The sequence below is a fragment of the Odocoileus virginianus genome, chromosome 33 (assembly GCF_023699985.2).
Source record: "Odocoileus virginianus isolate 20LAN1187 ecotype Illinois chromosome 33, Ovbor_1.2, whole genome shotgun sequence".
NCBI classification, from domain to species: domain Eukaryota; kingdom Metazoa; phylum Chordata; class Mammalia; order Artiodactyla; family Cervidae; genus Odocoileus; species Odocoileus virginianus.
In genome coordinates, this window is record NC_069706.1 from 32,433,329 (window position 1) to 32,695,700 (window position 262,372).

General features: G+C 48.3%; 6 protein-coding genes, 1 long non-coding RNA gene and 1 other non-coding gene across 15 annotated transcripts; 4 read left to right on the forward strand and 4 right to left on the reverse strand.

Moving 5' to 3' along the window:
* Nucleotides 1–5,473: 5,473 nt before the first annotated feature.
* FKBP6 (FKBP prolyl isomerase family member 6 (inactive)) lies at nucleotides 5,474–27,930 on the reverse strand. Of its 3 annotated transcripts, XR_011485275.1 has the most exons (10): nucleotides 27,704–27,781; nucleotides 27,488–27,605; nucleotides 27,096–27,185; nucleotides 25,947–26,149; nucleotides 24,636–24,755; nucleotides 19,356–19,550; nucleotides 19,123–19,232; nucleotides 17,635–17,727; nucleotides 14,210–14,266; nucleotides 5,474–5,952 (listed from the first exon to the last, which is right to left on the reverse strand). XR_011485275.1 is itself a non-coding variant. In XM_020896837.2 (9 exons), exons 1-8 carry the CDS (start codon nucleotides 27,882–27,884, stop codon nucleotides 17,637–17,639), a joined length of 984 nt encoding a protein of 327 aa, XP_020752496.2. In that variant the 5' UTR covers nucleotides 27,885–27,930; the 3' UTR covers nucleotides 5,474–5,952; nucleotides 17,635–17,636. The 3 variants fall into 3 exon arrangements, 2 of the variants coding, with proteins under 2 accessions (XP_020752496.2, XP_020752493.2); XM_020896837.2 differs by lacking the exons at nucleotides 14,210–14,266; nucleotides 27,704–27,781 and adding an exon at nucleotides 27,828–27,930; XM_020896834.2 differs by lacking the exon at nucleotides 14,210–14,266.
* Nucleotides 27,931–28,049: 119 nt separating this feature from the next.
* TRIM50 (tripartite motif containing 50) lies at nucleotides 28,050–45,634 on the forward strand. 2 transcript variants are annotated; one of them, XM_070460231.1, is made up of 8 exons: nucleotides 28,050–28,177; nucleotides 28,330–28,593; nucleotides 34,326–35,488; nucleotides 38,643–38,738; nucleotides 39,507–39,737; nucleotides 39,839–39,861; nucleotides 40,577–40,701; nucleotides 42,113–45,634. In XM_070460231.1, exons 3-8 carry the CDS (start codon nucleotides 35,090–35,092, stop codon nucleotides 42,700–42,702), a joined length of 1,464 nt encoding a protein of 487 aa, XP_070316332.1. In that variant the 5' UTR covers nucleotides 28,050–28,177; nucleotides 28,330–28,593; nucleotides 34,326–35,089; the 3' UTR covers nucleotides 42,703–45,634. The 2 variants fall into 2 exon arrangements, with proteins under 2 accessions (XP_070316332.1, XP_070316333.1); XM_070460232.1 differs by having other exon boundaries at nucleotides 34,338–35,488.
* Nucleotides 45,635–45,665: 31 nt separating this feature from the next.
* On the forward strand, nucleotides 45,666–50,658 carry NSUN5 (NOP2/Sun RNA methyltransferase 5). Its single transcript, XM_020896830.2, has 10 exons — nucleotides 45,666–45,792; nucleotides 45,891–46,013; nucleotides 46,525–46,699; nucleotides 46,793–46,901; nucleotides 48,782–48,920; nucleotides 49,003–49,118; nucleotides 49,481–49,659; nucleotides 49,836–50,046; nucleotides 50,122–50,262; nucleotides 50,337–50,658. Exons 1-10 carry the CDS (start codon nucleotides 45,700–45,702, stop codon nucleotides 50,449–50,451), a joined length of 1,401 nt encoding a protein of 466 aa, XP_020752489.2. The 5' UTR covers nucleotides 45,666–45,699; the 3' UTR covers nucleotides 50,452–50,658.
* Nucleotides 50,652–87,571, reverse strand: POM121C (POM121 transmembrane nucleoporin C). Of its 2 annotated transcripts, none has more exons than XM_020896828.2 (13): nucleotides 87,399–87,571; nucleotides 66,834–67,049; nucleotides 66,380–66,538; nucleotides 64,709–64,789; nucleotides 62,971–63,145; nucleotides 59,434–59,525; nucleotides 58,779–58,852; nucleotides 58,005–58,129; nucleotides 57,789–57,891; nucleotides 57,384–57,560; nucleotides 54,267–55,916; nucleotides 53,122–53,244; nucleotides 50,652–52,815 (listed from the first exon to the last, which is right to left on the reverse strand). In XM_020896828.2, the coding sequence occupies exons 2-13, from the start codon at nucleotides 66,896–66,898 to the stop codon at nucleotides 52,718–52,720; spliced, it is 2,922 nt and encodes a 973-aa protein (XP_020752487.1). In that variant the 5' UTR covers nucleotides 66,899–67,049; nucleotides 87,399–87,571; the 3' UTR covers nucleotides 50,652–52,717. The 2 variants fall into 2 exon arrangements, with proteins under 2 accessions (XP_020752487.1, XP_020752486.2); XM_020896827.2 differs by lacking the exon at nucleotides 87,399–87,571 and adding an exon at nucleotides 67,953–68,577.
* Nucleotides 68,283–88,126, forward strand: LOC110139202 (uncharacterized). Its single transcript, XR_002314435.2, has 4 exons — nucleotides 68,283–68,752; nucleotides 78,319–78,528; nucleotides 80,330–87,416; nucleotides 87,946–88,126. It is a non-coding gene; the product is annotated as an uncharacterized lncRNA (long non-coding RNA).
* Nucleotides 88,127–95,497: 7,371 nt separating this feature from the next.
* HIP1 (huntingtin interacting protein 1) lies at nucleotides 95,498–230,906 on the reverse strand. Of its 4 annotated transcripts, none has more exons than XR_011485276.1 (32): nucleotides 230,715–230,906; nucleotides 145,331–145,394; nucleotides 139,893–140,035; nucleotides 139,591–139,647; nucleotides 134,890–134,970; nucleotides 130,052–130,128; nucleotides 129,557–129,618; nucleotides 125,797–125,937; nucleotides 124,245–124,302; nucleotides 121,130–121,205; nucleotides 120,900–121,037; nucleotides 120,022–120,122; nucleotides 119,096–119,168; nucleotides 118,291–118,474; nucleotides 117,704–117,792; nucleotides 117,215–117,331; nucleotides 115,852–115,953; nucleotides 115,277–115,420; nucleotides 114,705–114,840; nucleotides 112,520–112,606; nucleotides 112,214–112,321; nucleotides 111,999–112,135; nucleotides 109,208–109,318; nucleotides 107,909–107,967; nucleotides 107,277–107,370; nucleotides 104,837–104,937; nucleotides 104,448–104,553; nucleotides 103,112–103,235; nucleotides 102,587–102,648; nucleotides 100,079–100,187; nucleotides 99,236–99,342; nucleotides 95,498–98,916 (listed from the first exon to the last, which is right to left on the reverse strand). XR_011485276.1 is itself a non-coding variant. In XM_070460233.1 (32 exons), exons 1-31 carry the CDS (start codon nucleotides 230,832–230,834, stop codon nucleotides 99,290–99,292), a joined length of 3,114 nt encoding a protein of 1,037 aa, XP_070316334.1. In that variant the 5' UTR covers nucleotides 230,835–230,906; the 3' UTR covers nucleotides 95,498–98,916; nucleotides 99,263–99,289. The 4 variants fall into 4 exon arrangements, 3 of the variants coding, with proteins under 3 accessions (XP_070316334.1, XP_070316335.1, XP_070316336.1); XM_070460233.1 differs by having other exon boundaries at nucleotides 99,263–99,342; XM_070460234.1 differs by having other exon boundaries at nucleotides 99,263–99,342; nucleotides 120,022–120,119; nucleotides 230,715–230,905.
* Nucleotides 192,829–192,901, forward strand: TRNAW-CCA (transfer RNA tryptophan (anticodon CCA)). Its single transcript has one exon. It is a non-coding gene; the product is annotated as a tRNA-Trp (tRNA).
* Nucleotides 230,907–252,662: 21,756 nt separating the features above from the next.
* On the reverse strand, nucleotides 252,663–257,409 carry CCL26 (C-C motif chemokine ligand 26). The gene is made up of 3 exons (XM_020869296.2): nucleotides 257,162–257,409; nucleotides 256,946–257,060; nucleotides 252,663–253,181 (listed from the first exon to the last, which is right to left on the reverse strand). The coding sequence occupies exons 1-3, from the start codon at nucleotides 257,232–257,234 to the stop codon at nucleotides 253,085–253,087; spliced, it is 285 nt and encodes a 94-aa protein (XP_020724955.2). The 5' UTR covers nucleotides 257,235–257,409; the 3' UTR covers nucleotides 252,663–253,084.
* Between the last annotated feature and the right edge of the window lie 4,963 nt (nucleotides 257,410–262,372).

The window sequence follows — 262,372 nt, forward strand, 5'->3', positions numbered from 1 at the left end:
TATGACCACCCGAAAGTAACAGGTGTTGGCAAGGACAAGAAGAAATCAGAGCCCTCTGGTAGAATGTAAAACGGTGCAGTTGCTGTGGAAAATAGTATGACTATTCCTCAAGAAATGACATGCGGAATCACCATATGATCCAGCAACTCCACTCCCAGATGTATAACCAAAAGAACTGAAACAAACAAAAATATACACAAATGTTCATAGTAGCATTATCCATTATAACCAGGAACTGGAAACAAATGTCTATCAACTAATCAGTGGATAAACAAAAAGGTGGTATATACATATGATTGAACATTATTTAGCCATAAGAAGGAATAAAGTACTGAAACATGCTACAACATTGATGAACCTTGAAACTATTATGCTAAAGTGAAAAACCCAGAGTCAAAAGGCCACATATTATATGATTCCATTTATATGAAATATCCAGGAGAGGTAAAGTCATAGAGGTGGAAAGGAGATTGATGGCTATCAGGGTCTCGGAGGAGAGAGTGGGTTGTGACGGCCGATGAGCATGGCATTTCTTTCTGGGGTGATCAAAATACTCTTGAATTAGGGTGATGGTTGTACAACTTGTGAACATGCTTTAAAAAAACCCCACTTAATTATATAAAAGAGAGATTCATGGTATGTGAATTATGTCTCATTTGTTTAAAGGAGGAAGAATTACATGAAGATATTCTCGTAAAAGTTAACTCTCCTGGAAGAATAACGAGGAAACTGCCAACAGTAAAGGGATCAGGAGTGGGAAGAGGGCAAGGATGGGAGGGACTGTATTTGTACATCAAATGTCATAGGAATGCATTACATTTTTCAAGAATTAAATAAATAGAATAAAATAAAAGGGGTCTGGCTATGGCTCAGGGGAGGAGGCAGGACTGAAGAAGTCTTTTATTAGGAAGGAGAGGCTGGGCCGTGTCTGGAGGCAGAAAGAGAGAAGCCTGTGTTTCACAGACAGAGGATGGTTGATGAACCACTGGGGCCAGGATCAATGGCACAGAGAGGGGCAAGGGGTGGGCACTTCCCCCACCCCCAGCTCCTGCCCTGAAGACCCTGGGGAGGAGGTGAGGTGGGCAAAGATACAGAAGTAGGGGTGAGGGGAAAGGGGGGCCTTATTTCATGCCCAGTGACGTTTATTGGCTCCGTGGAGGAAGAGACCAGGTGACTGGGCCTGGAGAGAGGAGAAGGGGGTGCATGGACGGCAAGAGGGGGCCTGAGAATCGAGCGCAAGGTTAGGAAGGGCCCCCTCATGGAATCCCAAAAGGAACCAGTGACGCAGGAAAGGGCTGCTGAGTAATTCTGAGGTTGGAACTGCACCTCGGTGATTTTCACGGCCACGCCACGGAGCCTGAGTAAGGCTCTTTGTGCACCGGGGACACTGTGCTATTGATGGCGGGCAGCTATCGGCTGTGGCCAGGCAAGGGTCAGCCCACCTGGGAGTCTGCCTTACACTCCAAGCATGGCCGAGCAGGGTGGGGCAAGTGGGCCTGGCTGGGGTTCGGGAGAAGCTGGGGGGCGGGGAGTGCCTGCCCTAGCAGAGGGGCACAGGGTCGAGGGTGCCCTGGGGGTGACCCTTGGGCTGGGGAGTCACTCCATCTCTGGGGTGGGGATGACTGAACCTGGTCAGGCCAGGAGAAGAGGGGCTGACAGTGTCATGGCCTTTAGTTCTCCCTGTCAACCGCACATTTTCCAACAACTATTCACAACCAAGTGGGAAACCCTCACTGCATTTCCAGCCAACTAGCTGCTGTCTGCTGTCGGCGCCTAGGGCTCTGCTGACACTGAAGATGCCATCGTTACTGGCTTTCGCAGCCACCTCGGAGGAACGCAGCCCTGTTGTGAAGGCGTCTGTGTGCCCTCGGCCCTCCTCTGGGTGGGTAACCATCTCTAAATCTGCAGCCTGCAGACCTGCCAGGGTTCCCAGGGTCCCGTGCCCCTCACCTGTGCCCTGCCCTCTTTAGCAGTCACTGCCCCCCCCCATGGCTCATGCTGAGTCCAGTCTTTTTGTCTGACCTGGGTTTATTTTTTTTTCCCATCAAGGGTCCTTGAGCCAGATTCTTCAATACAGCCAGCCCAAGCAGACCTGTCATGCATTAACTTTCTGACTTGTCCCTAAGGATTTCATGAGGTATGTGAACACAGGTCCTAAGTGAGCTCCATTCATTTCTTTGACAAACTGAGGATCTTGTTTCTCTGTGCTGGGGAATGCAGGACCACAGTCAGGTGACCTCCCTTCCCTGCCCTGGAAATTCAGAACCTTGGGGAAGTCAGGTCAGACCAGCTGGTTACTGTGGGGTGTTGGGAACCAAGGGTTTGGGCATCTTGGAGGCAGCCATGTCCATCCAGGTGGTCAGGGAAGGCTGCCTGGAGGAGGTAGCCTTTTTTTTCCTCTCTTGCTCCAGGTTTATGCATGTATTTATGACTGTCTTGTGGTTCTTGTATAAAGAAATTAAAATGATTTTCTAAAATATGAGAAGTAATTTAATACCAAGAAAAGAGGAAGGTTTGAGATTTTTATTTACCAGATGGGGGGCAGAGAAGTTTACTCTTACGCTGAATGACCCATTTCCCGTGATTGTTGGGCAGAGAGACCATTTGCTGGGGGCACGCGCCCCGCCTCTTTGTGAGCTTTGGCGGCTTCCACTCAGGATGCTGTCTTCAGCTTTGGAAGAGGAGTCGAAATGCAGTCTGATCTGACAGCCATACACAGGGGGCCACAAGGTGTGGATCGCCGTGAACACTTAGGAACTGCAGGTGGCTCAGCCTGGCCAGAAGGCAGGGTGCCTGGCAGGGAGTGGCTGGAGGCAGGCTAGGCCTCCAGTGCTAAATTAGGGAGTTTGAACTTTATCTCAAAGGTTCCTGGGAGCTACCGAAGCATTTAAGCTGGAGCAGGACAGGGAGAGCAGGTGGAGGAGGGCTGGAGACTAGGACTGGGGGCCAGGCGGAAGGGTGTCCAGTGAGCGAGGTGAGAAGCTGTGACCTCTGACCCAGGCAGGGTAGAGACTCGGAGCATCAGGGACTGATACAAGGGACACTCAGGAGGCACACCCCTCAGCCAGGGGATAAGGCTGAGCGGGAGGTGGGTGGGCAGCAGCCCTGAGGGTCTGGCTCAGGCCCAGGGTAGGGGGAGCAGTCTGAGGAACACGACTTTCACATCCTTGTGCCAAGGATCTCGGGAGTCACACAGTCCCTCCAGCACAAGCCCCTGAAGCAGTAGGAGTCAGGCAAGCCTCCTCCAGCTGACAATGACTCTGGCGCATCTCCACCCACTTATCCATCTCACAGCTCTCCTCCAGAGGGTCTCAGAAACCAGCTCAGGTCCCACGCTGGGAACTTGGATTCTGGCTGCACAGGCATCCCGTGAGCACCCATCACAGTCACCGCACAGACACCGTGTCACCAGGAGGATAAGTGTGGGGCTCTTTTTGGGGTCTGTGACCCTTTGTCTGGAATCCACCTTTTCCAAACTGGGCATCTGTCTGGAGCCTGTCTCCTGGTACAGTTCTTGTTTCCTGACATTTCTCAAAGAGCAGCCGTGGAGCCCCCCCACTCCCACCCAAGTTGATTCCCCTTTTGGTTGGTGAATTTTCTGGGTCTGACCGTTCTCCCTAGAAGGGTGTTCCTTCCTCTTCTGAGCATCAGTGAGGGTTAGCCGCTGGGAGGGGCTGGTAAAGGGGGCTGAGGGGGGATGTGGAGATCTGACTCAGGTCCTTCCCCACAGGCAGCTGCACTTTTAGTCTGCAGGGTTGTGAAGAAAACCACTTTTGTAAGACAGAAAAAACATTTTTGGCTTAGTACACTATATCATATTCATTATTATCTATCTGCTGGCATTTCTCTTTCTAGAATGTTTTCCTCCTAGGCCACAAACACAAGTGTATGGGTACATACACACGCACGCGTGCGCGTTTCTGCTTAACTGATGCTCTGGATTAAGTATGACTACTCATCATTATTAGGTCATTCATCATGACTGGGCTGACCAAAGCGATCAGAGAGATCAAGGGAAGCTTCTAACAAGGTCAGGAGAGAAGGAGCCAAGAGCCCAGCCTGGAAGAGAACAGGTGTCTGGGGTGCTGGTCACCTGGGGAGCGGCCTGCCGGGCTCCCAAGGCCCTCAGGAGGGTCTCATTTCTCAGCCAACCCACACACACTCTGCTGGACCCATGCCATCGGTCTGCCCACATGACATAAACGCAAAGGCGTCTTTTCCCAGATGGGCACGCAGGTCCCCTCCAGGCTGCAGCCCCTGCTGTGCTCCCGGCTGCCTGGAGCAGGTTCCCCAGGCGCCCAGGTCCCAACTCACCGGCCTGCAGAGCCTCTCCGCCTCTCCCTCTTGGCTGAGGACTAACCACACTCGACACCTTTTCCTCTTGGAGGGCAGGGGGCCAGGAGCTGAGGCAATGCCCAGCACAGACCAGCCTCTCTGAACGGCTGGGCTGGGTGAAGCAGAGAGTTGTCCCAAAGGTCACCACCCGACCCAGGCCAGGGCACCTGCCGCAGCCCAGGCAGGCGGGCAGTGGTTTCTGCGGCCGCGGGGCTCGCCGGGAAGCATAGAGCGGGTTATGTCGCCACCTATCGCCTGGTTTGCTCAGCAAAAGTCAGCCAGGGCTTCGGGCCTTGTCTCTAGCGAAAAGCCCCCAGACCCTGTTCAGAAGACAGCAACCAGCCTGTGGGCATGGGGAGCGGGGAGAGGTCCCTGAGCATCTCGCAGGACGGGCCGCCCTTGGAGTTAGGAGCACTCCAGCTCGGCCCCCACCGCGTGACCCAGGCCCAGACCTTCCTCCCTGGGCTGAGGCCATGGCTCTGAATGAGACAGTAAGTTGGAGGATGGGGAGAGCAAGGCTCTCAGAGGAGGACTGAGCACTGGGGCTGGGTGGGGATAGCCAAGCCCTTTGGGAGCCGGAAGTCCGTCCAAACCAGCCCCGCTGCCCCATGATGAGGAGAGGTGGCCCTGACTCAGGAGAGCCCTGGGGCACTGTCACAGTCCCTCGAGGCCAGTCTGTTCCTTCCTGGTCAGGGCAGGGCCACTGCTCACCTCCCAGGCTTGTACCAAGAATGAGCGGCAGTGATGCTGTGAGGGCCCCGGGCGGGCCCTCGGGGGCAGCTGTCACCACCTAGCACCACACTGTCCAAGACACCACGGGGAGGCTGGCTTTGTAACTCAACACACACACATTTCTGCAAGACACGCAGTCCACAACAGTGCAGGAGGACTGGCTGGCTCCCAGGTTTCCAATTAATTGTCTTGAAACAGCTCCCCACAGAAGGGAGCAGATTTCAAGGGAACCCCAATGCCAATGCCCAAGCATTTACCCTTAGGTCAAAAAGAACTGCTGTGGCTCCAGAAAACGAACCCAGCTCCCACTCTCGCTTATCCAACTGGTCTCAGTGAATAGCTGTCCCTCTGCCCTATCTACTGACTTCATAAGTTTAGCTGAACTCAACAGAATTTACACTGGATCTTGCAAAGACAAGGAAGTGTTTTATTTATGTACAACAAAAACATCTGTAACATAATTCTCTCTTTTCAAAACTGAGAGCCCTACAAGATACACAAAGCAATCCCTATTTGTATTCACCCAGGGACGCGAGCAGCAGGAAGGGGGCTGGGACTGGAGAAAAGCCAGGGACTAATTCTATTTGAAAAAACAAGCAATTGCCTTAAAAAATAGCATTCTCCTACTTGTCAGTAGCTACCCTTTCACCTCCTCTGCATGAAAACTAGAAACAGAAAGCAGCAGCTGTGAAAACACTTCAGCAGCATCAGTCGCAGCCGGGCCGGGGCTGTGGCCTGGGGCTGCAGACACTCGGCCCCTCTTCCAAGCAGGGCAGGCACAGTCTGTGCTGAGGAGACTCTTCCGGAAAGCGCTCTGCCCACCTCCCATAACGATGGAGAACTCTGGGCAGCCTCGCTTCTCTCGCTTGTCATTAGCTGCGAAATCTAGGAATCAAACACAGCAGTTAGGAACAGAGTGGGACTCAGCCGTCCCAGAGGGCGCCAGAGCCAGTCCGGGTCTGAGTCCAGGCGGGGACCTGGGACAGACATATGCCCCTAGTGGGCAAGGGCCCTAAGGGGTGGGTCCTGGGAAATGGTGACCGGTTAATACGGTGGCTTTGAAACTTCAAGAACACCATCTCAGAAAATCAGAACAGAAGGGCCCCTGACACCATCCAGTTCAACTTCATTGTTCAGATGAAGCCTCCAAATAGATGACTAACTCCTGAGTGTGGGCAGAGCTCTCATCAGTCCATCGCAACTGTTCCACAGGGCTACACATCCTCAAACACCTGAGGATGTCAAAAGCACTCCCAAAGGGCCAAACGTACAAGCGGCTGTTTCAGGGGGGACACACGAAACCCCTGGGACACACAGTGGGCAGCACTGACCACTAGGGATGTAGCCAGACAGGACGGCTCCACAGGACAGCTGGCTTCACCACAGAGGCCGGGAACGCGACGCTGACGGCAGGGACCCAGTGTGGTAGTTTATCCAGAGCCAGGAGATCCAAGTGCGCTCCCAGTGCCACTGTTCCCGGCTCTGTGATCCTGGGCCAGTCGTACCTCCTTCCTCAGCTATCAAATATTCCCACAGGATATACTTCACTCAGCGGTCACAAGACCAGCACGGCCGCGACTGAAGGTGGGAACACCACGAAAGCTACTAGGACAAGCCGCTGCGGGCTCTGCCGTGATGGTTCTGCAGTCACTGCCTCCCCAGCTGTGCCCAGAGCCATTGGAAATGCTGGGACACAGGGGTGGGCGCGGGCCGACGCGCCGGCCCAGCCTGGGGCCCTGGCGCATGTGTGTGTCCAGGGCTGGGGGCGGGGGGGGGGTCACAGTTAAGAACACATCCTTCACTGCTGTCTCGCTGAGCAGCAGCTTCTGAGTGGTGGGGAGAGCTGCCTGAGACAGGCCCCTCACCCTAAGCCCTGGGCAGAAGCAGGTGAGCCAGTGCATGCAGGAGAGGCGGCCAGTGCTTTCTTAGGATGTCCATCTTGCTGCTCACTTAAATCTGCCACGAGGAGTGCTTTTCTGTGCCTCTAAGCGCTATGGCACTCTGCTGACTAAGCCTGCTTGGCTGCCCTTTATAGTACATTACAGAAAAACATGGCACCAGTGAAATGCAACTGACAAACCTCCTGGGACGTTCTTTAGTGGGATAAAGAGATAAATAAACCAACACACATAACTGCTGTGAAGAAAAATCAGCAGGCTACAGGGACACAGAAGGACGTCAGTTGTAATTTAACATAAAGTAACTGGAAAGACCTCTCCAAGGAGGTGACATTAAGTAGACTGAGCTCTGAACAGTCAGAAGGGCTTTCCAGCTTGGAGGAATATCAGTGCAAAGGCCCAGAGTCAAGAACACATCTGGAGAGTGAGAGAGGCGCCAGGAGGTCAGTGTGGGCAAAGTGGAGTGAGCACAAGGAAGCCAGCCAGCAAAGGGCCTGTCACGCGCACCACAGAGGCACTGAAAGGACTTCGGGTTTACTCTGTTCAGTGGAAGTCACTGGACCTTCTGAACAGAGAACTGACTTTTTAAAAAGGATGAGTCTGCCTGCTCTGTGGAAGAGACTGCGGGGCTTAGGTACCACGGCAGGAAGAGCAGCCCCTTCGCCTGTGCCAGCACTCATCAAGCAGCCCAAGGAAAACCGAGGACTCCTGTTAACCCATGAGGAGCAAATGCAGTTTCTTTCTGCCTCCAATTCTCCTACTCAGCTTACAAGTCTTTCATTACAGAATGTCCCACAACTGCGTCTGCTTAGGGAAGGAGTATGCTCTTTTGTGTTAAAGGCACTCAGTCCTCTCGCAAAGCAACCAGCTAAAAATGCACAATATTTCTATCCCTACTGCAAAGATTCAACATTATAAACCATAATAATAGGTCAAAGGTTAAAAGGAAAAAAAAGCTTATCTTTGTGACAGGAAGGCATTTGATAACAATCGTTCCTGATAGAAACTTGAGTATAAAAACATTTCCTTAGCATGACAGGAAGTAGGCTGTATCCTCACTGAAAGCCTGGATCATGCTGAGCAATACAGCAGCAACAGGTCCACCCACTATGGTCACGAAAGGCATGGTGCTGAGCCGTCATCACCATCTAACACTATTCTGGAAGTGCTCCGCCCACAGCGGGGAGATGGGCTCTGAGTAAGATAAGAGGAGGTGGGAAGCAGAGGACAAAGTTTCCATTACTTGAATGTGACGATCATATGCCGAGAGTATCCAGGGAAGCAGCTGACATGTTACTATTAAAAAAAAAAACCCAAATCTGAAAAACTTGGAAAGGTGTTTGGTTATAGAAAAACAAACAGGCAATTTATAGAAAGGACACTGAACATCTGAAAAGATGCTTGATCAGGGACATGTCAACACTAGTAACAAGATCTCATTTTGGATGCACCAAACTGGCAAAGATTAAGACATCTAACAATACTAATGATGGCAAAGCTAAATAATGGAATCTCAACAGCACCAAAGGGGATATAAGCTGGTACAGACACTTGAGAGGTCACTTTAGTGACTCCTGAATCAGTTGAAGTTACATGTGTACCACCCAGTAACATGACATTTTAACAAATATCATAGAAAATTCGGCTGAGGGGATAACCATGTCATCTGTCTGTCTACCTATTCATCCACCCCTCCGTCTACCTATCAATCACTGTTAAGAATATGAGGATTCCCTCGTAGGATGGAACGCCACTGAGTTGTTTTCTTAAAATGAGGCAGCTCTTTGTATGCTAACCTAGGAAACACCCAAACTGCATTATGGTACGAAATGTATAATTCTATTTGTGTGGAAGATTATATAGACACCCACAATCCTGAATTTTCACAGAAATGCTTTGGGAAGGACACATAAGAAACGTCAGTGGTTACCTCCAGAAAATAGGTTTGGGTACAGGGAGATTTTATTCTCCACCTTCTGAGTTAAAACCATAAGCATGTAGCATTTTTATAATTTAAATTAAAATACTGACAAAAAGGTACAGGGGGGGGGTGGTAGAAGAAACAGAACGGCAGAATGCTGATAACCACACTGTCATGCTATTCCTTCTAAATCTGAATAGGGTTGAAAATATCCATAATAAAAAGTTTAATAATCATCAATGAAAACAAAAACTCAATCCAGTCTGTGTCCCATGCACTGACTGTAGAAATAAGCCCTGTATTCAGTATTCACGCAGCACAAACACGTGTGCCCGAGGATGAAGATGGGCAAGGAGAATGTCCAAGATCAGACACTGGGGTTTGTGAAGTTCAGTCAACAGAAATTTCAACTTGAAACTAAAAAGGGACACTTTAGCATGAACAAAAATGCATCAAAATAGAGGAGCTCACGTTTCATTTTGAAAATCCAATACTCATTGCACACTAAGAAGAGAGAAAGCCGTCATGTACCCGGGGCTCAAGGAAAGACCAGCCAGGAGACCTACAAAGACAGAAGTCATCAGACTTGGGCAGAGAACACAGACAAAGGTCCAGCAGGGCAGACTCCAGCTGAATATATTAATACTAAACAAGCTGCTTCTGAGGAGAGTGAACCCCAGGCCTGGGGAAAAGGCACAGTCACTGTGAAATAGAAACTCCAGCAATGATATGATCAGTGTCCACAGTAGCTGTACAGAATAGTGGGCAGTAATCAGAGAAGGGTGTGAGAACGTAGCTGAGAAGACAGGGAAGTGATGTAATCCTGGGACCTGGAGCCGGAGCCTGTGGAGCCCAGGGTGTCTGTCTGAAACCCTAGGGTAAAGGGCCGAGGGCCAGGCGGATAAAAGGAGTTCCCACGGCATCGTGGACCAGCCCTGCCCATCCACAGCCCTGGTCTAGAGCTCGTGAGCCACAGTGAGCGGGCAGACGTGAACAGTGTCTGTGAGAAACCTCTAGAACAGTGGATCTTCACCTCGTGTGGGTCACACAGCCTTTGAAAAACTGGTGAAAGCTGTGGATCCCTCTTCAAGTCCCAGATAACGCACAAAAAGGTGAAGATTCCTAGACCCTCCCTGAAGTCACTTAACTAGTTCTCTAACTCAAAATGCATCACTCAATCGGAATAACCTAGTCTGGGTATCTCAAACATCCGACTGAGGGAGAAGAATTTTACAAGAAGCCCAAGCCCCCTCACGTACTCCACGATGTGATGTTCGCCCACCCCTCCAGTTGGCCGTGCCCTCTGGCCTCCGCGGTCCTCCCTGCTGCCCCCTCCCCACTGCAGTGCAAAGCCAGCCCTCACTGCTGGGCCTGCCGTCATCTGCCCGTCCCCACCTTGGCCCTGGCTGCTGATGGCCTGCTGCGCGTGGACTCCTCCTGTTAGGGGAAGCACACTGATTGAAACCGCCCACCCTAGCCAGGCACCATAGTAACCATTTGCATGAGTTGTTTTATGACAGGAGATCCTGATAAGGAATATGTAACTAATAAGCCACCACCAACTGGAAGAGTTTGGGAAAGGTCAAAAGGAGACACTGCCTGTCCGTCCACTTCCTAGAATCCCTCTCGCTAGCATCCATCTTGGCTGAGCGATGCATGCGCCACCAGGAAAGACTCTGAATTAGAATGACTGGTCAAAGACCACCCGGAAACTAATCCCATCAGCATAAAACCCAAGACTGCGAGCCACATGGCAGAGCAGTTCTCCTGGGTTCCCTTTCCCAATAAAATCTCTTGCTTTTTCAGCACAAGTGTCTCCTTGGACAATTCATTTCCGAGTATTAGACAAGAGCCCGGCTTTGCAGGAAGCAAAGGGTCCCCCTTCCTGCAAAACTCCTGTAGTCCCCTCGGCGTCCCTGGTGCACACCCCCACCCCAACTACTTCTACTTCTCAGCACTGGCGTGAGGCAGGCTTCCTGCCGGAAACACGCATCGAGCTCTCTGCGTGGTCCCCCGAAGCCCACCCTTGCTAGGTATAAACTGAACCTGAGAGCACCTGGGCCTCTGCCCTGACCTGGGGGTGGCCCCGGACTCAGCACACTTCCTCCGATGACACCTGTCAGCACTCACGGCCATCAGCTGCCACAGCACGGAGGGGAAGACAGCAGAATATATGACAAACAGGGGGCAGAAGTGCCACCAATGGCCACCCTTGTTTCAAAACAAGGTTTGCATTATTCACTGCATCCGCTTCTTTCCTCTTCTCATGAGGATGTCTTGAGAAAGCCGTCTACCTTACTGTGCTCCACAGGCCAGCTGATCCACATCACCTGGAGGTTCGTTAGAAACAGCAAGTCTGGGGCCCCAGCCAAGCTGCTGAACCCAAGTCCCTGGGGAGGGGCCCCACCAGCCAGGTTTCGAGGAGGCTGAGCCAGCAATACTGGCTTGCTCCCTGCCTTGCACTTCCTGCTCTCAGTCCATCCTCTCTACCTCCTCCTGGGTGACACTGCTGGTCACTACTCTATGAAATTCACCCCCTAGAGGGTTTGTCTTTTGTTTCTACCCCTCCTGGTGCCAGAGACCCCGCTGTGAAGCTGACAGCAGCTGCCCCGTCCCGTCTCTCTGTGCAGGACACACTACTACTCAGGGGCTCGGGCGTGGCTCCCTGAAGCCCACCAGAGCCGTCCCAGCTAAACCTCCCGCTCGCCCCAGGCTCCCAGCCTGTCCTCTCAGTTCCTGCTCCCAGGGTCCATCCTCTCTACGTCCTCCTGGGTGACTTCCTGCTAATTCTTTACTACTGATGCTCACTTCTTTCACTATGTGCCTGTATCCTTATTTATCTAAGTCAGGGCCTGGGTTACACAGGCCTGGAGACACGGCTTATTCATAATTAGGTAATTACGAATCCAAGAAATTAAAAACAGACTGAGCCAACATCTGACGGGAATGAAGGAGGTGCAGAGAGATCTTAAAGATCTGATGGCTGCATCGTACAGATGGGAAGACTGCAGCCCAGACGGGTTCAGTGACTTGGCTGATGTCGCAGAAAGCAAGCTAAGTCTGAGAATCCAGATTTCCCATTTTTCAGCCCCCTATGGAAAGGTAAGGGCACTTCAATAATCACTGATTTGAAGATTAGAAAAAGGAACCTAGTTTATCTCCTGAATTTAATTAATTAGCCTTTGTTGATACCTCACTCACTAAGAGTCCAGAAGTAAACCTCAGTTGGCAGTGGGTTTGGGGCTTGTCATGGCTGTCAGGACTCTTGAGGGCTCCTTGGAGAGCAAGAAGATCAACCCTGAACACTCTTTGAAAGAACTGATGCTAAAGCTCCAATACTTTGGCTACCTGATGAGAACAATCAACTCACTGGAAAAGACCCTGATGTTGGCAAAGACTGAAGGCAGAAGAAGAAGGTGACAGAGGATGAGATGTTTGGATGGCATCACTGACTTGATGGACATGAATGAACTTGGGCAAACTCTGAGAGACACAGAAGCCTGCCGTGGGCAGTCCATGGGGTCACGAAGAGTTGGACATGACTTGGCAACTGAACAACAGCAACAACGGCTGCCAAAGGGGCTGCAAAGAGAGGTGAAGGGGCCTAAGAAACTACCAGCAGAAACTTTTCCCAGGAAGGGGTACATCAAAAGGTGCCAACCCAAGGGGACTATTTATAGTCACACAACAAAGGGATGGCGTCAGAGACATCTCCTGAGCTGGAGGAAAAGGCATTTCACAGATTTCCTGAAGATCAAGAGACTAACAGCCTGCCTGGAAAACGGCATGACCCTCATCCAACAAGAGGATGGATGCCCAGTTACTCCCAGGAAAACACACCTCCATTGGGAGGAGTAAAAGAAGTGGAGATGCAGGAAAAGTCAGTCAGAATTGACAACACATAAAATCACAAAAATACACTGAAGCAAGTTACTATTTATTCAGGACTCAGATGCGTCTAATTGGAGGCATGAAATACCTTTATAGACTCTACAGTGGATTTGAGTTTCTCCTTAATCCCTTTGGGAAGAACAGGATCAAGCAGATTCTCGTCTGAATCTGGTCACACACTGTGAGGGATGATGACCTCCTCCTAGGGTTTCCTGGCAACTGACTAGTGCAGGCCGGACACAGGAAGGCTATTTTGGAACAAGGGAGCCCCTGACCCCAGAGGACCCCCGAGCCTCGGCACCGAGCTCTGGGGTGCCTGCAGTTCCAGGGCTCACTCTGGTGGACACTCTGAACCAAGACTAAAGGAACCCTAGAACCTCAACTACAGGAGCTTATTATTAGCCTTTATTTCTACCCGAGCCTCTCGAGAGCTGCTCTGACTTTCCAGAAAACATTTTCAAAAAAATATGTTAAGATACTCTTTCCCTGCGGCTGGCCAAGCAACATGGCTCAATCTTAATTCTGTAGCCCAAAGGCTTCAGCTTCTCTTAAGTATGGAGAGCAGAGAAAAGGGAGGAAATTCCTAAACACCTAAGAAAGAAATAAAAAAAAAAATCCCTGAGCAATCAGTGATAACAGCCCAGTGGGAGAGAGAAGCTGAATGTATTCAAAGCCTCAGACAGCATCTGGGGGTTTACATTTCAAATCAAATGAAAATGGTCACAGTTGTTTACACTCACACAAAGACTTTCACAGGGAAAGGGTCTGATTCTCTGAGCTTTATTTCTCTCCCTGATCTGTAAAAGAGAGATAATTTCTCCCTCAAAAAATGTTGGGAAGATTAAATGGGCTTATGGACATTACAAAGCACTGTGGACACAGACTGACCTCAGACTCCAAGAAGAGCTATTAGCAAGCCCTTCACACCCTGAGCTCTCCTGCTCTCATGACAGACCTCTGCTTACTCCCACAGGCCAAGTGTGAGCACAGGGTGGATTCCAGAGACCACACAGAAAGCAGCCAGACACGGAAATGTATAAATACTCAAAACAACCAGAAGAAAATATGTGAACTTACATAACAGACATTTAGTAAACAGCCATCATATGAAGAGGAGTTCCTACAAATCAATAAAGAAAACACCTAAGAGTGAGGAAAGGACATCAACAGGAAATATGCATAAAGAATACACAGGCCGATAAATATGCCAAGAAGGTGTTCAACCTCACTAAAAATTGAGGATATGCAGATTAAAATAATACAGAATTTATAAGCTAGTGTAGGAGTTGGAGCCCAATGCAAAGCTCCTCCCTGTGGTATTTAAGGATCTCAAAGCATTTTGGTTGGCACCCATCTATTCAGCCTTAAATTAAGAAGGAGGAGTTGAGAAGACCTGCCCAGGTAAACAGAGCCCCTGGTCAAATTTTCTTACTTTTTCATTCTTAAATGTGAATAAGCAGCCAAGAAACACCAACCATTTGTGGAAAGTCTGCAACATGAAAAAGAGAAAAGTGAAAGCAAATGAGCAGACAAATATGCATTTCAGAGAATGAAAGAAAATTTTGCAAGAGTGGCCCTTATCTTTTAGAGATACACAGGGAAATCCTTGTGGATGAAATGACATGATAACCGGGATTCCACACCCTCCAAACCCGGCCAGAGTCCTGCTTTGGGATTTTTCAAACTGGAGCTGCATTGGCTCAGGAAGAGGAAGGAGGTGTGGGTTAGGAATACCCCTCTATAATAGAAACGCTGTGGAAATGGACGCCGGGGCCTTCCCCAGGGCAGGAGGAGTTGCAGGGAGGAAGGACTGACTCCCCAAGAACCTCCGTGTCTACCTAGTGAGTTCTGAGTGTTCAGCGTCTCCCCACATCCTGTAAACTCCTGTAAGCTCCCCAGGACCCCCTCAGCAGACCTCTTCTGCAGCCAGCACTGTTAAGGACGGGTTTCTGCTACTAGCAAGAACACGAGTCCTGACAGCCAGTACAGGAGTCAGCCAGGAAGGCAAGGAGTCACAGAGGTGAGGCTGCCGTTGCGGCCGTTTCATACCTGATCCCTCCAACCTTTACTGAGGGCCAACCACACACTAGGCACGGTTCCAGATGCTGGAAAATACAAAGGTGAAAGAGACATGGCCCACTGATCTCAAAAAACTAAGTCTACTATCACCAGAGTCTTAGAGAATATAACTGAGGGGACTCTTGTTCCACCAGAAGTTAACTAACATCTCAGAAGACAACATGGAGGTAAGCCAGGAGCTTCTAACAGCTTGGAAGACAAATGCACATTTTAAATGATCCTAGTTAGTTAAAACTAGGTTGGTGACATAATCTATTGATAAAAAGCTAGACATCTGAAGTGACTAGGCAAAAGTACAATGCAATACAAAAAAGGGGAGCCGAGAAACCATGAATAACACAAAAGTTAAAACGCGTTACCACCTCAGTGGCAGTGGGAATCTGCTGGTGATAAGACAAACTTGAGACTTAGGGACACCCCAGAAGCCATCTCAGAATCGGCGGCTAAAAAATGTCTCCCAGAGGCAAAGAGGTGGGAGGAGAGGACAACAGAGGAAACTTGTCCTGTTGGGTTTCCAAGGCCTTGTTTCTAGGACAGACCTGGGAAGAACAGGATCTTCATTAAGCAGAAGGACCTGCCAGCTCATGGTCCAAAATGTCACGGTGAAAAGCTACTGGGATTCTATCTCTGCCATACACAGATGGTCATCGAAGGAGAAGAGTCCTCTGGCTCACATCTCCGCTCAGAAGACCTGCAAATACACCAGTGTCCCCACAAGGCCTGAGGCCAGGGTCACAGGGTCATGGTCAGCAGTGACAGTGACGCTGATGTGTGACACCGACTGCCTGTTTTCTGATGGAGCAGAGACAGGAGCGTACAGATCACTCGTGAGAAAACTCTGGACTGAATGGGCCTTTTTCTGCCTTCTTCTCAGGCCTCTTTTGTAGAGAGATGAAGCAGAAAACAAAGAAGAGATTCATCACCATGCGCCCGTCCAGCAGCTGTTTTCTTGTTGTCTCTTGTTTGACTTCTCTCAAGAGAGCAGAGCTAACTACTCAAGCCAAGCAGGTGTTTAAGGCAGGTGATTTTGTTTCCATTAATTTTCTGAAGTTAACAGTAAACCAGACAAGAGAGTTACGTCATGCAGTCCTGGAGAAACCAGAACCCGGTGTGTAACCCCCAGCGGGGTGTGTTTGCTGCAGGACCGGGCATCCACCCCCTGCTGCCGCAGCACCTTCCGTCTCTAGTTCTCAGAATAAGTGGAACCTTAGCGGTCACCAACCGTCCCCACCCTCGACATCTGGATCAATCATCATTAACAATGTGTTCAAATGGAAGGTGAGGTTGGAGGCTTTCAGGTTTGGAGGGAAAACCAGATTAAGAAAAGCATCAACTTCACTGCCCAGATAAACCATCACATTAATAACTACAAGGATAGCCTCACTACTGTGAGGGAGGTGAATAAAAGCCATGAAACATTTCTGCTTTCATGTTTAGGCTTCAATTCAGTCTCTCAGTCTTGTCCGGCTCTTTGTGACCCCATGAACTGCAGCACGCCAGGCCTCCCTGTCCATCACCAACTCCCAGAGTTTACTCAAACTCATGTCCATTGAGTTGGTGATGCCATCCAACCATCTCATCCTCTGTCGTCCCCTTCTCCTCCTGCCTTCAGTCTTTCCCAGCATCAGGGTCTTTCCAAATGAGTCAGCTCATTGCATCAGGTGGCCAAAGTATTGGAGTTTCAGCTTCAATCAGTCCTTCCAATGAATATTCAGGACTGATTTCCTTTAGGATAGACTAGGTGGATGTTTAAATTTAAGGCTAAACTAACTCAAACCTACGAATCTAGCCCGAGCCCTGGATGGCCCTTCCAGGCTTCCGCGCCCCTCCCTGAGGAGGCCCACAGCCCGGGCCTGCCTCTGCACCACAGTGACCCACGGCTCCGGGGAGGAGGGCTCCTCTCCTCCCAGTGGGCAGCACTTGTCACTTGGGGACCTAGGAGAACGGCCCACCTTCTCACCCAGACGGCAGACGGCCCCCAGCTTACGACGATCTGACTCACATCTTCTCTACTATATGATGGTGCAAATTTGATACTCATTCAGCAGTGATGTTTCTACATGAAAAGTCTGAATTCAGGTCTTTTCCTGGCCTGGCAGCATGCTGCCCCACGGGCTCTCACGATGTAGGGCAGCGAGCCAGAGCTCCCGTTGGCCCCGTGGTCATGAGGGTAAACAACCGATGGCCCGACAGCATTCTGAACCCGGACAACCATTCTGGCTTGCTGGCGGTAGTGTTCAACAAATTACCTGAGCCAGTCAATGCTTTATTATAAAACAGGTTTCTGGGTTGATTTGGCCCAACTGTAGCCTAGCGTCAGCGTTCTGACGTGGTTACGACGGCGAGGCTGGGGTTGCTTCCCTGATGGTCCAGGCGTAAAGAGTCTGCCTGCCAATGCAGGAAGACACCGGTTCCATCCCTGGTCCAGGAAGATCCCACATGCCGCAGAGCAAACAAGTGTGTGTGCCACAACTACTGAGCCCACGGGCTGCAGCTACCAAAGACATGCTCCCTGGAACCCATGCTCCGCAATGAGAAGCCCACGTGCCACAACTGTAGGGTGGCCCCTGCTCCCACAGCTACAGAAAAGTCCAAGCAGCAATGAGGACCCAGACAGCCAAAAACAAATACATAAAGTTATTTTAAAAAAAGAACTCATTTAAGACTGGTGAGGCTAAACCACAGTGTTCTGGGAGGATGTATTAAATGCGTTTTGGAGTTAACAGTATTTTCACCTGACGATGGGTTCATCCTGAAGTTTTGTGCATGTCACCTTACCTTTAGTTTTCTCCTATTGTAGAGCCATTGTCACCAGGAGCAAACATCCGGTGACACATTTCTCTCTCTTTGTCCATGTAGTCCCTATAGTAGCTGCAGGGAGAAATACCCAGTAGTTAGAGAAGTGCAGCATCTATGGGAAGTGACACCTAGCGGCTAGAATTCTCCACTCAGGGCCAGAAACACCGAAACTCCAGCAGGCCTCAAACCCAATCAGGAGGAGGTGGAAGCAATGCTGGAGGAGGAGGGGACTGGGGGAGGCTCCCCAGAGTGCTGTTCAGGAAACACTTGGACAAAAAGCCCACCATCTGCAAAGACAGCAGCCTCGAAGGTTAGGAGCTGCTGTCAGAGACGCTGTCAGCTGTGTGCAGCTGAGCAACACCTCATACTCAGAGATCTCTCATTTATCTTGAGGCTTTCCTGCCAAAGAATGGTCAGATTCCAAAGATTTTTACACCTTTCTTAACAGGATGTTTATAAATACCAGAAAGGAAACTTCTGTAAGTCCTCAAGGCCTGAAATGCAAATATCTGGATTCAAGCAGGAGGTACACAGACCTTGTGCTTTTTTTTTTTAAATGTCAAGAAAGCTTTAGGGCTGCCTTGATGGTCCAGTGCTTAAGAATCCGCCTTGCAATGCAGGGGACACGGATTCAATTCCTTCATGCCTCAGGGCAACTAAGCGCGTGTGCCGCAGCTACTGAAGCCTGGACACCTGCAGCCTGCGCTCTGCGACGAGAGAAGCCACTGCAAAGAAGACACTGTCCTCCAACTAGTCCCCGCTCACAGCAACGAAGACCCAGCACAACCGAAAACAAATATTCAAAAAAAGAAAGCGTTAACTAGCAGTCTGCATTAAACGTTTAAAAATGTTAACATAAGTAGAGAAACCTCACCAATAAAGAGAAACAAAAGAACACCTTAAAAAAAAGTGGTTATAATATGAGGTGATGGAATTATGTCGAAATTTTCAAAGTTTTCTACAATGAATATGTAGCTTCCACAATCAGAAAAAGTTACATTACTGGTATCGGTATCACCTGGGTAACAAGAGAGTCATCCGAGGGAATGACTCAGACCTGAAAGAGCCATTTCAAATCAAACCAGCATCTTGAAGACATCTTCCTGCAGTCACTTGAGCACAGAGATTCTCAGCTGGCAGGGAAGAATATCTGAAGAATGCTGCCCTTTCTAAAAATCACACTGGCCACCTCTTTAGGGTGCTGCCTGGTGAGGAGGAAAGGGAGATGGGCAATGGTCCAGGTGAGCAATGGTGTGTGGTTTGGAGGTCTGTCCTACGCCCCCATCCCCTCTCCGGAGCTTTGGGTTTAGAGAGCTGAGCACTTCCTAAAGCCACCTCTAGGGGGCGCTGCCTCCTAACACGGGCTTGGCAACATCGAACAGTCCTTCACCCAAGTGAACAGGCCAGAGCGGCAGATACACCGCATATTTCTTTCTCTGTTGGTGCTCCTGCAAACCGTGGTCTCACCCGGCCAGTTTCTTCAGCTCGTTATTGATGTCGTGGTTGAAGGGCTGCTCCCTCTGGGCTCGGACTAGAAAATCCCGGGCCTTCTGGTACTCGGTCATAAGGAGACAAGCCTGCCCAAAGGACAACGTGTTACAAGCACGCTTCAGGAAAGAGCACCGCGGCAGTAACACAGCTGACCGCCACTGCGGCCGTTCCTCGAGCATTCCGTCCCAGGTCCCTGCCCTCCCGCTCACCTGTCCACAGCGGAAGAGGGCCTTGGCATTCTTTTGGTCAATGATCAGAGCCTGCTCTCCATAGCGCAGGGCCATGGTGGGGCGCTCCAGTTTCAGGTAAGTAAAGGACAGATTGAGGAAAACAAGCAGCTTGGCGGTCTCCACCAAGTGCTGCTCTTCAGCGGGTGCTGTTCGCCGGCGGAGGAGCATCAAGGCCTGTGGAAAGGAAGAGACAGGTGGTCGAGAGAAGGTGGTCTTATGTACAGCAAACCCTAAGAATACACAAACACACACACACACACTCAGAGCTAAAAAATGGGTTCACAAAGTTGCAAAACACAAGATCAACACATGAGTCAGTTGTATTTCTTTAACAATCCAAAAAGGAAATTAAGAAAACAGCTCTTTATAACAGCACCAAAAAGAATAAAATGAGTGGCAATAAATTTAAAGTGCAACACTTATAAACTGAAAAATATAAAACTTTGTTGAAAGAAATTAAAGATCTAAATAAATGGAAAGACAGTTCATGTTCACAGATCAAAACACCTAATTCTGTTAAGACAGCAATAGTGCCCAAATTATTCTACATTTTCAATTCAACTACTGCCAAAATTTCAACTGCCTTTTTTGAAAAAATGGTCAAGCTGATCTGAAAATTCATATGGAAATTCACGGGATCCTAAAACAGCCAAAACAACACTTAAAAAAGGCGGGGTAAAGGCAGGTGGTCAGAGAGAGAACAAAATTGAAAGACTCACACTCTCTAATTGCAGAACTTACTACCAAGCCAGTGTGGTACCCATAAAGACAGACACATATCAATAGAACAGAACCAGCAAGGCAGATGGAGAGTCCAGGAACAAACCTATGTACATCTAGAATCAACTATTAACAAGGTGCCAACACCACTCAATGGAGAAAGAGTAACCTTTCAGCAGGTGGTGCTGTGATAAATGGATGTCGACAAGCAAGAGGATGAAGCTGACTCCTACCTCAGACAACGTACAATTAACTCAAAATGGACCACAGACCTAAAGCTAAGAGCTCAACTGTAAGCAAGACTCTTAGAGGAAAACACGGGTGTAAACCTTTGCAGCCTCAGATAAATCATGACACTGAAGGCACAAATACCTAGAGAATAAATTACCGGGACTTCATCAAAATTAAAAGCTTTTGTGCTTCAAAGAACACTATCAAGAAAATGAAAGAACAAAATGACTGAAGGTTGACTGATGTTTAAGAAAAATCATTGTAACAAGCAGTTACCGGTTTCAGTTGACAACATATAACAATTTACTGCTGTCACTGTCCATGCCTTCAGATAATTTATTTTGACTTTTGAGTAAAAAGACATCTTCTTCTTTTCAGGAATATACAAAAGTAAAATAACAACCACAGGATAGGAGAAAATATTTCCAAATCACATTTGATAAGGGTTTAGTATCCAGAATAAAGAACTTTTACAACTCCACAATAAAGACAAATTTAAAACGGGCAAAGGATCTAAATAAACATTTCTCCTAGGAAGACACACAAATAGCTTATAAGCATATGAAAAGACACCCAACATCATTAGTCATCAGGGAAATGCAAAATCACAATGACATACCACTTCACACCCACTAGGATGTCTGTAATTTTAAAAAACGGAAGGTAAGTGTTGGTGAGGATGTGGCGTAACTGGGAGCCTTGTATTGTTGGTAGGAATGTGAAAAGTGGTAGCCACCATGGAAAACAATTTGGCAGTACTTCAAAAAGATTCACCATGTGACCCAGCAATTGCGCTCCTAGCTGTGTACCCCAAAGAACTGGAAACATCAGTCTACACACAAAAACTGGTGAACAAATGTTCTTAGAAACATTATTCACAACAGCCAAAAAGTGGAAACAACCCAAACGTCCTCCAACTGATGAACACATACACAAAAGGCAGTGAGATCCCCACGGACTACAGCCAACAGGCGCAGGCTGCCAGGCTCCTCTGTCCATGGAACTCGCCAGGCAAGAACACTGGAGGGGGAAGCCATTCCTTTCCTCAAGTAAAAGCAATTTCTGACCCAGAGATCAAACCTGGGTGTCCCACACTGAGGGCAGTGTCTTTACTATCTGAGCCACCAGGGAAGCCCCAGTAAGATCCACACAACAGAGTATGTTATTCATCTATAAAAATGAATGAAATACTAATACATGCTACAGCATGGATAAAACTTGAAACATTATGCTAAGTGAAAGGAGTCAGACAGAAAAGGATAAATATTGTTATTATTCCACTTACATGAGTGCCCATAACAGATAAATTCATAGAGACAGAAAATAGAATAGAGGTTACCAGAAGCTGGGGGCAGGAGAAGTGGGAGTTACTGTTTACTGGATAAAGAACTTCTGTTTGAGATGATGAAAAAGTTCTGCAACAGGCAGTGGTGATGGTTGCACAACATTCTGAATGTACTTAATGCCACAGGGTTGTATACCTAAAAGTGCTTAAAATGGTAAAATTTATGTTTGACAAATTTTACCACAATTTAAAAAATAAGTTTTTTTTAAAAGGAATAAACTGCTAATACATGCTACAACATAGATAAACTCTGAAAGCATTCTGCTTCCTGAAAGAAGCCAAAGAATCACATGCTTCATAATTCTATTTACATGTAATATCCCAGATAAACAAATACAAAGAAAGAGTAAAACAGGGATCATCGGGGGTGTAAGAGGGAATGGTAACTGCTCACAGGTTTCTTTTTGGGGTGATGGAATGTTCCAGAATTTGGCAGTGGTAATGGCTGCACAACCTTGCGAATAAACTAAGAATTACTGAACTGTACACTTAAAAGTGTGAATCTTATGCTACATGAATTATAGTTCAACAATAGTGAACAATAAATGGTTCTGGGAAAACTGGACAGCTACAGGCAAAAGAATCAAACTGGGCTACTTACTCAGACCACATACAATTTCAAGATTTAAAACATAGGCTGTGTGCTGTGCTCAATTGTGTCTAACTCTTTGCAACCCTATGAACTGTAGCCTGCCAGGCTCCTCTGTCCATGGGATTCTCCAGGCAAGAATACTGGAGTGGGTTGCCATGCCCTCCTCCAGGGGATCTTCCCAACCCTGGAATCAAACCCAGGTCTCCCTGCATTGCAGGCGGATTCTTTTCCATCTGGGCCACCAGGGAAGCCCTTAAAATATAAGGCCTGAAACAAAAAAACTTTTAGAAGAAAACACAGACAGCATGCTCTCTGACACCCATGTTAGGAATACTTTTTTGGATATGTCTCTTCTGGCTGAGGAAACAAAAGCAAAAATAAACAAATGGAACTACATCAAATTAAAAAGCTCCTGCATAGCAGAGGAAACTATCAACAAAAAGGAAAGGCCACCAATGAATGGGAGAAGATATCCGCAAAACAATATGTCCAATATGGGGTTATTATCCAAAATATTCAAAGAACTCATACAACCTAACATAAAAAAATACACAACTGATTGAAAGATAGGCAGAGGATCCAAGCAGACATTTTTCCGAAGGAGATACACACACAGCCAGGAAGCACATGAAAAGATGCTCAACAGTACCAATCATCAGGAAAATGCAAATCAAGCCACAGTAAGGTGTCACCTCACACCTGTCAGAATGGCTATTATCAAAAAGACAGCAAACAGCCAGGAAGAATGTGGAGAAAAGAAAACCCTTGGGCACTGTTGGCAAGAATATAAATTGATGCAGCCACTATAGAAAACAGTATGGTTACTCAAAAAATTAAACACAGAATTACTATATGATCCAGCATTCCACTCCTGGGTATTTGTCCAAAGAAAACAAACACACTAATTTGAAAAAACACATACACCCTTTGTTGACTGAAGCATTATTTACAGTAGCCAGAGCCGACTCATTGGAAAAGATTCTGATGCTGGGAAAGATTGAGTGTGGGGAAGAGGAGGAGGTGACAGAGGATGAGACGGTTGGACGGCATCACCAACTCAATGGACATGAGTTTGAGCAAATTCCGGGAGTTGATGATGGATAGGGAGGCCTGGCATGCTGCAGTCCATGGGGCCTTGAGTCAGAAACCACTTAGTTACTGACCACCACCACCAAAGTGCCCAACAATAGATGACTATTTAAAGATGTGGTACATATACATAATGGAATATTATTGAGCCATAAGATAGAACAAAACCTTGCCATCTGTAACAACACGAATGGTCATAGATGGTATTCTGCTAAGAGAAAGAGTCAGAGAAAGAGAATGTGTATTTCCCTCCTTTTCCAACAGAGCCTCCATTTCATACAAAGCAGCAACGTACTAATTAAACCATACTCTCCAGCTTCCTGTCTGCATACAGCTAAGGGCAAATGGACATTCACCACGGGATATCATGAGAAGACGGGGTAGGAGAAATTCTGGAAAGCTTGTAATATGAATACACACACCAGACTCTTCTTCCATCCCTTCTTCCTGCCCAGATGACCACATGATGCTGCAGGTTGAACTACCATCTTGAGAAGGAAAAAGACAACAAAGACATGCTTAAGGGCAGCTGATCAGAGACCTCTGGAACGTACCCTGATGGCTTTGTGGAACAGCTGTTTATGCTGGCCTTGAAGCGCCTCCCTTCTTGTGAGAAAAATTACATCACTAGTTTATTTGAAAAACTTTTTCAGGATTTTGTGGTTCACAGCTGAATGCAAAGCCTCAATGTTTAGGCTCACTACGCAAATGAGACAAAAATCAGAAAGCTTCTAAACTTTATCCTGTTTGCCTCTATAGCCTAGGGGGCAGAGTTGGGCACACAGAAAGTACTCATAATATTCATGAATGTGTTACAAAGCAAAGAGCGGATTCCTGTCAACAGAACCTCCATAGGAAGCCAAATCACAATCAGAAGCTTGGCAAGAATGGAGTTAGATTCAGATGAATGTCCACTGTCAGAGAGAATGGAAATGAACATGGCAAATGGGGTAGATAAGTCAGTTGGTAGAGGGCCCAAAACTAGAAAGAGAATTAAAAAAATTTTTTATTGAAATACACAGTCAAGTGTAAAAGCAAGCATCCAGCTTGATGAACGATCACAACCTGAACACACTCATGTAAACCATATCCGTATTCAAACATTACCAGGTTCCCCTAAACCCTGCGTCCCCTCTCCCAGTTTTTAGCCCTCTGGCATGAGGATTTTTAGGTAAGATTTTTCTTAACAGTTGTAGGTGAGAAGAAGGGACAGAGATAAAGTCTCTCCCTCTTAAAGAAAGAAGTTTCCAGGGTCTAAACTTACACTCTGAAGCAGTCTTACCCGTTTATATCTCATTTTGGCATCATAGAAACGATTCTGGCGGAAAAGGTAGTTGCCAAACTCCCGTTCAGTAGCTGCCACCTTTAGGACCTTCTCAAGTGGAAACTGACCCTGTTGCTCCTAAGGATCAAAGACAAGGACGTCAGCAAGGAGGCCGAAAGCCCCACGGCCACGCCAGTGTCGCCACAGCTGTTAGGGCTGTTCCTCCAGACTGTGACCTCTGCTGCCGCGGATGTGCCGCGCTCCGGGCTAGGGGCCTGGGTAGGAGTCATCTCTGAACCCCGACAGAAGCCACAGCGGGCAGCCGTCATTACTGCTGTTTCACGGATGAGGGCCAAATGGAAGTCCACTAGTTTAGTCCTACCCAGAGAGGCTCCCTAAAGACGAGTTCCTCATAGAATTAGAAACTGATGGAACTTGCCAAGCACAAAGGTCAGGTCTCATGACAACCACTCATCCGGCAAGCATTTGACAGTCTTGGTCTGCCCAGAGCTCCGCTCGTCTTTCCAACCATGATCCTCTACCCTGGGTACACATCAGAATCACCAGTGGAGCCTCTTTTTAAACAGACGTCCTAGGCCCACCCCCAAAGATTCTAAATCAGCACATAAGAGGGGGGACCCAGGTTATCTGCAAGAACCTCTGTTTTGTGAAAAGATGAGAAAAAGGAAGTGTCTCTCCCTTGTGGTGGTGACAGTTTAGCCAGGGAGACACCATAGAGAGATGTGAACCTGGGGAGGATATCTAAGGCCACGTGTACAGCCAGGCTGAGACAGCAGGACACGGAGCACACTGCTGATGATTAGAAGCCCTGTCTGTACGGGACGAGTTACTTGTGAGGCTACAGAGGAAAGGCAGTTTTAAAGTTATGTTAAGAGAGAAACCATCCATCCCAGTTTACACCCAGTGTCCTCGTATCCCATTAGTTAGTAGTCCCTTTCTCTCTTAAGGGTCAAGGTTGGACAACAAATTACATAGTCAACCTAGGTATGAGCTACCAATGCTTGACTTGCTGAAAACCAAACAAAACTGAGAAGCAAATACTGTCTTTCAGGGAGACCTAGGCAAATGGTGACAAAGGTCAGCTCAACCTGCTGGTCCGTAACAAACCCCTGGCCGAGCACATCAGAGCCAGCAGCACTCAAGACAGACACACACTAGCGAGTGGTAAGATACTCCTCCCCTCCACCTCTCCACACCAGACCCTTGGCCAGACCCTGGGGCTGACGATCATCAGTGGGGTAGGATAATTACCTGAAACCCAAACCCATCTCTCTATCAAAGTGCTAACATCTGTGCTCCAGAACTTACGGCCGAGAGGGCACAAAACTTGTCCGACTCAGCAGAGTCCAGGAAGTCAAGCAACTCGATCTCAAACAAGACGGTGGTGTTTGGGGGGATCAGGGGAGGGCAGCCCAGCGTTCCGTAGGCATAGGTGGGTTTGAACAGGAACCTGGCCAGCTCCCCTCTCCGCATGCTCAGAAGGCCCAGCTCCATGCCCCACAGTGTGATATCTGGAAGAAGTGACAAAAAAACGCGGTGGAAGCTGGCCCAGTGCCTCCCAGTGCCTCCCCCTTCACATCCACATTTCTTCGAGAGGTATCCCCAAGCCTTCTGCGTTGTCATCCCAAATCACTACCACCCACAGACTCCTCCAGCCTCTGCAGCATCCGGGCCTCGACATCTCTGTTCACGTAGTTCCTTCTTCCTACAATGTTGTTCTCCTACCCCCTCATGCCCAGCTTCTACTCTGAGCGAACTCTTATTCAAACTTTAGGGCTCATTTCAAATGCCCAATCTGACGTGAAGTATTCCCAGCTGAAATGAACTGTGCCTCCATTAAGCATTCCCACCAAACACTGCTTATACCTCCCCATATTTCACCAGGTTAGTTGTCTGGTGTGTGTCAATCTCTATGACACTGGCCCCAGCCTTTCTGACCGTATGAGTACATCCTTTCTTTTCACTCTGCCTTGTGGAACAGTCATTCAACAAACATCTTTATAATAAACAAAGAAGTATGTAGCACCCCTGATTATGTCACGAATGCAAAGATAACCCTGCCAGGGAAGCCAAATACCTAGGTCTCAGAGGAGAATGTGGAAGACAACATGGCTGGTTTAGCAAAACCCAGCCTCAGAAAAACCAACTCAAGTGCTCTGGAAAGTTTTCCGGTCCTCAGGCACTGCCCTGCATCAGTTCCCCCAAGCAACTTCTTTTTTCCCAGCTCCTTATTTGAACTTGGGCTTCCTGGTGGCTCAGATGGCAAAGAATCTGCCTGCATTGCAGGAGACTTGGGTTCAATCCCTGGGTGGGAAAGATCCCCTGGAGAAGGGAATAGCAAACCACTCCAGTACTCTTGCCTGGAGAATTCCATGGACAGAGGAACCTGGAGGTCCAAGAAGTCACAGAGTCTGATAGGACTGAGCCCCCAACACTTTCATTTTCATCTGAACTTACCCTCTCCAAGTTTCATGAGCCGAGGAGTTTTCCTAAAGCAATTAGAATCAAAAGGCTTGTCCATGTGCTCCAGATATCCAGAATATTTCACTAGGAAAGAGGAAAGACACTCATGCTTCTATATCAAATCTCTTGGTCACACAGAAACAATATTAAGTACCTTAAACTAGGCCCCCACCCCATGATTGGAAAAAGCTTTGCTCAACGTTTATATGCATGCCCTTTGGCGGTGTGGCTCAAGAGCTGGGCTGGTGGGCCTCCCAGAGCCCCTGTTCATGGCCATCTCACGCAAAGGGGTAATGGGTTCCCTCGCTTATCCCTTGAAACCCAGCAATCGGGCATCACTAGCCTCCCAAGGACAGACGGCACCCGGGCCCGGCCGCCATACATACCAAGCACGGAAGCGTCCGGTGTCACCAGCTCTCCAGCTCCCTCTCGAATGACATCTTTCAGCACGCCCCGGTCCCCCGAAATGTCCAGCATCCTTTGACTTAAGTGCTGGTACGGAGACTTATGGGGGATAAAACACACCACCTCAGAGCCCTGGACGGGCACCCTGACTCTGGCGGCTCCAACCAACCCCTACTCCCCAGCGCCCGGGCCCTCACCTGGCTGGGGGAGTCGTCCCTTTGCAGGACTCCCGGATTCCGGGCGCTGCCCCCCATTTCCCCACCGCCTGCCCCCAGGCCCCGCCGCCCTATGCCCCACAGCAACGCGCTCGCCCTTTTATACCCGGTCTTCCGCGTCCAACCGTGGCAATCCGTTCAGGGGCCGCGAGGAGACGTTCATCGCTCAGCTCCAACCGCCGCCAACCGCCAGTGGGCGCTCGGGGAGTGCGCCAAACCACGTGTGCGGACGTCCGGCAGGTCACGTGATGGAGGCACGTGGCGGGAGTGGGGGTGGGGCACGCACAGAGCCGGATCCCGCGCTACTTGAGGCCGCCTGGGGCATGACGGGACACGTGGTGCACCACGGGACACGTGGCGCACCACGGGACATGAGGCAGGGGCGCGGGAAGCGTGACGCAGCTTGTGGCGAGGGTACAGTGAATGGGACGTTCAGGTGCTGAGATCAGCCGCCAGGTACGTGATGGCCAAGCTGCGGACACATGGACGGTGGGACACGGTGCAGAGGACAAGGCTTCAGACGCGGGGTGGGGGTAGGGGCTGCTGGAACGGCCAGGACCACCGACGTGGGTGATTTCAACCCTCCCTTGTTCTCCTTCCCGCTCCAGGGACCCATAAGAGGCGGACAGCTAAAGTCAAACTGCCCAGTTCCTGCAAAAGCAAGGTGATGCTGGGCCTGCCTCTGGCCATCAGCAAGTCTGCTACACCTGTGTACTCCTGGTACAAAGGAAGAATGGCCCGGGATCCTACCCTTCCCGACCTGTTCCTTACTTCCTCCCACTTTTGCCAAGTTGAGGACTGGACGCCATTGGGCTTCCCATCTCTCCTGCACCCATCTTGCCTTGACCACTGGATCATTTCATTTTGCTTAGGTGTGTCCCTAAATCCCCCACCTAAAAACAAACAGGTCTCTCTTTGTCCTAAATTTCCCTCCTGCTACAGGTGGTCTCATTCCTCCTCTTCCAGGGAAAAACTTCTCAAAAGGGTTGCTGCAAAGGCTTTCTCAACTATTCTGTCTCCACCTCCTTACTCTTCATTTTCTTTTCCACTCCAATACCACTTTCCCGGGGTTCAGGCCACCATTCACTCTTGTTGTTGCCAAATCTCTTAGATTCTTCTTTGTCCTCCAGTTACTGGACTCTAATTAGCATTTGATGAAGCTGACCTGACCTTTAACTGCCTCTTTTCTTTTGGCTTCTGTATTTGTTGTTGTGTTTTTTTTTTTTTTTTTTTTTTTTTTTTGCTTCTTGTAACAAATGACCACAAAAGGAACTGTTTTAAGCAATACATTTATTATCTCACAGGTCTGGTGGTAGAAGTCTGACACCAGTCTTGCTGGGCTAAGATGGAGGCATCAACCTCCCTCAAGGCTTTGGGAAAGAATCCACTTCAAAGCCCATTCAGATCATTGGCTTCCAGGTCCCTGAAGCTCTTGGCTCGAGGTCCCTGTGTCCTTGCTGTCAGCCAACAGTGACCCTTACTTTTTAGAGGCTACTCTGTGGTCCTTGCACGTGCCCCTACATCTCAAGAGTCAGCAACAGCTTGCTGATTCCTTCTCAGGCTGGGAGGGAATATTACCTGGTTGATGTTTTTATAAACTTGCCTCCTCTCCTTAATCTGTCTCTGACTCCAGCCAGGGCAAGTTCTATGTTAAGGGGCAATATGATTAGGTTGGACCCACTGTGATAATTCAGCTTGGTGACTGTAATTATTACATCTTCAAAGTCCCTTTTGCCATCTAAGGAAGCATATTCACAGATCCTAAGAATTAGGGCATGGACATCCAGTGGGTTTTGCTGGTGGCTCAGATGGTAAAGAATCAGCCTGCAATGCAGGAGACCCAGGTTTGATTTCTAGGTCGGGAAGATACCCTGGAGGAGGAGATCTTGCCTAGAGGATTCCACAGACAGAGGGACCTAGCGGGCTACCATGGGGTTGCAAAGAGTTGGACATGGCTGAGCGACTAACCCACACATGTCCTTTTGGCAGTCATTCTTCCTGCCACACTTCCTGGTCACCACACACTCCTGATTTTTCTCCTATCAGCCTGGCTGTTCCTTCTCAGTCATCCTCCTGTTCCTGATCTCTAAACATTAGCAGTCACAGGGCCCTGTCTGTGGGCCCCTGCCCTTCTCAATTCCCAATCCCCGAGAGCCCAACCATTCCCACAGGTTTACATATGTGATACGCCTGGCCAGCCTAGAGCCTCCCTGGGCGCCAGGGCTCCAGGTGTTTTGAGTCAAATTGACTTTTCCAGTGGCTCTCAAAGTGAAGTGCTTAGACTAGCAGCACCAGTGTTGCCTGGGAACATTTGAAAATTAGGACAAAACTGGGTCTGTCCCCGTACTCCTGAGTCGGCATCTCTGGAGCCGGGTCGAGAAGCCTCTGTTATAACAAGCCCTCAGGAATGACTGAGTGGCTTCACTTCACTTCAGGTGATTCTTAGGTCTACTGAAGTCTGCAGACCGCTGGGCTACTTAGTCATTCCACCTGGTTGTTCTTAGGCATCTGACTCTGGCATCTGTCTTTTTCACCTTGATCTTGGCATCACTGTCCATCCACCCAGGTGCTCAAGTCACTATGATCCATATCTACACAGTGGCCAGAGTGATCTTTAAAAAATATAAATCAGATCATATTCCCTTGCTTTAAACCCAACAATAGCTCCCACCGCCCTTGAAATTAAATCCAAACCTTTGTCCCGGTCTACCAGGCCCTCCCTGCCAGCCCCTCTGACCTCATCTTCTGGTGTTCCGTCTGACTTACTGTGATCCAGCTCCCCAAGCCTCCTCTCTGGTGGATCTCGTAAATACAGTTGACCTTTGAACAACAGGGATGTGAACCGCAAGTGTCCAGTTATACGGGGATACTTTTCAACAGTGAATACTAGAGTATTGCACCACCCGTACTGAGCTCTTTCCAGCCTCAGGTCCTTTGCACTTGTGCCCCTTTTGCCTGAGGTACATTGTACCTCACAGTCCTGCCGCCCGATCTGCCTCTTATCACACTGTTTACTTCCTGCAAAGCATTTAACACTATTCTATTATCTCATTTATTTGTGACCTGCCCCTATGTATTATAAACTCCACAAGGACAGAAGCTTTGTCTTGTTTTCTGTGTTTGATACTCAGTTGTGACTTTTTGCGACCCCGTGGACTGTAGCCCACCAGGCCCATTGATCCATGGGATTTCCCAGGCAAGAATTCTGGAGTAGGTTGCTGTTTTCTTCTCCAGGGAATCTTCCCAACCCAGGGATCAAACCCGGGTCTCCTGCATTACAGGCAGATTCTTTACCGTCTGAGCCACCCAGTGCAGTGCTCGACATAGGAGGTTCGCAATAAATATTTGTTGAATACAATAGAATTGAGTCTCTACCTACCTATACCAGGCCTTGGTCTAGCTTGTCACTGAGGAAGCAGCCCTACCCCTCCTGCAGACATGAGTGCTTAGACTTGCAGTGGTGACAGCATGTTGGTTCAGAGATCCTTGTTTCTTAATGCCCACCTCTGTCTTGTCCATTCAGTGATTTCCCACCCCACTCCTATGAAATGCATAATATAGTGTGACCGAAATATTTATTGACTGTTTGACAAATATTTAGAAAATATTTATCTTTCTAAACCATTGAAAGACTTTTAATGTTTTTTATTGAAGGATAATTGCTTTACAAAATTTTGTTGTTTTCTGTCAAACCTCAACCTGAATCAGCCATCAGTTCAGTTCAGTCGCTCAGTCATGTCCGACTCTTTGAGACCCCATGAATCGCAGCACGCCAGGCCTCCCTGTCCATCACCAACTCCCAGAGTTTACTCAAACTCATGTCCATTGAGTCGGTGATGCCATCCAGCCATCTCATCCTCATAGGTATACATACATCCCCTCCCTTTTGAACCTCCCTGCCCATCCCACCCCTCTAGGTTGATACAGAGCCCATTTGAGTTTCCTGAGCTGTAGAGCAAATTCCCGTTGGTGATCTATTTTACATATGGTAATGTAAGTTTCCATGTGATAATGTAAGTTTCCAGGTGACTCTTTCCACACATCTCACCCTCTCCTCCCCTCTCCGCATGTCCATAACTCTGTTCTCTATGTCCATTTCTCCACTGCTGCCCTGTAAGTAAATTCTTCAGTACCGTTTTTCTAGATTCTGTATATATGTGATAGAATATGATATTTATCCTTCTCTTTCTGACTTAATTCACTCTATATAATAGGTTCTAGGTTCATCTACCTCTTCAGAACTGACTCAAATGTGTTCCTTTTATGGCTGAGTAATATTCCATTGTGTATATGTACCACAACTTATTTATCCATTCATCTGTCGATGGACATCTAGGTTGCTTCCATGTTCTAGCTATTGTAAATAGTGCTGCAGTGAACAGTGGGATACATGTGTCTTTCTCAGGAAACCCAGGAGTGGGATTGCTGGGTCATATGGTGGTTTTATTCCTAGTTTTTTAAGGAATCTCCATACTGTCTTCCATCGTGGCTGTCAATTTACATTCCCACCAATGGTGCAAGAGCATTCCCTTTTCTCCACACCCTCTCCAGCGTTTATTGTTTGTAGACTTTTTGATGACGGCCATTCTGGCTGGCTTCCCTGGTGGCTCAGATGGTAAGGTGTCTGCCTGCAGTGTGGGAGACCTGGGTTTAATCCCTGAGTCGGGAAGATCCCCTGGAGAAGGAAATGGCAACCAACCCACTCCAGTACTCTTGCCTGGAAAACTCCATGGACTGAGGAACCTGGCAGTCTGCAGTCCACGGGGTCACAAAGAGTTGGACACGACTGAGCGACTTCACTTTATCAACTTTATTCTGAGTGGTGTGAGGTGATACCACATTATAGTTTTGATTTTCATTTCTATAGTAATGAATGATGTTGAGCATCCTTTTATGTGTTTGTTAGCCATCTGTATGTCTTTGGAGAAAAGTCTGTTTAGGTCTTTTTCCCACTTTCTGATGGGTTGTTTGTTTTTCTGGCATTGAGTTGTATGAGCTGCTTGTATATTTTGGAAATTAATCCTTTGTCAGTTGTTTCATTTGCTATTATTTTTTTCCCATTCTGAGGGTTGTCTTTTCACCTTGCTTATAGTTTCCTTTGCTGTGCAAAAGCTTTTAAGTTTAATCAGGTCCCACTTGTTTACTTTTGTTTTTATTTCCATTAGTCTAGGAGGTGGGTTATAGAGGATCTTGCTTTGATTTATGTCGAGTGTTCTGCCTATGTTTTCCTCTAAGAGTTTTATAGTTTCTGGTCTTACATTTTGGTCTTTAATCCATTTTGAGTTTATCTTTGTGTTAAACCATTGAAAGATTTTAATAAAAATGTATTAAAATGTATTTAATAAAAATAAAAAACCTAATAATTCAATATATTGACTAAAAACTTGGACACAAAAGAATATATAGGTAATTCTGTTTATTTGAAATTCAAAACCAGGCAGGGGATTTTCCTGGTGGTCCAGTGGCTAAGGCTCTGAGTTCCCAATACAGGGGGCCCAGGTTTGATCCCTGGTCAGGGAACTAGATCCCACATGCCATAACTAAGACCCGGCATAGCCAAAAAAAAAAAAAGGGGAAGCCAGGCCACATTAATCTATGATGATATAAGTCAGGATAGCGGCTCCCTTTGTTAGGGGTTCTGACTCGGGGACATGTGATAAAGCCTCTGGGTGCTAGAAATGTTCTGTGTTTTGATCTTTTTTAAAAAAATTGTTTTATCAGTTATTATAAAGGATATAAATGAATAGCCAGATGAAGAGGTACTTAGGGCGAGATCCAGGAGAGTCCAGAGCACAGGTACTTGGGTTCCCACGGAGCTGGGGTGCAGCACCCTCCCAGAATCCAGAACCTTCTCTGTATCTGTTTTTTTAAATTAATTACTTTGTTTGTTTTTGTTGTTCTGGGCCTTCGTTGCTCCTCATGGGCTTTCTCTAGTTGTGGTGAGCAGGGGCTGCTCTTCATCGTGGTGCCCGAGTTTCTCATCACGGTGGCCTCTCGTTGCGGGCAGAGCACAGGCGCGAGGGTGTGCGGGCTTAGTAGTTGTGGCTCATGGGCTTAGTTGCTCCATGATACGTGGAATCTTCCCAGCCCAGGGTTTGAACCCATGTCCCCTGCATTGGCAGGCAGACCCCTATCCACTGTAGCACCAGGGAAGTCCGGTCCTCTGTATCTTGACCTTGAGGGTGCATGCACATCTATAAATTGTACTTCAAGCATATGGTTAACATTTGTGCACTTTATAGAAGGTATACGTCAATTTTAAAATCTAGGTAAGCAAGAACGTCTTCAGAGTTCTGGAGAGAGAGAGAGAGAGGGAGAGATGGAGATTCAGAGAGAAGTGTGTCACAGCACGAGTCCACTCCCTTTTGGGGTCTGTGAGGTGTGAACGGGCACCCGGCCCCTCTGTCTCTGACCCGCCCCCCCCAGGCCTGGCCAAGGTGAGCACCTGAGTGCCGCCCTTATCAGGGCCGGCCGAGCAGGGGCTCCCTCCCTAGTCCCGTGATGTGGCCCAGCCTCCACCTGATTCTCAGTGACCTTGAGGCACGGGCGTTTCTGGGAAAGGGGAGGAGGAGGAGGGCAGAGACTAGGTAGAACAGGTGTCCAGCTGTGATCCTAGGTCTCTGCACCTGCCGTCCCATCCTGGGGAGAAGAGGAGGCTGAGCGGATCGAGTCAGTGTTGCTGGTGTGAGGCCCCGCTGGAGGGCGCGGAGGATCCGGAGAGGCAGTGCGGGGTTCTCCCTGGGGCCACTGCCGCCTTCTGGTGAGATGCTGCTCTCTCAGTCCCCGTCGGCTTTTACAGGGGAGCAGGGTGGGAGCCCCGGAGAAAGCCCCAAGGTCCCAGCTCCTGGACAGTATTTTCTAAGACAGGGCTCTACTTCAGAATGGCCTGGGGGATGTCTCTTGTAAGCACAGATTTCTGGAGCTCACTGGAGATATGTGATGGCGTGACTCAGGAAGTCTGTTATAACTGTGCTTCCACCAGCTGTTCGCCAGTTTGAGAACTGATCTAGAGCCTGGGAAAGACCTTGGCTTGTTTCTGCTGCCCCATTCTAGGTCAGGACGCCCGCTGGGATGGAGCTTGCGTTGTTGCTGTCACTTCAGGGGACCCTGCAGGTGGCCCCTTTCATGTTCACCTCCAAATCTGAGTTTAAAATGCAGGCACCTGGACCTCCAAGTGACCGCTGTTTTCATTTAAGCCCTTTGATTTAAAGATGGGAAAACAGACCCAAGGTCATCGTGGGTCAGGGCTGGAATTGAAGGCTGGCGTCCTCAACAGCCTCTCCTTTCAGGGCCCTTGGGGCTGGGGGCCAAAGGAGTGGAGGGAGCCAGCTCCAGGCGGGCCGCCCTGGGCCCCCGCGGGCGCCGTGGATGGCGTGGCAGGTGAGCGTGCCCGAGCTGGAGGACCGCCTGCAGTGCCCCATGTGCCTGGAGGTCTTCAAGGAGCCCCTGATGCTGCAGTGCGGCCACTCCTACTGCAAGGGCTGCCTGGTGGCCCTGTCCCGCCACCTGGCCTCGGAGCTGCGCTGCCCCGTGTGCCGGCGGGAAGTGGACTACAGCAGCTCCCCGCCCAACGTCTCCCTGGCCAAGGTGATCGAAGCCCTGCAGCTCCCTGGGGATCCGGAGCCCCAGGTGTGCGTGCACCACCGGAACCCCCTCAGCCTCTTCTGCGAGAAGGACCAGGAGCTCATCTGTGGCCTCTGTGGCCTGCTGGGCGCCCACCAGCACCACCGGGTCACGCCCGTCTCCACCGTTTACAGCCGCATGAAGGTGGGCAGGGAGGCCGCTGGGGGTGGCAGGCAGGAGAGGGGCAGGGCCGCCCCGGGGGACACGGAGGCCGATCCTGCACCCTTGGCGTCATTACGTGGCACATGGGTGAGGGCCAGCCCCATTCCGATCACCTTTTGAATAGTGGTTCCAGTCTCCAGGTGCTGGGGCTTAGGTGATGCACAGGATGGAGGGCCACCTGTATCACCAGCTACTGCCCCCCACCTCTAGCTTTATTTTTCTCTGCCACTTTCCTTAGGTTCTTGAGCCCTTCAGGGACTTCACTCTGAGGCAGGTGAGGGCAGGGACTTAGTTTCATCCCCCGGGATGTTTCCGCACCTAGAGCTGTGCCAAGCAGGTAGTAAGTGTCCTAAAGGTCTTTGTGGAATCAATGGATTCCTGCCCTCATGGACCCTTGCCTCAGAACTAGCGGATCACCGTTTTGAGATGAATAATAATAATGATATCATCTTAAGTTAGTCTGTTGATCTGAGGTTTATGAAGAGTGGGGTTATTGTTGTATTTATAAGTGAGGAAGCAGGCTCAGAAAACGCACGAGGGTCTTGGTCAAGGTCATGCAGTTTGTCAGTGGCAGAGCTAGGATTCAAACCAAGGCCAGTTTTTCATCCCCCCAGGCAACCGATCAAGGAAGGGCAGAAGGGCTCTTGGAGGTAAACTGTCATAGGGTACCTGGCCTGGAGTTTGGCGGTGGGGACAGGGGGAGTAAGGACCAGGAATGACAAAGTTCAAGAGACGAGGGTGGGGGCGGGGCAGGAAGAGGGAAGTGCATCACTGTGTGTAGGCAGAGGGGCCTCTGGAAGCTGCTCCCGGGATTTCCTGGCTGAGTGCTCTGGGCAGCCTTTCTTTGCCCCTTCGACCCTGGGAGACGAGTGGGAACGGAGCTCTAGTGTGTGCTCCGGGCGGCGCTGGTGTCCATGGTACAGTGGTGGGCAGGAAGCTCACCCCGCACCAGCACTCACAGTCTGGGGGTCTGACACCATCCTGTGTGCTGCTGTCGAGGTTCAGGACAGGCAGTGGTGAGCCCAGCTGGAACATGGCTCTTGCATGGTCTTGGGTGGTCAGGGAAGACTTCCTGGAGGAAGTGGACTGCTAAACTGAAACCTGAACCCTCAGGAGGACTTGAAGGGGAGGGTTATACTTGAAGCGTTCCAAGTATAAAAAGAGCATGGGCAAAAGACCAGGGGGCAAACAGCTTGGCACATTTGAGGAATTAGACATTATTCCATTCAGCTCAAGGGAGAGTGAGGTGGGAGTGAGGGGAGGCGAGCAGGGGCCAGCTCATGAAAAGGCCTGTGTGACATGAGAAGGGATTTGGGGTTTATTCAGACGACCAGTGTTGGAAATGTTTAAACAGTCATGATGTAGCCCAATCTCTCTGCCAGAGAGTAGACTGGAGAGTGAGGCTGGGAATAAGAGATTAGGTAACCTACATGCAGGTGGTCTTTGCAGTCTGAGGCGCAGAGAAGACTGACCAGGCGAGTCTGCAGGGTGATGGGGAAGACGCTGAGAAAGACGCTGGGGAAGCTCCCACCAGGAGCTTCGAGGCTTAAGATTTGGGTGGAGAACCCCGAAGGGGACAAAGAATCCACAGAGGACTCAGGAGCACTGGCTGCATGTGGTCTTCTGGAAATTGGAGGAACAGAGCATTTTGACAAGAAGGAAGTCACTTGTGTGAAATGTCAGCTCAGGATTGAAAAGAGCCAGTCAGGTTTTGCAGGAAGAGTTGGTTACCTTGGCAAGAGTAGTTTTAGGGGGCTGTGAAAGGAGGAAGCAAAATTGCAGTGCAGTGAAACTGAGTCCAGTTTTATGAGCAGAGGCCTGCCTGGCATAAAAGGAGACTTCCGCGAGCTTGTCGTCTCTGGCTTGGAGCTGGGAGGGTTGGACCCTAGTTTTTGGATGTGGGTTTTTGTGATATCAAGACTCCTCTCTGTGATACAACTAAATTCAGTTCCTTCATCAGATCTTTTTTTTTTTTTTTTGACATGGACCATTTTTAAAGTCTTTATTGGAATTTGTTACAATATTGCTTTTGTTTTATGTTTTGGTTTTTCGGCCATGAGGCATGTGGGATCTTAGCCCCCAGACCAGAGATCGAACCCACGCCGCCTGCATTGGAAGGTGAAGTCTTAATCACTGGACTGCCAGGGAAGTCCCCTCAGATCTCTTTCATGCATTCCTGTTTCCTCCTGTGGATTGAGATCTTGAGATACTTTATTTGTGCGATCTGTTTCCACTTACAGTGGCCCAGTTGATGAGAAAGAACTAGCACCATCCCTCTTTGCTTTGGGAGGGTTACTATTGCTGTGCCCTTCTCAGACTCCTATGAGCTCGGATGTCTTGTTATGAGAGCAAGGACTCTGTTCATTCATCTCCATGCTGGTTTTATTTTCTTCTCAGTTCCCTTCCGGAAAGGCTCTTGTAGCTGACTTCTGCTTGGGCACGATCCATGCAGGATCCTGCACGGTCCATGGGCACAGACCAGCTGGGCTCCCATCACGTCGTGCAGCCAGATGATGGTCTAGGTGGTTCTGGTGGACCCCTAAAGTGAGGCTGGATATGGGGCCAGGGCAGCCCAGAGAAGTGAGTTTATTGCAGCCTGGAGGCCCTAAATCCAGGCTGGGCCCAAGGCTGCTGGAGATGGATTCAGGTCTTCATAGGGAGGGAGGGGTCACCAGGTATAACCCGGGCCACTGCATACACTGTTGACTTCACTTGGGGCCAGCATTTTTGTGATAACTCTGATCAAATGTTCACTAATTCTGGACCTGCTGGTGCCCAGCAGGTTTACCAGGTGGGTACCCTACAGGCAGCATTCCATGCAGGGAGTGCTGACCTCAGATTGACAGTCGCCCTGCATGGATGTTGTCTGGTGACTTCTGGTGGCTATAACAACGTTTAGCGTCTGTCGGTGTCACAGAGGAGGATGACGAGGAGATCCTCCTCTGTCTGGGCAGTTGCTGCTGTTAGTGTGGAGTATTCTTGAATAGTCTTATCTGTTTGGGGGTTGAGGGTACCCAGGTAGCTCCCTGGTTCCACTGGGAGTGCTTGTGCTCGTGGGGCTGCCCCCTGCCCTGGCCGTGGGAGCTGGGAGGGGGAAGGGGTCATGGCTCATGAGCCATGGCCCATTTGCCTCCAGGAGGAGCTAGCAGCCCTCATCTCCGACCTGAAGCAGGAACAAAAGAAGGTGGATGAGCAAATGGCCAAACTGGTGAACAACAGGACTCGGATTGTGGTGAGTGCCCCTGCCCTCGGCGCCCCCTGCCCGGGGCCAGCCGCCTCCCCTTCCCTTTACAGGAACCCGCGCCTCCCCTATAAAGCCAGAATTTCAAAGCATTCCAGGCGGGGTGGGAAAAAGCTCACAGGCTCCCGGGGGAATTCACCACAGTTGTCAGGGCTGTCTCCAAGTTGGCCTGTGTCCTCCATGTCCTTGGGACCGAGATAACTCAGCCCAGGTCCTGGAGGTAAACAGCTTAACGCGTGGGCATGACTGCCCGGCCCCTGCCACCTGTGTCTGTTTGACCTTGACAGCCTGTGTGATGCCCTCCTGGTACCTTCAGAGCGCAGGCATCGGGAGGCCTGCAGCCCTCAGGCGCTGACCGCCTTTCCTAAGTGAGGGGCCCTTGGGGCTGAGAGGGTGTGGAGCCCAGGCAATACAGGTAGTCAGGAAACAGAGGCAGGAGACCAGCGTCCTTGAGAGTCAGCTCAGTGAATCTTCCTCACCCCGGGGAGGGAGATAGCATCGCTCCGTCTGATGGAGGCGGAGTCACTGTGCTGAACTGGGCGCCAGGGGCCCAACCTCTGCGCTGCCACTGCTGCCCTCCTCCAGGGCTGCATCCGGGGACCCAGATGCAGTGTGAACACCCCGGCAGGAGTCAGCCCTCGGACTTGGGGATGAGGACCGAGAAGGGTCGGAAGGCCCCAGGAAGGCCTGAGCTGCCAGGCTCTGGGGACGCCGAGGTCAGCCTCGGCTCCTGCTTTGACCGGCCCCTCCCTGTCCCAGAACGAGTCCGATGTTTTCAGCTGGGTGATCCGGCGTGAGTTCCAGGAGCTCCACCACCTGGTGGATGAGGAGAAGGCCCGCTGCCTGGAGGGGGTGGAGGGCCACACCCGCGGCCTTGTGGCCTCCCTGGACATGCAGCTGGAGCAGGCCCGGGGTGCTCGGGAGCGGCTGGTCCAGGCCGCGAGTGTGCTGGAGCAGTTTGGCAATGAGAGTCACCATGAGTTCATCCGGGTGAGCGGACAAGGCCCCCATGTCCCCAAGAGCCTCCCCCTTCCTAACGGCTTCTGCACGGCCTCCTCGGTGCCCTAACCTGCCTCCCTCTTGTCTTCCAGAAGTACCACACCATGGCCTCCAGGTATTCCCCATGCACTTCCAGAGCCGCCTTTGGCCACGTTTATGAGCATCTCCCTGTTTTTTTTTTTTTTTTTTCTTTTTCCAATTTCCCTTAGTCTTAAGGACAGTTGGGTTAGAAGCATTGGCTTAAGTGAACGGCTAGAGGATCTGATTGGCTGAGTTTGGTTTCCACTCCAGCTGGAGCTAGGGGCAGGGTTCCCCTGATTCAGAGGCATGCTCTTCAAGCAGCGCATCAGAGCCACCTGGAGGGCTCTTTAACTGCAGATCCCTGGACCCCTGTCATCATTTCTGAGTCAGCAGGTCTATGGAGAAGGTAATGGCAACCCACTCCAGTATTCTTGTCTGGAGAATCCTGTGGACAGAGGAGCCTGGTGGGCTGCTGTCCATGGGGTCGCATAGAGTCAGACACAACTGAAGTGACTTAGCAGCAGCAGCAGCAGCAGGTCTGGGGTGGGACCCAAGAAAACTTGCATTTCTAACAAGGCCCAGCTGATGTGGTGCTGCTGGTCCCAGACCTGCCCTTTGAGAGCTACTGATGTGGAGTGTTTCCGGGATGGAGGCAGGGCCCCAGAGAGCAGTTGGTGGGGGGACATGATGGGCCTCTCAAGTGCACGGTCTTCTGAGCGGGGACTCGGCTGGTTGGACCTGCACATGGATGACAAGGCTGGGGTACTTGGGTGAGTAGCTCCGTTGTCACTGTGAACCTTTGACCCCAGCCCAGAGCTCCAGCAGGCCCGACTCTCAGAAGGTGCCTTCAGCCCCATCTCCTTCAAGCCAGGCCTGCACCAGGCTGACATCAAGCTGACGGTGTGGAAAAGGCTTTTCCGAAAGGTTCTGCCAGGTGAGCCCCCCGGCCCAATCCTTCCATTATATGAGGCTGAAGGGAGGCTGGGGCAGCTGACAGTGAGGGCGCAGGGCTGCCCTTCCGCCAGCAGGGGGTGCTCAAGCTCAGCTCCATCTCTAAGTGGTGACTGGGTGAGTGGTGTAATTTCTGAGACTTGGGTTTCCCTTTTTTTTAAAAAAAATTTGGTTGCCCTGGGTCTTAGTTGCAGCTCATGGGATCTTTGAGCTGCAACCTGTGGGATCTAGTTCTCTGACCGTAGGTCAAACCCCTCCCCTCACCCCTGCATTGGGAGCTCAGAGCCTTAACTACTGGACTGGCAGAGAAGTCTCTTGAGCCTCAGTTTCGTCATCTATAGTCCCTGAACCTGTTTCTTAGTCTGTAAGGAGCTCACCTTGCTGGGCTGTGTGGTTTCTAAATAGATAAGTGCGATTTGTGTGCTCAGTCATGTCCAGCTCTTTGCAACCCCATGGACTGTAACCTGCCAGGCTCCTCTGTCCATGGGATTCTCCAGGCAAGAAAAGTGCAGTGAGTTGCCATTTCCTACTCCAGAGGATCTTCCTGACCCAGGGATCGAACCCAGGTCTCTTGCGTTGGCAGGCTAATTCCTTACCACCTGGGAGGGTGTGTGTAGTTTAGCGCTTAATAAATGGCAGCTGCTGCTTTGCCAAAAAATAACTCAGACATTTAACTCCTTCATTACTAGCACACGAGGGAAATCAGACTGATTTCACCCAACAAAGGCAAAAACAGGTTCGCTATAAGAGGAGGGGGGGGGGGGGCTTCCCTGGTGATCCAGTGGCTGAGACTGTTCTCCCAATGTAGGAGGCCCGGGTTCAATCCCTGGTCAGGGAACTAGATCTCACATGCCACAGTTAAGACCCAGGGAAGGCAAATAAATCTATTTTAAGAAAAGGGAAGACAGGAGAGAGAAAAAAAGACCTGCAGATAATCTCTGAACCATGAACTTTGTTTGCACGTTTTGGATAGAGACTGGTCAGCTGACAGGGAGCACAGAGGTCGTTTGGTATAGTTTGTCCTTGACTGGGCTGCTGGCATACCCACAGAAGCCACTGCAGTTAGAATCTCCAGAAAACCTGGGGAGTGGAGCTGAGGCGCCCACGTGACAGGCTGTCTCTCAGATCCTTCCATCGGCACCTCCGCTTTAGGCAGAGTTTCTGGCTGGAACGCCTGGGCTCACCGTGGCCCATTCTCCACCCTTCAGGCATTGCTCGCTCCTTCAGAGAATTGGGATTGCCTGCTCTGGCTCCACCCTTGCCAGGCCCTGTCGACACAGGGATGAGGGACTCGGTTCTTCCAAGGAGCTCAGGGCTTCCCGCTGGTCTCCCTTGGGCAGGGCCGGCCGCCTTCTGCGCGGCTTGAACACACCTCCCCTCTGCTCTCCCCCCAGCCCCGGAGTCCCTCAAGCTGGACCCGGCCACGGCCCACCCGCTCCTGGAGCTCTCCAAGGGCAACACGGTGGTGCAGTGTGGGCTCCTGGCCCGGCGGCGCGCCAGCCAGCCCGAGCGCTTCGACTACAGCACATGTGTCCTGGCCAGCAGGGGCTTCTCCTGTGGCCGCCACTACTGGGAGGTGGCAGTGGGCAGCAAGAGCGACTGGCGCCTGGGGGTCATTAAGGGCACGGCCAGCCGCAAGGGCAAGCTGAGCAAGTCCCCGGAGCACGGCGTGTGGCTCATCGGCCTGAAGGAGGGCCGCGTGTACGAGGCCTTCAGCTGCCCCCGGGTGCCCCTGCCCGTGGCGGGCCACCCCCACCGCATCGGCGTCTACCTGCACTATGAGCAGGGGGAGCTCACCTTCTTCGACGCCGACCGCCCGGACGACCTGCGGCCACTCTACTCGTTCCAGGCCGACTTCCAGGGCAAGCTGTACCCCATCCTGGACACGTGCTGGCATGAGAGGGGCAGCAACTCCCTGCCCATGGTGCTGCCGCCACCCAGTGGGCCCGGCCAGCTCTCCCCACTGCAGCCCACCAAGCTGTAGGGCTGCCTTTCCGCTTGCCATGGGGGCTTGAGGGGTCCTGCTGACTCTGGTGAGCAGAGGCGATGACTTCCTTGTTTGGGGAGGTCTTTGCCTGGGTTCCCCTAGAAACATTTATTGTTGGGAGAATGCCTACGGTAGCCAGGGGCATGTTTATTAACCTCTATCTGGGCTATTAACCTGCTTATTAACCAGCAAAGCCAGGCCTTGGGGTCCAAGGATCAAGCTGGGCTTCCCTTGTGCATGCACACTCAGTCACTTCAGTCATCTCTAACTCTTTGAGACCCCATGGACTGTAGCCTGCCAGGCTCCTCTGTCCGTGGGGATTCTCCAGGCAACAATACTGGCGTGGGTTGCCATGCCCTCCTCCAGATCTTGCCGACCCAGGGATCAAACCCACGTCTCTTATATCTTCTGTATTGGCAGGCAGGTTCTTTACCACTCATGCCACCTGAGAAGACCAGCCTTCCCTCAGCCCCTGCTAACCATGATTGCTGCTTACTCTTCCTCCTGAGGGTGGAAACACTCCCACACATAATTCCCCCATCACTATGAACTTTAAGGATAATAAAACAGACGTTATTTCTTCCTTGTCAAATGATTTGCAATGATCAGTTGCTGCCCATGCACGCTGTTTTATGCTCAGGTCTTTAAAAGCAGCTCCAGCCTCTGGTGGGGCCGCATCTCACAGCCCTTTGATTTCCATACCATCCTTTCTGGCGTGGGCAACAAGGCCTCCGTGAGCTGCTGCCTTTGGCTAATCTTCCTCCTGCCATCTGTGTAAGTAATAATCAAAAGCTGCTTCTTGTCTCTTTTTTTTGAAAATTTAAAAAACTTACTTGTTAATTTTTTTGGCCATGCTGGGTCTTCATTGCTGTGCGCATGCTCTCTCTAGTTGTGATGGACAGGCTTCTCACCGCGGTGGCTTCTCTGGTTGTGGAGCACGGTTCTAGGTGCACGGGCTCAGTAGCTGGGGCTCCTGGGCTCTAGAGCACAGGCTCAGGAGTTGTGGTGCACAGGCTTAGTTGCTCCATGGCACGTGGAATCTTCCAGATCAGGGATCAAACCTTGTGCCCTGCTTTGGCAGGTGGATTCTTAGCCACTGGACCATCAGGGAAGTCCTGCTTGTTGTGTCTCGATTAGCTGCATCTGTCGGGCGTTGGCCTTGGTTACTGCATGCGTGATGACTTCCAGACTTGGTGTTCGGTTGTGTAGCTCTTCCTTCAATTCCATGACTGTACCTCTGCTTTCCATCCTGCGTGGCCCAGGGGGCTGGCCTCGCTGGAATGCACATCATTCTGGCTTCCTGTTGAGTTCAGCTGATGGGAGGGGCTGGCAGGAGATCCCAGGGCAGGAGAAGAGAGTTGGAGGTACTTATTTTCTTGTTTTTCTGCCTACTGGGCTATGCATGCAGGGTCCCCCCTCTCTTTTCAACTCTTTCTATATTCCTGGTGGTAAAGAGCACTGTCGCCAGCCCTGAATTCTGCACCATCACCCGTAGACCCCCTCACCTCTGACCGTTCTTTTTAGAAAGAGTCCCTTCTTTAAACTCTCCTCAGCGACTCCCTTGTGTGTACCACCCTGCCTTCAGCCAGGCCATGAAGGACATGATGGCATACTTCTGCACCCATTTAATAAATCCTCTCTTTCAACTGGCTAACCACAGTAAGTGTTTATGCTTGCAACAGAAAGATCTTAACTGATACACATCTAATATGCAAGAGACGGAGGAAAGAACAGTTAATTCTTCACTTGGAATTGGCATTTAAACTGAAAGAAGTGGAACGCTGGCAGAGGAGAAGAGCCTGCAGGGATCTAGGTTCAAAAGGGATGCTGCTGCAGGGGGCCCACTTCCCTGGCGGTCCAGGGGTTAAGACTCTGCCTTCCAATACAGGGTGCGAGGGTTCAATCCCTGATCTAGGAAAGAAGATCCCACATGCCATGCAGTGCAGCCAACAAAACAAAATGGGATGCTGCAGCTGGCACTGGAGACGAGGGTAGGGGCTGGTTGGGGTGGAGGGTGTGCATCTATGCTACTTTAGTGTATGTTAACTTTGTCCCATACTAACAACACTGTGGAAGTGGGTGAGTCTGCCCCGGGGGAGAAAATATCAGACCAATGGAAAGGAGGTCAGAGAATGGAACACCAGAACCTAGCGGAGCAACTTAGGCAGGGTGGCCAAGGAAACTTAGACCTGGGCAGAGAGATGGGAGGGAATGCCAGCAGAGGAGGTCATAGAAGGCAAAGCTTTCCAACAAAGAAGGTGTGTTCAACAGTGCCATGAAACCCTAGATTCAGAGTCTGTGCTCCCACTGCAGGGGGTGCAGGTTGGAGCCCTGGTCAGGGAACTAAGATCCCACACGCGGTGCAGCAGTCAGTGGATTTACGTGTGAAATGATGAAGCCATAGATGATTTCTGTATTGTACAGGTGTGAAGTGGTTTTCAAGTGTGACATCAAGGGCAGAAACCATAAAGGTAATATTTTTAAAATGAGAACCTCATGGTGTCCAAAACAATTATAAACCACATTAAAAGAATAAACTGAAAAAAAACTGAAAAAAAAAAAGAATAAACTGGAAAAACGGCAAAACCTAAGAGGTATATATTATTAATATAGAAAGGGCACTAACAGATAGTAGAGGGGTGAGCAAAAGATATTTACATGTCATAAGAAATACAAACGACCAATAACAGGAAAATGATTAACCTCAATCACAGAAATTAAAACAGCAATAAGATCTCATTGCCTGTGATATCGGCAAGGATTGAAAGAAAAACGCAAAGAGCTGCGAAGAAGTGGTCAGCCGGAGTCTCTGCGTTGGCCTCCAGACCCTTACAGGAGTGTGAACTGCCACACGCCCTGGGACCACCAGAATGGGTACAGGGACTTCCGGGTACGGAACACCCGTGCCCTTTGACCCCGGAAGTCAGGTGGGGCGGTGCAGAGCCGCGCGCGCCTCACGACAGAGCCGTAAAGGCGCGCGGGCGGGCGCGGAGCATGGCGGTGTATACGGCAGCGGCGGCCGTGCTGGCCGGCGTGGAGAGCCGCCAGGGTTCGCTCAAGGGGCTGGTGTATGCAAGCAACTTCCAGGTAGCAGGGTTCGGGGTTCGTGCCCGGGAGGGGGGCCCCGGCAGGGGGCTAGCTCTTCCCGGCCCGCGTCTCACCTGGGTCCTCTCGGCCGAGCGCAGAACGTGAAGCAGCTGTACGCGCTGGTGTGCGAGACGCAGCGCTACTCCGCGGTGCTGGACGCCGTGATCGCCAACGCCGGCCTCCTGCGAGCCGAGAAGAAGCTGCGGCCGCACCTGGCCAAGGTAACAGGAGGGTGAGCCCCTCCTAACCTTAGGGTCTCTGCTCCGCCGCCTTCCACCGTGTGATGCTAGCAAGTCGCTCCTCCGAAATGAGGCGCAGCCCCTCGCTGGTTTATGAATTGAGAGGTGCACATGCTTTAACTTCGAGCCTTGTGTGAAAGATTAAGAACATAAGACCAAAGTGTTGATAGCGCAGCAAGCTCTGTTTAGGTAAAACGAAAGGGTGATGTTGACAAGGGAGGAGAGTTCAGACCCAGAGGTTTTCCTGGTGAGAAGCCATGGGGAAGGGGTTCGGGACTGGGAAGCCAGGCGCCAGGTTCAAATCGTGTTAGTTCAGTCGCTCAGTCGTGTCAGATGGTGTGCTTGCCCGTTAATTTCTTGATCTTGAACAAGGTAGCTCACTTTTACCCATTACTATCTTGATAGGTGGTCTGTTTAACTCTTCCAGTTCCAGCACTGTGGAGTTCCAGGATATTCATACTCAAGGTTTTCTTGCCTCCTTTCTCCATCCCAGGTGCTAGTATATGACTTACTGCTGGGGAAAGGCTTTAGAGGGCGCGGGGGCCGATGGAAACCTCTGCTGGAGCGGCACCAGGCCAGGCTGAAGGCTGAGTTGGCCCGGCTCAAGGTTCGTCAAGGTGTGAGCCGGAACGAGGACCTGTTGGAAGTTGGATCCAAGCCTGGCTCAGGTGAGCTGGGAGGTGTTGTGGAGGTGGGGGATAGACATCAGGCCCTCAAGAGAGGGCCTGGTTCCAGCCCACTCATTGCTGGTTGCTTCCTAGCCTCCCAGGTGCCTCGATTTGTGCGAGTGAACACTCTGAAGACCTGCACTGAGGATGCCATTGATTACTTTAAGAGACAAGGTTTCTCCTACCAGGGTCGGGCTTCCGGGTAAGTTTAGAACCCTGCCTGAGCGTGGAATGGGCTTCCCAGGTGACTCAGTGGTTAAGAATCAGCCTACCAATGCAGGTTCAATCCTTGGATCGCGAAGATCCCCTGGAGGAGGAAATGGCAGACCACTCCATTACTCTTGCCTGGAAAATCCCTTGGACAGAGGAGCTTGGCAGGCTGCAGTCCGTGGGGGCCGCAAAGAGTCAGACGTGACTGAGCATGGAATGCAGTACTAAATAGAAGTGACTAGAGTAGGCGTCTTGTCTTGTGCCTGAGTTTTAGAGGAAAAACTTTCAGCCTTTCCCCATTGAGTGTGATGTGAGCTGTGGGTTTGTTATATACAGACTTTATTATGTTGATATGTGTTCCTTCAGTACCAAGTGTGATGAGAATTTTTATCATGAGTGGATGCTGAATTTTCTCAAATGCCTTTGCTGCATCTGTTGAGATGGTCATGTGATTTTTGTCTTGTTTGCGGTATATCACACATTGATTACTTTGTGGATATGGAACCATACTTGCATCTCTGAACTTGGCATCTTGTGCATTCCTTGTTTTAACAGATGTCACTATGACACACCCATTTGGTCAGAGTAGAAACTGGGTCATCGTACATGCTTCCCTCCTCTTTGTCTCGTCATTTACTACTCTGCCTTTGGTATCTCTCCCCAGCCTTCTGGATACTGCCTGGGTTTAAGCATCATATCCTGTCGTGATTGGCACAAGAACCCTCAGCTGGTCTCCCCACGTTCAGACTTTCTTGTCATGCTCGTCCTCTTTGTGTTGGCTGCAGAAAGTTCTGAACCCAGATCTGACCCTTGACCCCCTCACTGACCCTTGGCCCTCTGAACCCTTGGCCCTCCGCTGGACTGTGCCCCCTGCCTCCTTTCCAGGCCCGCTGTGCACACAGGTCTGCCGCGCACTTGTGTTCTCACGGTGGTTGCTGCTCCGTGCCCAGGCCCCCGCCCTGCCCCTGCGCTCTCCTCCCTCCCGTTCCGTCCTTTCACAGCTCTGGGAAGCGGCCTCCTCCCCCTCCCTCTCCTTCGTCTGTTGTAGACGTCTCCCTGTCGGCCTTCAGCGTGTTGCTTGGAGACCAGGGCGGCAGAGAATGGCTGTTTAGGTTTGGATGCCAGCTCTGCTACTTGTTGGGCTTCCCTGGTGGCTTAGACGTAAAGAATCTGCCTGCAATGGGGGAGGCCTGGGTTTGATCTCTGATTTGGTTAGATCCCCTGGAGAAGAGAATGGCAACCCACTCCAGTTTTCTTGCCTGGAGAATTCCATGGACAGGAGTCTGGTGGGCCACAGTCCATGGGGTCGCAAAGAGTCAGACATGACTGAGTGACTCACTTTGTATTTCTGCTACTTGTTAGCTTTCTCATCTGAGTTGTTATTCTCTCATGTTTTCTACATGGTCAAGTGAATGGACAGTGCTTCTCCATAGTTTAGAGAACAAAGTTTTCACCTCAGCTCCTCAGGGTACTTATTCATTCATCAGGAATCGACTCAGTACTCACTTCCCTGTACCAGGCCCCTCTTCCCAGGGTTATGTTCTGATAGTGCTGGCTGTTGCGAGCCTAATGTGTGCGAAATCTTTTCCTGCGAGGTTTGCATGTCATTTAATCCCCACCTACCGTTGTCCAGAAGTACAGAGGCTGAGGTGCCCAGGCCTCCACCTCTGGGATCCTCTGGACGCAGAGTCTGGCCTGAGAACCCCTTCTCTTAACCTTTGCCTCTATCTTATCAGTGTGTTAATATCCTCAGAGCAGTTTTAAGCATTTGTCACATCAATAAGCAGTCAGGTGACGTGTGAAGTGCCTGGCTGGTGCCTGGCACGGAGGGATGCGTAAAACGTGGAATAAGCAGTTCGTATTCCCTGGCAGCCTCGAGGACATCAGGGCCCTCAAAGGGAAGTGTTTTCTCCTGGATCCCTTGCTGCCAGAGTTGCTTGTGTTTCCTGCCCAAACAGATCTGCATGACCATCCACTGTACCAAGCCGGTCACCTCATCCTACAAGACAAGGTAGGGAGGATGGGTGGAAAGAGGGGAAGCATGTGGGGAGTGGTCAGCCTGGGGCCTCCGTTCACCCAGCCCCCACCGCCAGGCGAGCTGTCTCCCGGCCATGCTGCTGGCTCCGCCCCCAGGGTCCCACGTCATTGATGCCTGCGCTGCCCCGGGCAATAAGACCAGTCACCTGGCTGCTCTTCTCCAGAACCAAGGGTGAGTGCCACGGTCAGACAGGAGTGGGGTGGGATCTGATCCTGTACTTTGTAGAAGAGATAAGGAACAGTTACTCCAGTAAGTCCTGCAGGCTGAAAGGGGGCCTTGCCTTTCAGCATTTCCTTCTGGACCTAGTGCAGTTCCCTAAGCTTCCCAGTGGGCGGCAGGTATGAGATGTGAGTCCCCTAGCCCTCGGAGCACAGGGCCCAGGCCAGCTATTTCTGACCACTGAGCCTTTTAATTTAGAATTTAAAGACATTTAAATAGTCTGTGTGTCCTAACTTCAACTATGTGTCAGAGCTGTGGGCTCTTAGACGCTCTGTCAAGTTCTCAGTTCACCTCAGCTCTGTCCTCCTCCCTAGGAAGATCTTCGCCTTTGACCAGGATGCCAAGCGGCTGGCATCTATGGCTACCCTGCTGGCCCGGGCAGGGGTCTCCTGCTGCGAGCTGGCCGAGCAGGACTTCCTGGCGGTCTCGCCCTCGGACCAGCGTTATTGTCAGGTCCAGTACATCTTGCTGGATCCCTCCTGTAGTGGCTCTGGTGAGATGGCGGGGAGCACGGCCCAGGGCCCCACGGACCCAGAGCAACCTTGGAGCGTGAGGGGCGGTCGGGTGTCCTGGCCTGAGGTTTGGTTCCTGTGACCCTTGGCAGACGTGCTCACCTGGAAGCAGGACCTGCTTTTCCAGGCTGGGTGTGCTGAAAGCACTCTTCCCTAGGGATGCCCAGCAGACAGCTGGAGGAGCCCAAGGCTGGCACGCCGAGCCCAGAGCGCCTGCGAGCGCTGGCCGCCTTCCAGCAGCGGGCACTGAGCCACGCGCTCACGTTCCCTGCCCTGCGACGCCTCGTCTACTCCACGTGCTCCGTCTGCCAGGAAGAGAACGAAGACGTGGTGCAAGCCGCTCTGCAGCAGAGCCCAGGCGCCTTCAGGTAGTGGGTGTCCACCAGGGCCGTGGGGAGGGGGCCGCCTCCGACCTGGAAGCCCACCCCACTTCCTGCCTGCAGGCTGGCTCCCGTCCTCCCCTCCTGGCCACACCGAGGCCTGGGCGCTTTTCCAGGCGTTGAACACTGCCTCCGGGCCTCTCCCGAGACCACGCTCACCGGGGGCTTCTTCATCGCGGTGCTTGAACGGGCAGAGGTGCCAAGGTGAGTGATGGGGGACCTCCCTGGAAGAGGCTCAGGGATTGGGGCACGTCTCACGCCCATTACTTTTCTTCTAGCTCCGTCTCACAGGCTGAAGCACCAGTCTCAGAGCTGACACCCGGCCCCGCCCCAAAGAGGAGGAAGAGGCGGCGAAAAGCGACGGCTGCCCCCAGCACGCAGCCCGGCACATAGCGGGGGCACAGAGTGCCGACTCTTCTCAGGCCCTCGGCCCCAGGTGGCAGTTTGGTTACGGCTGGAGGAAGAAGACTGGGAACCCTGTTCCTCAGCTGGAGGGAGACGGGACACTCCTCTGCTTTGGGTCCTTTCCCTGGGTTGTGCTTTTGCGGGTGAGACGCACTGCTGCTCACAAAAATAAAACGCAGGACATGGTCTACGATAGATCACAGTTTTTTTTATTCTTAATGACATAAGCAAGGAGAAAAATCTCACATTCATACTAAAAATTCCAACTAGACTCACAGGAATTCAGTCTTCGTTTACAATGGAAAGTCCCAGCCTCCCGTCCCTGTCCAGTGCACGTACGTGTCCACACCCGCATTCACACACTCACACTCAGGGCAGGGGGCTCCTGGACCAACTGTCCCGCCTGTGGAGCTGAGGTAATCGAGCTGAGGGTCTGCCTTCCGTGAGGTGTAGGCAGCAGCCTGACTTCTAGACCCACGCCCGCCCCTCCCATCCGAGCAAGTACGCAGGACTCAGGCCCCCCTCAGCTCCACACGCAACAGAGCTCTCCGGGTGGGGAGGCGCGTCCCCCGCCATGAACCATTCACCCTCAGTCACAAAGGGGAGGGGACTAGTTACACCTACGTCACATTATTCATAAAATAAGAATTACATTTTCTGTTTCCAGAAGGAGCTCAAGTCCCTCAGGAATGCTGCCGGGACAGCATCTGAGCCTCTTCTGCACACAGGCATAACTTAACTCTACACAACTAATCTCTAGTCAAATAGCATTTATACTGAACCACCTCAATGAACCAAGCTTGAAGGAATTTAAAAGGCAATTTAGCTTAAATACAAAAATAAATTTTTATTGTTAAAAAATGTTTAAATATTTTTTTTTTTCTTTTAATTTAGACACACGCATTCATACTTCTCCCAAAGAGGATGGGCATGGCAGCAAGGCTCATGGGCCTGGGGTAAGGGGTTTTGGAACAAAGGGAGAAGGGAAGGGATGGAGGAAGTAAGACAACAATTTTAAAACGTGGTTCTTTAATTTAGGGTTTCTACCATATATTACAAACAGTGAGGTTAGGTAGGTGGGAAAGAAAGCACAGGGCAGAAGCCTTGGCTTCCCCTTGGCCCCATCCTCCTGGGCTGCCAGCCCTTAAAGTCGAAACACCATGTGAGAATTCAAGACTCGGCACTTGTAGCCGCAGAGTGGTGCCACTTTCCACACTCAATTAGCGAGGCCCCAGAAACTTGAGAAACAGTTAAGTCCGGCACTACCAACATGCCGCCACTCATACAATTCAATTCTTCCTCCAAACTCGATTCAAAGAGCAATAGACATGAGCATCAGACAAAATAACACAGGACAAAGCTTCAAACAGACGATCCCGGAGAGGCAGACAGGCCCAGTGAGGCCAACGGGGATGGTGGGTGAGGAGGCAGCTGAAAGCAGTGGGGTGGGTGGCTGTGTGTGGGGGGGGTGTGTCCTGCCTGTGCCAAGAGCTTCCCTCTCCCGGAGGAGGCACCACCCCTGGGTCTGCCAGGCTAACAGTCTTGAGCCACCAAGCTTTGAGGGGTCAAACTGGCAGAGTGGGTTGGGGATGAAAGGTTGGCTCGGACTTGGCAGGAGGAAGTAGAATAGCAGGAGCTGCACCTGCTGGGGTCTCCAAGGCAAAGCTAGACCCAGGATCACTTTAAAAGGAATCGACCCTGCAAGGAACCGGTGAGGGATGAAGCAGCAAGAAGTGGGGAAACAAGAGTCCCCTCATGGGACTGGAAGGGGAAAGCCACTTGTACAGCCAAGCCAAGCCCGGTGCAGCTTTGGGGACAGTCCACCCCAACCCATCAAGTGCACAGAGATGCAGGTGGCGGGGCTTGACCTGCTAGCCTCCGGCCAAGATGGTTCTTGGGGAGAAGGCGGGCAGGGGGCTGCCTGCCTGAGCTTACACACTACACGAGCGTCGGGGAAGGAAGTGGACAGTATGTACAGATGTTTCTTTAGTTCTCTCCAGCTTCACCAGTTCAAGTAAGGTAACAGGCTTCTGCCCTGCCACGTCCCTCCCCCCATGACCCCCCAGACCTGGGGCTTCTGCTTCCTGAAAGAGGGAAACAGCCCCTGGAGCTGCCACTACCTCCCTGGGGGCTGAAGCCAGAGGTCTGGGGTTGGTCTGCTTTATGGAACTAGAAGGATCGGAGGCTCTTCCTAGCAGGTGCCGAGGTCCAGATTTGGGCAAGGGGTGGTGGGGGGCTGGGTGAGGGACAAAGGCTACTTCTTGCGGGTATGCTGCCTCCGGGCCTGCAGCCGCTGTCGAGCCCCTGGGGTCTTGGATCCCGCACCAATGGAAAAGGAAGGGGCTGTCGATCCTGGAAAGATTCAACAAGATCTCATCAGGGCGGCTGGGACCTGGGAGCGCTTCTCTAAAGAACACTGGGCAATGGAAAAAGGCAATCCCTCTGGGAGAGGCACTGGTTAAAAATGCAAAATCGCAAGACCACAGATAGTCTGGGAACAAGGCCCAGGCCGGCATTTTCACCTGGCTTCTGAGTGGTCAGTTGCCCAACTCCAAACGTGGGCAGTGCTGGACTCCTGGACCGGCCTTGGACAGCTGGACGCTGCCAGCCCGCCCCACCCTTCTTCAGAAAGGAGACAAGGTCACACTGGCCACTTACCGAAAGGTCCGACTCCGACAAAGCCTTGGGCAGGCGCTGAGGACGCCCCAAAGGAGAGGCTGCTGCCAGCTGCGCCCACTGCAGGGGCTGGGGTGTTCTGACCGAAGGTGGGCGTGGAGGTGCCTAGGATGGAGAGAGAAAGCGCTGTGGGGGCCAGGCTGCGGAGCAGTGGGGGAGGAGCCTTGAGGGAGCTCAGCTCCTGGCAGGGCCTTCCCGCAGGACACCTGGGCTCTGGGTCCCCCACCTAAGGACAGCACCGACCTTCACACCCACTACCCCGGGCGAGCCTCCCAGCTAGCCACCAGTGGTGCCACAGCAGGGCGAGTTCTGGCCACTTAAGGAGCAGGGCCCCTGCATTTCCTCGACCAGCAGACCCAGCACAGGAGCCAACTCTGTGGACCTCCGCCTCTAGCCTGAGCCCGACTACCTGCCCCGTCAGGACTAGCTAGATGCATTCAGTCTCTTCTTGTTCACTTGTCCTCCCCGCTCTGCCCTGTGGGTCCCCTGAGGCCCACTGGGACTCCCCACCCAGCCCTGCTGTCCCTTCAGCCCTGCCTTCTCTCTTGTAGGGGGAGGCTGGCTGGGGGGGGGGGTGGGTGTGAAAGGCAGATTTCTGCCACTCTGGCTTTCCCTCCCCTCCCCACTCCCACCTTGTCACCACCACTGCTCCAGACCCCACCTCCTGTCAGCCTCCCCAGAACACATGGCCACCACCCCTCCCACTGTACTTGCTTCAGATTCAATATGGTGGCTTCCCCAGCTACCACTTAACTTAGACCTACATCTCACAACTGAACGTGGCTGGGAAAACAGTGCTGACAGGCCTCTCATGACCACACTATGAGTGTGTGATGCTGCTTGTGATCCTACACCATCTCCCCGGCTCCGAAGTGACTACTCGGGAGGTCCTATGGGGCCCTCTCACACCTGCCTCCACCCACACCCAAAACCCTCCTCGTCACCAACAGTCTGAGATTAAGTCCGTCCTTTCTCAGAAAGGCATTCCTCTGCACTCAGTAATCACATATTTTACCAAGAAACTCATACTGTATTGATGCATTTAATGCCCGTCTCTTCACTACCACAATATAAAGCTCCAAATGGGTGGACGCTGCCCAGCAGGCCAAGTCAACTTGTGATCATACCTCCAAACACAGGTTTGCTGTCCGGCGTGCTGGTCACATTGAAGGCAAAGGGTGTGTTCTGGTTGGGTGCGCCCAAGCTGTTTTGACTCAAGCCTCCCCCAAAAGGCGCTGCGCTGCCAGTGGTCCCACTCTGTCCTGCCCCGAAGCCAAACGCTCCAGAGGCAGCGCTGGTGCCCGGGGTGGCCACACTCATCCCAAAGGCCCCGCTCCCAGCTGGGGCCGCCGGCCCCCCAAACGTGAAGGGCGACGGCGTCGTGCCGCTGAACACCGAGCCGCTGGTCCCGCTGCTGGTGGTCTGGGTGGTACTGCCAAAGCCAGAGGTGGTGGCCGCACCAAAGGAGAAAACAGCTGTGGCACTGCCAAAGGCTGGCCGGGTGCTGGCGGCGGTGCCGAAGGCGGAGGGTGTGGCTTTCAGACCGCCGAACGCCGGCTGCGCAGCGCCGCCGAACGCTGGCTGGGCTGGGGTCGGCGCTGGGGTCGCAGTCGGGGCTGGAGCCGCAGTGTTTCCAAAAGCGAAAGAGCTGCCAAAGCTGGGCACGAGAGCCGGTTTGGCAGCCCCCTGTGGCTGCCCCTCGGCGGCCCCGAAGGTGGGCTGGGGGTTGGCCCCCGGGTGGGATGCAAGCGGGGGCTTGGCGCCTGAGGCGAAGGGCATGCTGAAGGCCGGGGCGGTGCTGCTGCTGAACGTCAGCGTGGGCTGGCCGGTGGTGGCCGGGGCGGAGGTGCTGAGGCTGCTGCCAAAACCAGTGAAGCCAGCACTGCTGCTGCTGCTGCTGGGGGCTGTCTGAGGGGCACTGGGAAGCGACTGGCCAAAGGTGGTGACTGATGTGGACGCAGGCATGGCGGGGGGCTTTCCAAATTGGAATATGGAGCCCCCAGTTGGGGTGAAGCTGGCACCAGAGGTCGGGGGAGTCCCAAAGAGGAAGGGCTGGGAGGTGGAAGCAGTGGTGCTAGTCACGCTGCTCAGGGTGCTGGTCACACTGCTCACACCAAAGCTGAAGGCGGGCTTCGGGGCAGAGTCTGTGGAGGTGCTGGCCGTGCTCACAGAAGTCACTGTGGAGGAGGCAGTGGCCTGGCCGGTGAAGAGAGGGGCACTCGTGGGAGTGGCCAGAGTAGCTGTTTGCTTGAAGAAGGGAGTTAACCCGGGCATAGATGTGGGTGGCCCCACGCTGCTAAAGATTGGCTTGAAAGCGGGGGCTGGGCTGCTGGTAGTCGTGGGGAGGGCCGAGCTGGAAGATGCCACGGCCGTGACCGTGGAAGGGCTAGAGGGCAAGGGGTCCCCATTCTCACTTTTCGGGGGGGCCACAAAAATGGGTTTGAATGTGGGCGATGCTGAAGACACAGCAGGGGCTACAGAGGCAGGAGGGTTAGCAGCTGGGGTGCTCAGCATTCCAAACAGGATACTCTGCTTGGGACTGGGAGGAGGGGTAGACAGGGCCTGGGATTTGACGGATGTCTCAGCCGAAGGGGACTTGGCGGCATCGGTGACGGGTCCCGGGGAAGAAGCTGGGGTCAGCCCCAAGAGAGCAGTGGTGGATCTGGAGTCAGAGGAGGTGGCCGGAACGGCCCCTGACTGTGAGGAGCTCAGAGAGGCCAGAGGACCGGGTGTCTTCGGAGGCGAATCGGCCACAGTGGTGGTCACTCCAGCAGGTTCTGGGAAGAAGAGTAGAGAAAGTGAATTTGGAATACTTCAGATGTGACGGGGCTCAAAGCCCAGCATAGTGCTTGGGATTCAACAGTCAACAATTATGACTAAATCCATGTCACAGAACTTTAAACTGTTCATTCTTGAAAACAGGCCAGTGTTCATAATCACTACCCTTCACAGATCATAAGAAAGATTTCAGAAGAGGATAAAACGTGGGCCCCATTGGGGATTACACGTACAGAAATAAAGAAAATCCCGATCACCTGAACTTAAGTCCAGTTAATAACTAGATACACCTTATACAGCTAACAAAGACGCTCTGCACTACATTCACCCACCAGGTGCAAGCAGAGAGCATATAACCATGGTTGAGGAGACGCTCTGACCATGAGCCCAGGTATTCAGAACCGCTGAACACCTAACACACTCTACGATACGATGAAGTGCAGTAGAGGAGTGTGTGTACACGCAGTGCCAGGAAGTCTGAACAGCAGCAGACCTTGGAAACTTCGAGAAGAGTCAGATTACCTTCTGACTGTAGTCTAAGCGTGTGATAAGACACCCTAACCATGTGATCAGTGACACTTCCGCCCACAACACCTCATGAGGTCAGCATTATTTTCTCGTCTTACAGATGATGACAAACAAGGCTCAGAGGAGCTGAGGGACTGGGTTTCAAATCAAGAGCCACTTGGAGACCAAAACTCAGCTGCCTTCCTTAGCTCTGAGTGTTGCAGCCCTTCCCTAAAACTGATGAGATTCTAAAGCTCTCAAGCATGCACCAGCTCTGGTTAGAGGAGCTAGAACAAGGTCAACCTTTATAACAATTTCCAGGAACTGATGAGCATGGTGCTTTCACTTCTTTAAAAAAATTTTTTTAATTCAATTACTCAGCTGTGTTGGGTCTTTGCTGCTGCACGTGGGCTTTCTCCAGGGGCTGCTCTCTAGTTGTACGTGCACTTCTCACTGTGGGGGCTTCTTTTGCTGTGAAGCAGGGGCTCCAGGCACCCAAGTTTCAGTAGTTGTGGCTCACAGGACCTAGAGCACGTGGGCTAAGCTGCCCTGCAATATGTGGAATCTTCCCGGACCAGGGATCAAATCTGAGTCCCCTCACATGTACACCCATGGCTGATTCATGTCAGTGTACGGCAAAACCCACCACAATATTGTAAATTAGCCTCCAATTAAAATAACTAAATTAATTTTAAAAAAAATCTGAGTACCCTACACTGGCAGGTGGATTCTTATCCATATACCACCAGGGAATTCCTGGCGATTTTACTTCTACCTAAACAAAGGCTGATGTCATTACACGTTAAGCTCTCCTGGGAACTCCCTAGCAGTCCAGTGGTTAGGACTCCACGCGTCCACTGAAGCAGCCTGGGTTTGATGCCTGGTCAGGGGATTGAGATCCTACAAGCTGTGTGGTGCAGCCAAAACACAAACAAAACAAAGGAAGCTCTCCCACTCACCAGGGAGGGGAGGTAGGCCCGGAGAATTCTGCATCTTCTTTAAGCTCTCCAACAGTGGGTTAGCGCTAGGGGCTTGGAGGGAGGTTGGGGATGAAGCAGTCCCAGTGGCAGGCGAGGTAAAAGTGAAGGAAGACTGACTGGCAGGTGAGGCCTCAGTGACAGAGGCTGAGGCAGCATCTAGGGAAGAAAGAGAAGATGACACTGTTTGGGAACTCTTTCCAGTTGTATATCACGGAGCACGGGGAGTTCGGGGCATCAGTACAACTCACAAAGGTTTCCTTTCAATGCTTACCATTCTCCAGATTCCACTGAGGGCCCAAATGGATTTCCCACATGAGAAAGACCAAAATAAAACCCAAGGAGACAAAGCCTCTCTGGAGTGTGAAACTGATCTATATTCCTTACCAGTCTTATCCTCTAAGACCTTGTTAAACCACTGTAAAGAAGCTTTCTTTTCCAAGTCCAAGTCCTCAGCAGTGATCGAATAACCAAGCTGGGGAGGTGGAGGCTACCAAAGAGAAAAAGAAGTTGTCAACCAGGAGAAACTGGAAGAATTCTGTCTTTAGCCTTCCTAAGGCAGAGCTAAGCTGGGGTGGGCAGAAGCAGAGGGACAGGACATACCAAGGTCAGCTGGTCTCCTCGCCTGGAGGGCAGCAGCTGGACCTTCCGTTTACGCTGCCCGGAGCTGCCAGGTGTTGATGGGGAATTCCACGAGCTCTGCTTCTTCCATGTGGTTGGATCTACAACTAAAGAGAGAGAGATTTAATTTTCTTCTTCCTCTCTGCCAGACACGGACAGGTTATCTATCTCCTGTTTTTAACATTGAATTTTCACTGGGTATCTCTGAAAAATTCTGTTTTCCATGATTTGGGCTCCTGGATGGTGTTTGCTAAATTATTTCTAATAGTCAAGAGGATATAAAGGGAGAACTGCTCCAAATCAAAGTATACAACTATTTCTGTTGTTCAGTCATGACCAACTCTTTACAACCCTATGGACTGTAGCCTGCCAGGGTCTTCTGTTCATGGAATTTTTCAGGCAAGTATACTGGTGTGGGCTGCTACTTCCTTCTTCAGGGATCTTCCCTACCCGTGGGCTGAACCCACGTCTCTGGTACTGGCAGCTGGATTCTGAGCCACTGAACCATCAGGGAAGCCCACAGAACTGCTTACTGGACAACAGTCATCTGGATTGCGCATAGATACCTCAACCTAAGTTTATCCATAGCCTACTATTATCACATATTGTACTGTATTTCTCTGAGTCGCCTTTCTCCCTTACCCGACTATAAACCTCTGAAAGACAGAAACATCTATCTCTGTATCCACCAGGCCCTTCACAAAGCAATGCTCAATACTTCCACCAATAGCCGCTCTAGTGCACTCATCAACTTACCCTTCTCTCCCTGGGACTCCTTGTCTGTTACCAATGGAGTTGAAGAACTAGAATGATGAGAAAGCTCCTCTTCTCTGCAGGAGGAAAAGGCAGAATTAAGTTTAGAAAGATTTGCTGACAGAAAATACTGGATAACTTCCTGCACCTGCTTGCCTACCAACTGGTCTAGAACCACCATGATTTAGGACCTCAGTATGCCAGGACAAAAAAAACAAAAGTCAAAAGAAAATCCCAATAGAAATGAATGGAGGCAGTTTATGGAAGCCATGGAGAAAGCTTTGTCTTAAAACAACCACAAATCAACACTTTTCAAAACCTTACTTACAGCCCACCAAGTTCTTAAAAGTTCTAGTCACAGGTCTGATCCCTAGAGTTGACCTCAGGTACCCAGAGGGTCGGCTGGAGTTCAGAATGCGAAGCCCGCCGACACTGTTCCCTGTCTGCTCTGCTCTGAATGGTCTCTACTGCTGCACCCCCATCACTCACGCCACAGCGTGGGGAAGAGAGCCAGAGGCCTCTACAGTCCAAAACACACCACCACAGTCCAAAAGCATCAGTTCCTCGGCGCTCAGCTTTCTTTGCAGTCCAACGCTCACATCCACACATGATTACTGGAAACACCATAGCCTTGACTAGATGGACCTGATTACCTTACCTTATTTTCTTTGCTGGCCTCTCTGGTGTCTGGGAACGGGATGAGGCTGGGCTGGAGAACGGAGATGAACTGGGACCACTCCTCTTCCACAGCTAAAATTCAAACACAGGTAAGACTGACCCTAGTCGATAGTTTATCATCTGACCTTTGATAAAGTTCTTTTCATCACTGCATATAACATCTCCTTTTAAGTAAGAAAAAGTCTGAAGAACTATGGCATGCTAACTAATAAAAGTAGAAGGGAAGAATGTACTTTCGGCATATGTCAAAAAAGAGGATGTCACAATCACTTAACAGTTTAGAGCTAAGATGTACACATGTTTGCTCCATATTATCTATGGAAATGATTAAAGTCAATTAAGAAACTGTTCCAATGAAGATAACCCAGTAAAATAGTTTTGGTCTCATTAAATTTTCAGTTTTACTTCATTAACTTTATTTTTAAAAATACATTATCATGACATTTATTACTTTTGTAACATCAGTGGTATTTACCGTTATATGATAATTATCCATCCATCTGTCTCCTCACCAAGCGGAGTTCCCTGATATCAAAGGTAGTCTGGGGACTTCCCTGGTGGTCCAGAGATTAAGAATATGCCTTGCAATGCCAGGGACACCAGTTCAACCCCTGGCCCCTGAAGACCCCACACGCTGTGAAGCAACTAGCCTGTGCACAACTACTGAGCCCATGTGCTGCGATCACCAAAGCCTGCGCCTGTGAGCCTGTGCTCCCCAACAAGAGGGGCCCCTGCAAGAGAAGTGGTGAAGAGCAGGCCCTGCTCGTGGTGACCAGAGAAAGCCCACAAACAACGAAGACCCACCGTGGCCAGAAGATAAAATAAATCCCAACAAGTACACAGAGAAAATGTCCTTCCTGTCTCAACAGTTATTACCAGTTTCTAACATATCCTGTCAAAATTATTCTATACACATCAAAAGATGAAAGAACTAGCAGCATGAATAGAGGGCACTGTACACAGCGCTGCACTATGCATTTTTTAAAATGTATTTTGAGATCATTCACATCATTATCTATTAAAGCTGCCTTATCCTTTTTAACAGTTACGTACTATTTCAGCTTACAGAAATACTTTAAGTTATTCAACCAGTCGCCTAAAAAGGCATGCTTACATTGCTTCCAAGCTTCCACTATTAAAACAATGGTACAATCAACATCCTCTGTATGTCTTTTGAGTGTATGTGTAGGGTTAATTCCTAAAAGTAAACCTGCTGGATCAAAGGGCATGTGCATCTCTACTGTTGATAATACTGCCACCCCGCCCTCTAGGGAACTGTACCAACTGGTGCTCCCAACCAGCAATGCATGAGAAGCCCATTTTTCTTGTTTTCTTTGGCCATGCCCCAAGGCTTGCTGGATCTTAGTTCCCCTACCAGGGATCAAACTGGGATCCCAGCAGTGAAAACACCAAGTCCTAACCATTGGACAACTAAGGAAATCCCCATTTTGCAACCTGCTAAACCTTCTAAAACAGATTAGAGTGGCAGTACCCACTGATTGATACTAACATCAAAAAGGAAGCAGCCAGGTTTTATCTATTCCTGACAAGATACAATCCAAAGTACAAGTGTGTGTGGTTAGTCACTCAGTCATCTCTGACTCTTGGTGACCCCCATGGACTGCAGCCCACCAGGCTCCTCTTTTCACGGGATTTTCCAGGCAAGAATACTGGAGTGGGTTGCCATCTCCACCTCCAAAGGATCTTCCTGACCCAAGGATCGAACCCACATCTCTGGGGTATCCTGCACCGACAGGCAGATTCTTTAGCACTGAGCCACCTGGGAAGCCCTAACCCAAAGTACACAGTACCAAAGAAAATCAAAGTACACAGTACCACCTATGCAGTATTCTGCCAAATTAACTGAACTCAAATGTAGTCAAGCCTTGGAAAACAGGAGATAGAGTACAAGTTAAAATGACACCATGATGATGCAAACTTAATCCAAAATATAAGAAATCCTACAGAACAAAATCATCTACTTTTTTCAAAAGCATGAAAAAAAAAAAGCGTAGCAACAGTAGTAGTATAGATTAACAGAGCCTAAGAGAAATATGAACCAAATGTCAAGAATTGATTTTTGGTCCCTGATTCAAACAGTGTAACTGCAATAAGACAGTTTACGGTAATAAGTGCAATTTAAATACGGAGTGATATTAGCTAATATTAAACAGCGATTATAAATCATTTAAGAGGAATAATGGTACTGTACTTACTAATGTGAAAAAAATCTGAAAATATACTGAAGGACATATAGCTGAAATGACATGTTTGCAGTTGATTTTTTTGGCTTGCTTTAAACTTTTTCTTCATTTTTATTTATTTACTTTTGGCCGTGCTGGGTCTCGGCTGCTATGCAAGCACTCTCTCCTGTCGCAGCGCACAAGCTTCCCCCTGTGCGACTTCTCCAGTTGTGGCTAGTGGGCTCCAGAGTGGGGGCTCAGCAGCTGTGGCACATGGACTTAGCTGTCCTGCAGCATGTGGAACCTTCCCAAACCAGGGATTGAACCCACGTCCCCTGCATTGGCAAGCAAATTCTTAACCACTGGATTACCAGGGAAGTCCTCCATTTACTTTAAAACACAACAGCAAAACAAATGGGGGGCAGAGGTTGATGGAACACGATTGACAAAATGCCATTAACTATTAAAGCTACATGGAGGTCCATCAAGCATTTTCTGTGTGCATTTGAAATCTGACAATATGCTTGCTGTTATGATTAAATGAGGAAATGTATGTAAAGTGCTTGGTTAGTACAGAGCCTCGCCCAGAGAAAGTGCTCAAGGCAAAGGTTGTTATTATCCTTTTAGCATTCCTACAACTGAGACCTTCATCTTTCATTTATATTACTTTAAGAGCCTTCTGGATTAACTCAAAATTTTTCTCCCCTGGAAAATCTTCCTCCACCAAGCTTTATTTTTACTTAGCTACTATACATTACTAAACAGGCACTGTAATGGGTACTTTGCGAACACTACCTTCAGTCTTTACAATAATCCTTCAGAAATGAGAAACAGAATTTAAGTGATTAACCCAAAGCCCCAGAGCTACTAAGTGTCAGAGCCAAGACTGGAACCCACATCTGTATATCTGTGTGGTAGCAAAGTTTGCTCTGTTCCCTAGGCTGTATACTACATTCTCTTTCTAAAAAAGAGAATGACAACATTTAAAAAAATTTCATCAAATTCTCAATGCCTAGAGGCTAAATTTCTTTTATGATCCAATGCAATCTGGACTACTTGGTCTACCTGTTGATAAAATTAATATCACCCACTGAATTAGGCGCCTCTTGCCCATTGATCTGCAGTAATGGCTCTGTCTTGTATCAGGTTTCCACACATGACTGCTCTACTTTTGGAGCTTTTATTCTGCTCCACTGGTCCGTAGTTATCACTCAAGGGTTTTTATCTGTTAGTGGTACTCTCACTATCTGAGGGTAGAAGGAGTGAACGAACACTGGCTGATCGATTAATTAGTGCTGGGAACCCAAGTCTCCGAGAGCACAAGATGAATGTACCTGCGAGAGCCCGCGAGTGGAGCTGTAGGAACTGGTGATGGCATTGCGGCTGGAGCTGGGGATGCCGCCTGTGTATGTGCTGCTTGTCAAGGAGCTCACGGAAGAGGTGCGGGATCTCTTATTCAGGTGATCATCTGAGTTCTGTGAATTAAGACCTCTCTTCAGAGACCCAGGCCTAATAAGAAGGGGAGAAGATAGTTAGATGCATTATTAAAGACATTCTTTTAAGGTTTTGTCCATGGACACAAAAATCTTTCTTTAAAAAAGAAAAGTCAGGAAAAAAAATAATGCTCTTAATTTTATTATTAACAATGTGGCTAAATATATCTGACAGTCAGGAAGAGAAAGTCAAATATTTTTAAAATAAAATGTGTGAGTGAGTCCACTGACTAACATTCTAGAAGATGCACACTAAACTAGTGACAGAAAACAAATAAGCAGACACCTGGAGAACAGGACAAGCTGAAAGGAGGTATTACTAAGGGACACAGGAAAATTTTTGGAAGTGACAATACATTAATTATCTTGACTGTTGTGATGGTTTCACAGCTGTATGCATGTCACAACTTATCAAATTATATAAACAGGCAGCTTATTATTCACCAATTATATCCTGATAAAACTGTTAAAAAAAAAAATCAGAGTTAAGAGAAATGAACTATCTTTTCTAAAGCTCCAACTAAATGGAAATTCCCTATACTTCTTTCCTATAGAAGAGCTATTCAATCTCTGTTATACCAAACCACAGACCAGTTTATTCTTATACTGGATGAAAATGCCTTTCCCTCTAACTTGCATACACTCGCCAATGGATACTACTTGGAGTTGCGCTGAGCAAGTTGTTTTTCTTTTTTGACCTGACAGTCCTTCCATTTTTTGGAGTGACGTTAAAGTGAAAGTGAAGTTGCTCAGTCGTGTCCGACTCTTTGTGACCCCATGGACTATAGCCTACCAGGTTCCTCCATCCATGGGATTTTCCAGGCAAGAATACTGGAGTGGGTTGCCATTTCCCTCTCCAGATCTTCCCAACCCAGGGATTGAACCCAGTCTCCCGCATTGTAGGCAAACACTTCACCGTCTGAGCCACCAATATCCAAATTTCCTTATTCTCCTTGAAATTTTTCATCTCTGGGCTAGTATTTACACGCCTTCAAACTGCTTCACCCACCACCACCCCGTACGATTTTAGTGTACATCCTCTCTTACAGGGCAGTACACCAAACCAGACATACTCCACTGACAATCCAAGCAGAAGGTAAAGCAGGACTACCACTACCAGCCTCATGTCAGTTTCTGTTCTTCTATCAGCACAGACTAGGAGTACATTAGCTTTTTAGGGCAGCTATACTATACTACTAGCTCAGATTAAGTGGATCAATTCCTCCTCAAATGTATTTAGGCTCAAATGTAGAGATGTAATATTTTATCTTTGATTTCATATCGTCGCATTTTATCTACTGCACCAAACTTGGGAGCTTCTGTTCATACACCTGGTTATTAAATATATTTATAAACCCTCTTAGCTTTAGCATATTTTGTCCATACTAGTGAAAAAACATTAAAAGGAATTAGAAGATAATAATTGTGGCAAGCTACTCAAAACGTTCCTCTCTGATTTCAAAGATGTGAACCTGAACTAATAAAGCAATACAAAAGCAAAGAAGAAAGTCAACGGGACAATTAACTCTGATAAAGCCCCTTTCCAGACTGTACATCTCATCTACGGGTTTTCACTTACTTAGGCACAAAAGCAGCAGGGACTCCATTGGCCAACAGGGGCTCAAACGCTGAATGTCCGCTCCCACTGCTATCATGGCGTCTACAACAAATCAAAAAACTCTCAATTAAATGAAATTACTTCTCCCCCAGGCCCAAATCATAGTCCCATATTCTTGGGACTTTATACTATTTCTATGGAGCACAGGTTCCCTGCTAGACAAGAGGAGGGATGCTTCAACCACAGATTCCAAAAGTTAAATTTATCCTAAGATTTAGGGCAGTAAGAAAAGTATGAAAATTTTTCAAGACCTTTTGAACTATTAAGTTGTTTCAATTATTTACTGATTTCTCACCGAAGTATCAGAATCACAAATTTACCATCCTACCATACCCAAATTAAAAACAAAAACAACACTTTAGGGGTCAACCCACACTCCTATGGTGCCCTACAGGTTAATATGGCAAGTCTGTTAAGGAAAAACTTGATCTATCACATAGAAGGGCCTTTGCATGGTGCACATAATTATCTCTTATTCCTATCATGGGAAAGATAATGTAGAATCCTCAGATATAGGCTCACTAGAGTCAAGAAAAATTACCACCCTGGAGAACATGAGAAACCTAGATGAACCATGAAGTTATTTCTTCTCTTACCTCCACACCTCCTCACCCCGTCACTCCTGCTTAGCTAGCTGACATTAGATCAAACTGCTCAGGTGCCAATCATATTTATCTCTAGTCATCATTACCTGATCTTTCTATGACAAATACACTTGCATTAATATTTCCCTACTCAATTTTGTCATCTGAAGTATCAAAGCTGACCAATTTTTACCCTGTAGGATATGAACAATCTTATCTAGGTAATGGGGCCAATGATTTTTAAGTGTGAGGCTGCTGTCTCCTCAGAGAACACTTCTTTGACCACCATATATAAAGAAGCCCCCTTCTCATTACCCTCTGTTATATTACTATTTATCTCTATATGCTTATAATCTATGATTACCTTTTTTATTATCCTTTTCCTCTGGTCTCTCTCAAACCCACAAGGACTCTGTCTTGTTCAAAGCTCTACTTGCTGAAGCTGGAATAGGCTCTGACATATAGTGAGTGCTCCATTTACTAAACTAAAAAAACAACTGGAATCCTTAACTGACTCCTTGCAAAGCCTGTTAAAAGCCTTAATAGACTGTTTACTGCATTGTCAGTACAGAAAAGCAAATAACAAAAGTGGTTTTAGTCTCATTACTGACATATCTACCATACTCTAGTCCTCACTTCTGTTTGCCAAGCACTACCCTCAGAACAATTACAACAGTGAAATCGGTGGTTACCCAAATAATTAAATGCCAGGAGACTGTGGGGGAAGACTTCAAGCATGCTCTCTCAAAAATAAAATTTAACTGATTTGTATCAAAAGTACAAGGTTAACCTGGATAATAGTTGCCAGCTTATCTAGTACTTACAAAAAAAAAAAAACCACAAAATTTATCTAACATGTGTCTCAGAAAATGAACAGCACTAATTTAAGACCTTATTATCAACCACTTCTATGAAAACCAAAGAAGGGAATCTACTAAGGGTCACAAACTGGAGCTGGCTTGTGTATCTTTGGAGAGTTACCCTATATTTCAACAAAACCCGGGAGCCCATGGGAGAAGCCTGTTCATTACTCTGTTGGTCCTGTTACCTTCTTTTATTTTCCTGGCCATCAGCAAATATTTGGTCTTCCTCTTCCACTGTCCTTTTCTTTCTCTCTTTGAGGGCATTCAGTACAGTCTCCTTTGCACATGGATCTGGGGCACTAGTTGATGGTGAAGACAGTGTTGAGTTGATAATCTGTTCTGGTCTGCAATGAAACACAAGATTCCAGCATCAAGGTATTCTAATTACCAAGCCACAGAGCACAGATTTCAGTCACTGGACATCAGAAGCTAACTAGTAAGCAAAAGTATAATTTTATACACTCACAGAAATCACCCTACGCTATCAAAGATACAGTCTAAGGCAAAAGAAACCAAAACATGGTTCAATTACTAGAATCTGGGATTTCTCATTCAAATAAGCAGCTACTTCCTTTTTCGCTTTGTCAGAAAAATAACCGAAAAAGAATAAAAGAAATACAAACATTGGACAATACTCACATTGGAGAACGAGTCAGTTTGCTGTCTGGAGGCGCAATCCTCACTGTCACTGGGCTGCACACCATTTTGGAATTACGAGCAGACAGCACGGTCTTCTTGTGACAACCATTCCAGCATACTGTGGGAAGTACCCCCAGCAAGGAATACTGGGCCTGCTGGATTGGATAGCGCCTTCGAGGTGTTACTACAAACCGATGTGATAAAGTCCCACAGTCCCTGTGGAGAATGGGAGATACCAAAGAAGCTTGAAGAAAAGTCAGAAAATTTAAATGATTGAAGAACCACATGGGTTCAGATATTTTTCAGATGCTTTAAACTTCTTTTTAGGCAACAAAGAACACACAGTATGTTTATGGCAACTTTCCCTCATTTCATCTAAGGGCAGAAAGTGACAGCTGCATAACAGCTGTCCCTACAATGGACTTCCAACAACTTGAGAGGGAAATTGAAAACCGTGCCCACACAAGTAAATTACAATGGAAGAAAAGTGGGGGACAGGATGTGCAGGGAGGAACTTTTCAAGATGCTTCAATCTTTTATGCGAGATCACCAGTGATATATACTCAAAGTCAAACATTTTAAACACCTAAATGTTCATCTTCTTAACTAAATGTACTTTTCATGAATCTAGTATTTTCATCAAATTTTTGTATTCTCCTGGATCATCTTTATCAAGTTTTATTGATCAAAGAGATGTTTCCTGCGAACACCTCTTTGAGCTTGGCTAAACCACAGAATTTCAATTAGTGATCCAAAGGGGTGGGGGGTGTGGAGATGGATCTAACAAATCATTTCTAACTACACTTGAAAGATAAATACATTTTCACGAGAAACAGGGATAGTTAATGGTTTATCAAGTATTCCGCTAAATCTATACTGCATGAAAATTCATATGGTTTTAAGAACTGAAAGCAAGGGAACCGCTGTGGCATTACATCTCATTCCAAAGGGTAAAGGCGGACAGGAGTTGGTAGACACGCATCAGGGTGATTAAGAGGACAAAACGACACAGAATCCACTTTGGACTTAATGAAAAAGAAAATCGGATTTAAAAGTCAAGTCCTCAACTCAAAGTCAGCGACAGAGGAGAGGCTGTGGGGAAGACCAGGGTTATCTTACCGGTAGGAAGGCCTCCTGGAGGGTCGGAGAAGAGACGCGGGGAGGGAGGGGTGAATCTGAACACGCTGGGGACGCGCCGACTGGGCCGGCGATGCGGTGCGGACAGGAGGGCGGCGGCCCGGCCTCTCCCGCAGGTCCCTGGCCTCCGGGGCGGGGGCAGGCTGCGGGGGGCCGGGCTTGCCCAGGTAACTGCCCATGAGGAGCAGTTCAGCGGGGTCAGGTCCTTCGAGCGGGCTCCGCGGCTCTAGGAGATTTCCGTTTGCTACCGATTTGGCAGGAGGCGAGGCGAGCAATGTTCGCTGACGCCGCGCGTTCCAAACGAGCGAGGAGAGGGCGCGCGAACCTCTGGGCTCGCGGCTTAGTCCCCACCAGGCCGCAGTAGCCCCCACAGCCAACCAGGCCAGCGCAGCCGCCGCCGGCACCAGGTACAGCACGAGGCCGAGCAGCGACAGGCCGAGCAGCGCCGCCCCGGCCGGCCCGCCACAGCCCCAGCCGCGGCCCTCCCTGACACTCGCTATCGGCCGCCGTCGGTCGCCTCCCCCAGCCGCCGCAGCCGCCGGAGACATCGCGGCTCCGCGCCGCGGAGAAGACTTAAATATCCCAGCGTGCACCTCGCCGCGCCCGCGTCGCCGCGCGCCTACTGCGTCACTGCGCACGCGACGCAGACGCGCGACTGCGACGGGAAACGCTGCTGCCTGGCAACGCGCTAGACCCGACCTGTTTCTGAAAACGCCGCCTGGCGAAACAGCGAGTTCTGATTCTTGACGATTCCCGCCTGTCCGCACAGCACCCAGCAAGAGGTGAGACTTTTGGAAGAATCGCGTTAAGAATAAAAGCGCCGGAAAACGACTACTAAAGTAACGTTTATTTCCTAGATGGTTACACACCCTACAAGAGATTATCAGCCACTTTTCACAAGTGCTACCTGAGGTTGCGAGGTTTTCAGTTACTCTGTTTTCTGCAAAAGTATAAACTGCTAAAGGGAGTTGACTTTAACAGCAATAAGAACTAAGGCCAACACTAACCATCCTCCTTAAAGGTGCACCGAGTACCAATAAAAGGGCTTCCCTGACGGCTCAGTGGTAAAGAATCCGCCTGCAGTGCAAGAGACGAGGGTTCTATTCCTGGGTCAGGAAGATCCCCTGGAGGAGGAAATGGCAACCCACTCCAGTATTCTTGCCTGGAAAATCCCATGGACAGAGGAGTGTGGCAGGCTACAGTCCATGGGGTCGCAAAGAATCGGACACGACTGAGCACGCACGCAGTACTAATAAATTTCCCGATTAAACAGGCTAATAGTCTAATAAACTGCAGATCAGACCTGAAGCTGCAATATAAGTTTGCGCTTCTGCAGTACACATTTATAAATGGGGGCAAAATTAAAGTGTTAGTCGCTCAGTTGTGTCCAACTCTGGGAGTCCATGGACCGAAGCCCACCAGCCTCCTCAGTCCACGGGTATCCTGCATTGCAGGCAGATTTTTTACCATCTGAGCCACCAAGTAAGCCCCATAAATTGGGGCAATTACTTATCAAATTTCCCATCATCCTCAGAACCGGGTAGATTTTTAGGATTTGTGATTAATTTACCTGTGTTAAGTTTGGTGGCCTGAGAAAGTAGATTAGTGTTTGTCGAGTACTGGGTCAGGGTATGGTGAGTGACTTAAAGGGTAGAGTTTCCTTTTGGGGTGACAAAGATGTTTAAAAATTAGATTACAGTGATGTTGCATAGCCCTGTGAATTGTATGATATTTAAATTATATCTTAATAGAACTGTTTAAAAAAAAACTTGGTGGTCTGCCAATTCAGGCTTTGGCCTAGCTCGGCTTCCTCAGTCATTCATTCATTGATTTATTCCTTCTATTACTGATATACATTAAAGAGATTAATGGGGAGAAACACAGGGTCTCTCATCTTTAGAAGCCCCTGGTTTAGTACAGAAGAAAAATATGTAAATAGAAAGTTACGATTCATGTACCCCAATGTTCATCGCAGCACTGTTTATAATAGCCAGGACATGGAAGAACCCTAGATGTCCATCAGCAGATGAATGGATAAGCAAGCTGTGGTACATATACACAATGGAACATTACTCAGCCATTGAAAAGAATTCATTTGAATCAGTTCTAATGAGGTGGATGAAACTGGAGCCCATTATACAGAGTAAAGTAAGCCAGAAAGAAAAACACCAATACAGTATACTAATGCATATATTGGAGAAGGCAAGGGCACCCTACTCCAGTACTCTTGCCTGGAAAATCCCATGGACAGAGGAGCCTGGTGGGCTGCAGTCCATGGGGTCAATAAGAGTCGGACACGGCTGAGTGACTTCACTTTCACTTTTCACTTTCATGCACTGGAGAAGGAAATGGCAACCCACTCCAGTGTTCTTGTCTGGAGAATCCCAGGGAGGGGGGAGCCTGGTGGGCTGCTGTCTGTGGGGTCGCATAGAGTCGGACACGACTGAAGAGACTTAGCCGAATGCATATATATGGAATTTAGAAAGATGGTAACGATAACACTATATGCAAGACAGAAAAAGAGACACAGATGTACAGAATAGAGTTTTGGACTCTGTGGGAGAAGGCGAGGGTGGGATGATCTGAGAGAACAGCATTGAAACATGTATATTATCAATTGTGAAACAGATCATGAGTCCAGGTTTGATGCATGAGACAAGTGCTGAGGGCTGGTGCACTAGGATGACCCAGAGGGATGGGATGGGGAGGGAGGTGGGAGGGGGGGTTCAGGATGGGGAACATATGTAAATCCATGGCTGATTCATATCAATGTATGGCAAAAACCACTACAATATTGTAAAGTAATTAGCCTCCAACTAAAAAAATTAATGAAAAAAATTAAATGAAAAAAATTTTTAAATTCTATTAAACTAAAAAAAAAGAAAGTTACGATTCATTGTGGTAACTGTGATAAGAGGCATAAAAAGGGAAGGAATGATAAAGGGGAAGATGGGTTGGGAGGTGCTATTTGAGCTGAGAGAACTTGCTTAAAGCAGGTTCAAGAAGCATGAAGAAGTGTTTTGCAGAAGCACAGAGATGGAAAGGAGTAGGACGTAAGAGTCTGCAGTTTGTTATGGCTGGAGATTAGGCTGTTTAGGGCAATAGGGAGGCTGGGAAGACTGGAGGGGCTCAGAAAAGAGGCCTCTGGAGCAACGTGGAGACATGAGAAAAGCAAGCAGTTCTCTTCCCTGGCCCATAGCTAGTGCAATTCTGTTTCTATCTGTTTGATATACTGTGATTCTATAAAAAACTTCATTTGAAAAGGAAAGAGTGTGGGCATGTTACTTAAAAAAAAAAAAAAAAGAAATCCTGGGAATTCTCTGCAGGTCCAGTGATTAGGACTCTGTGCTTTCATTGGTCGGGAAACTAAGATCCCATAAGTGGCAGTGCATAGCCAAAAAAAGAAAAGAGAAAAAAAAAAGCTCAATAATATTAGTGTAGGTGGAATAGTGGGACAGCTGCAGTGGGTTAAACAGTGACTGGAAGATGAGGAAATGGAAGCAGTGGATACAGACTTCCCATTCAAGAAACTTCAATAATAAGGGAAGAAGAAAGATGGATTTATTAATAGCTCAGCAAGGGTCTTTTAAATTATCATGTATTAGTGGTGTTCCAGAGAGGTAAAAGCTATCACTAGTGTACAGATGCCACGACTAAGATTTCTTAGGAATTAATGTAAATAAAGAGGTTCAAGGCCCGAGCGCTGGGCACCCCAGTGTTAAGAGGTTAAAGAAATGAACACACTCAAAGCACAAATCATTTAGTAAAATATAGATGAATATAACTACATTAAAATTTAATACTTCTATATTAAGCCACTAGGGAAACAGGATTCTAACTCATATAACCAAAAAAGGATTAGTAACTAGAATTTATTAGGACTGAATCAGTAACAAATCAGTAGCAAAAAGATGACTCAATTATTTAGAAGGACAGTGATATCAAATGCAATTTACTGAACAGGAAATCCAATAATAGCCAATAATAAATATATACATATGTACATGTATATGTGCATATACATGTAGTACATACACACATATATATTTTTAATCTTACTGGTAATTTAAGAAGGGTTTATTGCTGTAACAGGGCTTCCCAGGTGGCACTAGTGGTAAAAAACCCACCTACCAATGCAGGAGACATAAGAGACGTGGGTTCAATCCCTGGGTCGGGAAGATCCCCTGGAGGAGGGCATGGCAACCCACCCCAGTATTCTTGAGTATTCTTGCCTGGAAAATCCCCATGGACAGAGGAGCCTGGGGGGCTACAGTCTATAGGGTCCCACAGAATCAGACATGACTGAAGCAACTTAGCACTCATGCATGCACATCAGTGTAAAAAGGTAACATCTGGCATTCATTTGCACAAGTAGAAAAATGTAATAGTTCAACAAGATCAAGTTTTGGCAAGGATGTGGAACAAATGGAATTTGTGTGCTATATGTGGATATGTAAAACAATATAATTTTGAGAGCAGTTTGGCAATATCACATAAAGTTGAAGAAATAATGTATCTCATAACCCTGCAGTTCCATTTCTGGGTACAAAGATAAGTCACTGCAGCATCATTTGTATAACTGACTCTTTGAATACATCCAAATGTCTACTGTAGACTAACGCAAGAACAGATGAATAGTGGTATAATTCACATAACAAAATACCACAAAACTGCTGGAAATTAACCACCTATCTGACCATGATTAAGTGATACCACAACAGTCCTATAGACAACTATACAAATGGGCACAATTTTTGAGGCAACTGTTTGCAGGCAGGGGACAACAGGAAGCACAGGCTGATCTCTGAGCAGAAACTCATAAGGTGAGTCCCCCAGATCTAGCTCCTCTACCCGGGGACGGTTTCTGCAAACACTGCAGAGAGCTGGAGCCTAAGCAGGGTCGGGAGAGCCCACTGGGCTCAGGAGGCAGAGCCCAGGCTTTGAAAGCACTGAAATGGCTGGGAACCACCGGGCAGAGCAAGAAAACGGAGGATGCCACGCAGTTACCCAAGTCTGTGTATGGGACCCCACAGATCTCTGGTGGGATGCTGATGTGATGGTTAATTTTATGTCTCAACTTGACTGTACCATGGGGTGCCTGGATGTTCTGTTGAACATCATTTTTCAGTATATCTACGGGAGTGTTTCTGGATGAGATGAACACTGAATTGGTAGACTGAGTAAAGAGATTGCCCCTTCCACAGTAAGTGGGCCTCGACCAATCCACCGAAGGTCTGGATAGAACAAAAGGGATGAGAAGCAATTCTCTCTGCCTGTCTGAGCTGGCCATCAGCCTCTTCCTGCTTGCAGACTTGGATTTGGACTAGAACTCCAGCTACTTACCGGCTCTTCTGCTTCTTGGACTGAACTACACCATCAGCTCTCCTGGGTCTCCAGCTTGCTGACTACACATCTTGGAATTTCTCAGTTTTCTATAATGACATGAACCAATTCCTAATTCTTCCTAGTAGTAATAAATATGTATGTGTTCATCTCTAGTTTATTGGCTCTGTTTCTCTGGAAAACCCTGTATAACACAGCCAGGCGGCATATGCAGAGTGAGACAACCCGATGCTTACCAGAAAGTGGGTACTATATGGGGCTAAGATTAGAACAGAGATACCAGAGTTAGAGCAGTCCTTGGATAAGAGCATTGACAAGGGAGTTGTGGCCATGCCAAAGTGGAGGCATCCCGTAAATGCATTTTTAACACCCTTGGCATCCAGTTGAAACAGTAGAAAGGGTTCAGGGAGTCCATTGGGGCTGTCTGTCAGTTCCCTGCCTATCTGAAATGGAGGTGATGGAGCTAAGAGTTTACCAAAGCAGTAAAGTTTAAAAGACAGAATACCAGGGACTTCTCAGGTGGTCCAGTGGTTAAGACTCTGTGCTTCCAATGTAGGGGGCATGGGTTTGATCCATGGTTGGGGAACTAAGATCCCACATGCCAAGTAGCTCAGAGAAGATAATAGAAGAATACCAGAGAAAAAAGAACTGTAACAGGATCCCAGAGGTCTACAGAGGTCTCCTTGAGTATTCAGCACAGTACTCATTAGTCTATGTTTATGAGATTACCCAAATCCAAAGAAAAAGCATTAGAGGAAACAGGATCTGGCTCTATAAAATGGCTAGGAAAGGTATCTGTTCTCCTGGCCAGATTGGGAAAAGCATACTTCATAGGACACTGGGTAGAGTGCTCAGGAAGGCACTGCTGCCTCAGCAGAGGAAATAATCCTCCTTAGACTGAGCACTGCTCTCAACCTACTTAAGAGGTCAAAAAGCAAAGTCTAAAAGAATCAAACTTTTCCAAGGACTTTAACTGCATCCCAAAACAAAGTTCAAGAAAACATACAGGAATAAAAAGTGACCAGAACTCCACAAGGCAAACTTCACAATGTCTGACATCCAAAGACTACCAGGCATACAAACAAGCAGGGAAACATGACCTGTCAAAAGGAGAATAATCAAAACTGACCCAGAACAGACCACATGGGTTAAAACTAGCAAAGAATGACATTAAAAGTTACCTTAGGGACTTTCCTGGTGGTCCAGTGCTTAAGCCCCTGCCCATGCAGGGGACGTGGGTTCAATCCTTGGTTCGGGAAGATCTTAGTTGCTGTGGAGCAACTAAGCTCCTGCAGCCCATGCTCTCGAGCCCAGAGCTGCAAATACTGAGGCCGCACGCGGCAACTACTGCTACAACCACTAAGCCTGCACACCTAGAGGCCGAGCTCCGCCGCGGGAAGCCACCACCATGAGAGGCCCAAGTCTGCCAACGAACAGCAGCCTGCGCTCACAGCTGGAGAAAGCTGCGAGCAGCAGCCAAGACCCAGTGTAGCCAAAAACCAACCAGAAGGCATCAATATAATTACATTTCAAATGTTTAAAAAGTTAAGTATAGTGATATGGAAAAATATGAGAAGAAATAATGGCCCTAAACTTTCCAAACACAGTAAAAAACATTTAAAAACCCCACAATTCTGAAGCTCAATCCCAAGTACAAGGTATATAAAGAAAACTATAACAAGTCACATCAAAGTCAAATTGTCAAAACCCAGCAATACAGATAAAATTCTAAAGAAAAAAGAATGTTTCTGAGGAACAAAGATAAAGATGATACCAAATTTCTTGTTGAAAACAATGTAAGTGAGACGATAATAGAGTAATAACTTTAAAGTACTGAAAGAAAAAAACTATAAATTAAAATTATATCCCAGTGAAAAATATCTTTTAATATCTTCATCACCACCAGACCAACTACAAGAAATGTTAAAGAATGTCCTTCAGGCCCAAGGAAAATCATCCCATATGGAAATCTAGATCTACATAAAGGAACAAAGAGCATCAGAAATGGTAACATAGGTAAATATTTATGACTTTTTTCTTGTTATTTAAATCTTTTAAAAACATAAGATTGACATAAGCAAAATAGCAGAGGCAGCATCTTCAGCTCCCATCCCCTCACAGAAACATCAAAAAACAGAGCAGTAACTATTAGAACTAACTTTATCAGAACTCTGGAAAACAATCAAAGATTTACAAAAACCAAACAAATGCTAAGTCAAGAAAACAGCCATTTAAAAGTGGTGGAAAGCTTTGTGGCATTTTTACTTGCTTTTCTCCCACCCACTCTCCAGCTTGGCAGCAATCCATAAGATAGAACCCTACATTCCCAGTGTGAGAATCTGGTCCTTGTTTCATAGGGAACAGAGCATATCTTATTTGCAAATTATCCTATATTTCTGCTCTAACCTATATAGGAACTACCTGAAGGAATTATGCAGGCACTTTTTCTGTTCTGCTGAACTTGGAACTCACTTAGGCCAGAAAAGCAAGTGGACACTGCTTGAAAATATCACAAGGTAAATAAACCACAGATGCATGGGGCAAAAGATTACAGTTGAGATAAACAATGGACTACTGTTACAGTCTGAACTGTGTTCCCCCAATGTAAATACTGAACCCTAATCCACAATGGGCCTTTAAAGATTAATTAAGGTTAAAAGAGGTTATATGAGTGGGGCCCAATCCAATATGATTAGTGTCCTTATAAGAAGAGGTAGAGACACCAGAGACGCAGAGAAAAGGCCACATGAGTACACAGGAAGAAGGTGTCATCTGTAAATCAAGAAGCAAGGACTCAGGAAAAACCAGCCCTACAACACTTTGGTCTTGGACTTCCATCATCCAGAATTGTGAGAAAACAAATTTCTGTTGAGTATACCACTCAGTCCATGATATTTTGTTATGGCAACCCTCATACAGACCAAAGCAGGCTGCCTAAAGTCTGGGAGGAAAAGCTGGGTAGAGTTTCTTTGGGTAAGCAGGGCGTTTATAATCATCTGTGTAACAGAGTATTTAGAAGGTTACGAGAATGCCTAGAGCAAGATGCACACTCAGAAAATACCTGACAGAAACAGACTCATAGATAGCAGAGAACAAACTAGTGGTTACCAGTGGGAAGAGGAGCAAGATGGGGTAGGAGATTAACAAACTACTATGTAGATACAAACTTTTATATATAAAGTAAACTACAAGGGTACAGCACATAGAATATTGCTAACATTTGATAATAATTTAAAATAGTATGTATTAGTCTCTCAGTGGTATCCAACTCTTTGCAACTCCATGGACTGGAGCTTGCCAGGGTCCTCTGTCCATGGAATTCTTCAGGCAAGAATACTGGAGTGGGAAATATTTACAGATAAATTTAAATGTAACAAAATATATGCAAGACTTTGATACTAAAACATTACACTAAATATGCAAATAATTTTTAGAGATATTAAAGAAGATCTAAATAGAGAGATATATGTTTATGGATTAGAATATTCAATATTGTTAAGATAGCCATTTCTCTTTCATATTGATCTATAGATTCAGTGCAATCCCAATGAAAATGTCAGGTTTTTAACTAGAAATTGATAAGGTGGTTTAAAATTTATATGGATATGCAAAGAACCCAGAATAGCTCAGTCAACTCAACTGACAAATAATTAAATTGGAGGTCTTATACTATCTGACTTCAAGACTTACAGCAAAAGTTATAGTAATCAAGACAGTATGTTGACATAAACACAGACATACAGGTTAATGGAACAGAAGAGAGAATCCAGAAAGAGACTAACATACATGTGGTCAACCAATGTTCTATATTGGCACCACTGTAATTCAATGGGGAAGATGCTGGAACCCTGGATGTATTTGTTATCTATTACTGCATAACAAATTACCCCACAATTAAGTAGCTTAACTCAACAAACCTTTCCTATCTTACAGAGCCAGGAATCTGGGAGTGGCTTAAGTGGGGGTTCTGGCTCCGGATCTTTCATGAGGTGGCAGTCAAGACACTATGCTGTCATGTGTAGGGTCTGCTTCCAAGACCGCTCACTGCCTGGTTATCTGGAGGAGGCCTCAGTTCCCTGCCAGCTGTTGGCAGAAGGCCTCCGTTTCTCACTACATGGACCTCTCCACAGGGCTGTTTAAGTGTCCTCATCACATGGCAGCTGGTTTCCCACAGAGCAATTAATCCAGAGCGAGAAAGGGGGGAAGCCACAATGCCTTTTAGGCCTGAATCTTGTGTCTCACACCAACATTTGTACTGTAATCATTAAAAATCAAGTTTCACTGGAACTAATACACACTCATCCGATTTTCTATTGTCTGTGGCTGCATTTCCACCGTAAGAGCAGAGTTGAGTAGTTGTAATAGAGACCATATGGCCTCTAAACCTAAAATATTTACTACCCGGCTGTGATTGGCATAACCTACAGTGCTTGTCTTAGTGTCTTAAACATAGTAGCTTCTCAAGAAATGTGCTAGTGCCCATGAACAATACATGTTGGTTAGTTTGTTCAATAAATATTAGTTGAGCTCCTAAACGCCAGTAATATCATAAGTGCTAATGATATATAGTCAACAAGACAGACCTGGTTCCTACTCTAATTTTCTTCATTGCAGAGGTCCAGGTTGCCTCAGGGTGTAACACGTTATGAAAGTGACAGTATTAGTCACTCATTTGTGTCTGACTCTGCGACCCTGTGGACTGAAGCCCACCAGGCTCCTCTGTCCATGGAATTCTCCATGCAAGAATACTGAAGTGGGTTGCCATTCCCTTCTCCGGGGGATCTTCCCACCTGGGGATAGAACCCTGGTCTCCGGCACTGCAGGCAGATTCTTTACCATTTGAGCCACCAGGGAAGGACTCTATTGTCCTGCTTCCCAGTAGAGGGCAGTCTGAAGCTTGTCCCCAGTGGATTGTTAACTCCAACAATCTAATACTGTCAGTGAAGAACTGTCATTAAGGACAAAACACCAAACTACCCAAGATGTGTATTTATTCTCTCAACAGAATTTTAAAATGTGTCAAGTTTGTCTCTGGAAATCCTGGCCTCCTGTTTTTCCACTCTTTCCACCTTTTTCCCTGCAGAGGTGGTATGAACCATTATAGGCACCGCTGGAAAGTTAAAAACATGGTGGAAACAACCAGGTGCATCTCTCACTGACAGACGAGCCAGGGTGGGGAGAAAGAGGGGATTCCTGCGAGGGATGGATATACCTGGTAAGTACAGAACCGCAGGCCAGAAGCAGTTCTGGGGGTAGAAACCTGGTGTCTACCATGTTAAGAGAAGAAATACATGCCTTCCAGTTGTTAGTTCACTACTGACTGTGCACCCACTACCTACTCTGTGCCACCCAGTATACGGCAACGCGGACTACAGACATGGTGCCAGCCCTCAAGGAGGATGTAGTTTAACAAAGAAGTCAGACATTAAAGGGTAAGAAAAGCACTGAAAGTACCAAATTATTCAACAGTAAAGACTGTTCAATTACTAACAGTATAAGAAACCAATAAAGAATGCAGTGGTGGACTTCCCTGATGGTCTAGTGGTTAAGAATCTGCCTGCCAATGCAGGGGACACTAGTTCGATCCCTAGTCCAGGAATCCCCACGCACCACAGGACAACTAAGCCTGTGTGCCACAACTCCTGAAGCCTGAGCGCCCCAGAGCCTGTGTTCCAGAACAATGAAAAGCCCACACACTGCAACTAGAGAGTAGCCCCCGCTTGCCGCAACCAGAGAAAGCCTGCACACAGCAACAAAGACCCAGTGCAGCCCTCCCAAAAAAGTGCAGGGGCAAAAAACAGTCATTTTATTATCCTGAGATTCTTTGATTCTAGTGGACTGGCTTGTTTCTGCTCCTCAGTATTTGAAAGCTCAACTAGGAAGGCACAAAGGCTAGGAATGACTGATGGTAGAAGGCTGGCATCATTTAAGATGCCTCTTCCCTCACACTGCTAATGGCTGTCAGCTGGGACATCTGCTGAATTATGGACCAGGAACATGTACACATTTCTTCTCCATGCTGTGTCTCCATGTGGATTACTGTGTGCTTCCTCGGAGTATGGCAGCTTAGTTCTGAGAGCCAGTGTTCCCAGACAGAAAGGCAGAAGTGCACAGCGTTTTGATGACCTAGCCTGGGAAGTAACATAGAGTCACTTCTGTCCTACTTTACTTGGTCAAGGCCATCACCGAGATCTGCACAGGTTTAAGAGGAAGACACAGACCTCCCACTACTCAATGGAAGAAGCTGTAAGGTTATACAGTCAGATGAGCATGTGTGATGGGAAATGTTTCTGTGGCTATCTTTGGAAAACTCGATCTGTCACCGGCTGTCATGATAGCACAGGGTGGGGTATAACAAACGAGAGGGTCAGTCAGCAAAGGCCTCTGTGAGGCAGTCTTGTCTTTGGCTAAGGGGGTGAAAGCTAAGAAGGAGCCTTGGGAAAAGCTTTAGGTAGAGGAATCAACAGGTGTAATGACTGCAGTCCAGAGAGAGGCTGGTGTGTTTGAATGCTGCACATTCATGGGACAAGAGCATGGAAGGCCAGAGAAAAGTGCTGCAGGGGAGGGTCCAGACGGGAGATACCGAGTGGCCTGGCTCATGTCTGTGCTGGACCCCCGAAAACAGGAGCAGCCTCCAGTCAGCAGTGTCTTAGGAAAAGAGAGACTGGAGAGGAGAGAGCAGGGAATGGCTGTTCCCAAACTGGTGAAAGTGGGGGAAAGCTGTGTAGTTTAGTAGATATCCTACCCCAGTGGTCCCTGCATGGAAGATAAAATTGAATCTAACTCTTATCTGATAAAATAAGGAAAGTCTGGAGAAATAATTAAGCCCGAGGCAGCTGTGGATAAAAAGAGACTGCACAGCAACACAGTGGAGGTGGGGCGACCCTGCAAGGCTACAGTTAACAACCTAAGTTGCCATCAATTAAACATCTGCTGCCTTGTACTCTTTTCCCTCAACCTCAATTCAGGTTAACGACTGAATTTTTTTTCTTTCTCATTTTATACTTTGGATTCAGTGTGTGTCCATTGCTGATCTTGTCTCAAGAGTCAGATCCAAGAGGTGTGTAAAGATCCATAGATCCCATGGGACTTCCCTGGTGGTGCAGTGGTTAAGAATCCACCTGCCGATGCCGAGGACATGAGTTCAATCGCTGGTCTGGGAAGATCCACATGCATGCCGCAGAGCAGCTAGACCTGTGCACAACTACTGAACCTCTGCGCTGCAGCAAGAGAAGCCAACGAACTCAGGAGCCTGGGCGCAGCAACAGGAGCAGCCATGGCTTGCTGAAACCGGAGAAAGCCCGCACGCAGCAACGAAGACTCAGCACAGCCAAAATCAGTCAATTAATTAAAAATAAGAGAATGGATACTGGGTATCACTGTACAGGTATTAACACATTGTATCAGACAAAATTATAAACATCTACATGCCAATGTCAAGAGAAAAAGCTAGATATATACAAAATAGATAGCCAGCAAGGACCTACTGTATAGCACAGGGAACTACCTGAAATATAATCTGAAAAAGAATATATGTATATGTATCACTGAATCACTTTGCTGTACATCTGAAACTAACACACACTGTAAATCAACTACACTTAAATTGAGAGAAAAAATGGAGGAGATGAATAAAAAAGCTAGAAAGTAGGGACTAGATCATGAGGGACCTTGAAATTCAGGTTAGAGTCCGGCTTGTGAGCTTCTCTAAACATACAATTTTAATCCAACAGCAGACACACGACAAATTATGTGAGTACTAAACTACATACCAGACTGATTCATGTGTCTGAAATTCTGTTCCTCCTGCTTCTGTATGAAATGCGTTTACTCATCAGGGGAAAAACTACTTATTTTCTAAGATTCGCCCTAAGTGTTACCACCTCTATGAACCCTTCCTTAGTCCCAAAGATATGGCCACTACCACCCTGGTGTCCCTACTATCTTGCACAGACTATTTACATTGCATTTATTTACTTAATTGTGCTCATTCGCATATATATTACTCCCTACTCTATAGTCTCTGGACTCTGTGAAGACAGAGACTGTGTCTTGTTCACAATACTCAACATGGTGAGCCTTCAGTAAATGTTTGCATGAGTGAATTTCATCTTCAAACTGAAGCTGACAAGAATCTGACTTCCCTACTTTGGTGGCAGACCACAGACAGCTGGGGTTTCTTTTACCTAAAGCTGCCGCTAAGTCACTTCAGTCGTGTCCGACTCTGTGCGACCCCATAGACGGCAGCCCACCAGGCTCCGCCATCCCTGGGATTCTCCAGGAAAGAACACTGGAGTGGGTTGCCATTTCCTTCTCCAATGCATGAAAGTGAAAAGTGAAAGTGAAGTCGCTCAGTCATGTCCGACTGAGTGACCCCATGGACCACAGCCTACCAGGCTCCTCTGTCCATGGGATTTTCCAGGCAAGAGTACTGGAGTGGGGCGCCATTGCCTTCTCTGACCTGAAGCTGAGGCTATGCCAAATTGAGGGTATAACAACCACTATTATGATGTCAAGACTGCTTATTCTATGCTAGCTGCTGCTCTAAGTGCTCGACATGTATCGGTCTATTTAATCTTCCCAACAGCCCTACAGCAAGTTCAGCAAGGGTTGAAAAGCTGAGACTAGCCACCTGGAGGAGAGGGCCCAAATGGACAGATGGAATGAGGAAGAAGATTGGGAGAAGTCTCATAAGCCAGGGTACAAGGCAGCGCGGCTGAACAACAGGGCTCTTTAGGAAGAAGGTCTGGGTTGTATACTGGAGTTAAGTTTTAACTGGCTGCTGCAGTATGGGACCATGAGACATAATACACAAAACTGGTAGGATTTTTCATCACACAGGAACAAGTGTATTGTTATTAAAACAAGAAGTTATGCTCTAAAACTTAACCAAGAAAACAATTTTACTCTTTTTTTTTTTTTTTTTGGTCACATGGCACGCAGGATCTTAGTTCCCTGACCAGGGATGGAACCCACACCCCTTGCTTTGGGGGTACAGATTCTTAACCACCAGACTGCAAGAATAGTCCCAAGAAAACTATTTTAAATGCCTTATGTTGTTTCCTGGTGCAAAGAAGATGGAGTATGCACATTCCATCATCTTCCTCTCACTAATTACAACCAAAATTGCTGTTCAAAACACATGACACAATTATTAAAAAAAAAAAAAAAAAAACCTCTCAAAAGGTGGAGAAAAGGCAAACTGACTGGAGACTCAAGGGATAACTCACTGGTGAGTTTCCTGGGTGGTCTGTTTGTTTTGACTCCTATATATTTTGGCTTGGGTGTTAGAGCAGTCTGCAACTAGAAAATGGCAATGAGTCCTTCTCAAAGCAAAATAACCCATAAAAACCAAGCCCTAAGAAAAGCCTATACTCTGCAGCAAATGATGAGGAGAGTAGCTCTGCAAGATGGTACCCTTTAGGTTACAGTCACCCTACTCTAGGCAAATGCCACAAAAGAACTCATACCTTTCTCCCTCTCCACCAGGTGCTGCAGAGGCTATAAGACAAAGCCCTGTTGACCATGCCCACCTGGTACCAACAAAGCAGAGGTGCCACCTCTCCCCTGCCCACCAGGTACTGGAGACTGTGGGGAGGAGCCACAACCTGCACTAACTGGATAACAGTTAAAAGGCAGCACCTAATCCCCTCTCAAATAGAGAACAGGGAGCTAGAAAAAGGCATTCTTTAAATATGTGTATGAAGGATTAGTCATGCTTTCCTAGCAGTGCATATGTGAAACCAATCAATATCAACACAGCAAAAGCTTTGGGAATTGAACTACAATGAGGAATACTCTGAGGTTCCAAGTCAGTGTCTGGGTAGTACACAAATTGGGCAGGCCAGAACAGCTCTGAAAAATGCTGTGAAAATGAAACTGATCTTCAAACTAGAGCCCACAAAATTAGATGAGAATGTGCATTCTGAATATAAATATATGGAAATTGATTTCCTCCTAAAATAGATTTACAAAAAAACTAGAACCTCATAATATTCAACATGTCCATGATAAAATCTAAAAATTACTCTTCATACTAAGCACTAAGAAAAAGAAATCAAATGAGAGAATACAATCAACAGATGCTGACTGCAAGGTGAAAAAGATATTGAAATTGTTGAACAAGGATTTCAGAGCAGCCGTTATAAATATACTGCAAGAAATAATTATGAACACTCTTGAAACTTACTGATAAATAGAAAGTCTCATCAAAGAAAAATACCTAAAGATCCAGAGGGAAATTTCAGAATTAAACATTACAGTTAAGTTAAAAAATGCACTGTATGGACTCAAGAGCAAAACGGAGATTTAACAGAGAAAAGAATCAGTGAATCTAAAGATGTATCTGTAGAAATGATCCAATATAAGGAAAAGAAACAAAACAACAAAAAAAAAGTGTAAGTATCTAAGGTACAGTAACAGAAGATCTAAAACACTCATGTCACTGGAGTCCCAGAAGGAGGAGAGAAAGAGTACAGCACATAAAAAATATTTGAAGAAATAATGGCTGAAAACTCAAATTTGGCAAAAGACATAAACCTGCCAATTCAAATACCTGAGCAAACCCTGAAAGAATAAACTCAAATAAGTCAACACCCAGATACATCATAATTAAATGTCTGAAAATTAAAAATAAAGGAAAAAAATTTCAAAAACAGGTGGAGAAAAACAAAGTATTACCTATAGAGAAAGAACAATTTGAAATACTACAGATTTCTCATCAGAAACCATGGAGGAGAGAAGGAAGTAGCAAAACATTTTTAAAGTGCCAAAAGAAAAAAAAATGACAATGCATAATTCTATATCCAGTGAAAATATCTTTCCAGAAAGAAGGCAAACTAAAAAATATCAAGAGACAGAGGAAATGAAGTGATCTGCCACTATCAGACCTGCTCTAAAAGAAGTGACAAAGGAAAAGTTCTCCAAATAAAAAGAAATTAACAGAAGTTTGAAATATCAGGAATGAAGAAAAAGCAATTTTTAGGGCAAATATCTGTGTGACTATAATCTCTTGAATTTTTAGTTATGTTTGGTAGATGACAACAAAATTATAATGTTGTCTTATATGGTCCTCAATGTATGTAGAGGTAAAATTTGAAACAATGTCATAAAGGGAAGAAAAAGAACCTAAAGGTGGTAAAGTTTCTACATTCTGCTTGAACTGGTAAAGCTTGACACTACTGGTAACCTATCATAAGTATGTGTAACATAATCTCAGCATTAACCACTGAAAACCTATACAACAAAAGCTACATTAAAAAAATCTATAGCTATATTAGGGAGGGTACCTGGTGGCTCAGATGGTAAAGAATATACTTGCAATGCAGGAGACCCAGGTTCGATCCCTAAGCCAGGAAGATCCCCTAGAGAAGGAAGTGGCAACCCATTCCAGTATTCTTGCCTGGAGAATCCCACGGACAGAGGAGCCTGGTGGGCTATAGTCCATGGGATCGAAAAGAGTAGGACATGACTAAGCAACTACCACGTTCACTTTCACAGCTATATTAAAATGATATACTAAAAAATGTTCAAGTATCTATCCCATAAGAGGGCAAGAAAAGGGAAAAGGAAGCACCAAAAAAGCAGGAATAAATAGAAAATAAGTAAAACGGCAGACTTAAATCCTAACCAATCAAAAATTATATTAAATGTAAATCATCTAAACAAATAAATTAAGAAAACAGAGATGATCAGGACATATTCTTCTAAAACTGAGTCAGAGTGATGTCACACAAAATGACAGAGTAGGAACTAGGGGTTTGTCCCTTCACCAAAGCAATCATTGAGCTACAAAGAATGACTGAAATCAACTATTTTGTAACTTGGAACATGACCAGAAACTTTTAACAACCTGAGGAGTCCTTCTACCAATGAAGGGAAAGGTTGCTGATCTTTCACAAGTGAAGAACTGTGCAAACTAGTCAATATCCCTTGTTCCTCAGACATGCTGCAGCTGTATAGGATAGCACCCTATGTTCCTGAGGAAGCTGGCTGATGCCAGAGTAGAGAGTGGAAACACTGTCCTCCCAAAGTTTGGGGTCACACAGTTTGATTAGTCGGATGGGTCCCTGAAGATCAGCATTGATGCTTGCCTTGGATTTGACCCTACTGGCAGCTTTGGCTTTTCCTGGAACATCTATCAGACTAAAAGAGACAGAATACACCTCCGCTAGCTCCCTATTTAGTCAAACATTTAAGAAAATCTGTGTCCTGTCACTGACAGACAGCAGAGAAAATGGAACAGAAACTTCAGTGACCACAGAAAAACAAGGAATACACATTTTGCAATAATAGTTTGTAAAAGTAACAGCTCCAGCCCTCAACAGGCAAAAACTAGCAATCCCTGATCAGTAAGAATCACACTTTGAGAGTTATCACATTATAACACTTTGAGCAGGAAATGGCAACCCTCTCCAGTATTCTTGCCTGGGAAATCACATGGACAGAGGAACCTGGTGGGCTACAGTATATAGAGTCACAAAGAGTTGGACATGACAGAGCCACTGATCACACATTACAGCACTTAGAATATATAGCTCTCAACAAAAAATTTAAAACAAAGAAACAGGAAAGTATGGGCCATTCACAAGAAAAAAAAGAAAACAATTAGCCCAGACACTGGACTAACTAAACAAAAACTTTAAATCAAGCATCTTAAACAAGTTCAATGAGCTTAGGAAACCATGGACAAAGAAACTAAAGAAAATCAGGAAAATAAAGGATGAACAAAATGAGAACATTACTAAAAAAGAATTATAGAAAGGAAGCAATCAGAAATCCTGGACTGAAAGTACATTGACAGAAATGAAAAATTCACTAGAGGGGTTCAATAGCAGATTTGAGAGGTAAAAGACTAGCAGACTTTGAGAGAGATCCTTTGAAGTAATCAAGCCTGAGGAGCAGAAAGAAAACTAAGGCAAGACGCCAGACACACCCTGGGGGACCTGCGGAGGAGCAATAAGCATTCAAAGAACAGTGACTTCCCTGGGGGACCTGCGGAGGAGCAGTAAGAATGCAAAGAACAGTGACTTCCCTGGTGGTCCAGTGGCTAAGACTCAGGTGCTCCCAAACCAGGGGGCGCGAGATTGATCCCTGGTCAGGGAACTAGATCCCACGTGATACAACTAAAAGACCCCTCATGCTGCAACGATGATTGAAGATCTGGTGCAGCCAAATAAATAAAAAGAAAGAAAGTAGGCTAAAAAAGGCAAAGAATGATGGAGATAATTATATATAGAACCTGGAATCTCATAGAACAATGGGGCTACAAGGCTGGTTAAGAGTCAGATTTGACAGTTTCATGCCTTTGTAACTATGGGAATTTAGTGAACATACAGGAGGTGGGGGAATGGGAAAGAAAGGGAATTATTTTGACTTCAGATTTAGAAAAAGCCTGAGGTATGAAAAAAGGCACACAAGGGATTCCCTGGTGGCTCAGATGGTAAAGAGTCTGCCCGAAGTGTGGGAGACCCAACTTCGATCCCTGGGTAGGGAAGATCCCCTGGAGAAGGAAACGGCAACCCATTCCAGTATTCTTGCCTGGAAAAATCCCAAGGATGGAGGAGCCTGGCGGACTACAGTCCATAGGGTCACAAAGAGTTGGACAGGACTGAGGGACTTCACTTTCACTTTAGAAAAGTCTGATATATGAAAAAAGGCACACAAGGCCCTACAAACAGACAAAATGCTGTCTTAAAGCTTAGAAGTCCTGTTACTTGAGAGCTAAAAACCATCTAAAACCATCCTAGTAACTGAGAAGACTGTGTAGCAGACCAGCATCTGTTAAAAGAGGGCCAGGAACAGAATCCTGAAAAGAGATATTTTGTTGAGATGAGGTGCAGAATCATGTCCCAGCATCGTGGGACCCAGGAGGGCAGGGGCAAACTCCAGTGAGGAAGGCCAACAAAGAATGGCTGGGGCCCCCACTAAGCGACAAATGTGCACCTACTAAGCACTGGACCGCCTTGTAATTATGACGTGTTTGACAAACCCCAACACACATCACTGGAGTCGGAAGCCGCTGGTGACCAGCTCAGAGGGAAGCCTGAGACACCTACGCGGCCTGAGGGCGTGGAAGGGGCTTACCCGAGAGCACACCTCCAGGTGAGAGTGAACGGTCTGGCCACGGCCTCGGTAACAAGCCAGCCCAGGCAGCTGAGGCCTTCGAGGCTCCGGCGTTCGCCAGTCTAGGCCACGAAGACCCGTCAGCCTCGCTGACCAGCGGGCCCAGAAGGACACGAACCCACGTGGTCCCAACATGCACCGCGCCTGTCGCGTCACTGCGGTCGACTCACGCGAGAGGGGCAGGAGGGAGCTGGTTGCCAGGCAACCGGGGGGCGTGGGTGGGAAGAGGGATGTCAGCCGGCGGTAGTAGGCTGCTGCCTTCCCTCAGTGAACCTGTGGTTTTAGGTAGAGGCTCCGTGAAGAGCGGTGGTGAGAAGCCAAAAGGACTTTACTGCTCATACTAATAGAACAGGTGTAAGCTGTTCACTTTGGGCCAGGTTGTATTGTGACAGCAAATGATTTTTCCATGCTTGATTTGGGTATTTTGAGTATGTCGGCTCTCTCTGGGGTGTGGTAAAACATTGATTGATCTGAATTAAGGTCTCCATTTGATTGTTGTCAATTTCAGCAGGTCTACCTGACTGTGGAACATTGTCCAGTGAGAAATTTCCAACATGAAACTTCAAAAACCACTTTTGACCTGTTTGATCAGTCACATAACACCTTCTCCATACACTGCACAAATCTTTTTCTGCATTTCAATTCTGTTTTTACCTTTTTTGAAGTAATAAAGCATAATATGCAGAAAATGTTGCTTTATTTCCTTCTGTCTTCAATATCAAAATGGCTACACAAAACTCACCAGTTTTGATAAGGTTTTTAAACACAAGCTATTATGACAGCTGTCATACAATCTAAAAAAAGGTTTCCAGTGAACATTTATCTCTAAATCAATTCAAATAGAACTCCTTTAAGGGATTTTATAACTAACTTGGTAATAGCATCCAAAGGCAGAAAAATATCACCTAAACATTTTGTAATGTACATGCATAGACATGCACGTATAAACAAATGCAGAGATCTTGCAGCTTTCATTTTAAAATTTTAGCCATGAGTCAGTAAAACTTAGTAATACAAACTCATTGGTTTATACCCATTTTATATATTTGGCCACGGGGCATGTGGGATATTAGTTCCCTGACCAGAGATCAAACCTGCGCTTCCTGTGTTGCAAAAGCACAGAGTCTTAACCACTGGACCACCATGGAAGCCCTCATACCTACTTTATTCAGTTCAGTTCAGTTGCTCAGTTGTGTCTGATTCTTTGCGGCCCCATGAATCCCAGCATGCCAGGCCTCCCTGTCCATCACCAACTCCCAGAGTTTACTCAAACTCATGTCCATTGAGTCGGTGATGCCATCCAGCCATCTCATCCTCTGTCATCCCCTTCTCCTGCCCCCAATCCCTCCCAGCATCAGGGTCATTTCCAATGAGTCAACACTTCGCATGAGGTGGCCAAAGTATTGGAGTTTCAGCTTCAGCGTCAGTCCTTCCGATGAACACCCAGGACTCATCTTCTTTAGGATGGACTGGTTGGATCTCCTTGCAGTCCAAGGGACTCTCAACAGTCTTATCCAACACCACAGTTCAAAAGTGTCAATTCTTCAGCACTCAGCCTTCTTCACAGTCCAACTCTCACATCCAAACATGACCATTGGAAAAACCATAACCTTGACTAGACGGACCTTTGTTGGCAAAGTAATGTCTCTGCTCTTTAATATGCTATCTAGGTTGGTCATAACTTTCCTTCCAAGAAGTAAGTGTCTTCTAATTTCATGGCTGCAATCACCATCTGCAGTGATTTTGGAGCCCCCAAAATAAAGTATGACACTGTTTCTACTGTGTCCCCATCTATTTCTCATGAAGTGATGGGACCAGATGCCATGATCTTAGTTTTCTGAATGTTGAACTTTAAGCCAACTTTTTCACTATCCTTCACTTTCATCAAGAGGCTTTTTAGTTCCTCTTCACTTTCTACCATACCCACTTTATATTTTTATCCAAATTTTATCCCATGGCAAATGGGACAAAAGAGGTTATATACTCAATATGAGGGCTAATTCTTTTTATCATTATTTATGGAGCAGGTCTCTAAGATTTTTGTTTGCCCTGGATAGGTAATCTGATGGAGGCTGAGAACTACATTTTAGGCTCATGACTGATGACTGAGGAGACATCTAGCCGCTGTCTGGAAGTCTCCAAAGCTCATCTGAGTGGCAGGGAAGAGGTTGAAGCAGAGCCAGTGTGGGGAGGTCTGAATTTTCCCAAAGAAACCAATGACATTCCACTTATCCTCAGTAGAATCGTGTCAGCAATGGAGAGGAAGACAGGTTGGTGAACCATAGTTGGCAGGGGTTCAAGAAGGGGATTTCAGTTGACAGAAGTTCCCATGGAGGAGCAGGACCACAGAGAACAAAAGAAGCCTGAAAAAATAGCTCCCATTAAGAACTGAATATCGGATTACAAGGCTAACTTCTGACAACAGAACTCTTTTTAAAATTTTTTCTTTTTCTTTTAAGAATTTTTATATTTAAATTTAGTTAAAACTTTCTTAAAAATTTATTTTTTGGCCATGCCTCATGGCTTGTGGGAATGTCAGTTCCCTGACCAGGAATTGACCCTGGGCCACAGGAGTGAAAGTGCCGAATCCTAACCACTAGGTCGTCAGGGAACTCCTCTTCCTGCCTCTCCACCCCCTGAATTATTTCAATTATCTTACTATCAGCCAAGCTTAACAACAAATGTTCCTGACAGTGTTAAATACTCTCCTTTTCTTTTTTTAAAACCAAAGGCATGTGTATGCCCGCTAAAAGTGTGAATTGCTCAGTCGTGTCTGACTGTTTGCAACCCCATGTAGCTCACCAAATCCATGGAATTCTCCAGGCAAGTATACTGGAGTGGGTAGCCATCCCCTTCACTAGGGGATCTTTCCAACCCATGGATCAAACCTGGGTCTCCCACGCTGTGGGCAGATTCTTTTACCGTCTGAGCCACCAGGGAAGTCTTGACTCAAAACTAAAACCAGTAAGACTTATATGATTTAGCAGGGGTCTCCCCAAAGAGGGTGCCAAAGATGCAGTCCTCTCCAGAACCGAGAGCCCAAAGAGAGCCCAGAGAAAGAGATCACTGTTTCCCCCGAAGAGCTGGCAACAACTGGAAGGACATTAGCTGCAAATGGGGTGCAGCCCACAGTTCTGTACAGGCATATTCTTGGGAACCCTACCCAATAGTTGGCTCCTGCACAGGAAAGAAGTGACAATTTTCACACTTCGGCAGGAGGAAAGCCAAGACAACTCCCAGGATGCAAAATGAGACAAACAGGAAAGCAGGAACTGACCAACAGGAGAAAGTGAAAGTTGCTCAGTCGTGTCTGACTCTTCACGACCCCATGGACTATACAGGAGTATTCTCCAGGCCAGAATACTGGGTATTCTGAGTGGGTAGCCATTCCCTTCTCCAGAGGATCTTCTTGACCCAGGGATCAAACGCGCATCTCTAATGTCTCCTGCTTTGGCAGGTGGGTTCTTTTCCACTAGCACCACCTGGGAAGCCCAACCTAAATATATATTATCCATAAAAATTTAATGTTTTGAGTGTTTAGATAGCTCATATTTCCTTGTTGGTTTATAATGCCATCTGTTGAACACTACTGCGTGGAAATAGAAAACACGTTGATGCTTGCCAGGGGCTAGCGAGAAGGGTGAATAAGGACTGACAGCTTAATGGGTACCATGCTTTCTTTTGGGGTGATGACAATATTTGGCAACTATTGATAGACTGAGGTGCTGTTTACATAACAATGTGAATGGAATAAATGTTCTAAAGAGTTAATTTTATGTTATGTGAATTTCACCTCAATTTTATGAAACAACAATTGGAGGCCATTGAAAGGTTTTAGAAAGCAGAGAGGGTGACAGGAGAGGGGCAGGGCAGAGGAGGAGATGGCTAGTTAGTATCACCAACTCAATGAACTTGAGTTTGAGCAAGTTCTGGGTGACAGTGAAGGACAGAGGAGCCTGGCATGCTGCAGTCCACGGGGTTGCAGAGAGTTGGACACAACTGAGTGACTGAACAACAACAGGCTGACAAGATCAGATGTAACTTGGAGGGCTGATGATTACTCCAGCTGCAGAATGAGGATGGCGTGAGAGGGGCGGAATTCAGGCAGGTGGAAGATTTAGGAGATTACTGAGGTCATGAAGCTATGAGGACGATGAGGCGTTATATTACACCCTGCTTAAGATTCCCAGCATAACATCCCACATCCTTCAAATGGCATTCAAGGACTTCTATAATTGGGCTCTAACTTGGTCACTCTCAGCTGGTAAGGGCTTCTGTTATTCCTCAAACTCATTCACTGCTGTTAGCTTTGCCTGGCGTATCCTTCCCCTGCCAACTTTTCCTTATCTTTTGGCTTTAGCCTAAAAAGTCATTTCTACATGGAAGCTTCCTCTGACCTCCTTGAATGTATTAACTCCCTTTCAATGTCCTTTACACGCACCCTTTGATCATGCATCACATTTGTTCAGTGTCAAGAGGATGACTTGTCCCTGGCACTGTATCCCTTGTGCCTTAAATGAGGTAGACATGGAGTCAGAATTTGTGGGAAGAATAAATGAATATGCACCTTAAGGAAGTTGCTTCTCAGTTCAGTCACTCAGTTGTGTCCGACTCTTTTGAGACCCCATGGACTGCAGCACGCCAGGCTTCCCTGTCCATCACCAACTCCTAGAGCTTGCTCAAACTCATGTCCATCGAGTTGGTGATGCCATCCAACCCTCTCACCCTCTGTCAGCCTGTTCTCCTCCTGTCTTCAATCTTTCCCAGCATCAGGGTCTCTGATTTCTGCCATATTTCAGTCTCTACCTGCTCTGACTTCTTTTGAGCCTTGAAACATGCTTACATCTTATTTCTTAAAAGCTTTCTCTTGATGCCATTATTTCCTAAAGTTATTGTCTATTTTTCTCTTTGGAGACTGCTAGGTTTCTGGAGATAATGTTTCAGCCCTTCCACATTTCCTTTTCTAATGTATGTGTCTGTCTTCCCGTGTTTGGAAGATTCTTGAAGAAGGGACTATCTCTTATTTTTCCCTCTCCTGTAGTCTCTTGTGTACAATAAGAACACAGCATTGTTTGTTGATTCTAGAGGATGTATCTGTTGTAATAATTTTCATTTTAAACAATGTAGGAGGGATCTCCCTGGTGGTCCAATGGTTAGGACTCCACACGTTCACTGAAGAGCACCCAGGTTCACTCTCTGGTCAGGAAACTAAATCCTGAAAGATGCCTCGCATGGCTAATATATATATAATATAATATATATAATGTATTATATTCTATATTAACATATAATATAATATATAATTATACATTTAATGTAATATAAATATATATGTAATGTTATATATTATATAATATATATCAATTATATAATTATATAAATATATATAAATTAGATATAATTATAAGTTATATAATATATATTATATAAAACATACATATAAATTATATTATATACATTATATAAATTATAATATATAATTATTTATCATATATATTATATATTCCATATTCCATATTATACATTACATACATTATATATAATTATATATATAATATGGGAAAACCAAGCTTTGACTATATATTAATATATATAACATATATTACATATTATATTAGTATATATGTAATATTATATATGAAATATATTAATATGGTATATATTAATATATAATTATTATAGAGGATAATTATCCTCTATAATAATATATTTTATATATAGTCAAAGTTATGGTTTTCCCAGTAGTCATGTATGAGATCTGAGTGAAAGTCGCTCAGTCGTGTCTGACTCTTTGCAACCCCATAGTCCATGGAATTCTCCAGGCCAGAATAGTGGACTGGGTATTCTTTCCCTTCTCCAGGGGATCTTCCCAACCTAGGGATCGACCTCAGGTCTCCCACATTGCAGGCAGATTCTTTACCAGCTGAGCCACAAGGGAAGCCCAAGAATAGTGGAGTGGGTAGCCTATCCCTTCTCCAGCGGAGCTTCCTGACCCAGCAATTGAACCGGGGCTCCTGCATTGCAGGCGGATTCTTTACCAACTGAGCTATCAGAGTTGGACCATAAAGAAGGCTGAGCACAGAAGAATTGATGCTTTGAACTGTGGTCTTGAGAGTTCCTTGGACTGCAAGGAGATCAAACCAGTTAATCCTAAAGGAAATCAACCCTGAATAGTCATTGGAAGGACTGATGCTGAAGCTAAAGAGCCAATACTTTGGCCACCTCATGCAAAGAACTGACTCATTAGAAAAGACCCTGATGCTGGGAAAGATGGAAGACAGGAGGAGAAGGGGACGACAGAGGACAAGATGGTTGGCTTGCATCACCGATTCAATGAAGATGAGTTTGAGCAAGCTCCAGGAGTTGGTGAAGGACAGGGAAGCCTGGCATGCTGCAGTCCACGGGGTTGCAAAGAATTGGACATGACTGACTGAACAATAGCCTGTAAGCTCCAGTAGTGCGGACATCTATTTTTGCTTTCCATGGTGTTCCCGGCGCCTGGTAGAGTAGATCATTGAAAAGGGAACAATGAATATGTGAAAGTAACTTTAGATGACAGGGAATAGAAAGGCTTCATTAAGCATTTCAGAGCATGTGCAACGAATGGATACATAAAAGGTAAGAGTGTGGTGTAAAAAGTTCATTCACTCCATAATGTTTAAACTTACATTGGGTAATATGTTAGAGGCTGATGACAACCATGGTGAGCAAGATTAAGCCTCACTGGCTTTATTTTTAAATTTTTGGCCACACTGTGTGGCTGCCAGCATGCAAATGCTGCAAAACTGCGGCCAAAACCACGAAACAAAATGCATTCATAGGCAAGGGTGCCTCTGTATTTATCCAGATCATCTTCCGCCCTGTGCACGTGCACCACTTTCCTCCCATTATCCTGATTCTTTGTCCTCCTGTCCCGTGGACAGAGGAGCCCGGCAGGCTACAGTCCATGGAGTCGCCAAGAGTTGGACACGACAGATTGGCTAAACACAAAAACCACTTGCTTCCTTCTCTGTACTTGATGAATCGTTTTGGGCAATTCTCCTCCTTGCCAACCCCAGGTCCTCCCCACCTTCCTCCCCCCCTGGTAGGTCCCCTTGGCTTAATATGCTGGCAGCATTAAGCTACAGACAGGAAAGTCATCATGCAGCCAGTCCCATTCTGTCAGCTCCCTCTATAAATCCTCTGGTAGCTGTGACTGGCTTGCTCTCAATCCCCTTATGACTCACAGCTCTGGTCCTGAGCAGAATTCATCCCATGCAATTTTAAGATGGCAGATAATTTTCATGGGTTTAGGATGGACAGGGGTTTCCCAGGTGGTGCTAGTGGTAAAGAATTTGCTTGCCAGTGCAGGAGATGAGAACCGAGTTTGATCCCAGGGTTGGGAAGATGCCCTCGAGTAGGAAGTGGTACTCCACTCTAGTATTCTTACCTGGGAAATTCCATGGGCAGAAGAGTCTGAACATACCTATCCTAGGATGAAGAAGAAAATATCCATAGCTTGAGACCCTGGATTTCAGGCAGAGACCTGGTCTTCCAAATAAATTCCAATACTATATTGCACACTTGATGCTCTGACCATTCCCAAGGACAAGAAATCATGCAGAGGATGGAAAAGTTCTACAGGGTGCGAATTAATGTTTCTTTTCTCTAAAGTAGCAAAGACTGACTTCCCTGGTGGTCCAATGGTTAAGAATCTGCCTGTCAATGTAGGGGACACAGGTTTGATCCTTGGTCTGGGAAGATCCCACATACTATGGGGCAACAAAGCCCGTGTGCCATAACTACTAAAGCCCATGTTCTCTAGAGCCTGTGCTCTGCAACCAGAAGCCATCGCATTGAGAAGCCTGCGCATTGCAATTAGAGAAAAGCTGCTCGCTGTAACTGGAGAAAGCCCACGGGCAGCAATAAAGACCCAGCACAGCCAATAAATAAATAAAGGAGCAAAGGAAATGTGATAGTTGCACGCTTCAGTGAACCTTGGGATATGAATGGAGGCTTTTCATTGGAATTCCAGATCTCAAAACCAGTTTGGCTGGTCAGTTATCATCAATGCTCTCCACTGCCAGGTTGAAGTATTTATTGAAAAATTGAAAACACAGATGCAATGTATTATACAAAGAAAAGTCTTAATACCCATAATAAAAGTACTGCTGGAAGGAAACAAAGCCAGTGGCTACCTGCCCTGGGAAGGTAGGCACTCAGTGAAAAATGAAGTTCATTGGTAGGAACTAGTCTAATGGAAAATTAGGGGAAAAGGTTAAAAACAGAAGAAAAAAACAAACCCAACCCCACCCCTGCAAACCTAAACGTGACAGAGTTTGTTGTAAGTTTGAGACAAGTGCGTTATCACCAAGATTTCTCCGAACCCTCCTCGGTCTGTCCCCATGAGTAGTAATCAGCTTAATTTAGGGCCTTCAAACCTGAGGTAGTTGAGGGTCACCTGAAAGACATGTCTAGAAATCACCTACTCTCAGAATCGGACCCAACGATGTTTGACCAATTGTTTCATGTTGCTTTGGCTCCTGGGGTGGGAGACTGAGTCTCCACTCTGGGTTGTTGACCCCGTGTTTGGTCTGGACCTGGGAGATGTGAGCAGCAGACAGCTGGCCCAGTTTGCTGAGTTGGTGGCTGGCAGGCCCGAGGTGGTGGTTTTCTTTGTGACAGGCAGTGTGGTCTCTGGAGGACCGAGGATGGCAGAGAGAGGCAAAGCCGGTCTACGTAGAAGGCCAATGCCAGGACCAAAGGCTTTCATCGGCGGGAAGGATTTCCAGAGACGTGGAAAGGTGGCAGAAGGTAGCAAGAACTTTACCACTCATTAAAGACCAAGGTAAGTGGAGCCAGGAGACCCCTCTAGACTAAGGAGCTGGCCAAGAAGCAGGCACCAGCCAGGTGTGAGCTCAGAACCAGCCCCTTAGCAGGAGGCAGAAACAAATCAACCGGACTGAATGACACATGCTTGTGACCCCCATGGTACCTGGTGTAAAGCCTGTTGTCTGCCTTGGCAGCTCAGACACTTCCAAGAAAGGATGCTCTGGGCAGTAGTTCTTCCAGCCACTGGGTTAGGGATCCCGTGGGCAGCGGAATTAGCAAACAATCTAAATTTGAGTCTCACGTAAACTCCATGCTCAGGAGTTTAACCCCACAAAAGTAGGTCTTTGGATTTTTTCTTTTCCTCATCAGGTACACTCATACCCTAACTCTAGAGATGAGACACTGTGTTATACAATTAAGGTAATGGATACGGCTCTATTTCATTAGCGCTAAGCCATTTCCTTGTTGTTGTCCTGCCTTGCTGTGACCCACTTACACTGAGCCATGAGACTCCAGTCACGAATGATACTCAGTGACTAAAAGGCTGTGAGGTCCATTTTTAGCCCTAGGATGTGATTAATGGTTTAATCAAGGTGTTTCACACCCAGAATAACACGCTCATTTTTAGAACAGCCAAGGTACGACACTTTGATTTCAGCTGGAGAACGGGCTAGCTTCTAAGTCAAGTGCTTACGAAAGTAATTATACCAATTCTGACATATATTTCTTCATGGGAGACAGAACTAGCCTGTGTTCCTGTTTAAGTACTTCCATAATTGTTTTATTACTCTGGAAAAACTCGTGCAAGTTTTAAAAATTACTGTGGCTTCTTTTTAGAGGGAGGGTCATTTAGAGAAGCCTAATTTGGCTCAATACACTAGATTTTCTCCTCCTTGGTAATTTGGAACACAATCATCTGAATGGCTGGGATGCTGGAAGCAAGGACCAGCCACCTTTGGAAATGCTGACCCACGCTGAGAACATACCAATCGGCTTAACTGGTACAGCGGGGCCAAGGATGCTACATACACATCATTCCATTTGAGCCTTGGATGGAAAAATATCCATAGCTGAGCACAAAGCAGCAGTCAACGTAAGACCGGTCAGTTTCGACAGCTGCTGCCTCTTTAGCCCAGTTTGGAGAGCACACATCTGAGTCTCATAATCTGAGCTAATGGGAGGCAGCTCTTCGAGTGCCTGACTGAGAAAATGCAGAGAGAGGGAGTTGGTGGTGGGCAGGGGGTAGGAAGGAGGGAGGGTGGATTCACAGTGATCAAACATGGGTCTCACAACCTGTCACGCAGCTGCACTTAGCTACGGTCCTTGGGGACAGGTCCTGGGACATGCTTGTTGGCTACTATCTATGAGCTGCTACAGATAAACGAAGGAAGACATCGTCTGTCCAAGATGGGAAGGTCACTTAAACGCCAGGGTCCATCTGGAGGTGAAGAAGTGCTGGCAGGCTGCCCGTCTCCAGGACACCATTCACGCTCCTCCTCCTTCTAATTCATCCTCCTCCTTCATTCTGTCCGCAAGGCAGCGAGGGCCCGGGACGTGTAGTTGGAAGGAGTCGGAGCCAGGGTCCCCCCCCCCTTCTGGTTTTCCCTGACCCAGATTCTCTGAGAACGTTCTTGCTTCGAGATTCAAACTGGTTAACAGACCAGATCTTGACCTTGTTTCTGCCTCTTGAGGAGAGATGTCCCAGGGCAGCGATGCATGCCTTGCCATAGTCACACCTGAAAACTCAGCTGCTGCCAGCATTTTCTTTGTAGGTTGTAGTTGCTGCTGCTGCTGCTAATGGAGGTTAGTCATAAATATTCAAGGTACCAAACCAAGCCCAGGGTTCTTTCCTGTTGGGACCAAGGTGGCCTGATCTTCTGGGTCTATTGATTAGGTAGAACATGGAACTATCTCCTTGAGATTCAAGAGGATGCCAAGGCAGAAAGGGATTGGAAACCCCTCACCTGTTCCCCCTTAGGGCCCTGCCTGTGTCTGAAGGGAGGTGCCAACTCGAGGGACCATGGAACATTCCTTTGGGGGCAAGGGGCAGGAAGTGTGGCATCTCACTGGCTGGGTTCAAGCATGGGTAAAGGTTTTTAGCCCAGTCACGGGGAGTTTCTGAGACGGGTGGGACTCCTGAAGACCTGGGCTGTGTGCATCCTTCCTCTCCCTCTCTCCGTCATCCCCTTCCCTTGTGAAGGTGGGCAGAGGCTTTCGGCTGGGCTCCAGCTTTAGAAGGCAAGGCACTCGCTCTCCTTCCGCTTGACCCCGGGGAGTGGCCTCGGTGGACCCACACTCGTTCAGCAGGACACTCGGCTCGGGGGCTGGCGGGGAGCACCACGGCGAAGCCTGGTCAGCACCGTCGCTGTGAGCTGCTGTGGTTAGGGGGCCCGCGATAGCCCAGGGCTTCAGGAGCAATCCCCTGGGAGAGTTGGCTATGTGAGTAGAACTTGGGGAGAAAAAAGAAAAAAATACAACCCAGCCAACCACCATAAGAAGCAGTGGGAATCCATGGAACTGCCGAAAGAGGGGACACAGCCTTGGCATTCTCTGCCAGGACACTTCTGCTCTGCTTCCGACTCTGCGCAGACTCAGGGTCGGGTCCCGGTTTGGAATCCATCAGCCCTCCGGTGCTCACAAGTTTGTGCAAATGATGAAACGGAAAAGACTGAAAGGAAGACGGAAGAGAAAAGGCGTAAGATCTTTCCTCTCCAGCTCAGTAGCGCCCCCACCTCCCACCAAACAAGGACATCAGATGTTTGGGGGTAAAGCAGGACTTTCCAGGAAGGAGGTCCCCTCTGTTGCGGTGGCCCTAGTCCCCCCACCTCTGGGGGAGGGGCTGTGACAGAACCCAGATCACGGGCTGGAACACAGAGGGTGTCCCTGTGGAAGGAATCTTTGGAAGGCCTAGGCGGGCCTGGGGTGGACCCCCAGGGTCTGGCCTGTGACTGGGGGCAGAGCGCGCGCACACGCACACACACACACACATGCATTGATGGGCAGCAAGGATTTACACTCTGACATGTGGGGCATCGGTGTGACTATTCTTTTTCGGTTTTCGCTTCTTGCAGTGTAGATGGTGGTGCTTCGGTTCCTAAAAGACAAGTTACTTCCGTTTCAGTGTTTCATACACGCATGCATTCATCTAACCAACAACCACGGGTGCCAGGTTGGGTTCTGAAATACATGTGATCGTAACTGCATCTCCCGGGTCACGTGTCCAGGGAGGCATCTCTGGTGGGTTCCCAGAGCCGGCGAGCCCAACAAGAGTCACCGTCTTGGCTGTGATCAAGTTGGCCTCTTTGGAGGTATAGAAAAGCAGTCTGCCCAGATTCTGGGTGACTGGGAGTTTCCGGGCTGGTGGGCCAAACCTTCCTCCACTCTACCCTGTTTCTAGTTCCTGACTCCTTTCGATTTCTCGCCATGGCTACCCATCACTGGTTCTAGGCAGCCACAAGCTTGGAACTCACTAACCCTGTCTGCTGGGTCTTCACCAATCACTATTCATCCATTCACTACTCAACTCCATGCTGGCCCAAAACAAAACTCCTGGGGGAGAAAACCAGGTTAACTAAGCCTGAAAGGAAATAGTGGTGAGTGAGTGGCCACCAGTCAATGTTTAGGTTTTAAAAGGTGACTACAAAAGCTTTCTGTCCACCACAGTCTACCCCAGTTTGGGGCTCTCAGGCCATTCAACACTAGAGAGAAGGGAGGCTCTGAGAGTGCAGGGAGGAGGGAGAAGTTCCTGGTTCAGCTTTCCTGGAGGGGAAGGACCCTCATCACATCCTCCCCCCACCCCCACGGGCTGTGCGGGCCCCCGCCAGGCTCACCTTCCTCCCAGCCCTCGGCAACCCCAGCCAGCTCGTAGTGCTTTTTCCGAAGCTCTCCCAGTTTCTGACGCTCCTTCTGCAGTTCATTTTCCAGCTCCAGCACCCTAACCTGTGGGGAAAGTTGGCCTTTTCTTTGAGCAGGGATCTGAGAATGGTCTCACGTCAACTAGTCCCTTTCCTTGTGGTCTGGGACTTCTCTGTTATGCCTGCTGTTTCCATAGCTCAACCAGTCCTCAATTTCACCCTTGTCTCTGCTCGGATTTCTCCACCCTCTGGTCATCCATCTATCTCACAGGCTTTCTCACTGGGATCCTCTGTTGAAAATGAATGATGCTTTATGACCAATGCTTAAATGAGAGAAGAGCTTATCTCATATTCCTCTGATAAATCACTAACTAAAAACATACTGAATGTGTGTGAAAGTTGCTCAGTCATGTCTGACTCTTTGCGACCCCATGAACTGTAGCCTGCCACACTCCTCTGTCTGTGGAATTTTCCAAGCACGACTACTGGAGTGGGTTGCCATTTCCTCCTCCAGGGAATCTTCCCGGCTGAGGGATTGAACCTACGACTCCAGGTCTCCTGCAATGCAGGCAGATTCTTTACTGCTGAGCCACCCTCGGCTATTAAAAAAAAATCTTGCCATTTGCAACAAACGGATGGATCTAGAAGGTCTTATAAGTGATATAAGTCAGCTAGAGAAAGAAAAACAGTGTATAATCTCTCCTATATGAGGAATCTAAAAAACAAAACATGAAAAGAGACTCACAGATACAGAGAACAGGAGTTCCAAGAATGAAGGGGGGCAGAAATAAGTGACGGTATTAAGAGGTACAAACCTCCAGTCGTAAAATAAGTCATAGGGATGCAATATAGAGCATAAAGAATATGGTCAATATTATTGTAATAACTTGTATGGAGACAAATGGTTACTAGACTTATGTTGATCATTTCATGGTAACATGCAAACATCATATCACTATGTATACACCTGAAACTAACATAACATTGTTCATCAACTGTATCTCAATACATAACAGAAAGAAACGGGAACAAAAAAAGGACAACTCTAATGTTAAGTCTATCTGTATGATATATTCTAATCCAGTTACAACCCATCTTTCAATCCCAGTTCCCTGTAAGTCCAGGAAGAAACCAAATACAACAGTTCTGGTCTCTTTGAGGTGCTGGTATAACTTAGGGTTATTACTGTGCAGGAAAAGGTATAATCTCACTAAAGGAAGGGTTGGTTCTTGGTTATTCCTTCTCATTAACTTTAGGAAGTTTTTTTTTAATTGGAGTATAATTGTTTTACAATGTTTATTAGTTTCTGCTGTACAATGAAGTGAATCAGCTATATGTATATATGTCTGTCTGTCTGTCTCTCTGTCTGTCTCTGTCTGTCTGTCTGTCTCCCCCCCCACCTGTTTGGACCTCCTCCCTACTCCCAATCCTACTCCGCTAGGTCAGCACAGAGCCCTGAGCTGAACTCCCTACGCTATATAGCAGCTTCCCACTAGCTCTTAAATTTACACATGGTAGTGTATATATATGGCTTCCCTGGTGGCTCAGCAGTAAGGAACTCGCCTGCCAACGCAGGAGATATGGGTTCAATCCCTGGGTCGGGAAGATCCCCAGAGAAGGAAATGGCAATCCATTCCAGTATTCCTGCCTGGAGAAACCCATGGACAGAGGAGCCTGGTGGGCTACAGTCCATGGAGTTGCAAAGAGCCAGACACAACTGTTTAGCAAATAAACAACAAGTGTGTATATGTCAATGCTACACGCCTAAAATTCTGATCTTTCCTTTTTTTTTTCAGGTTTTTTTTTTTCCATTTATTTTTATTAGTTGGAAGCTAATTACTTTACATCATTGCAGTGGTTTTTGTCATACATTGAAATGAATCAGCCATGGATTTACATGTATTCCCCCATCCCGATCCCTCCTCCCACCTCCCTCTCCACCCTATCCCTCTGGGTCTTCCCAGCGCACCAAGTCCGAGCACTTGTCTCATGCACCCAACCTGGGCTGGTGATCTGTTTCACCCTAGATAATATACATGTTTCGATGCTGTTCTCTTGAAACATCCCACCCTCGCCTCCTCCCACAGAGTCCACAAGTCTGTTCTATACATCTGAGTCTCTTTTTCTGTTTTGCATATAGGGTTATCGTTACCATCTTTCTAAATTCCATATATATGTGTTAGTATACTGTAATGGTCTTTATCTTTCTGGCTTACTTCGCTCTGTATAATGGGCTCCAGTTTCATCCATCTCATTAGAACTGATTCAAATGAATTCTTTTTAATGGCTGACTGATCTTTCCTAATCACCTATCTCCACCTCCACTGTTTTCTTCCAGCATCATTTATGTTCATTCTTGGGGTGATATGTATAGCTGTATTCATTTCTCCCACAAGTCTCTCTCTGACTTCTCCCCATGGAAATAATATTTGGGGTCAGTCTCACAGGCAACAGTCTGATTCAACTTACTGATGGAGTTCCTACCTGGGAATCCATCTCCTGCCGTTTGATCTGGGTCAGTGTAATGCTTGAGAAGTCCATGCTGTCTGCAAAAATGGAAAAAGGAGGGTCTTATTGAATGATACTCCAGCTGACACTTACTTGAGAAGTGGCCGATGCCGATGTTCTGCTGAAATGCTTGGTTTGTCATTTACCAACAGATGCATGGATGTAAGTAAGGGGTAGAGTAGAAGGAAGACAGGGTAACCAGGATCAGAGCCGCACCCCCCCTCCCCTAACAGACAATCATGCCTGGGGTTGGGGGGGGTGGTGGTCATTTCCCTGAATTCAGAGGAATGACTCAATGGAAAAACTAGCTAACGCCTGTCCATATAGTGCTATAAATAGCATGCCCATGGGGTGTCTCAACTTACAAGAAAATAAGTTGGAATGTACAAAGACGAAAAATGAGAGAATTTGGAAGCTGGCCTGTGGGAAATTGGGATGGTGGAGAAGAATGTACCCACCCACACATGATGGAGAAGAAAAGCTCGGCTTCTGAGAGCCTACCTGTGTCCTCGATCTGTGATTTGCCGGAAATGGTTGAGGCCACAACCTCGGCGGTGGCCTGGTTTACAGCCCGAGAAGCCTGCAGCAGCTGGGCCAGGTTTGGGCTGTTCTTATCAGCTTTCACCTGCCAGGACCAAGCAGACTTAGGGTCACACAACAGTCAACTGATGGCTCTTGACAAATATATGCGCTCTGCCGTAGCCACCCATGAACTTCTCAAAAATCACTCCCTATGGGGGCAACCACTGGCATCACTCTCTAGTATCAAAAATCATTTCTGGCTTATTTGCCTGGTGGCCTTGAACTCTAACTTAACCAGTTTTTGAAAAATTTATGTTTAATTGGACGATAATTACAATATTGCAATGCTTTCTGCCATACATCAACATGAATCAGCCATACGTATACACATGGCTGTATACCTTAAAACCTCCCTCCCCCCTCTCTTAAACCCCCCTCCCCCCATCCCACCTCTCTAGGTTGTCACAGAGCACTGGCTTTGAGTCCTATGTGTCATATAGCAAATTCCTACTGGTTATCTACTTTACATGTAGCAATGTATGTGTTTCAGTAGTATTCTCTCAAATCATCCCACCTTCTCTCTCCACTCTATTTTGATAAAGCGTTCCAGTTGTGAAAACCAATTTGGGGACAATAAACAAGGAGAGTAAAAGAACACTCCCTGGGGAACTATACAACCCATAGAAGGATGTTGGTGATGAGCTTTGTGTTGGGATCAGTTGGGGCAATGGTTCGAACCTGGAGCCTTTTGAGGACAGGCAGACATTGGCTGTGGAACCTCAGAGCCAAGCCAGGGAACCAGCTAACTGGGCCGGCATTGTTCTTACCTGAGTGCTCCTTGAATGCATGATAGCTCAGGGGTAGGCATGGCTGGACCCCTAACGGCCATTTGCAATAAAAGTGAGGAAACCAAGAGGAGTGCATGTGGAGAGCGGGGTAGAGGGGCTCCCTGCTGAACGAAGGCTTTTAGGAGACCCCTGGAGGCAGAATTTTGAGACTCAGCCTACCTGGATGCTGGATAAACCTCTGTTCTTGGGGCCAGCGGCGCAGTTTGGGTTTCTAACCTACCCAGACCTTACAGTGTCCTGGGGCAGCTGTTTCCAACCTTTTTGGCACCAGGGACCGGTTTCGTGGTAGACAATTTTTCCATGGACCAGGTGGGGGCTGGGGGGTGGTGGTTTCAGGGGTGTTTCAAGCACATCATGTTTATTGTGCACTTTATTATTATTGCATCAGCTCCACCTCAGATCATCAGGAATTCGATCCGGACACTGGGGACCCCTCTCCCTCGTGGGGATCCCATCACAGATCCTACCTTGGAGGCGGCTACAAGCTGGGCGGTGCTAGCAGCAATTTCACGTGAACACACCATGAGCTCCTCGAATTTCCCTCGGCCTTGTACCACCATATCAGCTGCGTCTCTTGAGAGTCAGGAGACCAGACGGGTTATGAAACTGACAGCTGTAACCCCTCTGTTCTCACTGAGACTACTTCCATCACCTTGGCAGACTGGGAACCCAGCCTGCCTGCCCCACTCCTGTGATGCCCCAGGAGACCCAGACTCCTTTCTAAACTTTCAGTTCTATTAACGTCCTTATCAGCAATCCATTTCTAGGGGCCAGATTTTTCCCCTGAGTTGGTCCCTGGGGTGGATCACTGGAATGGGGGTGAAGGTGAGGAGCCCTGGATCGGACAGATACTTACACCAGGACACTGGCTCCCCAGCCCACAGCTTTGGCAGCTGAGATAAGTCCTTCCGTCCATCGAGAATTCTTGGCATAAAACTCTTTAGGGGATGCTGTACCCTGGGGAAGAGAAAAATAATAACAACGATCTTTTATTGTGTGCCCTCTACCTGCCAGGTACTTTTTGTATGTATTATCCCATGCAATCTTCACAGTAACTCTATGGGGGTGAACATTATTATTCCCATTTTATAGATGAGAAAGCAAAGATTCAGAGAGGCAAAAATACTTTCACTTAGGATACGCAGAAAATAAACAGAAACAAATCCTAGGCTTTTCTGACTCCAAAGCTGATAGCATTTCCATTACATCCCAATATCTCTATCTTGTATATATAAGAAAATATATATTGGGACTTCCCTCATGGTCCAGTGGTTAAGACTTCGCTTTCCAATGCACAGCGTGCAGGTTCAAACCCTGTTCGGGGACCTAAGACCCCACATGCCTTGTGGCCAGAAAACCAAAACTTAAAACGGAAGCAATATTGTAACAAATTCAATAAAGACTTCATAAGTGATCCACACACACACAAAAAAACAACTATTCACATACAAATAACTTATTTTAGGGGAGTCTAGTTGCTATTCGTGATTTGCCAGAGAAGGACAGTGAGTACACAGTCAGTGATTAAAAAGAAAAATTTCTGGGGCTTCCCCGGTGGTCCGGTGGCTAAGATTCCATGCTCCCAATGCAAGGGGCCCAGGTTCGATCCGCAGTTGGAGAACTAGATCCCATATGCCGCAACTAAGACCCAGTGCAGCCAAGTGAATATATATTATAAACAAAATTATTTATGAGGGATCAGAGGAGTGGGAATTCGAGGAAGGCAGTCAAAGGTACTAGGGATGTAATGTACAACATGATAAATATAGTGAACACATAGCTATGTATTATGTATGAAAGCTACTAAGAGTAAATCAGAGCTTCGCTGGTGGCTCAGATGGTAAAGAATCTGCCTGCAATACAGGAGACCTGGGTTTGATCCTGGGACTGGGACGATCCCCTGGAGAAGACCCCCTGAATACTGGCAACCCATTCCTGTATTCATGCCTGGAGACTCCAACAGACAGAGGAGCATGGCATGCTACAGTCCATGGGGTGGCAAAGAATCGCACGTGACTGAGCGACTAACACTTTACTTTCAAGAATAGATCCTAACAATTCTCATCACAAGGGAAAAAAGGCTTTTCTCAGTTTCTCTCATTTTGCATCTATAAGAGATGATGGCTGTTCACTAAACTTCCTGTGATAATCACTTCATATGTGTAAGTCAAACAATTACTCTGTACACAGCATCATACACCAATTATATCCGAATAAAACTGAAAGAAAAAAAAATTCCTACTTGGAATTCCTGTTGGAATACCCAACAGCCTGAGAATCTACAGGTACTCCTAGATCAGTCCCTTGTTCTCTTTTAGGGGCAGAAAACTGTGGTGCTAGTGGTAAAGAATCTGACTGCCAAACCAGGAGACCTGGGTTTGATCCCTGGGTTGGGAAGATCCCCTGGAGTAGGAAATGGCAACCCGCTCCAGTAGTCTTGCCTGGAAAATCCCATGGACAGAGGAGCCTGGCAGGCTACAGTCCATGGGGCCGTAAAGAGTCAAACACAGCTGAGCACCTCTCAGACTGATAAAAGCACTACCAAAGCAGATGTGGCTTTGTTCCTTATACGACTGTTTTCAGGCTCGTAACCCACTCCCTGCACCACCATCTCCTGAGGAGCAGCTGCCCACAGGGATATGAGAAAGGAAAAGAGAGGGTGATGATGCCAGCAAAGGAATGAGACACTTGAAGTGACGCTCTCAACAAGTGACGGAGGGAGAGTCTGTCTGAATCACCCAGGAAACTGCTGCTGGCAAGACAGGGCAGGGACCTTCCCTGGTGGGGTCCAGTGATTAGGACTCCAAGCTTCCACTGCAGGGGGCTGCAGGTTCGATCTCTGGTCAGGGAACTAAATCCCATCTGCCATGCTGCACAGCCAAAAAAAAAAAAGGAGAGAGAGGGGCACGGCAGATTCTACAGTGGAAAGTTGGCACCAGGCTGGTGCTTCTGACTTGCCCAGTTTCTAAAGTCCTCACTTCCTCCTCTGGGGGCTCAGATGTGCAATGCACAGTTTTTCCCCAGCAGGTTCCAGTGACATCGGCTGGAGGGAATGAGCCTGCCGCCGGAGGCTCTGGCTCGCTGCCCTCAGGGGACCTGGCTGTGCCCCAGCTTCTTTCCATGGCATTTGCTGATGTCCATGGGAGCGGCAGCTGTACCCTCAGCTGGACACACATGGCTGGACAGCACACACCTAGCTGAAGGTGTGGGGAGTAGACTCAGCCTCTCAGCGAGCTGGGACTGAGTGACCAGTGTAACCAACGTCTGCTCTGCCCAGGGCCCTCACCCACGCCTACCCGGCCACTCTCCACTATCTCTCTCTGCAGCTCCTTCGAGGCCACGACCAGGATCTGAATGGCCTGCATTAGGCTGGTACAGGAACCAAGGATTCTGCAAAAGAGCAAGAACAACAACAAAGTCAAGGGTGCAAAGCCGAGATCCACGACAATGCCAAAGTCTGTTTTCGCTTTCCTGCCTAAACAGAGGCAACCTGGGATGGGAAAGAAGGCAGAGAATATTCTGGAGGTGAAGCCCTGAAGGAAAGGTGGGTGAGAGAGGACACTGGAATGGGGATCGTCTCCATAAGGAACAGAACAGTGGTGACTCTTGCGGTTCCTTTCCCCTGCAATACAATAGCTGTGTCATGGTATTAATAATAATACTGATACTGGGGCTTCCCTGGTGGTCCAGTGGTTGAGACTCTGCACTTTCAGTGCTGGGGACGCAGGTTTGATCCCTGGTCCAGGAACTAGGATCCCACATACCTAGGGGTGTGGTACGGCCAAAAAATAATCATACCGATACGGACAACTCCATAGACTCGGCCATTCCCCGTGGCAGCTTTAATGTTCTATTCTAATCGGTATGAGCCAAGGCAGGACAAGATGGATCCTCATCACCCAGGTGCAACCATGCTGCTCAAACTGACCTTTCGTTCACCTCCAATTTGACTCCTGTGTCTCCAGCTCGGGATTTGCTGAGCATCTCCTATTCAAAAAGAAGCAGGGTTTCCGAATACATCACAGAGACTGAGTACCCACTGGCGTCCTGTTACATCTTGGGTCCAACATCCTGCAGATGCTGAGAAACCCAGCAGTGCCCACCCATGTCCTCGTGAGGGTCAGGAAAACAACTCAGAGCTCCAAACTACTCAGTGGGAGGCAGCTGGAGCGACCTACGGCCTGTGAGTGTCTTAACAGCCTGGGACTGGGCTGATGGGCACAGAATTCTGAGAAGTGTGGCACCATGCCAACAGGGGCAGCTGCATCGAGTCCTTGAGGCAGGTCCTCCTACCAAGGCGGACGGCCTGAGTCTTCCACCAGAGGACCTGTCCAAGGTGCCTGCTCAGCTTTTCCTGGAGACAACAGCTACTTCTGATCTACTGAGCACCTGCCACTGAGACACCTGTGCATTATCACAGCAAACTGTTTACAACAGCGGTCTCCAACCTTTTGGGCACCAGGGACCGATTTCGTGGAAGGTCATTTTTCCATGGACCAGCCGTGGGGAGGGGTTGGTGGTGGTGGTGGTTTCAGGATGATTCAAGGGCATTACATTTACTGTGCACTTTATTTCTAATCTAATGCTGATGCTGATCTGATAGGAGGTACCTGACTGTGGCCCGGAGATTGGGGACCCCTGCTTCCTCCCTCTGAGGGAGGAACTAGTGTCATCACCATCATACAGAGATGGAATCTGAATCTCAGCAAGGTTAACGTAACTTACTGGAAATCATACAACTAGCAAGTGATCAGTCTGGAACTTGATGGCCTGACATCAAAGTATGTGATCTTTACAGAAACTGCTCATCTTCCCTTGGCTAGAACTTTCTATTTTCTGTTTCTCAGAGACCCTAGGGGGTTTGGGTTTTGGTTTGTTTTGTAGGGGACTTTGTAGAGAAGGGGGCTTTCCTGGTGGCTCAGACAGTAAAGAATCTGCCTGCAATGCAGGAGACCTGGGTTTGATCCGTAGGTCAGGAAAATCCCCTGGAGAAGGGAATGGCTATCCACTCCAGTATTCTTGCCTGGAGAACCCCATGGACAGAGGATCCTGGTGGGCTACAGTCCATGGGGTCTCAGAGAGTCAGACATGACAGAGGTGACTTAGCATGCACGCATGTGCTTGGGGGCTCTGCAGAGAATGACTGAGATACGCCCAACAGGCAGTGCTGCAGACGGGCAGCAGTTGCAAAGCATCACTTTAGGTGACCTCACAGACTCTCCCGTACCTCTATTCTGGCCGTGGCGGCTTCAATGGCAGCGGAAGTGGCAGCCATCTCCTTGTCCACCAGGTCCCCCAGTTCCTCCTGTTTGATGTCCAGGCCTCTGGGCAGGAGATCCTGTGAATCGCATCACGAATGCTGAGACCACCCTCAGACTTCCTCTCTATCCTCCCGTGGCAGACCGGTAAACCTCACATGACAAGGTACGAGGGCCCTGCCACGAACACTTCTGCAAGCCAGGGTGGGGGCTTGTCTGCAATTCTCTCTATCACGTGAGCTCTGCAACCCCACACTCCTCCTGCCTCTATGCTCACTCAGAGCCTACCTCCTTCCAAAAGGTCATCTCCACTGACCCCCACAAGGCCACTCAGTTGTAGCTGCTCAGACCCTGACCGCACCCAAAGTAGCATTGATTGAATTTGCTGCTTAGGAGGTACTTCAAAAACATCTTCAAATGGGGATGATGTCTTCCAACCAGACAATCTGTCCCTTATTTAACTTTGCTTCCAGGGCAATCATATGAGGCAGTTATTACTACTGTCCTACAGATGGGAAGCCATGGCTCAGAAAGGTCAAATGTCTTGACCACAGTAACTGCTAACAGATGGAGAAGCAGGGATCTAAACTCTGGTCTGATGGCAAAGCCTATGATCTTTAGAAACAGTAAGTGTTAAACACACAAGAGTATAAAATGGATATGAGTGGGTCAAGAATATGATGACCCATATTATCCACCACCCAAACTTAAGGAAGAGCTTAAGAAACATCCTCAATACTTTGAAATCTCCTGTATAGCCTGCCCTGATTCGATCTGCCTTCCTTTCTACTTTCCATGTAAAGACAAACAATTCAGAAAAATACATACCATGTCCTTTTTTGGTTTGTTTTTAAAATCCCTATGGCTGTATCTTTAAACAATATAATATTGAGTCTGCATGTTTTGGAGAAGAAAATGGCAATCCACTCTAGTATTCCTGCTTGGAGAATCCCATGGACAGAATAGCCTGATGGGCTGTAGTCCATGAGGTTGCAAAGAGTTGGATATGGCTGCAAAACTAAAGACTGCATGTTTTGGTCTTTATTTAAAAGGAACCATACTGCAAGTGAAAGAGAAGAGTGAAAAAGTTGGCTTAAAGCTCAACATTCAGAAATCTAAGATCATGGCATCCGGTCCATCACTTCATGGGAAATAGATGGGGAAACAGTGGTTGACTTTATTTTTTAGGGCTCCAAAATCACTGCAGATGGTGATTACAGCCATGAAATTAAAAGACACTTACTCGGAAGGAAAGTTATGACCAACCTAGACAGCATATTAAAAAGCAGAGACATTACTTTGTCCACAAAGGTCCATCTAGTCAAGGCTATGGTTTTTCCAGTAGTCATGTATGAACGTGAGAGTTGGACTATAAAGAAAGCTGAGTGCTTCCTTAAAGATTTGATAAAGATTTTAAAGAACTAATGCTTTTGAACTGTGGTGTTAGAGAAGACTCTTGAGAGTCCCTTGGACTGCAAGGAGATCCAACCAGTCCATCCTAAAGGAGATGAGTCCTGGGTGTTCACTGGAGGGACTGATGTTGAAACTGAAACTCCAATATTTTGGCCACCTGATGCAAAGAGCTGACTCATTTGAAAACACCCTGATGCTGGGAAAGGGCAGGAGGAGAGGGGACGACAGAGGATGAGATGGTTGGATGGCATCACTGACTCAATGGACATGGATTTGGGTAGATTCTGGGAGTTGGTGATGGACAGGGAGGCCTGGCGTGCTGTGGTTCATGGGGTCACAAAGAGTCGGACATGACTGAGTGACTGAACTGATACTGCAAGCATTTTTCTATGATTTACTTTTTCACTTGGCATTCTGTGTGGGAGATTCATTCTATGACCTAGTCATTCTATTCCTGGGTTTATACAGAAACTTTATGTGTGTGCATGAGGAGATATATACAAGAATGATCATAGTGTGGGACATCTCTAGTGGGCCCGTGGTTCAGAATCCGCCCGCAAAGGCAGGAGATGCCGGCTTGATTCCTAGTCTGGGAAGATCCCACATGCTGTGGGGCAATGAAGCCCGTGTACCACAACTATTGAGCCCATGAGCTCCAACTACTGAAGTCCACGTGCCCTAGACCCCGTGTTCCAAAACACGAGATGCCACTACAATGAGAAGCTCACGTACTGCAACTAGAGAGTAGCCCCTACTCGCCAACAAACCCAGTGCGGTCACAAATAAATAATAAATTTTTTAAAAATTAAAAAAAATCCTATGACTATGTCACTCTCTAGAAGGAAAGGTTAGCAGCTTCTCATTCACCATGGTCATCCTTCATCCACAGATTTCAGGTTCTCCATCTCACTGCCCACTTCTCCCCCATGGGAACCTGCCTTCCCCAATTGATCGCTCTCTTTTTAGCTGTTTTGCTCTCTCTCGTATGCATATTCAATAAATTCAACATTTGTTGGGTGTTAACCACTCAGTGCGTGAATATATTGTTTTCATTTCAGGTGTTACCTGCCCAACCAGATAAAAACTCTTGAAAACAGGAAAGCCGTGCTCATTCGTCTTTGACACTGCTGTGCACAGTGACGATCACGCAGCAGACCCTCCATTAATAGTCAGTGACTTAGGTAGAACTGCAAAGTCAATCAGGCGGTCGAGTTTTACAGTCCTCTTACTTTAAATCAAGTTTCAAGTGCCGAAAGAACTGGCTTAGAACATCACTGATTCCCAAGGAAGCCCCCAGCCCTCACTCCAAGAACTACCTTCTGTAGGAATAAATAATACTGATCATACTTCACTAATGGCCGTGATCCTGGTGAGGCAGTTCCTCATGGCTGTGCTGTCGGCATTCTCAAAGATTCTTTCTTCCTCCAGGAAAGACAGATAGGTGAGGGTCTCCTTGCCATACTGCTTACAGGCCTCGATCAGAGCTGCAGAGGCAAGGCGACTTTCAAAGGTCCCCCTGGCTCCCTGTGCGTTTGGGGCGGCCCCTCCCCTCCGGTACTCACAGTCGGCCGACTCCGGCGGGGCTCTAAGGCAGGTGGCGCTGCCGTGAACGATGGTGTCACTGGTCAGGTGGGCCAGGAGTGTTACCGAGTGAAGGAGCCCACTGATATCTGCAGGAGTTGAAAGGGAACTTTCTCAGTCCTGCTGGAGGGTGTCACTTCTGTCCCTCCTTCCTCCCCACTTTGCAAGATGGACACACACTCCTTTTCTGGGGGCGAAGGAACCGATCGTCATTGCTATGTTCCAACGTTTCTGAACATCACCTGGCTGCTGCTAGCAATATACCCTCCTTATCCTGCAGCTCTTACCTTCCGGGCACACCAGATACTGGCTCCAGCATTTTTCCAGCTGCTCAATGCAGCTGGAAGTGGAGTTGACCTTGGACAGCAGGTGATCTGTGAGAGGGAAGAGAGGGTGAAGTCAGAGCCACAGTCACAGCTCGCTGCATCCCCATTAGTTAGTCTGCCTCACGGATGACCTTGGGGCGGGCGGTGGGAGGCAGGAGCTGCCCTGAGAGTGGGGAGGGAGGAGAGGTCATTGGCTATGCTGATACGTGATTCTCTCATTGTAGCTTCAAAGGCTCTGCTTTGGAGTTATCTGGTCCTTTAGCCAAGAACCCTCGGGGCCTCGTTTCCGACCCTCATTTCCTATCACTGCCAATTGAATCTACCCCAGGCCTTCCTGTTAGGTCTTTCAAGGCCCTAAGCATTGGCCTATATAGGAAAAGAATCTTAAAAAAAAATATTTAAAGGGTGTATGTGTAACTGATTCAGTATGCTGTCCACCTGAAACTTCGTGTTCGGTCACTAAGCCGTGTCCAACTCTGCAACCCCAGGGTCTGCAGCCCGCCAAGCTCCTCTGTCCATAGGATTTTCCAGGCAAGAATACTGGAGTGGATTACCATTTCCTCCTCCAGGGTATCTTCCTGACCCACAGATCAAACCCATGTTTCTTAACGGTCCCTGCAGTGGCAGATGGGTTCCTTACCACTAGCGCCACCTGGGAAGCCCACACTCAACATTGTTAATCAACTATACTTCAATTAAACAACCAAAAAAGGCTCTTGGATTCTCATTCCTCTTGAGTTCAGAGCCCTGGTTCTGTGGGGCTAATCTACACTCATGCTCTGCCCACAACACAGTCATTCCCAATGCTGCACCTTTGTGCTCTGAACCACAGAGGCTGCATTGCGTAAGAGGTTAAGTGCAGGCTTGCCCGTCTCCCTGCACAGGTGTTGCAGCCCCTGGTTCTAGCACTACTGGCTGTGTTCTCAGGTCACGTGCACCTGCTTCATCACCCGACAAAGGAGGGATAACAGTACATCCCCTGGCATCGCGGTGAGGGTCGCTGGGCCGAGGCATGTAAAGCACTGAGGATGGTGCCTTCACATCGCAATAGCGAGCAAGCAGCTGTTCCTGCTTTTTGTTTTTGATTTGGTTGCGCCGCGCGGGATCTCTGATCTTCACTGCAGCCTGAGGGATCTTTAGTTGCTGCAACTAAGAATTCACACGCCACAACTAAAGATCCCGCATGCCGCAACGTCGGCTGTTCTTACGGGTTATTATTCCCCACTTTTCTTCCTCTCCATGGCTTCACGTTTCTCCTCTTCTTTCAAAACCCAGCTCACACCATCTCCTGCGGAAGCCCCCGCAGCTGCCTGCTCTCCTAGCAGTTCTGCAGTCAACAAGGTACCCACGTGTTCCTTCCTTTGTAACCGTGGGGTTTCCTTACAGGTGGGTCCCCTGCTGAACAAGATATCCTAGTCTTTCCTGAAATACTTCACTGAATTGAGACCTTTCTAGTTGATACTAAACATCATTTGCTCCCTCCCTTCTGCCTTGTCTTCAACGGGACCTCACAGGACCTTGTCAACAAGTTCCCTCTGCTTCAAAACAAGCTGGAATCTATTCATGGCTATCCACGCCTTCCCAGAACCCCCAGGGCCTGGATGCTCTTCCGTCTAATGTGCACCCCATCCTCTCGTGATGGGGCCCCCTCTGACTCCAGTGCATGCCCTGAGGACTCTGGGGGCTGGTGGAGCGGGCCCTTGCTCACACCTGTGACTCTTGGGGGTGCGCGGGGGAAGGGTATCGCTTCTGCCCCTCTGTGCTTAAGGAAGATGCCTCCCTGTCTAAGCTCACGGCAGCCATGACTGGATTGAGACCACACTGTTCTCCGCAGAGGCACACAGGGCTGTCTGTCCCTCCTCCTCCTGGCATTTAGAAGGGCTTGCAGGCCACAGCGCCCACTTTTCACAGGTGTGATCCATGACTAAGGCTGTAGGTGTCCCACCTTGAGGGAGGTGGCTGGGGGTGTGGGAAGCCTTACTGCCAGGCCGCAGGCTGCTACGCTGCCCATTTTACAGATCCTAGGGGGTGGGGCCTAGGCGTCCCCTGGCGATCCTAACACACAGCTGTGCTGGGAGCCTGAGTCAGGGTCACACGAGGATCGGGGCGGGGCTGACGCCCAGGAGCTGGGCGAGGGGAGGGGCACCTGCAGATCCAGCGCAGCTCGAGAGAGTGGGCTCCTCCAACAGCCTCAGGGCCTCCTGCACCACCTGCCCTGCAGCCCTCCTCGACTCAGCCAGGAGCATCTTGTGTTGGTCCTTCTCGAGCTGGCATATAGATTCCTAGAGATGATGGTTCCGGGAGGTGAGGGTGGGCCACAGACCTCCCCAATGAGCCTCCACCCAGTATCCGCCGGTGACACAGCTGGGATTCCCGGCACCTTAGCTCAAGCTGCGGCTCATGAGGCCCAAGCCACGCGGCTTGACACAGAGAAAACGCCTTTAACCTTGTCCGCGGGCGTGTGCGGCCAAGCACAGGAGGCTATGGCGCTGGACCATGGCCGCCCAGCCTCCACCCTTGGGGAGAGAGGGCCAGGTCCCTTCTCATCTGCTGCGTGTGAGGCATCAGAAGTTATGCTAGCCAAGTATTCACCTTCACAATCTGGCCAAAGGCCCTAAACTCCCTTTCACAGCCCCCCTGCCTCCACCAATACCCACAACCCAACGCCCATGGGTGTGAGACTGGACTTGATCTGCCCCTGGAGCACCCGTTACTTGCCTGTGCACTAGACAGTTTGAGCTGTGTGTACTCCAGCTGCTTCCGAAGAGCGCACAGCTCCTCCTCTCGACAAGCCATGGCGTTCATCAGGCTGTCCCGGTCCTTCTCCAGGTCTGTGATCTGGGCGGTCCATTTTGCCTCCGACTGTGATGGGGATGGAGTGGCCCGGAGGGAGTTGCTGGGAGAATGAAACTGTCCCCTTCCCAGAGATCCAAACCCACCCCCGGGCCACGAGGAATCTGCCACCTGCATCCCCAAGTGCAGACTGATCCTGGATGGGACCAGGTGGGCCACGTGCTGGTGGGGATGGATGCTGTGCTAAGTCGGCTTCAGTCGTGTCCGACTCTCTGTGACCCCACGGACTGTAGCCCACCAGGCTCCTCTGTCCACGGGATTTTCCAGGCAAGAATACTGGGTCGTCATGCCCTCTTTCCAGGGGATCTTCCCACCCAGGGATCAAACCTGCCTTTCTTGTGTCATCTTTTCCTCTAGCACCACCTGGGAAGCCCTAGCTGACAGCAACACCAAAGCCCAAGGGGAAGAGAAAGAGGAAGGGAAAGACAGGTGACACTCACCTGGGCAGAATTTTCTAGGCTGCCTTGGACAATCTGGAGTTCCTGTTTGCTGGTGGCAAGTTCTTGCTTCAAATTCTCTAGTACTTCTGTCTGTTCTTGAGTCTGAAAGAGAAGAAAAACAGGAGTACTGTGATCTAGGTGGTGCCTTCAAGGGATAAACACATGTAAAAAAAATTCCCAAGCTATAAATGTAGATTTGTTTAATCTCCGTTTTTTTTAAAAACTATTTTTTGTATTTTGGCCACGCCACATGGTATGCAGGATCTTAGTTCCCTGACCAGGGATTGAACCCATGCCCCCTGCAGAAGTGTGGAGTCTTAACCACTGGACTGCCAGGGAAATCTCTGTATAATTTTTAGACAGAAGCAAGAAAGGTCAGAATGAACCAATAATTTTTCTTTCAGCTACAGGAAATGTCAAGGGGGAGCTTTAAGCATGGGGTCCCAAAGAATCAGGACATACTTGAGCAACTGAGCACCACACTGGAATGTCAAGCCTGAGCCCATAAATAACACTAATTAAAGCAGAACCAGATTTTTAATTTAGGCATCCCAACACCTGGTAGGTATTCTGCTGACTCACTCTATCTCACCATCTTGAAGCAATCCCCATTCTTTGATTTCTAAGTGGTGTTTTTTTCAAAGAGCAGGTTGTGACCCATGAGTAAGAATTCATAGCAAACATCTTTTTTAAAATGCAATAAACACAGCCAAAAAATAACCCACATGCATCCACATAATAAGATAAAGTATTGCTCTGTGAAACTTTGATTTTCATTATTTTTTTTTTTTAACTTTTTCACCATACCATGCAGCATGTGGGATCGTAGCACCCCAACCAGGGATGGAATGTGTGCCCCCTGAACGGGAAGCACAGAGTTAACCACTGGACTGCCAGGAAAGTCCTCCATTAGATGCTATTTTTACTTTGGGACACAGAAAAGTGTGAAAGCCCCTGCTCCTAAGCGGAAGGCACTCTGTTTTATCCACCCACCATCTCTTATGCCAACGGGACCTGCCGCCTAATGCCAACTCCACCCCAAGGCATGGCTGCAGACAACTCCTGGCTGTGGGTCTTTGTAAATGCCGATCCTCTCTCTCTGACATCCACCTGCTTCCACTTCAAAACCTCCTCGAGATTCATCTTAGCTGATGAGCCCTACTCAACTTCAGACCTTTCATCACATCATGCCCTTAACAGCTTTCACATGAGTAATCATGTCCTGCCCCCTAGGGCCCCTTGCCATCCACCCTGCAGACCTGCCCGTGAAGACAAGGCGCTCTATTCGGTGCAGCACTCAAAGCCCCCTCTATCTCGAATGGACAGCTCCCTTCGATTCCCACCCACTTCTCCTTCCACTCACCTTTCGCTGGGCCTGGTCACTGATGCGCTGAAAAGAATCCTCCAGCTCTTTTTTCTCCCGTTCCAAATCCACCTGGGCTTGTCTGGCCACTGACACCTGTTTGGTCACCTCCGCATTCTGCAAGAGAAGAACGGTGTCTCAAACTAACTTATCTCCGGCTGAAAGGCCACCCTCCTTGTAGAACAAAGGACGGCATTCAGACTGAGAGTGCCCTAAAGATGGACACAGACATCGCTTCCACCCAGAGGAAGCTGTTGCCTTCAGATGCTCGACTCTCAAGTCTTGCAAAGATGATAAAGATGGAGGCTATCACAAGTAGGGCAGGTACCTAAGATGGAGCTTGAGAATATGAGAGCCAGGGAGCTCTAGTTTCCAAGAAATGGTGGGGACACTGGCCCTGGAGAAGCCACACAGCCTGGGTCGGCATCTCCCCTGGGCAGGGGGCCCTGGGCACGTGGGACAGGCTGCTGGCGGCGGCGAGGGTCCTACCTTCCGCAGCAGGTCGGCGTGGTTCTGCACCAGCTCATTGTACTTCTCCTTCAGCTTGCTGTAGCGCTGCTCATTGGCTTGGGCTTTCCCTGAATTGTCGAGGACCAAGGTGAGGGGTCTGCACTGGCAGGGCACCCTCTGCTCTTCTTCTGATAAGCCAGAGCCCCTAGAAGACCATCTTGCCTTTCCACAAGCATCTACACCTCCTTCTCCCAGAAAAGTCTTACTTAAAGTCCTCTGGCAAGTCTGCTTTAACGAAGAATCACCTGATTCAAATCCCTCCATTGATTCATGCCCCTTGAGCATTCCAAACTTGGCATGTTTAAATCAGTGTTACTGGCTTCTACGCCATGATTTTTCATAAGCTCTTTCTCTTTTGTCACCCTCTGTCTCCCCATCTCTGTGTTCCCAGCAGGGCCTCATGGGGAACTCCAACCCACCCTCCTAACCGCTGATGCCAACGCTCACGACAGCCCCTCTGGACAGACAGGGACGCTGGTGCCCAGCCTCAGCCTGCATTCCAGGGCTGGCGGGGCGCCGCCCTCCCCGGCCCCACCCGCACGCCCGCCCCAGTGACAGCGCCTCACTCTCGATCTCCGTCAGGCTCCGCTGAGCCTTCTCCGTGTCCTCGCGTTTCTTCTTGAGCTCGTCCAGCTCGGCCCGGAGGAACTCGCTCTCGTCGGCCGCCTGCTGCCGCAGGTGCTGCTGTTCAGCCAGCTCGGCCTCCAGCTCGCTGGCGCGGCCCTTGAGCTGCAGCACGGCCCGCTGGCTCTGTGGGGAGGGCCCGGGGATGGTGAGAGCGCTGGGTGGGACGAGGGGGGGTCCCACCTATCACGTCTCCAGTGCCAACTGGATAAACACCTGGGGTTTCCCAACGAGCTCACTCCCAAGGCCTCGCAAAGAGTGGAGCTCACTACAAGCCAGCTACCCACCAACAGGGGGTGAGGGCAGGGGAGTTCCGGTCCTGTTAGAGGGACCTGGGGGCAGTGATGGGCCCAGGATGAGGCAGGGGAGAACGCTTGCTGGTCCCAGGTAAAGGATCTGACCAGCTATGAGTCAGCAGCAGATACTGCAAACAGCCAGCAAAGCTACAAGCCAAACCTTCTCAACACCAAGTGACAAGAATAGGTATCTCACTGCACAGCTTCATAGCCAGCTGGTGGTCATGATTCTCTCCGAGTATCACAGGGCCCCCGGAGTGTGACTTAAATGCTGCTTGCAAGGGTAAGTGCACTGGAAATACACGATAACCTGGTCCTCTGGCTTTGGCATTTCTACTAATTGACCTTCCATTAAGATGTGGCTCAACAAGGATGGATGTGATGAGAATTTAATATTAAAAGCTGTCATGTTCTGGTGAAGCCCAGAGGTGGATCAGAGCCCAACTCATACCTCAGTCTTCATGTTTTCCAGCTGAGCTTTCAGTTCTCTGGTCTCTCCGAACAGCTGATCAATTAACTGATCCCTAGGAAGAGAAGAAGAGCAAGTTTGCTTCCACTGTGCTTCTCTCTCCTTTGAAATGCGAGCTGGGAGACCCAGGGAGGAGGTTAAAAGCCGATGTTCCTTTGGGAACAATTCTTTGAAATCCTGTAAGTTAACCTCTAAGACCTGCAGTGTCTCCAGATGCTAATCTACCACCCACGGGCCCACAGCAATCTCAGTTTCATTGGCTACTCCTCTAGGACTTGAAAGGGGTCAGTATTCTAAGGTTTGGAGAAGGCAATGGCACCCCACTCCAGTACTCTTGCCTGGAAAACCCCATGGATGGAGGAGCCTGGTGGGCTGCAGTCCATGGGGTCGTTAAGAGTAGGACACGACTGAGTGACTTCCCTTTCACTTTTCACTTTCCTGCACTGGAGAAGGAAATGACAACCCACTCCAGTGTTTTTGCCTGGAGAATCCCAAGGATGGGGGAGCCTGGTGGGCTGCCATCTATGGGGTCGCGCAGAGTCGGACACGACTGAAGAGACTTAGCAGCAGCAGCAGTATTCAAAGGTTAGGACTTCCCAGGTGCTTCAGCAGTAAGAAATCCACCTACCAGTGGGTTCAATCCCTGGGCTGGGAAGATTCCCTGGAGAAATGAATGGCTACCCACTCCAGTACTTTCATCTGAAAAATCCCATGGACAGAGGAGTCTGGCAGGCCCCAGTTCACGGGGTTGCAAAAGAGTCGGACACGACTTAGTGACTAAACAACTCGAAGGTCAAGACATTTATCTGGGAAGCCCAAGAATTCCTCTCTGGTTGGGTGTGGTGAGTGAGCTCTTGGCTTAACATAGCGCCCACATCATCTGCTTTAACCCCGCAGCCTGGACTCACTTCTCGTCCTTGTTCACGCCATTCTGACTGTTGAAATTGAAAGGATCGCTGCTGGAGGAGCTGCCGAAGATGTCATCGAACTTGCTGTCAAATGAATTCTGCTGCGACCAGAGAGGAGTGAGGACAAGGTTAGAGACCCAGAGGGGTCTGTGTGGGTCTCAACAGCCACACCGGGGAACAGATGCTTTCTTAATCTGGTTCAAATCTGATTACAGCGCCTCCTAGGGATCGCAGGGCAGCATGATCTCTCTAGGTCAGTGCTTGGGTTAGAATGTGGCTGCAGAACGTCTCTGGTGGTCCAGGAGCTAAGACTCTGCTCCCAGTGCAAGGGGGGGCCCAGGTTTGATCCCTGGTCAGGGAACCAGATCCCACATGCCTCAACCAAAGATCCCCAATGCCAAACTAAAAAGATCTCGTGTGACACAGTGAAGACCAGGTGCAGGGGCTTCCCTGGGGGCCCGGTGGTAAAGAATCCACTTGCCAACGCAGGAGACACAGGTTCGATGGCAGGTTCCGGAAAGAGACCACATGCCTCGGAGCAATGAAGCCTGTGTGCTACAACTACTGAGCAAGGGCTCCAGGGCTCAAGAATGGCAATTACTGGGTCCACGTGCCCTAGAGCCGGCGCTCTGCAACAAGAGAAGCTCCTGCACCGCAACGAAGAGTAAGTAGCCCCCACTCTTCGAAGTGACAGCCTACACAGCAGTGAAGACTCAGCACAGCCATAAATAAATGTAAAAAAAAAAAAAGACCCAGTGCAGTCAAATAAATGAACAAATAAGAAGGTGGCCGCACCTGGCCATGGTCCTCCCGCCTGCCCTCCTGCACCCGGGGGCACTGGGAAGGGCTGACTGAGCTTCCTCCTATGAGGTCCTCACCTGCTGGGAGGCGTCCATGCCCACGTCATCCTTCTCTAAGACGGGCTCGCTGTCGGGGGACGACGCCTCGGCTGGGATCACCACCACGGGGCTGACGTGTTCTGACAGGGCGGAGGCTCGTAGGAAATTGGGTGGGTTCTGAAGAGGGAAGACGCACTTCTCGAACCCTGCCCGCCTGCTAGCCTCGAGGACAGGCCCCCCTGGGCCCCGCAGTTCCCTGGCACGCTTACCTCTGGCAGTTGAGGGATCTGAATGAGCCGCTTGAAGTACTGCAGGTTGCTGGAGCGGTAGAAGAAATCTTTCAACCTAGGGGTGGAGAGAGGTCAGAAGGCTGCTGGGGGCTTTCAGTAGCCCCGGGGAGGGGACACCCTGCTTTCCTACTGCCCGCCCAGCCCCAGGGCACAGGCTGCCAAGGAGATGGCCTCCATGGTGCGATTATGACGCTGCCAGGAGACATTATGTATTGCCAGCCCTCACTGATCTGGGGGTGAGCAATGTTGGTGGTGTTTAGTTGCTAAGTCGTGGCCGACTTTTTGCGACTCCATGGACTACAGACTTCCCAGGTGGCTCAGAGGTAAAGAATCCACCTGGCAGTGTACGAGATGCAGGTTTAATCCCTGGATAGGGAAGATCCCCCGGAGATGGAAATGACAACCCACTCCAGTATTCTTTCCTGGAAGAATCCCACGGACAGAGACTGGCGGGCTACAGTCCGTGGGGTTGCAAAAGAGTCGGACACAACTTAGGTGACTAAAACAACAACAATCATCTTGGATGGATATGGGAATGAAGAAACTCCAATTTTTTCTCATCCTCAAGTCTCTATTTTGCATCTAAGCATCAAAGGCCAAGAGCACCAGACATACTTCTGAGATGAAAGGGGGTTACTGATATCAGCCCTCTCTCTGCAGCACCGAATTTCCTCCTGCTCAGCCCAATAAACGAAACTCCTGGGGTCTCAGGACAGCCCATCAGACCCCAAGGTTAGGACTGTCCCTGTGACCTCACTGCTGCTTTCCCCGAACTTGGGGACACTGAGGTCTCAGCTGCTGTGTCCGAGAAAGAGAAGGTGATGCTTTCATTAGCTCGAAGAATGAAGGGAAATTGAATCACCTGACCACACATCCCCCGCTTTCTGGGCTGGAGCCAACAGTAATAGGCTCCTGCTTTCCTAAGCTACTGGAATTTAACATTCCAGGAAATCGGCCCCAGGGCCTGTCTCCTGGGATTTAATAAGTCATTTTTTATAGCATAAACATACAAGGCTTTTCAAACAGAATAAGGAACCCGGGTGGTTAGCACAACTCTGAACTTGCCCTCTGATTGCTACTCAGCAACCAGCAAGAGAAGCCTGGGCTTGGGTTCTGGGGGTGATGCTTTTCCTGCAGTCAAGAATGAAGAAATTAACAAGGAAAACAATCACACGAATGTCCTTTCTGGCTCCTTCATCCTCCTCTCTCTCTTCCATTCCAGCCCCTCTTCTTGGGCAAGCTTAATTGAAAGATGAACCGGACTTTTCATCTCATCACCAGTTTTCTTCCCCAAATGCGCCAGAATAATTTGTCCCTCTGTCAGACAAGCTCTTCCTCTTCTAGACTAGAGAGCGGGCTGATTAATTCCTGAATTGATTCAAACATTGCCTGAACACTACAGTCTTAAGGAATTCTTATAAATTCAGGTGCTAGAGATACAATTACAGGCAAGACAGTCAAACAAAAATAAGGTAATTCTTAGAACTAGAAAGGAAATACACAAGGTGCTGTGATGGAGAATATGAGGGTGGGTGGGTGGGGAGGTGGGGTAGAGCTGGAGGAACAGGAGATGGGGGGAAAGACTCCACTTAAATAAGGTGGCTAGAGAGTTCCTTTGTGTGGAGGTGACTGAAGATGACCTGGATGGAGCTGGCCAGGCTGGAAGAACAGTGTCTTGAGGAGGGGGAATAGCAAGGGCTAAGCCTCTGAGCTCTGGGTATGTTTCAGGAACTAGAACAGGGCCCCACAAAGTGTGGCTGAAACATGTTGAGCACTGGAGAAGAGATTAGAAACCACGGGCTGAGGCCAGATCATGCCAGGACCTTGCAGACCACAGAGAGGAGCTTGGATTTGGTTTTCATCGTTATCAGAAGCCACTGAAAGGTTGTGAGCAAGGGGTTTACGTTTTTACCGCTGGGTGGGGATGGGACTGCAGGGGAGAGGAGCAGAGCACTCTGTCCATACTGGAGGGTCCTGGTAGACAGCAAAAGATGCAGACAAGGTGGGAGGCAGAACTAGAGCCAAGATCTGTTTGTAGATAAACCAAGTGTCATCCGAACTCGCTAATGGATTAAATGTGGGGAATGAGGAGAATGGTGAGTTCCAGATCTCTCTCTTAAGCGGATGGTGGGCAGTATTTACTGAGATAAAAAAGACTGGAAGGAAAAAAAAAAAAGACTGGGAAGAAAACGTTTTTGGAAGAAAGCCTAGAGTTCAGCTTGAGATGTAAATTTGGCATAAAAAGTGAAAGTCACTCAGTCGTGTCCAACTCTTTGGGACCCCATGAATATAGTCCGTGGAATTCTCCAGGCCAGAATACTGGAGTGGGTAGCCTTTCCCTTCTCCAGGGGATCTTCCCAACCCAGGGATCAAACCCAGGTCTCCCACATTGCAGGCGAATTCTTTACCAACTGAGCCAGCCACAAGGGAAGCCCAAGAATCCTGGAGTGGGTAGCCTATCCCTTCTCCAGCAGATCTTCCCAACCTAGGAATAGAACTGGGGTCTCCTGCATTGCAGGCAGATTCTTAACCAACTGAGCTCTCAGGGAAGCCCAAATTTGGTGTAGAGATGTCAGACAGACAACTGGCATTCAGAGGTGAGGTCTGGCTGGAGGTACATTTCTTGGAGCTGTCAGCATGTACATGGCATGAGACCAAGAGAACTTAGGGAAAGAAAAAGAGAAGAGGATGAAGTCCTGGGCATAACGGAGGCAATGAATGAATGAATGAATGGAGTCACCTTCCTCTATGAGATTTATTAGAGAACTGATTGCTTCCCCAGTCATTGGTAGTTTTGCCCACACCTTCTTTTCGTAAGCCTTTAAAGCAATAAAGCAGGTACCCTCATCCCTCGATGATTTAAAAGCAAGTGCTCCTGGAACTTCCCTGGTGGTTAAGTGGTTAAGATTCCACGCTTCTAAGGCAGGGGGTGTGGGTTTGATCCCTGGTTGGGGAACTAAATCCCACATGCCTGCCGCACGGTGCGGCCCAAAAATAAAATATAAAATAATACTAAATCAAGTGCTCCTGCAAGGATGGGTTGAGTTTACAGCACTTTTAGATTCGCTTCTTTTCTGTCACTCAAGCCGCTTACTTGGTGAACTGCTCCAGGAAGCGGTCCCGGTGGCCTTGCAGGGTGTCAGCTGGGAGACCTGGAAGGAATCAGAAAAGAGTAAGAGGGAAGAAAAGGGGCAGGGGGCAGGGGGCCTCCCTCTGGGGAGGGAAGGGGCCAGTGGTCAGCCCAGGGGAAGGCATTCTTGACCTAGAGCTGCCCGGGAACTAATAACCTCTTGGGACCAGTTGGGGCCAGCAAGGACTCTGGGGGCGCTTATCAGCCAACTTTCCTTCTGTCAGCTCCTGGAGTGCAAGCTCCCTGGGCACAGAGGGCTGGAAGTTGTGTCCCTGACTGCAGCCGCAGGGTGGACCAGGGCAGGCCCTAGAGGGGGGCTCTCTCCCAGGGGTTGTGTACACTGGATGCCCTGGGTGAGGCCTTGTGCAGACGTGAGTCTGGGAGAGACCCAGAGAGCCTGCCGGGGGGTGCCAAACACCATAGGACTGAAACCCACAGGATCCAGTCTAGCACTGGCTCGGTCACTGCTGACTCTACGATGCTGGATAAGCAGCAGCCTTTTAGGGCCAGCCTCCTCCCTGGCAGAGTGGGGACTGCTCACCTCCCAGATTGTACAGTTCTGTGCAGTTCAGCTATAGATGTCTTACATTTCAATTTTAGTAATTTTTGAATGTGATATTGTCATTCGGTATACACAGGGAGTATACATATAAAGTATAGTAATTCAAAGGAGCAAAAGTTTACAGTGATGACAATAGCACTCTCCCTCAGCAATCTTTCTCCTAAGAACCCAAGAAGTCTAGTGGTGACAAAAACATGAGACAAACTCAAATAAGGAGCATCCTCTGAGGTATCCGGCCAGGACTCCTTGAAGACCTCCCTGGTGGTCCAGTGGTGAAGAATGCACATGCCAGTGCAAGGGGCAGACACGGATGCGATCCCTGGTCTGGGACGATTTCGGACTTAGTTGCTGCAGTGAGCCACGACTACTGAGCCCTTGAACCTACAGCCTGTGCTCTGTAGCAAGACAAGCCACCCCAACGAGAAGCCCGGGCACCGCAACGAGAGAAAGCCCCCGTGCAACAACGGAGACCCAGCACACCCAAAAATAAAGTGGAGAAAAAAATTAACAAAAAAACAGCAACTGTCAAAGCCATCACAGACAAGGCAAGTCCAAGGAAACTCAGAGCCGAGAGGAGCCCAGGGATACCCGATGACTGAATGTAACACCGTGACCCGGATGGGATCTTGGGACAGGAAAAGGGCAATAGGCATAAAGTGGCCATGTGCATAAAGCATGGACTTCAGTGAATAATAACGGATCACTGTCGGTTCACGAACAACGTGGCAGCCTGGAGGGGGCAGGCAGGGCCATCCTGGGTCACCGCTAGAGCCGGCTGGGTGCGTCCCTGCATACAGCAAGGCCTGGCCCTGATCTTTTATTATCAAGATGGCTGGGAGCTCCAGGGCCTTCTGGAATAGGAGCAGAAAGTCAAGGGCGCCAGCGGGGAGCTGCCTCTTTCCAGGGACGGCCTCGCGGCCAGAAGCTTCCAGTGATCAAGCCCGGAATACTCACAGGAATGGAGCTTGAAGAGAAGCTTGACAGCGTAATCATAGAGGTGGCTGCAATCCAAGATGACCTGGATGAGCGGGGCGAGGCGGCACTGCCCGGCTGTGGTCACCGACACGGAGCGGGACATGTCCAGGGAGTTGAACACTAGGGGACAGGAAGGGGAGACGTGAGCAGAGCTGGGGAACGGGAGGCCACCTTCTCAGAGGGCAGAGGGCAAGTGTCCAGCACCGGAGGACCTGTTCTGTGCAACCATGGTCTCACGTTATAATGTGTTTAACCCTTTCAGCACTCCTCTGCGCTGTGCTCAGGCATGTCCGACTCTTCGTGACCCCATGGAGTGTAGCCCACCAGGCTCCTGGGGCCATGGGATTTCCCAGGCAAGAATACCGGAGTGGGTGGTTTCCTCCTCCATTCAACACTCCTACGGGGTAGCTAAAAGCATCCCCGTTATACAGGAGAGGAAATCAGAGGTAAGCAACTTGAAGGCGGTCACAAAGCCAAGAAGTAGTTTTGCTTGAGAGATGCTGAGTTAAAAGCCAGAGCCCCGGGGGCCAGCGACTAGACTAGGAGGCTGTGCCCCCGTCAGTCAACAGGCTCCCTGTGTCACAAACCAGTGAAATAAACTGGTTCTATGTCGTGTACAGCAAAGTGGGAGCCCAGGAAAGAAGGGATTTGTAGGGAAGTGCCCCAAATGCCTCCTTCCAGTCTGAGGAGTTTTACACTCTCGGCCTCCCATTGGCAGAAAGAACACGTCAGCTGGTAGGTTTCTGGTCTAATGTGGGAGGTGAATTCTTGTTCAAGAGAAGCTCTCAGTTTTACGGGTAATCAGAATTTCAGGATTGGAACGGGCTGTTCACATAGCTCCACCCAGCCTTCCGTCTCAGGCATGAGCTGGGTCTCATGGTGACCTTGACCCTAAGAAACACCCAATCTGGGGGTGACAACAGAAAGCATGTGGGGAAAATATCACATGTTGATCAGAACACGAAGGAGCAGATAATTCAGCCTGGGTTCCTGGTGGTTTGTCCCAGTGTTCTTGGAACACCAGACAGGATGATGTGCAGGAACCTCGGGTGGACAACCGGAGAGGCTTCGAGGACACTGGGCAAGGAGCCAGGAGGAGGGTGAACCAACAGGATCAAGGCTGACGGAGGTCCTTGGGGGGAGTGGGTGAACCGACCTCTACTCTCCCGGGCTCCAGAGGGCAAGACGCTCCCATGGACCCCTCCATGCCCACCCCCTGCCCCTTGCTCCTAAACCAAGCAACTAGATGCCTGGCCGTGGACCCTCAGCGCACACTGCTGGCCAGGCTGATCTCCCTGCAGTGGCTGGCCTCCAGCTCCGGAGATTCTGCATGTGGCCAGCACTGAGAGACTTCCCCCCACAGGCCCTCAGCGCATGGGACGGTCCCGGAGGAAAGCCCAGAGCCACTGTGCTCGACCTTCCCCGGCCACACTAATCCCCGTTAACGGGCTTAAGTCTGGCAACTGAAAAAAAAAAAATCCCAAACAGTTCTAATTAAACGGCAGCTTTTCTTCTTGACACAAATTAGAAGCAGCTGTCACTGCGAGGCGGCCATCCCCAAGTGTCCTGGCTTCCCTAGGCTCCACTCTGGCAGGGAATCCCAGGCTACTCCATCTCCCGGCCGGTTTGCTGCTTTCCAGGAATGCTCCTTGGCATCTAGTAACATCCAGAGTGGTGTGACTGGGGGCAAAGTTACTCAACCTCTCGGTGCCTCCAGGCGCTCTTCCGTGAGATGCAGATGGTTCTAACGGCACATCCCTCATAAGGGTCTTATAACGAGGTCTTGTAACGATTAAATGAGAATGTCCTATAACTGGCATAGCAACTTGCAGCGGTTCTTCGGGTTGGCTTGGAGACTGATTAGAATCACCCAGGGAAACGCAAAGACGACTCATGTCTGCCTGCAGCTCCTTCATCCCTGCTTCTGTTTTAATTGGTCTAGGGTAAGGCGGGGGCGAGGCTTCCCCGGTGGCTCAGCCATAAAGAATCTGCCTGCCAATGCAGGAGACAGGGTTCGATTCCTGGGTTGGGAAGATCCCTCTGGAGAAGGAAATGGCAACCGGCTCTAGTATCCTTGCCTGGGAAATCCCGTGGATAGAGGAGCCTGGCGGGCTACAGTCCATGGGGTCACACAGAGTCGGAGAGGATTGAGCACACATGCACGCATGCGAGGCTGGGGCATTAGTGGGGTTCAAAAGCACCCCCCAGGTGATTCTAATAAGCAGCCAGGGTGGGAACTGTATTTTCTAACTCGGTGCTTCTCAAACTGTAACATGTATCAGCATCCCCTGGAGTAAGGATCACTCCAGGAGAATTCTGCGGCGATGGAAGGGCGCTGTCCAACACTGCCAACCACGTGTGTCTGCAGAGCGCCTGCACTATGATGAGTGAGACGGAGGCCCTGACCTTTAAATGTTATTTAATCGTAATTAATTTAAATAGTCACAGATGGCTATTGGCTACCATACTGGACAGTGCAGACTTGGGGAGTTCGTTAAAATAGAGGACTGGGTCCCACCCCCCAGAGATTCTCATTCAGAAGATTTGGGGTGGGATTTGAGAACGTGTGCTTCTAATACATTCTCAAGTGATGCAGATACTGCTGGTCCAGGGACTACACAGCAGTTGAAAACCTGGGGCACCCCTTCTGAAGGTTCTGATCCAAACCTTACAAGGTCACAGAATAAGACGTAGAAGCTGGATAGACTTCTGATACCATTTCTCTCAGTTTCTGGGCTTTTCCCTGGTGGCTCAGTCGGTAAAGAACCTGCCTACCAATGCAGGAGATACGGGTTTGAGCTCTGAGTCAGGAAGATCCCCTGAAGAAGGCAATGGCAACCCACTCCAGTATTCTTGCCTGGACAATCCCCATGGATAGAAGAGCCTGGTGGGCTACAGTCCATAGGGTCACATGATTTAGTGACTAAACCACCACCACCAAGAGGTGAATGAGGACAGAAGTGGGGTGGGGAGATGTGTAGACGAGGCTCTTGATTCCAAATCAGCACTCTCTCCAGGATGAGAAAACCACCAGCATTCAACAATGGAGGCGTGTGTACAGACTTGGGTAGCTCTCTAGAAAATTCTAACTAATTCACCCCAGATACTTCCAGAGCATTCAGATGGATGTTGACATCAGTTTATGAACTCTGTCCACTTGGTGTTTCTTCACTGCTATTCATTTAAAAAGCAAGTGTTCGTGAACTTGGTTGTTGAGCACTTGCAATGACAGGCACGGGGCTAGAACAGAGGTGAGCAGGGCCCAGTTCCTGATTTTTGAGGAGGAGCTCAGCATATATTGCTAATAACCCTAGGGATCAATGCATATGGGAACAGAGCCAAGTACCATGGGATGCTGGGGCACAAAGGGTGACTGTGCAGACCACCTCAGCAGAAACACATCCTGAGGGCCAGCCCAGCTGAGTGGCAGATAGGTCTGGGCCAAAGGACCAGCCAGTGCTGGGGCCACAGTCCAGGGACTGTCAGAGAGGCCAGAAGGGTTTTTGGACTCTGGGAGGCCTGGGCTTAGAAGGGAGGCCAACTCGGTGGGGAACTGAGGTCCTTCGGGCACGTGACTCTGAGGATGCCCCTGGGCTTCAAGCACTCCCTGTGCCAGGGCCGAGGGCACAGATGCAGAGGGGCAGCTCCATCTTCCTGGCCCGGCTGCTCCCAGGAAGGAACCAGGCTGCGGGTCAGGTGATGGCTAGGAAAGCCTGAGCCAGACGGGAGGGAGACTCACCAGTTTGGAAGAGGTTAAGTTCACACTCCAGGTAGTCGAACATCTCCACTGTCAGCTGGAAACTGGACCCAAGAGGAAAGAGAGCTCATATTCCACGGCCCGAGGCCACTGTCCCTGCGCTGCCGCCACAGCACGCGTGCACACGTGTGCACGCACACACACACACACCAGCTCCGCGTCTCAGCCCCCACCTCGGTGGCTATTAAAAACATTGGAAGATCAAGCAGGGCGACTTCAACAGTGGCAGCGGTAGAGAAAGCGGGCAGGTTCCACGCCGTGTTGGAAGGGCAGAGGGGCCCAGAGAAGGGAGGCCTGGAGTGGGGAACATCCTGGAAGGGTTCTGGACGAGGCACCAGCCGTCAGCGGCCCCAAGGTCAAGTCACTTAGCGGCTCTGTCCCCGCTCAGCCACCGGCCCTGCCCTCAGGCCCTCTGTGACCCTAACCGGAACTGAGGGTCTAACCTACACAAGCTCCCGTCCCCCTCGGCCCACTTACAAGTTGTTGACATCACTCTCTCCAGCCTCCTCTAGCTGCCGGTCACTCATGTGAAGGTTGCCTGGGAACCTGGGGTTCTGGGAGGGAGGCAGAGGAAGTCAGAACAGGGTACCCCGAGAGCTCTCTCTATAGCTGACATCACACACACCAAGCCCCATTGAGCTCCGGCAGCAACAGGCTGGATTCTGCTTGGTGTGGGTGCCTGCATGCTCCCCGGGGAATGTGGTAGCGCTCACAACCATACACACAGACACACACACATGTGCGCGTGCAGAAGTCCCGTGAATGGCTGGCTCACAGCAAAGAACACCCCCCACTCGTCAACATAGGGAAGGTTCCATCCCATGCCTGGGGCCCCAGGGAGGGTCCCACCCCCACAGCCTATAGCACGGACATCGTCTCTGGGGGGCAAGGACACCCAGCGCGCAACTGCTGGCGTTCCTCAACCTGACACCCACACCAGGCAGTCAGTGTAGCCTCTGCTTATCCTCAGTACATTCCGAATCCTATTCAGGCTTCCCACTGGCCTCTGACCACTTCCGGAAGCCGCTATTTTGAGTTCAGGGCCAGGCAAACCGATTCTCACATTAAGTTTAGCAAAATGGAATTAGTAAAAGAAATTGAAGGTTGGAGAAGATTACAGGAAGCACCCCCGCAGTCAGGGGAGGTTATCTGGGATTATCAGCTGTTGAGTATCTGTAGTTTCCTGTCTTTCTCAGTGTGGTCTGTTGGGAGCGGAGGGAACACAGGGCAGCCGGTAGGTGGAGGGGAGCACAGAGATGGGTGACCAGTCCACCAAGGGAGCTCTAAATTCCAGGGTGAGTTCTTCAGGCTCTGAAGTCAGAAACCCTCCACTCGGGCTCCTCCGTCTCTGGCTGTAACACCCTTGCAGCCCCCTCCTGCCCTGAGGCCCACCACCCCGGCTCCTCTGTCTCAGAGACTCAGGCCGGTTGCTTTTCTTTTTAATTGATTTATTTTATTTTTTGGCTGCACCCTGCAGCGTGTGGTTCCCTGATCAGGGATCAAACCCACATCTCCTGCATTGGAAGCGCAGAGTCTTAACCACTGGACCACCAAAGGGAAGTTCTCAAGCCGGTTCCTTTATCGCCCCCTTCTGGCTGTGCTGACTTTCTCATTGGGTCTGGACAGGATGGCACCTCTGGCAGGCACCTTGTCCTCATCTTTGCTCCTGCCTGTCCTCACACCATACTGCCGTTAAGCCCAGTGAGCCTGGATCGCTGTCGTATGCTCTGTGTCTCAGACCAGCTGCCCATCTCCTTGGAGAATGACTCACAACTGATCACTATGAAACTGCGCTCTCTAGCTCGGCGTGCGTGCCTGCTAAGTCCCTTCAGTCGTGTCTGACTCCTCGAGATCCTACGGACTGTAGCTCGCCAGGCTCCTCTGTCCACGGGGTTCTCCAGGCAAGAATACTGGAGTGGGCTGCCATGCCCCTCCTCCAGGAGATCTTCCCTACCCAGGGATCGAACCCAGGTCTCCTGAGGCTCTGCACTGCAGGCGGATTCCTTACCACTGAGCCCCCGGGAAGCCCGCTCTCTAGCTCTACTGCCCCTTCACAGCCTTTGCTGGAGCTTCCGTGGAGGCTCAGACAGTAAAGAATCTGCCTGCAGTGCAGGAAACCCGGGTTCAATCCCTGCATCAGGAAGATCCCCTGGAGAAGGAAATGGCAACCCGCTCCAGTATTCTTGCCTGGAAAATTCCATGGACAGAGGAGACTGGTAGGCTATAGTCCATAGGGTGGCAAAGAGTCAGACACGACTGAGCTTCAGACATGACTGAGCAACTAACAACAGTCCTTGCCACTGGCCCGCCGGTTCCCCTTCCCATCAACAACTGCCCAACTCTGCACCTGGTACCCAGCTCCCACGCCATCACCCTCAGCACCTCATCACGTCATGTTCTTGCATTCTTACATCGAAACTCAGCATCCTGCTTCCCACTCCCTTCCCTGCTTCAAAGGTACCCGCCTGCCCTGCCCTTCCTCCAGCTTCAGAGAAGTTGCCGCCTCCTTCCTGACTCAGGATCAGCCCCTCCCTGTGCGCTATTTGAACCAATCTAGCTTCTGGTTCCTTCTCTCGCTCATCCAACAAATTCCACTTGAGCCCCTGTTCTGGGCTAGATGTTGGGCCACACACAGGACACAGGGAGACACGCACACCTGCTCAGTGTTCCAGGAACCCACAGTGCAGAGCACCCACGGCTCCACCTGCCTCCTTAGGCTCCTGCCCGCATCCCGTGGTCCAGGTCTTTCCCATGGCCCCACATCTTCCTCTAGCTGTTGTCCCCGCCTCTCCTCCCTTTCCTGCCAGTCTTCAGGAAGTCCCTGACCCTCATCCCAGAGATAAATGTCTAATTCTGGCTCTCCCCATCTTTCACACCGACAGCCCAGCTCTCCCCAAGTCACCCTCCACACCGAGTGGATGACCTCGCACCAGCCCAGGCACCTGTCACTCTCCACCCCGCCTGCTCCTCACACTAACGTGGGTCTCCTGATGGTGCCATGTGGACACCAGAGTGTCCTGGGCCTCCCGCCCTTATGTCTTCAGCTGATCCACCGCCAGGAACACCCACCCTGCCCTTCCTCATTGCCCCTTCCTCTCCACCCGCTAAGTGGCAGCCTGTGGTCTGGAGAATGGGGAGGAAGTACTCCACAGCAGGCAGAGAGAGATGGGAATGGGGGGACCAGAGGGCGAACTGTGGCTGCTGCGACATATCCCATTCAACACCCTCTCTTTATGATGTGACCCCAATATTCCACCTGGAGTGATGACAGTCCCCTCCCTGTGACTCTAGGAACCTCCGTGATGGCCTTTTCCAACACAGGATGGTGGGAGGGACACTGTGACTTCAGAGGCTGGGGCATCTAAATGCCACGCACTCTACCTGTTCTCTTGGCCAACTCACCCAGCTGCTAGGAAGCCCTGACTAGTGCTGAGACTTTGTGAAGAGATGCTAGACCAGCCCCCCACCATTTCAGCTCCAGCTGGCATCTGACTGCAACTGCATGGGAAGCCCCCAGCCAGAACTGCTGGCCAAGCCCTTGTGGAACCCCAGACCAAGAGAATGTCAGAGATAACAGACTGTTATTGTTTTAAGCCATTAAACTCTGGGGTAAACTATATCCAGCACAGATAATTGTAATGCCCTAAGGCAGAGCTCAGGTGTCACCACCTGCTAGAAGCCCACCTGGTTGCCCAAACCTGGGCAAGACACCCCACAACTCACTTCTGTGGGTCTTCCTTCTTCTCTCCCAACCAGACTGCGACTCCCAAAGACAGCAGCAAAGTCTATCCCTCTTTCTCCAGAACCTCACTTCGCCCTAGCCCAGGGTAGACCCTCAGTGATATACGAGGGGAGTAAAGGTGGTCACTGAGAACAGCACGAGCTTCTACATCGACCTGGCCGAGGTTCAAATCCCACCTCACCACCGAGGAGCTTGTGACTCAGGCAAGGGACCCAGCCACCGTCTGAGTTTTACTTTCCTAGGATATGATTGTACATGTTTATAGGGTTGTCGTGAGGATTACAAGATATTCAAAAAAGGTTGAACCGACTAGGATGGTTTTCATCAATCAAAGATACCCCGTGAGTATACAAAAAATAGTGGAGATAAAATACACCAAGTTATGGTATTTCTTCTTAGAGTTCCTCCTTTCTCTACTTCCACGGCCAGCTCCCTAAGTCAGGCCGCTTCCCCTCCCACCTGTCGGGGCGTTCTTCCTTACCTCCTATTGACACCACGCCCATCCTTCAAGGACCACCTCAAGGCCCACCCCTCCATCTTTTCAAAACATCCCTGGCACTTTTATAAAGGCGCACAGACCTGGCACTGTTACACGGCTACTACAAGTGTGTAACTTCCTCTCCCCAATGGATCTGTGAACTTCTAAAGAGCAGACCCTTTCTCCTTATATGCCATCTGGCACATAGTTTTATATGCTTAGGTGTGTAACTAACTAAAGTCGTATCTTGAACAGAAGGTCCTGTGCGGATGCTTATTACATGAACGGAAGGAGTTATTTCTATTACCAGTGAAGTCAGTGCCTCTGAAATATTTTCAGAAGGCCACCTAGTGGCCCAGGCTTCTGAGGTCACGCTAGTGGTAAAGAATCTACCTGCCAGTGCTGGAGACACAAGAGACGTAGGTTCGATCCCTGGGTTGGGAAGACCCCCTGGAGGAGGAAATGACAACCCACTCCAGTATTCTCACCTGGAGAATCCCACGGACAGAGGAGCCTGGCGGGCTACAATCCATGGGTTCGCAAAGAGTTGGATACGACGTGATGAATGAACACATGTGGTGGATCAGGTTTCTCTATTTGCAAAATAGGGAACAAAATGTGCAGAGGACCCAGGCCACATCCCAGTCACATCTCACTGACTGTGGTCACTCTATAAAATATTTCCTCTCACATAGCGGGGATATGGTGTGAGCATTCCCTGAGAAGCCAGGCCATCTTATTACCTGGAAAACCTGACAATTAAGCGTGGCCAGGGGGGACTTCCCTGGCGGTCCACTGGTTGAGAATCTGCCTTCCAATGCAGAAGACACAGGTTCGATCCCTGGTCGGGGAACTAATATCCCAAATGTCTTGTGGCAACAAAGCTCACATGCTCTGGAGCCTGTGCTCCACAAGAGAAGTCCGTGCACCTCACAGAGAGATGCTGGTGCTGCAACCAAGACCCAGCACTGCCAAAACACAAACCAGAAAGGCCCAGGCAGGTGTGAGGAGACGGGACAGCCCGGGGCGGGATGGAGGTGGGGTGGTACGTGAGGGGTGGCTGACAAGGCCAGCAGAATTGTTGAAAAGACTCACTTTGGTGTGATACTCCATCTTCGTTCTCAGCAGTTTGAGGTAGATGCTGCAAAGCTGCCCATACCCTTCACTCAGGTGGCCCTTTGACAAACAGGAAAGAAAGCAGGGTGTCAACACTGAGAACACTGGGTCGGAAGACCTACAGCCAGGATGTCATTTTAAAAGAATACATTCCCCCCACCCCGAGTATGAAAATGACATATATCCCCTGTTGAAAATTTGGAAAATATAAAAAAGGACACTGCAAGCAAGTCATCTTCAGCCTGATCACCAGAGATCATCATGGGAAAATGCACAAGGGTCAAAAAGTGAAAGATGAATGGATCAGAGACTGAAATGTAAAATACGAAACTATAAAACTCCTAAAAGATCACAGAGAAAACCTGGATGGCCTTGAGTATGGCAAGGGCTCTTTAGATATAACACCAAAGGCACAAACCATGAAAGAAATAATTGATAAGTTGGGTTTCATTAAAATTAAAAACTTCTGCTCTACAAAAGACACTGTCGAGAGAATGAGAAGATAAGCCACAGACTGGGAGAAAATATTTGCAAAGGACGTATCTCATAAAAGACAGTTACCTAAAATGTATAAATACACTCTGAAGACTCAACAATAAAAAACCAAACAATTCCATTAAAAAAATGGACCCAAGTCTGAAAATTCAGACTACATACTGTATGATTTCAACTATATGGAATCTGGAAAAGGTAAAATTATGGAGCTATTCCATGGACCATAAAGAAGATTGACAGTCAAAGAATTGATGCTTTTGAACTGTGATGTTGGAGAAGACTCTTAAGAGTCCCTTGGACTGCAAGGAGATCTAACCAGTCCATCCTAAAGGAAATCAGTCCTGAATATTCATTGGAAGCACTGATGCTGAAGCTGAAGCTCTAATACTTTGGCCACCTAATACGAAGAACTGACTCATTGGAAAAGACCCCGATGCTGGGAAAGATTGAAGGCAGGAGGAGAAGGGGGTGACAGAGGAGATGGTTGGATGGCATCACCGACTTGGTGGACATGAGTCTGAGTAAGCTCCAGGAGTTAGTGATTGACAGGGAAGCTTGGCGTGCTGCAGTCCATGGGGTCGCAAAGGGTCAGACACGATTGAGCCACTGAACTGAACTGATTCCATGAACAGAGAAGCCTGGGGGGCTACAGTCAAAGGGGTCACAGAGTTGGACACGACTGAGCGACTAACAACAACAAGGAATGTACAACAACCATGAGCGAACTGTATTGAAAACTACAGACTTCGGGGATTATGATGGATGTGTCCGTAGGTTCATTCACTGCAGCAAATGCACCGCTGTCGTGGAGGATGCTGATAATAGAGGAGGCTATAATGCATGTTTGGATGCTGGGTACATGGAAAATCTCTGTACTTCCCACTCAGTTTTTCAGCGAACCTAAAACTGCTTTCTATAGTCCATGGGGTCACAAAGCTGCTTTAAAAAAACAAAAGGTCTTAATTAAAAAAAAAAAAAGTAAAAGAGGCTTCTAAGTTCAGAAAGTCTTAGTCAAATGGAAGAGACAGACAACATAGAAGAATTATATTTTGGATAAGGCAGGTGGGCTAGGTATCAGGGTTGACCTTCCCACTGAACACTACTAACAATATTGAATGAGACATTAAAAACGCTTTGAAGGTATTAATGAGCTAGCAAGAGAGTAAGGAATCTTCAGAGCAGAAACTAAGTAATTCAGATATTCAGAGAGCAAATGACTTGATGGGGTCAAAATGGGGGTGGGGGCGGGGAGATACTTTCTCATATCGAATGACCCTGAGTTTTGGCTTTCAGAGTCTCCAGTCTCTGAACTGGAGGCACGGCTCTCACCTGCCCAACTTGAAGAGTCTAGGGGAACAGCCAACTGCCTTCTTGGATCAGAGGAATTAAGGGTAAATTGGAAATAACACACACGTACTTCTGCACTGAAGGAGTCCCCCCGAGGACTGCAAAGAAAATCCACTGCCTTAAACCACTGTTATGATCAGAGGGAGGGAAAAACGACTTCCAAGAATTGAACCATGAGCTAGTTATCAAGGGGATCTGCTCAGAATTCATAAAACTTTTAAGTTGAGAATTTAATTTAGAGTGATCTCAATGGACGCAAATGCCAATTCTCTCTGGAGGAACCTGCCTTTGTTAGAATTCAAAGAATTCCCACTGAAAAAAATCTCCAGGAAAATGAGCAATTCACAGTAGAAAAATAACTAAGCACAAAAAGAAACTACATAGCATGAAGAAAATTCACCAAAACAACAGATGGCAGAAACAGATCTCTAAGGACTTTAGATACTGCAAGTATAAAAAGTGATATATGAAATCATATATTTAATAAGCCTAAATAAATTAGAGACTGTTTTAAAATATATGCAGGGCACAATAAATTATAAAGAGTGCCAAGCAGATCTGAAAACAAAACAAAACCTAGAATTCCAAGAAATGATAATGACACTAAAATTGAAAACCTTATGGAGAGGTTTAGCAACAGATTAGACCTTATTGAAAGGGGAATAAGTGAGACGAACACTAGATCTACTGAAATTATCCAGAATGCAGTACAGAGACAAACAGAAAAAAAATGAAACAGTCGTTTAAAGGCATGGACATAGTGAGAAAGTTGAAAATGCTGCTAACCAGAGTCTCAGAGGAAAAGACAGAATGAAGCAAAAGCAGTATTTGAAAAGACAATGAGAACTTTTCAAAACTAATAAAAGATAATAACCTACAGATTTAAGAAGTCCAAAGAATCTAAACTAAATTCACACTTAGATACATAATAAGAACTTAAAAACAGAAAAAATAAATACAGATTAGCTTCAAAGAACAATGATGAGGTTGACAGCAGACTTCATAAGAATGAAGGAAGCCATAAACCAGTGGAAGGGTATCTTGACTAATATCTTCCATGTGCTAAAAGAAAAGAACTATCATCCCAGAATTCTAAAGTCAGAGAAAATATCTCCCATAAATGAGGGTGAAATAAAGACATTCTCCATCAAGTAAAAGTGGTTGTTTCCCACCAGCAGACTCTCACTAAAGGAAGTTCTAAAGGAAATAATTCAGGCAGAAAGAATGCACGCTCTGAGATGTAAGAGGAGATGAAGAGCGCCAAATACAACAATTAAAATAAAATATAGGGTTTAAAAACAACCAAAATTAAAATATATGACAACAGCATATGAGGGAACGAATGGTGTTAAAATATTCTAAGGTCTTTGTGCTATACAGGAAACAAAGACATGAATTTTAGACAATGATAGCCTAAGCATACCCTTTGTAATTTTTAGATAACATTATCAACAGATTAAAAAAAAAAAAACTCTGCTTTTATTTTTTTATCTTCCCACTAGTAATGAGGGGGAAACTGAATGAGAAAGAAAATACCCAATCAATCCAAAAGAAGGTAAACAATGAGAGAAATAGAAACAAAACAGATAGGACAAATAGCATAAAATAAGACAGGAGATATAAGTCTAAAGACATTACCCATTATAATAAATGTAAACAGAGTAAAGTTCCAGTTAAAAGACAAAGACTGCCATCTTGAATTTTTAAAGAATCCAACGAAATGCTATTGGCAAATACATTTCTAAGACAAAAGATTACAGAAAAATCAGTCAATCACTATGCAGTACATCTGAAACTAATATTATAAGTCAATTACAGTTCAATTAAAGAAAAACTGACCATGAATTAGCTTATACAGCAAGGCTCAAAAAACTTTGAAATATCAACATATTGATTCTCTAGCCACAATGCAATACATATACATGTAAAAACTATTTAAAATATAAAGTTATAAGTAAAAGGATGGAAAAAGATATACCAGGTAAATTCTACAAAAAAGAAAAAGACCTAAGCTTTCCATGTTACAGAAATTTAACAGAAAACTCTCTAGCACACAGTTGGGAGCTTGGGGGTAAATCTCTGCTCTGTTCAGATTAACTAGTCTTATGACTTAGGAAAAGCTGCTTCCTCTCTCTGGGTCTGTATTTCTCATCTATAATGGGTAGATTGGACTACATAATTGCTAACATTTTGTGAGTGCAGACAGATACAGGTATGAATTTTAAGGAAAGGGCTAACATAGCAGTTCTTATCCAGTGGGACAAAAAAGACACATCAGCGTCCACTGGGGAGATTCTTCAAAAAGCAGGTTACCTCCTGTCCTTACACATACTGCTTGAATCTAGAGGGATTCTAGTATGTATATAAAAACACTCTTTTCAACACATTCAGATCTTGCCACCTACCTCCTCCCTCTTCCTAAGGCACCAAGAATCCCTAACCAGGAAAGAAAAACCACTGGCATTTAGATTGGGAATGCCAGTTCTCAAGGTGCTATGACTCCAATGGGACCAGGAGAAGGAAAGAAGTAGGAACTGTGACAGTGTCACTGCCAAGGGATCCCAGGGCCCAGAGAGCAAGCACTGTGCCATGAGCTTCCATTGGCAGGAGAAACTCTTTGGCCCTGGAACCTCCCAACAGTTTCCAGGAACTCCAGGTGAGACTGCGAATATCATGGTTCCATGTGGGGACATCCCTGAACCCCTCCCTGATGCTTGTGAGAGAAATCCAAAACAAGGTAAAAGAGATGACTTTGTTCTATCCCACACTCCTTGTTCTGTGGCCTCTGCGGAAGGACGAGGCGGTACAGGTGGCCCCAAGGAGCGGGTTCAAACTCACCCACATCCTGCTCATGTCGCTCAATTCGCTTTTGTATCTCAGAGAGTCCTTGAGAACCTGGAGAGGGAAGAGGAGAAGAGGAGACAGAGGCTGGTGAAAGGTGGGTCTGCAGTGGGGGGCAGAGATGGGGATGGGAGAGAGATGAACCCGTCTCTGAAATTGGTACCCAGAAGGCCAGGAGATGGGGGCAGTTGCCATCCCCAGGGCAGGGGTGGACAGTGGCCCCTGTGACTCAGGCAACTGCACTTTCCCCACGTGGGTCCCAGGCTCCCCGCCCCTCCGCTGCAGCCCCAAGCACTCACATTTGGGTGTCCATCCCGGAGAAGTTTGTGGAACACGTGGCAGAACTTCCAGCAGAGTACTGCGTTGCTGGACAGGGGCAGCCGGTTGACAACAGACCAAAAGGTCTGCGCTCCCTTCTCGTGGTGGGTGCCCAGTATGCACGGTGAAGGAGGGTCATGGAAAACACAGGCGCGGACGGGGCCTGCCTGGGTACCAACCCTGGATGCGGCCTGCAGCAGGCCGCCATGGGGGCGGTGCCTTATTCATGGCGCCCCAGCACTAGCCAGCAGGGGGCGCCGCTTGTAACAAACGCACCATGGATCTGGGCTGCTGCGGCGTCGTCGCTTCAGTCGTGTCCGACTCTGTGCGACCCCACAGACGGTAGCCCACCAGGCTCCCCCGTCCCTGGGATTCTCCAGGCAAGAACACTGGAGTGGGTTGCCATTTCCTTCTCCAGTGCATGAAAGTGAAAAATGAAACGGAAGTCGCTCAGTCGTGTCCGACTCTTAGCGACCCCATGGAGTGCTGGGCAGGTATCGGCAACTTTTTGACGGATGGCACAAAGGCGCCTTTCCTGATTTGCAAAGTAAGTGCTGGGCCAGCAGTGGTCCTGGCTGACCTTTCGTGGGAAGATGCTTTGGTTGGAATTAGGACTTTGCTGTGGAAAGGGAGACTCTGCCCTTTAGATTTTCTGAGTTTGTGTTGGGGCCTTTGTAGGGGACATAACTGCAGCTAATATTTTAGCAACACCATATGGCTTCTCAAAATTCCCTCTTATCCACTATTCAAAAACAAGGGCGTGCTTCAGCTCTTCAAGGCTACTGACACCTTGGTTCCTGTTCCAAGTAGCACCTGATTCCTCTCCTGTTAGCCACTCTGCTCTTACCCTGAAAGCGGCAGTCTTTGTTTAAAATATATTAATATTTTCTCTAAATTTAAAATGACTCTTGGGACTTCCTTGGCAGTCCAGGGGTTAAGACTATGTGCTTCCACTGCAGGGGGCGCTGGTTTGATCCCTGGTCAAGGAACTAAGATACTATATGCCTTGTGGCACAGCAAAGAAAAAAAAAACAGAAAACGACTCTTTCACTCAGCATCTTCTAAAAACCTTCCTGGCCTCGCTCAGGGATGCCGTCATCTTCTAACACCTTAAATTGCCTGTGTGCAGAATTCTGCCCCCGAGATCCAGTTTCAAACATACCTGTGACCCATGGCACAACCTGCCACGGTTTGCGTTTAATAAATGTCCTTCTGGCCTCGAGTGATTTTAACAGACCTCCAGGCCTCTGTAATTAGGGAACCCTTCTGGAGGAAAGTAGAGGATTTCCACATTTCTTTTGTGATGGAAGTTTGCACAGGCCTCACACACCCAGTATCTGGGCATCATCAATCCCAAGTACAATCCGGTCTTGGGCTTCCCAGGTGGCGCTAGTGTTAAAGAACCCTCCTGTCAATGCAAGAGACATAGAGATGCAGGTTTGATCCCTTGATCAGGAAGATCCCCTGAAGCAGGGCATGGCAACCCAGGATTCTTGCCTGGAGAATCCCATGAACAGAGGAGCCTGGTGGGCTAGAATCCATAGGGTCACAGAGTCAGACACAACTGAGGTGACTTAGCACAGCACGTTCAGGCTCAAGTAAGAGGCACTGCACCATTTAGGAAAGACTTGCCTCAGGTTAGAAACTATGGGACATACCCAAAAGACATGCTATTTTGCCTCTGAGCTAGAAGGTGTGGTAAAATTCCCTCCCTGGACTGACTGACATTTGTATTTTGAGAGGGGTCACCTTGAAGACACAATTTTGGGTCTGGAAGCTGAAATCACCCTTTAAAACAAAAATTTTTTGGCTTCCCTAGTGGCTCAGTGGTAAAGAACCCGACTGTCAATGCATGAGATGTGGGTTCGATCCCTGATCTGGGAAGATCCCACATGCCTCAAAACAGCTAAGCCCATGCGCCACAACTGCTGAGCTTGAGCTCTAGAGCCAGGGGAACTCCACTGAGTGAGCCCGCATGCCTAGAGCCCATGCTCCCCAAGAAGAGAAAACACTGCAATGAGAAGCCCGTGCACTTCAATGAAGAGTTGCCCCCACTTGCCACAACTGAAGAAAAGCCCAAGCAGCAACAAAGACCCAGCAAGGCCAAAAATAAATATATAGATAACTAAAATTTAAAAAAAAAATTTTTTTTAATTTGCTTATTTGGTTGTGTCGGCTCTCAGATGTGGCTTGTGGGATCTAGTTCCCTGACCAGGGCTTGAACCCGGGCCTCCCGCAGTGGGAGCGTGGAGTGTTAGCCACTAGATCACCAGGTAAGTCCCCAACCTTTGTTCTTAAGAGAGTGATTTCTGAACTTAGTTTCACCTCAAGCACAGCCCCCTTGGACTAGAAGGAAGCCAAGAGGAGAGACAGCCAGCCCCCTACCCTCTCTTGAGATGACTTCTCGAGGCAGACTGTGGTTCCTTTGCTGTGCTTAATCGCTCAGTCATGTCTGGCTCTTTGCAACCCCATGGACTGTAGCTCACCGGGCTCCTCTGTCCACAGGGATTCTCCAGGCAAGAATACTGGAGTGGGTAGCCATTCCCCCCTCCAGGGGATCTTCCCAACACATGGATCGAACCCAGGTCTCCCGCATTGCGGGCGGATTCTTTCCCATCTGAGCCACCAGGGAAGCCCTTTACCCAAGAGCGATCTGCCAAACAGGAGCCAGGGCAGGCGTGGAGCTGGCTGGGCACGCCGGCGTGGAAACAGGCAAGCAGACCCCTCTGTCTGTCTTCAATTTTAAAAGCATCTAAATGCATCCAATTCATGTCAGGGACTCGGGGATACAAAGAAAAATAAGACCCACTCCCCAGCCCTCCAGGAGTGGACACCTGATGCGAACGAATACTTTGGCCACCTGATGCGAAAAACCGACTCATTGGGAAAGACCCTGATGCTGGGAAAGATTGAGCAGGAGAAGGGGACGACAGAGGATGAGATGGTTGGATGGCATCACACTTGATGGACATGAGTCTGAGTAAGCTCCGGGAGTTGGTGATGGACAGCAAAGCCTGGCGTGCTGGCGTCCATGGGGTCGCAAAGAGTCGGACACGACCGAGGGACTGAACTGAACAGTTGATTCACTTTGCAGAAACTAACTATACAAAGCAGCTATACTCAATTAAAAAAAAAAAGTACCTATAAAGAATAACTGTTCTGTGAGATCTTTAGGCTTTAAAACTCAAACTGCATGGAGGGGATCTTTTCAACATTTGTTCACTCCTTAGCAACTGGGAGGCAGAGAGATTCCCAGAAAGTCAGAGCTGGAATGTTAGCTTCTGGAAGCTTCTTTGGCTGACACTCTCATTTGACAGACAAGGGAGTTAAGGGTTGCAGAAGCCTCACCGGGCCCATTCAAGGTCCCAGAGCAAGTCGGAGAGCTAAGATGGGATTCCGCTATCTTCCTCCAGGTCCCTCCCATCGCCCCAGGGTGCTTCCCTGGCAAGGTGTACCCTGGCGTTCTCTGTACTCACCGCATTCAGGGGGGCACGCCAGCCCGTGACAGCCGTCTCTCTCTTCGTATCTCACACCAGACTGACCGACTGGTATTCTTCACAGGGAAGAGTCAGGCCTGGGTAACTCTACTGGGACACTAATCTGATTCACACATTAGTCACTCAGTCGTGTCCGACTCTTTGCAGCCCCATGGACTGTAGCCCACCAGGCTCCTCTGTCCATGGGATGTCTCAGGCAAGAATAGTGGAGTGGGTTGCTATTTCCTTCTCCAGGGGATCTTCCCAACCCAGGGATCAAACCCACATCTACTGTGTTTCTGCACTGCAGGCAGGTTCTTTACCCGCTGAGCCATCTGAGAAGACACGAATAATGAAGGCTTTTCTTGGTTTGGTTTTCGTGACTCAGTAAAACAAGGGTGTAAAAGGGCAGGGTCTGGCAAGGCTCACTGCTGGGCCAGGTTTCTGGGGTACCCAGTAGGGGTTCATCTTGGAGCAAAGCCCTAAATCCAACCAGAGCATCTTCCACTCAAGACAAGCTGCTTTCTCGCCGCTGAAGAGCAGTACGTGCTATGAGCGACATTTCCTGAGGGCCTGACCTCTCCTGGGCATCGCCCTGGCAGCACCATGCTTCCTTGGCATTCTAACCTGGCGGGTCTCCTGCACAGAGGGGCTGGGGTGGGATGGCTTCAAGACAGACTATTCCAACCTGACTAGCTGTGGGACAGTCACTTTGCTGAACCCTGGCAAGAAGGAGCTCCCCAGCCCAGAGAGAAGCCCAGCCTCCCCCCGCCCTCTGCTCCGTCCCAGCAAACACAAAGGCTTCGGCCACTGGCAGCCTCTCCTCTGGCCTTTGGGGATCAGCCCTCTGGCACCTGGACTTGATCTCAAGAGCAGTTCCCGAGGGATCCACGGGCCAGAGTGCTGCCTGCACTTCTCCCCAAAGCCACAGGCCCCTGACGGTGGCCGCCCAGTCCTGTCGTGCATGCTCAGCTGTGTCCAGCTCCTTGTGACCTTTTGGGCTGTAGCCTGCCAGGCACCTCTGTCCATGAGATTTTTCAGGAAAGAATGTTGGGGTGGGTTGCCATTTCCTCCTCCAGGGGATCTTCCTGACCCAAGGATCGAACCCACGGCTCCTGCATTGCATGCCGATTCTTTTACCCATTGAGCCATCGGGGAAGCCGAAGCTTCTGCCAACTCTGCATGGCAGGGGGTGGGGGTCAAATCATCAGTCCCCTAACCCTGGGGTCCCCAACATCCAGGATCTAATGCCTGATGATCAGAGGTGGAGCTGATGTAATAACAGAAATAAAGAGCATAGTGAATGTATGTGTTTGAATCATCCTGAAACCACCGCCTGCCCTGTCTGTGGAAAAACCGTCTTCCATGAAACCGGTCCCTGTGCCGAAAAGGTTAGGGACCACTGCCCTAGTCCGTCCTGACCTTCCCATCTTCTTCCCTCCAGTTTGGGCTGAGCCAGCTCACTCAAGAGGTTCATAGTTCCATGGTAGAACCCCTGTGTCAGCTTAAGGCCAACCACTGCCGCCCAGATTGCTGTTCTGCTTTCATGCTCAGAGAAAGGCATTTGATCAGGTCCCCAAGGGGTGGTCAGGGTGGAAAGTGCGGGGCCAGAGTCCTTTGATGATACAGGGGAGAAGACCTCCGGTGCCCCGAGGAAACATCTCAAAGGAGAATAACTTCAAAGGTCTTGGCAGTTCTGCAAAGCTAAGTCACAGGAGAGGAGCGGGACTGGGCTGGATGGCTGCTGTGGTCCCTTCCACCCCGACGGGCTGTGGGCTCTGAAGCCAGCTGCTGCCAACCCACAGTGTTCAGACCCTGCAGGAGCCTGGCTGGAGGGGGGATGCCCGTTCCTGCAGCTGAGCAAGGACGCCTTGCCCTGACCTCTGTCCCCATGAGTTGATTCCCCTCGGGGTCGGTCTTCGGAGCAACCTCCAAAAGGATATTTCTGGCGTGTTTTTCCTTGACGGCCACTACCTGTGTATTAATGGCCTTATTGATGCTGACAGTCTGAAAAACAAGAGGGGGGGGAGGGGAAAGGAGGATGAGATGAATAAGCTTCGGACAGTGGCTGAGACCCTCCCAGACGCCCCGCCCCTTCCCCTCCCTCCAATGACTCCTCTCTCTCCGCAGAACCCCCTGTCCCCCTGTCCCCCTGCAGGCCCGGCCCCCACCCCCCACCGTGGGGGGCAGAGGCGGGCAGCGCTCCCAGGCCAGCTGGCCCGGGCTGTCCTAAGGCAGCGGGCTTTGCTGCCTGGCATTGGCTGTGCCCAGCTGCTGCGCCCGCCTGCCACTCATTCACTTGGCACAACAACATGCCAATTAAAGCCTGCACAAAGGGATGTCTTTCATCCCCCGGGGAAACATTATTTCTCCGGGAGCAGGAGGAAGAGGCGCTGAGATCAGGGAGGGGCTGTGGCTCAAAGACCATCCGGACGCACACCCCCCGCCACCCTCCCGCAGCTAGAACCTTCCATGGAGCCTCCCCTAGCTGGCTCGGTTGACAGTGGTCACTCTCCTCTCGTCTCCCTGCTCTTGGGCACTTTCCAACTTCCAACCAAACTCCCTTTTATTTCCTTACTTACGAGGCATGACAAATATTCACTCCTTTCCGGTTGTTTTCAAAATCATAATTCTCTTTTGAAGTTGGCAAAGCACGTTACACACATAAATATAATTTCTACACACACAGAGAATGGTATCAGGTAGCCTGGTTTTTGAAGTAACAGTCTTTTTCTGTTTTGCTCACTTCCACAAATGTCATTCTATTCCAACTCATGTTAACAACCTGTTATGTACCCTACACGTACACGTACACCCTACATGTACCTTCGCGTGCGCGTGCGCGCACACACACACACACACACACACACACACACACTCCCACATTCTGAAGGGTTAACTTTGTCACTGCCCTATAAAACTGGGACTGTCATGCACAGACTTTTTTACATCTTGCTTTTTCACTTGAAAATATCCCATGAATTGTTTTCCAAGTGAACCGGTAAAACTCCAGCTCATTCTTTAAGAAGATAACATAATATTCCACAGTGTGGGTGGATGTGATTTATAGCAACCCGTACTGGGAGGAAATTTATTTCCACTAAACTCTTTCAGTAAACATTCTTTATATATATATATATCCTTATTAACTGATGCTTTCATTTCCAAGGAATAGAGTATAAGGGGTGAGATCACTGGCTCCACGTTTTTCATTTTTAACTTTTCATCATGGAAAAGTCCAAGCACACATCAATGTAATGGTCCGTCTAATAAGTCCTCATATAGTCGGTCCCCAGCACCAATGATTATGAACTTGTAGCCAAACATGCTGTCTTAGGGATGAGGGGTCACACACATTTTCTGTGAAGAGGCAGTTAGTAAATATTTTAGCCTTTGCAGGTCACAAGGTCTCCATCGCAAATGTTAACTCTGCCACTGGATTGAGAAAGCAGCCTCAGTGAAACAGACACGAATGACTGTGGCTGCATTCCAATAAAACTTTATTTACAAAATCAGGAGGTGGTCTGGATTTGGCCTGCGCCTCTAGTGTTCTGGGGCTTCTCTGGTGGCTCAGTGGTAAATAATCCACCTGCCCATGCAGGAGATGTGGGTTCAATCCAGTTGGGAAGATCCCCTGGAGAAGGAGATGGCAACCCACTCCAGTGTTCCTGCCTGGAAAAGTCCTACAGATAGAGGAGATGCCGAGCTACAGTTCATGGGGTCGCAAAGAGTTGGCAACTGAGCACATGCCTGGTGTGCTGACCTTTGCTTTTTACTATTGGCTACTGATTCCCCTGCTTCCTGGATTATCTGCAGTAAGTCCGGGTGTTATGCTATTTTACCAGTAAATATTCCAGTAAAATCTCTAAGGGGAAAAAAAGACTCTGAATATTAACCATCATACTATTAAGATGATCACACCTAAAATTTTAAGGATCACTTCTTTTGTTTTTTCTTTTATTTTTACTTTTGGCTGCACTGGGTCTTCACTGCGGCATACAAGTGCATGGGCTTAGTTGCCCGTGGCATGTGGGATCTTAGTTCCCTGACCAGGGATCCAACTGGCACCCACTGCATTGGAAGCGCCAAGTCTTAACCACTGAACCACCAGGGAAATCCTTGTTTACCTATTTTTATATATAGTAGTGTGTATATGTTAATTCCAAACTCCTAATTTATCTCTGGAGAAGGAAATGGCAGCCCACTCCAGTACTCTTGCCTGGAAAATCCCATGGACGGAGGAGCCTGGTAGGCTGCAGTCCACAGGGTTGCAAAGAGTCAGACACGACTGAGTGACCTCACTTTGACTTTCTCTCTCCCCCCACCACCCCCACAGCCCCTTCGGTAACCGTGAGTTAGTCTCACAAGGCATAGGTCTGTGAGCCAGACTCAAATTCTTTAACAGCACAAGCTCTGTTGTGGGAGGAATTGTGTCTCCGCAGAAAAGACACGTTGGAGTTCAAATCCCCCAGCCCCTGTGAACATGATGTCATTTGAAATAGCGTCTTTGCAGAGATAGCTGATGAGGTCTTACTGGATTAGGGTGGGTGTGCTTATAAGAAAACCATGTCTTACTGGATTAGGGTGACTGGTGTGCTTATAAGAAAACCATGTGAAAACCCAGGGACACAGACACTCGGGGAGAAGGAAGCCATGTGAAGATGGAGGCAGACACCAGAGGGATGTGCCTACAAGCCAAGGAATGCGAAGGACCACCACCAAAACCTAGGAAGCTAGACCAGAAGCACCAGAAGCTAGGAAGAGGTGAGGATGGACTGTCCAAAGCGAGCATGGCCCTGCTGGCACCTTGATTTTGACCTTTTGGCCTCCAGGACTGTGACAGAACAAATGTCTATTGTTTTAAGCCACCCAATACGTGGAAATTGGTTGTGGCAGCCCCAAGAGACTAACACAGGATCCTTTCCCCTTCAGGCCCTGAAGACAAGGAGATGGCAGACACTCCCTTCCCTCTTCTCTACAGCACAGGCAGGGGGCGCCATTGAGCACAGCTGTTGGCTGTCAGTGCAATGGTTAGACCAGTTCAGACAGAATCTCACGTAAGAGATGCTGCAAGAAAGGAGTAAGAAGTTTACTCCTAGGACTTCCTTGGTGGTTCAGTGGGTAAGACTCCGAGCTCCCAATGCATGGGACCTGGGTTCAATCCCTGGTCAGGAAACTAGATTGCACATGCTGCAACTAGGAGTTCACATTCCAAAACTAAAGATCCCGCATGATGCAAGAAGCCCGTGCACTGCAACTAGAGAGTAGCCCTGGCTTGCTACAGCTAGAGAAAAACCTGTGCAGCAATGGAGACCCAGCACAGCCAAAAATAAAGAAATAAATAAAAAATATATAAAATAAGCCTCCTCTCTTCGACTTCTTAAAAAAAAAAAAAAGGTTTCTGCATGCTGCAATTAAGACCCATATAAGGGCTTCCCTTGTAGCTCAGCTGGTAAAGAATCCGCCTGCAATGCAGGAGACCTGGGTTCAATCCCTGGGTTGGGAAGATCCCCTGGAGAAGGGAAAGGCTACCCACTCCAGTATTCTGGCCTGGAGAATTCCATGGATTATACAGTCCACGGGGTTGCAAAGAATCGGACACGACTGAGCAACTTTCAGTTCACTTCACAGCCAAATAAATAAACAAAATATTAGGAAAATAAGTAAATTTCACGTGTTTATCAGCATCTTTGGCAACATTCAGGTCAGTTCAGTGGCTCAGTCGTGTCCGACTTTGCAACCTCATGAATCACAGCACGCCAGGCCTCCCTGTCGATCACCAACTCCCAGAGTTTACCCAAACCCATGCCCATCAAGTCGGTGATGCCATCCAGCCATCTCATCCTCTGTCGTCCCCTTCTCCTCCTGCCCCCAATCCCTCTCAGCATCAGGGTTTTTTGGCAACATTAGGGCTTAAAGATTTTATTGCCCCAAATCTCCCATTGAGGCAGCACTTGTGTCCCCTGGAGGCCCAGTGCTTCCAGCTTTCTCATCACAAGTCCTTCCTTGAAGCCGTTTCTCGGCTTCTGCTTCCAGGCCTGGCCCAGGCCATTCCCTTTCCTTCAGATTTCCTTAGGCAAGTCACACGCTTTCAACTATGCTTCTCTCCTGGCTCTAACACAGTGATGGGATCCTGGATGCAGACAGACCTCTGGGCAAAGCGGCCACATTTGCTGAGCCGTTAAAGGTTGCCTGCGTTCATAAGGAATTATAAGGGACCTAATAAATGTAAGGTCTCAAATCCAGGACGGTATGAACTGGACGTGGTCAAGTCCTAGGGGGTCGGTAGAGACAGCCAGCTGCACAGGCTGTGATGGAAAAAGAGAAATCCTTGTTGGCTGGAAATGCTAGAAGCCGAGTCAGGGCCTCTAGAGAGGCCTGTGATGGGTGGGGTTTAGATTTAGTCCACAAATATCTGTTTATACTTACAGATCAAAGACCAGTTGCCCAAATTTGTGGTCAGTATGAGCCTCGCTTACAAAACAAAGAAACAAAACAAAAACAACCTTTAAATTCCCTTAAGCTACATAAAATATCATGAGTCTGTAACTTTAGACTGTTTGTGTGAGAAAACTGAAAATGTTCTGTCCTGTGAAACTGTGATGCTGCTCAGGGAAACTTTAACAAAGGAAGAAGGGGGTTACCTGTCTGTTGTTCCCCTGCCACTCACTGACTTCTCTCACTGGCGCCGCCTACGAGTCATCTCGTAGGGGCATCTATGATTGCTGCCCAGAAAGGCTAAGTCACCCACTTGCCCAAGGTCATACTGTTCAAGTGGCCAGATCCTGGAGCCCAGCTCCGGAAAAGCTTGGAACACGAGAACCAGTTGGGCCATAGGGCCACACATGTGCAAGGGCGGAAGTGGGGATAAAAGCAGAAGGGGAGGTGGCAGTCAGGGGGGCGGGGGGTGGGGGTGGGCAATGGGCTTCGTGCTGGGCAGGAAGGGACGGAAGCAGCTGGAGGAAGAGTTGAAGGAAGCAGCTATATATATATATATTTTTTTTTTTTTGGCCACGTGGGATCTTAGTTCCCTGACCAGGGATCGAACCCACACCCACTGCATTGACAGCTCAGTGTGTTAGCCACTGGACCCCCAGGGAAAGTCCTGGAAGCAGCTATGAATAGCAGAGAGGTGAAGAAATAAAGCTCTCAACCTAAAGGGTGGACGTGTAAATGGAAAGAACTGGACGTAAGGTGGGCTATGAAACAATTACAATAGGACTGGCCGGTAGGAGCTCCCAGTTACAGCAGAGGGAAGAACTGAAGATGCCGTAGAGGATTTGAGCTGGGCCGGTGACAGAACAAAGACAGGAGTCTCAGACTATGGGGTCACTGTCAGCAAGGACCGACAGGCTTCGGGAGGGGGCAGTGAGAAACAGCCTTTTTAAAAGAACAAGGACATGAACCAGCAGTAGCAGTGGTTATGATCATCCAGATAATGGCTGCAAAGAGTGATTACTACCAGGCCCTGTGTTACTAAGTACTGTGTATGAATTATCTCATTAATGTCTTATACTCTACATCCTGTGAGTAGGTATTAGTATTAATCATCTTCATTTTACAGATGAGGAAACCAAGGCTTAGAAAGGCCAAATAAGGACTTCACGGCAGTGAAAATGTCACTTAGTCTTGTCTGATTCTTTTCGACCCCCATGGACTGTGGCCCACCAGGTTCCTCCATCCATCGAATTCTCCAGTTAAGAATACTGGAGTGGGTAGCCATTCGCTTCTCCAGGGGATGTTCTCAACCCAGGTCTCTTGCATTGCAGGCAGATTCTTCATTGTCTGAGCTGGTGGCTCAGGAGGCTCAGCTGAGACTTCACACTCCCAACCTGGGTTTGACCCCTGGTCAGGGGCTTCCCTGGTGGCTCAGCTGGTAAAGAATCTGCCTGCAAGGTGGGAGACCTGGGTTCGATCCCTGGATTGGGAAGACCTGCTGGAGAAGGGAAAGGCTACCCACTCCAGTATTCTGGCCTGGAGAATTCCAAGCACTGTAGAGTCCTTTGCGGTCCTTTGCAACTGCAAAGAGTCAGACATGACTGAGTGACTTTCACTTTCAGGGACCTAGATTTGCAATTAAGACTCGGTGCAGGAAAATAAATATTTGGGGTGGGGTGGGGGAAGGCCAAGTAAATCACCAAGACCCCTCCACCAGCCAGTGTAGAGCTAGAACTCAGACTTGGAAGTAGGGCTCCACAGCTCAGGCTCTGGAAAACAAGCCCCATACCAGCTACACCCTCCACACCACAGATGATGTCCATAGACTGGAAAAATGGGTGAAACCTCATAAGATGCAATTCAGCAGGTATAAAGGAAGTTCCCTATATTTAGGTCTAAAGAGGGCACAGGGGAGATATGACTCAGAGCAGCACTTGTGAAAATGATTTAGGTGTTTTATTTGGCTGCTAACTTAATAAAAGCAACATTGTGGTTTGGCTGATCAAAATGCAAGTCTGAGTTCCGGATGTATTAAAAGGATCACAGTGTTCAAAATGAGGGAGGGGATGGTTCTAACTCTCTATGAAGATAAATTCACATGTAAAACACTATTCAGTGTTAGACTTTGTACATTATCAAGGAAACTGACAAACTAGACTACTTCTAGAAGAGAGTGACCTAGACTGGGATGCACATGGGGTCTGAAGAAATTTTAGAGGAATATCAATATTCTGAAAGGTGGATATATGGAAGGAGAAGTAACTCCAGGGATCAAAACTAGACCAATGGGTAGAAGTACTGTGAGGCCGTTTCTGGATAAATTTACAGCTGTCTCATAAAAGAGAGAATTTCCTCTTATTAGAAGTATACAAGTAGAACTTGCCTGGTGGTCCAGCGGTTAAGAATCTGCCTGCTGGTGCAGGAGACAGGGGTTTGATCCCTGGTCTGGGGAGATTCTACACATGGCAGAGCAACTAAGCCCATGAGTCACAATTACTGAGCCCACGTGCCTAAGCCTATGTTCCAAAACAAGAGAAGCCCCACTTGCTGAAACTAGAGAAAGCTTGCACGCAGCAATGAAGATCCAGTACAGCCAAAAATAGGTTAAGAAAAAAAAAAGAAGTATACAGGTAGAGGCATGGAAACCTCTTTGTTGTTGTTCAGTCGCTAAGTCGTGTCCAACTCTTTGAGACCCAGTGCAGTGCAGGACACCAGGACTCCCTGTCCTTCAGTGGAGTTCGCTCCTGGAGTTTGCTCAAATCCAAGCCCATTGAGTTGGTGATGCCATCCAACCATCTCATCCTCTGCTCCTTCTCCTCCTGCCTTCAATCTTTCCCAGCATCAAGTTCTTTTCCAGTGAGTCAGCTCTTCATATCAAGTGGCCCTTTACTGGAGCTTCAGCTTCAGTTTTGATCTCCTTGCAATCCAAGGGACTCTGAATCAGAGTCTTCTCCACACCACAATTCAAAAGCATCAATTCTTTGGCACTTCTTTAGGGTCCAACTCTCACATCCATACATGACTCCTGGAAAAACCATAGCTTTAACCATACGGATCTTTGTCGGCAAAGTGATGACTCTGCTTTTTAGTATCCTGTCTAGGTTTGTCATAGCTTTTCTTCCAAGAAGCAAGCGTCTTTTATTTTCATGGCTGCAGTCATCATCCACAGTGATTTTGGAGCCCAAGAAAAGAAAATCTGTCATTGATTCCATCCTTCCCCTTCTATTTGCCATGAAGTGATGGGACCACATGCCATGATCTTAGTTTTTTGAATGTTGAGTTTTAAGCCAGCTTTTTCATTCTCCTCTTTCACCCTCATCAAGAAGCTCTTTAGTTCCTCCTCACTTTCTGCTATTAGAGTGGTATCATCTGCATATCTCCCAGCAATCTTGATTCCAGCCTGTGATTCATCCAGCCCGGCATTTCACACATATACTCTGCATATGGGCTTCCCTGGTGGCTCAGCGGTAAAGAATCCTGCAATCCACCAGCAGTAGGAGACACAGGTTCGACCCCTGGATCAGGAAGATGCCCTGGAGGAAGGCATAGCAATACACTCCAGTATTATTCTTGCCTGGAGAATCCCATGGACAGAAGAGCCTAGCAGGCTACAGTCCATAGGGTCACAAAGAGCTGAGCATGACTGAAGCGACTAAGCATGCGTGTGCACACACTGCATATAAGTTGAATCAACAGGGTGACAACATACAGCCTTGTCATACTCCTTTCCCAATTGTGAACCAGTCAGTTGTTCCATGTGAGGTTCTGTTGCTTCTTGACCCGCATACAGGTTTCTCAGGAGGCAGGTAAGGTGGTCTGATATTCCCATCTCTTTAAGAATTTTTCAGTTTGTTGTGATCCACACAGTCAAAGGCTTTAGCATGGTCGATGAAGCAGAAGTAGATGTTTTTCTGGAATACCCTTGCTTTCTCTATGATCCAGTGAATGTTGGCAATTTGAATCTCTCCTTTAGATTTGCCAGGCCACTTTGGCCAATCATTTTTTAAAATTAATTTTTATTGGAGTATAGTTGCTTCACAGTATTATGTTAGTTTCTTGTACAGTCACGCGTACACATACATTCCACTCTTTTTTAGACTTCCTTACCATTTAGATCACCACAAAGCTTCGACGGACAATCCTTTGTAATTCATTCCTTTTTTTCTTTTTGAAATTCCTGCTTCTCTTCATGCGTCTGACAACAAGCATATCATCTTACCTCCCGCACTGAGATTAAAATCCCAAGGGCGAGGACCCTGGCTTCTGCCCTCCTGGGCCTGCAGCTGCTAAGGCAGGATGGAGTCTTAATAAATCATCAAATCATTAAGGACTTAATGACTGCTTCCCGGTGAGCCTGCCTCTAAAAAGCACCAGGAATGTGATTCATGGTCTCCTAAGAAAATCTGTTCTCCTTCCCCTCTCTCCTCTGAAGGAAATAATCGGGTTTGGAGCTGGGCGATGCCTGGCGGGGGGGCCGAACCCCAGGCAGAGGGTTGGAAGTCTGGGGCTCCATTGCTCACCTCCGGCCCAGGTTAGAGAACATCCTCCAAGAACAGACTGTTCTCCAGATTCCCCCGGAGTCACACAGGCCCTAAGACCGCGCAGCGTCTCCCTTGAAAGAGCAGCATTGTACACCACTTCCTGACCCAGCTGGCCCCTGTGTCCCAGGCTGGTTCCGGAGAGCCGATTATCAGCAGGCACGGCAGGAAGGGCCGCTTTTCCCCAGCCTACCCCCCCTCAGCACCCCCACCGTCCTCTGCGCCCTCAGGACAGTGGCCGCCAACGGGAACTCTTCAGGCCTTGCTTCTGTGGGGAGCCAGGCCTGGGCCGGGGCTGCGGGGGCAGCTGGCCACGTCCGGGTCACGCACACAGCTGCTGGCAGGGCCCAGCGCTAGGTCTGCCAAGGCCAGGCTGGCTCGCAAAGGTTTCATGGCAGGGGCAGGCACCGAGGATGTGCCTGGTGGGAGGGGTGGGGTGTGGGGGGCAGGGGCTGGTGGCAGGTCCCCAAAGCCAGGGATCAGAGGGCCCACCACCAGGGCCAAGTATAAGAAAACCGGAGACCAGGCAGGGCAGAAGGAAAAAGCAGGAGGTGGGACAGAAAGGAGACAGAAGGAATGACAAGGGCACGCAGTGGGCGGGAAGCATTTGCTCAGCAAAGCCACAAGTGGCCACCACCTAGGGCCTCGGGGATGCCCAGCACCCAGGCGGGGGCGGGGAGGGGGGGGCACGCACTGCGACCCTCACCGCATCCGGTTTGGAAGTTTGGGGTAAACAGATGAGGCAGGTGGTCCTGTTAGTGCCTGTGACTTGGTCTGGTCTCTTATCCACCTCCAGTACCCCAGTCTGCGTTCCTGCAAAAGTTTCCAGAATCTTCTTTCCAAGTGCATGATCCAAAGACGCAGGGCATAAAGGATTCACAATGTCCCTCAGCTCTGTAACTGGTGAGACATACAAACCAGTGTTGGGGGCAGGGTGGCCAGGGCTGTGAAACACCCAGAATAGCTGAAGAAACAAGCGTTCAAGGTGGAAAACAGAGGGGAAGCCATGCGAGTGTCCATGCACAGAGGAATACAGAACAAGGTGCATCCACACAACGGAATATTATGCAGCCCTGGAAGGAAGGAAATCCTGACACCTGCTACAACGTGGATGAACGTCGAGGACATTAGGCTGAGTGAGATAAGCCAGTCACAAAAGGACAGACACTGCTGGGATTCCACTTCTAGGAGAAACCTAGCAGAGTCACGTTCAGAGAGAAATAGAACAGGGTTTGCAGGGGCTGCGAGGAGGGGGGACATGGACCAGTTAAGGTTGAATGGGGACAGAGTTTCAGTTCCGGAAGACGAAGAAGTTCTGGAGATGGCTGGTGATGATGGTCAGGCAAAAATGTGAAAGTACTCAATGCCACCACACTGTACACTTAAAAGAGGTTAAAATGGTAAAATTCATGATATGGACATTTCAAAATATACGTACTTATTTATTTATTTGGCTGTGCTGGGTCTTAGAGGGATCTTCGATCTTTGTTGTGGTATGTGGCATCTTTAGTTTCGGCCCGTGGGATCTAGTTCCCTGACCAGGAATCAAACCTGGGCCCCCTGCATTGGGAGCTCAGAGTCTTAGCCACTGGACCACCAGGGAGGTCCCGGTATATACATTGCTACTATGATAAAAACACACAAAAAGAGGAATTGATGTATGTTACAACAGGGATGAACCTCAAATACATGATGCTAAGATGCCAGACACAAAATGTCACACGTTGTATGATTCCACTTGTATGAAAGATCCAGAATAGGCAAATCCACAGAGACAGAAAGCAGATTGCTAACTGCCAGATCCAGGTAGGAGGGGGAACGGGGAGCAACTGAACAGGTACACTATTTCCTTTTGGAATGATGAAAAACATGTGCTGAATTAGATAGCTGTGATGGTCATACAACATCATGAATGTATGAAATGCTACAGAACTAATACACTTTACATTGGTTGAGACGGTGAATTTTATAGTATGTGTGAACAATTTTTTTTTTTAAAGGAAGAAAACAACAGAGGAATTGTGATTTTGACCGAATACCTACTATATGCAGGGCACGGCTGTCATCTAGGCTGTAGGACTGTGCTATACAAAGCCAGGTGGGTCTTTCCCAGGCAATGGGCATGATCCATGTACCTGGACCAGCTGCCTGCGTGCAGGATACCATACTGGTGCCACTGGAGATGCGATGTGAAGGTGGATCTTGTCGCTAAAGAGTTAACGGTTTATAGGGAGATAAAGACCATCCTCTTCCTGTTCCTATTCTTTCCTTCCTTGTCCTGACTCTGCAATTTCATATGAGAAAAGAAAGCAGTGTGGGCACATGGGTTACCTACGCCTGTGTGTGCAAGCAAGACCAGAAAGCTAAAGCCAAAACGAGATGGGAATTCCAGAAAACGTTTGGAGCCCCCCAGAAGGGCTACCTTATCACACAAAAAGTCAAAAGAACAAGCAGGGATGGGCGTGCTGCTTTCAGCAATGATGCCATATTGATGATAAACGCCTATTTTTTGCTTCTGTCTTTTCTGTCCAGAATGATCTTTGAAATGAAAAAGTCAGAGAGTGTCCAAAGAGCAAACCCAAGGCGAGTTAGGAGTCTCCCCGGTGCTGAGTGAGCTCAAGCTTCCAACCAACACACAAGGCATTAAGGCAGCAAGGGTTGGGAAGATCCCCTGGAGGAGGAAATGGCAACCCATCCCAGTATTCTTGCCTGGAGAATTCCATGGACGGAGGAGCCTGACGGGCTACAGTCCATGGGGTCGCAAAAGAGTCTGACATGTTCTGAGAGACTAAACAACAACAAAGGTGATACACAAATATTCTGGGCATCGTGGTGAGATCTTGGGGAAATGGACTGGTGCCCACAGACCAGACATGGGTGAGGATAAAGGTGACTGGCCGGAAGACAAGAAGGCAAAATTCCACACATGATCCACAAGAGATTCCTCAAAGAAGAGGCAGCACCCATCACCAGGAGCCCACTTACATTCTTGGAAGCAAGTCCTGTGAGACTGACCTTTCCCCATTAAGATGTTAGGCCAGCATCTCAGGAAAATCAAGCAGATGTGGTGTACGTCTGACTTTCCATCCTCGAGGATCTTAACACAGTCTCACATAACATCTCATAGACAAGGATGAGAAAGAATAGGGGCTACCATGATGGGGAAGACCCCCCAACTCTGTATCCCTAAAAATCCCCAGAAATTCCCGACAGGCTCTGAATCAGACCATCCAGCACAGGGGTGACTGATTACAGAAAGGGGGACCCCACTGCATCCTCCTGATGGGTGGAGGGAGCCGACAAGCTCCGCCTTCCCACCCTCATTGATCAGGAGGGCAGAAGAGTCCCCTTCAACCAGGCCGTTCTGCACGTTCTCAGGCAAAGATCAGCACCCTCCCCAGCCTTTGTCCCCCAGCCAAACCCAAGCTCCTGTGTCCCACCAACGAGAGCAGCCAGTGTCTCCCGTGGGGCTGAGCCACTCCGCACAGCAGCTGCCACCCCTCCCAGGGGACGGCATCTGTGACAACTGCGGGGTACCCGTGAGGGCCTTCACAAGGTCCTGGGATGGAGGGCACGAGGGTTAGATCCTGAGACACCGCGTCTCAGGAGAAGGCGATGCTGGCTCATCTTCCCTCTCCCCCACCTGCAGGCCGCCATGGCTTCAAAGGCACGCCCTGCCCTCACCCCAGTTCTGTTTCTCTGGTCACAGAGGAAGACTTGTTCTGCTTTCCGAGTTACCCGAACTGCCACGCCGCCACGTTCACAGGGGTTGCGCTGAGGACTCACGCGAGCCCCTCTTGGGGCCAGGACCCTGCCTAGAAAGTGATGCCTCGGGCCGGCCCATCCGACGCATCCCGGCCATTCAGCAGGCGCCAAGCGGCCTTTCCAATGGCCTTGGCTTCCAGAGGGACAGCTGGTCTGCGAGAGTGGAAACCCTGAGCTGTGTCTTTCCCCAAGCCACCCACATTGCTCGACTTCCTCTCCTCCCCTCACCATGCCCTCCAGCACTCTCCTCCACCCAGATTTCTAACCTGGAGGTTCGTTTTGCCTTTTCTTTCAGCAGCACAGGAGTGACTTTGCTCTGACTTTCCCAAGGCATAGGGATGGGGCATCGGAGGGGTGAGGGGGGTGTGGATGGCGGCGGAGCACAGGACCACCCTCCCCTGGCTCTGTGCCTCTCCCAGACCCCACTAAGAGTGTCTCCGTGTCTAATGAATGAGTCAGGAGGCACTTGGGACAGCCCTCTAGTGCCAGAGCCTGCCACTTCCCCCATCCCCCAAACCTCTGCTTTTTTGTTCTATTTCTACGGCAAAATCCCCCGGAGAATTTCATGGACTCTCTAGTCCATGGGGTCGCAGAGAGTCGGACACGACTGAGCAACTTTCAAAGCAAACTCAGCTCCATATTACTCTAAAGCCTCTCAATCTCCTCTCCTCTACCCCAGACACAAATACAGCAGCAAGAATAACTCACGAGTCCTCCCAGCTGAGAAATCATGGGGTCCCTGATCTCGTGGTATCAAAACTCTTTGATGAGGCTGCAGCGACACCCCCTCACGCCTCCTCCTTCAGCTTTATTTCTCACTTCAGATGGTGGTCTCCACATGACTGTGACCCAATTTTCCCAAAAGGCAACTTATAAATAGAGCCCCATTTTACACAAGGGGGCAGCTGCACTAAGATATGGTACTTGACTCCAGCAGTGAATCCAGTCACGTTAAATCTTCCCAATTCACCTGTTCGGCTCATTCAAATGTGTGAAGACCAGGTGTGCCTGGATAATCATAGCAACGGCGTTTCTCCTTTATTGTCTAGCCCTTCAGTTTGTAGAGAGCTTTCATTTGCATGATGCCAAGAAACCCTGGCAAGGGAGCTGGGCACACTTCATTTATTTAAGATAAATAAATACGTATTTATTTATTTGGCTATATCTGGTCTTAGTGGAGGCATCTGGGTCTTTGCTGCATCAGTGGACCACCAGGAATATCCCTGGGCACACTTTATAAATAAACAAGTGGGCTCAGAGAGACCTAGCCACACCAGCCGGGCACGGGCTCTACACTGTACAACCTTGATGGTTACAACTGAATTCTTAGCCAGAGGCAGCTTGTTTACTAAACTCTTGCTCTGACCTCAGCACATCTGTTATGATCTTTTGGTCCCATGAGAACAAAAAAGGAGAAAGTCTTTCAGAAAACCTAGAGGGGCTACCTGAAGAAGACCCTCCCTGAGGTCAGACAACCTCTAAATAAATCAACTAGTACTCTTGTCATGGAAGCAGGTCCGGGTCTCAGGGGTCTGCACACCTCCCACCAAACCTCCATAACACACAGCTGTACTGTGGCGACCCACTCCAGTATTCTTTCCTGGAGACTCCCATGGACAGAGGAGCCCGGCAGGCTACAGTCCACAGGGTCGCAAAGAGTTGGACAGGACTGAGCGATGAACACTTTCACTTCACTTTCATTCTTTCTCAAGAGGAACTCACTCCAGGTTGAGGGGAAACAGACTGAGTGTTGGGCCTCTGAAGTCCAAGGTGACTGCAGGCAGACACTGTTGAGAGCACCTGGACTCACTCCATCAGGCAGAGGCCCTGGGAGCTCACTCTCATCTGAGATAGTGACAGGTGGGTGACGTCCTGAGAGGGGACCAAGAAGGGACATCCCTGAGCCCTGAACTCCAGTCCCCAGACAAATCAGCCAGCCTCTGGTCAGTCTACAGCCAAATTCATAGAAGGAACCTTCTGCAAAGTCCCAGAGGGGATGCCTGCCCAGCCTCATTCTTTCTTTAAAAAAAAGAAAAAAATTTATTTGGCTGCGTGCTTATGTGCTCCCTTGCTCAGTTGCGTCCAATTCTTTCCAATCCTTTGGACTATACCCTGCAAGGCTCCTCTGTCCATGGGATTTTTTTTGGGCAAGAATACTGGAGGAGGTTGCCGTTTCCTCCTCCAGGCGATCTTCCCAACCCGGGGACTGAACCTGTGTCTCCTCTGTCTTTTGCATTGTGGGCAGATTCTTTACCTGCTGGGCCATCAGGGAAGCCCATCGGGTCTTAGTTACAGCATTCGGGAACTTCAGGTGCAGTGTGTGAGGTCTAGTTCCCTGACCAGGGATCTAGTTCCTTGACCAGGGATAGAACCAAGGCCCCCTGCATTGGGAATGCGGGGAGTCTTAGCCACTGGACCACCAGGGAAGCTTCTTGCAGCCTCATTCTATAGAAAGTAAGCATGCATGAGAGAAGGACAAATAGCACACGATGTGGTTTTTTTTTTTTTTTTTTTTGGTCAGTGGCTCTCCAACCTGGCTGTACCTGAGTATCACCCAACAGCCGACCCTTGGACCCCAGTATGCACCTAAAAGATGCCTTTCCTCCACCCATGACTGGATTCTTCTGGTCTGAGAAGGGGCCACTGTTCATCATACTCTAAGCCTAGCTGTGTTACAGAAGAACATTCTATGTCAGAGCCTAAGGAAGAAGAAAAAACTCAGCCAAGGGAAAATCGGGAAAGAAGAGGGGGAAGAAGGAGAGCAAAGGAAAAGGAAATAATAAAGATAGTGGAAAAATGGAAAAAAGAAGAGATTCCCTCAGCTCAGACATGCATACCTTGATATAAAGTAAATATAATCTTTTTCTTCCAGAAAATGTGAATTAATGCTAAGGACAAATTAGGAGATTATTCGTTTTACAGAAGAATTTGACATCAGAGGCTTTTAAATAGAAATCTCTCTGCTAGTACATTTAAAATAGGATTCCTTTTACAGAAGTGTGATTTATACAAAACCCCTGTTACATAAACCTCAGGAAAAGAGTTCTCCTGCCATGTAGTCTGGCTAACTATAGAACTGGCCCAATAGAGATGGTCACCTGTCTTCTTCCAAAAGATACCCAGCCCTGCTCTCCGTCACCTACATCTACTGTTTTACCTGATTATGGTTCACTGATTCTTAAAGGGCCCCTGGAATCTCTTCTCATCTTCCCTAAACTCAAGGAACAACTGCTCTGAATTTTCTTTTTTTAAAGAGAATATTTATTTATTTATTTGGCCATGTCAGGTCTTAGTTTGGGCACTCCAGGTCCTCACTGTGGTGCACGGATCCGCTAGTTGCGACGTACGGGCTCAGTAGTTGTGGCACCGGGCTCTGGAGTGTGCAGGCCCAGTAGCTGCAGTGTGTGGGCTTAGTTGCCCTGAGGCGTGTGCGGTCTGAGTTTCCCAATCAGGGATCAAACCTGCTCCCCCTGCACTGCAAGGCAAATTCTTAATCACTGGGCCACCAGAGAAGTCCCTCAATTCTCTTCATACTCATTCATTCAACACATATTTCCTGAAGGTCATCATGTATTGGGCACTACTCTAGGAATGAAATGAAATTAACGCAGCCATGAAATTAAAAGACCCTTGCTCCTTGGAAGAAAAGCCACGACCAACCTAGACGGCGTATTAAAAAGCAGAGACATTACTGTGCCGACAAAGGTCCATCTAGTCAAAGCTATGGTTTTTCCAGTAGTCACATATGGATGTGAGAGTTGGACCATAAAGAAATCTGAGCACCAAAAAATTGATGCCTTTGAACTGTGGTGTTGGAAAAGACTCTTGAGAGTCCCTTGGACAGCAAGGAGATCAAACCAGTCCATCCTAAAGGAATCAGTCCTTAATATTCATTGGAAGGACTGACGCTTGGCCATCTGATGCAAAGAACTGACTTCTTGGAAAAGACCTTGATGCTGGGAAAGATTGAAGGCAGGAGAAGGGGGCGTCAGAGGATTAGATGGTTGGATGGCAACACTGACTTGATGGACACGAGTTTGAGTAAGCTCCTGGAGTTGGTGATGGACAGACAGGGAGGCCTAGAGTGCTGCAGTCCATGGGGTAGCAAAGAGTCGGACATGACTGAGCAACTGAACTAAACTGAACCAGGGATATAGTTGTGAACAAAAAAAATGATGTCTCTGATCCTGTGGCTCTTATATAACAGTGGGAGAGAGGAAGTAAATAAATAAAATACACAGTACATGAGATGGTGATCTACAGAAGAAAGACAAGGCTAACAATAGGGCTGGGGCATTCCAGGCTGGTGTTAGAAAGAACCTTACACACGGTCATCAGGGGAGGCTGTTTGAGAAGGGGACACAGGCATGCACTTGAAAATGATGAGGAAGCAAGCCCGGCAGACACCTCAGGGAACAGTTCCAGGCACAGCTCACCTGGCAGGTTAAGAAATAGCCAGAGGTCAGGCGTAGGACAGGGAAGTCTGGTGTGCTGCAGTCCATGGGGTCACAAAGAGTCGGGACATGACTTAGTGAATGAAGTACAAGAGGTCAAGTGTAGCTGGCGCTGAGAGGTCAGAGGTGGGAAGGGCCAAATCGCTAGGGGCTATTGTTAAGGACCAGCCTTTGTTTTAGGCAAGACAGGGACCGCTGGGAAGTTTTAAGCAAAAGGGTGACAAGATCTGACTCACTTCTTCAGAGGACCCCTCTGGCTGCCGTGCTGAGAAGAGGCTGCAGGGACCAGCCTGGAAGCAGAGACAGTGACCAAGCTGCTGCTGCATTAGTTCACTTGGAGATGACGGGAGCTCAGACCCGGCTGAAGGGAGCAGAGGAGCTGAGATGTGGTGGGATTTGGATACAGAGCCAAATTTTGAAAGCAGAGCCGACAGGATGTGCTGATGTTTGGACGTGTAGTGTGAGGAAGGAAGGAGTCAAGGAAAGTGAAAAGTATTAGTCGCTCAGTCGTGTCCAACTCTTTGTGACCCCATGGACTGTAGCCCACCAGGCTCCTCTGTCCACGGGATTTCCCAGGCAAGAATACTGGAATGGATTGCTATGCCCTTCTCCAGGGGATCTTCCCGACCCAGGGATTGAACTCAGGTCTCCCACTTTGCAGGTGGATTCTTTACCCGCTGAGCTACAAGGGAAGTCCAAGAAGTCAAGGAGGGCACCATAATTGTTTGCCAGAATAATGAGAGGGTCTGAGCTGCCATTAACAAGATGCAGAGAATCATGGGAGCACAGGTTTGGGGCAGGGCAGATCAGTGCTTCTTTTTGGACATGTTAAAATAAAGGATGTTCATTGGATATCCAGAAGGAGCTGTAAATGAGCCAGGGGATGTGCAAGCCTGGAATCAGAGAAAGGTTCTCATTCACCCTTAAGTCGCTCAGTCATATCCGACTCTTTGCGACCCCATGGACTGCAGCCCACCAGGCTCCCTCTGTCCATGGGATTTCCCAGGCAAGAGTACTGGAGTGGGTTGCCATTTCCTTCTGCAAGGGATCTTCCCAACCCAAGGATCAAACCCTAATCTCCTACTTGGCAGGCACATTCTTTACTGATGAGTTCTTGCTAGATCCTAACAGAATCAATATTCAGATATACTTGGTCAGTCTGGTGATCCTTCTTCACTGAGGCCTTGCAAGAAAGAGGGGAGGTGGGGTTGACCTGCTTTGGGAAGATGGGCACCAGGAAGCTGGCAGTGGATATGTCTGTTTGGGGGGAGAAGGCGGGGATGGGAACCTGGAGAAAACAGAGGAAATATAAGGACGAAACATCTGGAGTCCCATCACAGGCCCATCCATCCCAGCTACATGGCTCCAGGCCTGGGGAGAGAACCTTCTGACTCATTTCCACTGAGAGAACACACGGGTCAATGTCAAGCTCGAGGTTCCAGGAACGTCCCTATTAACATACAACCAAAGCACAGGCATCACTGAACTCAGATCAGAGCCAAAGAGAAGACAGTGGACATGAGCAGGCAGGATCCAGTTACCCTCGGGAGGCCTTGGACTGTCCAGCTGGCAGGTGGAAACCCTGATGGATATTTCCAGGGCTGGACCCAGGCAGTAACAACGAGCTGGGGTGGATTTGCTAAACGGTCTTCTAAAGTGGAGAGAGGGGTGGATGCTAATTTTGGAGGCGGATTTCGTCATCAGCTCTGGGGCTGTGATGTGACTTCCTGGGAAAGCAGAGCAGCCAGAAACGCTCACTTCTTGTTTCTCGAGGGGTGAAGGAGAGCCCTTCCTCTGGGGAAAAGCCACATGGTTCAGAAGTGCAGGGAGTAGAGGGAGACGCCCAAAGGGCCCAGGCAGGGTGAACCCCCACCGGGCACCCAGGCCTGATGCCCTGCTGGTTTCCGGGCTACCAGCTCTTGTTCTAAAGCACAGCTCCTGCGGACTTCCCTGGTGGCCCAGTGGTTAGGACTCCCAGAGACGGGGGCCCTGGTTTGATCCCTGGTCCGGGAACTAGATCCCACATGCCACAACACCCGGCATAGCCAAATGAATAAATATTTAAAAAGCAATAAAAAAAAAAAAAAGCAATAATAAAAAAGCACAGCTCCTGGGCTTCCCTGGTGGTCCAGTTGTTAAAACTCTGCACTCCACTGCAAGGGGCACGGGTTTGATCCCTGGTAGAGAACTAAGATTCTGCAAGCTGCATGGCATAGTCAAAAAAATAAATAAAAATAAAGCACAGCTCCAACCATGCTAGACACATCCAGGGACTCACAGCAGCACCTCAAGCCTCTGCTTCAAGCCACTCTTATAAGCTAGATTAACCCCCCTTCCCCAAACCATCTCTGTTTATTTAAGTTCTGCCATTAACTGGTCAGTCATGACTGTATTCACTCAATAAATTCACTCATCAAACAAATACTGAGCACCTCTGCAAGTACTGCACTCAGTTAACTCACAGAGGAGTAAGAAAGAAGTCCTGGCTTCAAAGAGAGTGATCTAGGTGGGGAGAAAGATGGTGGCATTGCATACACAGCCAGTGGGAAGAGGGGCTGGTGGGTGCAGGATGCAGGGAGGCCTGGGGGTAAGCGTCCTGCCAGGCTGGACAAGTCAGACAGGGCAGCCCTTCCCTGGACCCAGTGAGCCAGCCCAGACAAGGGGCATTCAGGGGAGAGGCCAGTACTGGTCACAGAAGTGGAGGTCCGTGCCCAACGGCAGTATTGCCAGAGTGTGAAAAAGCCAAGAGGAGGCTGGGACCAGAGAGTCCAGTTTACAGTTACAGGCCAACAGAAGAGAGAACAGTGCCAGCAACTTTCCCTGTAAGGACCACTCCGCCCGAAACACATCAGTGGTTTCTCCTGTCGCAGAGCATAGGCTGTGGGGTGCGTAAGCTTCAATAGCTGCAGCTCCTGAGCACTGGAGCCCAGGTTCAGTAGCTGTGGGGCACGGGATTAGTTGCTCTGCAGCATGCGGGATCTTCCCGGATCAGGGATCGAACCCTCGTCTCCTGCACTGGCAGGTGGATTCTTACCACTGAGCCACCAGGGGAGTCCCTTAAAAGCCCCAATCTTAAAGCCCGAGTTATTAAAGTGTAAAAGCAGTGACTAGATAGACACACTTCAATGTGTATACAAGGATCTCACCTCAACTGTGGAGAATGGATACGGCTAAATGTCTATTAGTGCGGGAATGATTACGATGAAGTGATACATGGCTCTACTCATCTGGAAATATGAATCGCTGACGGTTACTAAGTCTACTCATCTGGAAATATGAATCGCTGACTGTTACTAAGTGCTTGCCCTGTACCAGACACTGGTCTAAACCACCTACAGACACAGTAACTCCTCTGCCCTTAGGACAACCCTTCACATTTCCCTACACATGGGGGAAAACCCTGGCTCAGGGAGCCCCAGTCACCTGTCCAGGTGAGCAAGCGGTGGATACAGAATCTGAACCCCAGGACCCATGACCTTGACCACGCTTTGTGTGTTTCTAGATCCAAGACACAGAGAAAGCTAAACTACAAGTTTACAAAACTGCATTATGGCATGGCCCCATTTTGTTTAATGTGTGTGTTATCTGTCTGTATGGATGTGCGTGTGCTATGCTGTGCTTAGTCACTCACTTGTGTCCAACTCTTTGGGACCCCATGGACTGCAGCCCCACAGGCTCCTCCGTCCATGGGGTTCTCCAGGCAAGAATACTGGAGTGGGTTGCCATGCCCTCCTCCAGGGGATCTTCCCAACCCAGAGATCGAACCCAGGTCTCCAGCATGACAGGCAGATTCTTTACTTTATGAGCCACTAGAGAAGCCCATGGATATGATTACGTTTGGTCAAATCAAATGAACATTTGGCCATTTTTTACTTCTAAAAACTGTTCTTTCAGCTGGTTCAACCTTGCATGCGTGCATGTGTGTTGGTGTGTATACCTACGTGCCCACAGATAAGAAAGTCTGTAAGAATCTATACCAAATCGTTAGCAGTGATTTTGGATGGTGGGAATATGCCTGATCTTTGCTTTTTTTCTTACACTTCTTCATATTTTCTGAAAACTGGCACAATGTTAAATGTTTTCTTATGCATGACCTGTTTCCTCACTACAGCTATGTGAGATTAAAATGTACCCAAAGTGGGGTCTTTCCTGATGGTTCAGTAGTTAAGAATCTGCCTTCCAATGCAGGGGACTGGCATTCCATCCCTGGTGGGGGACCTAAGATCCCACATGCCTCGGGGCAACTAAGCCCAAGCGCTGCAAACAGAGAAGCCTGAGCAGCCCAGGGAGACCCAGCGCAGCCCAAAATAATAATAATAAAAATAAAATGTGGGCTTCCCTGGTGGCTCAGTGGTAAAGAATCCACCTGCCAATGCAGGAGATGTGGGTTCGATCTCTGATCCGGGAAGATCCCATATGCCTTGGAGCAACTAAGTTCGTCCACCAGCTACTGAGCTTGTGCTCTCAGCCTGGGAGCCACAACTACTGAAGTCCCAGGGCCCTGGAGCCTGTGTTCCGCAGCAAGAGAAGCCACTGCAAAGAGAAGCCTTTGCACTGCAATGAGAGAAAGCCTGAGCAGCAAGGAAGAGCCAGCACAGCCATAAATAAATGAATAATTAAAAATAAAAATGTACCCACAGTTCAGGAGCCTAGCCTTCCTCCTCAACTACCGCACCCGAGGCCAGGGCACTCGTGGCCACTTCCCCTCGAGAGCTGAGAAGTTAGAGCATGGGCAGAAAGTTGTATGAGACAGAAGCAGAGTCTGCTGACTCAGGGGACAATGCTGACATATGCACAGGACAAAAGGGATGACAGCCAGGACCCTGGGTGACGGCACCGGGAAAATCGCCGTCCAGCCCTAAAACTGCTGACACAGATCTTTGAGCCGGCGGGGCCAAGCAGGCACTGATTTGGTAAGACTATTTTCCAAAGAACCCAGCTTGGGAGAAATCCAGCAAAAGAAAAGCTATTTCAGGTCCCAGAAAATGAGGCGGAACCAGTGCTCCAAAGAGAGGTCACGATAGAAAGTTAATGAAATGCTCATTTCAAAACAACTTCCGCCTACCCATGGTATGCAGGTCCCACGCTTATCTTGGCACTAGAAAGGACCATCTCCAGGCACTGGGGCCACAAGGGGTGTGAGCCTGTTGGCCAGTGGAGCACATACCAGTCTGACTGTTCAGTGGAGATCGCCTCACTTAGGAGACACCTGTGGATTATTTTTAACTTGGACCCTCACGCCCTGCCCGCAGTTATCTCTCTTCCCCCATTCCTCTGGCCCTGCTCCTAAGAGATCCACTCAACATCCTTCTGCCGGCGCACAGTACCACGCTCCCAACTGGAATGTCTTCTCCTCTTCTCAATGAATCACCCATTCAGTCAGCATCTACTGGGCGTCAAGTCTTTTCATCAATGACATTGCCGCTCCCTGGACTCAAAGCACCACTTAAACACCAACTCTTTCAGAGAGCATCAAGGTATAAAGCTTTGGACCCCGTGTCCTGGGAACTTCACTAGCCCCACAGAAATGGGGATTGTCCCTAGTCTGGCACAAAAGAGCAGGTGGTTCCTGAACCAATCCCACGCTCTTGTGACCTTGCTGGGGTTTTTGTTTTCTTTGGCTGCACTGGGTCTTAGGTTAAAGCTTTTTTTTTTTTTTTTTTGGGGGGGGGGGTGGTCGAAAAGCATGTGGGACCTTAACTCCCTGATCAGGGATCCAATTTGCACCCCCTGCATTGGAAGGCGAAGTCTTAACTACTGGACTGCCAGGGAAGTCCCAACATTGTGCTTTTGCGCGCGTGGCTTTCTCTGCTTAGAATGCCCTTACCTTCCTAACCCTCTGGGCAAGTTCCTCCCCCTCGCCCAGTTTTCTCAGTGAGACCCCCTCCTCTAGTGCCAGTCAGGGTACCACCCTCTCCCATGTTAACACATCCCACAACTGGACCCAGTGCATTTTATCACAAGTACTGTAATTACTTACTGCCCCACTAGACTGAGCTCACTCAGCAGAGGTCATCCTGAAAGAAAGACTATTCTATGCCTTCACCTAAAGTTTCAAGATTATATTTATTGCCTGAATGAATGAGCAACAATATTAATAATTATGGACTGGTGGCACAGTGGTAAAGAATCCTCCTTCCAAAAAAAAAAAAAAAAAGAATCCTGCCAATGCCAGAGACTCAAGAGACACGGGTTTGATCCCTGGGTGGGGAGGATCCCCTGGAGGAGGGCATGGCAACCCACTCCAACATTCTTGCCTCGAGAATCCCATGGACTGAGAGGTCTGGCAGGCCACAGTCCACAGGGTCGAAAAGTGTCAACACAACTGAGCAACCACACTCACACTTCTCAGGTGCCAAGAATTGTAAACATATCATCTTAACCCCTCAAGAGTTGGCACACACCGATTGATCTTCTAAAGTCAGCTGCTATACAGCAAAGTCAACTAACCTGTCCATGGTACTAGAGTGGCATCAGGATTCAGCCTCCGGCCTTTGTGACTCCGAAGCCCTGGGTCAGTGTCTACAGTGGTCTCAGGACACCAAAGTCACCTCTGACAGCAGGGGCGGGGCTGGCTCCCACTCCCACTTACAAACAGGCCTCCCCCGCTGTAATCACCATCTTACCTGCTCACAGCAATCATCTGCAGATCAAACACTCACTAGAAACTAGGGAATCTAGAGGAGACAGGGGTTTTTGTTTTGTTTTTTTTTTCCTTCTTCTTAAATGGCTTAATTTCTCTGGGGATCCACAAAATATGAATTTTGTCTGGCTTCCGAGATTCTGTGGTCCAGGGGCAGCTGCCAGACCATGTGCCCATCTGGCTTTGGATTGGGACTGCTTGGGTAAGAAAGGAGACACAGATGGAATGGAAAGAGCTCTTCAAGAAAATAACCCAGCTGTGTATGGGTGGGGGGTGGGGGGTTGGGGGTGGGAATGGTCGGCAGGGAGGGAGGGCTGGTCATCTGTGAGCTGGGTTGTCTTAAAACCTGCATGTGGGGACTTCCCTGGTGATCCTGTGATTAAGGATCTGCCTTGTAATGCGGGGACACAGGTTCGATTCCTCGACAGGGAACTAAGATCCCAGCTAAGATTCTACATGTTGCAGAGCAACTAAGCCTATGTGCCACAACTAAGACCCATCACAGCCAAATAAATAAATATTAAAAAAAAAAACAACCCTGTAGGTGCATCTGAATTTAGTCCCTGATTGACAGAGTGACTTTAGAGCCTGCTGAGGACACTAAATCCTGTTTCTTTCTCAAGACTAATTTTTTTTTAATTTTAATTTTTAATTATTTGATTTGATTTTTTAAAACTAAAGGATAATTATGTAATATTGTGATTTTTCTTTTTTGTCACACATCAACATGAATTGGCCACAGGTATACATAATATTTATTTATTTGGCTATGCAAGGTCTTAGTTGCGGCCTGTGGGATCTAGTTCCCCGACCAGGGATCAAACCCAGGCCCTCCACAATGGGAGCATGGAGTCTTAGCCACTGAACCACCAGGAAATCACCTCAAGGCTATTTCAAGGGAGAAAATAATCCAGGTAAGAGTGTTCTGATAATGATGAAATGATGAAAAATTCACTCAGTCATGTACGACTCTTGGCAACCCCAAGGACTATACAGTCCATGGAATTCTCCAGGCCAGAATAGTGGAGTGGGTATTCTCTCCCTTCTCCAGGGGATCTTCCCAACCCAGGGATCAAGCCAGGTCTCCCGCATTGCAGGTGGATTCTTTACCAACTGAGCCACCAAGGAAACCCCAGAGTGTCCTCCAACTCAAAGCATTTCAAGGAAATCTGCCTCCCCTCCTTGACTCCAAATCTTTCAACAGACAACTCGGCCATCCTCAGCTCTGGGTCCCAGACATACTAACACCCACCCCCAGGGCCCTGCGCACAAAGTGAGAATCCTACATGTGTCTGCACTGAACAGGGACCTCATCTGGGCAGGATACGATCTTTGTGTTGGGTGACAATAAGAGACAGCAGTCAGATGGAAAGGGCTTCCCAGGTGGCGCTAGTGCTAAAGAACCTGCCTCCCAGTGCAGGAGACAAGAGACGCAAGTTCGATCCCTGGGTCAGGAAGATCTCCTGGAGGAGGGCCTGGCAACCCGCTGCAGTATCCTTGCCTGGAGAATCCCATGGACAGAGGAGCCTGGCGGACTACAGTCCACGGGGTCTCAAAGAGTCAGACACGACGGAAGCAACTTCGCATACACACATATCAGATGGTAAATCAAAAACTCTTTCTTCCCCCTAAGCATTTTTAAAAGAGGCAAATAACAGATTTCCTTCCCCGCTGCCACTTGGCTGAAGCCAATGTCAGCTCTGACCCCTGACCTTATTCCACGGGCTATCCTGAGAAAGTGGCTGGTCCGTGATGCTCAGCTCAGTTTGAGAAACCGTGCTTGGTGCACCTAAAGCTCACTCCTCCGAAACTGCTCCCCAGTGTGAAAAGGAGTTTGCCTTTCACTGGGGGACCGTCACACCTTAGGTGGGGAATCACAGATCTCCGAGGACTGTTCCCAAAGCCTGAACCAGAGTCTCCAGTCTGGCAAGGACCTGGGGGCCGTGCTCCTCCAGGGTCCCTCCTCCAAGGGCCACAAGGTGCGCTTTCTCATCTGGAAGTGGATTCTGCCACAAGATAGATGCTCTCCTGTGAGGCAGTCCTGGCCAGCCAAAACCCTGCCTCCTAGAGCACCCCCCCCCCCCGGAGTAGGTAAACTGCCCCTTCCTCCCAACAGCCCTCAGTTGTCCATCAGCCTTCTCTACCACTGGCTGGACTACTCATTTTACTGACATCCTCCTCACTGCTCTCTGGACAGTCTCTAGGTCAGACGCCTCAAACCTTCTCTGACACTAACCATGATAAAAAGCACATCTTACAAGGCAGGTCCGTGTGTGTGTGTGTGTGTACACCCCAACCAATTTCATGAACCTTCTTACATGGAAGACACTTGGATGTTTTCTGGTCTGTTTCACTCTTTCAAAAGCTTGGCTGCAAGCCACTAAACCGATATTTTGTGACCCAGAACTGAACACGCTGCTCTGGTTTCACCAAGCCAGTCACCCATGTCCAGCTTTGACTGATTATTCAGCTCGGACACTAAGCTTTCCTTTCCATGCAGCTATTAGCTGATGTGAGCTGTGGTGGAGTCCTAGGCATCTTTTTACACTGGGATCTCTCTGGCTCAGCTCTCCTCCACGCCTCTCCTGCATCCAGCAAGTCTGCATGAATCTCAGCAGACGGCAGGTTGGCCTGAAGCTACTTACTGCCCTGCCATCAACACTGTTCACTCAGGACACCTAGGTGTTTTTCTCCACTTTTTTCCTGACCTCTTCCCATCTTTCTGTTGTGTAAGATGGAGTGTTGTTGATGTTGTTGTTTAGTCGCTAAGTTCTGCCCGACTCTTTGTGACTCCATGAACTGTAGCCCACCAGGCTCCTCTGTCCATGTGATTTCCCAGGCAAGAATACTGGAGTGGGTTGCCACTTCCTTCTCTGGGAGATCTTCCCAACCCAGGGATCGAACCCACGTCTTCTGCACTGCAGGTGAATATTTACCGCTGAGCCACCTGGGAAGCCCCTAAGCTGGAGGATCCACGGATCAGAAATCTGACATCTGAAGCAGGCAGCTGAGACGTGTAAAGACGCCCCGAGCTTTAGAATCAGCGACACGGGCTTCCCTGGTGGCTCAGAGGTAAAGAATCTGCCGATGCAGGCGACATGGGTTTGATCCCTAATGTGGGAAAATCCCATGTGCCCTGGTGCAACTAAGACTGTGGGCCACAACTATTGAGCCTTGCTCCAGAGCCCAAGAGCCACAAATACTGAAGCCCGCATGCCCTAGAGTCTCTGCTCTGCAACGAGAAGCTCGTGCACCGCAACCAGAGTAACCCCTGTGGCCACAACTAGAGAAAAGCCTGAACAGTGAAGACCCAGGATGGCCCAAAACAAAAATAGATGAATAAAATGATTTACATATGCATGCTAAGTCACTTCGGTTGGGTCCGACTCTTTGCGACACTATGGACTAAGCCCACCAAGCTACTCTGTCCATGGGATTCTCCAGGCAAGAGTGGGTTGCCATTTCCTTCTCCAGGATATATATATATGTGTGTATATATATATAGGTACACAGACACATAGGTGCTAATCCCTTCTTCCTGGATCTTCTCCCCTGGGAGACCAGAGGCCAAAAGCTACCACCTCTAGCTCATCATTTTAGATGAGCTTCTGTCAGTTCTAGAATCTGGTCCCTAAATCTTTTTCCTTACCCTTTACTGACTTTGTCACCATTTTGGTGATGTGGAGAACTGGGGGTTCCAGATCTGGTTCCAAGATTTCCCTTTTCTGAACGTCAGTTTTTCATCTGTAAAATGTGGCTAATTCTTTCTGCCCTGCATTTCTCCTGGAGTTGTGGTGAGCAGGAACATGGGTGGAAATGCTCTGTAAACTGTAGAGAACTATAATGCAAATATAAATTGTTATATAAACTATACCACCTTTTGTTAGAACTCGGGACTTCCCTGGCGGTCCAGTGGGTTAGAATGGGGGAACTAAGATGCCACGTGCCACGGGGCAATTAAGCTCACCTGCCACAACTGCTGAACCGACAGGACGCAACAAAGGTCTTGCATGCTGCAACTAAGATCTGACATAGCTAAATAAATACATAAAACTTTTCTTTTTTAAGAAAAAGAATTGGTGTTACTCAGCCACAAAAAGGAATGCATTTGAGTCAGTTCTTATGAGGTGGATGAACCTAGAGCCTATTATACAGAGTGAAGTAAGTCAGAAAGAGAAAAACAAAATCGTGTATTAATGTGTGTATGTGGAATCTAGCAGGATGGTACTGACGAATCTGTTCGAAGAGCAGCAGTGGAGACATAAACTTAGGGAACAGACTTATGTACAAAGACAGCGGAGAAGAGGGGGAGAATGTGATGAATGGAGAGAGCGGCATGGATGTATATACACTAACATATGTAAACAGCCAATGGGAATTTGCCATATGACTCAGGGAACTCAAACTGGGGCTCTGCCATAACCCAGAGGGGTAGGAATGGGCAAGAGGTGGGAGGGAAATTCAAGAGGGAAGGGACATATATACACCTATGGTTAACTCATGTTGATGTATGACAGAAATCAAACCAGTATTATAAACCAATCATCAATCAATTAAAAATAAGTAAATATTTTAAAAAAAAGAATTGACAAGGGTTGCCTCTGCTCCCCCAATTACAGCACCATGCATTCCTGCTCTGTGTTCAGTAAAGGCACAGAACTCATTATTGACTCTGGGTTAAACTGCTGGGTTAAACCAGTTTTCCCTTGACCAGATATCTGATGTCATCAAAAATTCATCAGGTCACGGCAGCTGGTGAATCCACTGTCCCCAATCATTTTAACCGTCATTCAGAAAGATAACCAGACCTGGGAGAAGAGGTTCCCCAAAGCAAGTCAACTGATATACAGCCCGAGTTCAGCTTTTTAGGCCAATCAAGAAAATTAAGGCTGTGATGGGGGAGGAGGGAATCAGAGTCATCTTAGATGAGACTTTGGGGACTTTCATTGGGCTTCCCTGGGTAGCTCAAACAGTAAAGAATCTGGCAGATTCTTCTGGAATGCAGGAGATCTGGGTTCGATCCCTCGGTCGGGAAGATCCCCTGGAGAAGGAAATGGCACCCGACTCCAGTATTCTTGCCTGGAAAATCCCATGGACAGAGGAGCCTGGTGGACTACAGTCCATGGGGTCACAAAGAGTCCGACACGACTGAGTGACAACTTTCATTGTCATAACAGCCACTATACATGGAGGATTTACTATGCTAAAGTAAAGTATGCCTTAAAGAATTATTTCCAACTTTGATGAGGACGCTCAAGGATCATTTTACACATGAGGCTAAAAGGTTAAGAAACACGCTCAAAAGGGATAAACTATAATCTGCTTTTTCTCGTTCAGTGATAAGCAAGTGAAACCCCAAAGTTCATTCAAGGATGTGGCTGCAATGCTGGGTTGGAGGTCTACCCTGGAACTAAGGACCCCCAGAATGAGAACTTTAAACCAGAGTTTTCACAGTCAGAACAGATAGCAACTCTGGCCTTCAACAGGAATGGGAAGTGATGCCAACTCCCTGGGGTGGGTAAGGTTCTTCTTGCTCCCCAGTCCAGGGTCTGTGCTCTTTACAAAGAGCCGAGAACAATTGTTTCTGGGCTGAGAGCTTGGCTGTTCAATGATTCATGAGAATCTAGTATTACCTTTGTTTGGACCCCAAACTAAAAGAGGAAAGAGGCAATATATGTGCCTTTCCTGTGCCCAAAATTCTCCAGAGGTTACCCAGTGCCAACAGGCCAAGGTTGGAATGCCTTGGCTGGCATTCAACGCTTTTCTGCTTGGACCTTACCAGCAATCTCAACATTTTCTCATCTCAGAACTCTGTCCTCAGCCTCATCCAATGGGTTCTGCCCATTTTTCTTCCTGCAACTCTGCCCACTGGTAAGGAACACCCCTCACTACTCTCAGCAAAGCTGAAACCATTCAGCCTTGAAAACCCAGCCCAGGGTCTTTCTTCCAGACTCTGTAGCCCTTCCGTTCTCAGAGTCCACAGCCCTCAGAGCTGAGAACTTTTGATCCGGATCTGCAGTGATAGCCATTAGGTTGGCTTGCATCTCTCTGGACCCCTCACCTAGATGCTAAGGGCCAGAGGAGCCGGGAGGCCATACATTATGTTTCTGTCTCCTTCACACGGTCCTTGCTATAGAAAGACAGGAATTAAATAAATGCTGTTGCATTCAAAAGGGGGTGGATGGGGGCTTCCCTGGTGGCTCAGTGGTAAAGAATCCACCTGACAATGCAGAAGAAATAGGTTCCATCTGTCATCCAGGAAGATTCCACCTGCCTCGGAGCAACCAAGCCTGTGTGTCACAACTATTGAGCCTGTGCTCTAGAGCCCAGGAGTTGCAACTACTGAGCCCACATGCCACAGTTACTGACGCCCAAGTGCCCTAGAGCCTGTGCTCCGCAACGAGAGAAGCCACTGCAATGAGAAGGCTGCACACTGCAACTAGAGAGTAGCCCCTACTCACCACGACGAGAGAACAGACAGTGCAGCATTGAAGACTCAGCACAGCTAAAAATAGACTAAAAAATCAAATTACCTTTAAAAAAAAAAAAAGAAAATGAAGAGGGGATGGATGGAGGGAGGTGGTGGTGTCTGAAGTGGACCAGAGCTCCAGAGACAGAGGTCCTTAAACCCTGCGAGGTGGTCTTCACAAAACAGGCTTTGAAAAGAATCTAAGCTCGAGGACAGAAGGAAGCTCAGAGGTGATCTGGTTTGGCAGCCATTGGTCTAGAATTCTAGGTTCCCTGTCCTTCTCACTACCCCCACGTCCCCCACAGCCTAGACAGGTGACTCTGGTCTGGCCAAGACACCCCAAGGAAAAGGCCTTCTACCTTCCCACCCCTTGAGGTGCACAGAAGACTTTCAGAAGGGTGTATCTAATAGTTAGCCAAAGAAAATAAGCTTTTATGGTACCCACATAGGGAATGGTGGTCCAGCCTCTTGGCATTGTCCCACCATGGACAGTTATGTGTCCTTAGACTAAGATGGGAGCCAGTGAGGCCCTTCACCCGGGGCCCCGGCCCCAGGGGTAGCATTCAGTTTGAACGCGGTCTCCTGCCATGGGAAGGAATGACTCTCACCCATCATCTCCTCCTCGCCCACAGTGCCCTACCTAAGACTGAATGCCAAAGGCCTGGCAGGGCCAGGAACTCACCTGCCTTCTCCAAAGTGATGGTTACTTTAAAAGAGCACTCTGGAAAAATAGCTAGCCTAATTCTATACAAGATGAACTGAAATTATAGTACCTTCTCTTCCCTAAGGTATCAGCAGATCCAGAACCCTGTCTCCCCAGACACACCCCAACCTAGGTCCTTTCCTGAAGCCCTGGGGCCCCCACGAAGCACAGGATATCAAGGGATACCTCTCCAGCCTGACACACCAGCCCTCAAAGGCCATGAGGCAGGGGTGTGGGTCTAAAGCCAGGGTCAGTGATCTGAAGAACCCTTGAGATTCAGAGTAGGAGCCAATAAAGGCCCCTAGGCAAACCTGCCCCAGCTCTCCAAGGCTCCGGGAGAACTCCTCCCTTCAGAGTTCCCCAAATCACATCCAGCTGCCCCCGCCCCCCAGCCCCAGGTATGTTCTTCAGTCAATCAAGGAACAAGGTATTCAGCTCCTTTGGTGCCCCTGGAGGAGTAGGGGGGCGGGAAGCCCTGGGAGATGAATCAGTTTCACCAGGGAATCACATGCTTAAGAGGCAGGGGATTGTCTGCTGCCCCCAGGCCAAGGCAGTTGGGGGTCTACAAGCAAGCCTCCAGTCTAGAACACCCCTCCATGGATTCTAAGCCAAGGATTCCACCCCTGCCCCATCACCCTCTAGGATGGTTAAAGCCCTGGCTTCTGCCCTCCCAGGCCACCCACCTGTGCCCCCCTGCCCACTGGCTCAGTTCAAAAATCTCCCCATGAATCTCAAATCGGCGTGTGAGCCGGGGGGCTCTGGAGGAGCTCGGACGAGCCCCCTTCCCGCAGCCCTACCCTCCCGCCACCAGGCTGGTTCCCCCGTGTGGGAGGCGAGCTCCACGGCTGTCTCTCCCCGGAGTCTTAAGCGAGCTCTCCGGGGCAGCCCTGGCGGCAGCGCGGCGGGAAACCGGGGAGCCCAGCCGTGTCCGCCAGCCGCCTCCACAGTCCTGGCCCCGCTCCCTCCTCCGGCACGCCTGGAGTTGGGGCTAACAGCAGGATCAACAATACAGAAACTTTCAATGGATCCAGCCGACTGGGAGGGAGCGGGGGAAGGAGGGGGGAGGGACGGGGACGCCGAGGCTCCAGGGCAGTGGCCCCGGCTCTTGACTTACCATCTTGTTCACATCCATGACGGAGGCTGCAGGGGCGCCCCCTGCCCCTGGAGATCCCGCGGGCCCCGAACGCTGCTCCCGGCTAATTGAGCCCGGATGGTGCCATGCTGCGGGGAGGGCGGCCGGCGGGGCCCCCGCGGACCGGGGAAGGCGGCGGCGGCGGCGGCAGGACCGAGACTGGTCCGGAGAAAGGAAGGGGAGGGGGAGGGGAGGCGGGAGGGGGCGGGGGCGGGGGGCCGAGCCGCAGCGCGCTCCGGGGGCGGGGGAGGCGCGGCACGGCGGAGCCCCGCGGGCCGGGGAATCCCGGATTCGGCTGCGGGCGCCCGGGCCTCCGCGACGGTGGCCGTGGCGGTGCGGGGCCTCCGGGGCGGGTGTGATCGGGGGGGATGGATTCCCCCGGCCGGAGAGCCTGCGGCCAGGGCGCGCGGCGAGGGTGTGATTTGAATAACAAAAGGGCGCTTCTCCGCTCCCCCCAGGCCCGGGGCCGGGATCGCTGAGCCCGCAGCGAGGCCGCGAGGCCTCCGGGAAGTGTATGCGCGCGTGTGCGCGTTGGGGTGGTGGGATTAGGGGGACTCAGGAAGTGAGCAGGGGAGGCGGCTGCAAAAGGGGGGCGAGGACTGACCCCACCCCACCCCGCGCACCGAGCCGACATTCCAGTGGGGGCAGGGGGTCCGCTCGGCCCCTCCCAACTTGGCTTCACTGGACAAAGGCAGAATTCAAACCTAGTGGTTAGCCTCCTGCGGCTCATCCCCCCCGGGAAGGGGGGCTTTGGGAGTGGGGGACGCCCAGATGAGTCTGGGGTGGTACAGGTATCCCCGGAAGGCTCCGAGGTCCCCCTCCAACCCTGCCTGCAGTGCGAGAAACTGGCTTCTAAATGAAGCCTGCCCTCCCTTACTCAATACCTTGTCTGCCTACGAGAAATGGGAGGCAGACGCCCCTCTCAAGGAGATGCGGCTGGGGGTGGAAAGGGCTCCTGGCAAATGCTCTCTGGGGAGACAGGTCTCCAGAAAAAGGCTGGAGGCCCGACGCCTCTGGTTTCAACACAGGCATCCTTGGTTGAGCAGGAAGAAGAAAGATTCCTACTAACCAGAGTCACCAGGAACCTGATCCCACCAAGGCCAAGCCTGCTTTACAGGGTAAGGAATCAGAGGCCCAGAGAAGGAGGTCACTTGCCCCAAGTCACACACTTGGCAGGAAATGAAGGCAGAAGAAACCTCACTAAGGACAGTGTGCATGGCGCTAAGTTGATTCAGTCGTGTCCAACTCTTTGCGACTCTGCCAGGCTCCTCTGTGCATGGGATTCTCCTGGCAAAAATTACTGGAGTGAGTTGCCATGCCCTATCTCCAGGGATCTGCCCAACTTGGGGATTGAACCCTCATCTCTTAAGTCTCCTGCATTAGCAGGCAGGTTCTTTACCACTAGCGCCACCTGGGAAGCCCAAGGACAGTGCAGTCTGAGCCCCAAAGAGCTTTCATGCCGACCAGAGTGTCCAGCTTCTAAAATCCTTTCTACTTAAAGGTGATCACATGCGTCCATGACCCTCTGACCCTCTAACCCACACCAGTGGGCTGAGGAGGAGTGCTAGGAAGTCCCCACTCCTGGCCCCAAGGCCTGCTGGGCTGAGTAGGACAGCCCCTTCCCCTTCAAAGCTGCCTTCTTGGGGGATGTGAGAACCCTGGGAAATAAAGGATGATATAGATAAGATACAAAAGCAGAAGAACAGAGGGTCAGGGGCTTTTGTTGCAGTGGTTATTTTTTATTTCCCAGCTCTGGAGCCCAGTCCAGGGGCCCTCAGCTGCAGGAAAGGGCTCTTTGGGCGCAGGTCTCTCTGTCTAACCCCCAGTGTGGACTGCACACTGACGCTCCCACCCTACCCTACAGCTACTCTTGGTAAGCCTCTTCCGCACTATGCCCCGGCCAGGGAAGACGGGAATGCTCCTCTGGTCAGTGCTGGCATTCTGGGCTCCATGGACCCTGCTACTGACACATGTCCACAAGGGTGAACCCCAACAAGGGACGAGGCAGGAGGGAAGCATGCCACCGCTCCCTCATCCTCCAACATGGACACCCAAGGGAGATCAGGGCCAGGTGAGCCAGCAGGAGCCACCGGACACAGAAATGAGTTTTGGATTATCTGCCACCTGATTAAATGCACAACGGCCTTTTTTGCTTAAGGGGGAAAAAAAAAAGGATTTCATGTTTAAAAAATATATATATTTTTAGCCGCTGGTAGTCCAGAGGCTAAGACTCTGTGCTCCCAATGCAAGGAGCCCAAGTTTGATCCCTAGTCAGGGGACAAAATCCCACATGCCACAACTAAAGATCCTGAGGGCTGCAACTAAGACCCAGTGCAGCCTAAATAAATAAATATTTTAAAGAAATATATTATGAACCCTTAGCTGGGGTTGATCAAGATCGCCCAATAGATCATGACCTCTTAGCTGGCAAAGCTCATTTTCTCGTTGCTAAAATGTGAATAGGGGCACCTGCTTCACATACAGGTGGTAAGGGTTCAGTGAAAGAACTTTCCCAAACCTTGCCTGTAGTAGTAGGCCGAATCATCACCCCCACCCTCAGCCCCCACACAGCCAAAGGTATCAGGCCCCAATCCCTGGAACCTGTAGATACTACCCTACATGGCACACAGGATTAAGCCAAGGATTCCCAGGTGGGAAGAGGACCTAGATTATCTGGGTAGACCTCTGATGGGGTCCTGTGCATCCTTACAAGAAGGAGATCTGACCCACAGAAGAGGCAGAGATTAGAGAGATGCGGCCACAAGCTAAGAGATGCTGTCAGCCACCAGAAGCTCCGGAGCAGGCTCTCTCGTATTGCCTGTGGGAACCAGGAGGGGCCCCCTCAACACCCTGATTTTGTCTCAGTAGATTTTGGACTTCCGGCCTCCAGAACTACAAGAGAATCAATTTCTGTCGTTAGAGCTACCAAGTTAACCATCATTGGTTTCCCTGGACACAGGAAACTAACACACTAACATACAACTAAGAAACTAACAAACTGGGCAAAGGTAATGAGGGACAGTGTGGAGGCTCTAGACAGCGCCTGCCTTAGGGCTGCCCTCTCTGCTGGACTTCTTTGCCAGGGAGCTGCTCTTAAGACCAGCAGGAGCCAGGAGTAGCGGCTATTCCTCTCCTGCTGCATTAGGGGCAAGGAGCTTGCATTGCAAAGTGGATTCTTTACCACTGAGCCACCAGGGAAGCCCCTCCTGTGTTCTTTCATCATCAGCTCCAGGTCATTGTATTCCGCTATCTATTGGACGTCCCTGAGAGCTCAGCTGGTAAAGAATCCATCTGCAGTGCAGGAGACCCCAGTTCCATTCCTGGGTCGGGAAGAGCCACTGGAGAAGGGACAGGCTACCCACTCCAGTATTCTTGGGCTTCCCTTGTGGCTCAGCTGGGAAAGAATCTGCCCGCAATGCGGAAGACCTGAGTTCGATCCCTGGCTTGGGAAGATCCCCTGGAGGAGGGAAAGGCTACCCTCTCCAGGGTTCTAACCTGGAGAATTCCATGGACTGTAGAGTCCACGGGGTTGCAAAGAGTCAGACATGACTGAGAGATTTTCACCAGACATCAACACCTGGGGGTTTCAGACTCAAGGAATCCAAAGATAATATTTTCTTTTACCTCTGTTTTCACCACCTGCTTCTGTTCCACATCCACTTAGTTCATCAAGCTAGAAACATGAAGGTTGTAAATCCATGGCTGATTCATGTCAATGTATGGCAAAAACCACTACAATATTGTAAAGTAATTAGCCTCCAACTAATAAAAATAAATGGAAAAAAAAAAAAAAACATGAAGGTTGGCCTTATTCCCTCCGTTGACAACTCCCACTCTCACCCCATCTAATCAGTTCCATGTTCATGTGATTCTTTCTTGCAAATGAAGTCTATGTCTTCTATCCCAATACCAATTGTTCCTGCACTGGATAAGACTAAATCCCAGCCTCCTAACTGGCCTTCCCGCCTCTGGTCTCTACCTGTCCAGTTCATCTTCTACACCTTTAATTGTGACTCCTTACTGGCCAACCCCAAATGGAATAAAAAGCGAAACAAAAAACCCTTTTACAGTTCACCCAGCCTTCAAGGTCCTTACTCATCTGGCCTCACTGCCCTCCATTCTAGCCACCTTTTCCCATCCTCTCCTGTCCAACCCAACAATGAGGTACCAGTGCATCTCGGGATACTTCTGGAATGCCCTTCCCACCTTCTCAGCATGGAAGATTCTTTCTTACCTTTTCTGACCCATCTCAAATACCACCTTCTCTACAAACGCATCCCTGACCCACTGAGCCACAGCCAGTCACTCAGTGTCCCTTCCAGCAAGGGACAGCCTCTGGGTACAGCCTGCAACAACCTTGGATGGGGATGGTTCTTGCCCTGGGCTCTCTCTGCTCACTTGAGTTCCCTCAGGCAGAGGCTGAGCCTCACTGAGCAACCCACCCCAAACTTACTTCCCTGCCTCCAGGCTCTCTTCAACCTAAATTCCACACCCATAACACTGCTCCACCCTTAACTTAAACTAAGATCATGGCTGCAGCCACAAAATTAAAAGACATTTATTTGTTCCTTGGAAGAAAAGCTATGACAAACCTAGACAGTGTATTAAAAAGCAGACACATCACTTTGCCAACAAAGGTCTGTATAGTCAAAGATATGATTTTTCCAGTAGTGATGTATGGATGTGAGAGCTGGACCATAAAAAGGGACAAGGTCCAAAAAACTGATGCTTTCGAATTGTGCTAGAGAAGACTCTTGAGAATCCCTTGGACTGCAAGGAGATCAAACCAGTCAATCCTAAAGGAAATCAACCTGGAATATTCATTGGAAGGACTGATGCTGAAGCTGAAGCTCCAATACTTTGGCCCCCTGATGCAAAGAATTGACTCTTGAAAAGACCCTGATGCTGGGAAAGATTGAAGGCAGGAAGAGAAGGGGATGACAGAGGATGAGATGGTTGGATGGCATCACCGATTCCATGGACATGAATTTGAGCAATCTCCAGGAAGTGGTGGAGGACAGAGGAGCCTGGCCTGCTGAAATCCATGGGGTTGCAAAATGTTGAACATGACTTAGCGACTGAACAACAAAGTGCTGAATGGATGCAGAAGTCAGGAAGATGCAGAGGTGTCCTGGTGCAGGGTGACACCTACTGGAGAACTGTGATTCTGCAGCCTAGCCCTACAAATACCACACTGAAGAGTCCACTGAGCCGCTCAGGGCTGTGTTTTCTAGAGCACTGAGAGTTCATTAATTCCCAGTCACGAAGCTTAAGGGAGAAGGCAATGGCAACCCACTCCAGTACTCTTGCCTGGAAAATCCCATGGACGGAGGAGTCTGGTAGGCTGCAAGTCCATGGGGTCGCTAAGAGTCAGACACGACTGCACGACTTCACTTTCACTTTTCACTTTCATGCATTGGAGAAGGAAATGGCAACCCACTCCAGTATTCTTGACTGGAGAACCCCAGGAACGGGGGAGCCTGGTGGGCTGCCGTCTATGGGGTCGCACAGAGTCGGACACGACTGAGGCGATTTAGCAGCAGCAGCAACGAGATTTAAACTATGCAGGATTTCCTACAAAATAGCCGTATGTAATATATGTTACTATGCTACCTGCTACCGCTACCAAGCATATGCAGAGAGCTGTAAACTTTGTAAAGTTTATAAATTTTACAAAATGACTTTTTGTCCATTATCTCATTCAATTCAAGTAAGGCAGATCGAACATTATTATTGGCCGTGCCATGCTGCTTGCGGAATCTTAGTTCCCCAGTCAGGGATCAAACCCTGTGAAAAACCCTGCGATGATGACACTTAAAAAAGTTGAAAAAGAGGGGCCTCCTTAGTGGTCCAGTGGCTAAGACTCTGAGTTCCCAATGCAGGGGGCTTGGGTTCAGTGCGCTTCCCTGGGTGGTTCACACAGTAAAGAATCTGCCTGTAATGTGGGAGACCTGGGTTCGATCTCTGGGTTGGGAAGATCCCCTGGAGAAGGGAAGGCCACCCACTCCAGTATTCTGGCCTGGACAATTGCATGGACAGAGGAGCCTGGCGGGCTACATCTATGGGGTCGCAAAGAGTCGGACACGACTTTCACTTTCATTGGGTTGGATACCTGATCCCACATGACGCTACTAAGACTTCAGTAAATAAATATTTTGTAAAAAAGGAAAAAGAAAAAAACAAACAAACCCTCAAGATACTTGAGAGTTCCAGGACCTAGAATGTATGTCAGGATACCGGAGGTCAGGGAGGGCAGGGAATCAGGAAGCATGAAGGAAGGTGGGTGTGTTGGAGGGAGGGGCGTGTCATGCTGTGAATAATAATAGTAACTGATAATGTCTGTTGAGTTCTTACCAGGTGCTGGGCACTGTGACAAGTACTTTACAAGCACTATTTCTTTTAGTTCCCACAACAACCTCCTATACTAAGTGTTCCTGTTATTATCCATATTTTTACAGATAAGGAGGGAGGCCCAGAGAGGTTAAGTGCCTTTCCCAGGGCCCTACAGCTAATAGTCAGGGGATCCAGGATTGAAGATAGGCAGTATATTCCAGAGTCCTTCACTCCAGAGTCACATTGAATCATGCTGGGCACCTGGCATGGCCCTGCCTGTGGGAAACCTGCCCTCACTGGGGTTGGCAGGAAGTCTGAATTATGTTACTGTTAGTATGCATTTTAATTATGGGGTTGCTTTTCTTCATTTTATTTATTTATATATTTGGCTGCAATGGGTCTTAGTTGTGGCATGTGAGATCTTTAGTTGAGGCATCTGGTTCCCTGCATTGGGAGTGCAGGATCTAAAGCACTGGACCACTGGACCACCAAGGAAATCCCGCTTTTTCTTTTTTTTTTTAAATAAAGAAAATAAATAAGTATTTTATGTTTGGCTGTGCTGGGTCTCCCGCCGGGCGGTGCATGGGTGAGCAGAGGTTGCGTCTTGTGGTGCTTCTCTTGTTGCGGCCCCAGGGCCCCAGAGCACTCAGGCTGGGTAGCTGTGGTGCACAGACTTTGTTGCTCCAAGGTATGTGGGATCTTCCCGGACCAGGGATCAAACCCACGTCCCTTGCATTGGCAGGACGATTCTTATCCACTGGGCCCCCAGGGAATCCTGAGACTCCTTTTAATGAAGTCATACAAAAGCTCATTTCGAATGCTTCTAGTCCTTGGAGTGTGGCCAGAATCATCGTCATCTCCATCATCATCAGGGGCGCAGCAGCCCTCAGCATGATCTACCAAGCCCCTCTGATGTAGGACATGATGGCTGGCATGGCAATGCCCACTTCTGAATCTGAGAAATCAGAAGCTGAGAAGCAAGACAGTAGCGAGGAGGGAAACAGAGGTGGTTATTGCCGGTAGTTGCTCTCCAACCTCACTGCATGCCACAGTCACCTCGGAAGCCTGGGCCCCACCTCAGGGATGCTGATATAAATGGCCTGGGGACAGAGCCCGGGCACTGCATTTTAAAGCTCCTCTTGGGGATGTGCTGATGTGCACCCGGACCGGGGACAACTCAACCCCTGACCACACAGCTGTGGCTCAGGAAGCCCCACCCCAGTCCTGGCTGAAATGAGGGGTACAGGAGACTAGGAGGTGTGGCATTTCCCTTTGCACTTCTACACTGGGAATTCTGGAACTTTCCATCCCTTGGCCAAAGGCTCAACCTAAGTGGGGACCTCTGAACCCATTGACTCTGATAGATTTTTTTTTGGCTGGGTCTTAGTTGTGGCATGCAGAATCTAGTGCCCCAATCAGGGATCGAACCCAGGCCATCTGCTTAGGGAGCGTGAAGTTTTAACCACTGGAACACCAGGGAAGTCCTGCCCCTGGTATATTTCTTTTCCCTCTTTACATTGCCATTCCATCCCCCAACTCTTACCATCATTAAACACTGATCTCTCTCTCTACGTGTTTGATATCACAGGGAAAGAGACTCCCAAGCATGGCTGAGCTATACGAAAATGCCTAGCACAGCCCCAGAACCAATCCATTTTCCAAGAGAGACCCCAATGAGGAAGAAACGTGTCCGCTCTCAGGATGCTGCTTTTAACTGGTAGGCTCTGGGCAGCAAAGATCTGCTGGATTTGTAAAGCCTCTCCCATCAGTCCGTGGGTGACCGGCGGGAGTCGGGTCTGCTAGAAGCACAGACAGATGGGAGCCACTCGGCTAAGTCCCTGAGTCAGCAGACGGCCTGGAAACCTCAACACGGGGGCCCAGGCTGCTCTGCTCCTGCCTGCCCGCCCCTCCCGGGAAGGCAGGAATTTGGGGCTCCCTCAGATGGCCCAGTCAAGAAGCTGCCAGCCTCTCATTTGGAGGGGTTTTTCCACTGCTCCTTCCCCAAGGAGGACAAGTTCAGGAATCTCTTAGCTGACAAGCAAAAGACTTGTTCCAGGAGCGGGGACCGAGGCAGGAAGGTATCAACTCAGAGACGTCTATAGTGACCAAGCACTGGCATTTCCGTGCTGGAGAGGGCGGCTGCTGGGTTAATTCCATGTTATTACAGCCTTGCAGGAAGCCAGCCTGGCCCAGCTGTCAGCCAGCAGCGGTCTGTGGGCCTTGGGGGCAGAGGGAGGGAGGAGGAGGAGAGAAAGGAAAACACAGCTCTCTCCCCCCACCCAAAATTGATCTGGAGTTATTTTTAGGTGCTTGTTCATCCCATGCATTCCTTTTTAAGAGCCAGGACATGGGCTCTGTACAAAAGCCATTTAGCAGAAGGTAGCTGCTCACGCAGGCAGATGGGGCAGGGGGTACCTGTGAGCACAAGGCCCTGGGGAGAAGGAGGGACAGTGAGGGGGTCTTCAAGGACCGCCTCTCCCCCCTAGTGAAACCATCCCAGGATTCTGAAGACAGAGTCTGGATGAATAGAAGCTTTCAAAATCTGAATTACCAAGTTCAAGTCCAGCTTCCAGCTTTCACTGCCACATGGCCTTGGGCAGGTCACCTAGAAAATCACATGAGACCATGGGCTGCAACCCTGGTGCTGTGTGGCCTTGGGCAAGTCCCTCAACCTCTCTGTGCCTCAATTTCCCCATGGATGGAAGGAAGCTAGTTAACGTAGGTTAAAAGGAGAATTGCCTAGAACTTCCCTGGTGGTCCAGTGTTTAATACACATACATACACTATTATAATATAGTGTGTATGTAGTATATATATTGATATATCTAGTGTGTATACTATATGTTATTTATATTTATTTCCAATAACTTGGTAATCTGGAAATACGTGGAAATAGAATCCACCTGCCAATAGAGGAGACACAAGTTCAATCCCTGGTCTGGGAAGATCCCACATGCCATGGGGCAACTAAGCCCATGTGCCACAACTACTGAATAAATAAATAAATTTTTAAAAATCGCTCTTAAAAGAGGTTGTTATAAGAATCAAGTGAAAAAAAACATACAGGAAGGTACTTGGGAAACTATTAGTGCCTATAAAATTTTCCAAGTTCCAGAAAAGCCCCTTTATTGCTAAGTTTATTAATAAATCATAAAACCTGTCCTCATGAGTCTAACAGGTTTTATTACCTAGAGTCTCTTGCCAATTCTTGCCCCATCAACCTTCCTGCTCCTTCCTTTGCCCAGCTCCTGGAATCTGGCTCAACGAGTGTCCCAGAAAGAGGCTCTGTCATGCATAGCTGGGTGACCTGGACCGAGGCCCTTAACTTAAATTTTGTTTAAAAAAAAAAAAAAAAAAAATATATATATATATATATATATATATATATATATATTATATATTTAGGCTGCATTGGGTCTTAGTTGTAGCCTGTGGGACCTAGTTCCCTGACCAGGGATCAAACCCGGGCCTCTTGCACTGGGAGCTTGGAGTCTTAGCCACTGGACCACCAGGGAAGTCCCTCCTTAACTTTTCCTGAATCTTTTTTTGAGAGACGGTGGAGGGTTATGGAGAGGTTTCAAGGAGATGATTGGCAGCCAGGGCAGCATGTATGCTCAGTGGCCATGGACTCTTAGGGTCACCTCCAAGGGCTCCCAAGGGGCAGGACTCAGTGACCAAATCGGATAAGCCAATCTCTGTCCCCAGTGGGACCAAACAGGGCCAACCACCACCATTCCTAGTTAGACCTAGTGTTGCAGAGATCCTGGTGACAGTCATCCTGATTCCCACCCCTGAACTCCTTCAAGAAGAGACCTAGAGGCCACAGCTCTCGAATTTTCTCAGGGCGTGGTGGTGGGGGGAGTAGCTGAAATCATTTCTCTTTGTTTGGTTCATGCAGAAACCCCCTAAGGCTCTCCTCGTGGCATCTCAAGCAGATGTGACTTGCCAATAGGTGGCCTATTCATTTTTTTCTTTTTTTGGGTCACGCCACATGGCATGTGGGATCTTTGCAAGACCTTAGTTTCCTGAGCAGGGATCGAACCCATGCCCCCTGCAGTGGAAGCTCAGAGTCTTAACCACTAGACCAGCCAGGGAAGTCCCCTAGTGTATTCTTTATTCTACATTTTCAAACCTATTTTTCCTCTTAAAGCTAGAGATGTCTCTTTAAAACAAAGCTGTTCACCATGTCATGTCGTGCTGTGTCTAAAAAGTTTAAAGTTGGTACCAAAAGCACTGGGGAGGGAGGTAGGGCTCTTGGGGTTTGTTCCTGGATCACTGAGCAGATTGATGAGTCTGGGGCCTCTTTTTTTCTCTTGGCTCACGTCTGAATTCCAGCCTCTGGAACATCGCCTGTTACAGAGCAGTCACTCAGTAGAGAGTGGTTGGAGGTAGGAATGAATGCCTGCAAGAAATCAGTTCACCAGCGTGCCAGGCTCCACTCTGACTGGCACATACTTTGGACTCTTCCCTCCATCCTGCTGGTGAGTGCCTTTGACTTTAGCAAAGGGCTTTCACACCCAGATCTCATGTCTCAACGTCCTGCGTATCAGGGTGCTGTTGCCTTTGACAGATGAGTTAAACAAGACACACAGAAACTCAGGGCTCGTGTAAGAAACAGAATTCAGGTCTCTTGTTGGATTCACACACCAGTATTAAGACTGACAACCCTAGATAGCATACTAAAAAGCAGAGACATCACTTTGCTGACAAAGGTCCACATAGTCAAAGCTATGGTTTTTCCAGTAGTCATGTACAGATGTGAGAGTTAGACCATAAAGAAGGCTGAGCGCTGAAGAATTGATGCTTTCGAATCGTGGCGCTAGAGAAGACTCTTGAGAGTCCCCTGGACAGCAAGGGGATCAAACCAGTCAATCCTAAAGGAAGTCAACCCTGAATATCCACTGGAAGGACTGAAGCTGAAGCTTCAATACTTTGGCCACCTGATGTGAAGAGCTGACTCATTTGAAAAGACCCTGATGCTGGGAAAGATTGAAGGCAGGAGAAGGGGGCGACAGAGGCTGAAATGGTTGGATGGCATCACCGACTCGATGGGTGTGAATTTGAGCAAAGTCCAGGAAATGGTGGAGGACAGAGGCGCCCGGCGTGCTGCGGTCCACGGGGTCGCAAACGACTGAGCGACTGAACATTAAGGCTGCAGGCTCTTTCCGTGGCTTCTTGCTGTCTTGGGACGGAATCAGGGGGAACCTTGCTCTTCCCGTGGCCTAGAGTTCACGTGTCCACCCGGGCTGACCTGCACTTGGTACCACCCTGTGCCAATATCAGTGCTGGGCTTAGCGGGGTGGGGGGAAATGGGGACAGATGAATGTAAAAAATGGAGTAAAAACAAGGCTCAGGGACTGAGCGACCACTAAGACGAAGGAAGTGACCTCTCCTCTGTGACCACCTAGGAAGAGTGTTAAACAGCATGACCATAGCAGCTGGCAGTTCCCCTCCTGGGTATATACCCAAGAACATTAAAAACAGGAACTCAGACAGACAGCTGTATGCCAATGTTCAGGGCAGCATTATTCAGAATAGCCAAAAGGAAGTTGCTGGTCAACAGATGAACGGATATATAAACTGGAGTATATCCATACGATGGAATATTCTTCAGCTATAAAAAGAAATAGAGTTCTGATTTACGATATGATGTGGACAACTCTTGTAAACTAATTCTACGTGAAGTAAGCCAGACCAAAAGGACAGTCGCTGTATGTGAAATTTAGAATATGGAAATTCGCAGACACGGAAAGTCGAGCAGACATTACAAGGCGCAAAGTTAGACGGGAAAAGGGAAGTTCTGCGTCACATTTCTATTTGGAATGACGAAAAACTGGAAACAGGGATGACTGTGGGACAACACAAGGAATGTCATTAATGCCGCTGAACTGTATAATTTTAAGATTTTTTTAATGCGGACCATTTTTTTTAAGTCTTCATTGAATTGTTACAGTATTCCTTCTATATTTTGGCTTTTTGGTTTCCAGGCATGTAGCATCCTAGTTCCCAGATTAGGGATTGAACATGCACCCCTGCACTAGAAAGTGAAGTCTTAACCACCGGACCACCAGGGAAGTCCCTAAACTGTATACTTAAAGCTGGTTAAAATAGAAAACTTATGTTTTATAAATTTATATCCATATATAAATTTATATTTATATATATATATAATTTATTTATATGTTTTATATATATATGACCAAAAAATTTTTTTTTAAAGATAAACACTTAAAACACCACTATAGTAGAATAGCAGTAAACATATGGGTCAGTGAAATAGAATAGCAAGTCTAAAAACAAAGTGGACTATTCAGGAGGTACCAATACAATGGAAAAAAAAAAAAATCCCCCTGCTCCAGCGTGTGTGGGGTCAAATGTAAAAAGCAAAACTTTTTAGAACTTACTCAGAAGAACAATCTTAGAAGAAAATACAGAAAAATCTGTTTATACCTTTAGCAATGAGAATACCTTCTTATGCAAGACATGAAATGATGACACCAAAAAAACATTTTCCCTGTGGTGGTACAGTCTTTTATCTGGGCAATCTGGCAGGATCTAATAAAATTTCAAATACACATAAATATACTTATATCTTCTAACCCACAGGTCTCCAGCCTCCGGGATCTAATGCCTGATGATCTGACGTGGAGCTGATGTAACAATAATAGAAATAAAGTGCACAATAAATATAATGGAACCATCCTGAAACCAACCCATCCCCCAGCCCCAGTCTGTGGAAAAACTGTCTTCCAGTCCCTGGTGTCAAAAAGGTTGGGGATCTTTGCTCTAAGCCCTGGGATCTGTCCTAGAGAAACACTCCCATGAGTCATGTTCAAGGGCACTCCCTGAAGCATTGTTCCTAGGGAAAAAGCAAAAGCAACTCAAATCTTCCCACAATAGCACAAAGTCCAAACAAAAGAGGGTGTTTTAATTCTAAGGAATACTACACAGCAGGTTAAAAGAAAGAGGCTGATCTAAAAATGTTAACAGAAAAAAAAAACCTCAAAAAAAAAAAAAAGGGAGAGAGAGAAAGACACCCTGGATCTTGTCAGATAAATCTGCCTACTGGCTAACCAGCTTCTTCCTCATTTTCAAAGGATTTTGCAGGTCAGATACACATCTACCCAGCTCTGAGCTGACAGGGTGTGATGCTATTAACACCTGAAGAGCTGACAGACCTGTGATAAGACCCTGGAACCTCCTACCCCAGCAGCTGAACTCGGATGGAGGGAAAGTCAAGAAGCGGGCATCAGGGTTGGGTATTGGCATTCATGCATGTAGTGGGGGGGTCAAAGGATGAAGGACAGCAGAGAAAACAACTATAAAAACAGCAGGAGAGCAAACTAAGGCAGGCCAGTGTGAAGGCCAAAAGGGCCAGGGCAAGCGCAGCAAAATTCCAACCACTGGCCGGTCATTTATGGGTGGGGACACAGCCAGTGATCTCAGCATGTCCTCAGATGCTGCTTCAGGTCATCTTGTCTCCTCCTACTTTCCGCCAGTTCCAGGGCTGCAACTGAAGATCATTCAGGAAGGATTCTGGGTGCTGGCAGATGAGAACAGTCGTGCCAATGGCTTTCCCTCCAAATCCTGAAGCCACACAAATGCTTGGCTTTGATCTCACTGGGTGTCCTAGGGTCCCCCACGCTGGTGCCCACCCCACTCCATTTTTTTCCAGCTCCTTCCGTCTCAGGAAGAAGAGGGAACCCGCTTTTTCTGAGCACCCATTATCACATTTCATCCTCACGATTACTGTAGTTAGAAAGGTAATCGATGTGCCCGAGATCACGCAACAGACAAGGATCAAGGCCAGGATCGGCATCAGAATCTGGGTCTATTTACATTAAAACTCATGCTCTTCCCATGAGCTGATGCTCCTGAGGAACACTGAGTACCCCTAATATGGAAGCATCCCTGTTAAATGCTCCAGGCTGTCCCCAGACATGATAATATGTTTATTTAATGCATTTATTATCATAAACAACGGGGGAAGTGTTAAGAAAAGACCCAGGACAGAGCCCCAGGCAAAGTCTCCATCTAGGATGGGAGGAGCGGCCACTGCTGGAGCCCAAGAAAGTCCAGACATTATGGAAGGAGAAGATGAGGCCTGGGGCCGTCCTTGAAGGAGGAGTTGGCCACATCCTGCAGGCATATCCTTGAGGATGGGAACCAGAGGGAGAGGGGGAGGCAAGGCACTCAGTTAAAGGTGCTGGGAATTGCATGGTGGTCCAGTGATTAGGACTCTGGGTGCTTTCACTGCAGAGGGCCGGGTTCAATTCCTGGTGGGGGAACTGAGACCCCCAAAACTTCATGGTGTGGCTGGAAAAAAAAAAAAAGCTGCTGGCTAGGTCTCTGACGTCATTTAGGGAGCAACCACAACAGACAAACTCAGATCTAAGTCTGACTGTGAGATGCTGAACATCTGGGGAGAGGAGAAAGAGGAAGGCAGGGAGGTGCTGCGTTTTCTTTGGAGAAGGCTAACGGTGAAGAGCAGAGAATCCCAGGAGATTCCTAAGGGGATGGAAGAGTCCTGAGAAGCCAGCAGGGTGTGTAAGGATGGGGAAGATCCGCACTTGTTCACGGGCAGACGAGAATTGCAACCGAAGAGAGATGGATGATGGAGCGAGGAGAAGACAGACTCAAGGGAACCAGGGAGTCGGTGAACCATGGTTGGGGGTGGGGAGGGGGGTGTATCCAACAACATCATGGTGGGAAAAATCAGAAATGGGGAAGCAGCTGGCATTGGAGGGTCACCATCTTTCCAATAAGACAAAGTTAGCTCCGGGCAGGGAGGAAGAATCAAGAGAATGTGGTGTCCTGGAATTGAAGGTGGGAAAGCATTCTCTGATAGAAACGGGGGCAGATCACGAGGAGGGAGAGGTGTGTGAAAAGAAAGGACAGGAGTTGAGGGGCGTACCTTGAGGAAGAAGCTGGGTGGGAAAGTGGGTTTAAAGGTTGAGGGAGGGACTTCCCTGGTGGTCCAGTGGCTAAGACTCCAAGCTCCCAATGCAGGGGTCCCAGGTTCGATCCCTGGTCAGGGAACTAGATCTCACATGCTGCAACTAAGATCCGGAAAGTGAAAGTGTTATTTGCTCAGTCATGTCTGACTCCTTGCAACTCTATGCACTGTAGCCTGTTAGGCTCCTCTGTCGATGGGATTCTCCAGGCAAGAATACTGGAGTGGGTTGCCATTTCCTTCTGCTGGGGATCTTCCCGACCCAGAGACGGAACCTGGGTCTCCCGAATTGCAGGCAGATTCTTTACCGTCTGAGGCACCAGGGGAGCTCAACTAAGACCCAGAGCAGCCAAATAAATAAATAACTATTTTAAAAAGAAAGAAAGAAAGAAAGGTTGGGGGACACACGGGCATGTTTACAGGCTGAGAGGACGGACGGATGGGAGGGAAAATTACTGAAGACACAAGAGAGAATGGGGATAATGACAGAGCAACGTCTCGGGGACACCAGCTGGGCAGGCCAACCTCCCAGCAGCGTCCTGCAGTCTCGCCACCCTGGCTGCTTCCTCCGTGAAAATCCCCACCTCTTATCACACAAACTGCTGCAAAGCCACAGTGGCCCGCCCGAAACTCACATGCCTGTTACTTTGGGATGAAACTACAGGAGTTTACACTTATCCTAATGACATTTCATAAACTGTCTTTATGACCATCTGTTCCAGTACAAAGACCAAGAAAACATTAAACCCTGTCTGGGGTTTGCCAAATCCCTCTTCGGTTCAGCTGTAGCACTGGGTCCATGCCAGGGAGTGTGAAAAACAAAACGCTGTCCCTGTTCTCAAGATGCTTATAGTGGAGGGTGGGGACAAACACAAAGACATCATTTTAATACAGTTTCAATATTGTGACAGATGCTCTAGAGGAAGGAGGAAGTGGAGCAGCCCCCACTGCCCAAGAACTGGCGGCTAGAACCCAAAGCTGAGTGAGGCTCAAGTGGTGATATGAGCTCCACCTTCTACAGCCAGCTCCCAGCCAGTCTCCTAAGAGGCACCCAGACCACCAGGCTGCTCAACAAACCACCTGGGAACGTGCAAGATGCTAGGGCTGCCCGGAGGAGGGGGTGTCACTACTCAGCCCAGGGCTCAGGGTCCATGGTGGCTGAGTGGAGTTCTGGAAGATGACCAGAAGCCGCCCTGGTGAAGGAGGGCAGTAAGCGTGTTCTTGGAAGGGATGGGGAGGTGTGTGGCAGGCTGGTGTCATTAAGGCAGAAAGTCCAAGGCAGGTGAGTCTGGGGAGCTGGGCAATTAGGGGTCACAGAGGAGAGAGCTTTGCAATGACAAGCTATCAAGGCTGGGACTCGAATTGGATGGGAGGTTTGTCCCAAATTACAGGTGCTCCCTCACCCAGGAGGGCATTCCTTCCACACCGCTCTAATCCCCAACCTGCAGAAGATGAGACTGCAGGGGATGCGAGCAGGTCTGAGCGTGAGGGGCTTCACTGGCACCTGTGTGGAGGACAGTATCAAGGATGGCTGTGCAGATAGCAGTCTGATGGTTGGGACTCGGCGCTTTCACTGGCAAGGAACCGGATTTCAGTCCTGGTCAGGGAACTAAGATTCCATACGCCGAAGGGTGTAGTCAGGGGGAAAAAAAGGTTCTGGCCAAAATAAAACCAAAACAAAAAAAGGGTGGCCAGGTTGAAAAAGACCTGAGAGAACGCTACTGCAGTGGTCCAGACACGAAATGATGGGGCCTGGCCCCGAGCAGCGAAGGGAAGAAAGAGAGGTGAGGACAGAGACAGGACATATCCAGGAGGTGAAACCCAGCGGGCGGGGGGTAAGGGACAGGCCGGGAGCAGCAGGTAGGCGGAGGGGACTTGGGGAATTAACACAGCCATGAGCTTGCTGGGGCAAGGCGGGATGGGAACCCAGCACAGAGGCGGCGTTGGCTTCAGACAGGAGGTGGAATGGATGGGTTTTAACAGGTAGGAGGTGGAATGAATGGGTTTGAGTTCAAATACATTTACAGGTCTGGTGGTGGAAGCAGAGAACATTTACACCTGATGACTTTGGTTTTCTGTGGCAAGTACAAGCTGAACGATTAATAGGATCACAGAGCAGTGTTGGAGGCCCAGCTGCATGTGGAGCGTGTTGTGTCTTTTGGCTCTGATTAGGGTATCTTTTCCTGTACTGGAGCTTTTGATTTTTCCGTAGCCAAATTGATCGACTTCTTTATAGCTTCTCGGTGTCACACAAGCTTAAACCCTTCCCCTGGGGGCCTCCCTGGCGGTTCAGTGTTTGAGAATCAACACTGATTCCTGGAGCCCAGAGGTCAAGGGTCACTGAGCCCGGAGGTCACTGGTTCCATCCCCGCTCTGGGAAGATCCCACGTGCCTCAGGGCCCCTGTGCCACAACTACTGAGCCCGGGAGCCACAAGAGGAGAAGCCACTGCAATGAGCAGACCCTGCTCTGTGCAGCCAGAGGAAAATCCTCCAGCAGCAAGACCCATAAATATTTTTTTAAAAGAAACCATTCCTTCTATCCGGCAGCTTAAAACAAGCAGAAACAAAATAAACAAATAAAAGCAAGGCAGGGCCCTATATGCTGATATAAACAACGTCCAAGATGTCCACTGTTAAGTGGATGCTGTTGATATGCAACTTGTTGCCTGTATATTGTTAGCTGGATATGCATACTGTTGATATGTATATTGTTGTATGTTGATATGCTCGGAGACTCATAGACTGCTTCAGGGAGATCATCCTGAGACTGGAAGGGGCCTGCCTGCTCTGGGAGTCAGCTGGTTGGAGTGGATGTTTCAGAGGTCATGGGGCAACCAATCAGAGGGTATGAGCGAGTGCAGTGACCGCAAGGACCCTGCTGGCTGAGGGGAGAGGGAGAGGATGGCTTCCAGACACAGGGCAGCTCCTGATCACAGGAACAGAGATCACCTGGGATCAGAGGAGAGTGCAGGAAGGTTTGTAGTCAGCTTATAGTGTTCTAAGGTTCCAAAAAGACTAAGGAGCATTGATAAGGGTGCACAGCTAACAGGGCTGCTACATTCTGGCTTCAGGGCCTAATTAACCTTCACTGTCAGTCCGTGTCACTTTTGCCAACATCAAGTGAAACAGTTTACAGTATGAGCACAATTTCCTAACAAGAATTATCAATATATTAATATATATGTATGTGTATATATGGGTCTTCCCAGGTGGCACTAGTGATAAAAGAATCCACCTGTCAGTAAAGGAGACTCAAGACATGCGGGTTCAATCCCTAGGTCGGGAAGATCCCCTGGAGGAGGGCATGGCAACCCACTCTAGTATTCTTGCCTGGGAATTCCACAAACACAGGAGCCTGGAGGGCTACAGTCTATAGGGTCTCAAAGAGTTGGACACTACTGAAGCGACTGAGCACACGTGTATATATGGGCTTCCCTGGTGGCTCAGTGGTAAAGAATCTGCGTGCCAGTGCAAGGGACTCAAGAGACTCGGGTTTGATCTCCGGGTGGGGAAGATCCCCTGGAGAAGGAAATGGTAACCCGCTCCAGTATTCTTGCCTGGGAAATTCCATGGACAAAGGAGCCTGCAGGCTACAGTCCAAAGGATTGCAAAGAGTCAGACAGGACTTAGTGACTAACAACAACAAATGTGTATATATACACACATATTTATAGGCAGTGTATTTATAGGCAGGTAGTGGAAAGAAACACACTAAAATATCAATAGCAGTTATCTGAGTGGGATTTTAAAATGTTTTTCTAGATCTTCTACAATTAGCATTAGTATTATTAACATTAAAAAGTTATTAAAATAATCACTGAAATAGGAAAGCATCAAAGTTATTCATATTTTTCAAAAATAGACTTTCTGGAAAAAGATACCTTGGCAACAGACCCTGAGGATTTGAATAAACAAAAAATGAAGTCCTTTGCTTGACTTATGGGGTAATATTGGAAAGAACATGAGATTTAGAAGACCTGGATTCATGCTATTAGCAAAGTCTTAACTCCCTAAGCTTCTTTTTCCTTACGTAAAACAAATGTGAAAGCAATAAAACTTGCTCTTAGTGTTGTTGTAGAGATCAAGTGAGACACTAAATGAAAAAAAAAACTCTGTCAATCACTGAAACCATGTTAGTTTAATATTATTAGTCATATCTCCTTACACACTTGATTAATGCATGGGCATACCTCCAGTTCAAAATTAAACTGTGATTGTAAGAATACAAGGCCAATGCTTGAATTCTCACTTTGATTTCATAAAAGAGACATTAAAAACAGGGTACTGAGCCATAATAATAGAGTGTCTCCTTTCCTCTTATTCCCTTTTAAAAAAATTTTTTTTTAATTGAAGTATAGTTAATTTACAATACTGTGTTCGCTTCAGTACAGCAAAGTGAGTCAGATATACAGGTATATATCTGTAGATTCTTTCCAATTAGAGGTTATTACAAGACATTGAGTACAGTTCCCTGTGTTATATAGTAGGTATTTCTTTATGTATTTTATACACAATAACTTTCAACTTTATCTCCTATCCTTCTCTGCCTCACTCACTCTGCTTCAGATATTCAGGCAGTCTTGACTCTTGAAAAGCTGGTTCCTGCTTCAGGGCCTCTGCACATACTGTTTTCTCCGCCCAAAAACCTCCTTCCCAGGATCTCTATGCTTGACTGCTTCTTTTTTAGTTGTGGCATGTGGGATCTAGTTCCTTGATCGGGGCTCACTCGAACCTGGGACCCCTGCATTGGGAATGCAGAATTTTAGCCACTGGACCATCAGGGAAGTCCTTTCTTTCTTGACAATGAGGTCTCCCTTTCATCCTGTCCTACTCACTTCATTCAAAAATTTATGGGGTCACAACTATATGCCAAAAAGATCTTTAAAGAGTGCAGGGGGCGATCATGACATTCATTGGCCTTTGAAGGTTTCCCATTGTCCTTAGGATAAGATATAACCTTCTCAACACAGCCTCAAGACCCTGTGCATCCATCCTGTGGCTTCATCCCCACCTTAAACCCCTCAACCCCTCCTTGTCTACCTTGCAGTCATACCACACCATTCCTGGAATGAGAAGTGTTTTCTCCACTCCTGGAATGTCCTTGACCTTCTCTTCCAGCTAATTCCTGCTCTTCCTTCCAATCTTGGCCTCAATCTCCTTTCCTGCCATCCCCAGGGCGGTTTTACTATTATTTGCCCACAGCACCTGTTCTTTATGGACACAACATTTTTGTGGTCACATGTTGAACATCTGCCCGCCCACTGGACCCATGAAAGTGGTACCTGATTGTCCATTCATCATAGGTGCCAGCAGGGCTGGCACAATGCCTGCTCGTGGCAAGCAATCAATAAATGCCTGTTAAATTATCTCTCAAGATGCTGATATTTTTAGAAAAACTCATTTATTTCCTTGTATCCATGAAAGAGTATGAAATAAACTAGTTTTTTTTCTCTTTTGTCTGTCACTAAGCCAAAAGTTGCCAAGCTCTAAATTGCAGAAATAATTTAATTATTGTAGTTGGTGTGCGCTCAGTCAGCTCAGTCGTGTTCGACTCCAGTGAACCCACGGACTGCAGCCCACCAGGCTCCTCTGTTTACGGGATTTTCCAGGCAAGAATACTGGAGTGGTTTGCCATTTCCTCCTGCAGGGAATCTTTCCGACCCAGGAACTGAACCCGTGTCTCCTGCATTGGCAGGCAGAGTCTTTACCACTGAGCCTTCTGGGAAGCCCATTTCAGTATATTTCAGTTTTTTTATGATTTTAGTATATTTTTAAGCCTTTAAAAAGTTAAATGCCTGTTAAAACTATCTAGATCAATATCCTCATTTTATACATACACACACACACACACACACACAAAGCCCAATACAAAACAAACAAACAAATCCAGTAGCCCTGAGGAAATTAATATTCCCATTTTTCAGGAGACAAGAGCTTCTACAAGCCTTAGATCTTGGGTTGCTTAAGGAGGCATTGACAGATACATATAGACACACACTGGAACATTCCAGAACATACCTGCTACAAAACTCATAAACAGAAGCAAACCATTCTGACCATGCACCCACTTCCTCCTTGCTAATGTATCCCCAGTCGCTGCCCTAGGAGGATTTGCTGCTAATCCACCCCCTCTGCCAGTCATGCAAAGCCAAGGTACACGGGATGGGGCATGCTATTCAAGGACTTCAGGAGTGAGGCTGCAGGATTCAAATGAACCTCAAGCAGCAAACATCCACATTCATCGCCCACCTGACATTTAAGGACTGGGAGGTGTCTGAAGTGGGGCTGCAAGGAGCTCCTACCAGTCAATCCTAAAGGAAATCAGTCCTGAATATTCATTGGAAGGACTGATGCTAAAGCTGAAGCTTCAATACTGTGGCCACCTGCGGCGAAGAGCTGACTCATTAGAAAAGACCCTGATGCTGGGGAAGACTGAAGGCAAAAGAAGAAAAGGATGGCAGAGGATGAGATGGCTAGAACTTTCTGTTATCGGAGAGTGAGACAGCCCCACCACAAAAACAGAAGGGCCTCAGCCTCACACTGAGTGTCCAAGGCCAAGAGGACCCAGGGAACATGGAGTCCTGGCTCCACAGGGGTGCCCACCTTGCTGGGTCTGCAAGAGGGGGTGAGGGCGGGGCTCTTGGCAGAGACTCTCAAGGGGTGAATGACTTGGGAGGCAGCCAAGCGCAGCCAGGATGAGAGGGAGCTGGGTTGACGGGAGACGCCCTGGGCCGCCCCTCCGGATGAGGGCATCCGGGGCACAAAGCTTCACCTGTCAGGCTCCGCCCACCCGGTTCTCCCAGGCCTGGCCCTGCGCCCACCGCCAGCAGCTGCCGCCCGCCCTCCCTCCCCCTCTCGGTGGCCTCTGGCCCTCTCTCGGGGACAGCTGCACCGCACCCGCAGGAGGGTGGGGCTTCATCAGAACCCTCCCAGCTCCGGCTCCTAAGAACAACCTCATATTGCTGAAATCTCCCCGGCCGCCAGCAGCAGACAGAGGCCCCACAGCACTGGGTGTCCGCGACTTGAGTGACGAGCAAAGGACTAGTGCTTCCAGCGGACCTTCTGACCCGAGGCCCTCTTCAAGGCCCCCTTCATCCTCTGAGAGCTTGCCTGGCTCAGCTCCACTCTGGCTACACCCGGGACCCCTCCTCCCTCTGTTCAGAACCTTCTGGACAGCCTGCAGCCAACACAGACAGCAAGGCAACAGAGCAAACACACAGAATGAAACCCTAAAGGGAAATGCAAAGCAGACTGTTTTTCAATTTTTTACAAGGGCAACACCCGCTCACTGTAGAAAATTATGTATACATGTGTGTGCATGCCTGCTTCCTAAGTCCCTTCAGTTGTGTCCGACTTTTTGCCACCCCATGGGCTATAGCCTGCCAGGCTTCTCTGTCCATGGGATTCTTCAGACAAGAATGCTGGAGTGGGTTGCCATTCCCTCCACCAGGGGATAGATGCATGCATGTTATGGAAAAACCCAGACAAATTTTTTGGCCAACCTAATATAAATTTATCTAACATATCCGAGGGCTCCCCTGGTGGCTCAGATGGCAAAGAATCTGCTTGCAATACAGGAGACCTAGGTTTGATCTCTGGGTCGGGAAGACCCAGTGCAGAAGGGAATAGCTACCCACTCCAGTATTCTTGCCTGGAGATTTCCATAGACTGATGAGCCTGGTGGGCTCCAGTCCACGGAGTTGCAAAGAATCAGACAGGACTTAGAGCAACTAACACTTTCACTTCACTTTCATACATGTAGGAATGAATACTACAAATACAAATTTTGGCTATGCCCTGGCACTGGTGGTGGGAACAGGGCAGTTGGTCTCCTTAGAGTACAGTCAATGACTGTCTGTATTTCCAGGAGGAGCCCAGGCCGCAAAGCACGAGAATAAATAGAGGGTGAAGACTGTCCACAAAATGAACACTCAGGTAACCTAGAAACGGCTGCAGGTAGAGGGATGTCAACTGAGCGGGTTGTGACAGGTGCATGCACTGGAAGATGGTACGCCCTTGGTCCCTGGTGCAAAACGGGTGCTGGTAAGAGCTTGGGGATAAATTTCATGCATTCTGCATTTCCCAGCATTCTCAGAGTCAGATGCCCCAGCCCTAAGGAAGGCAGAAACCTTTACTTAAGTCATCACAAGGGTGCATCGAGAGCCCATCCCAAGCTGTCTTCTCCACTTTCTGATCCTCCTCTTCCCCGCCAGGTGAGGAAATCCTGGGAAAACTGTCCTAGCTGAGACAGGTCCAAATGACTGTGCAACAGCTAGAGAGATGGTGCATTTTTTATTATTTAATATTCCACCACCCAGAGGGCTTCCCTGATAGCTCAGTTGGTAAAGAATCCGCCTGCAATGCAGGAGACCCCGGTTCAATTCTGGGGTCAGGAAGATCTGCTGGAGAAGGGATAGGCTACCCACTCCAGTATTCCTGAGCTTCCCTTGTGGCTCAGCTGATAAATTCCGCCTGCAGTGCGGGAGACCTGGGTTCGATCCCTGAGTTGGGAAGATCCCCTGGAGAAGAGAAAGGTTACCCACTCCAGTATTCTGGACTGGAGAATTCCATGGGGTCCATGGGGTCACAAAGAGTCAGACACGACTGAGGGACTTGCACCCAGGGGTAACCTTTTTATTTATTTCCTTCTTTTCCTTATGCTATCTTTTTATCTTTATTTTTATCAATAAATGAAATCTTTTAAAAAGAGATGGTTAGATGTGTGTATGTATGGCTGAGACCCTTCGTTGTTCACAACAACGTTGTGAACTGAAACTGAAACTGTCACAACATTGTTAATTGGCTAAACTCCAATACAAAATAAAAAGTTTTTTTTTTTAATAAAAAAAGGGAGGATTAGACCATATTCCATATAAACTTTAGAACATTTTAAAATTTGTTTATTTAGCTGCGTCGGGTCTTAGTTGGGGCACGTGGGGGTCTTTATTTGGTCTTGTGGTATCTTCTGTCAAGGCACATGGACTCTCTAGCTGCGATGCCCTGGCTTACCTGCTGAGCCTCATGTGGGATCTTAGTTCCCCGACCAGGGATCAAATCCACATGCCCTGCATTGTCAAGGAGATTCCTAACCACTGAACCACCAGGGACGTCCCTAGATAAACTTTTAGATGTCATTTTTCTCCTTGGAAGTTCAAGAATTCCACAATATTAAAAATAATCCAAATATAATTTTACAAGATTGCATAATATGATAAACACCCTATGGATGTTTTGGTTCATTTCAGCAACTATTTATTATATGTCTACTATGTGGCATGCATTTCCAAGCACTGGATGCATCAGAAATTACTCACCCACCATCTGTTGAATGTTTAGGTTGTTTAAATTTTTTCATTACTTTTGTTTAAAAAAAACAAAACTTTCTTATTTATTTTTTGATTGCTCTGGGTCTTCATTGTGGTGCACAGGCTTAGTTGCTCTGAAGCATGTGGAATCTTAGTTCCCTAACTAGGGATAGAACCCAAGTCCCCTGCTTTGGAAGGTGGATCTTTAACCACTGGATTACCAGGGAAGACCTTATGATTTTCCATCATTAAACTGGCTTCCCTGGTGGCTCAGATGGTAAAGTATCTGCCTGCCAATGCAGGAGACCTGGGTTCGATCCCTGGGGTCAGGAAGATCCCCTGGAGAAGGAAATGGTAACCCACTCCAGTATTCGTGATTGGAGAATTCCACGGGCAGAGGAGCCTGGCAGGCTATAGTCCATGGGGTGCCAAAGAGTCAGACACGACTGAGTAATTAACACACACATGATAAACATCTTTGTATGTAAGAGGTTTTTATATTTCAAGTTGTTTTCTTAGGGTAGATTCTTAGAGGTTGAATTACTGGGTCAACAGGAGTAATACTTTTAAGATTCTTGACAGACTGTGCCAAATTGCTTATCAAAAAGGCATATCAATTTGTACTTTCTTTATCAGAAGAGTATCTATTTTGCATATCCTGCAATTATTTAATTTTGTCACTAGAAAAAAAGTGTCAGTCTTATTAGATTAATTTGTATTTTTACTTTCTCACTTTTCTTGTGTTTTTGAATGTTGTCTTCCTTTGAGTCATCTATTCATGACCAGTTACCTACTGGTGTCTGTGTCTTTCTTAGAGGTCTGTATAATTTGTTTATATACTAAGACATTTTCTCTGAACTCCAGCAGCAGTTTGACTTATTGCAATTCCAACTTTAACGATTTTTGTTGTTGTGTTGTTGTTTTTTAATTAATATTTTGCTTGTTAATAAAAAAGGGAAAAAATACTCTAAATACTCTATCATTTTAAAACATATTATCTTTAAAAAATAGTATCTATGATTTTATTCTTTTACTGATTTCAATTTTTTAATAAAGATCATCAAAATCACACATGAATATAGTTTTAAAGTCAGGAAAGTGAAAAGACAAAAAGAGACTCAGATGTATAGAACAGACTTGTGGACTCTGGGAGAAGGCGAGGGTGGGATGTTTCAAGAGAACAGCATTGAAACATGTATATTATCTAGGGTGAAACAGACCACCAGCCCAGGTTGGGTGCATGAGACAAGTGCTCGGGCCTGGTGCACTGGGAAGACCCAGAGGGATCGGGTGGAGAGGGAGGTGGGAGGGGGGACTGGGATGGGGAATACATGTAAATCCATGGCTGATTCATGTCAATGTATGACAAAAACTACTGTAATGATGCAAAGTAATTAGCCTCCAACTAATAAAAATAAATGGAAAAAAAAAAGAAAGAAAGAAAAAAAAGAATACACCTCATAGATAAAACATTAAAAAAAAAAAAAGAAAGTGAAAAGACAACCAAAGAAAGGGAGAAAATATATGCAAATCATATATCTGATCAGAGTCTAGTATCCAGAATATATATAGGGGTTTCCCTGGTGGCTAAGTGGTAAAGAATCCACCTGCCAATGCAGGAGACATGGGTTTGATCCCGGGTAGAGAAGATCCCCTGGAGAAGGAAATAGCAACCCACTCTAGTATTCTTGCCTGGAGAATCCCATGAACAGAGGAGTCCTAGTCCCTGAGGTCGCAAAAGAGTCAGACACAAATTAGCGACTAAGACAACAACAAACCCTGAATACATAAAGCACACTTACAACTCAGCAACAAAAAAAATCTAGTTTAAAAATAGGTAAAGAACATAAATGAACATTTATCTAAAGAAAGTATACAAGTGGCTTAAAAGCACTCAACATCATTAGTCGTTAGGGAAGTGCAAATCAAAATCATGAGCTACTACTTCATGCCAACTAGGATGTCAACTGAAAAAAGAAAAAAAAAAAGCAAAACAGAAAATAACAGGTGTTGGCAAGGATGTGGAGAAACTGGAACCCTCTTACATTGCTGGTGGGAAATGTAAAATAGTGTAATTTCATTGGAAGGGTCTAAGAAGTCCTCAAAAATATAAACACAGAATTACCACATGACCCAGCAATTCCACTCGTAGGTATATACCCAAAGAACTGAAAATAGGTATTCAAACAAATACTTGAGCAATGAATGTTCGTAGCACCGCTATTCACAACAGCCCCAAAGTGGAAATAACCCAATGTCCTTCAGTTTAATGAATGGATAAACAAACAAAGCTGGTATTATTCTCAGGACAGAATGTTATTCAGCCATAAAAAGGCATGAAATACTGAGGCATGTTACAACAAGGGTGAACCTCAAAAACATCATGCTAAGTGAAAGAAGCCAACACAAAAGGTCACATATTGTGTGATTCCACTGAAATCAAACTTCCAGAATGGGTAGAGATAGAAAGTGGATTAGTGGTTGCCAGGAACTGGAGGTTGAGGGTGGTGGCGGGGGGAGGAGACAGAGAGGTGGGGAAGGGCTGCTTTAAAAAAATTTATTTTTTTGTCTATGCCAGGTCTTAGTTGAGGCACGTGGGATCCTTAGCTGAGGGATGTGAGTTCTGGTTCCCTGACCTGGGCCCCCTCCATTGGTAGAGTGGAGTCTTAACCACTGGACCACCAGGCAGGACCCAGGGAGGGGCGGCTTCGTGGGCATATGGTTTCCTTTGCACGGGGCAATGAAAATGTCTTAGAACTGAGCAGGGGTCAAGGTTGCACAGCACTCTGAAGGTACTAAATGCCACTGAACTGGATGCTTTCAAATGGTTAACGGTTCACTTTGTGCTGTGTGAATTTTACACCACCACCAAAACCAAGCGGTAAGGACAGCTTCCAATCATCAGTGACCCATCATCTGTCCCACCCTCCCAACTCTACTTCCCACTTTTGATCTTTCCCTTCTCCTAACGAATTTGATATGTCCAATTAATAGAATGACCCTGCTACTTCATTTACTAATTTCATTTTATTTTCAACGTTTATTTGTCTGAAACTCTCTAGTTGTGGCTGGTGGGCTCTGGAGCACATGGGCTTTAGTTGCTCCGTGGCATGTGGAATCTTCACAAACCAGGGATCAAACCCATGTCCCCTGCATTGGCAGGCAGATTCTTAACCACTGGACCACCAGGGAAGTCTAGTTTTTTTTCTCAATATTTATTTATTTGGCTGTGCTGGGTCTTAGTTGTGGCCCACAGGAGATTTAGCTGCAGCATGTGGGATCTAGTTCCCGGACCAGGGGTTGAACCTGGGTCCCTCTCATTGGGAGTGTGGAGTCGTAGCCCCTGGATCAGCAAGGAAGTCCCTAAATACATTTACATTGAAACTTCTGGATTGATGCTCCATGACTCTCATCTGTTCTCTGTGCTTTTCAACTCTTTGTCCTATTTTGCTACTTTGTTAGAGATTTGTTCGCCTTTATCTCCTCTACCTTCTAATGAAATTTGAGTTCATGGCCCTCTTAAACTCTATGGGACTACTACTTGGAAGTTTCTGCAGATTTCCTCCGAGCTGGCATTGTCTTTGTAAGCTGCTCTTTCCTGACTCTTCTTTTGTTTGTGCTGGGACTTGCCTTTCCTTACCTTCGGCTAAACATTGATTAGCTGTTGTATTAGCCGTGAGGCTCTAAAAAGTTAGTTGAAAGGTCCATGTGGAAGTGCCAGGCGGTGGAATGTATCAACTGGCAAATTTTGTTTTAGGGCAGGTGGACAGGGAGCCAGGCTATCTCTGGGCCTCCCAGAGATCAGGTTATGGAGGGGTTTGCTCTAAGGACTTGAATTTCTCCAGAGAAGCATCTTTTGATCCCCCGCCCAGGAGGTGGATGCCCTTGACGCAACTGGATGGAGCAGTGCCCCAGGATAATCCCTTGTTCTTAGCACTCTCTGCCAAGTGGAGGTTTTCTGTTTTTGTTTGTTTGTTGTTGCTGTTTTCAGCTGTGCAGCGGGCTTGCAGGATCTTTGTTCTCCGACCAGGAACTGAACCTGTGCTCCCTGCAGTGGAAGTGCCAAGTCCTAACCCATGGACCACCAGCAAATTCCCAGCATGGTGTTTCTGAGTGAGGATCTCCCCTGGGTCAGTTTCTCCCACCTGGTCCACTGCTGCAGGATACATGCCTGCCTACCAGAATACAGTGTTGGAGGGGGAGTGTCAGTTCTTACAGACAGACATCTTCTGACTTCAGTCCTGCCTCCCCCCAACCCTCATCCCCACCATGATGCCTCCAAGTTCAAGGGCACAGGCTCGCAGCAGAACACATTTGCACTCCTCTTGTTACCATCTCTCCCATTCTTCCTAAACTGTGTTAAGTATCTCATTGGCTAGTGATCCCTTTCTCATCCTTTGTCTTGGTGGGCTTTTATCATTCTTGTTTTCACTAGTATTGTAATAAGTCTTGAGAGATGAAGGCCACTCCACTACTTTAGCTGAAGTTCCCTGCTGTGCCCTGACGCATGAAGCCAGTAATAAAATGACAGTCCTTCAAAGAGCTGTGTCGAGGTCTTAAACCCCAGTAACTCAGAATGGGACCTTGTATGGAGAAAGGGTTGTTGCTCAGTCGAGATGAGATCACACTGGTTAAGGGCGGGTCCTTAACCCAAGATGACTAGTGTCCTTATAAGGAGAGAGATGCAGAGACCCACAAGGAGACACCTGTGTGACAGAGGTCGAAGCGATGCGCCTACAAACCACAAAATAACACGGAGTGCCAGCGAACACCAGAAACTATTGATTGGAGGCAAGGAAGGATTTCTTCCTGTAGGTTTCAAAGGGAGCATGGCCTTGCCAACAGCTTGATTTGGGACTTCTAGCCTCCAGAACAGTGGGAAAATAAATTTCTGTTGTTTTTAAGCCACCTGATATATGGCACTTTATAACAGCCAACCTGGAAAACTAAACAGAACCCTAAACTTCTTGTAATCATATAAATTCACGTTGTTTACCTTGTGACTTTTGTTAAAAAAAACTTTTTATTTTGTATTGGAATACAGCTGGCTAACATTGTTGTGATAGTTTCAGGTGAACAAAGAAGGGATTCAGTCAGACATACACATGTATCCATTCTCCCCTAGACTCTGCTCCCATCCTCACTGTGATATTTTTGATGGCTTTAAAACTTAAAGTTCCTCTACTCCAAACTTCCTTCAACCTTCTCCAAGTGTTTTTCCAAAGGTTTGATTTTCTTCTGCCTCAAATTTAACCATTTTATCTGTCTGGAATTTATACAGGTGTGCAGCTTGAGGTGAGAACTGAAAACATCCTCTTCTCCCCAACAGCTAACCAAACCTAATTTATCAAGTAATCTTCCCATTCCTATTGATGTGTGAGGTCACCTTTGACATATAATTAATTTACATGTGTATAAAGTATGTTTCTGGACTATTTATCCTATTTATTCTACTGATCTGTACTTCCTTTGCTTAAAAAAATATTTATTTGGCTGCACTGGGTCTTAGCTGTGGCATGCAGGGCCTTTCTTCGTTGTAGTATTCGGGTTCTTTAGTTGCAGTATGTGGGATCTAGTTCCTTGACCAGGGATGGAACCCGGGGACCTGGCCTTGGGAGCACAGAGTCTTATCCACTGGACTGCCAGAGAAGTCCCAATCTACTTATTCTTTTTTTTTTCCCAATCTACTCATTCTTAAATGAGTAAGTTCACTGTTTTAATCATTAAAATGTGTTTTGGTATTTTATAAGGAAAGTTTCTCCCCACCACAGTCTTTTTCAAAATTTTAACATTCTTCTCATTTATACTTCCTGATAAATTTTGGAAAAACTTAGGTTCCAAAATAAATTCTACTGGGGTTTTGGTTACAAACACATGCTTAGTCGCTCAGTCAACAGGCGGAGTCAACTTTACCACCCTTTGTAACCCTCCAGGATCCTCTGTCTATGGGAGTTGGGCAAGAATACTGGAGTGGGTTGCCATTTCCTCCTTCAGAGGATCTTTCCCATCCAGAGATTGAACCCGCATCTCTTGCACTGGCTGGCGGATTCTTTACCATTGAGCCACCAGGGAAGCCCTTTGCTTACAAATAGGACAAATGTAAATTATACTAGGAAGAGCTGACATCTCTACAAATTCCATAGTTTCCATCCAGAAGCAAAGTATATGTCTCCATTAACTCATCTGCTTTCTATCTCTCAGTAAAGTCTTATCATTTTCATCAGGACCCCTCTATCTCAAATACCACCCCCCAAGTCACTCCTTATTCCTTTACCTTACCTTGGGTGTGTAGTATTAATCACTTTAAGAAGAATAAGCAAAGCAGCTGATATTTTGGGGGTTCACTCAACGCCAGGCGTTATCCTAAGTCCTTTTATAAGCATCATCTCACTAAATTCTTGCATCAGCATGAGTTGGTACCTATCATTTCCACTTACACATGGGAAAAAAAGTATGGCATAGAGAGACAATTAGGTCATAGGTCCAAGAGACAGAACCAGGTTCAAATCCAAGCAGTTTTATTCTGGAGTCCATTGTCTTATCTCAAATCAGTATTTTTATTGATACTGGGCAAAAGAATGAGGAAACCTTTTATCTGCTGACATATAAAGATTGCCAAGATGGTTGATTAAGTGAACAAGATTCTTTAAAAATACACATATATCTTAGTTGCAGCATATTAGATCTTTTTAGTTGGGGCAGGCAGGATCTTTTTCTTGCAGCATGCAAACTCCTGGGCTTCCCTGGTGCTCAGTTGGTGAAGAATCCGTCTGCAATGCAAGAGACCCTGGTTGGAAGACACCCTGGAGAAGGGACAGGCTACCCACTTCAGTACTCTTGGGCTTCCCTGGTGTCTCGGACGGGAAAGAATCTGCCTCAGTGCAGGAGACCTGGGTTCGATCCCTGGGTTGGGAAGATCCCCCGGAGGGCTACAGTCCATGGGGTCGCAGAGAGTCAGCCATGACTGAGTGACTTTAACTTAACCAGTACAAACTCTTAGCTGTGGCATGTGGGATCTCGTTTGCTGACGAGGGATTGAACCGAGGCCCCCTGCACTGGGAACATGGAGCCCTAGCCAGTGGACCACCAGGGAAGTTCCCGAAAGAGCAAGATTCTGAACTATCATTTGTATTAATAGTGGGGAAGAGGGTAATATTCCACTATATGTATATTTGCTTATATGTGAAAATAAAATATTTGAATGGATGCAGAAAGGAGTCAGTGAGTGGTTGTTTCTCTTGAAGTTGAGCAGGGACTCGACAATAGGGGGACAGGACCAGGAAGGAGCCTTTTTGCTTTTTTTTTTTTTTTTTAACCAAGTACATATATTATCTCTTCAAAAACTAAGTAAAATTTTAAACTTAAAATACACAGCAGACAGTAAATATAAGTGAAAGAGTAGAGATTTCACAGGATCTCTTGTTAAAAAACACTTATTTGGTCATGTCGGGTTTCAGTTGCAGCATTCAGGATGCTTAGTTAAGGCATGTGCGATCAGCTCCCTGACCAGGGATGGAGCATGGGCCTCTGCATTGGGAGCACGGAAGTCCCTCACAGATTCTTCCAAAGGCATCTTATGGTCTTGCTGCTGCACTGACTAGGATCTGTTTTATGGTACAGTTTCAAGCTGGCTGCTGACATATAGGACAAGATATTGTTGATTTTTATAATCTCACTCCCAACACTTATATTCCTTATACGGAGACTCTTTTCCATTGATTCTTCTGGGTTTTCAGTGACCAGGGCAGGGCAGGGGTCGAGGCTCATCCCATAAATGTGTTCAGACAGGCCGGTGATGAAAATGAGGAACGGTGAGAATGGTGGCAAAGGAAAGAGTGCATTCTCTGTGTAAAGACGCTGAGCTCCATTAAAAAAAAAAAATCGCCGTGCAGGCCAAATAAAACAAGCCCACAAAAGAATCCAGCCCTTGGGCCGCCAGTCTGCGGCCTCTGCTTGCAGTAGTCCATGTTCACTCACGCTCTCCTCCGCCCTCTTCCCCTCAGCTACCCCACCCGGGTTTTCCAAAGCCTTCCTCCAGGCCCACCCGCCCCCGAGGGCTCCTGGCTCCTTCAGTCACAGGACTTCCTACTCTTCTCCCGGGCTGGCAGGTTTAGAACCATGTTGGGCTCTTTAACAAGCAACTTCAGACAGTTAATCCTGCCTCGCTGGGCTCTTCCCACCCTTTCCAGCATCCTCTGCTTTTGTGGCTAGCGGACTGCAGTGACCGCTCAGCTTCCCCCGCCGTTCTTCCTGGGGTCTAGGAGCAACTTGAACTCAGCAATCAAGTCTGATTCATGCCTGACTCCTGGCGCCTGGCACTGCAGGCGCTTAGGAAACCTTATCTGCTGAGTGATGAAGGCTGCTGGGCAGATCTTCTTGGCAGGCATTGCAACTAACCCACGCAGTCAAAACCCTGATGGAACTCTGTAGAATCAGCCAAAGAGGACAGGGCCCCTGCCCCTCCAGGGACCAGGCAGAGCCTCCATGACGGCAGAAGCCGGTTTTTATACCTGTCACATAGAGCAGGCCCTCAAAAATAAATTTACTGGCTGACAGACATGATGCTTACCACCTATACACACACAGCAGAGACAAAAAATGATGCATGAAGGACATCAACAAAAAGAGGGTGAGAAAAGTCTCACAGGGCTTCACGACCCTGGAGCACCCATGTAGCCCTTCACTGAAACATGCAAACTTTTACCCCTAAATGAGAATGATTGCTATCGACCCTCCCAGAGCTGTGTCAGTGTTCACATTTTATTCTTATACATTTTATTCACGCTAACTGGTACAGTGGTCCTCACTTTATAGAGATGGTAACTCGCCCAAGATCATACAGGGAGTGTGACTTGCAGCCAAAACTGAGACACTGACTTTTTTTGGGGGGGGGGTGGCCACATCAGGCTTGCGGGATCCTAGCTCTCTGACCAGGGATTGAACCCATGCCCCCTGCAGTGGAAGCATGGAATCTTAACCAGTGGGCCACCAGGGAAGTCCCTGGGCCACTGATCTTTGATTCTACCTCCAGCGTTCCTTTCTGGGAAATTCCAGGTGGGAACTCTGAAGAGAATTCTGAAGAGGCACGTGAGGTCTTAGCTCCCCGACCGATGACTGAATCTGCAGCTCCTGTACTGGAAGGTGAAGTCTTAACCACTGGACCACCAGGGAAGTCTCTATGCTTTTTGTTTGTTTGTAATTCTCTGGCTATACTGCAGAAGACAAATAAAAGGGAACTAAGACTCAGGTAGAGAGAGTAGACTGAGCTATCACACATACGACCTCTCCCACACAATATGTAGATAGACTAAGAAAAAACATCACATTAAAACTGAACTCCCGGTCAAAGCTGCAGCCCCAAACCTTGGGTGGAGACTAGAGAGAAGCCAGAGTCTCTGGCTTGGGCTGCATGGGTGTGCCAAGGTCCCCTACTACTCACACGTGCGGAAGCCCAGTCCTGCAAAACCAAGTAAAGCTTGACCCCATGGTGCCTAGCAGAAATAACCATAAAACTGTCCCAACAGATGCCTCCCTAATACAAGGCATAGGCAGGACCCCATGGGCTATAATCACTACCAAAGATGATCTCACAGACAAAAATGACAAAAGATACAGAGAAATCAAATGCTATGCAAAGGGCAGATTCAACAGAGTGAAATACTTCAGAAACTATAAATAACAGTCCCCTGAAAGGGGAACTGAAGAATGCTCAAAACAAGATAAACAAAGGGATAGAAGCCACAAAGCAAAAATAAGACACTGTAGAAAGTGAGTCTGTGGTTGTAGTTTTTTTAATATTTACTTCTTTATTTGGCTGTATTGGGTCTTAGTTGCAGCACTCAGGACCTTCACTGCTGCATGGGAGATCTTCACTGCAGTATGCAGCATCTTTAGTTTTGGCATGCAGGATCTAGTTCCCTGACCAGGGATTGAACTCGGGCCCCCACATTGGGAGCACAGAGTCTAAACCACTGGACCACCAGGGAAGCCCCAAGCAAGTAAATTTTAAAAAGAACTAGGGACTTCCCTGGTGGCCCAGTGGATAAGACTCTGTACTCATAATGTACTCATAATAGTATCTAGGGAACTAGATCCCACATGCCACAACTGAGAGCTGGCTAGATAAATAAATAAAATAGCCCAAATGACGAAATAAAATATATGTTAAAAAAAATAAAAAGAACTAAATAGAAATTCTAGAAATCAGGGTATGTTTAAATACAACTGAAGAGAGAGTTAGTGAATGGGAAGATGAAACTGAGGAAATCACCTGGAGTGAAAACACATAAAAATAGACAGGAAATACAAAAGAGATGAAATAAAATGGCAAGCAGAACAATAAGTTCCACAATGCATTTAATAAGAGTTGCAAAGGGGAGAATAAAGGAAAAAAGTCAGAGGCAAAAATCTCCCAGAGATAATGGCTAAGACTTCCAGAATTAGAGTAAAAGCTAACACAAGTCCCCAAAACAATAAAGTAAAACACCAGTGTACAGAGTGTACCACATTAAAAGAAAAGAAAGAATCTTGAAAACTGTCAGAGAGAAAAGGTAGATTATCCACTAGGGACTGATAATTAGATGAACTGAAGACAACAGAATAGCAGCTTCAGAGCAATGAAGAAAAATAACTAATCTAATCCTGTTCCATCTGTTATTCCACTTCCATCTTACATCCCAGCAGCTCAGGTAGCAAGAGGAGGAATGATCAGGCTGCTGGCTTTGGGAATGTCTCTCCACGGTACCCACAGGTATCTGGCACCACACCCCTGCCCCACTGTGTCCACAGTCACCACTTGCAGCCAAGATAACAAGAACAAAAGCCAATTCTGCTGAATGGGCACTAAGGAGAAATGTCCAAAATATCAGCAAATAGTCACCTAATCTGGCCTTGGAAAAAAATGGAATGTTAGGCAAAAAAAAAAAAAAAAAAAAAAAGGCTATAGGAAAGGATAAATCTTCTGGCTAAAAAAGTCTCAGCAAAATAGGAAAAGGAAGCAAATGAAAATGGGCAGAGGAGGATCATCAAGTAGAGACTAAAGGAGACTTAACAGCAGAGCCAGAATCTAAAAATGAAGATATTTCAGGCTCCAAAGTGGTGGGAAACAAGGCAGTCTTAGATTGGTCTTAGTGGTGGTTCTTATAAACCTTTCTCCTACAACTCCAAGAAGCAAGTTGCATAACTATCGTAGAAATGGCAAGTTTTCTGGAATTCTAGAAACATATTTTTAAGAAGCTTGGAATCCCACCATATCCCATGTTTGAATACATCTTTCTTTCATATTCATTTATTTGGCTGTACTGGGTCTTAGTTGCAGCATGAATTTTTGATCTTCACTGCAGCTGGATCTTTTCAGTTGCAGTATGCAAACTCTCAGTAGTTGTGGCATGTGGGATCTAGTTTTCTGACCAGAGATCAAACCCAGGCCCCCTGCATTGGCAGCACAGAGTCTCAGCCACTAGACCACTGAGAAAGTCCTGAATACATCTTTAAATACAAAAGTACAACTGCCTTTTTAAGAGGTAAAAGTTGTGTGCTGGTTAATTTCAGCAAGACCAGAAATTAGTGGAATGTTGGGAGGTTTGTTAGATGTAAACTTAACATTCCATAACTGTGAAGGGCATTATACAAATCCCCTGAAATACACACAGCCCAGATGACAGTCATTTAAATGATTCATTTTTCATAATTGTGTTTTTCCCTACTATCTCACCTCTCTGTCTTCTATATGGTCTTTTTATCTCCTTATCAGAACTGCACACTCTCTGTGACAATATCATGCAAGAGGTCCAGAATTTCCCCAAACCTGTCAATTTGCTGTGGATAGAATGTGTAAGACATCATATCCTGTGTTATCGGGACATTCCTCACAAAAGGCTTACAAGTTAGCAATATTTGAAGATTCTGAGCTCTGGTGTCCTCTACTTATGGATAAAGAGTTTCTAAATTTTAAGCTGGAACAGAGGCTGAGTAATTCTTTGGCAGTTTGGTAGCTCCATTGTGTAGGCTTTTTTAATACCAGCTTAGGAACTGATATCTGCGTACTGACCACCAAACAGGTATGCACTGATAAAATCTTGGTTATAACAGGATGGGGGGAAAGGATGGTGAAATACAGACATCTTCACACATATAAAGACTATGAGAGTCCACTGCACAGAGCTTCTTACAGAAAGAGGTGTAAGTTCAGAAGAACTTCCCAGAATAGTTCTGTTTATATATTCTAAAAGGAACATTTGCAAAACCAAACCAAACAAAAAAACACAGCATCACCGCTGAAGCTTTATACTCTTGACATTATCCTGACCACCGCGACGAGCCCGAGGTGGAAGCCAGAGGAAAGAAGAGGTGGGATGCAGTTAGCCCCCATGGAAGCCCTACCCCCACGCCATTGGGACCCAACCAGTGTGAGTGGAATTTCAGTCCAGACCTTTCTCTGAGGCAGGAACTGTTCTATGAACTCTGCTTTTCACCAAGTAAAGATCCCAGGGCCCCATCCCACTCCTTCCACTTCTGTCACCTGCTTCTGGTCAGCCAGCACTTGGGTGGGCTCTCCACTCAGGCCCCCTGCAGTCCTGGGTGGGGGACGGGTGGGCAGAGCATCTCTTACACCTCCCTGTGCACTGCCCCCTCCCTGCACCTGGGCTTGGCAGGGAGGTCACACTTGTCTGAGGTAATTTACCAGGGCAGGAGGTATTTTCAAATGGAGATGAGAAGGAATTATCAAGAAATGACTGGCTGGCAACAGAAATCTAAAGCCCAAGCCCTAAGCTGGTGATTCAGTAATTAAGACACTGACACCACCGAGGGCACTTGGCTCCCTGCAGACCCACAGAAAATCTGGTATAACTTCACTTTTCTATCAAGAAAAGAAAAGTTATTTTCTCCTTCTTCTTTGTTCAGACATAACATCATCAACACAGCTCTTTAAATATCTATGCCAGGAGGCTATATTTAGTGACTGTTTGGCCCTTAAAATGAGCCTGATTTCCTGTGGCAAAAAGTTCTCAGCAACAAGGAGAGAGGCCTGGAGAATTCCGAAGCACTGACAAACAGCGTCAGAGCCGGAGATGCTCAAACAGTGTGAGATAGGAGTTGACTGCTTTTTCTGGAAAGGTGACTGGCACCCAAGAGAGAGGGAGAAAAAGCCTAATAAAAGGGTGCTTGCTCTGAACACTCCCAGGGTCATCCCAGAGAACAGGCTGACACCAGGCAAGCATTTGGGCCGATAATCATATATAGTAAAAACTGTCCTCTTTCAGAGGGGCAGGAGGGAAATCTGTTTACTCATTCACTCACTCAACCATTTACTCACTCATTCACTCACCCATTTCACTCATTCACTGCTTCACTCATTCATTTACTCACTTGTTCACTCATTCATTCACTCGCTCACCCACTGATTTGTGCATCTCCCTACAGGCAAACCCTATGGTTTACAAAAGCTCTAAGTCATGCAGCCAAGACATACAAACCATGAGACTCAGAAGGGCGTCCCTAGAGAGGGTCCTTGGAGGGACACAAAGCAACTGCTTCAGGGGACCTGCAGAGTGATGGGCACTTCCGTGGGGGCCAATCGGGAAGGTTTCACAGGAGGGGAAGCCACCACTGGCACTGGCTACTGCTCTGGGCCCTCTCATTCAAATCCCTCACTGAGCCCAGATGTCAGCACATTATCCCATGTACTGGGAGCTTTCCCAAGCGTCGCCCCCTTCCCACGATAAGTAACCGAACTGGAACGGGAGCTAAGCTTGTCTGACTGCAGCAGGTGGAGGCCGGCAGCAGTGCCTCTGCGGGGCCACAGACCAGGTCCCCATGGCCATTTCTCCCTCGGAGACCTGGTGGCGGGGGGAGCTCAGAGCAGGTCTTCCTTGGAGAAGGCACCCCGCCCTGCTCGCTCCCCTGATGCAGCCTAGACTCTCCACGCTTTCCCTCCTCAGACCCCGCCGTCCCATCCCTCCGTCTGTGGGGTCTCCAGGGTCCCCATGATGACCCAAGGGAGCAGTGGAACGCACATTTACTCAGCCCTGACTAACATTTGCCAAGCAACATGCCATTCTTTTTTTTTTTTTTTTTAACATTTTAGTTTGAGATAATTTTAGACTTTCAGAAGAATTGCAAAAATAGTACAGAGTTCCCGTACATCTTTGCCTGGCTTCCCCTTATATTAACTAACATCTTATATAACCCTAGGAAAAATCACCAAAATGAAGAAATTAACTTTGCTACAATGGGCCCTGTGCTCAGTCATGTCTGACTCTTTGCAACCCCTTGGACTGTAGCCCGCCAGGCTCCTCTGTCCATGGGATTTCCCAGGCAAGAATACTGGAGTGGGGTGCCATTTCCTCCTCCAGGGGATCTTCCTGACCCAGGTATCAAAACCCGTGTCTCCTCCACTGCAGGCGGACTCTTTACCTGCTGAACCATCGGGGACTAAGTCCAGGGTTTCAGGAACATTCCAGACCACCAGTGAACTTGAGGAAGTCTCAGGACAGGGCAGGCCCACCCTGAGGGAAGCCCTGCATTTATTCCCGCCTGTGCTTCCTGACTTTGAGTCAGTTCCCTCCAGTGCAGATACCATCAGGATCCTATAGTAACTCTGGGATTTCCCACCTGCCCTTTTTTTTTTTTAAATAGACAGCACAGCACTTACTTGATAAAAAACAAAAAAAAATTTTTTAAGGTTAAATAACTTACACCTATGATCTTCAAACTTGGAATTGCACCAGAGAACTCCATGGCCCGGCAGGAAAGAATGTTTTGAACAGGCTGCTGAATTGTTTTTCCAGGAGAAAATGTCTGTGAATAAGCGCCAAGTGTGGAAATCCAAAGTTCTCTCTATGGCCACAGAAAGCACGGATGAAATAACAAGTGTTCCTGTAGGTTTAAAACGGTGGCCTGTCTGGGTTCCACTGGGCTTCTTGATGCAGTGCATGAGTTACCTGTTATTAATACCATCCTGGATTAGCTTTTATCACTGCTGTAAAAAATTATCACAAACTGAGCAGCTAAAAACCACACCCGTTTATCATCTCACAGTTCTGTAGGTCAGAAGGCCAGTAAGACCTCACTGGGCTAAAAATCAAGGTGTCAGCAGGGCTACACTCCTTACTGGGAGCTCTGGGGAAATTTCGCTTTGAAGGTTATTCCGGTAGCTGGTAGGATCCAATTCCTTGCTGTTTCCCTTGGGTCCTTGCACATGGGCCCCTCCCACTCAGAGCCAGCAATGGCAAGTGGAATCCTTCTCCCATTTGGAATTCCTCTGGCTTTCCCTTCTGCCATGTCTCCCTTCCACTTGGCAGTCAGAGAACGTTCTCTGCTTTTAAGGGCATGTGATCAGACTGGCCCACTTGGACACTCCAGGCTCCTCTCTCTCTCTTTTTTTTGGGGGGGGCCATGCCATGCAGTATGTTGGATCTTAGTTCCCTGACTAGGAATCGAACCCATGCCCCTTGCATTAGAAAAAGGGAGTCTTGACCACTGAACAGCTAGGGAAGTCCCTTCTCTCCATATCTGGAGGTCCTTAATTACATCTGCAGAGCCCCTTTCGCCACGTAACAGAAGATATGGCCATGTTGATGGTGGGGGCATTTTCTGTCTGCTACATCACACTTCTGAGATGCAGAAGGAACACCAATCAGCCTGCCAGTAGAATATAAATCAGGAATCCTGGCTCCAGTTCCCATCCAGATGTGTACTGTGACTGCACACAGAACCACCTCTGTCCCTCCCACTGAATTCTCCACTCCTAAAACATGCTCACATTTATCCTACTAGTGTTGCCAAAACTTTGGTTTCAGGTCAACATGACATAGATCAAATGCATTCACTTTGGTGGGGAGCACCCGCCCTGGGTGAGAATTGGGCCCCTTCCCTCTTCTGTTGCAGGAACAATCAAACAAAATCAGGTCCTTAAGATGCATCATTAGTTCACTCAGTAAACATCTCCCGAGGTCTTTCTGGGTGCTGAATCCTGCGCATGGGGTGCAGAGGCCTACAGAGCAGGCTAAGCTATAGGGGAGCTCACAGTCCAGTGTGGGACAGACACCCAGATAAACATGTTAACACAGGACAGACAGAAGTGTATACGTGCTAAGTTGCTACAGTTGTGTCTGACTCTTGGTGACCCTAGGGATTGTAGCTCACCAGGCTCCTCTGTCCAAGGGAGTCTCCAGGCAACAATACTGGAGTGGGTTGCCATGCCCTCCTCCAAGGGATCTTCCCGACCCAGGGCCTGAACTCGCGTCTCTTATGTCTCCTGCATTGGCAGGTGGGTATTTACCACTAGCGCCACCTGGGAAGCCTGACAGACAGAAATACCATTCACTCAGTCTGCGTGGAGAAGGGAGGGGGACTTTCCACAGGAGTGGCCACAAAGGTGGGACTTACCGGATGCAAAGAGTTTGGCAGGTGGATAAAGTGAGAGAGGCGTTCTGGGCAGAAGAGAAGGCTGCCACCTGGAAAAACCCAGGAGTGGAGAAGCCGCGGGTCGTGCAGGGAGAACTCTATGGCGCTTGGTGGGCTGGCTACAGGGAGTGTGGGGGGCGGTGGCTGGGCATTAAGGTTGGCAAAGCCTGGCTCTGTGCCATGCCAACGAGCTTGGATTTCAGCTTAGAGTTACGCATGACAAACAGAGGTTTTTAAAATCTGGAGTGATATAAACTCTTGGACCTCTTAAAACCAAACTCTGGCAGCTAAGACAAGGGCAGAACTTATGAGGGTCAAGACTGGAGGGCAGGAGGGCCAGGTGGGCCGTGCAGTAAATAGCTAAGTCTTGAGATGAAGGCCTGAACTCAGGCAGAGGCAGTGGTGGAGAAGTCGGGGTGATATGAGATGCAGTCAAGGAGACAAGAGCAGTAGGACTTGATGACTAGATGCAGGGGTCCGGGCAGAAGGGAGAGGTCTCTTAGAATGAGTGGGACAATTCCAGGTGGAACGGCCTGGGATGGTTCGTAAACTGAGATTCTCTGAAACTGAGAACGAAGAAGAATGAGCAGGTCTGTGGCGGGAGGTGGAGTCCAGGTTTAGATGGGTTGGGTTTTCCTTCCCTTCCTTCCTTCTTTCTTTTTTCATTGCTTGTGTTGGATTTTTCTTAGCTGTAACAGGGCCTCGGCTGCACAGGGAGGTCCCATCCTGGAATAAGGGTCTCGAGGGAAGCAGGAGATGGCAAGTCACTTCCAAGCATGAGTCGGGGAGATGACAATCAATAGGAAGTCCCCAAGGACCACCCACAGTTACATCAAAGGGACGAGGTTTCCAGGGTCCCTCTGGGCAGCTCCAATTATGCTCACGTGATCCCAGATTCAGGGACTGTAAATCAGGGTTCACAGTTCAGAACTGGGACCAAAAATGGCTGATGCTCACTCAGTCCTTCACCAAAAAGATTTTATCCTCCATTCCACAAACCTGTATCAAGAGTTGCCCGGGGCCCGACGCTGCGCCAGGAACTTGAGCTGACAAAGAAAAGACACCCGATGTATATTTTTTTTGAAACTTCCCAGATGGCTAAAGTGGTAAAGAATCCTCCTGCCAATGCAGGAGACCCAAAAGACGTGGGTTCGATCCCTGGGTCAGGAAGATACCCTGGAGTAGGAACGGCAATGCATTCCAGTATTCCTGTCTGGAGAATCCCAGGGACAGAGGAGCCTGGTGGGCTCCAGTCCACGGGGTCTCGAAGAGCTGGATACGACTGAGCAACTTGAGCACGCATATGCCAACCTTAGAGAGGCAGAGCCCTGGGCTCACCTGTGACTCCAAGGGAAGCTGATCTTGCTCAGAGAGGGAACCACAGTACTCACGCCTGTGTATCTTTCTGATGGATTATGGGAAATGAGAGGGAAGAATATAGCATCAGTTAAGCCAGATCCAAGGAACACCAGAGAAGGTATATGCATCCAGGCCAGTACAGGAGAGGGGACACTTGACAGCCTAGTAAGACACACTAATGCACAGAGCAACTGTCACCAGGGCTGGCAGTTGCTGAGACCAGACAGAGACCTCGAAAGAACCACTGCTAGAAGGTCAGCATTTCTGCCATGTTCCTAGGGGACAACCCATAAGCTCCCAGATTCTCACAGTGGCTCATCACGCCTCACTGTTGTTGTTCAGTCGCCCAGTCGTGTCCGACTCTTTGCAACCCTAGGGACCACGCATGCCAGGCCTCTCTGTCCCTCATCATCTCCGGAAGTTTGTCCAAGTTTATGTCCATTGCACTGGTGATGCCATCCAGCCATCTCATCCTCTGACGCCCTCCTCTCCTCCTCTTCTCCTTCATCATGTCTGGCTTGATCTAAATCTTTGAGCAAGAGCCAAGTCTGAGGTTCCGTGCCTACCATCTGGGTTTCTGGTTTATTCAAATGTGCTTTCTTTTGAGCTTAGAGACACGCTTTCTCCTTTCATTCTCTCCTTTGAGAACTTCTCTCTTATACAGTTCATATTTAACAGACATCCTGAGCTGGGGCTGGTATAAAGCCTTCTGCTAGACCTTGGGGCAACTCACTAAAAGATGAGTGAGGAACAAGGAACCCGTCTGCCACTGAGGAAGGGAGATACAAGACATACGTCAACAGGAGCTGAGGGCACCGAGCTAAGCGTGGCCTAATGATAGGTGTCACCCGCCCCGCTCCGTGTTACAGCAGCGCTCGGAGTGTGCAGCTTGTAGACGCATGATTCATAAATCAAACACTTCCCAGCTCTAGGGCAGCGTCAGAGGCACTCTCACGGGGGAGGCTGTGTTTGAGAGAGACCTCAAAGGGTGGGTGGATATCTAAATGGCAGGTTCTTACTGAGCCTCCACAAGACAGTCTCCTACTCCCTGGAAAGAGGCTTTTTATAATCTTTTGTATTCTGAAATATATAAATAGAGAGAACTGCATGAAGCGAAAAAGTACAGCTTAATGAATTATCATAAACCACCATCCAGGCCAACACACAGATGGATGGCAGGGCCACAGAAGCGCCCCAGTTCTGAACACCCTCCCCCTCACTCACCTCTCCTGCACTCAGAGGAGACCTTTATCTGGGCTCTTAGAATAATTAGTCCCTTTTTTCTCTACAGCCTTATCATCTGTGCAAGCACCCCTAAATCCCAGTTTTGCTTTGCCTGTTTTTTGAACTTAAATGGAAGCCTCCAGAGTTGTCCTTTGGGAATCTGTCTCTCCCACCACCCCCAACATGATGTTTTTAACAGTCACGCTGACTTAACCCTGGGGGTCCAGTGGCTAAGACTTCGTCTTCCAATGCAGGGAGTGCAGGTTCGATCCCTGGCTGGGGAGGTAAGATCCCACATGCCTCATAGCCAAAAAAACAAAACATAAAGCGAAAGCAGTATTGTCACAAATTCAATAAAGACTTCAAAAAAAAGGTCCACATCAAAAAAAAAAAAAAAAAAGAATCCCCTACACTGTTGAGGGTAACTATAGTTTGCTTCTTTTCATTGCTGTATAGTATCCCTATAAGAGAGAAGATCACAATTTACTTATCCATCTACTGCTGATGAGCTCTTGGGTTGTTTCTAGTTTGGGGTTATTACACAACATGATTATGAGTAAATATTCTTCTATAAATACCTTTTGGGGCATGGGCATACATTTCTGTTGGGTATATTGCTTGGTGTGGACTTGGTGGGTTATTGAGTGTGCTAATGTTTAATCTTTAATGCTGTTGTTGTTATTCAGTCACTAAGTGGTGTCCAACTTTTTTGCAGGCTCCCCTGTCCTTCACTATCTCCCAGAGTTTGCTCAGATTCATGTCCATGACTCAGTGATGCTGTCCAACCATCTCATCCTCTGCCACCCTCTTTTACCTTCAATCTTTCCCAGCATCAGGGTCTTTTCCAATGAGTTGGCTCTTCACATCAGGTGGCCATTGGAGCTTCAGTTTCAGCATCAGTCCTTCCAATGAATATTCAGGTTTGATTTCCTTTAGGATGGACTGGTTGGATCTCCTTGCAGTGCAAGGGACTCTCAAGAGTCTTTCCAGCACCACAGTTCAAAAGAATCAGTAGTTTGGTGCTCAGCCTTCTTTATAGTCCTATGCTCACATCCATACACGACTACTGGAAAAACCATTGCTTTGACTAGACAGACAACCAGGCTATTTTGAAATGCAGCTACACCAGTGTCCAGCCCCATCATCAGTGCATGAGCTCTTTCATTGCTCCACATGCTTGCCAACACTTGGCACTGTGATTTTTTTTCTCCTGTTTTTCTTTCTTTCATCCTGATGGGCACATAGCAATATCTTACTGTAATTTTAATTTTTACCTCCATGCTTACTAGCAAAGTTGTACACCTTTCTATATGTTTATTGGCCATTTGCTTATCCTCTTTTGTGAAGTTCCTCCTGCTTGTTTCTCTATTGGGTTGTCCTTTCTGGTTTTCCTTTTTTTTAAACATATTCTGGATACAGGCTTTTCTGATAGTTGCTGTGCTATGCTCAGTCATGTCCGACCCTTTGTGACTCTCTGGACTGTAGCTCGCTAGGCTCCTTTATCCATGGAATCCTCTAGGCAAGAATACTGGAGTGGGTTGCCATTTCCTACTCTGATAGTGGTGCTGTGCTACGCTTAGTCGCTCAATCATGTCCAACTCTTTGTGACCCTATGGACTGTAGCCCACCAGGCTCCTCCATCTTTGGGATTTGATGTGTTGCAAAACATCTTCTGGGAGGAATTTCAAAAGTCCAAATAAGTCAATTGAAAAAAAATCTAGGGAGTAAAAAAAAAATCTCTGTACCTTTCTGCAGTTACCAGCCCTGGCAAGGCTTCAGCTTCAGGGGTATGGAAAAGAAAGTATACAATCTGAGATCAGACCCACCAGGTTCCAGCCTCAGCTCCTTGGCCACTTCCTGGGTGTTCCTGGGCAAGACACAGAAGCTCTCTGGGCTTCAGTGTCCATGCTTGAGAACTGACCAAAATTACCTACTGCCTGGTTGCTCCGTGGCTGAAAAGAGGTTGCTTGTAAACGTACTTTGAAAACTTCACACAGTGCTAGTTAAAAGAAGTGACTGGCCACACTGGCTTCCTGAACAGCCCACCCAATCCTGGGCTGTCTCTGAGCGCTAACAGCAGAGGTGGCAGTAAAGGGCGGCCTTTCAGATCCAAGAAGATGCGTGCTCTCTCCCCTGCGGGCTGTGCCAGACGACACCTTGGGTCCCCAGCCCGCTCCCCGTAGCGTCAGACTTCACTGCCCACAGCTGGGAACAGGGCTCCTCCCTGCCTGCCCAGACAGGAAAACAGGAAGCAGTCACCATCCTGCCAAGAGGTGGGGCTGACAAGTTCCCTTTCCTAGGTGGGCACCTCTCCAGGCCGTCAACCCTTCTGAATGCAGGAGAAGCCCTGGCCGCTGGCCCGTGGTGCCGCCACGCCAGCCCTGCGCCCCACCCAGGCCCCCCGCACACTTGGTCCCGAGGTAGTGGAATTAGTGGGCCCGAGGTTGGGGAGCATAAAATGAGCCTCATCAGTGCCCTGCTAGCGAGCAACTCTTTCAATGCCCAAGTGGGGCCGGGGATCTTCTCTCCTGGATCACACGGACATACCCCATCCCTTTCTAAGGAGCAGCACCATCCTTTCGTGAGCCCCACATCACTGGTACCTGAGCCCCATTCCACAAACAGGGGGCATTTGGGAACCCCTTTCAAGGCAGCAGTTGAGAGCTCAGAAGAAACATGTGTCCTGATTTTAATGTGAAAGGCTGCTTACAGGACTTCTAAAAGCTGAAATATATATATATTTTTTAAAGCTGAAATATTTGAGACTTGGAAGGACCCTCAGAAATCTTTTCCAGCCTCCTCATTTTGCAATGAGAGCTGCAGGGGCAGAGCCAGACTTCCTGTTCCTGCACTCATCCTAACATCCCCAGACTTCCTATTCTTGTATTCATCCTAATGCCCCCAGACTTCCTGTCCTTATACTCATCCTAACATCTCTCATGCTCTGCCCCAAATTCTAACACCTGCACAGAGGCCACTGCCCTCGGCCATGTCCAGGGGCCCAGGACACCAGGCCAGTTTCTCTCCCTTCCTGGTAACCTCGTCTAGCTCAGAAAGATCTGACCTGATGCAGAATGAAGTCCTAGGAAGTCCAAGACCACAGTTTGGAAATGTTTATCAAGTGTTCTGAACTTGATAGAAATTCAAATCATCACCCTTGAGCCTTAATTCTGTTTGCAGCCTCATTAGGCTCTTTCCTAAGTGAACTCTCCAACCAAGCTCTCAGGAGCTGAGCAATGTACTTCCACGGTACCCTGGGTACCCAGGCCTGGCATACAGGGCCGGCATCTAGTGAGATATAATCATTAGGGAAGGAGACGGAGAGGGAACCTCCAAAATGTGCAAAGCAAAGTGTTCTGCAAGCGGAGGCCTGCCTACAGCCCCAGGCTGCTGTTGATCCTCTGACTGCTGTACATTCACATGTTTGGCAAACAGGCCTGGGTGCCTGCCTCATGCAAGGGCTGGCTAAGACTCAGATCCTGCCCTCAAGAGCTTCCAGTCTTAGGACTTCCCTGCTGGCCCAGTAGCTAAGATTTCGTGCTCCCAGTGCAGGGTGCCCGGGTTCGATCTCTGGTTGGGGAACTGAGATCCCGAATGCCACAACTAAGACCGGGTGCAGCCAAATAAATAAATAAATACTGGAGAAAAAAAAAAAAAAAGAACTTCCAGTGTGGAAGGGAAGCCAAGAGGTGAGCATGGATGAACAGGAGAGACATACAGTAGGGAATGGCCCCTGAACCAGATCACAGGAGCTGCCTGGTGGAGGATGCTCTGTAAGTTAAGGCCTGCAGCGGACAGGGACTAGGGACCCTGAAGGCACCACATCCTGCAGGGTCTCTGGGCAGCCAGCACAGGTTCTTGGAAAAAGCAAGTTATACGGGCAGTGCTGGGCATTAAGGACAATCCACCGGTCATCAGGCTCTTTGAGGGGGCAAGAAGGACGGGATTACAAAGATGCAGGGAGGAGGAAATAGGGCGGGGACAGCGAGAAGCCAAGGAGGGAAGGATAGGAGAAACATCATAGAATACAGTGTGGCAGTACAGGCAAGAGGCAGGGAAGGCTCCGGGCAGATCCTGGGAGATGGTGGGAGTCATGGGAGGGGCTCAGGTGTTCACAGGCTGGGGAGGCCCAAGTGGAGTCTGGGGCATGAGTGGTTTATCAGGGGGCAGAAGTCTAATGGGAAGTGGTCACGCAGGCCAGGAAGTCGGTGTCATGGGGGTGAGAACAGAAACCATCAGATGGAAGTGAGAGCAGAGGAAGTGGACAGGAGGTAAAAGAGCAGTGGGGTGAGGACAGAGCCTTGGGGTCCCAACTTTCCCCAAGGGGAGGAAGACAAATGAGAGCCAGAGGGGCCCATGCAGTGCCATGGGGCTGGCAGTCTGAAAAGCCAGGCTCGCGGGTCGATCTTCCTGGCTTTGAGTCCCAGCTCTGTCATTTACTCACTTCAGAGCCTTGAGCTGGTTATTAACCCCTCTCAGCCTCAACTGCCTCATCTATAAAACAGGGTGGGTGGTGGCTGGTGGCTCAGCTGGTCAAGAATCTGTCTGCAATGCAGGAGACCCAGGTTCAATTCCCGGGTTGGGAAGATCCCCTGGAGAAGGGAATGGCAACCGCTCCAGTATTCTTGCCTGGAGAATTCTTGCCTAAAATTCTCTTGCCTGGAGAATTTCATGGACAGAGGAGCCTGGCAGGCTATAGTCCATGGGGTCGCAAAAGAGTCGGACGTGACTGAGTGACTGACACTTCACAATCCACAGGCTTGTTGTAATGATTAAAAAGGGAGGTCTGTGCAAGGCCTTTACACTTGCACAGAGTAACTGTGACCAATGCTGGCTTTTCTCATTAGTATCATTGGAAGGAAACCAGAAGAGGATGAAACCACGGAGCCAGAGAAAGCTCCCAGCATCCTTTCTAGTTTTCAGTACTGACTAAGGGAGCAAGCGGGGGACAGGAGGTATACAGAATCTTTTATGTTAGAAGCCATTTCGGTGTAGCCAGGTCTGAGAACCAATGACCCCTCCAGCCCAATCCTAAAATTTTTCAGCTGGTGAACTGAAGGCTGAGCATCTGCTGAAGATCATGTTCAAGATGGCAGATGAGGTAAACATGGAGAAGAGGCCATGCCATCTGATTCTGAAGCCCTGGCTGGTCTATTTGCTTGCTGTGTGACCTTGGAAAAGTCACTTGGCCTCTCTGAGCCTGAGTTACCAAATAAAACAATGGCTATAAATCACCTAGCAAGTCCCTAGGACCCAGCAAGTCCTTCACAAATATTTGTTTCTGTCTCCTGGCTCTTCTCATTATATGATTTATATAATCATATAAAGTGAAGCATATAAAGTAAAGCATCCTTTACTCTGTCATGGGCTCCATCCAAGAGATTGGGACTAAGGGTCTGTCCCTTCCTCTGTGTTTCCAGAGCCCTGTGCTCTCCTCTGATCCCAGCATTCAGCTGCCACAGAATACAGCAGCTCAAACTTCCGTGTCTGGTTGAAATACAGGCTCTGATGTGGCAGGTCCTGCCCTGCTACCGACTCCAGTGTTGCCAGCGCCGTGGGTCCTCTGCTCCCTTTGGAGGAGGCCCACTGCGGCCGGTCCACCTCCCAGCTGAATCATGAGCTCCTCTGGGGCCAATCTCTTTATCTTACTCATCTCCGCGTCCCCTTCACAGTGTGTACTCACTAAGAGGATGTTGAAAAAACAAGCAAACCATGGAGAAAACCATTTTCCAGCTAAGTAAATACAGACAGGACATTCTGTCTGTGAGTGGCAACCCTCCTGATTCATTCCAGAATCGCCCTCTTGGCTGACATAAGGACAGTGCCTGAGACCTAGAACCAGGGCCTAGAACATCTTGGGTTTGAATTCTGATCCTTTCACTCACCAACTGGGAGTCCTGGGCAAGTTACCAAACTCTCATCCATAAAATGTGGGTGATAACACCCAACCACAGTGCAGTCCCAACAATGCCAAAACTTTCTAAACTGTAAAGTGCTCCAGGCTACATATCATTATTACTGTAGCTTTTTTGAGGGCAAGAACTACTTTTTATGTCCCCAGAGCCTGAAGGGTACAGGTGATCGGCTGGGTGGGGGGCACACCGGGGGCCTGGTTGGAGCCGGGGACTGGCAGGGACAGTGATCACGTGAAATACAAGGATGATCCAGGAGAGTTGAGGAAGGAAGGCTTCCTGGAAGAGACTGACAACCCTGAGAAAACAAGTCTGGTCTGAGGGGCAGGCAGCCGGAGAGTAAGCTCGACCTGAAGGAAGGCAGGGAACTCAGAGTCCGTGGAGGGCCTGGGGCAGGGCCTCCAGCTGAGAGTGCAGAGACAAGGGAACTGGGGGCCGTTAGGAAAGAATACCAAGTACTTACAGACGTGCCCTGTGGCCCAGAGCTGAGTTCCCCATCCAGGCCAGGCATCCCCGCCGGGGCCAACCCATCACTTTGGACCTGAGACTACCGTCACTTCACCACAACACCAGCCCCAGGCACATGAGGACAGAAGTTAGAGCGAGACACCGTTCCACCCTCAGGAAGCTCACAGCGTGCTGAGGGTCACAAGGGAACGGGGACAGGACAGGGAGCAGCGGCGAGGCTCGAGGCATTTGGAGGTGGGAGGAGCCGATTCTGCTCTGTCCACCTTAACTGATGAGTCTCATCCACACCCGCCTCCAGACCATACCTTTTCTCCTGGAATGCCCCATCCCTCCTCTCTACCCAGCAAGTGCTGGCTCAGGCTGAAGGATGGGGTTCAGACCTCGGAGGGCTCCCACCCGCTTCGCACCCTGACAGCCTGGACTTTAAGCGATCACTCCTGGTAATCACTGCATTCACTAGGAACACTTCTGTCCCTCTACTGAACAGTTCATCACAGCCTGCCCCAGTATTTGGCCTTTATTCTGGTCCCCTCTCCCCCTCAGATTATAGCAATCATCATCACCACAGTGCTCGCCAGTTTACAAAATGTCTCCATGTATACTATTCAATCGAGTCTCCCACAATCAACCTGTGAGGTAAGTAGTATCCTTATTTTGCAATAAGGAACCTGAAGCTAAGAAAGGTTAGACAGCTTGCCTGGGGCCACAGAGCCCCTCCATGTGCCTGGCGATCAAACTTCAGCCTCTTCCAGCTCCCATACCAGTGCTCTGTCCAGTACTCAGAGGCCACACAGAGCTGTGCTTAAAGGTTGGGATCACGACATGCTGTGTGACCTTGGGCAAGTTACTTAACTTCTCTGTGCCTCAATTTCCTCCAGGTAAAATGTGGCTGATACTCACCTCATAGGTTCTTGTCAATATCACCTCACAGGACTTTACTGAGATTAAAGAAGGTGATATAATGAAGTACTCAGAACAGTGCCAAACACAGAACTAGTGACAATCATCAGTCTACCTTCACTGATTCTCATGCTCTCTTAACTCATTAAATTTTTTTCTAACTCATGTTCATATGGCTCAGACAATAAAGAATCCGCCTGCAATGAGAGAGACCCAGGTTCAATCCCTGGGTTGGGAAGATATCCTGGAGAAGGGAATGGCAACCCATTCCAGTATTCTTGCCTGGAGAACTCTATGGACAGAGGAGCCTGGCAGGCTGCAGTCCATGGGGTCGCAAAGATTCAGACAGGACTGAATGACTAACACACACACATGCATTGGGTAAGTAGTCATTAAACAATACACATTTTTGCAGGTTGACTAAGGTGAGGTTTCAGGATTATTCTCTTTCCTTTTCTTCACTCTCTTACTCCCCTAATAGTTTCAACAACAGAGAAACTCTTTTCCTGATTCATTCTATCTCCCTTACACACACACACACACACACACACACACACACACACACAAGCCACTAGGTAAAATCTGGCCAATTATCAATGTCCCACAGAATGTAAAATACTGCCTAACACTGACCTAGACTCTCCTTGTTGGGACGTCCCTGGATAGCTAGAGAAACTTCCACAAACCTAATTTCCATCACTATAATGGGTCAAACTCTTATGTGTATTTCTCTATTGCTCTAGTTTTTACTGGAGACTCTGGAAGGAATGAATTGCCATTTATTTTCCTTGTCTATTACAAGAAAGATTTACACTGTTTCCTGGAGCAAGAAGCCTTATGTGCCCAGGCAGCTAGATGAGGGCATAATGCCCAGAGCAGACAAGTATCTTCCTTCCTTTCTGGGGTCCAATCCACAGAATCAGAGAATAAAGTTTAAACCCAGCCAGACCCTGGGAGAGGGAAGTGAAGAGCCTTCTTTCCCGTCTCATGTGGGGTAGGATGATGACCTAGGGAGGGGACACTGCCTACTTTACACCACCCCGACACACCTGCAAAGGACCAGAGGTGCCTGGAAAAAGAAGAGGAGGAAGTCCCCCAGGTTTTCATGAAAAGCTTCCTTCTTTGCAAGATTCCTACATAGAACACTCAGTCAGGACCTCACAATCTTTATCTAAAACCCCACTGCCCTTCCCTCACATGGTACTAAGTCTGGAGAGGGGGAGTTGGGAGCAGAACAGAACAGGAGAACCAGCTTCTGTCAGCGGAAGCCCCCTGGATCTTCAAAGGTTCCACTCTGAGAGCAAGAGTGGGCAAGAGTGAGGAACAAACCTGCCCATACAACTTTGGCAGTGGGATTAAAAGAAGTGCTGTGCCCTTCGAAATGGATTTTGCATACAAACGAGCCCACGAACACCATAAACATGTCAGCTTTATTCAGTCCAATCAATACACCAGGCATTAAAACTCTGAGGTAAAAATGGATTGTGGCTTTTTGTTGATGACAGTGAGGAATTTTGGCCCCTAGCCCTGCTCAGGCTGGACAAATAGGGCAGGCTGCCTATTAGCTGTCAGGCACATTTTGGGGGATGAAATCAAAACCCCGATTCAGGGTTCTGGGCACCCCAGGACGACTCGACGTGACCAGCATCGGGACCACTGGTCCAAGAGCCTCAATTTCTGTCCTTGGGCCGGCCCCCTCCTCCAGCCCCCGGTCATCTTCCAAACTCGGCCACACACCACATTTCCTACATTCCTTCCTCCCGGCTCAGACCCCTTCAGTCCGGTCCTCGGAGGCCGACAGCTGGGGGGTGGTGTGAGCACAAGGAAGGCGATGCTAGGGATGGGGGGAATGTCAACGCAGTCCTGAAGAGATCGAGCGGAGAGGACAGGGCGCCCCAGCCTTCACATTCCCGACTCAGCGCCCCACTCTCCTCCGCCACACTTGCGACTCCCAGTGGCCCACCCCAGGGACCCTCCCCAGCCTAGGGGCACCCCTGCCATTCGGCCCCCTGTTAGCGTTCCTTCTCCGCTCACCGCCCCCGTGACCCCTGCCCTGCCCCGTCGGGACCGGCTCCAGTCGGTCGCGCCGCGCGGATCGTGCCAGCTGCTCGGAGCCGCCCTGCCCTCTCCCCCAGGCCAGCCGGGATGCCCCCGGGGTTCCCGACCTTCCCGGATCGCCCTGACCACCGCACCAGATGCCCCCTCTTGCTCCGTCCTTCCCTGGGCCTGCAAGATCCCTACTCCCTTCGAGTCCCCTCCAGGACACTGCGGGATGCCCCAGCCAGGCACGACCCGGCGTGTCCCCCCCTGCCCCGGTCCTCACCTGAGTCCGCTCAAAGCTCTCCCGCTCCGCCGCCTCCATCCCCGCGCCGACCCCACGCCGGCTCAGCACCTTCGGCAGGGGGTTGGGGACCTGCTTCATGGAGCTAGCCATCCGGTCCATGTCGCCGCGCGGAGCCGAGTCAGGGGCCCTCGGCCGCCCCGGGATCCCCACGGCGCCGCCCGCCCCTCCCTATCCACTGGGATCCGGCGCTAACGGGAAGGCGCCCGCCTCCCATAGGCTGAGAGCGCTGCTACTCTGCCGAGGCCCCGCCCCCGCCCAGAGGCTTCCCCGTCCGCCCCCGCCCTCTCCAGAGCCCCCGCCCCGGCCCTGCCCTGCCGGGCTCTCGGGACCGTCAGGCGCGCCAGGACGGGCCGGGAGGCCTGTCGGTCACCCGCCTCCACCGCCCCTGGCGGGGGCGGGCCTGACCTGCCCTAGCCCTCCCCTTCCCCGACGCCCGGAGCGCGGCTCTCCCAGCCCCTGGCTGCACCCGCGCGTTCCCCGCGAGCCGCACTCTCCCAGTCCCCCCGCCTCCACCCCGGGCGCCGGTAGGTCCCGGCTTGGGTGGTGGGCGGGGGTCAAGCTGGCCGTGAGTTGGCCTCCCGCACGGAATCCGGGCCCGCTTGGGACTGGCCTGTTAACTCTTTTCGGGCCGGAGACAAGAGAGCGCGCGATGGACCAGCCCGGCGGCCGGATGCGTCCCAGGATGCGCTGCCCTGAGGCCCGGCCTCCGCAGGTTGGCTCAGCGCGTGGCAGACCTGGCCGCCGTGGGTGGCGGCTCCCACCCAGCTCCCACCGCCTTCTCCCTCGTCCTGCCCCTGCCCCGAATCCCTGCCCATCCCCTTTGTAATGTCCGCAGACCAGGGAGCGCTGGGCTGGGTCAGTGGAAACTTCTCGACACCTTTCCAAACCTCTCACCGTCTGGATCTGGTCAGGATGTATTCGTTGGTAGAAACCCATGTGGATATTTTAATATTTATCCCCGGCTCTTAGACATCCCTCCCGTCCTGCTCCGTCGTCAGCCAAGGTACTGAGGACAGGCGTGAGGGGGATGGAAGGGGGTGGAAGTGCGATCCTTAGGCGAGATGCTGAAGAAAGTTAAGTTTTCTGTTCAAATGCCAATTTTGGTGTTTTAAAAATAAATGCTTTTTGCAACTCAAAGTAAAGAAAGGCGTTACTTTTTTTTTTTTTGACTAAGCTTTTGGTAAAGATTCACACATTGAATAGAGAAGTAGAAGAGCTGGTGGGCCTATGTAGGCGCTGGGGAGCCTCTGTGGGCTTTGCCAGCTGGCATTGTGTGGTTGGGATTCTGGGGGCGACGGGAAGGAAGGGAACCAACGGGGAGACTCCAGCAGTAGGTGAGAGACCACGAGGGCCTCCACTCGCTAGCCGGGAGAGAGTTCAATTCTGTGGGAGGTTCTGTGAATCAGTTCAGTTGCTCAGTCGGGTGGGACTCTGAAACCCCATGGACTGCAGCTCGCCAGGCGTCCCAACTCCCAGAGCTTAGTCAAACTCAAGTCCATCGAGTTGGTGATGCCATCCAACCATCTCATCCTCTGTTGTCCCCTTCTCCTCCTGCCTTCAATCTTTTCTGGCATCAGGGTCTTTTCAAATGATGCATTTCTACGCATCAAGTGGCCAAAGTGTTGAAGTTTCAGCTTCAGCATCGGTCCTTCCAATGAATATTCAGGACTGATTTCCTTTAGGATGGACTGGTTGGATCTCCTTGCAGTCCAAGGGACTCTCAAGAGTCTTCTCCAACACCACAGTTCAGAAGCATCAATTCTTTGGCACTTCTTTATGGTCCAACTCTCACATCCATACACGACTACTGGAAAAACCATAGCTTTGACTAGACGGACCTTTGTTTCAAAGTAATGTCTCTGCTTTTTAATATGCTATCTAGGTTAGTCATAGCTTTTCCTCCAAGGAGCAAGCGTCTTTCATTTCATGGCTGCAGTCACCATCTGCAGTGATTTTGGAGCCCAAGAAAATAAAGTCTGTCACTGTTTCCATTGTTTCCCCATCTATTTGCCATGAAGTGATGGGTTCTGTGAATAGGTTTGGACAAAGGGAAAGAGGGGGAGGGAGGAGGCAGTGTTGGGACTAGAATTAGAATTTTTTTCCTTTCTTTTTCTTTTTTTTTTTTTTTTTTAATTTTTATTAGTTGGAGGCTAATTACTTTACATCATTACAGTAGTTTTTGTTATACATTGATATGAATTAGCCATGGATTTACATGTACTCCCCATCCCAGTCCCCCCTCCCACCTCCCTCTCCACCCGATCCCTCTGGGTCTTCCCAGTGCACCAGGCCCGAGCACTTGTCTCATGCACCCAACCAAGGCTGGTGATCTGTTTCACCCTAGATAATATACATGTTTCAATGCTGTTCTCCTGAAATATCCCACCCTCGCCTTCTCCCAGAGTCCACAAGTCTGTTCCATACATCTGAGTCTCTTTTTCTGTTTTGCATATAGGGTTATCGTTACCATCTTTCTAAACTCCATATATATGTGTTAGTATACTGTAATGGTCTTTATCTTTCTGGCTTACTTCGCTCTGTATAATGGGCTCCAGTTTCATCCATCTCATTAGAACTGATTCAAATGAATTCTTTTTAATGGCTGAGTAATATTCCATGCTGTATATGTACCACAGCTTCCTCATCCATTCGTCTGCTGATGGGCATCTGGGTTGCTTCCATGTCCTGGCTATTATAAACAGTGCTGCAATGAACATTGGGGTGCATGTGTCTCTTTCAGATCTGGTTTCCTTGGTGTGTATGCCCAGAAGTGGGATTGCTGGGTCATACGGCAGTTCTATTTCCAGCTTTTTAAGAAATCTCCACACTGTTTTCCATAGTGGCTGTACTAATTTGCATTCCCACCAACAGTGTAAGAGGGTTCCCTTTTCTCCACACCCTCTCCAGCATTTATTGCTTGTAGACTTTTGGATAGCAGCCATCCTGACTGGCGTATAATGGTACCTCATTGTGGTTTTGATTTGCATTTCTCTGATAATGAGTGATGTTGAGCATCTTTTCATGTGTTTGTTAGCCATCTGTATGTCTTCCTTGGAGAAATGTCTGTTGAGTTCTTTGGCCCATTTTTTGATTGGGTCATTTATTTTTCTGGAGTTGAGCTGGAGGAGTTGCTTGTATATTTTTGAGATTAATCCTTTGTCTGTTGCTTCGTTTGCTATTATTTTCTCCCAATCTGAGGGCTGTCTTTTCACCTTGCTTATAGTTTCCTTTGCTGTGCAAAAGCTTTTAAGTTTCATTAGGTCCCATTTGTTTATTTTTGCTTTTATTTCTGAAATTCTGGGATGTGGGTCATAGAGGATCCTGCTGTGATTTATGTCGGAGAGTGTTTTGCCTATGTTCTCCTCTAGGAGTTTGATAGTTTCTGGTCTTACATTTAGATCTTTAATCCATTTTGAGTTTATTTTTGTGTATGGTGTTAGAAAGTGTTCTAGTTTCATTCTTTTACAGGTGGTTGACCAGTTTTCCCAGCACCACTTGTTAAAGAGGTTATCTTTTTTCCATTGTATATCCTTGCCTCCTTTGTCGAAGATAAGGTGACCATAGGTTTGTGGATTTATCTCTGGGCTTTCTATTCTGTTCCATTGATCTATATTTCTGTCTTTGTGCCAGTACCATACTGTCTTGATGACTGTGGCTTTGTAGTAGAGTCTGAAGTCAGGCAGATTGATTCCTCCAGTTCCATTCTTCTTTCTCAGGATTACTTTGGCTATTCGAGGTTTTTTGTATTTCCATACAAATTGTGAAATTATTTGTTCTAGTTCTGTGAAAAATACTGTTGGTAGTTTGATAGGGATTGCATTGAATCTATAGATTACTTTGGGTAGTATAGCCATTTTGACAATATTGATTCTTCCAATCCATGAACACGGTATATTTCTCCATCTGCTTGTGTCCTCTTTGATTTCTTTCATCAGTGTTTTATAGTTTTCTATGTATAGGTCTTTTGTTTCTTTAGGTAGATATACTCCTAAGTATTTTATTCTTTTTGTTGCAATGGTGAATGGTATTGTTTCCTTAATTTCTCTTTCTGTTTTCTCATTGTTAGTGTATAGGAATGCAAGAGATTTCTGTGTGTTAATTTTATATCCTGCAACTTTACTGTATTCGTTGATTAGCTCTAGTAATTTTCTGGTAGAGTCTTTAGGGTTTTCTATGTAGAGGATCATGTCATCGGCAAACAGTGAGAGTTTCACTTCTTCTTTTCCTATCTGGATTCCTTTTACTTCTTTTTCTGCCCTGATTGCTTCATTTATTTGATTGTACCAGGTCTCAGTTGCAGCATGCGAGATCTTATAGTTTCAGCATGTGGGATCTAGTTCACTGACGAGGGATCAAATCAGGGCCCCCTGCATTGGGAGCACTGTGTCTTAGTTACTGGACCAGCAGGGAAGCCCTAGAATTTCTGTAGAAGGATTTAAGGGTGGCATATGATGGAAGGGTCTCTCCTGGGGCTCAGTGGTAAAGAATCCACCTGCCAGGTTCAATCTCTGGGTTGAGAGGATCCCCTGGAGAAGGAAATGGCAGCCCACTCCGGTATTCTTGCCTGGGAAATCCCATGGCCAGAGGAGTCTAGCAGGTTACAGTCCATGGGGTCGCAAGAGTCGGACACAACTTGGCGACTAAACCACCACCATGATGGAGGGGAACTGCATTGAGGCTACACTTGCATGTCAAGCACACTGATTTTGCCTTCTCTTAGACTGTGTTTATAGGGGAGGCCTTGGGAGTGGCTCCCCTTGGCTTTCTCTGGCATGAGATTAGCTGTCACCTCGTTTTCCAGGCTTTGCTCTAGTCATGGGAGATGAGGCACCTGACAAGAACTGTGGCCTAAGGTAGAAAATCAGTCACCGAAGACCCCAACCTCCATCCCTCCCATCCTTTCATTTCCTACTAGTGCCTGCCACTGGCCAAATCCAGCTGGAAGAAGAGGGCTAGGGTGATGGGTCAGGTACCGCCCTCCTTCCAGGCTCAGAGCAGAGTGGATGTGAGTGGAGGCTAGATCTAGAGTTCCCAGCATGGGACGGGGGTGGAGAGGGCCCTCACCAGAGTGGACCTACCAGGAAAACAGACAGGCTTCATACCAGTATCACCTCCTTCTGTCCCTTCTGCCTTGTACCCAACTCCTGCTCTGGACCCAGCTAAAGAGTGATTTGTGAGCCTTTGCCCAGAGTTTATAGCTTCAGTAAACAGGGGCCCTTTAAACAGGGATTAAGGGATCAGCCTACTTCTTATTAGAATAAACCAAAGTAGGAATCGGGAATTTGTGGTTTGGAGGCACCCTGTGAAGAAAGACTCAAGTGAGTTACCTTCCTCTGTGAAACTCAAGAGTGAGTTAAAAATAAGATTTCCCACTTGCCGCAGCAGCAAAACCCTTTGCCAAGGGTTGAAGGAAACCCTCCCCCAGGATGTAAATGATAAGACTCTGCTCACTGCCTTCAGTTCCTCCAGTCTCTCCAAGCAATGTTGGGACCACTTGTTTTATATGTTCTGGGGATGCCTGGTTTCCAGATATGGAATCTATCTCTGGGAAACCCATTGTGAGGGTCATACCTGTCTTATTACCTGCCTCTCTGTAACTGATGAAATCTTCCCCACCCCACATCTAGTTTGAATTTGATTTGATACCTTATGGTGGTGATGGTTGGTGATGGTGGTTTAGTTGCTAAGCCATGTTGGACTCTTGCAACCCCATGCACTGTAGCCTGTCAGGCTCCTCTGTCCATGAGATTCTCCAGGCAAGAATACTGGAGTGGGCTACCATTTCCTCCTCCAAATATCTTATGACACATAAGCTGACCACACTATTCCTACAGGATCCTGGAGCCCGAGTATGCATATTTTGGTAGCTTAATGAGATATAATTAATCTACATTAAACTGCATCTATTTAAAGTATACAATTTGATGGGTTTTGACATACAAATATACACTCATGAAAACATCACCACATCAAGAACATATTCATTACCCCCAAAGATTTCCTCATGTCTCTTTGTAATCTAGTTCTGAGTGCATGCTCAGTTGCTAGGTCATGTCCGACTCTTTGCGACCCCATAGAGGGCAGCCTGCCAGGTTCCTCTGTCCATGGGATTTTTCAGGCAAGAATACTGGAGTGAGTTGTCGTTTCTTTCTCTAGGGGATCTTCCCAACCCGGAGATCGAACCTGCATACCTGCATTGACAGGCAGATTCTTTACCACTGAGCCACCAGGGAAGTCCAGTCTAGTCTTTTCTCCTCTGTGCCTAGGCAATTACTGATCTGCTTGCCGCCACCATAGATTAGTTGCATTTTCTAGAATTTTATATAAATGGAATCATACTGGATGTATTCCTTTTTGTCTGGCTTTTTTTCACTAAGAAAACCCTAACCCTAATACCCTTATGGATCTTTTAATTTAGAAAAGAAAATTAAGAAAATGTAAACATACTACTTGATAAATATAGAAACAACAAAACATATCCCAAGAAGTGCTTTTCATGTTGGTTAACACAGATTCTCAGTTTATTACTAGCTGGTGCATAGTAGAAGCTCCAAGATGGAAAGCGTCCCTTAGTTATGTAGCAATAACTTATACTTTATTGTCTAAAGGCTTTGACAGATCTTGAAATGTTCAAGCCAGTATCAGAATGTTAATTTTGTGCATGTGTGTGTGTGAGTTGTAGGGAGTCTGGGTAGATTGGAGAGAAGCGTGGTGACCAGTAAGAAGGCAGCAGGCACCTACCAGGAATGGTCTAAGATGCCCCGCACCTGACTAGGCCAGGTAAGCTGGAAGGGGACACCTCTCCTGGTTGACTCAGGAGCCTAAGGCAAAATCTGAAACTGGAGCCAGGAGCTGTGTCAAGTCAGGATCCAGGGAGACAGGAACTAAGCCCAAATGGGAACCGGAACCAAAGTTGGACAAGCAGTCTATAAGCCAGGAGTGGGGAGACAGCACTGGATTGATTCCAGTGATGCACCGGGGTCAAGGGTCTGCAGGGCCAGCTGATCTCTTGCACTAGCAAAATAATGCCGTTGATCTAGATGAGGAATACACTCAGGGAAAAGTCATGAGTTTACCTGTGGACACACTAGGACATATATCTAGAATATACCAAATACACGTTTAAAAAATTTACTTATTTTTGGCTGCGCTGGGCCTTCGTTGCTGTGCAGGTTTTTTCCTCTAGTTGCGGTGAGTGGGCTACTCTTCAGTTGTGGTGTGTGGGCTTCTCATTGCAGTGGCTTCTCTTGTTGCAAAGCACAGGCTCTAGGGCGCACGGGCTTGGCTACTCCCTGGCATGTGGAACCTCCCAGACCAGGGATCAAACCCATGTCCCCTGCACTGGCATGTGAATTCTTTAACCACTGGACCACCAGGGAAGCCCCGAATATACATTTTTTTTTGTTTATTTATTTTTATTTTATCTAAGGGGCTTCCCTCATAGCTCAGTCAGTTAAGAATCTACCTGCAATGCAGGAGACCTGGGGTTCAATTCCTGGGTGAGGAAGATCCCCTGGAGAAGGAAATGACAACCCACTCCAGTATTTTTGCCTGGAGAATCACATGGACAGAGGAGCCTGGCGGGCTACAGTCCATGGGGGTTGCAAGAGTCGGACACAACTTAGTAACTAAACCATTTTATCTAATTTTATTTTTTTAATTTATTAATTTTTAATTGAAGGATAATTGTTTTATAGTATTGTGTTGATTTCTGCCAAGCATCAACATGAATCAGCCATAGATTTACCCATATCCCCTCCTGCTTGAACATCCCTTCCCCCTCCCTCCCCATATACTTGACTTTAAATCCTACACACTGGTCAGGATGACCAAGGAGCAAGGGGACAGTGTAGGGAACCAAGGTAGGGATTTACAACGACAAGGATCTGGGTCTGAGCTTAAGCCTCACTGTGCTCATCACTTGAGCAAGTGTTAGGAAGTAGCCACAAGAAATGGTCAAGGAAAATGAGGACTGAGAAGCCAAAGGGAGGGGAGGCCAGCGGATCTCAGCGTCATCAGAGCCCAGGCAGGAGAACACTGTCAGACCTGGGGCCCCCAGGTAAACAGAGATGCTCTCACCAGGCAGGCTACTCGAAGGGCTTTGAGATCATCACCCAGGAGCTGCAGGCAAAGCCAGCCCTCTCCTTCGGTGAGGTCAATGCTTTACTACACAGATGCTAAATCGCAGTGGGTTGAGAAGGGAATTAAACGTGAGCAGGAGAAGCTGTCACTATGGCTCTATGGCACTAATCCAAATCATGTGTCAGGAAAAGCGAGGGTGGAGAAATGGGAGGAGCAGAAAAATGGAAAGAGGAGGAGGGGGCTCAGGGATGCAGAGATGTGGGCTGCCACGAGAGCGCACACAGTGGGGTCCAAGGCCATGATAGAGAACACAGGTGGAAGACACCTAGGTTGTGTCTAGAGAGGAGTAAGCCTGGGAGAGGATTTATGTGGGGCTTTCGGGCTTGGTCAAGATTCAAAATCTCGGGCGAGAGGATCTGAGCTCAGGCCAGGCTGAGCAGGACAGTTGGAGGAAGGATGCCAAAGGTGTCCCTTTGACAATTTTCTGTCTTAATGGGCAGGTCCTTGGGTTTAACCCTCTCTGAGGCTGTCCCTTTTGGGGGAGGGGTGCTGTGGGGAACAGAAAAAGGCCCAGGTACAAGAGATGTCTGCTACTTCGACTTAGGGAACTCGCATTCTTAACACAAGAAAGAGGAGTCACTATATAAATGGCCGGTGAGCATCGAGGGAGAGTTCCTTGCCTTCTCGATGGCTGTAGGGTAGGAGGTTCTGTACTCTCTTAGAGGAGTTGCCAGCATCCTTGGTAGACAAGGAAGGAGATGGTGGGTCTGGAACGTTCCCAACGACCATGCATCAGGTGGCTGGTCATTTCTTCCTTAGACAGTGAGCCTGTGCAGCTGGGGAAAGCACAGGCTTTGGGATCGGCCCTACCGGGGCCAAGTGCCAGACCCACTTACTAACTATGTACTCATCACTTAACCTCTTTGACCCTCAACTTCCTCATCTGAAAAATAAGGATTTAACTAATTCCTGCCACCGTAAACTGTTAGGTCCAAGGAAATAATACTGGAATTATCTTTTTCTTTTGGTTTTTTTTTGTTGTTGTTTTCCTTTAAATTAAAAAAATTTTTTTAATCAAAGTTGTGATGTTTAGAGTTTTAAAACATCAAAGTGAATAAACCAAAAGAATCAGGCTCCTTCTCTCTCCTCCTTTCCCTTTCCTCCCTCTCATCCCTTCTCCTCCCATCCCTTCCTTCCCTCTCTCCTTCTCCTCTCCTGCCCTTCCTGATGGCTGTGGGGTAGGAGGTTCTGACCTCTCTTCAAGGATTTTCAGGCATCAAGGAAGGAGACATTGGGTCTGAAACCTTCCCTTGGGACTACCCTTCCTAGGTCAACTAACTCAGAGATGGCGACTTCCTTGGAGTGTATCTTTCATATGCAAACCCTACCCCCTACCCCAGGGTTCACACCTTAACTCCTTCTTTATGGAGCTCTCATTCCAGGCAGCAGCCCACCTTCCATAATCACCCCCCCCCACCTCCAGCCAGGTACCAGGCAACTAGGGTGGCCCTACACCCCAGAACCCATTGAAGATATCCAAAGGAGCCAACCCTAAGCCTGCTGACCCTGCATCATCCATTAAAACCACAGCAAAGGCTCTCATAGTTTCCTTTCTCCCTCTGTCTCCTGATCCACCCTGGTGCTCCCCTGTGTGGTTCTGTGTGGGATGACACGACCCTGCTCTTGGGATCTGTGAGTATAACAAACTACCTTTTCAATGGCAGTCATCTCCTGACCTGGCAGCCTCACCATACCTGAGCAATAATAAAACCTGCATTTTATTTATTTTTTGTTTAAATATGCATTTATTTTGCAGATCTTAGTTGCAGCATGTGGGATCAAGTTCCTCCACCAGCAATTGAATCCAGCCCCCCTGCACTGGGAGCATGGAGTCTTAGCCACTGGACCACCAGGGAAGCCTCAAAACCTACATTTTAAAATATTTGTGATTCCAGCTCACTGTCACTCACGCCAACATTACTCCTGTCGTGATTCCTGATGATTTCCATTTGCACACAAATCATCTGTCCACATCACAGTTTACCCATCACCACCTGACAGCAGGTGATCTCTGGATTGAAGGAACGTGGGTCCAGCACACACACACACACACACACACACAAATCCTTATCAACAACCCCACCCCTGGACTGTAAGACACCTCACGCCACCCCCAACCCTACTGCAGATTGGGACACACAGTTTTGAGGGCGTTAGCCAGCTGTGGCCCCCTTTGCCTGGCAAAGGAATAAAGCTATTCATTTCCATTGGTACTTCACCCCAAACTGTGTGGTTCAATTTCGTAACCAGTGCACATTAAGAGCCAAGGTCTTGACAATACGTCACAAACCCTACATGCTTTGACCCCATTATCTCTGCTTCACCTGCTATTCTTCATTTCATTCACTTCTCATTCATTAGACTGTGTCCTCTACCAAAGCCAGGCACATTTCTGCCTCAGGCCCTTTGCACGGGCTGTTGTCACTCCCTGGAACATTCATTCAGACACCTGCAGGGCTCATGCCCTCGCCTCCTTCAAGTCTTTTTTCAGAGGTCACCTTCTCACCGAGGCTTTTCCTGAGCATCTCCTACCATATCTAGTTTCTATTTCTTTCAGAGCTTTCACCGTCTTCATTTTTTTTTTTTTTTTTTTTTGGCCACACCACAGGGCTTGTGGGATTTTAGTTCCCAGACCAGGGATAGAACTTGAACCCTCTGCAGTGAAAGCTTGGAGTCCTGACCACTGGCATGCATGCATGCTAAGTCGCTTCAGTCTTGTCTGACTTTTTGCAGCCCTGTGAACCAGCCCACCTGGTTCCTCTGTCCATGGAATTCTCCAGGCAAGAATACTGGAGTGGGTTGCCATACTCTCCTTCAGGGGCTCGTCCCAACCCAGGGATCCAACCCTTGTCTCTTACATCTCCTGCATTGTAAGTCCAGTTCTTTACCACCAGTGCCACCTGGGAGGCCCCCTAACCACTGGACTGCCGTGGAATCCCCAAAGTTCTTACCTTCTAATGCACTGTCTGGTTTACTTATTTATTATGTTTATTCCTTTATCATATATCTGCACTCTCCCCCCAACCCCGCCTGCAAATGTGAAGTCAGAGATTTTTCTCTTTCATGGCTATCTCCTCGCTTCTATTAGAAGAGGGCTTTGCCTAGGATACATGCTCCATAAACATTTACTTAATGAATGAACAGGACATTAGCCCCTGAGAAGACCCTGAGACCATCTTGTCCAACCTTCTCACTGTAACAATAATAAAGACAACAAAAGAAGCCGCTGCAGCAACCGCCCAGAGTTACTCACTGACTACAGAGCCGGCCCTGCGCTCTCCGCTTTTAACGCAGTTACCTCATTCAAACCTCAGGGCGGCCTGGAGCTTGCTATCACTATAATCTCCACTTTGCTGGTAAGGAAACTGGGGTTAACGATCGAGTTCAGGTTCAGGAACTTATCTTAGATCCCCAAAGCGATAAGTGGTGGCCCTGGGCTCCCAGCCCAGGCAGCCGGAGTCCAAGCCGGTGTTCTCAGCCTCCCCGCCACCCCCTGCAATGTTCCTTCCGATCGATCACGTGCAAGACGTCCCCTAAGGAGAAAACCGCTTCACACGTGGGAGGGTCCAGGAACATGCTCAGTGCAGATGCTCTTGATCAAGTACCTTGAATTTGCTGGGGTTGATGGTTGGGGAGAGGGGAGAGGAGGATGGGCGGGGTGGGGGAGCTGAGTGCTGCCTCTATGCCTGTGCCCTCTCGGCTCTAATGCATTTGGTGGAAGCCAGACAGCCCCAGGAGAGCCTTAATGGACCCGCAGAGTCACAACTTCAGCTGAAACACCGGATTAATAATGGAGGAGGCAAGGTTGTTAAGGACCAGAGCAGGGAGGTGGACACACTTTGATTGGCTTCTAAGGATCCAAGCCCATTCTGGCCAATCCTCGGCTCCTGTCTCTCCGCCCACAGCTTCTCTCCTCTCTGTGTCCGGGTCCCAGTGTCTGCTGAGCCCCCCACCCATCTAAACCTCTGGGTTTCTCACCTGCCAGGAGTCCTTCTCACCTGTCAAGAGTCCACCTCACTTGGGTTCCTTATCCCCCAGCCTGCATCCCAGCTGACGGCAGGTATTGGACTTTGGGTGTGGCCCTTGGGCGGGATTCACGAAGGGCAGGAGCAAGTTCATTTAAGAAAAGCTTCCCTGTGATTCTAAGATGCTACTCTGCCTCTTCTGTGTCCCCTGAGAGCCATAGCTGTGGAGTTCTGTTGTTTTATTCCTTCCTTCCTTCCTCCAGTACATTGGTATTAAGAATTTACTATGTGTCAGACATTCGCCCAGGCACTATATCAGAGATGTATTAGATAATTCATAGATGCAGGCAATTTTAGAATAGCCCTCCAAAGCATGTGAGCCCAGGAGAGTACCCAGGTGGGAACAAAAGCCTCTGAGTTTGAGCCCTGGGTAACTCAGGAGTTTCTCTCTCCCATCTCTCCTGTCCTGCCTCCACGAGGCCCTCAGCCTTTCTCATATGGACTCTACAGCAGCCTCCCCACATTTTAAAAAAACTGTTTTTCATTGTAGTTAAAATATAGTAACATAAAGAGTATCTTTTTCACCATTTTTAAGTATACAATTCAGTGATGTTAAGTACATTTCCAATGTCCCACAAACACCACCTCTATCCATTTCCAGAACTCCAAACAGAAACTCCAAATCCACTAAATAATAACTCACCACCCTCCCTCCTGGTCCCCAGTAACCTCTACGCTTCTTTCTGTCTCTATGAATTTGCCTCTTCTAGGTACCTCATATAAGTGAACCCATACAATATTTATCTTTCCGTATCTGGCTCCTTTCATTTGGCATAATGTTCTCAAGGTTCACTCATCTAGCATGTATCAGTTTGTGTCCCTTTTAAGGCTGAATAATATTCTGTTGTATATATATACTTCACATCTGGGGTATCCATGCATTGGCTGATGGCCATCGGGGTCATTTCCACTTTTTGGCCACTGTGAAAGATGTTGTTATGAACGTGGATACATCAATGCCTTTGATGGTGTTCCCAGTCTGTTCTCCATACAAATGTCAGACACACTTTCCTAAAAAACAGATTTGATTCATTTCAATATTCTTGATCTATAAAGGTGTCTGTTTCTCAGATTCTCTTTTGAACCAGCTGTAACATTTTCCTGGTTCCCGCATGATGAGTAAAGTAAAATCTTTACAGAGTGTCTTTCTCATGCCTGTGTGAAGTCATGATTTTGCCTTTTCTGAAAATGATCTCACAATAGAGCACTTTAGAGATGAGGAAAGAGGTTCAGAGAGGTTCAGAAACTTGCCCAAAGTCACCCAGCTAACAAGTGGCAGAGGTGGGAATTCTGATCCCTTCCGTGTTCTTTGCACTGCAGTTTGCAAAGCTCAGGACATGGCAGAGAGGAGGATTCGTTCACTGTCGGGACTGGAGAAGGCTGGTGTTCACACTGGGTCTTGGCAAGCAGAGAAGAGCACAGGCAGAAATTTTGGGAGCTGGGAAGGGGAGGGTGTGTTTGGAGACCACTCACAGCACCACGCGGGCAGGCTGCAGGGGAGCTGAAGGCATGGGTTATTGAATTCAAACTCTGCCACTTGAGCTATCAATACATTTTTGGAGCCTGTTGTTGTTTCAGTTGCTAAATCAGGTCCGATTCTTTGTGACCCCATGGACTGCAGCACACCTGGCTTCCCTGTCCTTCACCATCTCCTGGAGTTTACTCAAACTCATGTCCTTTGGAGCCATAGATATTATTTTTTAATCTCTGAATTAGAGGAAAAAAATTCCTAACAAGATTGTAAAGAATAAAAAGCAATCATGAGGATGTGGGAACACGTTATCAGTTTTTAAATTACTTGCAAATGAAAGAGATTATTATAAATGGAAAAAAAATAAATTAGAAATTAAAGTCCCCCAAAGATGGAGTTCCCTTGTGGTTCAGCTGCTAAAGAATTCGCCTGCAATGTGGGAGACCTGGGTTTGATTCCTGGGTTGGGAAGATCTCCTGGAGAAGGGAGAGGGTACCCACTCTATACTCTTCTGGCCTAGAGAATTCCATGGACTGTATGGTCCATGGGGTTGCAAAGAGCTGGACACGACTGAACGACTTTCAGAAAGATGGAATGACTGAGCTCAAACCAGGTCTAAAACTTGGAATTTTGAGATTTAAAGGTCCAGGGCTAAAGGGGCCTTGAGAAGCCTTTTTGGAAATCTCCATGGGGGCATCAACCACACAGATCTCCAGGGTCCTACATGAGCGTGCTCATTTTTAAAAATGTATTTTATTTTTTTGGCTGCATTGGATCTCTGTTGCTGCACACGGGCTGTCTCTAGTTGCAGCAAGCAGTGGCTACTCTCTAGTTGCGTTGCGTGAACTTCTCATTGCAGTAGCTTCTCTGGTTGCGGAGCACGTGTTCTAGGGGCAGGCTCGGTACTTGTGGTGCATGGGCTTAGTTGCCCAGCAGCATGTGGGATAATCCCAGACTAGGAATCGAATCTATGTCCCCTGCATTGGCAGGCGAATTTCTAACCCCTGGACCACTAGCGAAGTCTGTATGCTCCTTTTTTAACCAAATGGAATTGGAGACCAAGTAACTCACTGCTGATGTCCGGGGCTCAGCAGGGAAGGGCAAGTGTCTCATGAGATTCTCATCAGCCTGGGCTGAGTCTGAGGGGCTCTGGAAAGCCAATAACCATGGGACTGAGCAAGAACACCGGCCCCTGGCAGTCACTTTGGGAGCATATCCTACCCCAATAGCCCCAGATTTCCCTCAAGGAACCAAGATATCTGTTTGTTCCATAGTTGTTCAGTTGCTCAGTCGTGTCTAACCTTTGTGGCCCCGTGGATGGCAGCATGCCAGGCTTCCCTGTCCTTCACTCTCTCCCGGAGTCTGCTCAAACTCATGTCCGCTGTCTCATCCTCTGTCATCCCCTTCTCCTCCTGCCCTCAATCTTTCCCAGCATCAGGGTCTTTTCCAATGATTCAGCTCTTTGCATCAGGTAGCCAAAGTATTGGAACTTCAGTTTCAGCATCAGTCCTTCCAATGAATATTCCCTCATTAGTAAAGAGTAAAGGGTTTTTCTGATGCTCTTGTCTGAGGACCAATATTTTTCAATTCTGTAGCTGATCAACAGGGTCATATTTTTGTAAGCAGCATGAGGAAGTGGATAAAACCACAGGACGTGGATTTGGAGGAACTGATATTAGCCAACAACGCCCCACTACTGGCAGAAGTGTGACCTTGACCCTACCACTTCTTGTCTCTACCTTCCTTGAAAACGGGAATCATTTTATTCTTCTTCACCTTGAAGATTGAGGAATACTCTAGATGTGTTTTATAAATGATAAGGCCATAGGTACATCAGTATTAGGTATTTGACAACTCTTATCTTATGGCACTGTACAAATGTCACCGTAAATACTTGCTGTCATGTCAGTCCTTCATTAGACCATGAACTCCTAGGAAAGTCTTTGCCACTTTTATTTGCCATCCCCCCACCCCACCCCCACAGTGTCCCCAGCATCTAGGCATCTAGCAGAGTGTCTAGCACAGAGTGGGTGAGATTCAATGGCTGTTCAAAGAATGGGAAGAATCAAGTGCATCGTGGACAAAGATGTTTATTCTTGCAGCTGTGTCTCCCTTACCAAACCCGCCCATTTTTCTACACCCAGCCCCAGTCTTCTTCATAAAGCCTCACACAGCTAGATATGCACATGTTCGCTTCTTTTTTAGCATCTATTCCAATCTTCTGATTTTATGAATGAAGAAACTGAGGCCCAAGGAGGTCATGTCTCCAGTCAGACGCACACAGGCCCCTTATCTTGTGCGTGCTAAGTTGCTCAGTCATGTCCGACTCCCTGCGACCCTATGGACCATAGCTCTCCAGACTCCTCTGTCCAGGCGATTCTCCAGACAAGAATACTGGAGTGGGTTACCATGCCCTCCACCAGGGAAGCTTCCTGACCCAGGGGTCAAATCCACATCTCTTATGTCTCCTGCATTGGCAGGTGGGTTCTTTACCACTAGTGCCACCTTGGAAGCACTCCCCCTTATCTCGTGGGGGGTCTTAATTGCTTTGTGTATATTTCACTGCTCCCCTCCTGGTGGGCTGCAGTCCATGGGGTCGCAAAGAGTCCGGCACGACTGAATGACTAACACACATACACACTCTCCCCTAGACCCTCAATCCTTGAACTTTACCCTCTGAAAATTGAGCTGTCTTCCTTTTTCTCATATCTTTCTTCTGCCTTCCTCCTTCGGTGCCCGCATGTGATCCAGGATCTCAGGTAGATCCTCGGAGAATGGACTTCTCTGCAGATTGTCCCCTTGTCCAGGGAGAGGCAAGTGTCCTTAACAGAAGGTAAGTGACGGTTGCCATCTGCTGGTAGATGTGTGGAACTACAGACAACAGTCTTCCCCCCCCCCCCCCCCCCCCCCGCCCCACCCTCCTCCCCGCCTTCGTTTCTTGTATTTCGGCTTCCTTGGTGGTTCAGACGGTAAAGAATCTGCCTGCAATGCTGGAGACCCGGGTTCGATCCCTGGGTCAAGAAGATCCCCTGGAGAAGGGAATAGCAACCCACACCAGTATTCTTACCTGGGAAATCCCATGGACAGAGGAGCCTGGCGGGCTACAGTCCATGGGGTCGCAAAGAATTGGACACGACTGAGCAACGAACACTTCTTGTATTTGGCAGCTCCGCGGTGCTTGTGGGATCAACTTAGTTCCCCCACCAGCGACGGAACACAAGCCCCTCAGTAGTGAAATCACGGGGAGTCCTAACCCCTGGACCGCCAGGGAATTCCACAAAACGCTGTCTTTCTACTAGACCCATCAACATGACCTTGGTCTTGCAGGCCTGCATGTATATATACCACTCTTCCTGGAGCTTGGGCAAAGAATGTCTGGGAGCATTTTTGGCATGGTCCACAAGTGTTTTTGAAGTCCTTCATTCCTGCAAAGATATTTATACTTAACTCCTGACCTCCAGGAGCCTACAGTCTGGTAGAAATACAAGAGCATCAATAAATATATTACAATTGTAGGGACATTGCTGGTGGTCCAGTGTTTAAGACTTCACCTTCCAATGCAGGGGGTGCGGGTTTGATTTCTGGTCGGGGAGCTAAGATCCCACAAACCTTGGGGTCAAAAAATCCAAAATGTAAAACAGAAGCACTATTGTGACAAATTCAATAAAGACTTCAAAAATGACCTACATTAAAATAAAATCTTTTAAAAAATTATGATTGTAAAGGAGTACCATAGAAAATGAACAAAAGATGCCAGCATCCTCCGAAGGCACAAGGGGTCTGCTAACTGTTTGGGAGGGGGCTTCTTAAGTGGCTCAGCAGTAAAGAATCTGCCTGCAACGCAGGAGCCGCAGGAGACATGGGTTCGATCCCTGGGTCGGGAAGATCCCTGAGAAGAGCGTGGCAACTCCCTTCAGTATTCTTGCCAGGAAAATCTCACAGACAGAAGAACCTGGTGGGCTATAGTCCATGGGATTGCGAAGAGTCAGACACAATGAAGTAAGCACACACTGTTTGGGGGCATGGAGAAAGTCACCAAGAGCTCATGGAAAACCTCCATGTTCTCAGCAAATGGAAGAAACATTTTGACATTTGGGGGGATCTTGTTTGCTAGATAGAATTTTGACAGGGAGAGACTGGAACTGGAGAGGGGATGTTCTGGTGAAGGAAATAGCTTTCAGGAGATGGAGGAAATGACCGCTTGTTGGCCTGAAGTGAGTTAGGGATTGTCACATTATTCAGGAAAGCACAGGGTGGCCCAGTGCGTTTGGTTAGGTAAGTTGGCTGGAACCGTAGGCTGCAGCCTGGTCCAGTGAAGCTAATGCCCTCAGTGCCCTGCTCATAAGCCCTCAGGCCTCACCTTCGTATCCCAGCCCCCCAGCATCTGCATCTCTTTGAGGGCTCTCTCTGATGACCCAGTGTGGCTTCATACACAGCAGATAGGATGCATATGCCTCCTGGATGCCAGCATCTGTTAGCCTCTGACAGACTTGGAATTGGTTTATAAACACCCTTCCTCACTTCCCCTTGTGTTGGGTTAACTCTGAGACACCTGCTGTTCAATCATCGCCTCCCAGAGATCCCCAACAGGACTAAGCTCAGTTGCCTAGAGTGACAACTTGCCTCATAATACACCCTTACTCTTTGCCTTCCCTTTCCTGTCTCACTTCCTCATTTCTTTCTGTTATCTCCTCTGATCACTTCCAAAATCTGTCATATACCCTCAGTTCTTATTTTTGGCTGCACTGGGTCTTCGTTGCTGTGCCCAGACTGTCTCTAGCTGCGGTGCTCGGGTTTGCTGTGGCAGTGGCTTCTCCTGACGCCGTGCGGGCTCGGCACTTGTGGTGTGCTGGCTCAGTTGCCCCGCGGCATCTTCCCAGAACAGGGTTCAAACTCGTGTCCCTCCCACTGGCAGGCAGACTCCTAATCACTGGACAGCCCGGGAAGTCCTACACTCAGATTTTTTAAAATCTCAAGGACTGTTTCCAGTGAAAGTAAGTCTAAAACATCACGGAAGACCTGGGATGCCAACTTAAGAGGATTGGACTTCCAGCAGTAAGTGCTTCCTTCATGCCAAGTCATAATGGTGTGTGTGAGTCCCTCAGTTGTGTCCGACTCTCTGCGACCCCCTGGACTGTAGCCAGCCAGACTCCTCTGTCCATGGAACTCTCCAGGCAAGAATATTGGAATGGGTTGCCATTCCCTTCTCCAGGGGATCTTCCCGACCCAGGGCTCAAACCCAGGCTCCTGTATTGCAGGCAGATGCTTTACCATCTGAGCCACCAGGGAAGCCCCAAAGTCAAGATATAAATGATTATTCTGACAATTCTTATCTCGTGGTACAGAACAAATTGAACCATGATTATTTGTTGGCGTGTTACTTCTCCTGTTAGATCCTGAACGTTATCTGCAGATGGTGTCTTATAAACTGCCATTCTTCTGACACTTTCTCTTGGGATGTGGGGATCTCCCAGCCAGTCTGCTCCTAGCTGGTACATATTGCTATGTGTGTGTGTGTGCTAAGTCACTTCAGTTGTGTTTGACTCTTTGCAATCTCATGGATGGTAGCCCGCCAGGCTCCTCTGTCTGTGGAATTCTCCAGGCAAGAATACTGGAGTGGGTAGCTCTTCCCTTCTCTAGGGGACCTTCCCAACCCAGGGACTGAATCCAGATCTCCTGTATTGCGGGCGGATTCTTTACCGTCTCAGCCACCAGGGAAGCCCAAGCATTGTGGAATGCTGCGTTTTTGCATCTACTATTACTCACACATTTCCAAGTTTCCTTCTTTTACCTTTTCCTTTCTGTTTAAAGAACTTCCTTTAGCCATTTTTTTAAGGTCAAGCCAAGACTTTCATCCCCACCCAGGTAATTAGAAATCACTCCCTACTATAAATGGATTACATGTACCAGTCAAAAGGCAAAGATAGGCAGAATAAAAAATTTTTTTTTGGCTGCACCACCTCGTTTCCGAGATCTTAGCACTCAGACCAGACATCAAACCCAGCCCATGGCAATAAAAACACTGAGTCCTAACCACTGAACAACCAGGGAACTCCCTAGAATAGATGTTTTTAAATAACCAAAATATATACTGTCTATAGGAAATTCAATTGAAATATAATAATAGTGGTATGTTAAAAGTAAAAGGATGGGGAAAAGATGTAGCATGCAAATATTAATCAACAGATAGCAGCCAGGTCTGTATTTAACATCAGATAAAGTAGACTTCAGAGTGGAAAAATTACCGGGGACAGAGAGAGGCATTATATAATAAAAAGAAGTCAATCCACCAAGAAGGTATAGAAGTCCTAAACAGCAGTTCTGCAAAATGAATGCCCTAAGTAACAGAGCTGCCAAATATATGAAGCAAAAACTGATAGGAATGAAAGGAGAAACAGACAAATCCACAACCATACTTGCAGATCTCAACACCCCTGTCTTAAAAACTGATAGAACAACTATTTGGAAAACCAGCAAAGATATGGAAGAATTCAACAACACCATCAACCAAAAGGACCTAATTGATGTTTAAAAGAGACTCCACCCACGAGCCATAGCAAATCCCCAATCCTTTCAAATGCCTGAGAAGCACACACCAAGGAACACTACGTATTCTGAGCCATAAAACAAAACTCAGGTTGAAAAGAATTGGGAGAAGGGGTTGCTAGGGCTGTTAGGCAGTAAATACTAACAGGGATGGGGTTTCTTTTAGGGGTGTCGAAAATATCCTGGAGTTAGTAGTGATGATGGTCGCAGTACCTTGTGAATGTATGAAGGAATCAATGAATTGTACACTTCTCAATGGTGAATTTTATGGTGTATGAATTAACCTCAACTTCATCAAAATTAAATCTTTAACTCTGTGAAAGAAGCTGTTAAGAAGATGAAAAGACAAGTTACCGTTGGAGAAAAAAATATTTGCAAGCCACATATCTGACAAAGGACTCGTATCTGGTGACTCAACAGTGAAAAAACAAACACTCTAATTAGAAAGTGGAGAAAAAGCATGAGAGCTAGTTCACCAGAGAAGATACGTGGATGGCAAATAGGCACATGCAGAGATATTGCATAGTGATAGCCCTATCACACGGCTGACCACAGTAAGATACCTCGGCTTCCCAGGCGGTGCAGTGGTAAAGAATCAGCTTGCCAGTGCAGGAGACACAAGCGACGCAGGTTCGATCCCTGGATTGGGAAGATCCCCTGGAGGAGGAAATGTCAACTCACTCTAATATTGTGCCAAGTGGCTTTAGTCGTGTCTGACTCTAACCGCATGGACCATAGCCCATCAGGCTCCTTTGTCCATGGGATTCTCCAGGCAAGAATACTGGAGTGGGTTGCCATTTCCTTCTCCAGGGGATCTTCCTGACCCAGGGATCGAAACCAGGTCCCCTGCATTGTCGGCAGATGCTTTACTGCCTGAGCCCCCAGGGAAGTCCTTATCTGTAGTAACCTCAGACTAAAAACCTGTGAGAGGGTGGTTTAAATAAACTGCAGTGCATCGCTCCATGAAATACTAGTTAGTCATCGATAAAAAAAAGAGTAAACTGTGGAAACCCCCAACAGCTTGGATGTATTTCAAGGGCACTATGTGATGTTTAAAAAAAAAATACCACCTCAAAAGGTCACATATGATATGATTCTATGTGTATAACATTCTCGAAATGACAGCATTTTGCAGGGGGACAGATTAGGAGTTGCTAGGGGTTAAGGATGGTGGGGGAAGAGAGACGTGACTGAGAAGAGAAGACACTCATAAGATCTTTGTGGTGACCGAATAGGTTTGGCTCTTGGTTGTAATGGTGGCTTCAGGAATCTTGCACATGTGATAGAATGACAGACTCATACAGACTCTTACACCACTGTCGATTTCCTGGGTGTGCTATTTTACCATAATTGTGTACGATGTGACTGTTGGGGAACACTGACTTCTCTGTATTGTTTTTGCAACTTCCCGTGAATCTGTAAGTATTTTTTTAGGTGGTTTATTCTAATCGAAGTGAAAATGTTAGTCTCTTAATAGTAGTGTTCGACTCTTTTGTGACCCCCATGGACTGCAGCCTACCAGGCTCCTCTGTCCAGGGGATTTCCCAGGCAAGAATACTGGAGTGGATGGCCATTTCCTTCTCCAGGGGATCTTCCCTACCCAGGGATCGAACCCACATCTCCTGCATTGGGGCAGATTCTTCAGTGCTGAGCCACCAGGGAAGCGTATTAATTATTACCTGATGAGAAAACTGTGCCCAGTATGGATGTACTTCATTTATCCTGCAAAAACAGGCCACGAGGTATTGTACAGAGTTTAATTTTCCATATGACATAAACTTATCTCTCTATATAATGTTAGAACATTTCATGGGCATTTTGCCAAAATATATTAACATTGTCCCTGCTTTTTCTTTTTCCACACACAAAAACATAAGACAGAATTCAATACCATGGTCTGATCAGGGACTGGGGACTTGCCAGGCAGTCAGCTGCAAATATTGACTCCTTTATTTTCTTTGAAGAAAATTCAGTTTTTAATTGAATACGAAAGTTTATTGAGCAAATCAAATCTTTTTAAAATGACTGGTTGAAAACTCTCCTCTCCTCCCTACCAGACCCGTGGAGCCTTCTGTTGGGGAAATTCTTCAGGCTCCACCAAAGGCCAACAGAGCCAAGTGCAGAGCCGGATCCAGGAGTCTTGGACTGAAAATTCAGCAGTCAGGTCACAGTTGTCGCTGGGCTTTGAGTAATGAAATGTATTTTTGCACCCATGCTTTCTTCGGCTGGGCACATACTTTCTGGCCTCTCTTGGTGGTGAATCTGTGGAAAAAGAGATGCTGAGAGTCAATACTAAGAACTTTGGCCTCCTGGAAAAGGATGGACTTGAGGGGCAGCCCCCCCACCCCACCCAACTGATCTCCTGATTGCACCCCCTTTGCTGCATCCCCATCCCTCTTCCGTCTTCCTTCCTTCTGGCTGCGTTGGGTCGAGTCTTTATTACAGCATGTGGGCCCCTTTCTAGTTGTGGTGTTCCGGCTCCAGCTCAGGCTCCAGGGCGTGGGCTCTCAGCTGCCCCGAGGCCTGTGGGATCTTTGTTCCCTGACCAGGGCTCGAACCCACGTCCCTTGCATTGGCAGGCGCATTCTTAACCACTGGGCCCACCAGGGAAGCCTCCCAGCTCCCTCTTCCAGCCCCTGCCCTTCCTCCTCTCCCCTATCCTGTTTTCCAGTGGAAACCTCGCTTCCTGGCCCACGTTTGTTAGGAAACATGCCCCAACAGCTCTGGTCTGAAGCAGGTTACCTGCGCCATGCTTCTAAATTCTCCCATTTTAATATAGCAGCTTTATTGGGATATAATTCGCACACCGTATAACTGGCCCACTTAAAGTGTATAATTAGAATTCAGGGGTTTTCGTATATCTGTAGATGACACAGCCATCACCACGATCAATTTTAGAATATTTGCATCACCGCACAAAAGAACCTTATATGCATGGAGCCACTTAATTCTTAATCATGTTATTGTGGGTTGTTTGCCACAGCTGTTCATGTGAAGATTCCTGTGTTCCTTACCGCACTGTGAGCTCCTTAAGACTGGGAGTTGTGGGGCTTCCCTGGTGGTCCAGTGGCTAAGACTCTGCACTCCCCATGCAGTGGGGCCTGGGTTCAATCCCTGGTCAGGGAACTAGATCCCACATGCTGCAAATAAAAACTGGGGCAGCCAAATAAATAAATACGAAAAAAAAAAAGCCTGGGGCTTGTGGCTGATGTCGCTGAATGGTTTCCAGCCTTTGCTCCTGAGAGCATTCAGAAGTGACAAGAGCGTAAGTCAAGGATGCTCTAACCTGGAGTGCCGTGTACTTACTGGGTTCCTGCCCTGGCACGTGCAGGGGAGAAGAGCCCAAAGAATGGGAAAATGAGGGAGAAAAAGGGCTTCATGGATGTCCCAACATCCATTTGACATTGTTCCCATTAAGAAATGGGGGTCTATGTCTCCTCCCCTTGAATTTAGGCCAGTCTTAGGGGACTGGTTGACCAATAGGAATGGCAGAAGTGATGCTATGTGACTTGGTAGCTAGGTCATAAAAGGTTGTAGAACTTCTGCCTGGTTCATTGAGCACTCATACAGGAGCTTTGGACCTCCTTGTAAGGAGTCCAGCCACCCCAGGTCACCACACCGTGGGGAGGCCCAAACTAGCCCAACAGATTACACAGAGATGCCCTGGAGACAGAGAGATGCCTCCAGCCCCCCCGAGCTGATCCAGCTCCAGCACCACCAGTCTGCTGTTGTTAAGTCACTGGGTTCTATCCAGCTCTTTTGTGACCCTGTGGACCATAGCCTGCCAGTCTCCTCTGTCCGTGAAATTTTCCAGGCAAGAATACTGGAGTGGGTTGCCATTTCCTTCTCCAGGGGATCTTTCTGACCCAGGGATCGAACCCGCATCTCCTGCATGTGTCTCTTGCATTGCAGGTGGATTCTTTACTGGTGAGACACCAGTGAAGCCACCATCTGTCCATAACCACAGAAGAGATGTCAAGCCAGAGCCTCGCAGCTGAGCCCTTCTGGAATTCCTGACCCATGGAAACCATGAGAGATAAGAATATTATCACTGTTGGATTAAGCCACTAGACTTTGAGTGATTTGTTATGCAGCAACAGATGGCTGATCTAGACCCCTCACCTTCCTTTTACAAATGACTTGTGTCCAAGGTCACACAACTTGTGACAGAGACACTGCTTTGAGCTTAGCCTGGGCCTTTTGCCAGCTGTTGGTTAAGTGTTAATGTCTGTAAAGCTCCAAAAAGTCAATCAAGACACAAAGGAGAAGACCCAGGGAGCGCATCCTGAGCCCAGGAGCATCCCCCTCCATGCCTGGGCACTGGGGTGCCTCTTGCCTGCCCTTAACTGTGACAATATTTGGGTTTGTCCTTGGAGCCTGTCATCTACCTTTCTGCACATTCTCTCATGCTCAGGAACCCCAAGTCCTGGAGAGCAGTGCGGTACCTACTTGTGTATTTATACTTAAAGATCGCTTCCATTACCCACTCTAGTATTCTTGCCTGGAGAATTCCATGGACAGAGGAGCCTGGCAGGCTACAGTCCATGGGGTCACCAAGAGTTGGGCACAACTGAGGCAACTTAGCATCGCTTCCATTTGCTAAACGTTTCCTGTGTGCAGGCTCAGCGCTATACGCTTTGCATATGTTAGCCTCATTTAGTCCTTCCAGGGACCCTTCCCGGGATGTGTCATCCCTCCTGCTACCGATGAGCTTGGCATGATCTGCCTCTTGCCCACCTGTCTGCCTTGTCAGAAATTTGTTCACCCTTCTCCCATCCACCATGCTCCTGCCAGCCCCCCCTCACCTGGGCCACTCCCACTTATCCTTGGGGGTTCTCAGCATAAATGTCACTTCCTCCAGGAAACCCTCCCAACACTAAGTGAGGTCCTCCTGTGACTATGATGAAGGGTACCCAAATATGCTGCCCCCAAATATGCCACTTTGACAAAAGGATTATTTTGAGCTAAAGACACTAAAAAACTCAAACAATAAAAAACCCCCCAAAACAAAACAAAAAATCCCAAATACCAGCAAGTGCAAGAAGGGCATTCTGACCTCCCCTTTGCCTCCTGAAAGCAGGAGATAAAATTCCCATGTGAAAAATGTCCTCCTTGTGCCTGGAGGGAAAATTATTCTTAACGTCAGAGATAGTCAAGGCCAAGAAAACTCTGTACAAACAAACATTATTAAGATAACCCTTATCAGTCTTTAGCTTTCGTCACCCCCATATATTTTAATTACTTTTCCACAATTCCCTCTTTGTTCAAAAGCAGGTAGGCTTTGGACAAAAGCATGTAGATTTTGCTACTTCCTTGGGTCTTCATCTTCCTGTGGGGGCTCCCTGTGCATGAAAAAATCTGTATGCTTTTCTCCTGTTAATCTGTTTTATGTCCATTTAATTCTCAGGCTCAGCCAGAGCCCCTAGGAGGGTAAAGTTTTACCTCCCCTCAATGACATGCTCCCTCCTGCTCTTTTCTCCTGCTGTCCTTTCCAAGCACTCATACAATTGAGATTATCTATTCTGTGCAAGTGTCTTTTAATCCCCTCTTTCTTATGCTAGACGTAAGATCTATGCAAGCATGCTAAGTTGCTTCAGTCATGGGACCCTGTGGACTGTAGCTCTCCAGGCTCCTCTGTCCATGGGGATTCTCCAGGCAAGAATACTGGAGTGGGTTGCCATGCCCTCCTCCAGGGGGTCTTCCCAACCCAGGGATCAAACCCACATTCTTCTTCATTGGCAGGTGGTTCTTTACAACTAGTGCCACCTGGGTCTATAAGGGCTATTTATTCTTTTATACCCAGCACTTAGCACAGTGCCTGGCAGATCCCTGGATCATGGTCTGCAAGTCAGGAAACCTAGCTCAGGGTCATGCTTGTTAATGCCTGAGGTTAAGCAATAACCGACTGACCAGGTTTCCAGCCTGAGGTTCATCCTGACCCTGGGGTCGGCGAGGGGGTCTGCTCAGCACCCCTCTAAGTACATAACTGGTAAGGGACCCCAAAAACCCAAAGGAGAAATACTCACATCACAGCCTTCTGGGAGCAGCTGTCCCTGGTGAATTCATAGCTACGCACCCACTTCCAGGGAAGGGGTTTTTGGCTGTATTGGAAACAGCAGAACTTGGCCACATCACTGCCACCTTAGAGGAAAAAAAAAGAGAGAGAGAGAGGAAGGATCTTGGAGCTGGCCCTTTGCTTCCGCCCCTGGTCAGCCCGGGAAGGGAGTGGGGCAGCTCCATACGTGTGGTAGCTCCGAGATCGACACTCAGGATAAGAACCAGGAAAAGAAGGGAAGCCATAGGGAAGTTCTTCATCGTGCTGCAAGCTGGGTCCTTCAGAGCCTTCCTTCTAATTCCTCTGACTTGTCAGGAACCCTCTTTTATGGGGCTGAGTCGACCCTGAAGATAGTTCCAGAGAATTTTATGGTTGAGCACAAAAGCAGCTCTTTTGACCCTTCAGTGGGAAGCAACCTTTTATCTGCGAAAAGGAGACTGGAAAGTCAGGAGGTGTCATGTGGGGGAGGAGCCAGCACACCCTAAGAGTCTCTCAGCCAGGGGAATGGTTTGAGCCAACACTGATTATTTTAGAAGCAAAAACAGAGGAAATGAAATAAGAATTCTAGTGAATTGACCTCAATTGCTTTTTATAAATCTTTGATTGTTCCAGATAGATGTCTGGTTCTTGGCCAAAGCTTTTATGGCTTCTGAAGCATTGATTGTTTTCAAGGAGGTCTGGATAGTCTCAGGAGAGGACCATAGAGCAGCGTGACCACACAAAGGATGTTCAAGAATGATGCTCCAGGTATGTGCCCTTCCTAGCATCCCAGTGCTGCGCATCACCGTGATGTGCCAGGGCTGCTTGAGGGAGGCACTTAGGGGGTATCTCATCCAGTTTAGAGGATCTCAAAGTCTGTTAGAACATTACAACCATCTGGAATGTTGAAATAATCCCCGTTAGCCAGTGATTTAGTGAATTATGCCTGCCCAGTAAAGCCTCTATAAACATCCCCAAAGAGGACGTCCCTGGTGGTCCAGTGGTTAAGAATCTGACTGCCAATGCAGGGGACATAGGTTCGATCCCTGCTTCTGGAAGATTCCACATGTTGTGGGGCAGCTAAGCCCATGGACCACAACTACCGAGCCTGTGCTCTAGAGCCCAGGAACCACAACTCCTGAATTCATGTGCTACAACTAGGGAAGCCTGCGAGCTCTAGAGCCTGTGCTCCACAACAGGAGAAGCCACACACCCACAACTAGAGAGTAGCCCCTGCTCACTGCATATACAGAAAAGCCTGAGCAGCAGTGAAGACTCAGAGCAGCCAAAAAGAAATAATAATAATTTAAAAAGAGGCAGACAAAGGATGGAGGTGGGGTGGGTCTGTCTTGGGAAGACCTCGTAGGGTCCTGCCCTGTTACAAGGTGGTGGCCTGGGCTTGTGGTGGGCATCTGAACTGTGGGTGAAATCTTGCAGCACTGAGCCCTTAGCCTGTGGGATCTGAAACGATCTCCAGGTAGACAGGGTCAGAATTGAGTAAATTGTAGGATACTCAGCTGGTATCTGAGAATTGCTGGGTGTGAAGAAAACCCTCCCACATCTTCATCAGAAGTAAAGTATGTAGAGTACAGTGGTTCACTGAGTAGACAGGAAACAAAGATTCTTTCCCCCTCTCAGCTCTAAATCCAGTGATTGGTATCCTGTTAATAAGTTCCATGTGAAGAAGTAGAGAAAAACACAGGGAAGATCATGTGAGGACAAAGACAAAAATTGGAACACCCAGTATCTTCCAAAAGATAAGAAGAAACAGGGAGGGATTCTCCACTAGAAATTTCAGGGGGGACTATGACCCTCTTGACAGCTTGACTTTGAACTTCTACCCTCCAGAACCATGAGAGAATAAATTTTTGTTGTTTTCAGTCATATGGATTGTGATAATTTATTCCAGAAGCCCTGAGAAACAAATGCAACTTGTATCTGTAAGGTCTAGAATTCAGAATTTCTGAGGAACTCTGTAAGTCAACAAGGGAAGAGACAGATAACCCAACAGAAAAAAGTGACGGAAACTCTTTGTGAAAGAGGAAACCCTAATGACGAAGGAAAAGGGGCTGGTTTAAATGAGTCATTAGTGAAATGCAAACAAACTAGAATGGGCTATTATTCACACCCCTATCAGAATGACTAAAATGACAAAGATGGAATATACTCAATATGGGAATCTGGTGCACTGGAAACTCACATATTGCCAGTGGGAGTGTAAATTCTAGGCAGTATTTGCTAAAGCTAAACATACACAGATTCTACTCCTAGGTGTATATCCATCAGAAATGTGTACATCCGTGCACCTAAAAACATTGCTTATAATAGCCTCAAGCTGGAAACTACCAAAAGTATCCATCAACATAGAAGGGAAAATAAATCGTGGTTTATGAATGTTATATGACACCATACAACAATGAGAATCACACATAACCAATGAGCCCTGGTGACTCAGCGGTGAAGAATCCACCTGCAATGCAGGAGATGCAGGAGATGCAGGTTCCATCCCTGGGTCGGGAAGACCCCCCGGAGAAGGAAATGGCAACCCACTCCAGTAGTCTTGCCTGGGAAATCTCATGGACAGAGGAGCCTGGTGGGTTACAGTCCGTGGGGCTGCAGAGTCCAACATGACTGAGGGACTAAACCACCACCTGTGGAAAAGTATTTTATGACCAGTGTTGAAGGAAAGAAGCCAGACATGAAAGAGAAACATTGTAGGGTTCCTTGTATATAAAGTACCAAATAAGCAAAACGAACCCGTTATGACGGAGAAGGCAAGGGCACCCCACTCCAGTACTCTCGCCTGGAAAATCCCATGGACGGAGGAGCCTGGTAGGCTGCAGTCCATGGGGTCGCACAGAGTCGGACACGACTGAAGCGACTTAGCAGCAGCAGCAGCAACCCTTTATGATGGAAATCAGAATAGGGTTACCCCTTGGGCACAGTGACTGGAAGGAAGGAAGGGCCAAGCTGGGAGTCTGGGGCACTGGTATGCACTCTATTCCTTGATCTGCATGCTAGTGGACCCTGTTATCCTTGTGCAAATTCATTGAGCTGTATCTGTAAGATTCATGTATTATATTTCAATAAACATAATCTGATAAATTAGTGGAGGGAAAGGAAATGGTGAATAAAACACATCACTCTGCAGTTAATATTTTATCAATGTCATGACCTTCTCATTTCCCTTCTTCCCTCCCCCTCCTTTAGTATTGAGAATGTTTTTCTCATTTCAGGGAAAAGTGCCAGCTGGCTGCCATATCAGCCCATACATCTTTTTTTGTTGTTGTTAATTTTTGTTTTTTAATTTTTTAGTTGGAGGATAATTGCTCTACAATGTTGTGTTGGTTTCTGCCTTGCCGCTGCGTGAATCAGCCATTAAGTATACGTATGTCTCCTCCCTCTTGAATCGCCCTCCCATCCCTCTCTAGGTCATCGCAAAGCATGGGGCTGAACTCTCTGTGTTATATAACAACTTCCCCCACCTAGCTATTTTACACATTCCACTCTCGCAATCCATCAACTCTCTCCTTACCCCGCTATGTCTACAAGTCTAGTTCAGGTCACATTTGTTTGCACTGTTTCTACCTCCTTCTTCCAAGTCCTGCCTCTCCTCAACCTGGCAGAGTCTATACTAAGCGTCATGCTTAACTTCAACGTCCAAGCTCCTACTTGCCCTCCAGAGTTTGTCTCAGCTGCCATAATTCCTGGATCTGGAGCACCCCCAGAGTCCAAGTGAAGACCTCTTCCTAGCTTAAATAATTATATCTGCAAAATCCCTATTTTCAGATAAGGCCTCATTTTGAGGTTCTGAGTGGATATAAATTTGGGGCAGGGGTGCAATTCAGCCATTCTAGATGTATTGCAAAAACCTCTTGCTTTTTCACTCCTTTATTGGTGTCTTCTAATGAATATGAATTCCAAATTTCAAGGTAGTCCAAATTATCAACTTTCCCCTCTTATGGTTAATAATTATGTATCTGTGAGGCATTTGGGTCTCAAGGAGCATGTCTGTAAATAGACTTCTGCTGAAACCTCTTCTCCTTGGTACTTGTGTAATAGGCCCATCTGGCCAGGACCTTGAGTATGTCTTTAATGCCAGTCCATGGCTGGTGGCCCAGGATCTCACTGTTCCTCCCAGCTCCTTCCCTATGGCTGAAGACTCTGCCCCCTCCCCTCCAACCTGCCAGCTGGGCTCCCAGCACATATATAGGGGTATCTCAGAACCCCCATCCCACATGGTTCCCAAGTTCTGAACTGTCATCTGCATTTCCATTGCTATGGACACTCTTTTGGAATCAGATCTACTGTTCTGTCATCTTGGGCACTGAGCTTCAACAACTGACCTGCCTCTTTAAGCCCAACGTTCCTTAGCTGAGTTGCTTTTCCCCAATCCCCCTCTTTATGGACTGAATTTTATCCCCCTCATATTCATATGTTGAAGCCCTACTCCCCAGTGTAACTATATTTGGAGATAAGGGTCTTCAAAGAGGTAGTTAAGGTCAAATGAGGCCATAAGGATGGGGCCCTGATCCAATAGGATTAGCGTCCTTATAAAAAGAGGAGGAGGACTTCCCTGGTGACCCAGTGGATCAGAGCCCACCAGCTAATGCGGGGGACATGGGTTTGATCCCTGGTCCAAGAAGATTCCACATGCTGCACAGCAATTAAGCCCACACACCACAACTACTGAACCTACATGTCTGGAACCTGTGCTCCACAACAAGAGAAACCATCACAATGAAAAGCCTGAGGGCCGCAGAGAAGAGTAGTCCCCGCTCACCACAACCAGAGAAAGTCCACGTACAGCAACGATGACCCCATGCAGTCAAAAATAAAATTAAATTTAAAAAATTATTTTTAAAAAAGAAGAGGAGACAGCAGGGATGTGTGTGCACAGAAGCAAGATAGTAGGACCCCAGGAGAAGACGGCCACCTACAAGCTGAGGAGAGGGGCCTCGGAGAAACCAATCCTGCTGACACCTCGGAGTCCCAGCGTCTCAAACCGTGAGAAAATAAAAGGTCTGTTGTCTAAACCCCCCAGCCTGTGGTGTTTTGTTACAGCAGGCTGAGTTACATAACACAGCCTCATGCTTCTGTGACGGCCTTCTTCCCTCTTCCTTGTACTTTTTTCCCAGATTGGGTTTTCCCAGAGGCAGATCCTGAGACATGAATTTCAGTGCAAACAACATGTTTATGTGAAGATTGAAAAAAAATACTATCAGGGTTGTGGAGGAGTGAGACAGTGATGGGGGGGCAGTCAATAATGAACGGGCAGCTTAATAAGCATGTTCCCACCGAGGGCAAAACTCCATCAGACCTCTGGACAAGAACCCGAGTCCTTGCAACTGAGGGCCAGGAATCTGCCTCTTTTATCTGCCGCCTCCCATCACCACTGGCTGGGGATATGTAGGCCTAG

Bases quoted from the DNA above. Each gene is read 5' to 3' on its own strand.
- HIP1 (XM_070460233.1), bottom strand. From the start codon at position 230,834: ATGGACCGGATGGCTAGCTCCATGAAGCAGGTCCCCAACCCCCTGCCG. The intron at 121,038-121,129 runs GTAAGCGTGCCA...TTCCCTCTTCAG, and splicing joins AGATCCCTCAACTGCCAGAG to AACCCACCCAATTTCCTACG. The intron at 115,954-117,214 runs GTGAGTGGAAGG...CTTCTCTTTCAG, and splicing joins GTGACCAGGCCCAGCGAAAG to ACTCAAGAACAGACAGAAGT.
- POM121C (XM_020896827.2), bottom strand. From the start codon at position 68,518: ATGTCTCCGGCGGCTGCGGCGGCTGGGGGAGGCGACCGACGGCGGCCG. The intron at 66,539-66,833 runs GTGAGTATTGTC...GTTTCATTGCAG, and splicing joins AAACTGACTCGTTCTCCAAT to ACCAGAACAGATTATCAACT. The intron at 53,245-54,266 runs GTATGATCACAA...TCTCCATCCTAG, and splicing joins CAGCAAACCTGTGTTTGGAG to GCACCTCCACGCCCACCTTC.
- CCL26 (XM_020869296.2), bottom strand. From the start codon at position 257,234: ATGAAGAACTTCCCTATGGCTTCCCTTCTTTTCCTGGTTCTTATCCTG. The intron at 257,061-257,161 runs GTATGGAGCTGC...TTTTCCTCTAAG, and splicing joins CGATCTCGGAGCTACCACAC to GTGGCAGTGATGTGGCCAAG. The intron at 253,182-256,945 runs GTGAGTATTTCT...CTTTTTCCACAG, and splicing joins TGCTCCCAGAAGGCTGTGAT to ATTCACCACCAAGAGAGGCC.
- TRIM50 (XM_070460231.1), top strand. From the start codon at position 35,090: ATGGCGTGGCAGGTGAGCGTGCCCGAGCTGGAGGACCGCCTGCAGTGC. The intron at 35,489-38,642 runs GTGGGCAGGGAG...ATTTGCCTCCAG, and splicing joins CCGTTTACAGCCGCATGAAG to GAGGAGCTAGCAGCCCTCAT. The intron at 38,739-39,506 runs GTGAGTGCCCCT...TCCCTGTCCCAG, and splicing joins ACAACAGGACTCGGATTGTG to AACGAGTCCGATGTTTTCAG.
- FKBP6 (XM_020896837.2), bottom strand. From the start codon at position 27,884: ATGAACGTCTCCTCGCGGCCCCTGAACGGATTGCCACGGTTGGACGCG. The intron at 19,233-19,355 runs GTGAGCGGGAGG...TCCTTTGGGCAG, and splicing joins CCCTCTTCCGCTGTGGACAG to GCTTGTCTCCTTATGACCGA. The intron at 17,728-19,122 runs GTGAGACCACGG...TTCTCCCTGCAG, and splicing joins GAGCTGAAGAAACTGGCCGG to CTACTATAGGGACTACATGG.
- NSUN5 (XM_020896830.2), top strand. From the start codon at position 45,700: ATGGCGGTGTATACGGCAGCGGCGGCCGTGCTGGCCGGCGTGGAGAGC. The intron at 49,660-49,835 runs GTGAGATGGCGG...ACTCTTCCCTAG, and splicing joins TCCCTCCTGTAGTGGCTCTG to GGATGCCCAGCAGACAGCTG. The intron at 50,047-50,121 runs GTAGTGGGTGTC...TCCTGCCTGCAG, and splicing joins CAGAGCCCAGGCGCCTTCAG to GCTGGCTCCCGTCCTCCCCT.